This window comes from Lissotriton helveticus, chromosome 11 (assembly GCF_964261635.1).
Source record: "Lissotriton helveticus chromosome 11, aLisHel1.1, whole genome shotgun sequence".
Taxonomy (NCBI): Eukaryota; Metazoa; Chordata; class Amphibia; order Caudata; family Salamandridae; genus Lissotriton; species Lissotriton helveticus.
In genome coordinates this window covers 110,662,573-110,950,930 of record NC_136072.1, presented here as the reverse complement: position 1 = coordinate 110,950,930, position 288,358 = coordinate 110,662,573, and the positions used below count along the sequence as shown (strand labels likewise).

Genomic DNA, 288,358 nt, shown 5'->3' with positions numbered 1-288,358 from the left:
CTAACTTGGCAAGCTCTAGTTTTAGCTTTCTCTTCTCCCTACTGTCTGCCACCTCTTCTGGAGGACAGGGTCTTTGATGAGACACTGCTCCCTGCTTTGAGAACCAACACTGCTTCCATCAAGTTGTTGCCCCTCCACAGGCAGTCCTAGATCCACATCAGAATCTAGGATCAGTTCCTTATCCTCCTTCCTCTCTTGCTCCTCCTCTTCTGGGATACACACTAAAAGATAAGCTGTGTTCATCCTCAGGTAGCTTGGCACAGAGCAGTCAGGCTTATCTAAGGAAGCAATATGTAAAGCATTTGTGCAACACACACACATACACACAGTAACACAATGAAAACACTCCAAAAAGACTCCACGCAGGTTTAGGGAAATTGACAATAGTTTTATAAATACATCCAGAACAAAACAACAAAAATCCAATAACTAGAAGTCGAGAAATACATTTTTAAAGAACAAAAAGTTTTAGCGCTTGGAAGCAATAATTGCTAATGGGGGTTATCTGTTCACTTTGGATGAGGGCAGAGTTAACAGTTCAGTCTGACCGATGGAGCGCATGCCAGAGGCAAGAGCCACACAGGCCCAGTGAACAGAGTACCTTGATCCTGGTCGGCAAAGCGAGATGCGTCGATTTTATCCATGTAGAGGTGGCGATGTGTTGGTTCCAAAGACAAAGCGTCAAAGCTGAAAGGCGTTGGTTCCAAGAGCGAGACGCCGTTTTTTCCCACCAGTCGAAGGATGCAGCAATCTCGATTGTCTGTTTCCACAGGTGATGCTTTGGTTCCGATGCAATGCACTGGGTTCTTCACCAGCCATAGGGATGATGATTCCGTTTCTTGTTCACCCAAGCAGACGATGTGCTGGTTCTCTGGAGCAATTATATGGGTCTAACTCCATGGTGCAGGGGTAGAGACTTTTATAACCATGAGTTTCAAGTAACAGGAGGCTAGCCAACAAGCCCTTGACAAGCACTTTGTTAGCAAGTCAGAGTCCAGCTCTCCCTCAGCAGGGTGTGAGAGCAGCCGGCAACAGGGCAACACAGAAGAAAAGCAGGTCATCTAGATCAGCAGTCCAGCAGAGTGACAGTCATTGAAGCAGCACAGCAGTCCTCCTGACAGAGTTCAGTTGCAGGTCCATAAGTCTCTGATTTGGTGGGTTCAGAGACACAGTACTCCTACCCAATTGTACCTTTGAAGTGGGGGTGACTTCAAAGAAGGGTCTTTGAAGTGTACAAATATCTTTTCTTCTCAGCCCTGGCTCTAGACTATCTGTAGGGGAAAATCAGCACTTTGTGTGGGGACAGGTCACTGCTTATTCAGGTATGTCAGCTCCTCGCTCATCCTGCTCAGGATGAGCTATCAGGATGCATATGGGCACTCAGACACACCTACTCTCCCATTTTGTGTGGTTTTTCTAGAGGGAATGTACAAAGTCAAGCTGTCACCCACCCAACACAGGCTGCAGGCATACTTTACGAGCAGAGAAATGCCAACTTTCTAAATGTGATACAAAAGGGGGTGGTGATGGACGGAGCATCTGAATCAATCAAACACTCACCCCCAGTCAACTGATCTGGGTTTAATCCATCACCGTTCTTTAGCTCACTCCGCCACCCCAGTTCAAACATGGCCATATGCAAATCAGTCTGACCCTGTGCCTCATGTGAACAGTCCAGCCCGAACTGGACCGGAATCAAGCTTCCCGGGACCAGGAAGACATGGCTTGGCAGTTCGGGCTGGACTGTTCCCATGAGGCACAGGGTCAGACTGATTTGCGTATGGCCATGTCTGCACTGGGGTGGCGGAGTGAGCTAAAGAACGGTGATGGATTAAACCCAGATCAGTTGACTGGGGGTGAGTGTTTGTATTGTCAACGCTCCGTCCATCATCACCTTTGGTTTTTCAATGAGTTTTAAATGGCAAGTCAAAATGGCAGTAAACTGCATACACAGGCTCCACAGTGGCAGGCCCGAGAAAGGTTTGAATGGCTACATGTGTGGGAGGCACAATCAGTGCTACAGGCCCACTAGTAGCATTTATGTTATAGGCCCTGGGTAGAAGCTACACCACTTTACAAGGGGCTTACAAGTAAATTAAACATACCAAATGTGGAAACACCAATGTTACCATGTTTATGGGAGAAGCGCATGCACTTTAGCACTGGTCATCAGTGGTAAAGTGCTCAGAGTCCTAAGAACAACAAAAACTGCAAGCAGGTAAAAAGCCTGGGGGAAGACCATTCTAAGCTGACAGGTCTAACAAACCACTTTGCTTAGAATGGACATAAAGTGTCCCTGAGCAAGTTGCAGTATTTTTAAAGAGGATTTCTATATCTAAGAGATCACATTAGGAAGGGAACAAGGAAGGTGTCACAAGAGAATCTCAGCGATTGTGAAAATGAACCTGCTAACCACCCAGAGAGAAGTGAGAATGTTTTAAGCAATGATGGATTACTGTTGACAGTTGATACCCAACTTTTCTCTAGTAGTCAAGCCTTTACAGAGGCTAACACATAAGGATGTGTCTGATTCCATACCATGGGATAATGATGGTTTGATTGCCTTCTTAGAACTGAGAGAATGTCTCTGTTGTGCCTCTGCACTGGAAATGAGTGATTATAACAAAGGTTTTGTGATCTTTTGCAGTGAGAGAGAGGGCTGTGCTCTCTCAGTGCTTACACAAATGCATGGAAATGCACCAAAATTGTAGCTTTTATTTTTGCTACTCTTGATCCCGTAGCAGCAGGACTTCCTGGATGCCTTAAACCTGTAGCGGCAGTAGGTGTCGGCATAGAATGATGTGTAAGTATTGTCATGGGACATCCTCTTATTGTGTTCATACCCCATTCTGTAGAGATGTTGTTGACGCTACACACACTCAACACTTGACCAACAGTCGATTAACTAAGTATTTATTTATTTGCAAAGTTTTATATAGCGCTGGCTAGACCCGGCGGCATCACAGCACTTTACATGAGGTTCAGGCGATTTACATGTTACAGAGTTACATCAATTACAAGAGCCAAGTATAGACATAGGAGAAAAACATGAGTTTACACAATAATAAGAATCAGGGAGGGAGGAGGTGGGTGAGGGAAGGAAAACACAACGGAGAGACGAGGAAACCAGTGTCAGACGATGTGCTGGTTCGCTGGAGCAATTTATCTGGGTCTTCCTCCAATGGAGCAGGGGTAGAGACTTTTATAACCCTGAGTTTCAAGTAACAGTAGGCTATCCAACAAGCCCTTGGCGAGCCCTTTGTTAGAAAGGCAGAGTCCAGCTCTTGCTCAGCAAGGTCAGAGAGCAGCCGGCAACAGGGCAACACAGCAGAAAAGCAGGTCATCTAGATCAGCAGTCCAGCAGAGTGACAGTCATTGAAGCAGCACAGCAGTTCTCCTGATAGAGTTCAGTTGCAGGTCCATAAGTGTCTGATTTGGTGGGTTCAGAGACACAGTACTCATACCCAATTGTACCTTTGAAGTGGGGAGTGTCTTTAAAGAAGGGTCTTTGAAGTGTACAAATATCTTTTCTTCTCAGCCCTGGCTCTAGACTATCTGTGGGGGGAATTCAGCACTTTGTGTGGGGACAGGACACTGCTTATTCTGTAGTGTAGTTCCTATTATCCCAATAGGCTCTGCGCATTGGAATAATACCTTCAATAGTATAGGCCTAGACCAGACGTTAACTAGGTCTTCTATTGTCGATATTAGACTTAAAGTTTTGGGTTTGCCAGCTAGCTCAGAGTTCACTAGAAACTTTCTCGAATAGGCAAGGAGGAGTTGAACCTCCCTGGATAGACAAGAAGGGATTTAGTTTCTGACAACCATAGAAAATGACAACTTTGCTCTCCCCTAATCAAGAGTGTATCTCTAGAGTCGTGTGAAAACAAAAGACAACTTATTTTACTCAGTCAGTACGTGCATTCTTAGTCTCACCAGATTGTAGAGAAAAGGAAGAGACGGGCGTGTTCAATAAAAGATGGTATTTATTGATCAGTCTCTTTTCTCGTACAAGAGAAATGGATCGATATTATTGCAATACTTATGGTTAAGTAAAGTGCATACAATAAAAGCAGAAGTATAAAATAATACTGTAAAAACATTTATATGGTTTCTAAGCCATAAGGTGGTTTAAAATGGATAAAATAGATACATACATATATACATTTGACTAATCGTACTCAACTGGTGTTTCTAACTACGCCTACCCCGGTGTACCTGACCTAAGCCTAATACGTGGGCGGGAATAGAAAGTAGCAGTTTAAGTTAAGTTTGTTTTGCCAAGTGACTGACTCAAGAATTCTCTGCAAGGGGTTATTCAGTTCTGTACCTGGAATCTAGGATGAATGAGGGATGGTATCTCTCGTCTCTGGTCTCGATATTCCAGGCTGCCTGCGAGGGCTACCCGGAAGCGCCGGAGCTGGATTTCTCGGCAGGAGAAAGCAGCGTCTCGTTCTCAGCGCGTCAGGAAGGCGGGGCTGCGCCAGCGGGGTCTGCTCTGCTCTGGGCTTCGGCAAGTCTGGCTGCTCCGATCTCGTCACCACCGCGTGTGTTTGCTTAAGGCAATACCGGTAATATTTATACCTGTAAGGTGCCCGAGATTGACGTAAGGATGGACATAGATACGTCAATAAGGATGTCATACGACTTGGTCGTTAGCACATTCTTTTGCTGAAGTTCTCGATGAAATCAAAACAATGGCCGCAGGGTTTTTCCCAGGTTGTCATAGGTTTGATTTGTTTTGAGAACTCCGTATGCCTTATCAGGGGCTGGAGGAATATCGCTTGTCTAACTAGATGGCAAGCGTTATGACCTAATCAGATAACACGTTCCTGTGCCGTAGTGTGGCTTAATCAGATAACGGTTTCTGCATCATGGGATGGCTGCTAGTTAACTTGTTAACCAGAACAGGGTCAGGAATAGGGGGATCGATACAGAACCTATAGGAATACATCACACCCACTCCACGCTAACTATGGCCATGTTTACTAATCTAGGCATAGTAAAACATACTGTAGAGTATCGTGTATACCTTACCACCCCAAAATACATAAAATGCATTTCGAATTTATCTAATATACGGAAATAACAGTCACATGTATTATATGCACTCAAGCTGCAGAATAATGCTAAAGTAATCACGCATATGTATACATTATTGCTAATTGGTATATGATAATTTACACATGAAATGGCTCTTAATACAGAAGAAAAAAAGGTTCGAGACCATTTCATCACAGAATAAAAATAATTATGAACATACCAGCGGGCAGCTAATGTCTATAAAGTTTCTAAAAATAGAAATTTTAGTTCTTTAAGAATAGTTCTTACTTTAAGCAGAAGATAAGTGTCCCGAAAAATCGTAAAAATATTTTGGGGCTGCTGAAAAATTGCTGTCCGTGAACTGGAGGGAAAATTGTTCATGGTATTCTGTTATTAAAGTTGAAGGCCAAATTCAGGGAACGCCGTGTGCTAGCTCGCTCAAAAGTCTCTATTTCTGCTCTGGTGAGAACATCATATCATTTAGACTGTCGAAAAAGCTGTCAACAGCTTCCTGGGAGAGTTCCACTAACTCGGAAAAGGATGTAACCATGCATTCATGTGCATGATTGTCTCCATTGACGTTTTGATTAGTATTGCTGACAGAAGGTCGTACCTGATCAATGCTGCTTTCATCTTGAACTTCACTACCCCTTAATCGTAGTGGTGAAGTCTCCACGAATGCCGTCATCAGGATTGGCAGCCGTTGAGGGCAGCACAAAGCATGAGCCTTTATTGGGCTCAACAATGTTTCTGCATCCACAGGCGCATCCGATTGTAGCGTCAGACAGGTGTCCAACACGCATTCTTCTCCGCACAGCAGGCACCTTAATACATGTAAAACACATCGATGCCACATTGGTCGAAATGAAAGAAACCAAGTCATGTTCAGGTCTCTAAGCCGGGATAGTCCCAGGATTTTTGATATCCGGTCCCGGTATCCAATGGCTCGGATTGTTTCTTCCCTTGTCGCAGGTGTTTTGTCTGTGACACGGTTTGCCATAACGAAATATCAGGACCAAGAATAGGATTCCTGCAATTAGTCCTAAAATGAGGGGAAGTCCGCCAAAAATCGAATGGACGAAATCTGGAAAAATACCCAGTATGGCTTTGAATGGTGTTAATGCCATCGAAATTACTGTCTTAAATACTTTTGAGACTCCACTGGTATCAGAAATATTTAAGATTTCATTCAGGATTTCTGCGAAATGTATGGGGGAATTAGTTGATAACAATGAGTGAATCTCTGCAGTCGTCCTTGCGACTAGGAGATCATACGTTTCTTTTGATGACGTGAGTCTGGTCGGCGTCTGAAGAAGCACTGTTTTCATTCTGCTTAAAGTGTCTATTCGAATAGAAGTAATTTTCAAGTTGGGCCATGCCCTTGCCTCCCTGTCTGGAAAGGAGCTGGGGAACAATAAGCGTCCACAGCACTTGACCTTCGCAGTCGTAGTTACGAGATAAGGAGTCCCGGGCATAAGACTACAGCATCTGCGGTCCACAATTAGAATGTAACTCCCATTATAGAGTCTTTGAAAGAATGGTTCTATCTCTGTAGCAGGTGTGCCTAGCTGGTGACATGAAAGGTTATTTGAGTTCCCTTCACAGGCTCCATGCAAACTAATTCCATTACACAGAAGTGTACCGCTTAGTGACATCGCACAATTATTGCCACTAAGAAACACTTTCTGTCCTTTATTACTGACACATGCATGTGAATAGGGCAAGTTCCATGTTGTCTTTATGTACCCTTTTCCCAATTTTTCGTACATGCCAGCCTGTATATATTTTTGGCAGTATTGAAACCTGAAGGTTGATATTGGAATATTAATTATCCCATGTATTATCCATTCACTGTCAGGTCGTTCTGACATTGTCACTGGTAATCTCTTGAGTTTCTCAATGCTCAGGATTGTATAATCAGCACCCTTCTGTGCCATACTGATTTGTTTATCAGTAAGGTTAAAGATATTGAATAGTGACGTTGTGTTGATTAAACGCCAAGGCACATAGCCTGAACGCAGATTTTGTAACGTCCAGCCAAGCTGTACAATAGAACGCAATTGAGACTGACCGTGTTGTAACAACAGTAAGTCTTGCGATATTATGTCGATTACTGAAGACACAATGCTGTCCAAAGAAAAAATTCTGGAGGACAGAGTCATTAACCCATTGTCCACTACAGAAAGTGATTTTTCCAAATTAATACGGTCAATTTCCCGTATACTTTCTGCTGTTTCAATTTGAGTTACCTTCCAGGCCTCGTTGTAAGCTGCATATATAGTGGCTGCTATGAAGCGTTTTTGACGCTGTTTGCGTGGTCCCATAATGAAATCACGCAAGTCAGCACCATCAGTAAGTAAAGTTAGGTGTTGCTTAATTTCTGTCAGTGTGGAAGTTTGTAGCCATTGAAGGCATAATTTGCCCACACTGTAGGTGGTTATTATCCCTGGGTGTTGTCTTTGGGAATATCTAGGGTCTGGCCTGGTCAATTTGAACCCCTGTGTTTTGTTCAGGAATCTGTCTTGACAGTTATTAGTATCTGTGGGCCAGATCAACCACTGTTTACAATCAGGATGTGTTCTGTTTTGGTTTAATATATAGTTTACGTCTATCTCTTCATCTGTAGAGCTATTGCTTTCCATTGTTGGCTTTGGAATAGACGGTTTATTTAAGTCTTTGATTTTGGCTAAGCCAAGACAGGTGGTTTGTTGAACAGTGTCATTCAAAAATATAATTTGTTCTGGGATCATGCAGGCTCTAAACAATGATTCTATACCTTGTACTTGCCATTCTTTTGTACCCCAAACACTTTTTACTTCAACATTTTTGTCCCAATAATCAAACCCAAAAGTATTCATTTGTACAAAAAACGAGTCTGAATATATCAATTTCGTGTTTGTTAGCATGGTCTTTGTCCCTGTCTTATTTGACAATTTGAAATAAAATGTTTCAGAATTACTTGTGTTGAACCCTGAAAAGTATGAATATTTGTCGTAAAAGGTTCTTGAGCTTCCTTTTGGAGGGGTTGCACAATGTTCCCATTGATTATAATTTAAAACATTTCTAGGTTGTGCAGATTTATGTAGAAAATGGTTACCATAGTGGTTGTAACAGTACATACTATCATAATTAGTCGAACCCTGCAAATAATCATGTTTGGTAAATTTAGCAGACATCACTAAGTCAGACATCATATTATTTATACTTTCAAAGTCCCAATCATCAGCAAATGAGCTTGTTTTTACAAAGTCACTCAACGAGATCTTGATTTGGTTGTGGATATTTCAGGATTTCAACCGACCATAAATTTCGTAGTCAGTATTGTCCCATGCTACCCCACCCGGTATAGGATTGGCTGTGAAGTTGACTGAAGAAAGTTCTCTTTTCTCGACATGTGAAGATGTGTGTGGCTTGAGGATCAAGTTGATTTTCTGACTTGCTGTGTCCATTTTAGCATATTTTCCCTCAATGAAGCGTCCCAAAGTTAGTACCATGATGAGCCAAAGTATGAGGATAAATGCACCAAAGCCCACCCAAAATTCAATCCATGGAGAAATCAGATATGTTTCTTTCAGCTGTTTCAAAAGTTCCTTAGCTTTATCTTTAAAAGTTTTTGTTGATGGCTGTGTTTTTGATTCACTTAGGTCTTCAGAGGAATCATCGAAGTTAATGAAGTAGCCGGATGCAGTTCTGTCAATTGTTCCAATTGCTTCAGGATTACTGTTTCTTGCATATTCGTTTGTTACTTCATTGTAGGTTGGTGTGTCTCTACTAAATGTTTTTATTTGGGTTTTCAGAGGTTTAAGTTCCATTGCATTGTTGCACAGTCCTTGCTGTTCTTCTGTAGGCGTTTCGAATGTGATTAGCCTCTTAGTTGGGACCTCTGTATTGGTAGCAAATCTTGGTGTTCTACTACTTATCGGGAGCCCACTTGGCCTACTGTTTGTTATCGGCCACATGATTGTGGTTTTACCAGGTCGATGGATACAACTCGGTTCTCCTTTTTACCAGCAAGCGGCGGTAGTACAACTGATCTTGTCCCGTTGATGGACAAGACAGGAACTGCTTTTCTGTAAGAAGGCCCAAATTCCTTCTTTACCGCGATCTTTTCTCTGACTAGATCCCCGACTTTTGGAATCCAGACAGGTCTTGCTGGGACAGGTGGTGGTTCTTCAGTGGTTGTTGGCTGTTGTTTCAACTTTATGTTGCTCAGGTCTTTTCTTGTTTCGTTTAAGTCCTGCAAAATAGCCAAACGATCTTTGATATCAAAGCTTTTTTCCTTCACCACTGAAGTCTGACTGTCGAAGTCTAAGACTAACATCCTAGTTCCAAATAATAATTCGTACGGACTGAATCCCCTCAGAGAATTTCTTGGCAGGTTATTTAGACTACGTTGGACACTTATTAGATGTTTGACCCACCCAGCTCCCGAACCTAATATCCTTTCCGTTATAGATAGCTTTATGCCTTGGTTTTTTCTTTACACCGTCCCGTATCCCTCAGGAAGGAAGTGAAAAGAGTCCCGCTATGCTATGCTCATTTGGCCATGTTTCCCCTCAGGCTTAAGGCTAAAGTGAAAACAATGGTCTAACGTAGCATGCTCCTAGCGTATATGCCATTTAGACTCGCCTATCTTTGTATAACAGTCCGGACGTCAGCCGAGTGCTGGTGATCCACATTATAAGTGGAAACTAGCCTGTATATGTTAATCGGACGCTTTGCTTTTTGCTGTTGATCTTTCCTGGAGTGAAACGCCACGGTATTATACCGTTTCTCTCACCACTGCGATTTCTGTTACAGTTTGGGCAGTTTTTTACAAAAATGGTATGATGCAGGCTCATGCCTGGCCACCAGTACCTTGATTGTAATTCTTCCAGAGAATCTTTTAGTTTGAGGTGTCCGAGACCCTCACCCATATGTGCGTCTGCAATTAACAAGGTTCTCCTGTCCATGTTTGGAATTACTCTATCCCCCACTCCAGGGATTCGAGCAAAAGGGACGGAGTTTGCATCGATTATGTATGTATAATTGAGTGGATAGTTGATCGGTAGCGCTGAGCAGTCGCCTTTTGATGACGTTTTCACCGCCAGCACTGTTTCACCGTCAATGTACTTCACTGTACGCTTTTTCCGAGCTACGGAAGCCGATTTAGTTGCTACCGCTGTGGCTGTCCCAGCCAATGAATTCCCTGCAACGTGAACGCCATCACGCTGATGACTCAGTGAGTGTGTCACGTGAGTCTTTGGTAGTTCTTTTTGTAAAAGAGCTATTTGTTCCCAAAGCAGTTTTTGCTTTATTGTTGCACCTGTGTCATCTTTGTAACCGTTTTGAATCCATGTCTGCAAATCGTTATTATATGATTTGACGCAGTAGTATGAATCGGACACTATTAGTGTCGGGAATTCGCGATCCGCATTATCTAGCGCCATTTTCAATGCTATTATTTCAGTCTGTTGTTCTGAATTAGTTTCTACTGAGTGTGTTTTTGTTAATAGAGGTCTTAGTTTACCTCCGCGCCACACTTCTTTTGTAATCTCACATGTGGGGTTGTATGCTTGTTCTCCCCAAACGGAGGGTTGAGCCTGTCCGTCTGTATAGATTACACATGCGTATTGTCGTAAGGGCAGAATGTCGATTGGCAGAGGGAATGTTCTTTCATAGTCTAGATTTTTTAGTTCCTCTAGTTCTGGATCAAAGTAGTAGTATACTTTGTCCGTTGTAATTGAATTCACCCATTGTATCCATTCCGGATTCAATGTTGTTGTTGGTAAATTACACGGTGTTGTTAATGCCTCAAAGGCTGATTCTGCTGTTCTGACTGTGATACGTCTACCGTCAGCTTTATCTTTTTCTCTAGCTATTGCGGTTTGAACTGCATGAATAATGTTTTCTTTAATGCTGAATTTCTTTTCAGCTTCTGTGTACAAGTGTGATTTAAATGCAATTGGTACCTTTTCTCCCTCATTAGAGGTCAGGTATGTGAATCCGCATCTTCCTGGGATGACTCGAATCACAAGATTGCGTGTGTTATCACGTGTTTCTAATTTTGTTTTAATTAACATGTCTGTTTGTAAGGATCTCAAAATTTCTGTGTGTGTTTGAGTCCAATTGGTTCTTTTAAAATCTGGTTTTATTAGATCATAAAGGGGTTTGACCCTTTCTGTGTAATTTGCAATGTATGTTCTTCCGAAATTTAGGAAGCCTAGAATTGACTGTAGGTTTTTTAGTGTTCTAGGTGCTTGGAGTACGGCACATTTCTCTAGGAAATTGTCAGCCAGGCTTTTGCCTTCACTTGATAATTCATATCCTAAGAACAGGACTGTTAGATGGGCAATTCTGGATTTTTTAAAGTTGAATTTGTAACCCTCTGCTGCGAACCCAAGTATTATGGTGTTCACTCTCTTCAAGTGAGTATCCAAGTCATCATCTGTTAGGTAAATGTCGTCGACATATGATAATGCCTCGTCATCGTATGTTTGTAGTAATTCTGTTACTCTCGCTGAGAATACTCCAGGGCTGTTCTTGTATCCCTGGGCTAACCGACAGAATTGTTTTTGAGTGCCATTTATTGAGAACGCAGACAAATATCTGCTCTCTGGTGCTATATTTTGACAAAAGAATCCATTAGAGATGTCTAATGTTGTTTTGTATTTTTTGCGCACTATGTTATTCATTAGTGCTGCACTATGCGAGTTTTGCACTGCAAAGGTTTTGCAACATGAGTTAAGGTGTCTGTAATCCAAAACTAGACGATATGAATTGTCTGGTTTGGAGACAGGAAACAAAGGGTTGTTCATTTGTGAGGTGCAAGTTTCAATCACCCCCTGGTATTCTAGTTGATCTAGGATTTCTTTTACCTGTTTTTTAGCTTCTTGCTTAATTGGGTACTGTCTTTGTGCAGTAGGTTGTGTTTTTAACTGGATTTTGTGAGGAGGAGAGTCCTCATCCCATCCTACGTGATTTTTATATAAAGCAGGAGCTTGAGCTACTGCCCACTTTCTGGCAAGTGTGTATTTTTTATGAATTGGGATATGATTTGAGAAGGCAGGCATAATTATTTCTTCGCCATGAGGGCAATCCCTGACAAACTCTGGTGGCCAGTCTTTTTCAGCTAGAAGGATGTCATAGCCCTTGGAGAGATTATCCCAAAATAGTCCCCTTATTTTTCTAGTCTTATCCCCTTCTATACGTAAAGTTATTTCATATATTTTGTGAGGTTTGCTAACTCTGGTGTCTGCAGTTTCCACTTGAAGATATTCATTCGTGTCCACTGTCTCCAGATGATTCATAAGGACTTTGCGAGCTATGCTCACTTCTGCTGCGCTGTCTAGCATTGTCTGAGCCCATTCTCCGTTTTTCAGTTGTGTCCTCAGTATTCTCGGCATTGTTAACTACTTTAATACTGGCTACCTTCTTTTTTGGAAATTGTAATTTCTTATTTGGATGAGCAGGTTCCTTGTCTTTGGACTTGACGTGCCCTTCCCTGGGTTCCGATCGTCCTCTTCTTTCCGATTTCTGCGAGGAAGTCTGAAAAGATTGAGAGGGACGTGTATCAAAATCTTGATATCTATCCGGTTTCTTTATATTATCCCTATTTCTAAGGTTGTATTTTTTCACAGAGGGCTCACTTTGGGGAGATGTGGGTCCTTGGTCCGGAGATCTTTCTCTCCGCCGAGGAGACCTTCCTCTGGACTGGAATCTCTTTTCTTTTGGATTGGATTGTTTGTTTCCATCCCAGTTCTTCTTTTGACTGTTTAGGTTATTTTTAATAAATATTTTTTCAGGACTTTCAATTAGTTGGGGCTTCACTGGTATTCCACCCAAACTATCTCTACCTAGTTCTTCATAGGATTTTTCTATAATTCTGGCAATTTCAGCTGGTTGGTCTGCTATATCTGTCTCTTTTAACCTCTGGCGGATCGCCACGTTTGCTGCTTCTCCCTTTATATTGGCCAGTAATATAGCCGAGACCTGCTTGAAGTCTTTCAGTAATTTCATACCAAGAGTTAAAGCGGGTTCTGGACCGTATTCGTCTTTAATTTGTTTTAGCACATCTGGTATTACCGAAATGGATGGAACACCGTGCGTTTTTGTGTAGATGGAAGCAAAGACTGTACCCCAAGTGTCACAGTCCTCCACGTGTGGTGCGATTCCCATTGGAAGACAGATAGTCAGAATCCTGTGTTTATCCACAGGGGTGGTGTCTGGAAACACCGCCTCTATTTGGGTGATTTTTTGTGCTAACCAGAATGGTATTTGTTCCCTTTTAGCTGGTACTTTACCTAGGCAGGACTGTATGTTCTGTGGTGTAATTTTATTTGTGTTCCCCTGATGAGGGGTCAGCTGTGGAATTTTAATTGCTGGTTGGATTGTTGAAGTCCGCATTACATATTGGACTAATTGTCTATGTACTTTTATTAATTGTTTTAGTTGTATTAGAAGATCTGCTGCAGACATTCTTTCGATGTCTGGATGTGGTGTGTATCCGGCTAGGACCGGCCACGTTGCTCCTGGTCTACCTAATGGACCGAGCCTGGTGATGTGATTGTTGTGTTTTAGGGCGCCAATAAACAAGAGCAGATGCTCTTGGAATTTAAGTGGTACTTCCACTTCCTCGAAAGGAGTGTATTCTTCAGGAGGTTCCTCTGTTTTGTAATGGTGGAAGACCTTTGTTACAGCGTTTGCTGCTGGAAAATGTATCCATGAATAGAATACCTCTGTCTGCCGATATTCGTGTGCCTCTATTACGAATATGACTGTGCCACCTCTAGGTGTCAGTCCATTTTCTATAAGTTTTAAAGTTATAGATTTCCTTATGTTGACCCCGATGAGTATTAAATTCGGGTCTGCTTCTTGCATAGTATTATCAGCTGTTACGAGTTCAGCTGCTACTCTAGCTATCTCTCTTTCTTCTTCAGTTTCTGACATTCTACTGTCAGGAAGTTTATTTTGTTTAGTTGCAGATCAGGTTTCTTTATGGAAGCAAAGATTAGATGCACAATATTTTGGAACAGTGTATCCTTCAACGTTGACTAAACCAAGAACCATACATAGGAGTTTCCTCCTGCGAGGTTTGGCGGATATGACCTTTCACCCACTCCAGACGTCTTTGGAGTATTATGGGAAAAAAGGGGTCTGAGTGAAAAAGCACGACTGAGTTACTCTAATGTCTTGCGTTAGTTTTATCGCCTTTCCAAACGTTTGGGCGCCATGTAGTGTAGTTCCTATTATCCCAATAGGCTCTGCGCATTGGAATAATGCCTTCAATAGTATAGGCCTAGACCAGACGTTAACTAGGTCTTCTATTGTCGATATTAGACTTAAAGTTTTGGGTTTGCCAGCTAGCTCAGAGTTCACTAGAAACTTTCTCGAATAGGCAAGGAGGAGTTGAACCTCCCTGGATAGACAAGAAGGGATTTAGTTTCTGACAACCATAGAACATGACAACTTTGCTCTCCCCTAATCAAGAGTGTATCTCTAGAGTCGTGTGAAAACAAAAGACAACTTATTTTACTCAGTCAGTACGTGCATTCTTAGTCTCACCAGATTGTAGAGAAAAGGAAGAGACGGGCGTGTTCAATAAAAGATGGAATTTATTGATCAGTCTCTTTTCTCGTACAAGAGAAATGGATCGATATTATTGCAATACTTATGGTTAAGTAAAGTGCATACAATAAAAGCAGAAGTATAAAATAATACTGTAAAAACATTTATATGGTTTCTAAGCCATAAGGTGGTTTGAAATGGATAAAATAGATACATACATATATACATTTGACTAATCGTACTCAACTGGTGTTTCTAACTACGCCTACCCCGGTGTACCTGACCTAAGCCTAATACGTGGGCGGGAATAGAAAGTAGCAGTTTAAGTTAAGTTTGTTTTGCCAAGTGACTGACTCAAGAATTCTCTGCAAGGGGTTATTCAGTTCTGTACCTGGAATCTAGGATGAATGAGGGATGGTATCTCTCGTCTCTGGTCTCGATATTCCAGGCTGCCTGCGAGGGCTACCCGGAAGCGCCGGAGCTGGATTTCTCGGCAGGAGAAAGCAGCGTCTCGTTCTCAGCGCGTCAGGAAGGCGGGGCTGCGCCAGCGGGGTCTGCTCTGCTCTGGGCTTCGGCAAGTCTGGCTGCTCCGATCTCGTCACCACCGCGTGTGTTTGCTTAAGGCAATACCGGTAATATTTATACCTGTAAGGTGCCGAGATTGACGTAAGGATGGACATAGATACGTCAATAAGGATGTCATACGACTTGGTCGTTAGCACATTCTTTTGCTGAAGTTCTCGATGAAATCAAAACAATGGCCGCAGGGTTTTTCCCAGGTTGTCATAGGTTTGATTTGTTTTGAGAACTCCGTATGCCTTATCAGGGGCTGGAGGAATATCGCTTGTCTAATTAGATGGCAAGCGTTATGACCTAATCAGATAACACGTTCCTGTGCCGTAGTGTGGCTTAATCAGATAACGGTTTCTGCATCATGGGATGGCTGCTAGTTAACTTGTTAACCAGAACAGGGTCAGGAATAGGGGGATCGATACAGAACCTATAGGAATACATCACAATTCAGGTATGTCAGCTCCTCTCTGATCCTGCCCAGGATGAGCTATCAGGATGCGTAGGGGCACTCAGACACACCTACCCTCCCATTTTGTGTGGCTGCCTAGAGGGAATGTACAAAGTCAAGCTGTCACCCACCAATACAGGCTGCAGGCATACTTTTAAGAGCCGAGAAATGACAACTTTCTAAAAGTGGCAATTCTGTAGAGATGTTGTTGACGCTACACACACAACACTCGACCAACAGTCGATTAACTAAGTATTTATTTATTTGCAAAGTTTTATATAGTGCTGGCTAGACCCGGAGGCATCACAGCACTTTACATGAGGTTCAGGCGATTTACATGTTACAGAGTTACATCAATTACAAGAGCCAAGTATAGACATAGGAGAAAAACATGAGTTTACACAATAATAAGAATCGGTGAGGGAGGAGGTGGGTGAGGGAAGGAAAACACAACGGAGAGACGAGGAAACCAGTGTCAGGTGTCAGGCTGGGTAGGTGTTGGCCGAGGCGGTAAACCCGAGCCAAACTCCTCTAAAGCTGCATGGGACAGCTCCACCGGTAATTGGCCAAGGTTGCTCAGGTTCCGTGATGAGTATAAACAGTTACGGTATCCGCCCAGGGGGCATTGTCATAGTTCCATTGAAGGCATCGGTCCCAATGTAACAGGGAAGTGCCATCCGCCTCATCATCCAGCTTGCTCCCGGGTCGAGAGTGGGGAGAGCAGAGGAGCAAGGGACAGTTCCAAAGTCCCAAAGTTTGCATAGTTGAGGGACAACCCATCGTTCATTGCCTTCAGCCCTCATGGCGGGAGTGATACTGAGGAGGAGTTGTGAGTAGAAGCCTGATCCTTATCAGATTTTAGATCTCTATAGGCCCCACAGAGACATTGCTGACTAGTTCTGAGTGCCATTTGAGAGTCAGGTAAGCCCGGGTCTGACCTTTCCTTGTGTAGCTGGTCTCACAGTGCCCCCATTATATAGCGCTGATTATAGGAATCTGTAGATCCCGGTAACTCTGCAGCTGTGATTGCTTTTTCTCTGCTGTGCCTTTTTCCACTTTGTACAGTAGGACTCTAAGCTGGGTTATCCTCCCTCTACGGTGGTATGTCCCTGGCAGGCGCCATTTTTAGGTCAGGCGAAGCGTATCCCGCTTGAAAATACTATTTGTTTTTATGGGTTTAATTCAGGCATCCTCCAGTCCTCTAAACTCTCATTAGGATCGCCGGAGGCTACCTCCCTTCCCCTACTCACCGCCTCACAGTCCCTGCAGTACATCGGGTGTGGCTTGCGGGACCCTCTTGTATCCAGAGCTGTCACCCGCGAACCCCCGGCGTGTTCACCAGGTGAAGCTGCATCTCATGTTGTCGCGGTCACTCCGCAGGTACCGGGGGGTCGATGGTAGGTTCTTGGGTTTATTGGTTGATGCTTCGAGGGCTATGCGTCTGCATCGCTACTCCTAAGACCGAGTGACCTGCGCTCTCTGGAGACCACGGCGCCATCTTTAGGACCCTTGCTGGTCTAACAGGTCTTCGATCTCATCAAATTCCCCAGACATTCAGGCAACCTGGCTCAAATTTCCCAGTCGAGGCTGGTAATTCTTAAACCCCTTGTCATCTGGATCCGATTGGGGTCTTTTTGGGCTACATATGTTCTCCGAAATCAGGCCGAGATAGTTGCATGGCTACGGAGCTGGTGTGGACCACGTCCACCCGGCCATCTTCGCCCAGCCCACCATCTATGTCTTTACAAAAATGTCAAATACCGGTGAAGCACTGAAGGAGGGTGGATGACCAAGCAACAGTATCAAGGCATGGGCACAACTAGACTTCGCAAGAGTCAACGCAGAGGGAAACTAGTAGGAGCCAAGCCATTTTCAGGAAGAAAAAACACTTAAAAGCTGAGGACAGAAGTTTCCAATCAAAACTCCAGAGACTCTTTTCACACTTGTTCTTTGTAGGAACAGATTATACTCCCAGCGGAGAACATTACACTTAAGTGATGTGCTTCTTTAAATCCTGATACACTGTTACAGATGCCTGAAAATTAAAGTGATGAAGGGGAAGTACGTACCAAGACAAGTCCAGATATACAAGAATAGCCACTGAGAGAGTCCGATTTCATACTGTTTGTAAATGGGTCCTGCTTGAGACAAAATGGAGAAACCCTGAGAGCCGCATATGCAATCTGTACAGTTATGGAAGTAATGGAAGCCTCCTGGCTTCGAGGCGTATCTTTTGCAGAAGTGGCTGAAATGATCGCTCTTACTAGAGCTTGCTGTGTTTCTGAATAGCTGAAAGAGACGATTTTACTGAAATTCAGTATGGCTTTGATATGGTCATTCTTCGGTCAGGTAGTGTCATATTGGGGATTCATGACATCATCCGGATCTAACATAGGGAATGGAGAGCATGTCATGAGTTTGATGGAGGCATTGCAATTGCCTACCAATAATGTAGTCGTGAAGTGTTAGGCCCATAGAAGTGGAGATGACTATGTGACAGTTGGGAACCGATATGCTTATGAGGTTGCACGGTATTGTACTCATGGGGCACGAACATTTAATAGTGAATATGTAAATGAATCTGAAGATGAGACCAAGTCTAACCTTTTGTTAACAACAGCTAATACTTTGGAAGACGTGAAAAGTTTTCAGGAAAAGCACCAGAAGCTGAACAGCAGAGTTGGGTCAGAGCAGGTTGTGTTTTAAAGAGAGGATGACATTTGGGTTTCAGCAGATGGAAGCCTTGTATTACCAGATAACTTGCTGTCTCCAATAGATAGGCATTTCCATGACCCTGTGCATGTTGGAAGGGATCCAATGGTCATATTGTTTTGACAGAACTGGTTTAACCCTCGATTCAGATTGATGGCTGAAGGATTGTGTTAAAGACATGTTGTGTGCCAGCAGATGAACGTAGGGAAAAGCCCCACAGTGACACTAAGCCACATAGGAAGATTACAGGGCAATTCAACAGGATGCAGCTGGACTTCATCAAGAAACCTGAGTGCAACTGGCTAAGCTATGTCCTGGTGACTATGTGTATCTTCTCGCGTTGGGTTGAAGCTTACCCAAACGGGAGAAATGATAGCCTCAAAGTAGCTAGGTTGTTGTTGAGGGAATTTATCCCCAGGTTTGGTTTCCCGACTTCGCTGGAGTCTGACGGAAGACCTCATTTCAATAATGAGGTTCTGAAAATGTTGTGTGCAGGATTACAAGTGAGCCAAGACTAAATTGCAGTTATCAGCCTGATGCTTCAGGCATAGTCGAGAAGGGGAACTGAACATTGAAATCCAGGTTGGCCAAAGTGTGTGCATCAACATCTCTGAAATGGCCTGATGCTTTGCCCCTTGTGTTAATGAGCAGACAAAGCATTCCCGATCAGAGGACTGGACTGTCCCCACATGTAACCATCATGAGTTGAGCATTGAGACTGCCAGTGGGGCCCGCAAATGTTATGAACATTACAGTTCACATGATTCTTGACTACTGCAAGAGACGAGCTGATGTGGTGCATTCTGTGCCCCACCAGATTGGAGCTGCTATCGGCCCACCGCATCAGGGGCAGTGCCATGACCTCAGTCCGAGCAACTGGGTTCTGGTGAAGAAGCACGTTCGGATTGTGAGTCTGTACCTCAATGGAGAGGACAATTTCAGGTCATCTTGCAGCACACTTTGATAGACGAAAATGACTCTCAGGATTTTTGTGCAGGAAGGTGTCCCTTCCAGTAAAAAAGCAAACAGCCTTTAACAAAGGCACCGTTGAACCACGGCGCAAAGATGCCTGCATTGGTACCAGGCAGCACTGAGTGCGCCAGAGAAAGGAGAGGTCAGGAATACACCATATCTTTACAGATATGGTGCTTCCCTGCCTTCTCTATTTCACACAACACAGTGCATCAAGGTGTATTGCTACGTTGCATGAAAAAAATCATAAATCTGGGCCCTAGTGTTTGGAATAGATGCCTGTTTTCTGTTTGGAAGATGGCATGCACAATAGAAGGCGGATACTGTATTAGGTGAATGATGAGTTTTTAAAAGATTTACAATGGCATTTGAGTCACGTTTTGATCATACCATGAACTTTGTTAAGTGTCTGCTGTTATGTACAACTTCTGCTGTCTGGTGGTGTGTGCTGAATTTTTGCGAAGATGGAGTGCACAGGTTGTCAAGTGAGTTGCATTAACTCTGATAAATGGTGGCTAGTGCTGTGCCATTTGGATCATGGCATATCTATTTCTAGGTCAAATGTGACAGGTGCTGTGTGAGTTGGCATTGACATGTATGTTTTTAGTGGCTTGCATTGTGTTTATGGTGGTGATGCCAGCTATCCTGGCTGATGAGGGATGAAAGCCTGAAACTAGTCCTAGAATGCTTGTTTCTAGACCAGGGAGGACCTGGCCTGGCAGTTCGGGCTGGACTGTTCCCATTGGGCGCAGTGTCAAGACTGATTTACATATGGTTGGGTCCAAACTGGAATTGCATGGTGAGCACAAAAACTATGGATTTAGGCCAAGATCTCTGTACTGGGGTGAATGTATGACATTGTTCTACATTCTGTCTATCAATTGTTCTTTTTGCATTTGTCCCCGGAGTGGGAGGGGTGTGCTCAGACCTGGGTCCCGTACTTTCCATACCACTGGGGTCAAGCTATTCTGGCTGATGAGGGCTTAAAGCCTGAAACCGGTGCTAGGATGCTTGTTTCCAGTCCGGGGAGGACCCGGCCTGGCCTTTCTGTCCATCAATTGTTCTTTTTGCATTTGTCACCCGAGTGCGATGGATGTGCCCAGACGTGGGTCCCGTGCTTTCCATGCCACTGGGGTCAAGCTATCCTGGCTGATGAGGGCTGAAAGCCCGAAACCGGTTCTAGGATGCTTGTTTCCAGTCTAGGGAGGACCCGGCCTGGCAGTTCGGGCTGGACTGTTCCTATTGGGCGCAGGGTCAAGACTGATTTGCATATGGCTGAGTCCAAACTGGAATGGCATGGTGAGCAAAAAAACAATGGATTTAGTCCCAGATATCTGTACTGGGGTGAATGCATGACATTATTCTGCATTCTGTCTATCAATTGTTCTTTTTGCATTTGCCAGCACAAGCTCTGCAGACACATTCACAGGAGGTTTTCAGACTATGGCATGAATGTTAGTTTGATGGCGGCATATGTTTATCTTTTTTAAATGTCATATCTGCCTTTACCAAAAGAAAATTATTATCATGTCAAAGAAATCCCAAACTGTGTTGTACCCTGTTTGTATTTCAAATACGCCTAATGTGAAGCGTACAATCTGCTGTAAATCTCGCTCTCGGTGTACTTACTGTCTTATTGAAGGGGGTGAGGTTGCAATCCTCCCAGCTCTTTTGACTTATAATATGGCAAATCTGTTTCAAGCACATCAATTGTGAAAGAATTGAAATTTCCATCACGCTAAAAACACGGAACATAAAGCGTATTTATAAACGGGGGATAAAAATGTTTTCATCAAATATACCACCCAGTTCTTGAAACTCATAACATTGAAATTATTTTCCACCTATATCTACCCTTTCACCTTGCGCTTATGACCAGCACTAATAATTGCTTTTCCACATGGCATTAGGCAGGATATAGTCAAGGATGGTAACGGGTAACAGGTGATTTAATTAGTGGAAAACACAGTACGGCTGATGTATGTCACACATTTTCTATGATGATTACTCAAGAGTGTTTTTTGGTGATAATCATAACAAAATTACCATGAAATTATTTTTTTTTTTTTTTTTTTTTTTTTTGAAAACCTTTATTGTTCAAAGAAAGCTCACAAATACGGGCCTACAACCCACCAGGGCTGGCCACCACATAGCGAACGTATCAGGAGTCATACACCAATTGTCACAGTATACAAAGGCAACGAGTCAGGAGAAAGAACAGGCATCGTAGAGCAGTCTAAGGAGCAATCAAATAGAAAGGTAGTTTTCTTTTAAAAGGAACGGGTATGAGAGGTCAGGCGCATAGCGGGCCGGGAAACAAACCAGAGGGGCGGGGTCGCGGCGGGCAGCCACACAGCAATCTTAAGGACACAGGAGAAGCAAGTACGACAGAGGTATACCAATAAGTACCGGGCAAAACCACGAGCATGATGAAAGGCAACTGCGCACACTGTCCACTGCCCGCCCACCGCAGCCATCACCCAACCCACCAATCAGCACAATAAAGGACCCAAATACCAAAACAATACGAAACGCACCCCCAGGTAGAAGAAAACCCCACAAAAGGGGAGGGGGAAGGGAAAAGGGAAAAAACGAAAAGAAGGGACCCCAACCCAGGCACCCGCCCCCAGGTGACAAAACAGGAAAAACTAAAGTCCGGTACAAAATCGATCACAAAATAGGAAAACAGACATAGCAAATCCCCATCTTTGCAATACCGGGGAAATATACCAGAAAGACACCAGGGGGATAGACGGCGAGACAGAGCCCCGAAAAAGGGGATACACAAGGGCCATAGAACCAATAAGGGAGAAAAAGAGGAGGAGACAGAAGCTCCCTCCACAAACAACAACAGACCCTCCCACCCACCCCACAAGCCCACCCTACACCCCTGCAGAGGGCTACGGCCTACCCCCCGGCAGCGTGCCTGTCGCCCTAAATAGAACCCGAAATGTAGAAGAAAGAAACAGGCTAGAAACGAAGACAAAAGGGAAGGGACAGGGGAAGGAGAGAACAGCGCACACGGGGGGAGGGCGAAAAACCAGGATCACCTGCTTCCATCCCGCCACCTGCCACAAGGGAGGAGTAGAGCCCACGGAAAGTCAATGATATTAGGATAAGTTTCAGGAGTCTCAAGAAAGTACACAACATTACACCAGTACTTGTCAGTCACAGATCAAAAGAAACAAGACTACCGCATATAGAAATAGTTTCAGCCCTGTCCGCTTTTGTCCAAAGTTGTAACCATCCGATCAAACAAAGAGCAAACAGTGAGGGACACAGGGAACAGGAGTAAGTTCCGCGGCAGTCCTAAGAAGAAACGTGAAAGAAAATACTGAAGGTCCAGGAAAGTCATAGCACAACAGTCGCATCGCAGGCTGAGTTCCAAAGACAGTGCGAACGAGGCAAGGCCAGCCGGGCCGGCACAGGCTTTTAGGCCGGGGTGTAGACGCGATGAGAGACTGGAAAGATCATCGAGGCCAGGCCAGGAGATAAGCGGACCGCAGACCAGGGGCCGAGGCAACCGAACAGGATGACGAGGAGCGCCGGAGACTTTCCGACCCAAGGATGCAGTCCCCGCCGGGAGCATAGAGTCCAGGAGCACACCAGCCGCAACCAGCAACGAGGAGGCCAAACCTGATGACGGGGGCCCGCACAGTTCAGAAGGAGGGTCCGCCCTCACAGCGGAAACAGGCGCCGCCACGGTGGTCCGCCAGGAGTTCAGTGCATCCAGGACAACTCGAAGCGTAGGAAAATCTGTACAAGATCCGACATCCGGGCCATGCGGCGGGCCCCCAGTGCTCGCCCAGGCCCGGCAGAGACTACCAGGGCCGGCCGCCATCTTAGGAGCCCAGCACGTCCTCGGTCTTCGGGGACCCCGGCCGGGGTAAGACCAGAGCAAAGGAAGGTCAGCCGAACTGCGGCAAGGCGCCCCAAGGCAGGAAGGAGAGCCAACAGAAGAAGGATGTCCGTCGGTCCCCCCGTGCCGCCGGCCCCGTTCTCCGGGCCCGGGCGGAAAAATTCAAAATGGCCGGGCCGGGGAACAGAAGGGGGACTCAGCCGAACAATTGAGTAGGCTCTCCCGCAAGGGGCAGCGTTCGTACCTCTGGGCCCAGGTCAGTCGGGTCGCCAACGGGCACAGCCGGCCAATTCGCACATCAGCCCCCGCGTCCAGCTCCACAGCGCCAGCAAGGGCCGAGCATCATGCTCCGTAACGTCTCGGTGCCGCAATGAGGTCCGGCTAGTCCGCCCCGGAGGCTCCGAGCGGGATCGCTGCACAGGATCGACAGCACTCAGGATCACCGGAGCAACGGGTAAGTGTCGGCGAAGCGACTTGAATACCACACACAGCAAGTAGGGCTTCCCGGGGCAGGAGTAATACAGGATAAACGAAGAGAAGCAGGCGGTTGAACGGAGCCGAGCTAAAACGCGGCCATCTCGGTCGCGAGCTAGGCTCCTCCATGAAATTTTTTTTTAATTGTAGTTGTTTATTTAAACCTCAAAAGATCTTCAGTAAAAGTTCATTAAAAAGAGGGTGTAGGACCATGCCACTCGGCCCCAAAATGCAAGCCTCTTTAGCAAGAGTTGTTGACAAAAGAAGTACTGGAAGATTAGACGCCATCCCACGGTGTACATGGTAAAAACTATTATGGATTTACAAGGAACTGACGCATCTGCATAGATGAGTCAGTTTCCTTGCGACTGCGACAAATGTCCTTGCACCACCATGTCTCTAATTGGTAAACCAGTGAGTGATGAGGCAGAATTGGAGTATGAGATTGAAATGTTGCATACCTACAAAGTAGATCAACTCAAACCATTTTGCAAAAGCTTTGGATGCACCATGAAAAGTGCCTCTAGGAAAGAGGTGTCACAGAAGGCCTTAGGAGGAAGACAGGAGATTCAGTTGTGGCTCTCGATTTGCAAGAAGGGGGCTTTATGTCCCAGGATTTGCATGTAGGAAGAGCAGCTTCTGTGGCTGGCAACAGTGTGTCTTCCAAAAATCTGTCTCCAGAGGAAATGGAGGAAAGGCTGGGGGTCAATAATCATGAGTTGGAGCTTGAGAAGCTCAAAAGAGAAGCCAGGGCTCAGGTCTTGGAGGAAAAGAAATTGCTCTTGGCACATGAATTGAGCATTAGAGAGCTGGACATCAGGGCCAGACAGGTGGAGGCAAACACAAATGGTTGCAGCATACAGCTAGTGCAATCTAGGGGTAAGGTGTACATTCCCAACGGTCTCGTGCAGAATTTCCAAAGGGGGGAATATTTATGCTTGGTGTGTGTTATGTGGGAGACCCAGCCTAGGGTAGGCAGGCTCCCCAGCAGAAGAGTGAGGGGGACAAGGATAACCAAAAGTAGTTCTCTAAAGGGCCCCAAAATGGTTCCAGTAAAGATTCCCAGCCCCCCCCCCCCCCATGGTAATAAGCCATGTTGCTGTTTGTTTTGCCCCTCGCTGGGGCCAAAGACCAGTGACCACAAAAGGCAGGCGGAGAACGGAGCACGGTTGCGCAACCGCCAGCGTTGCTTGTGCACCAAGAGGCGCCTTTAGAATCTTTCAGGGGCTCTCACAGCGCAGGATGCCCTGTTGCTGTTTGTTTTGCCCCTCGCTGGGGCCAAAGACCAGAGACTGCAAAAAAAAGGTGGAGAACGGACCGGGAGCTGGGGGAGTGTAGGACCACACTCCCCAGTGTCCCCTGCGGCGTCCAACATTACTTGTGCGCCAGGAGGCGCCTTTAAAATCTTTCAAGGGCTCCCACAGTGCGGGACGCGCGCGGGCGGGCCCATCTGCGTCTGGAAAAGGCTGGGCTGGGCCTGGTCCCTTGGCCCTGTGGGAAAGGCACAGAGACATTGCATTGGTCCTACTCTACCCAAAAGGTAAAGAGATGGGAAAGAGCAAAACAGTTATGCCCTCCGCCATGGATCGTTCGTTTATTTATTTTTATTTAATTTTTTATTTTAAAAGTTGTATATAGCGCTGGCTAGACCCGAAGGTATCAGAGAGTTCTACAAGAGATAGGACATTGCATAAGAACATTTTTACATAGTTACATCTGTTATAGTTACAGTTAACAGTAAATCCTAGGGAGAAAAACGAGACCTTAACAGAATAATAAGATATTAGGGCATAGCATAATCAAGACACAGGTCATAGGAATGGTGGAGGGTCGAGGGGTAAAGGTAAGCAGGAGAGAGGCAAGCGGACAGGGTCAGGTAGATCAGAAGGGGGAAGGTACTCAGGGGGAACAATGCCGTAGAAGTAGTTGAAGAGAAGAGAAGAGACGATGGAGCAGTGAAAAACAATGTCCGATGTACGGCCGTGTAGGTGATGGCCAATGGGGTGAACCAGAGCCAGACTCTACTTTAGCTGCATGGGACCGCTCCACCGGGCAGCCACCAAGGGTACTCAGTCTCCACGGTAAGTACACACAAATATAGTTACAGCCCTTGGGGCATTGTCGTAGTTCCATAGAGAGGCATCAGTCATGGTGTAATTGGGAGGCACCAACTGCCTCGTCCTCCATCCCACTCTCGGATCGCTGGAGGTAGGGATCTGGGATCACCAAGTAGCCCTTGCTCGGGTGCCATCTTAGGTCAGGCACTGCTTCCAGACCTCAGCCCAGATTGGGATTACTGACATATCATCATCAATTGCAAATTTCTTGACAAATGCAATGGGGGCGATAACTAGCGAAATCGAATCCGTGGAGGAGAGAGCTACACAAAGAGCTTTGCACATCGGTACAGCGACTGTGGTAGAGTTGGAGCAGAATGATCCGCTGGAGCACAATGTTGGAGGGGATGGACCAGGGAACTCTGACCCAGTTGACCCAGTTTTGGGGACCCTAGCGCCTAATATCTCCGGGACTGCAGTTAACACTAGTACTACACAACAAGGAGGTTTTGTCGACACACTATGCCCTCCTCCAACCAAAATAACTAAGGCTTGTGGAGGAGACAGACCTTCAGGGGAATGCCCTGTAACCTACAGGGAACAAGGGGCCGAACTGAAAGACCTACCTGAGCTGACCCATTGGCAGCAAAAAGGGGGTCCCACCAGGGAGGAATTCTGCAAGGCGCAAATGGAGTGGCCTACTCTTGCTGGTTTGTGGCAGCAGGCTGCAGACCAGGCAGCAGCTGATCAGAACGGATCACATTGGATTTATTGGGAGAATGTCCTCCTATTGTGAACCTAAGGTTGCGGAGCCGGGGTCAGCCCATGTGCTAGTGGTACCCGAGCACTTCAAGACCTTGTTACTGGGGCTGGCTCATGTGCCACTGGATTCAAGCTGTCCTAGCAGATGAGGGGTGAATCCCTGAGTCCGGTCCTAGAATGCTTATTTCCGGTCAAGAGAGTACCTGGCTTGGCAGTTCGGGCTGGACTGTTCTGATGAGGCACAGAGTCAAGACTGATTTGCATATGGCCAGGTCTAAACTGGGGTTGCATGATGAGCAAAATAATGAGGGATTTAACCCAGATCTCTTGACTGGGGTGAATGTTTTGATTTGTTCTGTATTCCGTGTGTCTTTTGCTGGCTCATGATGTGCCTTTGGCAGGACATATGGGGTGTGACAATACCTTTCACAGGCTTGTCATCCACTTCTTTTGCCCCAAATGAGATGGCACACTGACACACATCGGAGGACTCGTCAGATGGGCCAGGCTAGCATCAAGAGTGAAGGGAAGTGTAGGACTCCCCTACAACCCTTCCCTGTAGTGAGCACCCCTTTCGCGAGGGTGGGCATTGATATTGTGGGGCCACTGGAACCCAAGACAGCCTTAGGTAACAAGTATATCTTGGTCTTGGTGGAACATGCCACCCGGTACCCGGAATCTGCCCCTCTCAGGACAATCATGACTCCTTGGTGAGCTATGCATTGATGGGGATCTTTTCCCACTTGGGTTTCCCCAAAGACGAGGTCGCTGATAGAGATGCAAACTTCATATCTAGGTATATAACATCATTGTGGAAGGAGTGCAGTGTAGTGTACAAATGAGTTGGTTGAGGGATACAACTGAACCCTGAAAAGCATGAGAAAGGGTCTTACAGATCCATGCCTGTTGTTTGCCTATAGTTAGGTACTGCAGAAATACTTAGGGTTCAGACTCTTTGAATTACTGTATGGACACCCTGTTTGAGGACCTCTTAGTCTGATAAAGGAGGGCTGAGAGAAAACTCCCGGTAAGACTCCCCAGGATGTAATTATTTACATGCACACCTTCAGAAACTAGGCTCAGTGTTTCAGGAAGCTTGCTTAGGTGAACCTGGAAGCCAGCCAGGAGGAGAAGAAACATTGGTATGACCAGAATGCTACTCTGGTTTCAACCTGGCCAAAAAGTGTAGGTGATGGCACCAGTTGAGCTTTGCGTGCTCCTAGACAAGTGGTCTGGGCCATTTGTGGTGGTGGAGGATAAGAGTAAAGTCACCTACTTAATGAATTTGCATACTCCATGGAATACTTTGAGGGTCCAAACAGCATATACGATGGGACCCCCTCAAAGGAACAATTTGTGGCCAAGGAACAGAGGGGAAAAAGGATATATCATAATGTAGTGGAGTGTTCCTTCAGTGGCCATACATTTCAAATATATATATTTATCCACAGATTTCGAAATGGATGACAGAAAGAATTCTTTTTATGATAACCAGAAATTATTCAAAAATTACTTTATTTTCTTTTTTCATTTCATGTAATTACTTTTTTTTAAAACGTGACGTTTCATGTGGAATACGTCTATTTTTTTAAATAAGAAAAAAGAGACTTTTACTTCATACAGGTAAGCAATGACAACACAATTAAGTCATAAATATACACAATAACACAAATCATCCAAAAAGTATACCCCTTGATATCAACCATACCAGTCAAAACTGCTCACATACTAGCACTCACACCACAATCAATTCACATCTCAAAGTGAGAAAGAGGAACTGAGTTATAGTTGGCAAGGTCGCAATGCCAATCCTAGGGCCACCAAGATGTAGTTTACGGCCCCTGCACCAGGTCTACGCGCGTTTCGGCGGCTCTATGCCACCTTCATCAGGACCTTTTTCATCACGTTTCATTTATGCAGATACCAAGGGATCAGTGACACCATATAGAGTGGTGTCTATATTCATACACAATTCCAAGCTTCTTGATAGCAAATGACAGGTACTTCTTCCAATCCAAAGAACTCTCTAATCAGCTTGAAGATATCAGTATTTTAGAGCCCAGATTGTCGTGGTCTGTGTGGGGGTTATGTTCAATTTTTTGATTATTTATATCAGTAATTTGAATTCATTCCATTGAGTGCTGGTCCTCCATAGTTCTAAGTCCCTCGCATCTCATGAACAAACGCCTTCGCCCCTCACCACTCCTGGAAGACTCAACATACTTTGAGGGTCCTGCATGTGAACCGCCTCAAACCTCACTCTGAGAGGTCTCAAGTGACTATGTTCCTGGCAACAGATGATGGGATGGAAACGGAGACTAAGGGCAATATTCTCAAGGAGCTGTCGCTGAGGTAACCGCACTTTATCTCAGCCAAAGTTGCAATAAATGTATCTCCCCGTTCACAGGCTGGTGATAACAGCTGATACCACCAGTTTTCCTGCGAAAGCATCCGCAAAAAACATCACCACAGATGACCCCGGCAACTATCGCAAATGAGATGCAGAGTAGGCATTCCCGAGCAAAAAGCTGCGACAACACCACTTCACAACATTATCAACGACCAGCCACATCGGCGATAAGATCACAAAACATGCGATAAGGCGTGTTAGAACCAGGAAACTAAAACCTGCCCTGACCTGGTGCCAAGTCGGACTACAACCTGCATCACAAAAGGGAGCCCAGCCCAGAGCCACACATGAAGAACAACAGATGCCATGGAGCCACTGAACATGCGTGCCGGACACCCAAGAGGGCCACAACACCCACCATCCCCAGGACTCACCCCGGGCACCCCCATCTCCCTGGACCAAGACACTGCACATCAACGGCACGAAAACATGAAAAAAAGCACCCGCTTGATGACGCACAATTGCAACAATCAACATACATGTGAGTACTGAAATCCTGATTCATACATTCACCATTGAAAGACCAAACGAAATGTCACATTCTAATTTGTCACCAAACAACATGGCGGGGCATCCCTGGACAATCTGTGACTCACAGCCTGCAAGACAATATCCAAGATAAGGTGTCAGGCACTCATCAAAGGACAGGGAGAGAGAGAAAGAGAAAGAGAGAGAACGAAAGAGAGAGACTGAACAAGGAGCGCAAGGCCAATCGGGCCCTCGGCTCATGCAAATATGCCAACAGCTGTGTGTGTCTCGAAATCTGTGCACACCAAATCACAGGCCTGGCATCAAAGTCAGTGCGAAGTCCACATCACATTCAAGAAATGCAAGCAGTAGTCAGACTGATATCCGGAATGAAAGCCCCTTTGTCTCAACACACAAGGCTGAAGGCCAACCCAACCCCGACCTTGGTCCTGAATGCGGCTGGCACACCCTGCGTGAGATACCATACCAGCCTCCGACGACTCCCACACCACGAACTGCGCTAATGAAACACCAACATCCCCACACACACTTGTCCCTGCACGACCTACACCTGCAAGAGATGCCATTGACACATAAGTCAAAAACTACCCATACGTCCAAACGTCGCGCACACATATGACTCATTGCCCAGAGCTGTGGCATATCGTCCACCGAACTTCCGCCGGTCTGAGGAGTGCCACTGCCACAAGCCCAACAAACGCAATGGCTCACATTCCCGGGCACATGCACAACCCCTGTCACGTGGAACAGTACCATGCACGAATGCTGTTGGAATCCCTGCCAATGGCAATGTTGCTAATAAGTTACCGTCTGAGTTTTTCACTTGCCTACGTCACCTGCATCCAGCCCTGGTTCCACTGTCGATCATGCACATTCATGTGGCCCATGGAGGTCTGCCTATCCAACGCAACAGTAGCTGAATTGGATTATGACCTGACAGTGCGCCCCCTGTTGGCCCACGAACAGGAGTGTCACAGGGATAGCCATGCAATGACGACATTGAGGCGCTCCCCTATTGGGCAGAGTAGCGGATTGGGGGAAACGGCGTGGACTGAGCACATATGCCCGGACCAGGTAATGGATTGGTTCACACTGGTGTTCCTTGAACCCGACAACGACATACTATTGGAACACATTCCACATGAGGCTGTGCTGGCATTCATGGACGAGTAACTACGTTCCTGCACCCACATTGGATTGTCACCCACAGCACAGGTCCCAACAACTTGTTTCATCGTGTGCGGGGAATGTTCACATATCCCACCACAACAGAGGACATGTCTGCCTTCACCTGGACTCAGAATGCATGTGCGTGGAACTACGCGTGTGTACACACACCTCTGCAAGGTAATGCTGTTCCATGGTCGGAGCAGCACAGCGTCGTTTGGCAACATTACCAATTCGGACACACTGCTGGGGGAGAGCACACACATGGCAATGTAGCATGACGTGACCTAGTCGGACCCTTTCACCTGATCACTATCAGCAGAGCAGACAGTCAGCGCAGTCCGGTGGCAGAGCACTATGCAGACCCCAGGGGCTGTAAGTCGTGCCCCCTCACACGGGGCAATGGGCAGACGCCAAACAACACATGACTCGTCCAGCAAGGCAAGGTGGGCTGAGACCGCTGCCATCCGTAATGACTGGTGTTCATCTCTACCTCCCCATTTCCTGCACCTCGAAAGGTTCCCATGCTGCGTGCAAGTGTCTTAAGCATGTCCCTGCCTATTGTGGCCCTTGCCTTGTCCGTACAGACACGCACATGCCAATAAAGTCTATGCAACTTCACTGGTGTCTAACAGTGATGAGTGTTGATTAGATTGATCACTTGTGTGCCACAATGAGCATTGTCCCTACACAGGGAGGGTCTGACTGATGCATGTACAATGCGGGTGGGTCCCTTTTGATAGCTCCACCTCTGTGAGCCGCCAGACATTGTTTTGGGATAGTTGCTGGCAGACCAGTGCACTTTCGTGTCTTCAGCAATGTAAGTATGGTGTCCAACCTCTGACCATGTGGAGAAATGACAGAAATCACAACAGAATGTGTTCACACAGATGAGTGTGAATATTATGCAGCTTGAAGTTCTGTTGTCACATGTGATGTAGGACACCACTCCTGGCCTGCTACCGATTTGGTCATTCTACACACAGCCCTATTTAATACATAGACGTGTGCCTACGTTGGGGGGTTGTGAGATTGCTGTTGATGTGCAATGGGGAAACAGCTAGTACTCACCTTCACAGTCATCCAATTGGCCATGTGTCTCAGAGATAAACATGCGCATTGATGTAGTTCACCAGGGTGTACCTTCTTGTGCAATCATTGTCCCTACATCCAGCCATACTTTCATACATGGGTGAACATATTCATGACACATCTGTGTGCTTTCGAATGCTTTATTCACATTCTGGTGAACTGGAGTTGAACATGGCCATCCAAGCCCACATAACATGGGAGCCCGGTGGTGGTCCAACCAGAGTCCTTTGGGGATTGAAAAGGGATTGGGAAGAGGGAGAGTGCAGTCCCAGCAGGATTGCTGTGTAATTGTCAAGCAGTGAAGATATGGCAGTCCATGTCAGGGTGGATGTTGCAGAGTACTCTGGGGACAGTGGGAGGTGTTGTCCCAGGGCATAATGCATAGGGATGAACCAGGTAGGGACAGGCCATCTGGTGGTGCTACTACCTCCTTCCTCACACAGTAATTACCATACACATCTTACTCCTCTGATACTTCTTCTGTGTCCGGTGTGTGTGGCGGTGTAATGGCTGCATCACTGGGTGCCACTGACACATCAGGGTGCGAAGGTGATGGGGCTGCATCACTGTGTGCCACTGACACATCAGGGGTAGGAGATGTGTGTGTTGAAGTTCCCGCTGCAGTTATCTGGGACTGGCTCAGCGGCAGCAATGGCAAGATGATGAACTGCAGGGCATGGATGATCCCAGCTACATCTCGCTGTTGTTCAGCCGTGGCAGCCCTACTTCCAGCCTGCATCTGCTCCATAGTCTCCATTGTCCTCCGCATCTGTGCCAACTCTGTGCGGTCATCGCTGGTGCCTGTCTGACTGGACAGTTCCTGTATCCCAGTAATGGCCCCAGCGAGGTCAGCCAAGAATTGTTTTTTTTTTGTTGTTGTTTTTTTTTAGTCCTCATTTGTCAATATGCATACCATCAGGAAAGGAGTCCCTTTCTACTAGGACAGGGGGGACAGGTATCTCCATAAGGAGGAGATGTTAAAAAACATCCCGGGTAACTTTAAGGGAAAGCCATCCCCCCTCCCGCCCGGTCAAAAGGGCTAACTTTACTGAAACAAGAGGGAAGTTTGGTACTGGCACAGATGAGCCAATATCTGCAGTGCATATTAATAATCATAGGACCAGATATTTTTAAAGGAACAGAGGAGATGGCAGTGAACAGAAAAAATATAAGAGCTGCAAACCGGGATTGAGACCTTAGTAATCCTAAACATGGCTAAGAACAAACTATTTTCTATAAATTTCTATCCATTTATCCCATAGTTCCCAGAATCTTATCTTCTTGCTTAACCTAATCGCTTGATCAAGAGTTGCCACCCTTTGCACTGACAGGATCCATTCCAACTCTGTCTGGGAACATGGAAGTATCCATTTAATACACAGTTCCCTTCTTGCAAGCAGTGTTAAAACAAAAATAATAGCTTTTCGAGTGTTAGTAAAATTACCATGATCTGCCACTCATGAAAGAACCCCAAAGATGACTGTATCCAAGCTCACCTCTAGTTCTTGCCCTAAAACCTCTGATATAATCTTACCCACTTTCTCCCAGAAGGACTGGATCGAGGGACACTGCCAGAGCATATGTGCTTCACTCACATTTTCTTCACCACATTTAAGACATTTTCTTACTATCTGCCTTCCCATCTTCAATAGCTTCCGAGGAGTCCAATATGCCTTATGGACAGTAAAGAGATGATTTTTTCTTAGTGGAGCAGATCTCACATAGTGCCATAGATGAGTCATAGATACTTGCCATAAGTGACTCGTTATCTTTATCCGGCAGTTCCCTCTTTCAGCTTTCCATCAGTACATTCTGGGCCCCTTCTTCTTGCTTAATAAGCAGCCAGTACCACTCTGCGATATTTTTCTGTACCTTGGAACGTAGTTTTATCCTGGTTTCAGCTTTGGGATTCCCCTCACCCTTATCATTCAATGTTTTTGCCAAACTGGCTAATTGGTAGTATTTGAATTTAGAGATAGTGTTATTAGTTGCCTCCGACAACCTCTGCCATGAAATTAGAGTGGAGTTTTCCATGTGTTGCCCCCAGTAATCGATCCGACACTCTCGTAGAGGGATAGCTAATAAGTCTAAAAGACAGGCCAGTGTGCCCGGGGAATCCCAAATAGGGGCAGAAGCACTGTAGTGCGGTATTTGTAAAGAGAGTCTTATGTGGTACCAATTCTTGGCTGCATTCTGGAGAATTTTTAGTTAAATTTTGTTTTAAAATTTAGGGTATCTGAATTTAAAGAGGAAATAATCTGGTTTAACTTGGGAGTCTTTTACTAAAGCCTTTAAGTAAGGTGCTAAGCTAGAGCTATCCTTTAAGAGCTGACAAAAGTTCTCTAAATTGAAAGCTCGGAAGTATAGGTATAGATCAGGGGTGGCTATGCCGCCTTGTTCTTTCTTCCTGCGTAGTTCTTTCAGGGCAATTCTGGGACGTTTGTTTCCCCAAATAAAACTGGTGAACTCTCCTTGTATTTTTTGGAACCATACTTTTTGAAACTCTAAAGGGATAGTGTTAAAGAGAAAAAAAAACTTTGGAAGCACCGACATTTTTAAAAGGTTTGACCTGCCAAGAAAAGACGGTGGCAGCGCACCCCAAGCCTGCAGTTGTTTTCTGACTGATACAACTAGTTTATCAAAGTTTGTCTGTGCTAGTTTTTCTAAATTGTGGACAATATGTATCCCCAAATATTTTATTTCCTTTCTTATCAAACTACTACTGATTGTGTGTTCCATTGCATCAACTCTGTCTTATGTTGGTTTACAGAGTACCCGAGACACCTGATAAAAGATCTAATTTTTCCCAAATAGCCAAAAGGGATTTAGGAAGATCTCCTGTAAAAATCATTAATAATCGGCATATAGACCAATTTTGTTTGACCAACCATTACATAAAAAGGGTTGGATATTTTGATTAGCCCTCAGTTTACAAGCTAGAAGCTCAATATAGATATTAAAAATGAGAGGAGAGAGGGGGCAGCCCTGTCTAGTCCCTCTTTTAATTCTTATAAGTTTGGACAATTTCCCATTTACCAACACCTTTGCCAAGGGGTTTCTATATACTGCTTTTATTAGTGCCAGAAAGTTGTCTCCCAGGTTAAGGCGTTCTATCGTTTTATACAAGAAGGCCCAACTAACCTTGTCAAAGGCCTTATTGTCTAGAGTCATTATTGTAAGGGGATTCCCACTCATTTTCGCCAAGTCGATGGTTGCAATGAGTTCATGGGTTAACTCATGTATTTGCCTCCCTCTTATTTTTTTTTTTTGTATTTTTTTTTTTTTATATAGCGCGAACTTGAACCGAACCGAATCAGTTATCAGAGCGCTTTACATAGCACCAGTTACTTTCATTTTTTAGGCATGGGGAGATTAAGTGATTTGCCCAGAATCACAGGGGTTTTTTGGCGTCGTTACCGAGACTCGAACCGAGTTCCCCAGGTCCGAGGTCGAGCGCCTTAGCCGTTAGGCCAACCCCTCTCCCCCTCTCCTCTCCTCTCCCCCTCTCCTCTCTTATAAAACCTTTTTGGTCAGTATAGATTAAAGAACCTATCATCTTATCCAATCTCTTGGTTAGAGCCTGTGTGAAAATGTTCTAATCACTATTAAGGAGAGAGATCGGCCTGTAAGATTCACAAACCCTCGGGTTTTTGCTTGGTTTTAAGAGTATTATTATAGTGGCCATATCTCAAGATGACGGAAGGTTCTGTTTAGCCTGGAAAACAGAGTTAAACAACTGTAGCAAAATCAGGGCAAGATCTTCTTTTCTTCTTTAAGCAGGGAATAAATCTCATTTGGGATGGCATCTGAACCTGCCGCTTTCCCCTTTTTTAATCCCCCTATAATAGAGAGCACCTCATCAAGACTAAAAGGGCTATTTAGTCTCTCTTTTTCCGATTCTTGCAAGGGCAAGAGATCTATATCTCTAAGATATTCCTCAATTTTCTTGTCATCAACTTCAACGTCTTCTTTGTAGAGGTCTTGAAAAAACAAGGCAAATGCGTTCTTGATCTCATCCTCATTAGAGATTAAGTCGCCAGAAATTTGGCATCTAAGATTTCTAATTTGATTTCTTGTTTGGCTGACTTTAGCTTTCCACGCCAGCAGTTTACCGCATCCTTCTCCATAATCATAGTTCGACATTCTACTGACTTCCCATTTTTTCTTTATAATAGTCTCTAAATAGTCAGCTAGCTCCAATTTTGCCTCTTGCAATTTATTCTTTAACTGAACCGAGTTAGATTGACTCAAGTTTTGCTCAGATTGTATTTGTAAACTTTGAATAGCACTTTCTCGTTTTTTTATCTCAACTTTAACTTTATTATTATGTTCGGATGATAGGGACATTATCATACCTCTTATGTAGGCCTTATAGGTATCCCAGACGATCTCAAGTGGGGCCGACTCTATATTGAACAAAAAAAACCTAATTTGTGGCCTTTTTTAATTGTTCTACTACCCCTTGGTCTAAGAGTAGAGATCTATTTACTGTCCACCTGGTAGGAAGCGGCCGTGTTTTTCACAAAACCTCTAGGATGACAGTTGAGTGGTCAGAGAAGTGTTCTGGGGCATGAGTTATTTTATTCGTGATTTTACTAATATCGTAATCACCGAGAAAAAAATCAATCCTAGATCGATGGCCATACTTGTTGTTATGAAAAGTGAAAGGTCCCCCATCAGTCCCAGCCTTGGCTCTCATCAACCTATATTTAAGAGGCCTAGATCCACCATTAGTTGTTTTAAAATACTCCTCATCTCATGAGTCACTGAGGTTCATTTAGAAGTAGTGTCTAGGGTTAAATCTAAAACCATGTTAAAATCGCCGCCAAGTATGATGGGGGTCTTGATGTCTATCAAGTGCAACAATTGAGCTTGCAACAGTGCAGGATCATCTATATTGGGGCCATAATATCCCACGAAGGTCAACCACGACCCCAGTATTTTAACTGTAGCTATTGCCCATCTACCAAGAGGGTCAGCTCACCATTCTCCCAAAAGAGCTTGAATAGATTTTTTTTTAAAGTAGTGCGACTCCCTTGGTCGGACAAGTCTGGGTGGTACACACATAATATTCTATCCAATTCTGTGACTTGAGTATCTCAGACCACTCATCTCTCAATAGGTGAGACTCTTGTATAATGATCACTTCGCTATCTGAAATTCTCAAAAACTCTAAGATCTTTTTCCTCCTTGAGGCTACTCTAAGACCATTGACATTACATGACATGATTTTTAATTACTTTGGTCTATCTAAATTGGCCATATGACTCCAGGTATTCAATGTTTTTCAGGTGCTTGTGGTTCTTTAAAAGAACTGGTCTGTGCCTGGTACTATTTAAGTCATTTTCACTAATGAGGTTTTTTTCTTTTTTTGCTTAAATGCTCCCCACCCTCTATATGTGAAATTAAGTAATTTTTTTGTTTGCGTTTTATAGATTGCCAGTGAAGACCCTCCCCCCCCCCACACACCCACCCCAGGGAACCCTTCTACTGCTGCTAGAGGTATCTGGGTGGATTACCTCCTCTTGAGCGCCAGTACACCAGTGGAAGAAATGTTATGCTTATTTATGTTGTGCCTTAATTTGTTCAATGAACTTGCAGACTTCCGTTGGGTCTCTGAAATTATGCATTTTATTGTCCCACATCACTTTGAGGGAAGCTGGAAAACGCAGATTGGCGGTGGCACCCAATCCTCTCAGTTCTGAGATGTGCTTTCAACATCTCCCACTGTTTATCTTGAGTTGCGTGAGAGATGAATGATCTCACGTTTAAAGGACCATTCCCCTTTCTTATATATGTTTGTTGATAAAATTGTTTTTAAAGATGTAAGATATGCTTTTATGATATGTTTTTATCGAATAAAGCTATTACAACAACATATATGTTTGCTTTAAGCCCGCCTGATAGGATTTTCTCTTTCAGGGAATAAGACTTAAAGTTCACCAGAATTTTCCAGTTTTTTTTTTCCTGGTCTCTTGAGATAGGGATCTCGGTGAACTCTCTGGATATCCTCTTCTAGAGTAAACTCTTTGATATCCATATTGAATTCTTTCTGGAGTTTTATTATAAACCCCCTTATATCCCCCCTTCCAGACCCTCTGGGACATTCAAAATCTTAATTTTTTTTCTTCTAGCATTATTTTCAAGGATCTCCAACTTATTCCGCAGTTCTTTTTCACTTTCTTTTACTTTGGTGATCTCGTCCTTATTTGCATCGACATTTTTTGACAGATCTTCCAAAGAGTTTTCAATTACTCCAACTCGATCCATTAAGCTATTGATCTTGCTTTCTAGTGCTTCGCGAGTGTCCTGAATTTTTGTTGGTTTGTCTCAGAAATGGCAAACTTTCCTCTAACTTCTGCTAATAGAGTGGATATTAGTCCCTCAATGCCTGGGCCGTTCTAGCTGGTCTGATGTTAATGCCATTGCAGGGGCAGCCAGAGCTGTTTTCACCATCTCGTTAGTGTTGTCAGTTGGGTCAGTCTCAATTCTTGCTTGTTCGCTTACTTCGGTTTCTGCTATAGCAGCAAGGGGGTAAACCTATTTTCCAGACACAAGCCCTATCTATACAGTCCATGCCTGTAATGGTACCAATGCCACTGCCAATGCCAGTACCAAAGCCAGTGCCGGTACCATCCATAACTTGAAAGGGGGCAGTGGAATCCAGCTTTTGGGTCTCGGCTAAGGATGCAAACGCAGATAGCGGCGCAGATGCGGACGCGGACGTTGTGTTAAATGCTGTTTTGAGGGGAAGTGGAGGGGCTAAATGTACAATTTGAGACTGAACTTTAAAGTATGATCAAAGGGAGGGTGTGATTTTTACACATTCAAAATGTTTTCTACTTCGCTTTTTCCTTGCCTCCAACCGTGGCTCTAACTGTCAAGGAGCCCTTTATTTCTTTGTCTGGGGGAGCAGGTAAGTTGCAGCTGGGTCCGCCTTCGTTTTGCTCTCTTTGGGGAGACAAAAGTGGTAAAGTATTTAGATTTTTTACCTCCCTGTTCCTTAGACTGTATCTTTCATTGGCGCTATCAGGTATGTCATTATTTGCTTTCAAGGCCTTTTTAGATTTGGGTTTGTGCTCTTTCCCCCCTCTTACCGAAGTCATCAGATTTTCAGGGGAAAAATTGTTGTAATTTCTCCTTCTTTTCTGAATTTTATCAACAGAATGACACGTATGTCTTCCGAAAATGGGTGGACTGTACCCAGCAAAAAACAGGCAGCCCTCTCTAACTCCGCTGCTTTTAAAACCTATTCTAGCGGAAGCGCACTGGCTTTGGCCTAGCCGACTAGCTGCCTCCACCAACGCGCTGTAATTAGGCTGCGACGCCGTCTTCTGCGATGCGATGCCAGCAATCTGCTGGTGTAATCCGTCCCTTCACGGGGGCACCAAGACCAGAAAACACAGTCAGGCCTGCCAAAATGACCCCAGCCAAGCTCCCGCGGCAACAGTCAAGCTCCTCAGACCCCCCAGTCTCCTCTCACTCACCGCGTAACGCCGCAGCTTTGGACGCCAGAAATGCCAAAAGTGAAACCGGCAAGTGGAGCCTCCCCCGCGAGGAGCGAGTGATCACAACGCTGCTGACCACTCCGAACTGCTGATCCAAGTAGCAACACTCCCCCGGCCCGGACAAGGTTTAGATGAGGTCGCCACCCACTGACTCACTAGGGGCACATGTCAGATTCTTGCTCACTCTATCATTTCTCCCCTTAGTGGACCGGAGCTTGCGGCCAGCACTAGCTGTCGGCCACCATGTTCCCCCAACAAGGGAGGAGAGACCAGCAGGCACCCAGCCAAGAATTGTTGGTGATTATAGTGCAGACAGGGGGTGTCCATAAGGGACTGTACGTGGTACCTGATGGGACTCAGACACCCACGTATGGCCTCGAGTTTGGTTGCCACGAGCTCGAAACCCACCTGCAGCTGCTCCGCCAACTCCACCTGGCAACCCAACACACGGCGTTAAAATTCCATATATTGTTCGTGGGCATCCTGGGAGACAGCTGTAGTTGTGTGTTTCCTGCTGCGTGGTCTGTGCAGGTGGCGGGGTCACCCTGCTCCGGGGGGTGGGGTGCAGAGGCTGTCCATTATCCATTGGAGGGTGTCTTGACATATGTGCAGGTTGTCCTCTTCATCATCACTGATGGGGTTTGTGGTCTGCTCTGCAGTAAGTGTTGATTGTCCCTCTGCAATGTTAAGGGGAGATGTAGGTTTAACAGAGTTTCCCCTGTATGTTGATGCTTTGCAGATTTTTACATACAGACTGCATGACAATGCACATTGTGACTGTTTTGGTGGAGCTGGCTATTTGATGGCAGACAATGTGATTTTCGACTACATGATGAATGTGTGGTAGTACCAGTACATTATCATCACAGTGTCAGCCTATGCGAGATGTGAGTGGCCAGTTACTATGCACAAGCGGAATCTGTTGTGTTCTCTGTCCTGTGGTGTAGGTGTTGTACTTTCAACCACATTGCCGTCAGTGCTGCTGTTCTGTGATTGCTATGTGTATGTGGTGCATTGTGGGGGAGTTGTCCCTGCAGCTCCTATTTCATGTACCCTTATCCCTTTGAGGCGGTGTGCCTTTGAATGTTGTGCTTTTCGGGGGCTGAAATGTTTGCGACTTGGGTCATATGTGCTCTTGGACAGATTTTGTGGCCTTGTGCATTGTTCGTCTGCTGCGTATATTGGACGATTCGGAAAAGGGGGTGGTGATGAACAGAGTGTCTGAATTAAGCAGAACACTCTTACCCAGTCCAAAGATCAGGCTTGATCCATCACCATTATTTAGCTCACTGCCCCATCCCAGCTCAGAACCTGGCTATATGCAAATTAGTCTGTCCCTGGCCCAGTGCATCATGGGAACAGGGCAGACCAAACTACCAAGCCAATTCTTCACCAGAAAGGATACAAGCTACCGGGGACCGGTTTCTGGCATTTCAGCCTCATCGGCCCGGCTTGCTTGAATCCTGATGGAGCAGTGAGCAAGGGACTCATGTCTGAGTATACCCTGCCACACCTATAGTGGCCAAAAACGATTCAGAAAAGGGGGTGGTGATGAACAGAGTGTCTGAATTAAGCAGACCACTCTTACCCAGTCCAAAGATCAGGGCTTGATCCATCACCATTATTTAGCTCACTGCCCCATCCCAGCTCAGAACCTGGCTATATGCAAATTAGTCTGTCCCTGGCCCAGTGCATCATGGGAACAGGGCAGACCAAACTACCAAGCCAATTCTTCACCAGAAAGGATACAAGCTACCGGGGACCGGTTTCTAGCATTTCAGCCTCATCGGCCCGGCTTGCTTGAATCCTGATGAAGCAGTGAGCAAGGGACTCATGTCTGAGTATACCCTGCCACACCTATAGTGGCCAAAAACGATTCAGAAAAGGGGGTGGTGATGAACAGAGTGTCTGAATTAAGCAGACCACTCTTACCCAGTCCAAAGGTATGATGGAGCAGTGAGCAAGGGATATGAGTCCCTTTCTCACTGCACCATCAGGATTCAAGCAAGCCGGGCCGAAGACGGCTGTAATGCCAGAAACCGGTCCCCGGAAGCTTGTTTCCTTTCCAGTTAAGAATTGGCTTGGTAGTTTGGCCTGCCCTGTTCCCATGATGCACTGGGCCAGGGCCAGACTAATTTGCATGTAGCCAGGTTCTGAGCTGGGATGGTGCAGTGAGCTAAAAAACGGTGATGGATCAAGCCCTGATCTTTTGACTGGGTAGGAGTGTTCTGCTTAATTCAGATACTCTGTCCATCACCACCCCCTTTATGAATCGTTTTGGCCACCACAAGTGTGGAAGGGTATGCTCAGATGTGAGTCCCTTTCTCACTGCACCATCAGGATTCAAGCAAGCCGGGCCGAAGACGGCTGTAATGCCAGAAACCGGTCCCCGGAAGCTTGTTTCCTTTCCAGTTAAGAATTGGCTTGGTAGTTTGGTCTGCCCTGTTCCCATGATGCACTGGGCCAGGGCCAGACTAATTTGCATGTAGCCAGGTTCTGAGCTGGGATGGTGCAGTGAGCTAAAAAACGGTGATGGATCAAGCCCTGATCTTTTGACTGGGTAGGAGTGTTCTGCTTAATTCAGATACTCTGTCCATCACCACCCCCTTTATGAATCGTTTTGGCCACCACAAGTGTGGAAGGGTATGCTCCGATGTGAGTCCCTTTCTCACTGCACCATCAGGATTCAAGCAAGCCGGGCCGAAGACGGCTGTAATGCCAGAAACCGGTCCCCGGAAGCTTGTTTCCTTTCCAGTTAAGAATTGGCTTGGTAGTTTGGTCTGCCCTGTTCCCATGATGCACTCGGCCAGGGCCAGACTAATTTGCATGTAGCCAGGTTCTGAGCTGGGATGGTGCAGTGAGCTAAAAAACGGTGATGGATCAAGCCCTGATCTTTTGACTGGGTAGGAGTGTTCTGCTTAATTCAGATACTCTGTCCATCACCACCCCCTTTATGAATCGTTTTGGCCACCACAAGTGTGGAAGGGTATGCTCAGATGTGAGTCCCTTTCTCACTGCACCATCAGGATTCAAGCAAGCCGGGCCGAAGACGGCTGTAATGCCAGAAACCGGTCCCCGGAAGCTTGTTTCCTTTCCAGTTAAGAATTGGCTTGGTAGTTTAGTCTGCCCTGTTCCCATGATGCACTGGGCCAGGGCCAGACTAATTTGCATGTAGCCAGGTTCTGAGCTGGGATGGTGCAGTGAGCTAAAAAACGGTGATGGATCAAGCCCTGATCTTTTGACTGGGTAGGAGTGTTCTGCTTAATTCAGATACTCTGTCCATCACCACCCCCTTTATGAAGCGTATATTGGACGGCACAGGTTGTGGGTGCACATGGATGTGTCAGAGTGTGACCTGCTCCTTTACGGATGTGATCCGCACTGGGCCACCTCCATGTCGATTTGTGCACCATGTCATGTATTTTGGCTGATGCCATGCAATCGGGCATGCAGTGTCACTTGCATAGTCAGTGTGGCTCACACAGCCTTTTCTGTATTCATCACATGTGCATGGCTCGGTTGTGCCGTTGGTGATTTGTAGGGGGCCCATATGTGCACATAGTAGAGGTGGGCCTACTTGGTGTTCCTATGTGTGCTGCAGTGTGCCAAGGGTGTCGGGGACATGTTCCGCAATCATTGTGGGTGTGCAGTGTGCTACACATAATTGTGCATGTGTGCCATTGTGCTCATTTCCCTCCGTCCCCCAGATCCCGGTGGTTACTCACCCTGTTGCTGTTGGGTCAGGTCATTTCGAGCTGTGTCCAGGCCCCTAACTCCTGCCACTGTCTCCACACTGATGACTGTGGCCATCATTTGCTCCAGCTCCTCCTGTGGTGCAGGAGGCCCACCTCCAGTCGCCCTTGCCGCCTTCCTGTTGGCAGCGAGTTTCTCCTTGGTTTGGCTGTGCACTTCATGCCAGCGCCTCTTGACCTCCTCGACACTCCGACTGCATTAACTTTGGTGACGATGGACTGCCATATTTCCATTTGGGTTGCCAGTGCCGCAGTGGAGGTGACGAACAGTTGTTGATGGTGTTCTATCACCTCCGTGACGATGATCCGGTCTTCCTGCGCACTGAACCCTGTCTTCCTCTTCCTCTTCTCCTTGCCCTTCCCCGAACAAGGGGTTCCTGGCTGGTCCTCCATGGGGCTTGTGGAGTTCTGCTTGTCCTCTGCAGTCGGTACGGGTGCATCCATGGTGCTACGCAGTTTGAATAGGTTTTGGTGTTTTTTTTTTCTTTAATAGTGCATTTTCATACATGACACATGAGAATTGCAGGCCTGTCACTGGTTTTTGCTGATTTTGGTATCGCGCTTTGTGGCATCGCAACTTTTTGGGCGTTCGTGTTTCGCATTTTTTGTTTGTCGCGTTTGTTTTATTAAGCGGTCATTTGGCACGTTATCCTGCTGCTATCGCATGGTGCTGCCGGGTTGGGAATCAGACGTTAAGACAGTGTTATTTTCTCGCGATGGACTGCGATATGCAAAGTTCCCTTAACCCCTTCGATGCTTATGACGGAACGGTTCCGTCATGAGCGCCGGTTGGGCTGTGCTTATGACGGAACCGTTCTGTCACGGCCCCACCCGTTTTTTAGAACCTTCAGCACAGCGCGAAAATTCGCGCCGCGCTGAAGGTGTTAAGCTAAATTTGCAATGGTTATCACACGTTCTTCAGAATATGCCCCTAGACTTATTCCTGACCTGCTGTCTGCCAAGGAACATGATGTGTCAACCTCTCTTCCACCCTGACTTCAGAGCAGCAGGGGGACTGTTGCCATGTGCTGGGACAGTTTGCCTCCCTGTTCTCTCTGACTCCAGGAATCACCAATTGGTGTGTCCATGATGTAGACAGTGGAGACAGCTTACCTGTGAACCACAAGATTTACAGGCTAACTGACAATGTCAGAGATAGCATCAAGGAAGAATGTTCCAAGATGTTGGCTTTAGGGGTGATAGAGCTCTTCAGCAGCCTCTGGCTAGCCCAGTGGTCTTGGTTCCGAAAGCTGCTGCACCCAGTGCCACTCCTGAACTCCGGTTCTTTGTTGATGACCGTGGGCTCAATGCCGTCACCAGGACTGATGCTCAACCTATCCCCAGAGCTGATGAGCTCATTGATCGGTTGGGAGCTTCCCGGTACCTCAGCACATCTAACATCTAATAGCAGAATGCCTTAATTGATGTAGCAAAAGATAGGTCTGCGTTCTCAATGCCAGAGGTGCACTACCAGGTTTGTGTCATGCCCTTTGGGTTGAAGAACGCCCCTGCCACCTTTCAGAGACTGGTAAACCAGGTACTGTGTGGGCTGGAGGAATTCAGCGCTGCCTACCTGGATGCCATTGCTGTGTTCAGCTGGTAGGAATATTTGTAACACTTCTGTGAAGTACTGAAGGCTCTGCAGAAGGCAGGCCTCACTTTCAAGGCCAGTAAGTGACAGATAGGGCAGGGGTCTGTGGTGCACTTAGGGCACCAGGTAGGAAGCGGCCAGGTGGCGCCCCTACATCCTAAGATTGACACCTTTCTGGCTTGGGAGCCCCCAAGACCCAGGCAGAGATGAGAGCCTTTTTACATTTCACTGGCTACTTCAGACAGTTTGTCAAGGGGTATGGCACCATTGTAACCCTCTTGACAGCTGTCTTTCAGAAAGCAGGCAAGGTATCATTGGCGTGGTTTCCCCTGACTTTTTGCCTCTACCTCTTGTACTTTTTACGCTGTGCTGGATTTCATTTTTGCTGGCTTAGATGCTTAGGGCTCTTTGCCACTGCTGATCAATGTCAAAGCACAAGTGCTCCCTGTATAAATAATTTTAATTGCTTATCCATGATTGGCAAATTTGATTTACTGTTAAGTCCTTAGTAAAGTGCACTGTGCCTGCCCGGGATCTGTAAATCAAATGCTACTAGTGGGCCTGAAGCACTGGTTGTTCCACTCACATAAGTAGACCTGCATATGTAACTCAGACCTGCCACTGCAGTGTTTGCGTGCAGTTTTGAACTGCCATGGCAACCTGGAAAGTGCACCCACTTGCCAGGTCCTAGCCTTCCCCTTTCTTACATGTAAGACATCCCTCAGGGAGGCCCAAGGTACCCCCAATGGGCAGCGTGCAGTGTATGTCAAAGGAAGGACATGCACTGGTGTGTGTGACATGTCCTGATAGCGAAATACTGCAAATTTCATTTTTTGCCATTGTAGGCCTATCTGTTTCATAGGCTAATATGGGAGTTACTTTGTAACATCTTACAAGTTTAACTTCCCATTGGGACAAGTTAGAGAAATGGAGTTCAGGCTCTCGGAAATTTACTAATACTTCTTTTTAGGGGGATACTTTTTAAATTGTAGGTTTGAAAATACCACCTTTTGTAAAGTGGCATTTTCTTATTTAACCATTCTGTTTGCCTCTGCTGGTTTGTGTATTGACTGTCTGGTTTTGGAGTGACAGGGGCATTCACTGTAGACAGCCAACGGGGGGCTTGACGTGTGTCCTGCCTTTCCTGTGTGAATGAGGGCTGACCGAAATAGACATTGGCTGCATTTGGAGTGATGGGAGGCATTTCACTTACACCTGAATGTACAGTGTCTCCTTTGCACAATGCTGTCTCCACCTCCTGCAGTGATACTGCACCTGAGAGAACAGAACTGATTTGGACTGAGCTCAGAGACCCTTTCCTCAAAGAGAACAATGACAAACTGGGGTACATGCATTGCACCTAAAACCCCAGGACTTGCTTCCAGAGACAAGATGACCCTGCCAAGAAGAAGAGCGGAAGGACTTTGTGAGGAGCGCTGACTTTTCTGAATGAGTGGTGGGTTGGCTTGCAGTTGCTGCTTCTGTCTTTGGTGGATAAAAAGGACTAACTCTTTTTGCCCTACTGTGGTATCTTGCTTGGGAAAGAAATCTCCAACTCTTTTGTGTGCTGGCCTCCTGTCCTGGGAAACTCAGGAACATCAAAATTACAGTGTGCTTTATCACGAAGAGCTCTGGGTCCTTTACTTTCCAAGAGCTCCGTGTGCATTTTATTTTCACTTAAAACTACCTGTTAACATTTAACTTAAAACTTACACTCAACATCACGTACCCTTCGCTCGAAAGGGAAAGGCCTTCTCACCGTCCCTCGCATAAAACAAACCAGACTAGGAGGCAAATCGTTCTCCTACCTAGCCCCTCAACTCTGGAACCAACTACCTTTGGAAATTGGCTTTTGCTCTAACTATCTGATCTTTAGGAAAAAAATCAAAACTTCACTTTTCACTTTTAACCCTTCAAATCCAAGGGCTCCTGTCTCAGCCCCTCTCTATTCAATGTTTATGTCGCCCCACTCCTAAGAAACATCGGGTTTACCCCCATTTCCTGCACAGATGACACTCAACTCCTCCTTTCCTTTGATAAACTGGAAGTTCTTTGCGGAGGAGAAAATCATTTGGCTTCGTTTTTTCTGAGATCGCCTCAGTCCGCCACTTGGGGGGGCCCTCTAGCACTACTACTCCCCATGGGTGCTGCTCCGCTGTGGGCCCGAATTCGAGGCAGAGCCAATCTGCTGCGTGTATACACTGTAGATTTTAGAGCATCCTCCCTCACCACCCAGTGACCCTCAAACCATATCCCACCCGGTAAAACTGGCAAAATCAGAGCTAGCTGGGACTATTTCCTAGCCAATGTTCGCTCACTCCCCAAACATGCTATTAATATCTGGGATTTACTCTCCTCTCTCCCAGATATTGGATTCTTAACGGAAACATGGATGAAACCTTCCTCTACCCCAGCCATCGCTATCGCACTACCTGACGGTTACCGGATCCTGAAATTAGGCAGACCACGTAAGGTGGGCGGTGGGATAGCTATTGTATACAAAGATCCAGCTGCCCGAGCAGTAATTTGTATACTGCTCGACCTGTCCGCAGCATTCAACACCATTTCGCACCAGATTTTGCTGGAAAGACTGCGAACCATAGGCATTCAGGACACCACATTAGACTGGCTGAGGGACTTTCTTAAAGGAAGAACCCAAACAGTGAACCTCGGACCCTTCAAATCCAAGGGCTTCTGTCTCAGCCCCTCTCTATTCAATGTTTATGTCGCCCCAATCCTAAGAAACATCGGGTTTACCCCCATTTCCTGCGCAGATGACACTCAACTCCTCCTTTCCTTTGATAAAGACACCCCCAACATCAAAAGTATTTTTTCAGAAGGCAGGAGAACCATAACATCATGGATGAGAAACAACTTCCTGCAGTTAAACGCAGGAAAAACAGAAATAATGCTCTTCAAAGACGCAGTTACCAGCTGGTCACCCAGCTGGTGGCCAGAGGAACTGGGCTTGGCACCATCCCCAAACTCTGTGGTTAAAAACCTGGGGGTCCTAATAGACAGCAAACTTAACCTGGACGAGCATATAGTTGCTACCAAACGAGCATGCTTCCATGCACTCAGCCTGCTCCACAAGGTCTTTCACTCCCTCCCCCCTCCACACGCAAAACCCTGGTACACGCTCTAGTATTCAGCCGACTCGATTTCAGCAATGCCTTGCTGATCTCCACCAAGGAATCCTCCCTGAACAGTCTACAGATGGTACAGAACAAAGCAGCCCGCCTGGTAGCCAGTGCACCCTACCGAGCTCCCTCACTTCCCCTTCTCCACAAACTTCACTGGTTACCCATAAGCAAAATAATTCAATTCAAAATCTGCTGTATGGTGTTCAAAGGCCTAAACCAGATTGGACCAACATATCTGGCGGACAAACTGGTCAGACACTCAACATCACGTACCCTTCGCTCGAAAGGGAAAGGCCTTCTCACCGTCCCTCGCATAAAACAAACCAGACTAGGAGGCAAAGCGTTCTCCTACCTAGCCCCTCAACTCTGGAACCAACTACCTTTGGAAAATGGCTTTTGCTCTAACTATCTGATCTTTAGGAAAAAAATCAAAACTTCACTTTTCTAGCGCCTAAGTCATCACTTCTAGACGTCCACAGCGCGAACATACCCCATACGGAGTGATTCAAGCGCTCTACAAATGACATAAATACAAATAAATTGGAGGAAGGCGAGTGCAGCTGTTCAACAGCGAAGTGAGCGCTGCGGAGTGCAAGGCATTGCCTGGCAACACAACCGATGCTGTTAACGTGGGTGCAGAAGCTGGAAGAATGGCTGTTGTTCACCTATGCCCTACTACCACCAAGATGCCATGTCGAGTGCTCCCTCGCAGCGAGGAAGCTCTGCAAAGGAGAGAACACTTTGTCCATCCCGGATTAGCAGACACCAGCTCAGGAGGATGCTTTCAGAAAGGAAGATTGCAGCTACTTTGCAGCCACACCAGTGAGCGTCGCCAACGAACTCTTTTGCTTCTCATTTAGTGCAGCAGGAGAGGCCACACTACAAACGTCCTGTGGGTCCTGACCAGTTCCCAAGTGGGTGCCCTCCCTCTTGTTTGGCCAAATATCCCTCACTGCTGTGCCACATGAGAGCGAGCCGCCTCTATTATTGGTTGCTAGTAAAGAGGGTGTTTATTAGCTGGTACCACACGTCTGGTGGTAGCGCACAGTCGTTCCTCAATCCAGACTGCCTCTGATATCAGCTGACATACCGGCTTATCGCTGACGGCCGTGTTAAGCACTGATTCAGTCAGTGCTCCTATGCAGAACTCGGACCACCTTGTCTTGGGGAACCAGACTACTTCATAGGCTACCACCGTACCGACTCATGGGACTCTCCAAATTAATTATGAGCTCTCCCTACGCATGGAGTTGAACCAAGCACGCCCTAGACAACCCAGTCCTGATGACGATCCAAACTCACATGGATCGAAACGCCGTCGACCTAACAGCGTATTAACAGGTGTACTCCTCTTCGGTGGCTCAACAACCAATTGAAAATTTTTTGGTGTATTGTGATATCACGTTGTCACTTAACTTGGAGCCATTCACTGTAAATTATTTGCACCTCGTCACAGTGCGCCGTCCTTGCTGTTCACTTCTTCACTTGCGCCGCCACTTTCATCACAATCACTTTCTAGCACCAAGTGTTCTATGGTTTTCTCCAATTTATTTATGCAGTGCTGTATATTCTTCGACCATAACTTATGTTGCAATATAAAGATGATTAACTATCTTTTTCCAAATTAATGTGGTTTCTCCTTCTTTCCTTGTGAGTAATGCTGTATGCATGCATGATTAATTGCCTACACATCCTTACCGATCAGGACATTGTTTTCTAATGCATCTGATATCAGCTAAGGCCCAGATTGTTAAGGTTGCCCTTTTTGTGAATGGCTGGTAATGTAGGAATAATTAATACAATGCCCAGCGTTTAATGATCTGTTAAGGTGATCAAAATACAGGGGATCTAATGCATTTGACCTATGCCTCAAGGTGGTCTCTGTGTAACAGTGCACTGGATATGATGGTAGGTTTGCATAATTGACATGGCTCATTTATTTATAAAGTGGTGTGTGTACGACGTGCATATAAGAACCTATCTTTTAGTTGCACGCATTTTTACTCCTATGACAGTTGCCTAGTTCGCAGAGGGAGTCATGTGGTTCATGACCTAAGTAATTTGATGACAATTGTCTAGTGACAAAGGGCCATATGTATCAACATTCCGGTTTGCGATTCCTAAATAGCGATTTTTAAAAAATCGCTATTTAGAAATCGCAAAATGGTATGTATGTAGAAAATCGCTTCTTTTTAGAAATTTGCGATTCGCAATTTGCGAATCGCAAATTGAGAATATTTTCAAGGGTGCAGGGGTGTCCAAAGGACACCCTGTTGCACCCCTGAAATCTGCATGGGTGCACATGTGGCGCACATACATGCCCTAAGGGCATGTATGTGCATCACATGGCACTTTGAAAAATATGCATTTTGAACTAGAAGTTGGTGGTAATTTGCGATTCCTTAAGGCCAATTTGCTATTTTTTGTGGCTTCTTACATTGCATTTAAGGAATCGCAAAATTTGTGATTCCTTAAATGCAATCGCAAGATAAGTAATTGCATATTTTGCGATTCCTTATTTTTCAAGCAGATTTGCTTGATGCATACCATTAGGCCAAATTGCATTCGCAAACGCCGAAATTCTGCGAATTTCGGCGTTTGCGAAGTCAATTTGGCTTGATACATATGGCCCAAAGTGGTTTATGTGATTTGAGGTCTAATGTGTCTTATGTATAATACTGCGGATATTTTTATATAATCTTTTGTGAAGTCTCTTTTTGTGGTTTGGCTAGTGTGTCACTGGTGAGTGTGTGTGTTGCGCAAGCGCTTTACACATTGCCTTTGGGGTAAGTCTGACAGCTCTTCCAAGAGGGTGAGCAGGGGTTATCTTGTGTGTGTAACTCCCTTAACCTGACTAGAGTGGTGGGTTCTACCTGGCTCAGTTGCATACCCTAGCCAACCAGAAACCCCATTTTTAACAGGATCACTAGTACATTTTCAATGCTCCAAGGTGTCAGTGGAAAGGTACTTCAGGTCTAGAGAAATGCGAGTATACAGGAGCAGCGAGAGTGATACTCATCCTTACGGGTAAAATAAAAAATCAATATCTTGAATTTGGAGAAGAGTTTTTTACTTTTTAGAAATAATGCATTCTTTTGATGTGGTTCTGTTGGCCTGACCAGTCCTTAGTTAGTTTGCATTGACAGCTGTTCACATTTGCAGTATAATAGTGTGTTTTCTCATATGAGCAAAGCCTGTCTCTCTCTCTCTCTCTCTCGCTCTCTCTCTCTGTCTCTCTCTCTCTCTGTATGCTTGTGTGATTTTCCATTCCAATAAAATCTTGGAAAAATAACACTCAACAGTGGTGTCTGCCATGTAATGTGTTGTGTTCTGTCAAGTAAGCAGTGTTGAAGAAGTTCTTTATTCTGTAACTTTTCAAGGTGTCCAGCTGAGGCTCTGTGCATGTCATTCATAAGCTGTGCATACTACTGTTGCTTTGTTATATAAACATGGCAAATAATTTCCAAAATTAGTTCTACATAGGCTAACCAGTGAAATGTAGTGGGAGGTAGGTTTCTCTGGAAGTATCTTAAGTATTTGAATATTTATCGACCCTTGTTGTTTAACATTGCAAGTCCAACCCTGTCATGCTATCAGAAATAATGACGTGCATGATTTCAGTATCCTGAAGCTTTATAAAAACATCTGTATTTTTGAGATCCTTCAGACATTAGAGAGAGGACTCTCCATCAGTCTGTCTATTTGCATTATATGTAGTTCTTCTGTTGCATTTCTTCAGAGTCTGACCTTATGTTAGTCCTCTAGCAGAATGTGACTTTGACTATATTGTTTGAGCTAATTCATGATTAACTAACTAATTAACTTTTGTTTTCTGTAATGACTATATATTTTTTTCAAATAAAACCATGAAGTTTTAACATGGAATCCTGTCTTGTGCAACTTTATTATAATACGCCTTTGTCTAAGTCGTACAAATGCTCAGAAAGTCTTTCAAATTCTCAGACAGTCCCGATCTTGTGCATTGCACCTCCTCATTAGTTAATTAGCGCTTGTGTTAATTTTACCTGTAAAAATAGATATTTTGGTCATTGTCAGCCAGTATGTTAGCTAGGTTGACTGAAGGTGACATGTTCAAATCCCAGAAGAGCAACACTGCCATTTGCCTTTATGAAATTAATTAAGACAAAATCTTGGACTTTGGTAAGAATAGTGCTCGTTATTTGTGCAAGGAAAAATAGTTCCTTTTGTGGTGGGCATTACGTTGGTATCACATTTAATAATGTTAATGGCTGAATCCCAATCCTAGCATATCTGCTCCATCTCACATATACATAGAGGGAAGTGCCAGCAGGAGTCACGAATAACCAAATGCACAACTGAAAGGAAATGACAGAGGAATATCATTACAACAAGAAATGGAACCAATAGAAGTTGTTATTTTTCATTTATTGCGTTTGACCATCCAGTACAACAAAAATAGCAAGGCTCTGTAATCACTTTATGCTACTGGAAAAGATTATTCATTAACAGGGAATAAACATGAAATGTTCATTTCATTTGTTACATCCACATTCATTTAAGGTTTTGGGAATACGGATGAAATGTGGGGAAACTTGTGCTCAGGATCTGAGGGGCATCCTGCTGCATCTGAAGGGTGATGGGGAAATGGCCGTGGTTCTGGATCCTGAAATGGACCAATACCACCAGGGACAATAGGGTGTTTTGTCTCAACAGCCTCTTGATCTGGAGAAGATCCAAGGGGAACTATGGGATGTGAGAAAACAGGATTGCTTGGGGAGGGAAAAACATCAGTCTCATTGATCATACTATAGTACTCCACTGTTCCAACAGGTCCTCTGGGAGGTGGAGGGATCAGCTTTCCTACTGTGTGTTCTGGCGATGAGCCTTCATCAGGTTTTTTAGCAGGGTGTTTCTGAGGTTCACCAGAGGCAGATCCGTGTCCATGGTTCTCATCATGCTTTTCCTCATGGTAGTCTTTGATGCCATCTGGAAGTTTGATAATTTTTCCGCTCGGATCATATCGGTTTTTATAAAATATCTGAATCTTTCCATGATCTTTACCGTGGTGCTCATGCTCTCTGTAACGTGGAAGACCGAGTTTCTGTAACAGTAGGATACACAAAAAATTGAAAAATGAGAGATTCTTCTATATCGTGATGACATTCTTGCCAATTTTAATATGATTTTCAGTATTACTTTTTACTTTGCTACACACTTCTATAAATTCTAACCTCCAGGCTTATGGGCACTGCACAAACTAAATAAAAAATACAACCACTTAATCCAAATGACAAGACTGCCTGTTTTTCATTTTGAAAGGTGAAACTTCGTTTTAAATTTAAATGTGGGTGTTTTGGTATAGACGCCATTTTGTTTACGAGGTGAAAACTTTTTCCTATTTATTTTTCCTTCTTCGCAATAGAAATTATTTCTACAATTATTATTTGGTATAAAAAAATCAAATGTAATAACACTTGATCAAACATGTTGTTTGGTCAAAATGTAATTCACAAAAAAATAGAACCCATCTAACCATTGAATGGACTATAGCCAAAGAACGAAATGGTGACTCACCCACCGTTTACTTTTTCATAGAGACAAGTTTTCCTTGCTCGCTTCAATTTTTTTAAAGTAGTGCATTAACCACCAAATAGCCTAATTGTATTTCCATGTGAATTTTGTTTTTAAACACATTAATTTAAACTGCTAAATATTCATTTTCTGTGTTTCTGGCCTGTGGGTTAGACGTGTCCCTAGTTTTTGCGTCGTGCTGAAAAAAATAAATAAATTTTGGGTCTCTAAAGTGAGGTGGCGAAGTGAACTTAAGAATGATGGATTCAACCCAGATCTGTGGCTGGGGGTGAATGTCTGAAAAGTTTCAGCGCTGCATCCATCATCTCTTTCTGTTTGCTTTGTTTGCCCTAACTTGGAAGGGTATGCCCAGACGTGGGTCCCTTGCTCACTTTGCCACTGGATTCAAGCTAGCCTGGCTGATGAAGGGTGTTACCCAGAAACCGGTCCCAGGATGCTTGTTTCCGGTTCAGGGAAGTCCTGACTTGACAGTTTGGGATGACTGTTCCCATGAGGCACAGTGTCAAGACTGATTTGCATATAGCTGGGTCTCAACTGAGGTGGCAAAGTAAGCTAAAGAATGATATTGGATTCAAGCCAGATCTGTGACTGGGGGTGAGTGTCTGAAAAGTTTCAGCGCTCTGTCCATCATCTCCTTGTGTTTGCTTTGTTTGCCCTGAGTTGGCAGGGTATGCCCAGATGTGGGTCCCTTGCTCACTTTGCCACTGGATTCAAGCTAGCCTGGCTGATGAAGGGTGTTACCCAGAAACCGGTCCCAGGATGCTTGTTTCCGGTTCAGGGAAGTCCTGGCTTGACAGTTAGGGCTGGACTGTTCCCATGAGGCACAGTGTCAAGACTGATTTGCATATAGCTGGCTCTCAACTGAGGTGGCAAAGTAAGCTAAAGAATGATATTGGATTCAACCCAGATCTGTGACTGGGGGTGAGTGTCTGAAAAGTTTCAGCGCTCCGTCCATCATCTTGTGTTTGCTGCGTTTGCTCTAAGTTGGCAGGTTATGCCCAGACGTGGGTCCCTTGCTCACTTTACCACTGGATTCAAGCTAGCCTGGCTGATGAAGGGTGTCACCCAGAAACCGGTCCCAGGATGCTTGTTTACAGTTCAGGGAAGATCTGGCTGGGCAGTTCGTGCTGGACTGTTCCCATGAGGCAAAGGGTCAAGACTGATTTGCATATAGCTGGATCGGAACTGAGGTGGCAAAGTGAGCTAAAGAATGATAATGGGTTCAACCCAGATCTGTGACTGGGGGTGAGTATCTGAAAAGTTTCAGTTCTTCGTCAATCATTTCCTTGTGTTTGCTTTGTTCTGAATGCTAGCGCTATAACTGGCTGCTATCTCCTATTACAGCCTGGAGTCGTGGAGCTGCGGAATGGCCAGAAACCAGTAACCGGCTGGCAAATTTCAGCATTAAGGCTTGATGGAGTCCAAGTATGCCAGGTAGTAGGGGCCGACGAGACCCAGTACTCTCCGAGGGAGCGTGGGCTGAAGTGACTCTCTTGGGCGAGCCACTAATACTTACTGTTGCTGAGGCACTTTTTCCTCTTGGTGTCTCTGCTGCCCTCCTGCTACCTCTCAGCTGTTCCCCAACCAGTGAGCGCAAATGCATATGAAACACCCTTTAAAGCTGACAACTTTGGTTTTAGGTCTCCAAAGAAGACTGTTTTCCTTCCCTCCTCCTTTGGGTCGAGGATTGTGAAGCTGCCTAGCTTCCTCATTCAAATCTCAAAATCCTCACCCGCAATCCCCAAAAGGCAACAGGACGATACCTGTCATGGTTTATCTGGGGATTAGTCTCCACTGCTTGGTGGTTGAGCGCCGCGCTGCAGAAGTGGCACGTCCAGGTTCGTGTGTGGCTTGTGGCTTGGGCCAGCACCCCTCCCCAAAGAATTCTAGCTTAGAAGCTGAACAATTAATGCAACCATATGAAGCAATTGATAAACAACTTGATTTGATCACTTTTTAGATAAAATGATTAGCACAAACAGGACAGTCTCTTAGGCAGGAGATGAATGCTCAAAAAAAAAAAGCAAGCAAATCTCACACTGAAGAAAGTACCTAGGCACCAGGACAAAACTCCACTTAAAGACCTGCGAGTATACGAACTAGAACCTGGTCTGCCAAGAATCAAGAGGTTATGATGGATGCAGAGCAAATCCTCTACCTCTCTCCAGTGAAAAGTACTTCCCCTTTTAAAACAGTACTCTGTTTATGTCTTCGACAGCACAGATTGTAAATGTCATTCGCTTTTCTTCTTTGATTTCCTGCAGCAGCTTAAAGAAGATGTGTATGATTTAAAACCTTGGCCTACGCAGTCAATAGGGGTCCCATAGAGCGTTCACTCTCTGGAGCTTCTAAAGAATGATAGCAAGACAGAGTGCTGGAACCAGTTCACTTCACGCAATGTTGAGGAAGGAGTACAACCTCCTTGATAATAAAGCAGAGTTTGGAGTCTGTTACCTGGCTTCGCTTATTCCAGACTCTAGATGCTACACTAAAAGTTCCTGAATTCCAGTCCAATTAATTTGATATACAAATAGCTTTACCGGAATCATAGCTCAATTTACAGCCGTAATTGATTCCCGTTTTGAGAAGATGCACTCAACGATAAAAGAGCTATTGCATAAGTCCACAAAAGGATCTGTAGCGTATATACAAAATAATAAACAGAACCAGTTTTGTACCTGCAGTCCTAATATTGAAAAGTTGCAGAAATTTCAAACTATTGTATCCACCTTGGTTGGGGAAATAAAAACCATCAAGGCGCATTTCCCCCCTAATAGAGATAACAAGCTTTCTAAATCTTCTCCAGCCACAGAGACGAAGGAATTGCCACAACAAATAGTTATCCAACTGTGGCACAACTCCAAACAAAGGATTGTATAGTAGCCGAAGAGTACAAAAATCAGGATGCCTCTGACATGAATAGTTGTGAAAAGCCCAATCCTGCTGAGCCTACATTTGATACTAACACTTTACTGTCACTTGAACCAATACATTCTCTTAATAAGAGCTCAATACTAAATTTCTCCACAGAACCAGCTGTCACCTCAAGTAGGAAACAAAAGAAAATAAGAAAAAGAGAGAAAAACAAAAAGGCAAGGGAATTAATAAAACCAACTGCAAACTTGTTTCCGCTTTTCAAGTGACCAAGAAGATCTTTTACTAATATAGACCATCTAAATGGTACAATTCTCCCTACTGATAGAGAGCAGTAGAACTCTTAGTGCTTGCCTCACACCTTTCAACAAGATCAACCACAAATTGACTCATCCCCTACCATGATTCAAATGGAGTTGATATCCACTCCATTGCATCTCTGCAAATTTAAGTGAAGGAGAACACCAATCAGTATAACCCCAAACATAGAAAAATCAAAATTGTCCCCTCATTCTCCAGTTAAGGCCCGAAGCACTACAAACGAGCACTCGGTGGCAGTCCCAAACCTCCAGGGACTACTGCAAAAAACAACCACGCTGCAAAATATTTGTCACACCAGTTCTGCCCAGACTGTTGTGGATAGTGATCTACACCTAAATCAACCACTTTCATCTGTAAATAAGCCTTCAGTATGAACAATGCAAAAATGAGCACTCCGCAAATGATTTGTCACACCAGCTCTGCCCAGACTCTTGTTGATAGGGACTCACTTTTCTGAAAATAAACTTTCTGTGGATATTGGCTCTTTTCAAAAGCCTTTAGTCAAAGAGTTGTTCTGAAGGAAAAAAGCACAACTTTACTCCAATCTCATTACAAATCACGCAGTAACAGTGATATTCTGACTAGATCTAATATCTTGAAACTATCGGTTTCACAGGAAGATTTATTGGTTGGCAGATGTGGGGGCACCGATTGTACAGTTGGGGTCCCTGGGTGTCCAGCGATGGCACGGACCTGGGAGTGGGCCTGATTGGACCCAATGGCAGTCCACCGGGAACTTTGTGGCACCCCCACAATTAGCAGTAGGGGAGGGCTTAGGGCGGCAGCCCCCAGTCCAGGGGATCCCAGAGCCAACCCTTATCCATAAGGGTCACAGCATTTGGAGGTCTCTGTCGTAGGAGGGCACACGACTGGGACAAACCCAGAAACACCATTAAGAAACCAGCTTCAGAACTGGGGGCGGACTTCATTAAACGCACAGACCCGGAAAGCACAGAGTTATGGTGAAAACCCAAGAGAGAGATGCAGCTGCAAACCAACAAGATGGATACATATGCAATTCCCAGACAACAGGTTGAGGGAACTGGACAGTCTGAAGAGCCTGTAGGGTCCCCGGAGCCCTCTATGGCGGCGATCATGGCGGTTATCAAGGACCTTAAGGCCTTCCTTGAGCTGAATATAGATGCAGTCATGATTGATGAGGGACTCCTGTGTGCGGACTTTCAAAAGATGTCAGACAAGGTGAGGACCGTGAACTCCCACATCCATGATCTCCAGACCTCCTTCAAGTCCCTAGACGAACAAGTTCGTACATTGACAAAGCAACAGGAACAAAGCAAGAATTGAAGACCAAGAGGGGAGGGCCTGGCGAAATAATGTGCGCATGGTGGGAGTGCCGGAGGGCGCAGAGGCCTTCAGGGTGGACCTTTTTGTGGCCGACTTGATAACTACCCACCTTCGTCCAAACTGCAGCACAAAATTCTTTTCAGTTGAGGGGGTGCATGGGGCCCCGGTACCACTGCCTAAGCCGGGAGCCCCCCCACGTACCACCATAGTCAGGATTTTCAACCACTGAAACAGGGATGCAATCCTGCAAGCAGTTCAATCACAAGGGAACCTGAAGTACAAGAATGCCACGGTGCACTTCATTCCGTACTTCACTTTGCAAGGGAAAAGGCAACAACACCTTTTTGACGAGGTTAAGAAAGTGTTTCGAGAAAAAGAGCTAAAGTATATCATGTTATTTCCGGGCAAGTTAGGATCCTCGCTGAAGGGAAATCCAGTTTCTTTCACTCACTGGCAGGGGCATGGGCTGGGCTGGAGGGATGGCAAACACCGGAGCAGTGGCGACCACGGGGACCTAATAAAAAACACTCTCAGAGCGATCAAGGCAGACGCTAACTAAGATTAGACGACAGCCAACGAGCTGAAGAGGCAGATCCAGAAGTGACTTAGCTAATTGGCACATAATGACTCATAGCCTGATGCTCAGCTTGGTTGGTAAGGCCTGCTGAGATGGGGAAAGAGAGATACTGTGAACTTCTTGACCAGGGGCACATTGACAGTGACATTATGGAGTACATCTGTGTAATTTGGGAACGGGGCTGGGCTTGGTTTTTGGAAGAGGAGGAGGCCTAGGTTGGCTAGTATTGAGGAGTACAGTCAATAGACTGACCGCCATGCATTCACTGGATCCCTCCAAGACAAGTAGGATGTTTCCATGGCCCCACAGGGCTCTGAGTGGCTCTGGGGTCTTCTTTGATCACTAAGGGACTGCAAATGAGATTAGGTGGGCAGAGAAGCCAACTCCTTGACATGCTTAAATTATACTTGAGGACGACAGGCACTCTGTAAATTGGGGAGGTGGGTAGTTTGACCTACAGTGCAGGGTAGCAGGAAGGGGGGAGTTTGGGAATGGTTAGGTTTCGAATTGTCTTGTTAGTAGTTGCGGTGAGCTCCGCAAAACAGCGGGGGATGAGTGAACCCGGGGAATATGGCCGTACAACGGGGAGGTGAATTGGTAGGCCCCAGTGACACAGACCAGACCAACACGTGGGATCTACCTTGCCGGTTTACTTGCAGTTTTGAAGGATACAGCATGGCGTATTCGATGCCCAGGTCATGAAGCTGTTTCTTCAAAGGAACAAAGTGTCTGCGAGCCTTCTGTACCCTTATTGTGAAATCTGGGTATAACAAAATATCCGAGCCTTCATACAGCAGTACTTTCTTCTCACGGGCAACACAAAGCGCCACGTCCCTGTCGCGATAGTTGAGTAATTTCGCTATTATTGGACGATGTGGGCCCCCCCGGACCAGGGAGCGATGTACCCTTTCCACCACAAACAATGTAGAGAAGACTCCCTCCCCCAGGAGGGTAATCAGCAGCTTCTCAATAAACTGTTCCATGTCCCCAGTGGGGGTCGCCTCTGGCAGTCCGGTAATTCTGACATTACAGCGACGCAAATGGGTCTCTAGGTCTTCCCTCTTGTCCTGCAAGACTTGCAAGACTTTACCTAGTTTTTTATGGTCCGAATCCAGTGTGGTATGTGTCTCTTCCACTTCTGTAATTCTCCTTTCTGACATGTCTAGCCTCTCGGCATGCTTTTCCTGTAGCACAGCGCATCCATTTTCGTGCCCACCGTTGCAATGCCACTCTGCAGGCCTTTTTCCATTGAGAGAAGCATGGTGCGTATATCCGCGCAAGAGTACTCGCTCTCCGTTGTATGTATCCCCGTAGTTTCGGTATTGGCTGCATCATGGGACTTAGAGCGCTTCTGCTCGAAGGACAGTTTGGCTTGCGTCTTGTCTCCTCTCCCCATTGTGGCAAGGGATCTGCTATGTCCGTACTTGGTTCCCGGCCGCAGCAGGCCCGCACAATCGGCTACTTTGGGATGGGGGGCTACCACTCAACAGCTACCCCATCTGGGCCCTCCACTCTTCTGTGTTTATGTTCGGCACATCATGGGACAGTCGGGCCAATACGGATCCACCCTGTTTGATAGCTTCAGCCATCCCAGGACCCAGCACTCTTGTTCTAGTGTTGTGCCACAGTCTCTTCCCGGCTCTAGACCGTGGGTGCTGCCTTAGCAGTGTAAGATCTCACCCAGTAGTGTATCTTGCCCTCTGGGTGCTTCGGTTTAAGTCACCACTGTCTGGCCTCGCCTTACTTCCACTGGTGGTATCGACTCTTTACTCCCACCACTGCATCAGATTTAATCGAGTCTGGGCCAGGCAATCACATATACCCCCTTTCCGCCTGGGCTCCCGAGTAACACCTGTGGTATGTCACCCCCGTGTGGCACACTGCATGTACCTCACAGCCAATGCGTTACACTCCCATGGGGGGCCTGGTTTGCTACAAGCACCTATGCTTTCTCCTGTGGGAATGAATTAGGAGTCCTCTTCTTATCGGGCAGAACTAAGTCAGACGACTGGCTTCTGGCACTTTTGCGTCCCTCACTCTGCCTGTGTGTCAACTCTCACTGTACTTCACAGCAGGGTTCTTGTCTCCGTCTCGGCCGGCCCGTGACTCGCTCCTACTTCACACGGATGGCCTCAGCTGCTCTCCCCCATGCTCACAATCACGCCTCTCTTACTGCATGTGGGTGTTGTGCCTCAGTACTCTTCTCACCTGGGCCCCCGCCAGCAATCTTCCGTCACTGCACCCTGCTGCGGGGACTCCGACTGACCGCCCCGGGGGTCACGCCACTCTCTGCGTCACTGCCGTTGCCGCTGCGCCGTCTGCCTTCTCTTCGCTATTCACTGGGCTCTGGGTGCTGGGCAGTCCAAAATGGTTGCCTGATGCCACCTATTCTGCACTTGCTCCGCTCCAGTCTCACAGCTGCCTCCGTGCCACCGCAGGGCTATCTCCTCCGCTCTCCGCAATGCCTTGGATTTCCGCCGAGCACGGCTCCTTCTATCTTCCGCAGTATTTCAGTGATGCCGTCCGCCCTCCAACACACGGCCGCACGTCCTGTGACGCCGCTCCGCCCTTAACTACACTCCAGTCATGGGATTTACGGCCGAGGGGCAGCGGTGGTGTCTCCCGACGATTCCTCCGGATGCACACCTCCAAATGGGATTAAAGTTTGATCCGCCAACAGCTCTCGCCCTCCGGATGCTGAATCTTTGGAGTGTGGGTTTAAGTCAAGTGAATGCTGTAGGAAAATTGCCCGGATAGTGTAACGACAAGGCTGAGCTCAGGGCTCAAGCGGCCATTTCAGTCGCGAGCAAGCTCCGCCCCCTCACACAAATCGCTCTTATGTTGTGTTTTCGGATTTACAGTATGGAGACACTGTATGTACTTGTACACTTGGGGTTAAATTTACAAGAACTTTGGTTGATGTTCATTTTAAAATTAACTACTGAAGGGATAAAATGGTCTTTTACCATGTGTAAGTGAGAACTGAGATATGATGTAGCTGTGTTGTAGGAGAGGGTGCTATAAAGGTAAAAGGTAACTAATAAATTACGTTTTGTGTTTTAATTTGTGTTTGATATATTGAAGTAACTGCATGTAGTTATACAGCTAGGTTTAACTGTAGGTTTAAAACAGAACATAAAAACTGTTTTTGTATTATATGTAAGTAAGTAGTAAAGTAGTTGGTACATTGGCTAAAGCAAAAATGTAAATACACTTTTTTTTTAACAGAACAATATCTACATAACTGAAGACTGTAGGAAGATCCAAATATAGGCAGGAAACGAAATGGTGAGCAACGAAGTTTATTTATCAAATCCGCCCACAATGAAGTCCAGTCAGGAATGCCCAATACACATAACTGTTTTACAAACCAAAAACCACCCCATTTTAAAACACAACATTCTTCCCAGGAAACCCACAACACGAGACCGTCACGAGCTGTGACATGACAACCACCACGCTCGTGACAGCTCGTGTAACCAGAACAGCACCCAACAAAGACAGTTACAAAAGCTCAGAGGAAAAAGCAACAGAAGTAACTACAGTATTTCTGCAGAACTGAGACACAAAATGAAGAAAATGCAGAAAAAGTGGTGAAAGAAAAAAGAGTTACTGGTAAGAGGACAAAGTCATTTCTTAAAAATATATGTGGACACCTGCCGAGATGATGAAAGAATGTAACAAAGATGCTCACACCTTAACCAGAAGACAGAATCAGAGCCAGGAAATTTAATTGTAGAGTGTTTGTAAATCTACTGCTAAATATGAAGTATAGAAGAAGGAGAGCAGCACTGAAACAGAACAAGCTAAAGGAGTAGTTGATAAGACCTTTGCTTTGAGGAGGAACCTTTTCATTCTGATTATAAATAGAATTAAGACTCTTGACAAAATGGTGTTGTACATGAGGAGACAAAACCAGAAGAAAATATTAGTGAATAGAAGTAACTTTTGTACAGTCTTTATTGGAGAATGGATACATACTTCTACTATAGAGCCTTTCTTTAATGAAGAAAGCTATCTCCAGGATAACACATTAGTTCATGCTATTGATGAAAGAGGACGAGGTTATGAAATGAAAAATGCCACTCCTATAGCGAAAGAGGTGATAGCATCTAGAAATGTAGAACTAGTTGTTGCAAAAGAGATACAGGGGAGGCGTAGTCAGGCCCTGTATACAAATGGAATTGTGGTAGTGTTTGTAGTATTCAACTGCAATCCATTGATATACTAAGAACATTTCTACGTATCTTTCCTAGGCAAAGTTTAAAACACAAAATAAGTACTTAACAAGGATTGGATCCTTCCAAGGTTAGAAGGCATACAATTTTGGACGGACACTTACTACCTTGTTTATCAAAGGAAGTGAGCCAAAGCACCTTTCATAATTTCAGGATGTAAGTTGTACAGCTTTAAACAATGCAAACTTTAGGTAGGAGGCTATACTATGTGAAAACTCCTGCTTTAGGTTTAGGAGAAATGAATAGAGCACTTTTGCATATTGCTGTGGCACAGGTAGAAAACTTTGTGATGATGTGCAGTTTTATTTCTTTTGGCCAGAACAGGACTCTACGGAAAAAGAAGAGTTGAAACAGGAGGAGTTGCAGAAAAGGACACAGGTTTTATAGTTTTTTGTTTTTTTTGGGAGAATAGAACTAGCATTCATTTTTTTTTATTCTTTTTTTTAAAAAATATTTTTATTTGCATTTTTCCATATTTCAACAAAACAAACATGTCATCATAAGTCAACATTTCCCGACCTCCAGCCCACAGGTTTTATAGTTGATAGCTTTGATGAAGAGATTACAAAATGTAACACAGAGTGCTCTTAAAAATCCAGGGCATGATTGTATATGTTATCAACTCACTCACTAGAAGATTGAAACCTGGACTGTTGACTTGTATTTGAAAAGTGAAATTGAAAATAATGATAACTATAAAAAGTTTGCTGTGTACTTCTTTGTAGAGGAACACTTTGCCTTGTCCATATAGCAAGTAAATGTAGTAAATGTAGTATACTTGTAAAGCGCACAGCTGCCCCAGCAACGGGGCGTCCCGGCGCTGTATAACTCTGGGGAACCCATCCTGGCTTTCCCTGTGGGATGGTCCCTTGCTGGGAGTCCCCAAGGTGGAGCCAGGCATCCCCGGAATTGGTGGGGCCGTTGTGGAGATTAGGCAAGCTAATGCCCAGAGTTGCCGAGTGGAACCCCTGATTAGAGTAAGCACCGAAGCGAGAATTATCGAGTCCGCTGACCAAGGTCCACGACCCTGCCGCGTCGGGAATTGAACCCTGGTCCCAGGCTGACTTCTGCTCTCAGGCCTGCCGCCTCTAACCAGTGAGCCACACTACTCCACTTATATGTAAGAACTGTTACAATAAAATAGAGGATAATAAAATGTCTGCTTAACAAGTTAGTACTGTCTTCCATTCTACAGCCACTTCAAGGTTTAAAAGTTTTGGAGTCAATTCGTATCCAAAGTATACTTTGATTTCAGGCCATAGTTCGTATGAAGCCAAAGACTGGCAATACACCACCAACATAAAGGTCTAAAATGTAGAGTAGTGTACTGGATTACTAGTGTTTTCTCAAAATGTTTAGCAGATGCTCAAGAATTGTTAATGGTAATGCTAGGGCTATTCGAGGGAGAAGATGTGAACATCAGTGAATTATTTGGTTTAACTTATAAATGAAATTATAATTATGAACATTGTGAATTCCTCTCTAGCTCTGAAATTAATTCTGAACAATTACTCTAGTTCATGTAACCAGATTGTAAAGCTCTGGCCTTTGAAAATGTAACCTAAAATGCCCATCCAGATATGACCTATCCAAACTGCAGATCAGAACTCAAGTGTACACCTTTACTACAAAGGTATGGGAAATATGTCATAGCCATGCTACAATGATGCAGAGTGGATGGTACTAAAATAGTAAATGAAATTACAAACTTTGTACACAGATACATTTCCATCTGAAAAAGAGGTTTCACAAGTATAGCAATCATATTTCATGAAGAAGTTAATATAACCTCTACACACTACACAATATATTTATGATGTGAAAGAGGATGCACTCTGTGAATCTAAGGTTAAACTTGGTTGATATGTTTAATTAGTGTGCATCCCTGTCATCGTGCAGTGTCCGAAGGCACAAAGTAAATAATGACAACAAGTGTGCTGGGAGGGAAGGGTCCCTACCTGGCTGACGGGAGCACTTATCAGGAAAAAACAAATGTTTTTGAATCAAATGTTGACGAAGTGAACATGCTTTGATCAAAATTGATAACACTTAATCCGATATTGATGCTTGTTCCTTTTAATTTTTCAGAAGAACAATACCATTGTAGCGCTGACATCATGAGGGATTTAACCCGTTAGCCGCGGCCGTTTTTTCGTGGCAGTGCGGCGGTTTTAAAGAGTAGGTGGGCTGCGTCGGCCGTTGGACTGCGATGGCCGACCGCAGCAGGGAAGGGGTTAATATGTGAGCTCAGAGGCAGTGCATTGCGGGACATGATTATTGTTAGCTCAGATAGCTCAGATAACTATAGCTACTGAATTTCACTGGTTTTGTATGAGTGAAATTTGAGTTTAACTATAATACCCCTGTAACCTTTGGCTTTATTTAGTGTAAAAATATATATGCTCACATGGGAGTGCATGTCATAAGGAGAAATGAATGTTGCAGTGGTTCCTTGCTGGTCAGATTCTCCCCATGAAGAAGGAGCAGATGCTCTGAAACACGTCAGGAAAGAGACTATATGGAGTGCATGTTCCGGTTTTGAAATAAAGATTCAGTAGAATCATTTCATGTGGAGTGGCGTCTTTAAAGATCTGGGGCCTTGTTGTGTGTGTGTGTGTATATGTGGAGAAGTGTGGCTCACTGGTTAGAAGCGGCAGACCCTGAAACAGAGGTCGGCCCGGGACCAGGGTTCAATTCCCGTCGCGGCAGGGTCTTGGGTCAATGTCCGCAGACTTGATAATTCTCGCCTAGGTGCCTAAGCTAACCATGGGTCCCACTCTGCAACTCTGGGCAATAGCTTGCTTAATCTCCACAACGGCCCTATCAGCACTGGGGATGCCTGCCTTCACCTTGGGGGTGCCCAGGAGGGACCATCTCACAGGGAAAGCCAGGACGGGTTCCCCAGTGGTATACAGCTCCAGGACACTGCGTGATGGAGTAACAGTGCGCTTTACAAGTATACATTATATATATATATATATATATATATATATATATATATATATTACTCCAACTCGCCTTCAACTTCTGTACAAACAGACACGCGTGGACCCAGTTTGGTGAGTGCATCAATTTATTTCGCCAATGCCGCCATATATATGCACTGAAAAAAACATGGATTTCAGGAACGTTACAGTTAGTTGGACATTTCTCTCATACAAAACCATAGAAATCCCCCCGTTATAGTTAGTTCAGCTAACTATAACTCACGCCCCTTCAAAGCACTGCTGATGACATCCTATATTACATCATTCATGACATGGTCAGTGACATCACTGATGACTTCTCAAATGACATCACTGATGACACCATCCATGTCAAAATCTGATGCACCTCCTCACACTCTAATATATTCTTTGATAGACCCACTGTAAAATACAGACTACCATTTTTGATTTGTGCAAGTGGTTAGAGGTCTGCATGGGTAGTACACATGGGATTGTAGCAGTGCATGTGTTAGTGCCTGGGTCATTCCATGAGTACATAGGTACTGACTGGAAGATTAGAGTACTGCAAGGAGAGTACATGGTAAATTTATAAGTGCTTGGGTTTTGGTGGAGTGATTGGATAAGTACATGGTGCTGGCTGGGTGATTGAAAGAGTGCATGGGTACTGACAGGGCGATGGCTGGACTGCATAGGTAGCTCAGAGGATTGTAGCATTGCATGTGTTTGTGCCTGGGTCATTGCATAAGTACATGGGTACTGATTGGAGGATTAGAGTACTGCAAGGACAGTGCATGGTGACTTTATAAGTGCCTGGGTTTTGGCGGAGTGATTGGATAAGTAAATGGTGCTCGCTGGGTGATTGGAGGAGTGAATGGGTAGTGACAGGGCGATAGCTGGACTGCATGGGTACTGCTCAGGGTATTGTAGCAGACCATGAGTTAGTGCCTGAGTCATTGCATGAGTGCATGGGTTGTGACTGGATGATTAGAGTGCTGCAAGGAGAGTGCATGGTGAATTTATAAGTGCTTGGGTTTTGGCAGAGTGATTGTATAAGTACACACGTCACATCAGGCCCGCTCCCTCCCTTCACCGCTGTGCAAACGCACCCCATGTGGGTTTTAAGTTGGGGGATTAATTTGCCTTGAATCCTGAGGGTCCCTGGGGGATAAAGCAGCACCTACTTCTTCCCTCATACTAGATTTAGGTTAGGTACACTGGGGTAGGCTTATTTTAGAAGCACCAGTTGAGTATTTTAGCCTGTGTTATTTATGTATGTATTTTTATATATGTCATAGCAACAGATCATGCTATTAGAGTATTATTTTATATTACTGTTTGCACTGTACACTTTATACTTCGCATTCTGTCTAACGATTGTAGCAGTTCATATCTCTTGCATGAGAAAGAAGACTGTTCATTAAACCCTTTTTATTGAAACGCCCGTCTCTCTATTTCTGTGCAACTCTGTAGAAACTAAGCATGCACGATTGACTGAGTGAAATAGTTATCTATTGTTTCCATGACTCCGAAGATATTGTTTTGACTCTAAGGGAAACATAGTTGTCATGTTTATGCGGTTGTCAGAGAATAATCCCTTCTTGTTCATTCAAGAAAGTTTCTAGTGACCTCTGAGTTAGCTGGCGCAAACACAATTAAGTTTAATATACTCAATAGAGACATACTGACCTCAGTCCTATGTCAAAACTATAGTGTATGTTATTCCTATGCGCGGAGCCTATTAGGGATACAGGAACTACACTACATGGTGCCCCAACGGTTTGGTAAGGCACTAATTTAACGCTAGATACTGAAGTAACTTAGTCGTGCTTTTTTCAGAGACCCTTTACTCATAATACTCCAATAGACGTCTGGAGTGGGTAAGGGATAATATCCGCCATAGCTGAGTAGGACGAAAATTCTAATGTATTAGCTTTTTGGTTTGTTCAACGCTGAAGGATACAGTGTTCCAAAATATCGTGCACCTTATCTTGGTTCCCTTGAAACTTTCCCTGAAAACTTTCATTAAAATGGCGGACGAGGATAACACCTCGACTGGAGCTACAGGCGATGATGCTGGACCAGCTTTTAACATAACAGGTTTTACTGAAACTGATGCGAATGCTGTAATAATTCCTCCAAATTTAAGGAAAACTATCACTATAAAACTTATTAAACATGGCCTATCATCAAGAGGTGGTAGAGCAGTTTTTGTTATAGCGGCACATGAATATCACCAGACAGAGGTATTCTACTCATGGATAGTCTTCCCAGAAGCAAATCCAGTAACACGTATGTTTCACTTCTACTTCTACTAAGAAGATGATCCACCGGATGAATATATTCCTTTCGAGGATATTGAAATTCCGTTCAAATACCAGGAGCATGAGCTCTGGTTTAAAGGCGCCCTAAAACATTTAAATCACTGTACCACTAGGTAGACCAGGAGCAACATGGTCAGCCTTAGCCAGCTACACACCTGACCCTGACATTGAAACAATGTCCGATGATGAAATACTTAAAAATATACAAAATGTAATAGAATTATACAGTTAAAGGTCGTTACCAAAAACACTCCTAGATCTTCTAAAAAGAAGTGGGAAAATAGCAAACAACCTTCCAAAGTGAAGCGTTCTAATTCCAGAGGTAGGTCTCCTCAAAAGGAGCCCTCTGAAAGGAGGTACAACCTCAGGATCAGGGATAATTTGAGAAAACCTGACGGGTATCAAGATACTGATACAAGTTCCTCTCGTACCTTTCAGTTATTGTCACAGGAATCCGAAACAAAGAAGAACGCGTGAAGTCCAAAGACGATCAACACGTTCAGAAAAGTAAACAAAAAGCTCAATTTACCAAAAAGAAGGTAGCAGGTCTAAAAATCAGACATGCCGAGATCTGGAGGACACAGCTCAAGAACGGAGAATTGGCTCAGACGATGTTGGACAGCGCAGCAGAAGTCACAATAGCTCACCAGAATCTGATGGTACATCTGGAGACCGTGGACTTGAATGAAGACTCCGGATGGAGGGAGACATACCAAGAAAAGTGAAAGCACTCTTTTGGGAGCATCTTTCCAAAGGCTATGATATACTTCTAGCTGAACAAGACTGGCCACCAGAATTTGTCAGGGAGCGCCCACATGGCATTTAAAAACTACTTATGCCAGGAAATGGGCAGTCACCCAAGCCCCAGCATTATACAAAAATCATGTAGGATGGGATAAGTATTCACCTCTCCATAAAATAGAGTTAAAAAATCAACCAACTGCACAAAGGCAGTACCCAGTTAAGCAAGAAGCTAAAACACAGGTCAGGGAGATCTTAGATCGACTTGAATACCAAGGGGTTATTGAAAATGCACCTCATCAATGAACAATCCTTTGTTTCTTGTCTCCAAACCAGACAATACCTATTGTCTAGTTTTGGATTACAGTCATCTAAACTCTTGTTGAAAAACATTTGTAGTGCAAAATGCACAGTACGGCATTAATGAATAACATTGTGCGTAAACAATACAAAATCACATTAGAAATTTCAAATGGTTTCTTTTGTCAAAATATTGCACCAGGAAGCAGGTATTTGACCGCTTTCTCGATAATGGGGACACAGCGTTGTCTCCCACAAGGATTCAAGAATAGTCCTGGGTTATTCTCAGCAAGGGTAACCGAGTTGCTACAAACTTATGATGATGAGGCATTGTCATACGTCAATGATATGTATCTGAAAGACGATGAGTTGGATAGGCACTTGAACAGGGTGAACACCATTATACTGAGCTTCCCTTCTGAAGGGTACTAATTTAACTTTAAGACATCAAGAATTGCCCATCTGAACGTCCTTTTTCTAGGATATGAATTATCAAGAGAAGGCAAAAGCCTGGCAGCCAACTTTTTAGAAAAGTGTGCACTGCTCCAACTTCCAAAAACGCTGAAAAACGTAGTCAATTCTAGGTTCCTGAATTTCGGAAAAACATACATTCTAAATTACGCAGAAAAGGTTAAACCTCTCTACGAATTAATCAAACCTGATTTTAAAACAGTAAATTGGACACAATAACACACACAGATTTTGCGGTCACAGGGGAAACGCATTATGATTGTAACTCCTGAACCTGCCTTAGAGGCAGTCACAAAAGCGAGCATTCCGAATGCTAAAGCTTTACATCCGAGATGGATACAATGGGTTAATTCTCTTACTGCAACTGATGTTGAATACGTTTTTTATCCTTATTTGAAAACACAAGCATTCCTGCAAATATGAACAAGAATGTCCTCTAACTACTGAAATTCTGTCTCTATACCAGTATGAATGTATAATTTGCACTGACGGATCAGCACAACCCGCTACGGGGGTAAACAAGCTTATAGTGCTGCATGCGCGATCGTTAAAGGTCGTATGCACAATAACAAATTCCCCACACTCATAGTGTGCGATTCTTTCTACTGTGTACAATCATATAATGAATATTTACTGAATTGGCTTCAAAACGGTTTCAAAGATGCAAAACTTGGCACAATCAAGCATAAAACACTTTGGGAACAAGTAGTTCAGTTGCGAAACGGACTACTAAATACTCAGGTGATACACAAGCTGAGTCATCAACGGGATGGCATTCACGTTGAAGGGAATTCATTGGCTAATGAAGCCGCGAAGGCTGCTGTTCAAACGGATTCCGTAGCTGCAATCACTCGTTCAAAAACAAAAATAGACAGTGAAATAATGCTTGCTGTCAATGCAACATGCAAAGGCAGCGGTGCAGCATTACTTAAAGGGTTTCCACTCAAATTCTTATACATAACTGACACAAACAATCTTCCGTTTGCTCGAATCCCTTGCGTGGGGGATAGAGTAATTCCAAACATGGAACATAGATTGGGACTGATCCTAGCACCACATGAAGGGCTCGCCTCTGCTCAAGCAGGTGTTTCAGCCACAGTAACGTTATTAAAATAGAGATACTGGTGGCCAGATATTAGGAAACAAACCCAAAACTATGTTTTGGATTGTGAAATATGCCAGAAGATGAAAGTCCCAACTGTGAACGTCCTGCACAGACGCCCCTGTTGATCTCGGATAAACCATTAGCGTGGGTTTACCTGGACCACTGCGGTCCCTTAAAAAGGGATGGTAACTATAAATATATCATGGTCGCAGTGGATTCATGTTCTAGGTTCCTTTGTATGTGGCCTCATCGCTCGGCTGACGCTCAAACTGTTATAAAAGATTTGCGAGTCTTTATCGGCACATATGCAATAGGCATGCTACATTATGACCAAGGTCCTGCGTTTAGCTCTCGAGCTTACAAAGAGGCCATGGCCAGCTTGGGCGTTGCATTGCGGAATTCTTGTCTATTCCATCCTGAGGGTAATTTGGTTGTGAGAGAAAAAAACGGGACATAAAGCAGTCTATAATAGCTAGGGTATTAGGTTCAGGTGACGGGTGGGTCAAACATCTAATAAGTGTCCAACGTAGTCTTAACAACTTGCCAAGACGTTCTCTATGGGGTAACACTCCATATGAGGTCCTTTTGGGGACAAGAATGTTGGTCTCGGACCTTGATTGTCACACATCAGTGGTGAAACAAAAGAAATTTGATATCAAAGACCGTTTGGCTGTTTTACAGGACTAAAATGAACTAAGAACGAAACAAAGCAATGTGTTCCTGAAGCCAACCACCACTGGGGAAAAACCAACCATCCCAGCAAGGCCTGTCCGGATCCCAAAGCTTGGTGATCTAGTCAGAGAAAAGATTTCGGACAAGAAGGAATTTGGGCCTTCTTACAGACAACCAGTCCCTGTCCTAGCAATCCACGGATCAAGAACAATTTTACTGCCGCCCATTGCTGGTAAAAAGGAGAACAGGTTTGTGTCCATCGACCTGATCAAACCAAACTATGTGGCCGATACTAAGCAGTAGGCCAAGTGGACTCCGACAATGTAGCAGACACACTCCTCTAGCTACAATCCAAGAGGTTTAGAATGAAAGACTCATCACCTTTGAAGATTCTACAGTGAGAAAAGAAGGACTAGACAACAAAGCTATGGAACTCGTTCCTCTTGAGACCCAAATAACAGTTCGTCATGAAACACCTGTCTGCACTGAAGTAGCACCTGTCTACAATGAAGTAACAAGTGATCAAGTGGTTCCAGTGATTTCAACAAATTTGGATGCAATTCCAACCATTGACAGAACTGGTTGTGTGTGTGTATCAAAGGTTATATTGGGGTAAAAGGAGGTCTGCCACTCTATCACAAGGATGATGTCATTTGAGGGATGGTTATTGACCATGTCATGAGTGATGTAATATGTGACGTCATCAGCAGTGCATTGCGGGCGCGCAAGTTATAGTTAGCTGAACTAACTATAACGGGGGAATTTCTATGGTTTTGTACGAGTGAAATGTCCAACTAACTATAACGTCCCTGAAACCTAGTTTTTTTCAGTGAATTTCTAAGGTTTTTTAAATGCTAATTTCAAACTATAACATGCCTGAAACCTATGTTTTTTCAGTGAATATATATATATATATATATATATATATATATATATATATATATATATATATATATATATATATATATATATTCACTGAAAAAACCATAGGTTTGACACCAGATATAGTTAGCTGGAAATTTTACTCGCATAAAACCAATGAAATTCCCACGTTATAGTTAGTTGGACTCACTATAACTTACGCGTGCAATGCACTGCTGATGACGTCACATATTACATCACTCATGACATGTTCAGTGACATCACTCATGACATCACTGATGACACCATCCAGTGAATGTGTGTCTTTCTGAAAAATAAATATGTTTTATATATGTATATGTAAAAGTTTATGGAACAATAAATGTTTTAATAAGTGTCTAAATGGATGTTTTTTTTTTAACAAATTGATTGGTTAACTGGCTTATTAAGTGTATCTTAGTGAATACATATATTAGTGAGTAATGTTTAAATATTTAAATATATGTATTAGTGTTTCACTTTGTATATAAGTGGCTGCATAGGTTGGTGAGTAGCTACATGTGTATGTATATGGGTTATTAGATGTTTTTTAATATCAGTATGAATGTCTATATGGTTTGGTGGGGGTATTACTTAGCACATAGATGCATGAGTGACTGACTCTCTGTTTGTATGTGTTTTGAAGACAGCATATGTGCAGGACTGTATGGGTGGATGAGTGTGTATATGTGTGTGTTAGTGAGTGAATGACTGTTTCACTAGTGTCTTTATCTGTAAATACATATGTTTTAATCTAGTATATGTGAATATTGATGTATATAAGTGAGTATATGTGAGAGTGAGGGATTGTAAGAGTTCCTGTTTAGATTAGTATATGTTTTTTAAGAGAATAAATATGTGTAAATTTCCTTAGAAGTAAGGTGGTAGTGTGTGTATAGCTCTATATGCAAATAAATGGATGTTCAATAGTTTATTTTCATGTGTAAGTATATGTGTGAGTAACTTTTGGATGACTGTCAGTGTGTAACAGGATGTATAGGTGTATTACTACATATGATGAGTGAGTATATGTATGAGTGAGTATATAGAACTGTTGGTGAATGAGTGGATGTGTATATAGATGGTGGAATTACTAAATTGGTTGTTGTAAGTGGTATGGGTATCTCCATTTTTTTCAAAATTTTAGTTTCTATTTTTGAATATGTGTTTCAAGGCTAACATTACAGTGAAAGGAGGTCTATCACTCTGTCACAAGGATGGTGTCATCAGTGATGCCATGAGTGATGTCACTGACCATGTCATGAGTGATGTAATATGTGACGTCATCAGCAGTGCATTGCACGCGCAAGTTATAGTGAGTCCAACTAACTATAACGTGGGAATTTCATTGGTTTTATGCGAGTAAAATTTCCAGCTAACTATAACTGGTGTCAAACCTATGTTTTTTTCAGTGAATTTAATAGGTTTTTTAAATGCTAATTCCTAACTATAACTGGTGTGAAACCTATGGTCTTTTCAGTGAATGTCATAGGTTTTTTAAATGCTAATTCCTAACTATAACTGGTGTGAAACCTATGTTTTTTTCAGTGAATTTCAATGGTTTTTTAATAGCAAATCTTTATAGTTATAAAAAATAATAAATTTTAAAGCGAAATGTATATTGTCAAATTTTTTTTTTTTTACCCCGGGGCGCTTCCGGGGTGCGTACCGGTGAGCGCACGGGTAAGCGCAATGTCCTTAGGGTACGCGTACCGGGGCGCGCCCCCCCAAAAAAATGTAATGAAGCAGTTAGCATGAGGAAAGGACACAAACAGAGTTATGTTAAGAGAAAAAGAGCTACAAGATGACCACAGAGGGATTGTTTATTACATAGTAAAAAATAGAGAAGGTGTAATTGGATGAAAGTGAAAAAAGTAAAATGACTAAAGGAGCGAAAGAAAGGAAGAGAGAGGAAGAACACTAAAGTAGAGATAGTGTGAGACTGTGATTGGCTGTTTAAAGAAAAAGAAAAGACAGTAAAAAATGGAGAATGAAGGGTAGTGGCAGAATCACGATAAATAAAGAACAATGAGGGAAAGTGAGTAAAGACCAGGTAGTATAAGTAAAGAGGGGTGAAAGAGGGAGAAAAATTGAATTACGAAAACACATGTGGAGTGACAAAGAGAAAGGACAAAGAGAGTAAAGGAAACAGTACCTGAATGGGCTTGAGTAAAACAGCAAAAAAAGATAAGTAATGCAGTGTGTGTGACTTATAGGAAGTCAGTGGGTGTAGGTCGCAGTGTGGGTGTGTAAGGTGTGTCTATGGGTGTGGCTGTGTGGGGTATTTCGGTGTGGGTGGAGGTGAGGGTGTGTGAAATATGTGTGAGGAGTGTATGTGTGTGGGTGTAAATATATGCTATGTATGTGTGTGTATGGAATGTGTGTGTGTGTGTTTGAGGAGTGTGTGTGGAAGGATTTTTTGTGTGTATGAGGTGTGTGCGTGGTGTGTGTGGTGTGTATGTTACAGGTGTGTGTATGTGTTGGAAGGGGGATGAGGTGTATGTGTAGGAGTAAGGTAAATAATTAAGAAAAAGAGAATGAGTGAAGAAGCAAAGGAAGAGATTAGAGGGTAAGTGAAGTAAAGAAAAGTGATTGAAAGAAGTTGAATATGAGATGGAAAATCGGAAAAGGGGAGTAAAAATGTAGAATAAGAATAAGTGAGGGAAGCAGAGTAAAGACACAGGAGTGTGGTAGATTAAGAAAATGTTAGTGAACTTAAAGCAAAGGGTGATCACAAACTACATTTTTTTAGTCATACTTACCATATAATAAATAACATTTTAAATAATTATTTTAACTACACTTTGTATCTGTGAAAGAGAAAAGAAAAAATAAGTTATAATTAGTAAAATATGTATTTTAAATTAAAAGATCCAAATGAAGAGGTTAAAAATCATTACGCTCTATTTAGAAATAAAGTTAGAGTGAAGAACACAGAAAGGGAAATAAACTAAGGTAGAAGGACAAAAAGAGGGAAAAAGAAATAGAAGGAGAGCAAATTACAAAGAGTAAGGCATATAGATTCACTGAGAAAAAGAGAGAGAAGAACAGAGAAATGAAATGAAGGTAAGAAAGATACTAAAACAATGTGAGTTACCAAAACTAAATCAGGAAACAGTAGTAAGTAAAAAGATAATGACTGAGACAGAAAACAGTCTAATTAAGGATGCATTTAGAAGAATGAGGAATACAAGATAACTGAGAGTAAATGAAGAACAGTCATAGAGTGAAAGGATGAAGGGAGACAGGATAATATACAACGATTGAGGAAAATGGACTGAGAAAGTTATAAGGTAGACACACTAAGAGAAAAACTGAGTGAGGTGGAGTACAATGAGTGAGAAAAGGAAATGAGTAAGTGAGCAAAAAGAAGGAAAGAGAGGAGAAGACGACTAAAACAGTGGTACTGAGAGAAAGTGATTCGTTGATGAAAGTAAAGAGAAGGACATTGAAAGAAAGGAAATGAGGGATAGTAATGGAACCAGAGTAAAAGAAATGGGATGAAGAACGATGAGAAAGGAGCAGTGAAGTTGTTGTAAAAGAAGTGATAGAAGGTAGATAAACACAAGTGAACATAACACAAGTAGAGTGAGGCACTGAGGACATAGAAGTAGTGAACGAAAAACAGAGAGAAGAGGTCAAAAGTAAGGAGCAAACAAAGATAAGCTAAGGAGAGTGGGTGATTTATAGTGATAGAGTGCAATAATACTGCTGAGTGAGTAAACAGGAATTACTAAAAGAGCAAAGGAGGAAAATACGGAAAAGAGAAGTAAAGCAGAAAGACTGAAAGCTGAAAAGTTATGCAAGGGAGAGACGGGATACACACAGTTGAAATGAAAATGAGGGGTTGTCAAAGAAGTGGAGTAAGGTAACGGGGGTTACAGAGAGTGAGAGAAAGAAATTATAAGTGAGTAAAAAGAGCTGAAAGAGGATGGAAAAAGGAAAGTAAATGTCAGAGAATGGGAATACAATTTAATTTACACAATCCAAAGTATAAAATAACTTGTACAACATGTTACAAAGTTTATTTTTGCTGTTCTCAGAATATATCGAATTTCACTTAAAAGAGTGAGTTCAAATTACTCATCATATGACAGCGGGAAAAAAACAAACACAATCTAAAAGATTGTGTTTTGAAAAAACTCTTAGATACTGACAAATGACAAATGTACGCTAAAGTTAGATTGACTTACTTTTCCTTGAGGCCAAATACTGTATCATGGTGGTCCTTTTCTCGTTGGAAAGTACTTTGCTGTTCACTTAAAAATCCATTTCATCGACTTTCTAGAAGAAAATCTCCAAGAACATCTGAAATATTTTCAATATTTTCATGTACTCCTTTTTTCAGTCATGACTCTTTACTCATTCCTGCACCTTTCCATTTGGCCAAATAGTGTCAGATGTATGAGTATATGTTCAAATTAATTGTTAGGCACTCTAAAATGATCTTTTTCCCGACGTTCTGAAAGAAAGGCTCTACAACATTTTCACAATATTTAAATATTTGTAAAACCATCTCTGACTCACTCATGTTCATCATTTTGTATAATACTAACTTCACTTATTATGAGATCCAATTACAGTACCTATATGACAAGTCAATTTTTTATATTACCTGTAACACTTTTACTCAGAATATATTTTCAAACAGCAAAATAACCTTTATGAACCACTCCCGTCTTCATATGCCAATTACTTTTACCTAAATTTTGGCTGTAAAAACACTAGGTATGAATTTATAAAGCCAAAAGGCAAACGTTGTTTGAAAGTCAAATGAGTGTCGTTACATTGGGTCCAACCTTTAGAAGTTTTTAAATAGCATGTGTAATGCCCTGATGTTGTAGAAGGACCATCATGAAAAATAATAGCTACAGTTGCAAAGGTTCTTCCTGATATCGATAACTGTGAAGCCATGAAATTTTTAATAGAAGTTGTCAATTTAGTTCCATCAGGTCTACATCTTTGGAACATTAAAATGACATAGTGACCATAATTTTGTAGAAATAATGTGGACAGCATTGTAGACTTACATTGGGTACACACCATACTGTGATCAGCTGCTTTAACTAGATTATTAAAAGGCACTGATTTGCAGTCTGGTAAAGTCAAATATATAAATCTTTCACTGTCTATTCTAGTACTATTGATGAAGCACAGTTATCACAGTCATGTTGCCATTGATAAGAAAGATTAAAAAGATTTTTTATATCTACTCCTTCATCTTCCAATACATCAAACATATACATTAAAAATTCCTGACAACCCTGCTGAATTATCTGTGAAAATTGATTTTGACCTGAACATATGTCTACAAGATTCCTAATTGCTGAAACACTTTCTATTTTTCCTCTATCACTACTACATTTCTCTAACACAGAATTCAATAAACAGCACAATGTTTGATCCCGATTTTCGACAATCTGTTCTTGTAAATTTTGAAGAAAAAAAACAACATTAACTACTACATTAGCATAGCAGTTGACACCAGAACTATTTTCAAACTGAAATCCAACAACATCTTCAACAGAATCATTTTTCTTTCTGCTTACAATTACAGTTTCATCTATTTTTTGTCGTTTTGCTACTACCTTACTGCAATTACTCTCATTTCTTCTTTTTCGGCCTACCACACGTTTTTCAATCAGAGGATATTGAAGCAAATGTGGAGCATACTCTCTTCTTAACCTATTGTATTCTTTAACACAATCTAGATCAGCACAAATCTTTGTTTCATCACACTCAATCAAGTACAATCCTGATAAAGTTCTCACTCATGATAATGCCACATATGCCATACCCTCTTTAAACACAGAACTTCCAATGTTCACCAAAGCACTATCTACACTTAAACCTTGAGATTTATGAATTGTCACTGCATATGCCAAACAAACAGGAAACTGTTTTCGGCGAACTTATAAGTCTTTCACAAGCAAAAATCTAGCTGAAAAACAACAAATTTGTTCTATTTCGTCAATGCCATCAAATTTAATTTTTAAAATTTCAATTCCATCTCTATTTTTGTAATTCACAAAACCAACCACATGACCCATTGCTCCATTTACCCGACCTCTTTCAACATTTAAATTCCTCCTCAAAATAATACGACAATTTAAACACACATTCAGTCTTTTCAAAACCAGCAGTTTTAGATATAGTCTTCTCCAATGAATCCAATTTTGATTTCAAATTTTCTGACAAAATAATTGTTGCTCCCATATGCTCTATTTTATCTATAGCTTCCAGTTTCACTATCTCTTCATTTTCTAACTTCAGCATTTTGTTGTTGAACGTGGAACATTCTTTCAGAGTAGGCATCAAACATATGGCAGATTTCTTCTCGTTAATTTTCTTAAAAATATTCTCTGGAAGAATGTTTTCATTTGGGTACAAATTAGAAATTAACCGTCCATGTAAAGCTTCTTTCCCTTGCTGACTTATTTTTCCTACTCTTACATCTTGTAAAATATTTTTATAATCTTCATCCTTTGCCTGACGCATATTTTGAAGCAGTTCTGCATATTTGAAGTTTAACCATATATTAACGTTTCCAATGCTTCCTAGGCACTTCCTGGTATCTTCATGTGTGAGCATTTTGAACACAGGTTGTCCTTTCACTGGAGTCAACTGCAGAAGATCTCCAAAAAGAATAATATGTTTTCCTCCAAATAAAAGATCATAGTCTGTTCTAAGAATTTCTTGCATTCTCAAATGCACAAAAGCAAGCATTATATTTGACACCATGCTTACTTCATCAATGATAAGAAGTTTCATTTTCTTCAGGACTCTCGAAACTTCGGAACACGCATCTCCAGATAGCTTGTGATATTGCAATTTGTTATCATGCTCCACTGGCAGCATCAGTAAACGATGTAAAGTAATCCCTTTAATATTATGTGCTGCCAGCCCAGTTGGAGCGGTAACAACACAAGACAGCGGTGATTCAGTCCTTTTCTGCAGATAAGATGCAATTGCTTTAATCAGAAAACTTTTTCCAGTTCCCGCTTCTCCAATCACGTACAGTCGGACAGGCTTAAATGATGTACATGAGCACTCTTTCTTCTCATGACTCAATCCATGTTCAACCTGTTCTGTGACTTCGTCATATATCAGTTTCTGCTCAAGGTTTAATTGTTTCACCAAATCTTCTAAATGAATTACATCCTCTTGAGCTTGCTCCATAGCTCTTTCCACTTCATCCATGGCAGTGGCAGCTTCATTTTGGATAATTGGTCCTCCTAGTGGATCCTGACTCAATGAAGCAGAACTCTGACTGCCTTGAGAACTATCTCTCGCAATCTCTGCAGCAATTGTTGATTCTTGCTCTATTTCTTCATTCAACATTTGCAGATAATTTGGAAAAACATGACATTCTATGGTATCCTTCGTAGCATTAAAAGAGTCTTCATAACAGAGAAAATCTCCAAGTAGTTCCTCTTCTTCTCGCCATGGTTTAAAGAGTTGCAAAAGAGCCAAATAGTAAAATTCTCTTTTGTCTGGATTTTCACAACTCAATTTTCGATGATTAATCAAATGACCTTTTTTTCTGTTTCACTAGACATCCTTCACATACAATGATTCCATATATTCCATTATTGATATCTTCTCTGATGTTCCTCTTATAAATATATCCTTGCAGAACTTCATAGAGACAAACGTTCTCAAGGTGAGGACTTCTTCTATTTGGATAGTATGTATCCAACATGTTTGTCTTCACAATATCTGTACTTTCTGGTTCTTTCTCCGCCAAATACTCTATCTCTTGTACAGATTTCAAAACTCGATTTCGTGTTGCAGCAAGACATAGACTCACCCAAATGATGGTTCTAGATTTGGCATAGAGACTTGCTGACGACAATCGATCAGAACATTCATATACTCCAATTTCTCGATGCGACAACATCTTCAGACTGTAACTGTATAATTTCTTGCTTAGACTCTTTTCATGTGAAATGTCCTCCCACATTTCCTTCAGTTCTGTCTTTTCTTTTTTTGTGATGTAAGACGTCACATATCGAGCCACAGCAATAGAGTTGTCAGCAACGAATTGAATATCCATGTTAGCATTCCACATGGACAAAATCACTGGGTTGTAGTCGTTGATGTACTTGGACTCTTCGTTTCTTTTTAAATTGTATGTATTTTTTGGTGATTTTCTCGTCACAGTATGTCGCAGAGAAGACATCAAATTATTTACTCTTCCTTTAGAAATCACTGGTCGTGGAAAGCCGAAACGACATTTTGTGTAGAACTTGTCCTTGTTTCTGAATTTTCGACGACAGTACTTTCCACAACGATGGGATTGAAAGCGTAAAACTTGTTGCCTTAAATTGTTTTCTTCTGTAGTTTTCGGAACAGCACATGTTGAATACTCTTCAATGAAGCTCATCACTGTCTCATCTGAATCTGTTCCAAATTTGGGTGCATCTTTAATCCATAACAACATATGTATGTGAGGAGCACCTCTCGCTTGATACTCCTTTCTCCAAAAGAAATCCAAAACCTCTCCAAGGGGAGGATTTTTTTTGTTGGTAATAAAAGACATCATAGCTTCAAATCTATGATTGAAATATCTGCATAATAATAATAATAAAAATTATAGAATTTTCTAAAGCGCGAACAGCTACCTCAACAAGGAGGTGTCCCGGCGCTACAGAACACAGTTTGACTGTGACGACCAGGCAGGAAGGTGACTAGCGTGGTTGGGAGAAGAGCCATGTCTCAAGCATACGTTTAAAGCACGGCTCGGAGGGGGCCTGCTGGAGGGCTAGGGGCAGGGAGTTCCAAAGCTTTGCCACGTTAGCTGAGAACGTCCGCCCTCCTAGCCGAGCTCTTTTTGCACGAGGAACGGCAATCAGAGTGCGACTGTTGGATCGTAGGGACCGGGCTTGAGTGTATTTCGGTAGTCGGGCTTTCAGATAGTTTGGGCATGTGCCATACAGCGATCTGTATGCCAGTGTGAGAGCCTTGAACTTAATTCGGCTAGCTACCGGTAGCCAGTGAAGTAGTTGGAGATGCGGAGAGACCGATTGCTTAAAAGGAATTCGCATTAACAGTCTCGCAGCCGCATTTTGGACCAGTTGTAGTCGCTGTACCAAGTATTTGGGTAAGCCAAGGTACAAGCCGTTGGCGTAATCCAATCTAGATGTTACGGTGGCGTGGATTACAGTTTTTCGGCAATTTATCGGTAAGAGTCTCAGAATCTTACGTAGATTCCTCAGCTTGCATAGGCAGTTGCCATCTGTTTGCTGGATGTGGGATGTAAAGGATAGTTTGTCATCCCAACGAATCCCCAAGTTTTTTGCCGCCAGGCTGGGAGAGGGAGCTTCTCCCATCTCCGTTGGCCACCAAAGATCGGGAGGGGGGGGAGAGCCTCTGCCAAAGAAGATCACTTCTGTCTTATTGGCGTTAAGTTTCAGTTTGTTCGTATTCATCCAATATGCTATATCTTGAAGGCAACCTTTGAAGCTCAAAAAGGCCGCTTCCGACACCTCTGAGTACGGGAAAACCAACTGGGTGTTATCAGCGTATGAGATTGCTTTGACTCCCCAGTTGGCAATCAGTGTAAACAGAGGTGCAAGATATAGATTAAATAGCAGAGGACTGAGCGCCGACCCCTGAGGGACGCCACAGCTAAGGGGCTTCGGTGTTGAGGAGGATGTCCCCAACGCCACCTTCTGTGTTCTCTGGGTTAGATATGATTGAAGCCATCCCAGAGCCTGACCCTGGATCCCTATCTCAGCCAGGCGTGACAGCAATCTAACGTGGTCGACCGTGTCGAAAGCGGCCGATAGATCCAGGAGCACCAGCATTGCTGAGTCTCCCGAATCCATCGACCACCTCACCGACTCTGCCACCTCGATTAGCGCTGTCTCTGTACTAAAACCGGGTCTAAAGCCCGATTGTGTCTCATGCAGTAATTTATTTTCTTCAATAAAGTTGTTGAGTTGGCGCTGGATTATTTTCTCAAGCATTTTGCCTGGTGCTGACAGTAGAGAAATTGGGCGCAGATTACTCAGGTCCAGGGGGTCCCCGTTAGGTTTTTTCTTTAGTGGGAGAAGAGTGGCATGTTTCCAGAGATTCGGGAAGATCCCGGAGGAGATGGACGCGTTCCATATTTTCTGGATTGTGGGGGCTACAAAGACAGCTATGGTGCTCCATATTTTTGGCGGGCAAGGGTCGTCCGGAGAGCCTGATTTGCAACGATTAAGTTCTTGCAAGACCGTGTCCAGGGTTATGGGTTGAAATTGTGCCAGGACCGGATAGTCTGATACTGTTTCAATTAGATCAGTTTTTTGAGTTTTCTTGTCTGGCCCAAAGGACTCGTAGACTAGTTTGATTTTTGCATCAAAAAAGTCCTTTTACACATCAAGGTTGACGGGTGAATCTCCCTCTCAATGCAGCGGGGTTTGAGGAAGGACTGTACTATTTTAAATGTTTCTTTACTTGAGTGTTCAGCTTTCAGAATCGAGTCCGCGTAGAACCGTTTTTTTGCTTTTCTGATCGCTTTGTGCAGTTTTTTTGAGGCTTCCTTATATCTGGTTTTATTTGGAGGATCGTAGTTTAGCCTCCAGAGCCTCTCTAGCCTTTTGCAGTCGGACTTCAGTGCTCTAAGGTCCTGTGAGAACCAGGGCGCCGAGGGCGAACTGCGCTTAGATATGGCTAGTGCAGCTGGTGCAATTGAGGACACCATGTTCCCTATCCAGTCGTTAAGCATCCGAGCATCCAAGTCGGCATTACAGGTGAGAGTGGGCGTATTCTGGGCAAGAGCTGGACCCATGGAAGCAGGGGTTAGTTTCTTCCACTGTCTTTTCATAAAAGAACGTTTGCTTATCCCAGGTTTGTCTGCCGCTAGCTTTAGTTGAAATGGAATCAGAGAGTGGTCTGACCAAGTCAATGGTAGCGGAGGGTCAGCGCCGGCTTTAACGATGTTAGAAAAGATTAGGTCAAGTGTGTGGCCTGCTCTGTGCGTGGGGCCTGCGTTTAGGAGGCTTAAATTGGCTGTGTGTAGTGTTGACCTTAATATATCAGCGGGGACACAGTCCTCTCTGTCCATGTGAATATTAAAGTCTCCAACCACAAGAAATTGGGGATGAAGGAGGGAGCTCTGGATGATAGTATCCAGTAGTGAAGTCAGATTATGATCTTCCCTGCCTGGAGGGCGGTAGATCACTAATCCCGCTAGGGATAGTTGATGGCCCACCTGAAAGCAAAAGTGGAGCCCCTCGAAACCTGGATTCGGAATGGGGGCTGAGGAGCTGAGTGTGAGCTGTTCTTTAAAAATAACAGCCCCCCCCCTCTTTTATCGCCTATCCGGTTGGCTAAGCATATTTTATACCCAGAGGGTACAGCTAGTGCGATAGAGGACGTATTATCCTCATTTAGCCAGGTTTCTGTTAGAAACAGTGCATCCCATTGATGCTCTTCTAGTAGCAGCCAGATTTCGTCTGCGTGTTTTGCAAGAGATCTACAGTTTAGCAGGCCTGCTCTGAAGTCCATGCTAATCTGTGGCTCTGGGTTGGTGGGGTCTTTTACTCTTGCGTTATCCAACGCTCTGAGTAGTGTCCCGCAGCCATCACAACTGTGAGGGAGGGTGGTGGACTCGAGGTTGATCCTATGGGAGCAGGCAGTGGCCCCCTTGTTGAGAGATCTGAGGTCGTCCCGTGCCCACATGATCCTTCCCCCATGTGCATCCTCACCGGCAGCATATCTGGCCGCGGCCGCGGTCTGGTCGCGGACGGGCGCAGACGGGCTTGCCTTAGGCGCGCCTTCGGCGCGCAGACGGCGCGCCCGCTGCGCTCGCCCGCTGCGCGTTCTGAAGATGCACATATTAAATAGGCAGTAGGTGTGAGAGGGGGGGCGTGGCCAGATGGTAGTGGGCGTGGCCTGTGTGTCCCGGGGGATGGCGGCAACACGATCAGGATTCCCGCGGCAGCGTTTCTGACCCGCTGCGCGGTAGTGCCCAGGAAGAGTGAGGTAAGTTTTGTATTAAAATCACAAAAATACACAATCCAAAATTTTTAAAAACAGCGAGTACCTCTCCCGGCTTTTCGCCTCAGGAGGTCAGGGAGTTCTGTGTCGCGCTCGCAGGTCAGCGCGCTTTAAGTACCTATGTGGCGGGGGGCGTGGCCAGATGGTAGTGGGCGTGGCATGTGTGTCCCGGGGGATGGCGGCAACACGATCAGGATTCCCGCGGCAGCGTTTCTGACCCGCTGCGCGGTAGTGCCCAGGAAGAGTGAGGTAAGTTTTGTATTAAAATCACAAAAATACACAATCCAAAATTTTTAAAAACAGCGAGTACCTCTCCCAGCTTTTCGCCTCAGGAGGTCAGGGAGTTCTGTGTCGCGCTCGCAGGTCAGCGCGCTTTAAGTACCTATGTGGCGGGGGCGTGGCCAGATGGTAGTGGGCGTGGCCTGTGTGTCCCGGGGGATGGCGGCAACACGATCAGGATTCCCGCGGCAGCGTTTCTGACCCGCTGCGCGGTAGTGCCCAGGAAGAGTGAGGTAAGTTTTGTATTAAAATCACAAAAATACACAATCCAAAATTTTTAAAAACAGCGAGTACCTCTCCCAGCTTTTCGCCTCAGGAGGTCAGGGAGTTCTGTGTCGCGCTCGCAGGTCAGCGCGCTTTAAGTACCTATGTGGCGGGGGCGTGGCCAGATGGTAGTGGGCGTGGCCTGTGTGTCCCGGGGGATGGCGGCAACACGATCAGGATTCCCGCGGCAGCGTTTCTGACCCGCTGCGCGGTAGTGCCCAGGAAGAGTGAGGTAAGTTTTGTATTAAAATCACAAAAATACACAATCCAAAATTTTTAAAAACAGCGAGTACCTCTCCCGGCTTTTCGCCTCAGGAGGTCAGGGAGTTCTGTGTCGCGCTCGCAGGTCAGCGCGCTTTAAGTACCTATGTGGCGGGGGGCGTGGCCAGATGGTAGTGGGCGTGGCCTGTGTGTCCCGGGGGATGGCGGCAACACGATCAGGATTCCCGCGGCAGCGTTTCTGACCCGCTGCGCGGTAGTGCCCAGGAAGAGTGAGGTAAGTTTTGTATTAAAATCACAAAAATACACAATCCAAAATTTTTCAAAACAGCGAGTACCTCTCCCGGCTTTTCGCCTCAGGAGGTCAGGGAGTTCTGACATTCACTGGATCCAAAGAACACAGTTCTCCAGGTGTTTTGAATTCTATATTTTGTATAGTAGCATTGGCCTCTCGTAGAAATTGAAGTAAGTCCTCCCATGCATACTCGGCACAGCTAAGAGTGAGGAACCATGTAGGAGTTCCTAAGTTTCTTAGCATACATTTCAATTCCCCATGGCGATGGTACCAATACTCGTTTGTACCACGCTGACATGCCATGAGATTGATTAGATGAGATTCTAAAAAATTATCCTGCAGATTCACTTTCTCCATAAAGTCCCTCGCCGAAACATTTTGCAGATGTGCTCCACTTTTCAGAATATGGTTTACTGCATAAGAAAGCCCAGACAAGGCACTTTCATACAGTAGATGAAACAAATAGGGAATGCATTGATGAAACCTTGCATCTTCAGCATATAATCTTACAGTTCGGTATTCAGATGCAGGAATTTGAAGTGGTCGATCGTCATATCGTCCACCTCGACCTGTTGGAAATAGCTGTGGAAAACAACGAGCTTCCAAACTTTCTTCCCATACACTAATGGGACTTCCTTTTGCTGCTTTCATTTGAAACAATTCAATTGCATTCCCCATTACTTCTTTGGAATGCAAAGGATGAACAGTATAATGTTCATATATTTCTTCACTTCTAGACATCAATTTTTTCAATTTGGCCGCCTGAACAATCACTGTCTTCATCTGCAGCTGTTTCCTCTGCTGCAACACATACATCTTTGTAGTACTCATTGTTTTTGACTAAATACAACGTTGCCTTTTTGACTTTCCTAACATCCACTAAATCTTGCCAGATTTCTTTACTCTTTGTTGGAACCCCATTAACTAGAATAACTAAAGGTTCCTCTTCTACTTTTTCTATACCAATTGTATCAATATTTTTTTTTAAATCTAGGGGCAAATAAACAACTCTTCCCTTTAATCCTCTCTGCAAATCTGTAGGAGGCAATTTCCCTATCTTAGGCTCCATCCGAACAATTGCCTGAAAAGGATGGACACATTGAATCAAAATAGACTCATATGTATTTAAATCCATCAATTCACGGGGAATGTCTACCAACTCCAGATTATTATGAACAGCTCTAGCAGGCATTCTGTTTTGATTTAATTTATCATAACAATATTTACAAATACGCTGATCAGAACTCAAATCAAAACAATTCTCCACCCACAAATAAGTTGCTAAATCTTTCCACTCATAATTATCCATCTTTTCACTTTTTGCATATAAATCAACTAACCTAGTCTGAATCTTATAATGAGTCCGTCGACAACACACACAAGTAAAATTCGGCCTTTCACTTGATTTCACCTTAAACCTGGTAATTTCCTGCTCAAACTTTTCTGTATTTAAAATCTGTACATTGTCTTCCACATTACCTTGAATTTCTGTCTCAATTTCTACACTGTCCTCTTTTTCACCAAAATAACAAATCTCAATTTCTTCACAAATCTTCTTCACATCTAATTCAGTTCCATGCAAAAGAGCACTGTTTAATTGTTTCAGCTTAAGTGCGGGACTTCTTGCATAATACAACATTCTCACTAATTTCCTCATTTTGGTATGATGCACTGCTAACATCCTAAAATGATGAAAAACACTCTGACAGACTTTTCTAGAAAGACAAGCCAGTGAATGGCCTTGCAAACCTGTGATTTCTCTCACTCTGCAAGGAGCTAAGTCTTGCAACAACTTCACTTTCTGCTTTATACTTTTCTTACTATATGTACGTAAGAAATTACAAAACAAATCAATTGATTCCTGTCGCACACTACAAATACTACTACACTTCCAAGTGCACACTTTACCCTTAGTACGTCTCCCTAAAACTTCATCATTTAACACCTCTTCTAGTTCTCTAGGCACAAGTTTCTCTTTTTCAATCGGACAACCGTCTTTCACTTCATACGCTCGACCACTGGTGTCAACTGCATGCACTAAATCATTATCCTGGAAGTAACTCTCCTCATTAAAAAATGGCTCACAACTTGAACTGTGCATCCATTCTCCCGAAAAAACTTTACAAAAATTAGTCCGATTAATTACTCTTTTCCATCTACTGTTTGATTTGAAAACATCAATTGTCTTGTTAAGTGTCCTAATTCTATTGATTACTAAAATAAATAATTTTTTCTTAACTTCAAAAGCCTGATCAACAATCTTCTCTACACTTTTCTTTTTCTTATAAAAAGCAGCTCTCTGTTTACCTTTCCTAATGTTTTTTAACAAATTTGAAACCACCCTATTGCGAAACATTCGTTTACGAATGTCTCTAAATTGATTCTGCCTTCTATTCCTATACATATTATTCTCTCCTGCTCCAGTTGTAGGATTCTTTGAGGTTCTCTCCTTCCTTTTCAAATTTACTCTGTCATTCTCTTTTTCTACATGCTGTCCATTTTTTTTTTTTAAGTACATATGTTACGTAAGAAAGATTTAGTTGTCTTACCAGGAGCTTGGATCCTGTTTTTTGAAGTATTTGTTGTGGAAGAGTGCTGTAATTCCATTGCTGTTTTTGATTTTTGGCGGTTACATCCTTTTCTTTTCCTTTCCCTAGTGGGCATGTTTGCTTACTCTTCAAATGTGGATTTCAATCTGTGTTAAATAAAAAAATAGCACATTATAGACCACTATTATCAAACAACAAAGCAATGACAAAAAGCAAACGATCAATACAGGGTTACAGATCAGGTGAGGATTCTCCAGGGGTGCACAAAAGGTGAGGCCTGTATTGAAGAGTATAGTGGAAGACAGCTCTGTCCACAAGTACAAAGAAGATGAGACCTATGTCTAAGTCCACTGCACTCTTATACACGGGCTTCACCACCTATGCTTCCCGAGAAAGGCCTCTCTCCCACTACAGTCTTGATCATAAACCTCTCCTCCTCTGTCCCTCTGGACATGTCTCACCTCATCTACACAATCTATTTCCTAATCTCAGGTAACACAGATGACACAATTGATCCTCATTTATAAAGCCATGCATCAGTTTTGCACTACTGATGCGTCACTTTTTGTGATGCATTGGCGTCATAAAACATGTGCCTTGTTGCACCATATTTAAGAAGTGACGCATGTAGGTAGATGTGTCACTTTTTAAATCTCTGCGCCACATTATACTCAAAAATGTCAAAGCCATTTATTTTCCCCAAAATCGTTTTTCACATCACATTTAGAAAACACAGCACAGTTCCTATGTACAACCATTCCATGTCATTACTGAATCCTCACTATTTTACAAAATACAATTCCTCTATGCAAACAAACTCAATATGCTTCTTACACTGACTTAACACAGGTAACATCATTGTAAAGAGTCAAATTGACACCTGTGTCTAAGAATGCAGCAGAGATAGGCTTCATGAAGCCTAGTCCACTGCACTCTTAGACACAAGCCTCACCACCTACACTCCCCAGGAAAGCCCAAACATGTACCTTTTTGCCCCATATTTAAAAATTGACGCATGTAGGTAGATGCGTCACTTTTTAAACCTCTGCGCCACATTATACTCAAAAATGTAAAAGCCATTAATTTTCTCCAAAATCGTTTTTGACATCACATTTAGGAAACACAGCACAGATCCTATGTACAATCACCTGCCTCACAGCAGGGATAAGACTGAGACAAAATCTTGCACCTGCCTCACAACAGGGATAAGACTGAGGCAAACGCTTTCACATGGAGCTTCACAATTTTACAAAATACAATTCCTCTATGCAAACAAACTCAATATGCTTCCTACACTAAGTTAAAACACAGGTAACATCATTGTAAAGAGTCAAATTGACACCTGTGTTTAAGAATGCAGCAGAGATAGGTTTCATGAAGCCTAGTCCACTGCACTCTTAGACACAAGCCTCACCACCTACGCTCCCCAGGAAAGGCCAAACATGTACCTTTTTGCCACATATTTAAAAATTGACGCATGTAGGTAGATGCGTCACTTTTTAAACCTCTGCGCCACATTATACTCAAAAATGTAAAAACCATTCATTTTCTCCAAAATCGATTTTGACATCACATTTAGGAAACACAGCACAGATCCTATTTACAATAATCTGCCTCACAGCAGGGATAAGACTGAGGCAAAATCTTGCACCTGCCCCACAGCAGGGATAAGACTGAGGCAAAATCTTGCACCTGCCTCACAACAGGGATAAGACTAAGGCAAACACTTTCACATGGAGCTTCACAATTTTACAAAATACAATTCCTCTATGCAACCAAACTCAATATGCTTCCTACACTGATTTAAAACACAGGTAACATCATTGTAAAGAGTCAAATTGACACCTGTGTCTAAGAAGGCAGACAGGGATATGCTTCATGAAGCCTAGTCCACTGCACTCTTAGATACAAGCCTCACCACCTAGGCTCCCCAGGAAAGCCCGAACATGTACCTTTTTTCCCCATATTTAAAAAGTGACACATGTAGGTAGATGCGTCACTTTTTAAACCTTTGCGCCACATTATACTCAAAAATGTAAAAACCATTTATTTTCCCCAAAATCGTTTTTGACATCACATTTTTTAAACACAGCACAGATCCTATTTACAATAATCTGCCTCACAGCAGGGATAAGACTGAGGCAAAATCTTGCACGTTGCCTCACAACAGGGATAAGACTAAGGCAAACACTTTTACATGGAGCTTCACAATTTTACAAAATACAATTCCTCTATGCAAACAAACTCAATATGCTTCCTACACTGAGTTAAAACACAGGTAACATCATTGTAAAGGGTCAAATATATTTCTTTAAATATGCACACATTCTTTATTCCTTTTAAAAAATGTAAAAGCCATTCATTTTTCACAAAATCGTTTTTGACATCACATTTACAAAACACAGCACAAGTCCCAAATAAAAGCATTCCATATCACTACTAAAACTTCACAATTTTACAAAATACAATTCCTCTATGCATTAAAAACTTTTTACCAAACATTATCAAAAAGCATGACACAAAGCAACATTAAAAAACCACAATTTGCTTCCAAATCTTCTCCATAGAATAAACAAGTCTCTATGTATAGTAAATGAATCATAACTCACCTTTACAAATACTTTAGGAGATTCAGAACAGTGTCAGATACACACACCAATATTTCTTTAGCAGAGCAAAAGATATGTTCTCCAGACACTGCAACCATGAATGGCACAGAAAACCTCGAATTCTACACACATATTGCTCATGGTAACCAATCAAAACTCTTCCCTCTGTATTTTCAAAGCAACACCCTTCCCCCCCCTCAGCCCTTTCTACCTGTTACCATAGCAACTCCCTCCTCACTGTACTCTCAGGTTCAAAAGTTTATTCTACAATGTTGCAAATCACCTCAGCAAGGATGTTTGACCTGCAACACACCAGCTTTTCTGGTGCAAGGTTTCTTTAAATGATTTTTTTAACCATTCAAATTACTTCTTACACAGAACACAACCATGCACCCTAACTTTCAGTTTTCAACTATCTCATTCTACCAATCATTGCTTCTGATTCAAAAGCACTGAAAGTCTACATTTTTTTTTTGTTGCAAACTCCTATTGTTCCAACTGCCATTTCTTTTCCACACTTCATCTGACTGCACCAGAATCTCCTCTCACCATGTATTCTGTCTGGATTATTGGACATAGCTATATCCACTGGGCTCAAAGGTATGCTAGTACCAGAAATTTTCACAACCTTGATTTATCAAATGTGAACATCAAATGGATTGGCCACAGAGGATTAAAACGTCACCAATTGATTCCATTGGTGAAAACCTTTTTGCATTTGCCACACCCTGACCTGTTAATTGTGCACTGTGGAGGAAATGACTTGGGCACTTTGACTGGTGTAGGTCTGGAAATGCTTTTAAAGGACACCTTTGATCAATTGATGGCACTTTTTCCACAAACTGCCTTGGTATATTCCAATATATGCCAATGACAGAAATGGAAGTGGTCCAACCAATTTTGTCCACAATTTGAAAAAGCACGGAAACATGTGAATAAATCTGTTTCTGCTTACACGAGAGACTATGGAATGGGTTCAATATACAACAACAACTTGCGTTATAACATGCACGATATTTACAGAGAAGATGGTGTGCACTTCTCAGATGAAGGGAATAGAATATTCCTTCTGAATTTAGGACTGTGCATTGGTACCTACTTGTAGGTACTTAAATCTGCCACAGAACCCAAAAGCTCTTTTCAGAGCTACCCTACCTCTGATCACTCCAAATAATTATCTTTTTGTTAGTATTTTCACTATTTTCACCAAAGTACGCTCCCCGGTACGCATACCGGGCGCTCACCCAGCGAAAATTAAAATAATTTTTTTTTTGGGGCGTATATGGGCCTCCTAAGACCCCCTCAGAAAACCTAGGGGGTCAGGGAGTGCCTACTGTGCCCCCTTATACCCATTCCCAACGTTGTTTGTCCTCCATTTTCTGTCTCAAATCTACCGAAACACAAAATGGAGGACTCCCGTAGCGCTGCCGGTACGCGTACCGGGGCGCGTACCGGGAAGCGCTCCCCCAAAAATGTTAAACGTTAATTTACATAAAAACCACTGGAGACACTTTCACCAAATATAGATTAGCTCATACTACATACCAATTCATAAAATTTTCCCAAATTTGGTGGAATTCCATTGAGCCATTTAGCCTGTAGACCTCTCTAAATACCCTGAGGTAAATTGCTTCACAAAAACACATCTGAAGTGTTAGCATTGACAACCAATTAAAATGTTACTTTCATTTTCTACTTTTTTTACCTGACATTTGATTGGTTATGTACATGAATATATATAAAGAAAGAGAGGGAAACACAGCCATTTTGACTACTACTTCCTGGTGTACATTTCAAAAGGATTTTCACTAATAACTTCAACTTCTTTTTAAAGGTAAGTTGTTATTTTGAAAACTGAAGTATATTGTCCACTTTAAGTTAATATGGAAAACTTTTTCTGATAGTTATATACTATCCCTCTGTAATAGTTATAGATTTAGATAGACTTCTCTGTTATAGTTATGGATGGATTTAGGCTTGTTTTTGTATAATTATGAATTTACTTAGGTTTCATCACATACACTTTTTTATATTTCTACTTCCAGTCTGATACCATACACTGCCCAAAGATAAATTCACTGTTAAAAACTACCTATCTAAACTTAAACCCAACAGTGCCCTATCTCTACTGATATATATTTTTTTAATGCAAATTTCAGGCAAAATGGAAGGAGAACAAAAAGTGTCATTTGAAATTGTCCTTGCAGAGACCAATCAAGAAAACATTGAACCAAATGACATTGAATTCATGGATGAATCACGGGACCATGAACTACTACAATGTGTACAATCTGTAGATTTCCTCCTTCAAAATGAGGACATTTCAGACACTCAAATGTTGCAAGTTATGTTCACTCAAAATAAGGACATTTCGGACACTCAAATGTTGGAAGTTATGTTCACTGAAAATGACGACATTTCGGACAGTCAAATATTAGAAGTTCTGTTAAATTTTGAAAAACAATCACAAAAATAAATTTATATTTAATAATTTGAAAATTGTTTGAGACACTATTCATTTTTATATATAATTCTTAAACTAGTACCAAATTGATTTTATTGTAAAGTCAGACTTATAGTATACTGTGCAACTTTTTTGTGTTACATAGTAATTTTGCTCATAGATAGTTCCTTTCTCCCACTATATTATCTCCAATATGTATTTGACATCTCTTTTTCATCTCCTGCCCCCATGTTCTTTCTGCTTTCCTGAAAGACTATGATATGGATTCCATATAGCACAATAACTTCTGTAACAACATGCAAGATATCTACAGAGGAAACGGTCTACATTAAATTTAAGACTCAACATTGGTACCTACATGTTGGTACTTAAAACACCCAAACAACACAACAACTCTATGCAGAGCTAGCCTACCTCTAATCACTATGAATTATTATTTTCCTGTTTCACTGGGTTTTCCCTGTAGTACGCTCCCCGGTACGCTCCCCAGTACGCGTACCGGGCGCTCCCCCTGCGAAAATCGAAAAAAGATAAAATAATTTTTTTCGCCCCGCGGGACAGTTTTATGGCCCCCACATCAAACCTAGGGGGTCGGGGGGTGTACCCTGCCCCCTTTTGCTCATTTCCCCCTTTGATTTTTGCCACCTCTTGTGTCTCAATCCTACCGAGACACAAGATGGTGGCCGCTGCGGACTGTTTCGAATGTTTACCGTGCGCAAGTCGCGTGGCGCGCCCGGAGCGCTCCCCGGTACGCGTACCGGGGCGCGGCTCTAGATATATAATTTTTTTTAACCTAAATTACTCAAAATCCTCTGGAGCACATATCTTGAGACATAGCAAAGGCACATCGGGCTACCAGTCCCTACAATTTTGCCAAATTTGGTGAAAATCCATTCAGCCGTTCGAGCTAAAAGTGCGACAGACCGCCCTATGGAAATTAACATGGGGAAAACACGTTTTGGGACCCCCCTTTTATCTCGGCCCCCGCCTGACGAATGCCCCCCAAACTTTCAGGGAAGGAGCGGAGCACCGCGAGGCAAAGTTGCTGTAAAATTCAGGCTGATTCCTCAACCGGCGCCAAAGTTATTCCAAATAGAATGTTGCGATTTGCCTATGGAAATCAATCCTAACTATAACTACCTACTGGCGACCGCCAGTAGGTGATATATATATATATATATATATATATTCTGAACTTACCATAATAATACCTACCTTAAATAGACTTTCAGTGTGTGTGTGTGTGTAGGCATATGCATGGTAAAAGATTGTGTGGAAAAAGCATGCATGTTTTTTTCTCTCATTGTTATTTCATCCAACATTTACAGAAATACAGATGATATAAACCTTCCTGCTCACACATTTGAGAGTTAGCACAATATGATTTCTTCTTCAGTTTTCTTGTTACTCTGTAAATAACATTTAAACCTCCCTATGAACCCTCAGTATCGTACAGTAAATCCTGTCTTGGAGTATTAAATCACACACATTTAGGTTTTCAGTGTAGTCCTACATTACTTGAACACTGCATGTGATACATCTACATAGAAGGCCAGGTGTGGTATGAATTACTACCATCATTTGATTTATATAAGTCATGCAGTACCATGAATTGATATGAATATATCTGAGACAGTTTACTACATATAAGCAGAGCAGACAGTACCTTGGGTTCATAGATTTCACAGGAAACAGATACACCATCATCCCCAAGTCTGCTTATTTGGCTCCCCTTGCAGTATCCAACGTGCTGTTCAGGCAAGAAAACACATTATTGTTCTTAGTTGTTAGCGCAGCCAATCAATGTAATTTTGAATAATTTATGTTTTTTTCTACAGTGACTTTTATCTCCATAGATCACTTGAGCAGCCATTTCTGCCAATAGAACTCAAGTTTCGGCTGTTGTTTTCAATACAAACCACGGTAAACTGTACACACCCTAAAGGGGGTCGTAATGCATTGGAATCTGCCTCCGGAGTAGAATTATTGTATGCAAAATCTTAATATTCTATAAGTTCCCCTTGGAAGTCGAGACAGTCACAGTGCCCCAGGAAGTAATTATAAGCATAAATGTACATGGTGTATATTACATATATTTACAAGTTGTAAAAGTACATGGGTGCATGCTATTTCTTTGGAAGTTCACTCTTGATTCATTGAGTGCCACAATGCAAACTTTTTCTCATGAGCCATACATGGAGAGGTTTATGGGTGTTCTCACGTTGGAGCATCAGCTCCCTGCACTGGAGCACATTCTCCAAATAACTGTATACCATTGTAGTATAACATTCTGCATCTATTTTTGAGCGTACAGAATTTTAAGCATGCCATTTAAAGAATGCCATTTTTGCACATAAGTTGAACTTAGGTTCAGAACTGATCTTGTCAGTCTCAACATGTGAGTAAAAATGTATTACATTTCCTGTCAAATCAAATCAAAATAAGTCTTTATTTCGACTACAAGTCATAAAAGACAACATATTTAAAAACAACGTGAGATAAAAATAAAATAACAACATCAAATCCATAATGCAACAATGGATGGTTATTTCATCCGTTTTTTTACAAGATCTAAGGGATGTTCTTATTTACACTTCTAAATTGATCCAGTCCACTGATTGTTCCATACCCATTAGTTAAGAGAATAAATATTATAAAACTAGAATTAAAAACATTAAAAAAGATGAATTAAGTTTTCAATACATTTCTAATTTCTGTACAGTCAAAGTTTAATACAGGATTACATTAATGGAGTGTTGAGTAATTTTAATTTGTTCCTACGAATTACCCACATCCATTAAAAAAAATTGGCCACGGCGATTACCAAGCTATCAGAACCATCTGTTTTTAAAATCCTTAGCGCTTCAGTACCTCTTTTAATGCCTTTCTGAATACATAATGGCCTCAGCCATTTAGAGCGTGGAAATTTGTACTCAGGGCATATAAAAAGGACGTGGGCTAGGCTTTCTGGTTGGGTAGTACAGAAGGGACACGAAGCATCATTATTGTTAATAGACCATGTACTGGTGAATGTGTTGATTGGAAGAGTTCCCACCCTGTACTGGTGGAACAATTTCCTATCATCAGGGATGGTAATAACATTTCAGTATGGTTCATAGACCGGTATGTGTTTTTGCTCCAAGAAATCCCTGGTTATTGAGGGGGCAGTGCATTTTTGGAAGTCTCTTTGAATTACCATGGCCCAGTAAAGCTCTTTTAGGGTCTTACGTGACGGAAAAGAATTTTGTGATGGGTTATCCCATAAATCCCCCAGTCCCATAGCTTTGTAGATCAGCCTAACTGCTCTGAACAAGTGTATTCTTCTCCCTTTGTCCATATCTCTAGTTTCAAATAGAGCCTGAGCATAGTGAGAAAGTTCAGGGGTGACCCAGATCCTCCGCCAGTATGCGATCGATCTGAATCGTGCAACATCCTGAATTCTCTGACAGCCCAGGTCTAGGTAGAGGGGTATCAACGGTGTGGATGGAGGTAGCCTCGCCAGGCCCCTAATGAACTTATTTTGAGCTGTTGTCAGGGCCGAGATGTTAGATGCCCCCCAAAATTCTGCCCCATATAGCACAGAGGCCCGTATTTTGGTGTCGTATATTTTTAGGGCCGGAGCTATTGGTTGTGTAGGCGAGGATCGTAATTCTCTTAAGAGCACTCCTGCCAACTGTGCATGTTTAGTGGATAGGTAATTCATATGAGGTTTCCATTCTAGTCTAGACCCCAGGGTAATTCCAAGATAGCTGAAACTTTGGGTCTGTTCAAGGGGCTCCCCATTCATTAACACCCTGCCTTTCACGGTCTTGTGTCTGTGCATAACCATAAATTTTGTTTTCGATACATTAATGGTTAAGCCATATTCTGTACAGAAAGCCTCAAAGCACCCAATTGCTCTCTGGAGCCCTTGTTGTGTTTTAGAAATTAAAAGGGTGTCGTCGGCTGTTAGACCCTGCATCATTGGCATGAGTCTCTCCTCCATTTTTACTGTTTGCCTCCTCTGTTTACGATGATTTTGCTGGTATACTGCTTTGGGCACTGTGCCACTGCTGATCAGTGCCACAGTGCAAGTGCTCCCTATGTGAAATTGCTGTATTGATTGAATTCCATGTTTGGCTTATTTAGTTTACTGTCAGTCCCTAGTATCGTGCACCAGGAGTGCCAGGGCTTGTAAATACAAATGCTGCTAGTGGGCTTTTATATTTACAACAAGGGGTGGTGAGGGACAGAGTCTCTGAATTAAGCAGAATACTCTCACCCTGTCAAGAGATCAGGGCTAGATCCAACACCGTTTTTTAGCTCACTGCACCATCCCAGTTTCAGAACCTGGCTGTATGCAAATTAGTCTGTTCCTGTCCCAGTGCATGATGGGAACAGGGCAAACCAAACTACAAAAGCCAATTCTTACACTGGGAAGGAAACAAGCTTCCGGGGACCGGTTTCTGGCATTACAGCCGTCTTCGGCCCGGCTTGCTTGAATCCTGATGGTGCAATGAGCAAGGGACTCATGTCTGAGTATACCCTTCCACGCTTAGGGTGGACAAAAATATTTACAACAAGGGGTGGTGAGGGACAGAGTCTCTGAATTAAGCAGAATACTCTCACCCTGTCAAGAGATCAGGGCTAGATCCAACACCGTTTTTTAGCTCACTGCACCATCCCAGTTTCAGAACCTGGCTGTATGCAAATTAGTCTGTTCCTGTCCCAGTGCATGATGGGAACAGGGCAAACCAAACTACAAAAGCCAATTCTTACACTGGGAAGGAAACAAGCTTCCGGGGACCGGTTTCTGGCATTACAGCCGTCTTCGGCCCGGCTTGCTTGAATCCTGATGGTGCAATGAGCAAGGGACTCATGTCTGAGTATACCCTTCCACGCTTAGGGTGGACAAAAATATTTACAACAAGGGGTGGTGAGGGACAGAGTCTCTGAATTAAGCAGAATACTCTCACCCTGTCAAGAGATCAGGGCTAGATCCAACACCGTTTTTTAGCTCACTGCACCATCCCAGTTTCAGAACCTGGCTGTATGCAAATTAGTCTGTTCCTGTCCCAGTGCATGATGGGAACAGGGCAAACCAAACTACAAAAGCCAATTCTTACACTGGGAAGGAAACAAGCTTCCGTGGGCTTGCAGCACGTGTTGTGCCACCCACAAAAGCGGCCTAGTAAAAGTATGTCTAAAGGTCTGCCATTGCTAGACCTTCGTGCAGTCTGGTACTGTCACGCAGACTGCGCAAGTACACCTACTTGCCAGTCCCTAAACCTTCCCTTAACTTCATGTTAGTCACCCCTATGGTAGGCCCAAGGGCAGGGTGCATTGTAAACATAAGGTAGGACAAGCCTGACAAGGTTGGCATGTCCTAATAGTGAATTACAGCCATATTCGTTTTTCACTAGTGTAAGGTTACCTGCTTTCCATCAGTTAGAATGGGCTGCCAGGATTATTAATGCTATAATCCTAGCGGGCTCGGGGAGCATGGTGCAATGTCGAGTTTGGTATCCCTGAACTCAGGGTTTAATAACGCATCCGTTTGGGTGGATGGTTTTTGGACTCTGTGTTTGAAAATAGCACTTTTAGAAAGTAGCTATTTTCTTGTCTAACTGTCTACCGGTCTCTGCTGGTTCTGGTGTGCGTGTGACAGGAGCTGGGTGGCTCCAGAGGTCTGAATGAGTCAGTGTGGGATGAGTGGGGCATTTGCATTGAGAGTAGGGGAAGAGTAGCTCCTGATAGCCTGCCCTGTCTTCAAATTCAAACCCCCCCTACCCACTCCTCTAACCCCAACCAAGCAGCCATTAACTTCACTCAATGGCTAACCAACAGCGCTGACAACCTAGCACCTCTGAAAAAACGTCAAATCAAACTAGGCAGCAAAAACGCCCCCTGGTTCAATGATGATCTTAAGAAATCCAAGAAACTCTGTCGATCCCTTGAGAAGGCCTGGAAAAAAGACCCAAACACCAGCACCAGGAACGCCTTCAAAAACGCCACCCGCATACACCACCAACTGATCCGGACTGCCAAGAAAGCCGCATTCAAAGACCGACTAGACAACAACGCCCACAACAGCAAGGAACTATTCAACATCGTCAAAGAATTTACCAACCCCACTGCCAACTCCAACGACATCACTCCCTCTCAAACCCTTTGCGACTCCCTAGCTTCGTTCTTCCACGACAAAATCGCAGACATCCACAACAGCTTCGACAACCAACCCGAAGTCCAACCCACCCAACCTTCTGCCGTACCTTCACCCCCCTTGAACATCCTTAATGACTGGAACCCAATCTCCACTGAGGACACCATTCGCCTGATGAACTCCATCCACTCAGGATCCCCCACAGACCCATGCCCCCACCACATCTTCAACAAAGCAGACTCCATCATAGCACCACACCTCCAAGACGTCATCAACTGCTCCCTCAACTCCGCCAGCTTCCCGGAAAGCTCGAAACACGCCGAACTCAGCGCCCTTCTGAAAAAACCCACAGCGGACCCCACCGAACTCAAAAACTACCGCCCCATCTCGCTCCTTCCATTCCCGGCCAAAGTCATCGAGAAAGCTGTCAACAACCAGCTCGCCGCCTTCCTCGAAACCAACAAATCCCTCGACTCATCACAGTCCGGCTTCCGAGCCAACACAGCACTGAGACCGCACTCATCGCAGCAACAGACGACATTCGTACTCTACTGGACAATGTAGACACAGTCGCCCTCATCCTCCTCGACCTCTCCGCAGCCTTCGACACAGTCTGTCATAGCACCCTGTTACAACGCCTCAGAAACACCGGAATCCAAGGAAAAGCACTGGAATGGATCACCTCGTTTCTTGCCGGAAGAACACAGAGAGTCCGCCTCTCACCATTCAAGTCAGAGGCCACTGAAGTCATTTGCGGCGTGCCACAAGGATCTTCACTCAGCCCTACCCTCTTCAACGTATACATGAGCCCCCTCGCGACCATCGCACGCCAACACAACCTCAACATCATCTCCTACGCTGATGACACTCAACTGATCCTCTCACTCACCAAAGACCCTAGCACCGCCAAAACCAACCTACATGAAGGAATGGAAGAAGTAGCCGAGTGGATGAAGCACAGCCGTCTGAAACTGAATTCAGACAAAACAGAAGTCCTTATCTTAGGTACCTCCCCCTCTGCCTGGGACGACTCTTGGTGGCCAGCGGCCCTAGGAAAAGCACCCATTCCTACGGACCACGCACGGAACCTGGGCGTCATCCTGAACCCCTCACTCTCGATGACCAGACAAGTCAACGCCGTTTCTTCGTCTTGCTTCAACATTCTTCGCATGCTCAAAAAAACATTTCGCTGGATCCCCACCGAAACAAGAAAAACGGTCACCCACGCACTGGTTACAAGCCGCCTGGACTACGGAAACACCCTATACGCCGGTACCACCGCAAAACTTCAGAATAAACTCCAACGCATCCAGAACGCATCAGCCAGACTCATACTAGACGTCCCGCGTAAAGACCACATTTCTGGTCACCTGAAAGACCTCCACTGGCTCCCCGTCAATAAGAGGATAACATTCCGCCTCCTAACCCACGCACACAAAGCACTTTACGATCTTGGACCCGAATGCCTCAACACTCGACTTTCCTTCTACACCCCCCCGCCACCTACGCTCTTCCAATCAAGCCCTTGCTGCCGTACCTCGCATCAACAAAACCACCATGGGAGGAAGATCCTTCTCCTACCTGGCGGCTAAATCCTGGAACTCACTTCCCATTCACCTGCGCCTCACTCAGAACCACCTAGCATTCAGAAAGCAACTTAAAACCTGGATATTCGACAAGTAATTCCCCACTTCTCCTCTAGCGCCTTGAGACCCTCTGGGTATGTAGCGCGCTATATAAATTCTTTGACTTGACTTGACTTGACTGTCTGATACAATGCTGGCTCCACCCCCCTGCCAGGCGACTGATGACTCTGTGCTTGCCAGGGACTTTCCTGGCCCCACCTCCTGCCGGGCGGCCGATGGCCCTGCCCCTGCCAGTGACAATGCTGGCTCCGCTCCTGCTGGGCGGCTGAAGACTCTGCCCTGCACAGTGAATAGGCCAGGTGCCTCAGCCTGGCAACACCCACAACAATACCAAGATGGTGGGAAATCCCCCTGCATGGACAAAGGGATCAAAGCCAAAAAGGGGTATAAGAGAAGGACCCCTGAACCAAGAATTTAGATCACTTCTGACAAGGAAACCTGAACCAAGGACAAGAAGCCTGCTGATCCAAGGACTGCCTACCCCTTCTGCCAGAGTGCTGTTTGTTGGGGGAATTCTGCAGTTGCTTCTTTATTTTTGCCAAGGAACCAGGAGAGAGGAACGGAGTGTGTACTCTCAGACTTGCTAAAGAAAATCTCCAAGGGTTGGAAGAGTGCCAGCCTCCTGTTGAAGTCACAGGGCCAAAGGACTTCATTTATTTGCTAAAAGTGCTTGTTGCTGGAAGCTGAAAATCCAGCACCTCTGAAGAATCCAGCAATCTCGACGCTGACGGACGCCGCCGAATCCAGCTCGACATCGTGAGTAACGGCTCCAGTGTCCCACAGCTTCGACATCGGCCGCCGGGCCCGATCGACGCCAGTAGCGACGCCAGTGAGTAGCGAGTTCGGCTCCAGCTCCAAGTGACCCTGTGTCTACGCCGCCGCTGATCGCATCAACCTCGAGCCCTCTCGACGCCGTGAGCGCTGCTCACTCTTGCAACATCATCATCGACATCGGCGACGACGCCGTATCCTGCTTCGCCTCGTGAGCGCTGCTCCTGCCTGACTTCGGTTGACGCCGCTGCAGATCCCCCCCGACTCCGAGGCTTGATCGACGCCGAAGACGCGACGGCGGACATCTCGACGCCGCTGATCATCGAGTGCTTCACTTTTCCAAGGTACTGTGTTGTGGGGGTCTGTGCGACTCCGGGCTTGACGTAGCGCTCCTCGCGCTCGACGCCGAACCTTTGGATTAACTTTGCCTCGACGTCGTGTGACTCCCGTGTGGGTTACATTGTTGCCAAGAACTGTGTTTTAAAGAAGAAGAGTTGCTTTTGATACTAAAGACTTTGTGCTAAGAAGAAACTACGCTTGAACTATTATTTTTCCTTCCAAGAGTATTTATTAAGATGGTGGTATATTTTTGTCGTTATTTGGTCTTGTGCTAAGCCTTATATAAACCTTATTTTTATAATACTACTGTGTCGTGTCCATTTGTAGTGTATTCACTTTATTACTGTATGTGGTCATAAATGCTTAACGCACTGCCTCTGAGATAAGCCTGTCTGCTTTGCCAAGCTACCAAGGGGGTGAGCAGGGGTTATCTAAGTGTGTGATCCCCTTGCCCTGACTAGAAAAGGTGTGTCCCTATTTGTCAGAAGTGTATACCTCTGCCAGCTAGAGACAGCCGCTTCTAACATCGGCAAACAACAGCAGGGGTATCGGGACACCATTTAACTTAGGAGCATCTGTAGGTGAGTCCTAATAATATTCAGTAACCCTGTTGATGTACAGTGTGAACAGTGTCGGTGCCAAGACGGACCCTTGTATTACTCCTCTCTCAGTTGGGAATTTGTCAGTAGCCTGGCCTGGCTTCCTCCACCTGACCTGTGCATAGTTGTTTTCGTGGAATTGTATTAAAAGGGCGAGGAGTTCCGGTGGCATGCCTTGCTCCTGAAGAACTCTCCACAACCTGGTGCGTGGCACTAGGTCGAAGGCCGATTTCAAATCAACAAAGGCTGCGTAGAGTGTGCCTCCACCTAGAACTACCCACTTCCAGTAAATAGTAGCGAATCTGAAGACCTGGTCCACAGTGCTCGTGAATGGGCGAAATCCAGCTTGACCTCAGCGTCGTCTATCCAACTCTGAATCCTGAGAAGCACAAGCCTGGCCACCACCTTCTAGATACAGGCTATCAAGCTGATTGGCCTGTAGTTTGCGGGGTCAGCACGGTCTTTCTTTTAAAAAAAAAAAAAGTTTTATTAAAATTAAACAGACGTACAGAAAAAACCAAACTTCACGAGGCAAAAACACAGTACTACATCATCATGAGGTCATGTGGGCAGAGCTCCAAAAGTACAGAAATGCATTGCTATCAACTAATGCGGGGATAGGGGCGGACAAGGAAACAAACAGAATCATCAGCAGTAAATGAAGGGTGAATGTCAATTAGGGGGACGAAGATGCATCAATGGTGACATCCTGTGGAGGGGTACATATATTATCACGATAGGCATTCCATTGGGACCAGATTCTACCCCACTTCATGGGCCGTCCCCGGGAAAGGTACACAGTCTTCTCCCGGAACATGCACCAGTCCATGTTTTCTTTCCACTTGGATAAGGTGGGCGACCTATGTGAACCCCAGAGCTGGGCAATGTCCCTTTTCGCGACCATATTTCCAAGGGTCGCCCATACAATCTGTGCTGAGCGGAAGTCATTGGGCTCCCACACATTCAACAAACAACGCCTGGCTTCGGGCAGCAGGGACACACCCGTGACACCTTTCATAACAGCATGTACTCGGGACCAGAACGCAACCACCCCGGGCATTCCCACAAAATGTGGAGAAAGGTACCAGACATACCACAGCCACGCTTACATAGCCCATCCAAAGAAAAACCCATTCGAACCAGACAAGGCCCAGTGACATACACTCGGTGAAGTATTTTAAGCTGAACGAACCTCAAACGAGCAGGAATGGCGACCTCTTTAGGCGAGGACAGAGCAGCCTCCCAGTCCTCATCATCCAATTCCAGGCCGTCCGCACACCACGAGGCCCTGAGGCGAACCAACAAGTCAGCTCTGTTGTTGATGAGTTTTTTATAAATCAATGAGATAGTGCTGTCGGGCACGTGGCCATCCAAAATACGGTCCTCCAGAGGGGAAGACTCGGGAATATCATCACCTGCAGTAAATACAGACAACAGAGCATGACGGACCTGGGCGTACCGAAAGAATTCATTGTCACCAAGCTCATACTCCACTCGCAGCGCGTCAAAGGGCTTGACAGTACCCTTCGACCACAAATCGCCCACTCTGCTAATACCAATCATATCCAATTTATCAAATCCTTTCGATCTCCTCAAGTAGCCCAAACATTCCGAATCATACAAGGGGGTGGCCCGAGTGAACCTACCACACCAACTCAGCGCCGCATTTGCATCACGCCACACTCTCACTGCAATCTTAGTGGGACCGGTCAGTGTTTCAGGGAGTCTCCCAGAGTACAACGCTCTGTTGAAGGTCCCGCCTGGCAGAATAAATGTATCCATAGAGCACGCCGGGGCAGGGCCTGGTGCGTAGGTCGCATGATTAATGACACTCAACTGGGACCCCCAGTAGTAACGTCTGATGTCCGGGAGGGCTATACCGCCATCATACCACGGAAGCGTGAGTTTGGAAAGAGCAATACGGGCACGCCCATCCCAGACCAGTTGTCTCTGTAGGCTCTCCACTGCACGAAAGTAGCCCGAGGCGATCGGGTCAAAAGAATTTTGAAGCGCGTCCAAAAACGAGGTAGAGACACTACGCCAACGAGCTACATCGAGCGTCAGCCGCTGAAGGGGGGGTAATAAGTTAAGCTCGTAGCGTCTAGAGGGGTCCAAGGAAACATAAATCCCCAAGTACTTAAAACCGGCCTCCGGCACATGAATCGGAAATCTACGCGGCAGTGGAGGGAGCTCTCCAGCCAAAACGTAGACGCAGGATTTAGCCCAATTAATGACAAGACCGGAATTCTTTCCGAAGGAGGTAAGAACATCAAAAAGTACATTAAGGGACTTTTTAGGGGAAGTGAGATAGAGGAGGATGTTGTCCGCGTATAGCGAAACTCGATCTTCGAAACCAGGAAACCATCGGATGCCCCGCATAGAAGGCTCCCAACGGAACCACTCCGCCAAGGGCTCAAGAGCGAGAGCAAAAAGCAAAGGAGACAGCGGACAGCCCTGCCGGGTACCCCATCCGAGCGTAAAAACGCAAGACACTCTTTGATTAATGACTACCTGGGCCAGGGGAGTCTCATAAAGGAGTTTCACCCAGGCTATGAAGCCCGGCCCAAACCCGAACTTCGAGAGGGCCGCCCAAAGGTAGGGCCATTCGATAGTGTCGAAAGCCATGGTAGCGTCAAGAGAGGCCAGAATGGCGGGTTCAGTAAGCGTCTCGGCTCTTGCGAGAACTCCGTGGAGTCTACGCAGATTCAATGCAGTGTTGCGGTGTGGGATAAAACCGGATTGATCCGGATGGATCAAGTCCCCGATCACAGTTACCAAGCGATTAGCCAGTAGCTTGGCCAAAATTTTGTGTTCGGCGTTAAGTAAAGAAATAGGTCTGTACGAGGTGCAACGATCCCGTGGCTTACCCTCCTTAGGAATGACAACAATAGTAGCGAGTCGTTGGTCCAAGGGGAGGGAGCCAGACTCCAAAGCCTCAAGAAACATGTCCCTAAGATAGACGGTCTCCTTTCTTAAAGATAGGGATTATTTTGGCTCCCTTCCAAATATCTGGGATTGGGGAGCCTTTGGCAATGGCATTTGCTAATAGCTGAATATACGGTGCCCAGACCTCTCTACCATGCAAGAAAAGGTCTATGGGTATCATATCTGGCCCTGGAGCTCTCCCTTTGGGGACAGTGGTTAGGGCATATTCAACTTCTTTCAGGCTATATTGCAGTGGGGTAATAGTTACATTATTAAAGATAATATCACTGATTACCCCTTTTTCCCAATCTATGTGTGCAAACTGAGTCTTAAAATGCGACACACACATTTCAGGAGCGCCAACATTTTTCGGGTGGGCCCTATGGCACCCCTTGCCACATTTTACTAGGTCACAGAAACCTGCCATGTTTCTCGATTTGCTGGCTTCAAAAAGCTCTTCCCAGTATTTTTCATCCCAGGATTTTTTTGCTTTATGCTGGGTCATTTTATAGTTAAGTCTTGCATCTTGTATAAGATCTCTGTTCTTCGATCTGACAGCTGCAGCGAGTATCTTATATGCAGCCCTGCAGGGTTTGCCATACCAGGATTCTGCCCACTTTCTATCATTACGTCGTGGGCCAGTTACTTCTTTAATAAAATATTTGCTAAGATTTGTAAAAAGTGTTATGTGGATTGGAACAACCTTGGACATGAGATCATCATCGGATGTACATCCCTGAAGATCTGTCGTTGCATTTACTACTAATTTGTCCATTTCAGAAATATATTCCTGTTTGGAAGACACTCAGCCCATTTTAGTCTTCTAGTATCATTTGTAGGAAAAATATCTATGTTGGGCGGACTGGCTTCAACATCCTTGGCTTTGGATAATTCTAACTCTAGGCTAAGAGGGTTATGATCACTCTCAATTCTTTTTATGATAGCCATATCACGGATAGATGACCACAACTCTATATTGACTAGAATGTAGTCTATCCGACTAGTGCTCACCCCATTGTCAAAAGTGGGTCTCCCCTCCTTGTCTGCATTTGACCTGCCATTTACTGCTCTGAGGCCCTGTTCGAGACATAGGGCTTTAAGCTGAAGAGCAGCCTGTGTCCACCTTTTTATGGGGGGATGGTTAGTTTCGGGGATCTGCCAACTACAGTCTTCTGCCTTGGTAAGTTCGATGTCATATTGATCCAGGGGCTCCAATGAGCAATTAAAATCACCGGCTACCAATAGGTTTGCCTTACCATTATGTATATCCAGGTGTTGACCCAGCTGGGTGACTATCTCGGACGGTTTGCCTCCTGGATTTCCCCTGGCATAGACATTAAAAACAATTAAATCTCTAGAGTCAGGAGATTCTAGTTTTACAATGAGAATGTCACTGCAATTAGAGTTTATTTGTGTGGTTTTATACCTGCCATCCTGCTTTTTCCAAGTGGTTAGGCCCCCCAAGGGCCTGCCTCTTTTGTTATGTGTTGCAGGTATGAAACAATTCAAGTAACCCTGCCTAAACTGGGGTGCCATCTGCCAGGTCTCCTGGAGTATTATTATGGTATACTTATCAATAAAGGTTAACCATTCCGTGGATACCATTTTGTTCTTTAGTCCTGCTATATTCCAGGACACCAATAATTGGGCAGGTTCATTATTACTAATGCACTCAATAGTTTGTGCATACCTCCCTATAGGAGTATTCCTGGAGATAGCTTTGGTCTTTGTGACTGCAGGGTAGTTTGCTTCAAACTATGTTCTTTTCTAGAATTGTCATCTGTATCTAAATCCCTCCCATTTTCTGCTTGAATCATACTATGATGGACATCAGTTCCTTTCCCGCTTTCCCCTGTTCTATCTTTCCGAGGGGTTTGTTTGGCCCTGTCATGAGTTCCCTTGGCGGTCGTGGAGACATCGATTCCTCCAGGCACCTGTCGTTTACAAGCTATCGAGTTTATGCGTCAATCCACCCCTTCGAGTCCGGACAACAATGCATAGCGGTTTGATGTTAAAATATTGAAGCCTGGGACTCGTACCCCCCTTTCGGCGTGATTCCTAGGCACTTGTGTGTTGATCATCTGATATTGGGGGTAGAAATATGTCAAATCCTTAGTGGATATTCCTCCCCCTCCACTTTCCAAGTACCAATCTCTTAAATACGCGGTAGCCCTGCGGTCTCTGAAGTTTACGACGACCACGTCCCCTGGTACATCTTTTGGTCTCTGGCCAACCCATCCCAGTCTTCTGACATTTAAAATCTCTCCACTTATGTTAGACGGTAGAGGCCTGTTATATGTAAGTGTTGTATGCTCCTTGTGTGCTTCTTTGCATGCAAGCTCCTTAGAACTTAGAATGTTCTACTTAGGTTCCGTGTGAGAGATTCTATGTTTTGCCAGTTGGAGTCTGACTGCGCTTATGGCCAGTCCGTGGTTGTTAAGCTGTTCTTCATAATCTATAAATAAATCCTGATCCTGGAAACTACTTACTTTTGTGGACCTACTGAATTTACAACATATTGGCGACGAGGATGGGCAACCATGGACAACCTTGTTTTTGAGTTCAGGGTGCCCTTCTTTCCTTCCATCTGTTAGTTCGGGGACCCCAGTGAGGACTATAACGTAGGCTGCTGATTCAGGTGGTAGATCTACTCTACGAAAAATACCTTGTTTATCCCGATCTTGGGATCTAGCGAATTTCCCGTTTTCACTTTCTTGGACATGATTCTTCGGCTTAATAGGTCCTCCTTTCATATTTGTACTGGTTGGTTTAGGGGGGGGGGGGGATCAGTTACCTGTGTCTGAGATGTAATGCCATTGCCAACTTCTTGATTGGTATTTTGCCCATCAGAGATTGGCGTTTTCGAAATGGGACTTAATTTGGTGGCTGCCAATTCATGTAGGATTTTGGTGTTTGATTTGATTACCTCCTCCATGCCCCCCAGCTGTTCATTCATTTTTTTAACCCGCTCCACTAAAGGTAGTATGAGAGATCTAATTAGATGTTGAATGTTTCCTAGTAATTTTGAGTGAACATCAGTGGAGGCAGCGAGGCATTGTGGCTGAATTAAATTTGCGGCTTTGACCTGCAAGCCTTTAGGAGGGCTTGCGACTGTTGGTGCCGTTTTTAAAGACTTAGCGCACCTGCCCTTATGCCTGTCTGACCCTCGTTTCCTTTTGTTTGTTTGTACAGGGCCGGGTGAATTTTGAATTCTGGATATTGTGGTAGGCTTAGGGTGTATGTCGATGTTAGTGCTAGTTATTATGGGGCTATCTAAGTATGAGTCGTCAATAGCGGACACCCTACTGGTGTTAGTAGAAGCACTACGATCTAGCAGTTGTGGGGGATACCAATGTCACCCATGGAGTCTCTTTCTGTGAGTGTATTCAGGGGAGTGATAGTGTGCTGTGTGAGACCTAGAGACGAGCGCTTATTATACAAAAGCTCTATAGATAAGCGGCTTTCCGTGAGGGCTATTTCCCGTTCTAAGGCACTTGCGGCCCTGGTTATAAATAGGTCCAAGGTCCCTTGGACAGACCCTCCCGCCATTGTATTTTTCCCGGGACTCATTGTTGCAGTATTCTGTCTGGCTCCCAGGAGCTACTATGATACCCTTATGTAAAGTATGTTGACCCAATTATTAAACAATATATAAGAATTGGGCTTTGTCACAATAACAGGGTAATAACAGCTTACTTAGTTCGTTTCCAGGTCAGGAGGCCAATGTCCCGTCCAAAATGTCAGGGGGGGTGCCCAGCCCGGCCTGTTTCGGCCTTGGACGGCCATAGACGGCCCGCCCTTTGCCCGGGCGTAGCCCGGCGTGTCCCGCGCGCGTTCCCGCGACGCGGGGGCTACAGGGAGTTTATAGCACCTCCGGGCGCAGGGGTGATGGCATCAGTCAGCGCCGCAAAGGATCCTGGGAGAGCGAGTCCTCCACTCGGCGGCCGCAGCAGTGTGTGAAAGCGGTAGCGGGAGGACTCGCAGGGAAAGCGTCCGTGAGTGAATGCTCCAAAATGTCCTGTCATTTAAAGCCTTTCACCTGCTCCCTCGAATCATTTCCAGCAGTGGTATGTTTGCTGCTACTCTGACCCCTTACAGCAAAGTGCAGCACTTCAAAGAGGCACCGGCAGAGCAAATCGTCCGGGTCCAGAGTCCAGCAGCAGGACGGCACAGAGAACAGCCCGCCGGGTGAATGAATGCACCAAAATGTCCAGTCAGCCACATTTCCTGTCCTATAATGAAGTGCTGTGAGGTGAGAACAAGGGGCCTGGTATACTTAAGGGCTTTGACCCATCTGTGCCCATAGTCCTTTATAGACAAAATCTCTTGTGTTCTTTGTAATCTCTTTTGAAAAGTAATCTGTTAGCAGGGGAAACCGCTAGTAACTTATACCCATATTTCTACGTTTAATAGTTTTAATTGAACTAACTCAGAAATCCTTTGGACTAATTCAGGATTGTAGGTATTTAACCACAATCTCCAAGGAACAAGGAGCATTTTCCTCTAACTTTTCTCATCTTAAACATTGTTGTCTGAGTGACCTTAAACAACACAGACTGCTTCTGTCAACCAGTACCTAGCCCAGGGGTCGCCAACCATTTTTGTACTGAAGCTACTACTGGTCACAGAATAGCATACTGACTTACTGCCTAATTTATGGAATTTAGACAGGGGCAACTTTAAAACCGTCCCTAAAGTATCCCAACCCTGCTTTTTTCAGTGAATTACTAAGGTTTTTTAAATTCTTATTCCTACCTATAACTTACCTGTAACCATTGGTATTTTCTGTTAATTTCTATGGTTTTTTAACTATTAATCGCATTTGCATAGTAGTAAAGACAAGAGACTAGGACTCTAACCTGCTCTTAGGAATCCCACTGTGTACAACTTAGAGGAGGAACAAGAAGGGCTTCTTGGTCCCCAAGGTCCCTCCGGAGTAAAGTGGACATCCTACCCCTATCAGTAGTGCACCACAAGCCGCGTTTGCAGAGTATTAGAGAAAGGGGGCAGGCCCTCTGAACACTTCTTACCAATCTCACTGTGTGTGAGGAAACAGGAGGGGTAGTTGCCCCCCCCCCCCAAGGACGTCCTTGGGGCCCAACTACCCCTCCTCTTACCGCCAGTAAGTACCACACAGAGGGATTGCTTAGACATCGTAGAAGGCCATTCCTCCTTTCTCCACATCTCTGAAAGCATGACTTGTGGCACACTACTAGCAGTTAGATGAAGTCCCCTTGGCTATTTAGGGACCAGAGGGCCAACTACCTCTCCTGTAGCCTCCAGCAAGTCCCACAGAATGGGGTTGCTGAGAGGTTTTTGGTAGCCACACCCCCTTTCTCCAACACTCTGCAAATATGCCTCCTGGGGCACAACTGTTTGGGGGATGTCCCCTTGGCTCTTGAGGGTCCTTGGGTGACAAGTACTCCACCACTTACCTCCAGCAAGCCCCACACAGTGGGTTTGCTGAGAGGTTTTTAGTGGCCACGCCCTCTTTCTCCTCCACTGTGCAAACACACCTCCTGGTGAACTACTATTTGGGGGATGAAGTCCCCTTAGCTCTTGAGGGTCCTTGAGGGCCAACCAGTTCTCCTGTTACCTCCAGTAAGGCCCACACAGCTAGATCACTGAGAGTTGGTCAGAGGCTACGCCCCCTTTTTCCACCACTCTGCAAACGTGCCTCCGGGCATACTGCTGCTTGGGGGAAGAAGCCCACTTTAGTCCTGAGGCCCTCAGGTGGCAAGGGGACCTCATTCCCCACTGGCAGTGCACCAAGAGGTGCGTTTACAGGGTGGTGGAGAAAGGGGTGTGGCCTCTGACCACCTTTCAGCAAAACCGCTGTGTGGGGTTTACTGGAGGTAACAGGAAGTCTTCTTGGCCCTCAAGGGCCCTCAGCAATCAAGGGGACTTCATCCCCCAACCAGGAGTGGGCCCAGAGGCGCATTTGCAGAGCAGTGGAGAAAGGGGGCTGAGAATTTTTACATTTTTTAGATAGAGGGGGCTGCATGGTCCCCGTCCTTTGACCATTTTCCTTTAAAAATATATATATATATTTAAGCAGTGGGGGGCCGCGCGGCCCACCGGGGCAAGTTTTGGCCCTAAGAACCCCATTTCATGGGGCCAGGCCTTCATCATATTTTTGGGAATGGGGAGAGGGGCAGCGCGGCTCCCCTACCCAGGTCAATATTGCCCTGGAGACACCATCCTCCAGGGCATGGCCAGTTCATTCAGGACCGCGGTGGCCTCAAGGCCCCGTGCCCCTGCCGGCTGCCCACCTACTGCAGAAGCCGGTATTACTTTTGGACAGAGGAATCTGCTGATATGCAGCTCCCTCACTCGAGGAGCAATTCTGCTCAACTTCATGGAAGCGAGAGCATTTTCAATGCTCTCGCTTTGATGAAGCGGATCTACTTTGCTATGACATGGCGGGAGCAATGCTCTAGCCATGCCATAGCAAACTGCAATGCAACATTGCTAGAGCCATCCCTTGGGGGTGGGGGTGGTGGTCCCCAGGGACATGCAAGGCTCCTGGAGGGGGGCTGCGGGGCCCCCTCCCATCCTGCAGATAGCCCCAGGGAGGTGGTAGTCCCCGGGGCAGTGGGGGGCAGAGCGAGCCCCCGTGTTTGTAATTAAAAGTGCCCATGGGAGGCCATAGGGCCTCCCCTGCATTTAAAAAAAAATACAGTGTGTCCTGGAGAGGTGGTGTTACCCGGGGCAGCGGGGGGCCAAGCAGGCCCCTGCATTTGTAATTAGACGTGCCCCGGGGAGGTGGCAGTCCCCGGGGCTACGAGGGTCAAACAGTCCCCTGCATTTTCATTGTTACAGCCCCGGGGAGGTGGCAGTCCCAGGGCTTCTGATAAGCCCAAGAGGGGGGCCCCAAGACTCCCCCTCCTTCATGCCCCTGGGATTTGGCCCACCCACCGGGGGCTTTAAAAAAAGACAAACGAGAGACAGCACGTCTTTTTTTATTTTGCTGCAAATGCAAAGAACCACCTTGACTCCATGGCAAATTAGAAAATAAGACTTTTAAAAGATGGCGGGTCCCTGTGGGACCTCCTCACCATATCTGGGTGGTTAGGGTATTCCTACCCTGACCCCTTTTCTTCATTTTATACTTGTTTCCTGGGACTCTGCTTAAAGCCGAGTCCCAGGATGGCTGCCCACAATTCATGATTGAAGTGTTGGCAGCCAATCAGAGCCATGCATTGTACATCAAATAAGCAAAGACACTTCCTTGAACCGAAATTTACCTCCCTGCCAAATTTCGTGTAAGTCCGTTCAGCGGTTCGGGCTGTTGGTGCGGCTGAAGGTTCCAACGGGAATTAACATTACAAACGCAACCTTATTTTGCGCCCCAGAGTCTCCGTTCCCACTGCACAGATCACCCCCAAACTTTCTCTATCAATATTACCTACCGCGACATTTTTTGGCAAAATGTCATGCAGATTGGTCAAACAACACTAAAGTGATAGCCAAGTCAAAAAATGATTTTCCTATGGAAACGTCCTAACTAAAACTATATACATATTTACACAGCAAAATGTGTACCCACTGTCATGTATGGTGCTGGTGTTTGGGGATTTGAAGACCCTCAGCCCCTACAATTTGTCGAGAATGTCTTTTTTCAGATATCTACTGGCAGTCCCATACAGTACATCTACCTATATATGACATGCTGAACTGGGGATGCCGTATATATCTGATCTTATAAAAAACACAACCGATTTTACTGTGGTATAGAGTATGGTCTAATCCTGAAACCGGTCTTAATCAGGATATTTTACTAGATAGTTTAAAATTACATCAGAAATTAAGCATCCCATGGTTAAAATGTACAAAAAATGTTATGAAAGACCATGGGCACCCGGAATACTTTGAAGATCCTAGCACTTTAGGAAGTGCCTCTAGAATTAACCTAAAGAAATGTGCACAACGCTTCTTGAGACTAATAGACTTTCTACTGAAATATTAAACACCACAGTGAAGTTGAATCAACTGTTGTTAACCACATACAGTATTCAACCCTACCTAAAAACTACGTTAGGCGGGTATGCCCGGATGGTCATAACCCGCTTTAGATTGGGGATCTTCTACAGGTTAACCAGTTACCCAAATATGAACGATTGGTCGAAGACTATGTTTTTGTACCCATGCAGGTCCTTTTATTCTGTGGATTTTATACTGAACCTAGAAAGCGATGGATTTTACCAATGTTAAGGGTGCTTGGGTAAAGACAATGTTGGCCAGCATTCCTAGTGTTACAACTTCTAGAGAACATAAACTTTACAAGGTCTATAGCTTACTATTTGAAATGCGTAATAAAATACAGGAAATGTATTGGCATATGATCTTTTAAATGCACATTTTTAATCACATTATTTTGTTAACAAATATAATAATATAATATAATAAATGAATGATTATTTTGTATTTATTAATATTTATTTATTTGAGATTTCAGAGTGTTGGAAGTAAATATTATTAATTATTAATTGGTTGTTAATCAATATTAATAATGAATTGCTAATTAATTATGGTAATTGTGTACTTTGTTTAGGTGTGGGTTGTGGGGTTTATAGGGGTCAAGGGTGGGAAGTAATTTATGTTTCATTAATTAATAATGAGCTCTTAGTTAATATTAATTAATTCATTGAAAGTTAAATATTGAAATTGTGTAATTAATGTTAGGTGTGTGTTATGGGGTTTATAGGGCAAAGGATGGGAAGTCATTCATGTTTTTAATTAGTAATTAGTTGATAATTAATGTTAATTAATTAATTGATATTTATTTGGTAATTTATATTTTTGGCATGTGGGTATTACTTTTATAGGGGTAAAGAGCATGGAAGAAAATTAATTTTACTTACTTAATATTTAGTTGTTAAATATAGGTTATGGGGTAAAGTGTGGAAAGTTGAATCATTTTTATGAGTTTTAATTTGTTTTTAATTTATAATATTTCTTTAATTGGTAATTAATTATGTTAATTATGTAAGTACGTCTTTTTTTAATTTGTGATAATTATTTGTTCTCTTATTTAATATATTTGTAGGTATGTAACAATATAATGTTTTTTAAAATTTCTAATATTAAATATATTTGTATTTACATTTTTAACATATTTATATATTTTTTTATTTATTTTGTTTTTTAAATATTTTTGTTGTAATATTTTGTTTGTTTTTAATTTTGAACTGACTGGACTGAGAATATTAATTGTTACCCCTTCGCAGTCCATCACTTTCCTGTACTGGTGCACTAATTGGAGTGGGAATAGGTGAGGTGAGGCAGCAGATCTTGAAGTTGGATCGCTTCCTCACTGGTAACCAGTGAAGCTCTCTCAGCAAGGGGCCTGAGGGGGAACTTGCCGGGCGATTAAAAATAATTCTTGCTGCGGTGTTTTGAATCACTTGCAATTTAGCAAGCAACGTCTTGCCTACTTCAGCCAACAGTGCGTTTCCATAGTCCAGGCGACTAATCACATGGCCTGGACCAGGGTTGTACGATGTTTGGTGGGCAGATAAGGCAAAATCTTGCGTAGGAGGCGTAAGCTATAATAACAGGAGCTAGAAATAGCCGCAATGTGATCTTTCATAGATAATGTCTGATCAAGCTTTAATCCAAGATTTTTCACACATTGTTTGGGGGTGGGGGCAACTCCCAGTTGAGACGGCCACCAATCATCCATCCAAATGTTTGATGCTTTCCCCATCAGCATAACCTCGGTTTTACTTGCGTTCAACTGAAGGCAGTTCACCGTCATCCAGTTTGAGATGGCGCGCATACCTGCAGAAAATCAGATTTTCTCAGCTTCTAAGTTGGAACCGATTGTAAACATAAGCTGAGTATTGTCAGAATATGAAATTATCCCGCACCCTAATGGTTCCTCAATTTTCGCCAGAGGGGCCATGTAAACATTAAATAATGTTGGACTTAGACAAAAGCCCTGGGGTACGCCCGTGTCTAAGCGAGTTTTCTGTAAAAGGTAAGGCCCTAGCATAATCATTTGACGTCTATCCAACAAAAAATTCTGCAGCCATTTTAGGGCTGTGACTTGAATACCACAGGAGTGTAGTCTCTTCACAAGCTTGAGTGTGAAATGGTATCAAATGCCACAGAGAGATCTAGTAGGATCAGGACTACTGATCCTCTAGCATCCATTACCTGCCTAAGGGAGTCAGTCACAGCCAGGATATCGGTCTCAATACTAAAGCCTGGACTGAACCCAGATTGTGAGGAGTCCAGAATTTTATTATACTGGAGATATGAGCTTAGCAGGCTATTTATTGCAGTTTCCAATTGTTAGCCCAGGAGGGGTAACAAGGATATTGTTTGATAATTACTAAGCACCTGAGGGTCGGTGTTTTTTTTTTTAATATTGGGCGTACATATGCTTCTTTCCATGAGGTGGGGATGATACCTGATTGAATTGAGCAATTACATTTTTTTTTTATTTCAGGAGCACAACTAGTAGATAGAAGGGCTATTATTGTGGGGGGGCAAAGATCGCATGGCGAGCCGGATTTAGCAGAGGATAGTAGATTGGTGACCTCATCTAGCGTAATTGTTTCAAACTGATCGAGGGTGCTGCTGTCGATGTCCCCAAGTGGGAATAGTAAATTTTATTTCTCCGCTGGTGAACACTTTTCCTACTGTTGCCCTCACTGGAGTGGGAATAGTACGTTTTACCCCTCCGCCATCCAACACTTTCCCTACTGTGGCACTCATTCTAGTGGGAATAGTCATTTTTACCCATCTGCTATCCAACACTTTCCCTACTGTTATACTCACTGGAGTGGAAATATACATTTTGACCCCTCTGCTATCCAAGACTTTACCTATTGTTGCACTCAATTGAGTGGGAATATTAATTCTTACCCCTACGCTATCCAACACTTTCCCTACTGTTGCACAGACTGTAGTGGTACATTTAAGTTTAAAGATTTTGAAATAGTTTAATGCTTTAAATTATAATTGATTTTTTTAAATAGATTTTATGTTATTGGTGTATATATATATATATATATATATATATATATATATATGTATATACATATCTATGCATACATACATATATATATTTGTACACGTTTATATAATTCTAAAACTATAAAATAAATTAAAATTAATAGTTTAATAATTGTTTTATAGTAAATATATATATTTATTATTATTTGTGTGTTTAACTTTTTTTGATTATCATGTTTATTTGCATTTGAAAAACAGACAAATGGACAGCATACAATAGCATAGTATAGACCATCTCTAACAGACAACAAAAGCCACGGTCATGATTGAAGTAATTTGAGCAGAGCATCCCAGTTGAAAGACAGTAGAGCGATGTGTGAGAAAAGCAGAGCAAATAATTCAAAACAGTAAGTTTAGCCACTTGCCCCATACCCTGTGGAACTTCCCAGGACATTCCCAGGCCTCAAAGAGAGGCTCCTCCTGGGCTACGCACCAGTCCACCCCCGTCGCCACTTTCGCAGGATAGGGGGTTTGGCCTGAGTCCAGGCTGCCGCAATGTCTCACTTGGCCACCACCGTGCCCAGGAAATGTTTGCCAGCTTTAGAGGCGTCCAGACCATTAAATACCCCCAGAAGAAGGCATAGGGGATCATGGGGAACCTGCTAACCCAGAGTCTGCGTAAGCTCAGATTCCACACCCGACTAGAATGGGGCAAGGCCAGGGCACAACCAGACCATGTGGTAAAAATCGGCCGGGGCTTGGCCACATCGTGTACAATCTGGGGAGGTGCGCAGTCCTGACATATGTAGGCGCACAGGGGTGAGGTAGGCCATGTGTAGATAATAAAGTTGGATAAGACGTTTAGAGGAGGTTGTAAGAGTTTTGGGAGCCAAAAGGGGGTCGCGCCAGTCTGCTTCTTCAAGGGGACCCAGCCATCCCTTCCAGCGGGTTCGCAGTCAGTCCAAGGTAGTAGATTCTAACTCCCCGGACCTTTTGTTTCTAACCGAAACCTGGTACAGACCTGATTCCCTGCCAAGCATCTAAGCCTCCCACCCGGCCCACTACTCCATGCTCTGTGCCGATCGACCCGAGAGTAAAATAGGAGGCGGTGTAGCCTTGATTACTCGCAAGGATTTTTACTTTCAGACCCTGGCCTCGCCCACATTACCAGATGCCGACTGCCTTGTAGTGCGAACCACTTCTTTTAAGACCCCACTCACGTGTGTATTAACCTATCGACCACCTCAGTCATCCCCCGATTTCCTCCCTGCCTTTCAGAACTTATTGGCTACCCTGGTAATCAACAATGCCTCTGTCCTTGTTCTGGGCGATTTTAACTATTGGCCCACCGATCCTGCTGAGGATCCCATTTCTAAAGACTTCACCCAATTGCTCCTTAGTCTTAATTTTACCCAGCACGTCCAAGGCCCCACTCACATCCGGGGCCATACCCTAGATCAGATCTGGACACTTAACATTCCAATGTCCACTCCTACCATCTTGCCCTGTTCCTGGTCGGAACACTCCTTGCTCGCTTTTTCCTTGGACCTGAACCATACCTCATCTCCTCCTCTTCCCAAAAACACCTGGGCCAAGAGCTGGCATAAAGCAGATATTCCTTCTCTCTGTAACTCGCTAGCTGCCACCTGCCCAGACCTTCTTTTTATTTATATATATTTATTTATTTATTTAAAACATTTATATAGCGCGGCTGTCACCTTGCAGGCATCCTGGCGCTAAACAGAGAAATTACTCCTCAGATGGAAATGTAGGGAAACTGAAAGGAGGCAACTAGAGTAAATAATTAGGGGAAGAGCCAGGTCTTGATACGTTTTCTGAAAGGAAGGAGTTGCGGTGTTTGGCGGATGTCCAGGGGCAATCTGTTCCATAATTTTGCCGCTGCAACTCTGAAGGATCTTCCCCCAGTCCTGACCTTGTTGAATCTTGGTACTGTGACAAGATAGGCTGATGCTGAGCGGAGGGCTCTGGTAGGGGTGTACCAGGTGAACATAGCTTGCAAGGGTCTAGGCCCGGCTCCGTGCAGTGCCTTGAACACAAGGCAGAGTGCTTTAAAAGCTACTCGTTGCTTCAGAGGGAGCCAGTGCAATTCGGCTAAGGCCGCTGTGGCCGAGGATCTCCTGGTCCAGCCAAGGGCTAATTTGGCGGCGGCCGTCTGAACCCTTTGGAGTCGATCTAACAGTACAGCTGGGGACTCGAGCAGTAAAGCATTACAATAGTCAAGGCGACTAAGAATAGTACATCTGACTATTAACGATCGGGCCTGTACGGGGAGGAGTGGCATGATCTTGCGTAGAGAGCGCAGTAGGGCCGAGCAGGTGGACACTGTTCTCGCAACCTGAGTCTCCATGCTAAGTTTGTTGTTCATCATGACACCCAGATTGCGGACAGTAGTGACCGGCTGTGGTTTTTCCGGAGCCAAAAATCGTTTGGGAACGGGCAAGGAATCTTACTTCCCGCGCAAAACAGAACCTCAGTTTTGGCGGAGTTAAATTGAAAGGAGTTTTTGTGCAGCCACCCAGTGGTGTCTCTCAGGCAATCATGAAATGATTCTAGAGGGATCGATTCTTCCCCCTCCCAAGAGAGAATGAGCTGTGTGTCATCCGCGTAGTTTATGGCTTGTAGCCCGTGGGATATTATTAATGTGACCAAAGGTTTGAGGTAGCATTAAAAAGAATGGGGCTGATGGACGAGCCCTGGGGCACCCCATGGGGCACTGAGGAGAAGGCAGATTGGAAAGGAGGAAGGGACACAGCCTGCTTCCTATCTCTCAAGTAGGACTGGAACCAAAGCAGGGCAGTGCCATCAACCCCAGCCTCCCTTAGTCTTTTCAGCAGAATCACATGATTGACCGTGTCGAATGCGGCAGACAGGTCCAATAAGATCAGAGCTACTGCTTGGCCCCTGTCTGCACGCATACGAAGGTCTTCCATGGCCGTGAGGACAGCTGTTTCAGTACCGTGAGCTGGACGAAAGCCAAATTGAATGTCGTCCAGCATGTGATTCTGCTCCAGATGTATAGAGAGACAAGAGCTCACCCAGCGCTCGGCAATCTTTGCCGGGAATGGCAAGAGGGAGATAGGCCGATAGTTTAGTAAGCACTCGGGGTTCAAGGAGGGTTTCTTCAGCAGCGGGGTGATAAGAGCCTGCTTCCAAGGAGTCGGAACAAGTCCGCAACGCAGGGATTGGTTACAGATCTTGCGAAGGGTGCAGAAGAGTTCTGTTCCAAAAGCTTTCCATGTTTTGGGAGGCAGAGGGTCGAGAGGGGAGCCCGAGGTGATCCCATGCGTCAGTCTCACAAAATCCGCTTCCGAAATTGGGGGAAAATCCCGCAAACGTACCATGGGCATGTTCTCTAGGTTTGCTGACTCAGAGTCAGAGGAGACAGTCCCGGGGGCGTTGAGACTATCCAGTGAGGGGGAAGTATTCAGGTTGTGGATAATAGTCTCAATTTTGTCTTTGAAGAACTGTGCGAGATTATCGCAGAGTGCTTGTGTAGGAGGGATAGTTTTTTTAGCACAGTCAGGGTGGATGAGGTTGTTGAGAATCTGGAAAATGCTTTTAGAGCTATTAGCGGCATTAACTATAGTGGAGCAGAAGTAGGTAGATTTACTTTTAACAATTTCAGATTTGTATTCCCGAAGTTTAATTTTTCAAAGTGACTTATTTGTGTTGGAGTAGCCTTGCCTCCATTTCCTCTCGGCTTCTGGGCTCGGATCCTCGCCCTCGGGCCGCCACTTTAGATCAGTGGCTCACTAATGCCTGCGACCCGGTGGCCCCTTTGAAGCGTACTACCATCAACAGCACCCATAATGCCAACAAATGGTTCAGCGCCGCTCTCAAAGCAAAGAAATTGGAGCTAAGGCAGGCCGAACGCGCTTGGAGAAGAGCATACAGCCCCATCCACAGACAACACTTCATCACCGTGCTCAATGAATATAAAGCTGCCATTCTGACAGCCAAGACCGAGTACTTCTCTGGGCGCATTTTAGCGGCTGAATGTCAATCTCGCGAGATATTTTCCACCATCCATGAACTGGCATCCTCGGACAGAACCTCACCCAAGATCCCCCCTCTCAGGTCTTATGTGACTCGCTCAATGAGTTCTTCATTGATAAGATTGCCCTGATCAAAGCCAACATTCCCCCTTCCCCTCTCTCCTTCTCTCCCCCTCAACCCCCCAACAATAATCGTTCCCTTACCACTATCCCCCTACTAACGAGATAATCCCTGCTTCTGCTGCTTAGGCGTGTTAAGTCGGGCTCCCCAGCCGACATTGGTCCGGCACGCATCCTCTGTCAGCTCTTCTCTGCGTGCCCTTCCCCCGCCATTGTTCTCTTGAACAACTGTTTTACCTCTGGCATCGTTCCGGCCCCTTTTAAGACTGCCATAATTCTCCCAATATTAAAAAAACCAGGAGCCGACCCTTCTCTTCCTGAAAACTACCGCCCCATATCCCTCCTTCCTTATCTGGGAAAAGTAGCAGAGTCCCACGTCACCCAGGTACTTAGCTCCTTTATAGAGAGCAGCAACTACCTCGCACCCTGCCAGGCGGGCTTCCGTCCCCGACATTCCACTGAGAAGGTGGTCATCTCAGTTATGGACCAACTCAGGGAGGGTCTTGACACCAACATCCCCCAGGCCCTGGTCCTCCTCGACCTGTCCACCGCCTTTGACACGGTAGACCATTCCATCCTTCTGTCCCGTGTCAGGGCGGCGGGCATAGGGGACCAGGCTCTTACCTGGATAGGATCCTTCCTGGAGGGGCGCACTGAGGCGGTCCATCTTGCCGAATTTTCGGCCCCACCTAGCAGGGTGAAATGCGGGGTCCCCCAGGGCTCTTCTCTCTCCCCTCTTTTATTTAACCTTTATATCTTTCCTCTTATTTTTGCACTTCAACAAATGGAGGTCACAGTTTACAACTATGCTGACGACCTCCAACTCATTTTTGATTTTTCCGTCCCTTCATTAGGAGCCCCCCGCTTCCAGTCTATCTTGCTGTTTATCCGGGCTTGGATGAACGCAAACCATCTCAAACTCAACCCGGATAAAACGGAGCTGATCTTGACTGGAGGCAGCGGCAATCCCTGGTCACCCTCCTTCTGGTCCCCTTCCTTTGGTCCCCCTCCCTCCCCTTCCCACTCTGTTAAGACCCTTGGAATTATGCTCAATCACCACTTGACACTTCACACCCACATTAGTTCTGTTGTTTCCTCCTGTTTTTTTACTTTACGTATCATCAGGAAAGTATCCCGGTTCTTCGCCCCCTCAGCACTTAAACTGATTGTTATGGCCATGGTCTTATCTAAGATCGATTACGGGAACATCATTTACAATGGTGCCCCCGCTTATGCACTTCAACGTCTTCAGGCGGTGCAGAACCAGGCAGCTCGTCTGGTGCATGGCCAACCGAAATACCACCACTCCTCCCCCCTTCTCACTGCCCTTCATTGGCTACCGATCAAACAAAGAGCCCTTTTTAAACTTGGCTGCCTCACCTTTCAAGCCCGGGTGGGCACTGCCCCTGCGTTTATTAATTCCGCCGTCATCAATTACTGCCCTGCCAGAGACCTACGTTCCTCTGCCAAGTCCTTGCTAGTCATCCCCCGGTTTAAGAAAAAACGATCCGGTGGCCAGAAATTTTCAGTACTCGCACCTACTTTCTGGAACTCCCTGCCCCTCCCTCTCAGATCCTCCCCCTCCTACTTGGAGTTTCGTAAGGCTCTTAAGACCTTTCTGTTCCAGCAAGCTTTCAGCCCTTAGTCCCCGATGCTTCCCTCGGTACTGAAATCCTATAGTGCCAAGAAACTGCTCAGTGAATGTGCGCTCTATAAATAACTAAAAATTCAAATTCAAATTAATGTAATGTAATGTAATGTATGTGGTCTTGTAAAGCGCACTGCTGCCCTGAGGCGTCCTGGCGCTGTAGACCGCTGGGGAACCCGTCCTGGCTATCCCTGTGAGATGGTCCCTAACTGGGCATCTCCAAGGTGAAACCAGGCATCCCCTGCGAATGTGGGGGGCCGTTGTAGAGATGAGGCAAGCTAATGCCCAGAGTTGCCGAGTGTGATCCCTGGTTAGAGTAGGCACCGAGGCGAGAATTATAGAGTCCGCTGACCCTGGTCCACGAACCTGCCGCGTCGGGAATTGAACCCTGGTCCCGGGCCGTTCTCTGCTTCCGGGTCTGCCGCCTCTAACCAGTGAGCCACACCACTCCACACTATTTAATAGTAATTAGGGCCATTATTCACTAGGCAGCGGTATATCCGTGACACCCCTCCTCTGCCCAAGTTTCCCCTCATAACCTGGGCCTTCAACGGGCAAAACTCGGGTATCGACATACCTGGCGGAATATTTGCGGTAAGGGCGTGGCGGAGTTGTAGATATTTATAAAATTGGGAAGTGTGAAGGGAGTGACGTTGTTGTAGATCGGAGAAGGCCCAGACGTGGTCCCCTACCCATGCGTCCCCAAGGAGCGAGATCCCGACATGATCCCATTGCCGAAAGCCTGCAAGGGTCGATGCCTCCCGCAGCCACGAGCCATGCCACAGAGGTATATGTAGAGTAAGTCGCTTGTCCCAGCGTGTATACCGCAGGCCAGAGCGCCAGGCTACTAGGACCACTCTGGTGATAGGTGAGATTTGTGGAATTGGGCCTCCGTATAAATAGGCTTGAATTTGCAGGAAGTCTATGGTTCTTAGCTCAGTCCAATAGGCCTGGTCAGACCACCCCCCAGTGAACCAATCATGGAGACAAGGAGTCTGGTAGGAAGGTAATAGAGATGAAGATTTGTCCTACCCATGCCTCCATCAAAGGGCAGGATCTGGCAGCGGGCCAGGGCTATTTACGGCCTCCCAACCCCCCAAAGGAACCTAGTAATTACCCCCATCAAAGTCTCAAAACCAACTACCCGGGAGATGAGAGGTGATATTCTGAATGATGTATAGGAAGCGAGGGAGGATCATCTTTTTAAAGAGTGCCCCTCTTCCAAGGGGGTTCAGTGGAAGGGTTTGCCAGCGCTTAAAGGTCGCTTTTGGCTTCGTGACCAGGGGTGTAATATTAAGCGCCCATTCCAACCCTGGGAGCAGAGTCACCCAGACCCAAGATATTTAAACGATTGTCTCCTGATAGGGATACTAGACTGCCAAACAAAGCAAGCCCTTGAGATATGGAGGGGGATCAGAGTGGACTTCGCCGGGTTGAGTCGCAGGCCCGAGACGTTCTTGAAGGCACCTCCAGGCAGTGTGGGCTCCACATCAGCCAAGAAAAGCAGGACGTTGTCCGCTTATAGGGCGATTTTGTCCACCTGGTGGGGATCCCAGGACCAGCCTCAGATTTGGGAGTCATTATGTATGAGGCAGGCCAGGGATTCCATCGCCAGAGCGAATAAGAGTGGTGAGAGGGGGCACCCCTGGTGCGTACCTCGTTGAATTTGAAATGCCTCCGAGAAGGCACTGTTGGTCAGGACCCTGGCCTTGGGGTTGGAATAGAGGACACGGATAAGGCATCGGAAATGGAGGCCGAATCCCATAGTCACAAGGATATCATCCAGGTACTTCCAGTCAACCGTGTCAAAGGCCTTCTCAAAATCTCTAAGTAGCTGGGCCAGGTATTGTGTTAGGTTGTGGCAATGGGAGGTGGAGGTGCCGTATGCAGTGCCAGCATGAAACCACATTGGTCCGCATAATACTCCAGTGGGAAGCCATCTGGCCCTGGTGTCTTCCCAGACTTTAGCAGGGAAATGGCCCCATGTATCTCCTGTGGGGTAAAAGGGGAGATCGAGTTCCGTCAACTCCGCCTGGGCAAGGCAGTGGAGCCGGACCGCCGCCTGCCCCAACAAGTTGACCAGAGAGGCCCCGGGGGGGAGTGGGGGGGGGTCAAGGGGGGGGCTGAATACAGCTGGGCGTAGTTGCCGTCAAAAGCCTGGGCAATAGCCCGCAAGATGCAGTGATGAGTTCCAGCGGTGTCTCGGATTTTGGGGATAATTCTGTTAGCCTTGGGGTATGAGACTAAGTTGTGAAGCAACTTTCCATTCTTGTCACCCCACCCGTAAACACGGGTCACAGCGGAGCACCACAACATCTTAGCAGAGTTAAGGGAAATCTGACGGATCTCATCCCGAATCCCTGCAAGCTGTCTGGTGGATTGGGCTTCGGCCGTAGTTGTGAGGGTCAGTTCCAGTCGCGTGGCTTGCGCCTATAGCTGGGTCAGGCAAACACTCTGTGCCGCACGTTTCGTGTACACTAGGCCACTGGCTAAGCCATGTAAGGAGGCCTTACCGGCCTCCCAGAGTGTGCCCGGGGAGGGGGACCGAACCGTGGTTGATAAGGAAATAATGCTGCAACTCTACTGCAAGCGCATCCTTAATCTCTGTGTCTTGCAAAAACCATGCGTTCAGTCACCAGATAGTTTGCGTCCCATCAGTGGCCCCTCCCAATCTTAAAGAAATGGCTGAGTGGTCTGAGATTCTGCAGGGAAAAATAGAGATGTTAGAGACATGTTGGCAATCGGTGGCAGGCAGGAGGAGCAATTTGATACGAGAGTGAGTATGGTGGGCCGCCGAAGTTTGGGTATATTGTTTCCCCCGGGGATTCCAAATCATCCAGGCGTCACATAGACCAAGGGCAGCTGACCAATCTTGGAGTGAGATAGGCGCGACGAGGATGGTTCTCCAGTTGTGTCAAACGGTTGCATAACTGCATTAAAGTCGCCCCAATTACTGTATGACCCAGGGGCAGGGCGGAGATTACAGCTGTAAGGTGATGGGGAGTTCAGGGGAGTGTGGCAGGTTGCATATATGTTGAGATTAGGTTCAGGGCGTGACCTTCAAGCCTACCGGATATGACCACATAGAGGCCCTGTGCGTCAGTCATCGCCTGTGCAGGGATGAAGGGATGGCCCCTCCAGATTAGTATGGCCTCCCCCGGCAAGGGAGGAACCACCAGATGCCCCTTCCGCTGGGTTCCACTCGCGGTGGTGTACTGGTCCATTTTAGTTTGAGTCTGTGGAGCGGGTGTCTTCAGGGCACGGTCTCTATCCATCTCGCCTGTGAGTGTAGGGACCTGAATATCTGGTTGACTGGGGGGTATAGGCTCACAGGGCAGACGTTCCCCAGTGGGAGAGTCCCAGTGCCCAAGCCCTCGACACTCAGGCCCGGGCACCAAATCCACCCCCACTCAAGCCCAACAATGCCGAGGTACTGGCTAAAGCATGTCCGGACACCTCTCCCCCCGCCGCCCACAGTGGCGTCCGATCCAAGAAGAACAATGTCTCCCTCAGTCCGGTGAGGGTGCCGCCAGGCCAAAAGGAGGAGGGGAGGACGGTGGGGGGGGCCCAGACCCCAGGTCCCTCGCCGCTCGATGAATGCGGCCAGTTCTGCCTCCCTCTGCTGGACTTCCGCAAAGTGTAGTTGACACTTAGGTCAATACTCCTGGGTTGGAAGCATGGGAGCAGGCATCCGGGACCCGCAAGGCCCGGTCCAGACTCCTCAGGAGCAGCACCAGCGCACCTAGCCATCACCCTCCGCACACACCAGGGTTCTCAGTACGTTGTCCTGACGTTGGCCGGATAAGGAAAGGCAGCCCACCTCACCATGCTGGACCAGGGAGATCTTTCTAGAGTTAGCTCCTCAGGTCTTGCCCCTGTTATCCAGTTATGCCCACAGTAATGTCCTAAGAGCACCCCATCAAAAAGACCCCAGTAATGGGAACTGGAAAATCCCAAGAGTCCTGGGAGGCCGCAGACAGCAGAGGGGCGGGTGATATGACAGCTGGTTCAGGCCAGTGAGCAACCCAGGTGTGTGAAGGGCCAGGAGGTATTCAATGCATGATGCATTGATAGAGGAGGACGGGGTGGGCCAGGGAGCGCCAGGCCTCAATGGGAGGTCCCCATAGTGGCCAGCGGCGAGGCAGGGTGTGGTAACTCGGGCCTAGACCGGGGGAGGGCCAGGAATCCCCCCCCCATGCACACCCTTCACAGATGCAGTGCGCACCCACCTTCACTCAGGTCTGCCGGACAGCGGCCGGGGATCGACCACCGGTCACGAGGCAGGAATCCGGCCGACCACTGCGCGGATCACTTCAGCAGTGCAGTCAACGGATGAGCAGTCCCAGAATTATGGCTGCAAGGGTGGAGATCCGGAACGCAGAGTCAATGATCCCGCCGACAGCCGGAGAGAGTCCCCACGCACCCAGGCCCCGGAAGTCCTGGAGGACGGTTCAGGCAGGTCCCGCTCTCTCGGCCCCTAATGCAGCTGATTCCGGTCCCGCATCCACGGTATATGAATCAGAGCTCTCCCGTCAAGATGGTAGGCGGAGGGCCGGGCAGAAACCAAGCCCAGACCTCGAGAGGGACGGGGGCTCCAGAACCCGAGGCTCCCGCCTCTCAAATATAGCGGCTGATCCTCCGGTCACAGGATAGCTGAGACCCCAGCAGTCACTTACCGCCCCAAAGGCCAAGCCGATGAAGGCAGAGATGAGGCCAGGCTGGAGGGGAGGGCCGCCTCCTGAACCACAGTGCCAGACCTCCCGGCCTGATCCCGACCAAGGCAGGACGCCATTCAATTCGGGAGGGCACAGCACCGGAGGGCCTCCGACAGCGAGCTGGGGGAGTCAGAACAGGAGGTTGGGGCTAGAGCGGTAAGACTCGAAGAACAGGAGCCGCCATCTTGAGAGCCAGCAGGCCGGAGATCAGGGTGGAATACACCCCCAGCACGTAGCCCCGCGAGTTGTTTTGAGCATGCAGGGTACCATCCACCGCAGGAAGTTCGGCAGAGACTCAGTGGGGGCTTGTAGAGCACTCTTAAAGTATGACCGCCATCTTGACACGTCAGGCCACGCCCCCTGTTTAACTTTTTAAATTAAGTTTATTTGTTATATTTGTTAAAATGTACATTAAATCTACTTTATTTTTTAAAATTAACTTTACTATATAATATATTTAATATTTATTATTTAATTTTATATATATTTAAAAATCGATATTTTGTACAACTATATTTTTAACATCAATATTTTTTTCCCTATATTTTTGGTACTTACCTGTTTAAGTATAGGAAGTCGATATTTTTGCATTCTATATTTTTTCATCTACATTTTTGACATCTATATTATTTACATCAATATTTTGTCAAGTACAATCCGATGCAAACCTTTCTCTATGAAAGGTCCATTTTCAATCAAGTGAGACAACAAGTTGGTGAAACGATGGATGAGTTTGTTGAGAGACTTGATATGCTGATCAAACACTGTAAGCTTAGTGAATTTAATGATGAAGACGCCATGCGCCTCAGAGTCATTGATGGTTATCTTTCGGACTCATTCAGAAAATGCATATTGAGAGAGACACTCAGTTTAGAAAAAGTACTAATGGCTATAAGAGCAGAGGAAAGAGCAGATCAGCAAGTTGCTGTCATGATAGCTGGAACAGCAAAAAGTGAATTGGCGTTAATCATTTTATTTATTTATTTATTTAAGATTTTTAAATACTACTGGCAAGACCTGGGGGTATCAGAGTGCTTTACATCGGTTCATGTTCGTAACACAATAGCAAGTATAATCAGGACAGGTTAGTAGAATCCGATCAGGTTGGTGGTTCAGCACAACGGAGGATAAATGACAAGCAGGAGGTCTAGGGAGAGCTGGGGTAGAGAATCTAAAGTGATAAGAGATTGATGATCCACTAGTTGCGATGCCGTATGAGGAGGAGATTCTTTAGCCATCTCTTGAACAGGAAGGAAGGGGTTGTCCTAATATGTACTGGTATGGAGTTCCAGTTTGTATGGGCATTGCTCAAGAAAGATGGGCCAGTATTTTTTGTTTTTGGGCTTTGGGTTGAATGAGGAGTAGGGTATTAGTGCATCTGAGGTTTCTAGTGTGAACTCCCTTTTTGAGTTTTGCAACAAGGTAAGTAGGTTTCCCAGTGTGAAGAGCTTTTTGAGTACGGCAGGCAGTTCTGAAGCTAAAGCGAGCAACAATCAGGAGACAATTAAGTTCTGTTAGCGAAGGGGAGATGTGCTCATATGTTTTTTTATTCCTGTTACCATTCTGGCTGCTGCATTGGAAGTGGTTCTAAGGGGCGAAAAGTGGGATTTAGCCAAGCCTGTGAGGAATGAGTTCCAGTAGTCTAATGTAGACAGCAGCAGCGCTCGTGTGGCATATTTGAGAATGTTCGACAGTAGGTAAGGTTTGATTTTGTGCGGAAGTTTCGTGTGGTAGAAGGCACTCTTCGCACTATTCTTTATGTGGCCTTTCATGATGATTTTGGTGTTGAGTGTTACTCCTAGAGATTTTACAGAGTCAGTTAGGGTTAGATATATTAACCATTCTAGCATCTGAGGGGACTGATCTGTCTTTGAAATGAGGAGAAATTCTGTCTTATGTTGGTTGCAAGATAGCCAGTGTTGGACTTCTTGGAGGGTGTCATTTAGCCAGTGTATATTGTCTAGTGTGAAGATTTCCATGTAGAACTGGATGTCATCTGCATATCGGTGAAATGGTATGTTTACTTGGTTGACGATGACGGTGAGAGATTCCATGCAGATATTGAACAGAGTGGGCAAGAGGACAGAGCCTTGAGGAACACCACGGGTATTTGCCGTTGTATCAGAACTCTGCTAACTTATTTTTAAAAGGTGAGAGCGGTTTTGCAGGAAGGATATGAACCAGCATAGGACAACCCCATCCACACCAATCCTTTTTTTGGAGAGAATCCAGGAGGAGCTGGTGGTCAACCATGTTGAATGCCACCAATATGTCAAGAAGTATTAGCAGGCGTAATTGAGTCCAGAGATTTGTGTAGGTTGTCTACTATATTAAAAATATCTGTTTCTTGACCTATGATAGCATCTAGGGTTGCACTTTTCTTGTGGGTTTAACCTTTGCAATGTTGTGAGAGATTCTTACTGACTAAGAAGGCATTTAAGGATTGGATTAGAGGATTACTTTCATTCGAGTGAAGGTTGAGGTCCCCTAGGTTGATGTTGTTGTCATGTGAGAATGTGCAGTGTGTTATCAGATCTGTTAGGTGTTCTTCAAAGGAGAGTACATGACCTGGTGGGTAGTAGAGTAAATGACAATTCACTGTAATGTTGTCTTTCATCCTTATGTTGGTGCTGAGATATTCAGTTGAGTTGTAGGTGAAGGTGTCTGCTTCCCCTATGTTGATGTGAATTTGATACCAATGTTGTGGTTCAGGATTGTTCCTGCTAGTTCTGTTGCACGATTGGTTGCAGATCTGCAGTTTATGAGCATACATTTGATCGCTTTGCAGTTCTTAAGAATTTGAGGGGAGGAAGCCGAGGGGATATTGATGAGGTGTACTGGTGGTCTGGTCATTCTCGTTGGTGTAGTGTTTCTTCCTAGTCATTTGATAATCTGGATCTCAGAGGAGGGGTTAGTTCAATTTGGTGCTCGGTTGCAGGATTTTGCTAGCTCCATTGCCTCTCTCAGAGACATAGTGGAATTTGTTCTTTTAGGCCTCTGAGTTTTGTTGTTGATAGGCTTTGTGTTCCAGTAGAGTGGATGTATCTTGGTTAGTCTTAGGAGTTGTCTACTGTTGCATGTATGGAGGGGGTGGGGTGATGAGCAGGATTCGGACATAAGTTTAGGTTTATTGTTGAGACCTTGTAATACTTTCTCTAGTTGGTTTTCATTGTGTGTTAGTCTCTAATTTAGCTCAGACAGGGGCATTTGATTTAATGAGGAGGGAGTGCAGGTGCTTGCTTCATATTGTACAGAGTAAGGTTGTCCAGGGTCATAGAGAGAAAGTCGATGGGAGTGAGATTTGAGATGCGGGAGGTGGTATAATTAGAGATGTCAGTTCAGTTCTCAGTTCAGACAGGCTTTATTCGACAAAAGTCATAAAAGCAAACAGTACATACAAATAGAGTTTAGACATATAAATAAAATTTGATCTTGAAAAATCTGTACATATAAAACCCAAAAGTTCATTATACAGTTAAAACATTTCATCTATATAGTTAGCCAGTTATATACATAATTAAAAATATATTCCGGTATAGTGATTACATGTTAATCTTTGAGCATTCTACTTCTGATGGTCCATGCCCAGCCCAAATACTTTGCCACGGCTATACAAATTGTCATATCAGTACAGGAACATATGATGCATATTGCCACTGACCCCCGGTTGGTACCCAGTAATCTACACATTGGACAGAGCCACGTTCTTCGGGGCTCCGAGTATACCGGGCTTTCAAAAAGCAGGTGTCCAATAGTCTCCGGGCGAGCTGAGCAAGATGGACAAACAGCTTTAGCCCCCGGAGACCACTTATTAGTGAAAGCCCCTACTGGTAGTCTCCCAATCCTCAATTGAAAGTATAGTTTGCGATCAAGAGGTTTTGAGATAACGTCCCAGAAGGTTTCCAGTTTAGGCACATCCTTAATGACTAAAAACATTCCGGTCAAGGACCCGGGGTCAGAAGACCTATAAGCCCCAGAGGCCACAATCTGCCAATACAAAGTCTTTAGAGTCTTCTTAGGGGGAACCCTTAAATTTGTAGGATCCTCCCACAGATTCCCCAGGCCCAAATAAATCAGAATGCCCCGAACATGGTCTAGCCACTTGATCTTATGGAAGGTGTCGCTATGAATAACATCAAGCAAGCCTCTTGCGAAGATCTCAAGTTCCGGCGTAGTCCAGATCCTCCTCCAGTATAAACCTGGACGAAAGGATGCTATAAGCGCTATTGGGGATAACCCCAGATCATAAAAAAGTGGATTCATAGGGGTACTCTGAGGAAGTTTTATTAAATTCCTTAAAAAGGAATTTTCAGAGATTGACATCCCCCTAGGGCTTTCACATCCCCATATTTCAACCCCATACGGGGCAGAACTAACTGCTTTACCATTATAGACCGCCAGTACTGGAGATATTGGCTTAGTGAGAGACTTCTGGTGTTCTAGGCACAGTGCTCCAGTTAACTGCCTATGTCTTAATGTGGCCAGGTCAATTTGCTGTTTCCAGGTCAACTTGCTATCAATGCAAACACCCAGGTAAGTAAATGCTTGGACTCTTTCCAGAGTACTCTGATTCATGTTCACAGTACCCTTATAAGATTTGGAAGCATTAAACGTCATAAACTTTGATTTCTGTACGTTTACTTCTAGACCCCGTGCGGTACAAAAATCTTCAAAAAGCTTCAAGCCCTTTTGAAGCCCGCTGGGAGTTTTTGAGACTAAAAGACAGTCATCGGCAAACATTAAAATGGGGACTTTTGCTCCAGCAAGGAATGGTGCATCAATATTAGAGTCAATTAAAATCTTTGCCACATCATTGATATATAAGGAAAATAGAGTTGGCGCCAGGACGCAGCCCTGGCGTACTCCAGTTTCCACTGGGAACTGCGGAGTAACATTCCCTGGACTCCCCCACCTAATCTGTGCATAATTTTGTTCGTGGAGTCTTATAACTAACGATAAGAGAGGCCCTGGCAGACCCATGTCACCAAGGACTCTCCATAGAGTAGAACGTGGAACCAGGTCGAAAGCTGCTCTTAAATCTATAAAAGCAGCATATAGACTTCCATGTCCAATCAGCACGGTCTTCCAGTACAGCATAGCAAAATGCAGCACTTGGTCGACCGTGCTGATCATGGTTCTAAACCCTGCCTGTAGATGGGATAAGATCTTATTATTACTTTCCCAATCAAGAATTTTGTTTAAAACCAGCCTACCAAATATTTTTTGGGAGGTGTCTATCAGGCTGATGGGGCGATAATTGCCTGGCTGGGTCTTATCGCCTTTTTTAAAAACGGGTATGATCTCAGCCCCGTTCCAAGAGCTAGGTATGGGGGCTCCCCTGGCAATCATATTTGCCAGAAGAAGTATGTAACAACCCATTGAATTCTGGTCTTGCAGAAAAAGATCTGCGGGTATGCCATCAATACCTGGCGCTTTACCAGGGACCACTAAGCCTAATGCACACTGAACATCCTTCAGAGTAAAAATATCTTCAGTTAAGGGCTCAAATGTGACTTCCACTGTTGATTGCGAGTCCAGACCCTTGGCATATTGTGGCTGGAAATGTTCTATCCACTTTTCTTGGGGGACCCAGTTCTGAGGCTTATCCGGATTGCCCTCCACGCCCCACTTATAAACATTCCAGAACCTACGCATGTCTTTGCAGGATCCCGCTTCCTTTAGGTCATTCCACCTTTTTTCGTCCCAATCACGCTTAGCTCTTAAGACAGCATTTTTATACTTCAGCGTGGCTGCCCTAGTATTCTCAATGGGCTCAGATTTAATTGCTTTTCCCAAGTCAAGGCGAGCCTTCCTGCATTCACCAGTGTACCAACGAAATGGTTCTGGTGCGCGGCTGCCTTTCCGCCTGGAGGGCTTAACAAATAGGCTTTTAAGTTCACCAACAAGAACCTGATGGGTCCTAGTTCCTTGTTGCAATTTTAAAATATCATAGTCCCCTTCCGTTAACAGTAATAGATCTAGTTTCGCCTGTCCAAGCTTACTAGCTATAAAATCCAAATTCTCTTTATAGAGGGAAACTTTGGGCCATCGAATGTGGCGCGTATCATTTGATAACACAATGTCACTGGAGGGAATAGGAGTCATATCAACCCCATGGGGATCAGGAGACTCCCAGTAAGAAAGATTCATAGACAAAGGATTGTGGTCGCTCTCGACCCTGTCTATGATCATCATATCCTGGAGATGTTTCCACAAGGCCAGGTTGAGCAGAATATAATCTATTGTACTTTTACGTATGCCACTGCTAAATGTAAGTGCCCCAGCTTTGTCGCCTGCAGTCCTTCCATTTGCAGCTCTTAGACCTTTGTTTAGGCAGATAGAGTTCATTTGAACCGCTACCTCAGACCATTTACTAACTGGTTTAAGGTCCAATTTGGGAATCCCCCACTCTCTATCCTCCTCCTTTGACACGTTAAAGCTTCCCTTCATAAGAGGCTCGAAATTTACATTAAAATCCCCCCCCACAATTACATTAAAGGGAGAGCAATGGGTTTCTTTTTTTTTTTTTTTTAAAAACCTTTATTGAAAGACACGTATAAGTACAAGCGCTGGCCTACAACCACAGGGGCCGGCCGCAAAGTCAGGAGAATCAAAATAACAAAGCAATGTATACGATAGGGAGAATACAGGATGGATGCAAATAAAGTCGTTACATCGCCAGCGCCAGGATAAAAGAGGTTTCATTTTACATTATATAAAGGAGGCAGCAACCATATCTACCAGCGCGTCATGCAACATATACAGAAAAGAAGGGGGGGGGGGCGGGAGGGAAATAGCCCCCCACGCAAGCAGACGACCACAGTAGGGCAAAGCCCAAAGACCTCACACGCCCATACCAGGTGCAGAATAGAGGAAGAATACCAGCAAACAAAGAAAGTGGACGCCACACGTATAGCCCACCCGCCCCGAAAAAAAAGAAAGTGCAGACGCTAGCGAAACAGAGGAGTAAACACCAAGGGACATAGCCCACCCCCTAGAAAAAGGCAATAAAGGGACCATAGAATAAAACAAACTAAAATAACAAACACCCCCCCCACCCTACATCACTGTAATGGCTACGGCCTACCCCACTAAACAGCGTGCCTGTCGCCCAGAGTCACCCGAAATATAGAAAAAGAGAAAGGGAATTATAACGAAGAAAGTGAGGGGAATAGGAAAAGGAAACAGAGGATAAGGAAGAAAGAGAGAGGAGAGGAGCCAGCGACCGAGACATAAAACACTACCCCCCCGCAACAATAATGCACTAATCGAGGTCGAAAAGGAGAGTCAAGAAAAGCCTACACCGGGATGTAAACAGGAACCATCCAGAATAACGAGGCCCGGAGATGCCATGTAAAAAGGGTCCCACAAGCATCCGGGCACGATCACCCCTGTCCACTTTTATGAAGAGTCGAGCTTCCCAACCCCGCCACAGCCAAAAAACAGCAGAACACAGTGGGTCCACACCAGTCAGGAAAAGCCGGTGGGATCTCCGCAAAACACCGTCCCGGCAAACCAGAAGCAACCAGGAGAACTCGGCAGCAGTCAGAATGCAAAAGTTCCTCAAGGATCCATGTGACCAAGCACAGTATCTGAGCCGTCCAGCACGAAGCAAAGAAAACAGGATGTAGAAAGCACTGCAGCATCGGCACCGGGTCCGCTAGATCCCATAGAATCGAGCACCCAGCCGGAGATCCCAGCACAGCCGCCGGCGAAGTTCCAGGCAGTACAATTCGGGGAGACGACACTTCGTCACAAAATGGCGGAGCCACCATGGCAGCTATCCGCAATTCCATGGCTCGACATTTCAAGGACAGGTCGATCCGCAGAGCAGACAGGGCAAACAAGATAGCACTCTGAGTAGGGGCCGCCCAAACCACGCGAGGGCTGGAGAAAGCAAATGCGGCAGCCTCCCTGTCTCCAGGAGAAAGACACCCCGAGGGGCCATCCGCCATCTTAAGTACAGCACCCTCCGCCATCGCCACAGGTTCTTCCAAGTCCACCAGGAGCACCGGCGGCCCCAGGGCTCACCGCCAAACCGCGGCGGAAGGCGCACGGCGGAGAAAGGAGAGTCACCAGAAGAACGGGCGTGCTCCCCACAGCACTCGGGGGGAGCCCAGCACCGGATCCCGGTCGGGATTAACAACAGGAGTGGGTTTCTCACTTGAGGGGTGCCGGACAGCGCGGCTTCTCTTCTTCGGGCCGGTAGGCGAACGGACATGCGGGGTGGCCCACCAGCGGGGGCGGGTCCGCCCCGGGGGTCCCGGCCCGCGGCTCTCAGGCTCCCACCATCGGGTCTCTCCACCGGTTCCGGACCGCCGGCACTCCGAACATCTCCGGGCAGGCACAGCACTCGAGGCCCCGGCGTCAGGGCCGGGAAGGCCAACAAGGTGACCAGGGCAGAACGCCGAAATCACTGCACGCCAGAGCCCCGGAGAAGGATGGTAAGTGACGGCTCCTCCTCAGTGACCAAATTCGGAACACCCCGAACAGGATGAAATACAGGATAGGTGGCGGGGAGGAAGAGATCACGGAGCGAGGCGGTTATGCGACCGTTCCGATCGCCATCTTGGCTCCTCCCAATGGGTTTCTAATAAGTTTTCTAAAAGCACAAAGACCTCAGATTTTCTACCCCCCGTGCTTCTCGCATACAAATTATAAATATAAACTGGTACAGGGTTTGAAAACTTGAGACTTAGGACCTGATGATCTCTATGGTTAGTACAAATAGGTTTTACTATTACCCCCAGGTCTTGTCTTATCCAAATAGTTAATCCTCCAGATGGTCTCCCTCTCCCTTCCTTTACTGCTGGGATGCTATAATTTAGGTATCCAGTGAAATGCACTTCCAATTAGAGATGTCATTTAGTACATTGTTGTTAATGATGGGACTGGTGTATGAGTAAAATGGGCCCATTTGAAGTGGTGTCATCAGCATCTTGGCACATACGAATGGTGGATGGTACGAGTTGGTACCATGAACAGCTCGCTCTGCACCCCGGGAGGTCCGGGAAGGAGGGGAAGGGTGTGTGGTTTGTATGTATGGGTGGAGGTTGGAGGAGGTATTAGGTAAGGGGATATGATTAGTGGTGATATTTGGACTGAGCTTGCATTCTAAGCTGGGCTGGTAAGTGTGTTGTTAGGTGAGTAGATCCTATTTTGTGGGCATGGGTATTGGTGTGGACCCGTGGGCTGTCAGAAATACTGGGTTCATTACCGGCTGAGATGAAGGAAAGGTGAGTTGTGAGGGAGGGAAGAGCTTTTGGGGTGCGACCAATAAGTGCTTCACTGAGAGCAGGGAAGTGGTGAGGGAGGAGGTAGAGGTTGTGGAGTGACTCGAGTGTGCCTCATTTTGTGTAGTGACCTGTAGGAGAGAATGGCTGGTGGGGTAAAAGAATTGAAATAGTGATATGCCATTTTTTAGTATAGGGAATATAGATCAAAAAGTGCGTAGGTTGACATCGTTGGCTTGTATCATGACAGATAAGTTTCTGAAGATTGTGGTGGTGGCATTATCTTTGAACGTGGGTGAGTCAAAGACTGTTAGTTTGTGGCCATATAGGTGTCAGTCGGTTTGGTATTTTGTTAGGATTGTGTTCCATTGCACAGGAAAGGTGGCATAAAAGATGAGATCCGTCTTCTGTAGGCCTTTAGAGGAGCTATAATAATATGCAATGAGAACTTCGGGGTATTGTTTAATCAGTTTGCATTTGAGATTTTTCGCCTCTGTGGAGGATGTGTTAGTTCGGAGGGAGATGGGGAAGGAGTTTGGTCAGTGATGTTTCAGTAGAGGAGGAAGTGCAGGGTTTGGGAGTGCTTTGGGTGCCTGCATCCTAAATCCTAGAACACTCAGTGCAGCTTGCACGGGGGAAGTAACACTATTGGTTCAGGTCACTTGCATCAGTATCCAGATGCTAAATGTGAGGTCTGCTGTCAGAAAGGATGTTCTTGTCCTCTTTCTTAACGTGAATCATGAAGAGCAAACAAAAGCACAAAGTAGATGCACATAAATCGAAATCCTAGACGAGGAAAAAGCAGTGTTTTTGATTTGAGTTTTCATTTCCTCATGAAAGTAAATGTTCAGCCATGGTACAGATGTGCAAAGGTCGGGGAAAGGAGAACCAACTCATAATGGTTTGCAAAAGAGAAACCAATTGCGTTACGGGGAGAGCAGAAAATGGATGCCAGAAGCAATCTCATCACTCCCACAAAGACAAAAAGCAACCTCATGCAACAGGTGGAAACTAAACGTAGTCAATTGTCATCAAGTTCTTTCTGCAATAATTCCTAGACATCACCATCGAGCAAAGTGGGTGATGGTGCAATGATCATTTCTAAAAAAGCAAGACGCACATGTAGGCCTTGCCGCTTGCAAAGAAGACTAACAACAACAAAAAGTGAGTCAATGACACAAAGAAATTCATATGGACATTGCCCCAAGATCAAACTAAGAAGTCAATGGGTGCCCCATAGCTGTTAAAATCAACAGTGGTGGATCGATCAACATCATGCTTGCTGACCATTTTAACAGTTTATCACCCATACCACGACTCAAAGCATCAAATTTGAAGGTGTACACATGGGCTGTTTCCTAACCTGTGCAGTCAAGGATCATTCACAGTGAACTTGCGGCATATTAAGATGTCTGTGCAGACTCCAATCCATGTAATTCAAGGTACTTCGTCCAGTGCATGCCTACTTAGTTTTGTTACTGTTGCTGACATAGGACTGACATCTATCATTTGCAACCTACATACTTAATTGATAATTGTAAGTCAGTTCCCAATGCTATTTTATGGCCTAGAAAGGCTCAAGACAAAGAAGGTGCAACTTCACGAAGACATCCGATCTGCTGCCCAGCAGCATAGCATTTCACTTACAAGAATCAGTCGAGAAGGAACGAGAAGTGCTTTCAAAACACCACATTATTGAATGATCTTCTAGTCCCACACCAGGGTTGTCACCCATAGTGGTAGTGACAAAAAAGGTCAGCGGGGGCATGGCTTAGCTAGCAATGTGGTAGGATGTGTCTCTCAGGAGCTCCCGGCGTCCTCCACCATCTAAAGCGATTTCTAGCAGACCCCGGGGCGATCGCTACTCACCCAGAGGTAGCTGAAGTCCTGTGTTGCCCGGGGAGCCTTGAGTGCCCTTCCTACGAGGTCCGTGGCCGCAGCGGTGCCTGGCGGTCAGGTGACGAGGGAGGCCCTCGGGCGGGAGCCGACATTTTGAGTTGCCCGTACGGAGCCCAGCCCGGCTATCTGTTGCCTCCGGAGGGGTCGCTGGCCCCGAGAGTGTGCTCCTTTGCTGGTGTTTTGTGGGCTGAGGCATAGCGGCGGAGGGATTGTCCGTTGAGCTCGCTGCCACCGGCCTCCAGACTTCTGTGATCTCTCTGGCTGGAGCGCCCGTGCGTCCCCAGCGAGGGGACTCGGCCTGCTGCCCGTCGGCTGATGGTCCTTGAGGCGGCTCTGGGGCCCTGAGGTGTTGGCTCCCCCCCCCGTGGACTGAAGCGGTGGACCTGGCGAGAGGTGTGGCCTGGTGGTGATGGTGACGGCGCCCCCTCCCCCGCGGATGACGGTGGGGACCCTGATGAGCGGTGTGGCCCTGTGGTGACGGGGGCGACAGTCGCGGAAAGGCTGCAGCCGGAGCCTTGGTAACGCTCCCTACTACCGGCGTGGCCCGCCTGGCGGGCGGATCGACCCCGCGAGTGCAGGCCCTGCCCAGAACTGGTGACCCCCCTGAGGTGAGGAGTGGGGGTGGAGGTGGGGGCCCACGCTGGTGCCTGTGGTGGGGAGCTTCTGGCGCCTGTGATCCTGTGAGCTCCCATATAGCACGGCTACTGCTCGTTGGCCTGTAGTGAGCTGCGGGCTTTGGAGGTGCGGCCACTCCCCCCTGGTGAAGCGTTCGACGGCGAAGCTGCGCCTGCTGCTGTTGGGCCCTTATCTGCCCTATCTGGGGACCCCTACTGCGAGGAGCGCCGGTTGGTGCCTGTGACTGGTGATCCGGGGGCCCCTGGGCTGCTGGTGAGTCGGCAGCGCGGCCCCACTACAAGAGGACGCATAGCTCTGCCTTGGACTGAGAGGCCTGGGCGGGTGACGGCGCGGTGACCGCTCCCCCCCCCCCGGTCGGCTCCTCCGCCTTGTGTATCTGGGGCTCCCCCTTCCCCCCTGTGACGGACTTTGAGAGCCTGTACTGCGAACCCCCCCTGACCTGGGAACCTTAACGCCTGCCCCACAGTGCTGGATGGGCTCTGCCTGTGATGAGACCGCCACCTTGCGTGCCTCAGTGGGGTGACCTTGCCATTGTGTCTTTGCTGCGGGCCTCCTGGCGACTAGTGTTTGGGTTGCCTGGGGTCCTAATTTGTGGTGCTCTGGGGGGGCTGTCGAGAGGACTCTCTCCCACGATCTGGTTGTCACCTTCAACAGCCCCGACCACGGCCCTTGAGGCGCTAGTAGGCCAGCAGGGTCACATCAACGCTGGCTATGACGCGCTCCAAAGGGGGCAAGACTGAAACGACAGTGCCCCCCAGGGACAACTCAGTGGTGCCAATGTGGGGCAACGGCACCGGCGGCGGAGGCGCCGAGAGCCTCGGTGGACACGGCCCCGGTAACGCAGGCATTTATGACATCCTTTATGTCGGAACTGAAAATGGAGATCGCTCCCTTCGCTTTGAGGTCCACACTTGGGAGATCGCGTAGACGGCCTGGAGAAGACAGTTGATGCCCGCACTGAGGACCAGGAGCTCCTGTGGCAACGCCTGGCAATGCTGGAGGAACAGCACATAGAGCTGCAGGTCAAGCAAGAAGACCTGGAGAATAGGAGCCACCGGAACAACCTCCGCATCCGCGGCGTACCACTCGGAGAAGAAGGGAAGGATGTCCTGACTTTTGTTGCGCAGCTCCTCCATGAGGTTTGGGGTGACGGCGATGCCTCACCACCGGCCCTAGATCGCGCCCATCGGGTCTCCAGACCGCCGGGGCTCCCAGGACTTCTCCCGGATATCCTGATGAGGGTCCACTTCTTCACGGAGAAGGAGGCCATCCTGCGGGCCGCGTGAAGCAAGCCGGACCTTACTTTTAGGGGTCACAAAATCCAAATTTTCCAGGATCTAGCACCCAACACCCTCCAGCAGCGGCAAGCCTTCAGACCGGTGACTGAAAAGCTGCGGGACCTGGGCATTGCTTACCAATGGGGCCATCCCTTTGCCCTTATCTTCCAGTGGGAGACCAAACGGAGAGTTGTGAGGAAATTCGCTGAGGCGGCGCAGCTTCTGCAGCTCCCAACATCACCGCCGGTGAGTCCGGTGCGCCCACAAAGGCAGGAGCGTATCCCAGCTAAACCGTCCTGGACCACGGTCCAACGACACCGCCGCTCGCCCCGAGTGGATGAGCAGTCTGCCTCCTAGACCAAGCAGGACATTATCGCCCACATGAAGTCCCTGGAGGGAGACCGAGAGGAGGCTACATCTTGTCCGCCAACCCCGTGATCTTGCAGGAGACCTTTCCAGACGGCTCATGATCTACTTGTTCGTGGGGTGAGAGCTCTCCCCCCCTTCCCTCAGGACGCCACTGAGGACGACTGCCCTACCTGGTTTTGCACCCCGGCTCCTATCTCTAAGGTGGGCGACGCCGGGGCTCCTACCCACGATGACCCCGGGACCGGCTACGCCCCTATCCCTAGTGATCCCTGAGGGAGTGACATCCCTGGGCATATCCCAACCCCCGGGTATAGGATGCCCGTTGGCGGGATCAACTGGCCATGGCCCTGTTGGCCACTGTTGGACCATATATTTTCTCCTTGTCTTTCTCTTCTTTCTGGCCTTCCTTAATTTCCTTCCTTCTCCTTCCTTTCTTCCTTACTTGTGCGGGGTGGGGGGCGGTGTGACGATGGCGCTTGGCCCGAGCTGCACTGGCGTGGGGTGTTTGTGCTGGTGGGCGGCTGCGGGGGAGGGATGGAGGGGCGCAGGCGACTCCCCTTAGAACTTCAATATGACTGCCCCCTTGCCTAGTACCCTAAAGGTCCTGACGCTTAATGTCAAGGGCCTGAACTCCCCCAATAAGAGGCGGCAGACCTGGCGATACCTCCTTCAACAGAACCCTGACATCATATTTCTCCAAGAGACCCATCGTCTGCAGGCAGACTTTGGGCGCATGGCGCACCCCAGATATCCCCTTCAATTTTGGGCTGCAGCAAGCACTAAGACAGCTAGCGTGGGGATTCTGTGTAGACAGGGTATCAGGCGGGGAGGGACTCCAAGTTCTTCAGGAGTGACGACGGGCGCTTCCTCAGGGTGAGTGTGGGCGTTGGCCGACGCACCTTCACTTTATGTAATGTTTATACACCCAACCAGCTGCAGGATCGGTACCTACTCACGCTTTTTATCACACACGTCCCGTGGGGGGACCCCTTCCTGATCCTGGGGGGAGATTTTAACCTAGTCTGGGACCCGGATGCTGATCATAGTGATACCTCGGCCTACGGCTCAGGGGCCACGTCCTCTGCGCTGCGTACCCAGATCACGGACCTGGGACTCTATGATGTATGGCGCTAACGCTCCCCAGATTGAAAGATTATTCGCTCTACTCCCATGCCCACTGCTCGTACTCCCATATCGACTATTTATTTATCTCTCACGCTCTGCTGAGGGATGTCCTGGGCTCTTCCATTTCTGCAATCTCGCTATCAGACCATGCACACCTTGAACTGCTGCCACAGGATCCGGCCGTTCACCCCGCTCGAGAGGCGCGATGGCGTCTACAGCCAAGCGTCCTGAGGGATGCGGCCGATGTAGACAGCATCAGGGTGGCCATAGACTCTTACTTCGCTAGCAACGACCTGCCGGAGACACCATTCCCTGTCGTATGGGACGCCTTCAAGGCGAGCATTCGGGGGCACATCACCACCCTCTCGATTGCACGGACTCTAGTGGCCAGGACCCTCAAGGATAATCTGGAGGGAGATATAAAATGAGAGGAACAGCGGGACCATAATAGCACCTCCGCTGTGTCTAGACAGAGGCTGGCCAATCTCAGAGGACTCCGACTCTGGCGCACCAACAAGGCAGAATCTTTCCTGTTGGCCCTGAAGCAGAAATACTTTGAGGGTGGAGCCAAGGTAGGCAGCTTGTTGGCAAGGCGATTGAGGGCGCGGGCTGCCAAGACCCACATCGCCAGTGTTCAGCTCTCTGACGGGACGAAAGCCGTCTCAGAGAAGGGTAAATGCGAAGCCTTCCGAGCTTACTACACCGCGCTCTATCAGGAGGAACCACCAGACCCAGGAGCTGTGGCGGAGGTCCTACAAGCCTATACGGGGACGCCGCTCCACCGGTGCCATGCGATGGCCTTGGAAAACCCGATCGTCCAGGAGAAGATAGCAGCCTCCATACGGGATCTTCCCCTTGGGAAAACTCCTGGACAGGATGGTCTGCCTCTATACTTTTACCGTATGTTCCAGGCACAGCTCGGACCTCACCTCTTGAGACTGTTCAACTCATTTAACGATGCCGAGGGCCCGTCTCGAGACATGGGAATGGCGGAGATAGCACTGATTCTAAAACCTGGCAAGGATCTGACGCAGTGCGCCTCGTACCGCCCCATAGCCTTGCTGAACACTGATTTTAAGATCTACACCAAACTCCTGGCGAAGCGTTTGGACCCCCCACATGCCGGGTTTGGTAGACCCGGACCAGGTTGGCTTCATCTGGAATCGGCAGGGGGCAGACAACGTCTGCAAAGTAGCTTACCTGGTGGGGAAGGCGCGTCAATTGAATATTCCGGCCTGCCTCCTCTCGCTGGACGCGGAGAAGGCCTTTGACCCGGTGGGCTGGGCCTTCTTGCGGGCGGTCCTGGGCAAGCTTGGACTTGGCCCGGACATGATCACCAGGATCATGGCACCATACCTTGCTCTGCAGGCCCGGATTCGGGTCAATGGACAGCTCTCTGCGCCGTTCCGCATCCGCAGGGGCAGCCGACAGGGGTGCCCCCTATCATCCTTGCTCTTTGCCCTAGTGGTGGAGCCGCTGGCGGAAAACGATCCGTCGGGCACCCGACATCCATGGCATCCACATGGGGGGCCGTGAGAACAAGGTGGCACTGTTTGCTGACGATCTTCTCCTCACCCTCACCCGCCCTGACGAGTCTCTGCCGGCACTCCACTCTGCGCTGACCCTTTTCGAGCGGGCATCTGGCCTTAAGATTAACCACGGGCCCTCAACATTACCGTTCCGGAGGCAGACATCCCTCGCCTCAAGCAGCTGGCGCCATACCAGTGGGCCGCCCAGAGCATCCGTTACCTCGGATTGCAGATAACCCCTTCCCAGGACACGTGGTCGCAAGTAAACTGGCTGGAGTGTCGACGATCGGTCTTGGAGGAACTACGACAGTGGAAGCCCCTGGTGCTGACATGGCTGAGCAGGCTCAACGCTGTCAAAATGTCAATCCTCCCTAAAATCCTGTACCTATTTCAGTGTCTCCCCACGCCCATCCCGCTCCGCAACATCCGCGATCTCCAGCGTGCCCTCACAGCCTTCTTCTGGGGCGGTAAGAGGCCTCGATTCTCCCAGAAATTGTTAATGACACCGTGGGATGGGGGGGCTGGCTTGCCCCGATTTATTGGATTACTACTGGGCCACGCACCTCCGCTTTGTGGTGGAGTGGGGAGTGACGGAGAGTGAAAAGGGATGGCTTCACATGGATCGGGCTGTGACGGGGCGTACCATCTGGGACCTAGTCTGGCATCAGCGGGCGGCACGCTCTAAGAGCACCTATTTGGCGGTCCCCACGAAGACGGTGCTTGACCTCTGGGACGCAGTAGCTGTGCGCAGAGGCCTTACGACCTTTCCTTCGCCGCACACCCCGATCGAAGGGAATCCGTCTTTTCCGCCGGCATACCAAACGCGGGTCTTTGCCATGTGGACGCAAGGGGACTGCAGGGTGGTTATGGACCTATTCGAGGAGGGCAAACTAAAATCCTTCACCCAATGTAGAGAAGAGTTCCGTGTCCTGGTGACGGCACAACTGCAGTATAACTGGCTGGGACATTGGGTGACTGCAGACGCAATGTAAAAGGCGGCCACGCGCACCTTCACCCCCTTTGAGCGGCTGGCCCGCTACCCCATCAAATCCAAAGGACTGGTATCTCGTATTTACCAGATCCTGCAGCACCCGCAGACACCGCCTTCCCACCCCTACCAGGACAGGTGGCAGGCATTGTCAGACACGGACATTACCTCTGCGCAATGGCATAGGCTCTGGCGGGACATCCCCAAAATATACCGTAGCATCCCACAGCGGGAAAATGCCTATAAATGAATGACTCAATGGTATTATACTCCTCAGCGCCTGCACCAGATGTTTCCTGCCTCCTCGCCCCTGTGTTGGCGGTGCCGATCTGCAACAGGGGATCTCATTCATATCTGGTGGGCGTGCCCTGCACTAACTCTCTACTGGAAGGAGGTCCTTAGCCACATCAGGGGGGTGCTGGGATTTCCTCGGCCTGAACTCACTACCACCATCCTGCTGGGTGTTAAACCTGCTGCTCTAAAGGCCCCTTACCAGGAGTGATTGGATCCTGGCGCTCCAAATGCTGGGTGCTGCCAAACAGCTCATAGCCTTATACTGGAAGAAGCCCGAAGCTCCTCCAATCGCGGCTTGGTTCGTGCGCCTATGGCATGTCCTTACGATGGAGCTCTTCACAGCCCGGCTGCAGGTGCACGATACCTGCTTCAAAGCTGTGTGGCAACCCCTAGTCAAATACCTTTGCGCAGTTGAACGGGCGCGCTACGTGCCTATCAAACTCAGGGCGCTGAGATTGTTTGAGGATGCTCTTGCCCCCCCTGACCCGAGCAAATTGCTCCCATGACTGCCCCCCTAAGCTGCGCCTCACCGCTACCGTCAATAGACTGGAATATCGAGCCCCCCCGCCCCGCGCGCTGTCTCTATTCTTGCTCTCCTATCCCACCTCCTTTTCCTGCTTATCTTTCTCTAGCTGTTCTTCTACTTGCTATTACTGTCTGCTTTTCGGGCCCTGATGCCCTGTTGAAATGGTTGTTCCATACGGGCCTGTTGCCCTTCTATAGCATAGAAAGGTCCCCTGGGTCTTACCACTCCACAGGCCTACCTAATGTTGTGCTCTGCCATTTGATCACGGCCGGCCCCTCTGGGTTGTAGGCGCAACGCTGTGTATAACTCTCCTCCCCCCTGGACTTCAATGATATGTGATATGCTCTTCTATCATGCGGCCGGCCCTGAATAGGGTTTAGGCTTATCGCTGTGTACCGGATTCCCTTCTGGAGTATGACCCTTCCCCTTGCTGAAAAATAAAAACAGATTCGAAACAAAAAAGGTCAGCGGAGGTGCAGTACACATTTGTGTGGACATTCGCCAGCCAACAAAGCAATCAAGAGAGAAAGATATTCTGGCCCGTACATTGCAGACATGATCATGCAGCTGAACGGAACTAAAGTCCTCTCCCACCTTGAATTGAACAATGGATACCATCAACTTGAATTGGAAGAATGCTGTAGGTACATTACCACTTTACATTGGTTTGCTCAGAAACAAACAATTGAGTTTTGTCTGTCATCTGGTGCAGGAATATTTCAAGATGTTATACGTGGAATAATTCAACCTGTTGCACATGCTTTCAATTACAGTGATGACATACTTGTTTTTGGAGCAAAACAGAAGGAGCATGATAAGGCTTTCAAACAATTGTGTCAGTTACTTACAAATACAGGTCTCTTGGTAAATGCATAGAAGTGTGAATTTCACAAAATGAAGCCCAAGTTCTTTGAGCACGTATTTTCTGATGGGGGATGATCCTGATCCAAATAGAGTACAAGCACTGTCAGCCACCAGTCCCCCACAAGATGTCACCATGTTACGGTCCCTCTTGAACATGGCCATCTATTGTTCAAGGTATATTCGTGACTTTGCTACAATGAGTGGCCCCTTGAGAGGCATGACCAAATGAAATGTCCAGCCCGATGGTCCTCTGAATGTGAGCAGAGCTTCAAAAGATTAAATAATGCAATTGTAAATGTGACTGAGATGGCCTACTTTGATCCTAAACTACACACTGAGGTTACTGTTGATGCAAGCCCAGTGTGGTGGGGAGCAATCCTTGCTCAGCATAATGGAGATTCAAATGCTCAGAGATACATTGTGGCATATGCAGGTCGAAGCTTGTCTGACACATAACAGGTCTATTCCCAGCCAGAAAAAGAGAGTCTGGCTGTGGGCATGTGAACATTTTCATGTTTTTCTTTATGAAAAACATTTCATGATTATCACAGACCACCAAGCACTGTTCACCATATTCGGTAATCCAAAAGCCAAGATGCCCCCTTGCATTGAGAGGTGGGGGTTGCGTTTACAAGAGTACGACTATACCATTGTGCATAAGCCAGGCAGGGACCAAAACAGTGCAGATTTATTTCTCACGAGTACCACTTCAGTGGCACAGCTCAACATTATAAACTGCTGAGGAATACATCAACTTCGTTGTAAGGTCCAGCACACCAGCTATCAAGGCTCACCTTAGGTTTCCACAGGAATGAGAGGCAGGAGATAGATGAACAGGTCCCAACTTCCCACTACCACTAGCCCGCCCAACTATGTCAAAGCAGAGCCAGTGAGCAGGGGGAAGAAGGGAAACAAGGGGAGAAGACAGCTGCAGAAGGACCCTCGGTATGACCTGTGCAGCAGAACAACTGGAGAAGGAACCCTCGGCACGACCTAGGCAGCAAGGACTCGTCACTGGAGACGTCGGAATCCTGTGAATTAAAGTATCATCAATGATCTACACTGAGCTCTTACCGAGACTAAAACATACCCATGCATGGTTATGAAACAAATAAATAGAAATGGCTGCCTGTTAATTTCCTTTTTTTTGTTTTGTTGTTTATTATTTTCTTTGCCATCAGGTACAAATTATAAACAAATTGGAGAAACCAATAATACATGCATACAATGCTATGAGCAATACAAAAATTTGTAGAAAGCAAAAGACGAGGAAAGCAGGGACATACTAAAGAAAAACATACCAAACAGGTTACATCCTTACATCATTGCTTCTTTTTTATTTTTATTTTCCTTTTTTTAGGTCTCGCCTGTCGATGCGCATGCGCATCGAGCTTGCGAGCCTATTGCGGCTCAAACAACGTTTAACTACGAAGCAAGGAATCGTGGCGATTCCTTGCAGTGCCCGTGACTTTTAAGCTCAATGCGCATGTGCATTGAGCTTAAAAGCGCGTGCACAGCCGCCCGCATTCCTCCGACACCTTTGAAGTGAAGCTTAGCTTCACTTCAAAGGCCCGGCTTCTTCACACCCACATGCCGCTCTCGCTCTCCCCGCTCCGCTCCGCCCCCTCCCCTGCCCGGCCGGCTTCTTCACACCCACATGCCGCTCTCGCTCTCCCCGCTCCGCCCCCTCCCCTGCCCGGCCCGGCTTCTTTACACCCACATGCCGCTCTCGCTCTCCCCGCTCCGCCCCCTCCCCTGCCCGCCGTGTGACCTCGGCTTACACTCACCCCTCCTTTCTCCCCTTTAGGCTGCTTTCGGATGCTTTGTTCGCAGCTTGTCATTTACTTTTGCATTGTGGGCGTATTATGATTCCTCATCAACATTCACTTGGATGAGTCAGAACATATTGGCCCTCAATATGGTAAACTTGAGCAATTATTGATTTAGCTGATCCAGTCCTTTTTCTGTTTGATTGTTTAACAGCACCACACCCATAATCTTTACTGTCCTAAATAGTCAGAAATCGTCAAGTAGAAGTGGGAGAAGGTCTGGTCTCAGTGGCGCAAATACAGAGGGAGTTGAGGTGCCTAAAAGTGTGTATTAAATGTATGGATGTATAATCGATCTTGCCTGTTTCATATACATCTAAAGTTGCCGCTCTGGCCATAAACTCTTGTAGCCGACCCTAGGGTCGCTCTTGGGGGTCGATGAATGTACTTGACATCCAACAAATGTTACACAAATTGACAACTGTATTGCATGCATGATTAACAATGAAAAGTATGTATTCAACTTGAGCTTGTTTTAATAAAAAAGATTTTGGGATGAAAGATCTTGCCCTAGCTTCTTGTATGCATGGTGGGGAAAGCTGTGATGAGTCCGGGGAACTAATGTGCATAGTGGACCATGCAGTTTTGTTTTCCACCTTTAAAATGATTCTAATGTTTTAGGAGAGGACGCTTTGCAGTCTGGGACTAGTAGTTTCAGGTTTTACCATTACAAATAAGGCCATATACATCTCGCTAGGCAATCTCCTGTTCTTAAAGCATGGTGATGGTGCCATTGCACAGTTAAAAGTACAAAATAACAATAGCACGTTGCAGGGCTCCACTTAGTAGTTATTGAGCCGACTTCACTATTGGGGGTAACTGAATAACGAGAGAAAGCTGGGCGGATTTAAGCATCGTAGTTCATCCAGTCACAGACAGATGACCCGCGTCGTATATAACCGCCTCAGCCCGCCTTAACTATATTTTGTTTCAAACTGTAATTTATATTCTAGACCGGCCTGACTTGTAGGTCCTGATTAATGTAAAACCTGAAACTACATGTCCCACAATGCTTGTGCGTTGCTGAGACTAGAAGGCAGTGTCACATGGATGCATTTGGGCAAATCCTAGTAATTCCGTCGTTAATCTGCTTCAGCGCCACGATCCGGAAATAATGCGCTGCATTAATACAAATGCAGTGAGCAGTGTTAGCTTTTCTCGGCTCCTTTCCCCTCCCCCAGGTGCATATCCCACATTCCTGCAAAACAAAAGTTGCTATAGTTTCTAAAATCAACAGGCACCCTAAGTGTGTGTTCCCGTGCGTCCATGTAAATGTGTGATGGTATTGTAAATATGCAAAATATAGCTTTAGCAAATTATTACCTGCTTTATGTTCCTATTTAGAACAAAAATTCCTTTTTTATGTGAAAATAAATTCAGTTTTAGCAAACTAAAAGTGTTTGGAAGGTTAGTCTTGGTGTTTATGTATTCAAGGCTTTACAGCGACTCACTGGCACACGGCGCTGCTTGCAGTTAAGTTACTCTCCCGTATATCTTCCCCAAACACCTACCGCCCCTCACGGCTTGTTATTTAAGAGTAAGATTGTTCGTAATTGTGCCACTACACCCATTTTGTGAAAAAAAAACTCACTCCCTTACATAAAGAACAAAATGCTGCGCTGCAGGAAATAACTGATTACACTGATTACACGCCCAAAAGGACATTAAGCTGTCAACAGATATACAATCCAGAGCGAAACATAATACGAAAATAAACCGCAAAGCAAAATACGGGCTTTCCTACTCCGCTTACCCAGGCTCTTCCTAGGTGGCTTCCCCCTTTCATTTCACTGCGTTTCCATAGGCCTTTTTCAAATTTTTTCCTCTGGCTGTTTTCTCTCCCATCCCCCCCACTTTCTGTCGCTCCACACCCGTTTCCAAATATAATGTCCTGCTCCAACTGCTAATCCAGGAGGTGCCTGCCCCCCCGCAGCTCTCCAGTTTGCGCTTCAAGTCTGGGATCCAGTGTAGATCGATTCATAGAGCAGGACAGCCAGGGAAGTAATGCTGCCAGCAGCTACTTTTACCTACCTCACTTGGCCCTGCTGCCTCCTACCTATCTGCTCTACGTTCTATCTCAGGGGTCAACAGTGGACACTGCCAACACTCTAACAGCTGCCATTAATACATAAACAGTGAACAGTACCATCACAGCACTAACTAGGAGTGGCGTGCTACTGTAACCGCACAGCTGTGTCTACCGCAGTGATAACACACTAATAATGGGCACTAACAACACTACACGTTCACTGACAGCTGCCATTCCATATTGGGCGCAAGTATCCGCTTGCTTACTGTAATATGTTCTCTTAGCCTGGCATATTTCTTTGTGACCCGAGCTGGGTTGCTGCAGGTTGGCGTCTGCACTTTCCCCCAAATAGTTCCCATATGTACAATTAATAACACTCACCCTCACTCACCCTCACTCACCCTCAAACCCTCACCCACACTCACCCTCACCCTCACTCACCCTCACTCACCCTCACTCACCCTCAACCCCTCACCCTCAACCCCTCACCCTCACTCACCCTCAACCCCTCACCCTCACTCACCCTCACTCACCCTCACCCACCCTCACCCACCCTCACCCTCACTCACCCTCACCCTCACTCACCCTCAACCCCTCACCCTCACTCACCCTCAACCCCTCACCCTCACTCACCCTCAACCCCTCACCCTCACTCACCCTCAACCCCTCACCCTCACTCACAACACATATTGTGTTACAATAGGTGTCACATTTGCGAAAGATAAAACTATCTAGAGATGTAGCATAACGACCAGAGCTGCCATATAAGTCACATAAATACAAAACATGTTGCATTCCAAATGCTATAGGTGTCACATTCGCAAAAGTTATAACTATTGGCATTGTAAATGACAAAGCCATCAATTTAGCAATTTTTAACGACCAGAGCTGCCATATAAGTCACATAAATACAAAACATGTTGCATTCCAAATGCTATAGGTGTCACATTCGCAAAAGTTATAACTATTGGCATTGTAAATGACAAAGCCATCAATTTAGCAATTTTAACAACGAAAAAATAAATAAATTGTCATTTACAAGACCAATAACTACAACTTTTCTAATGCGAAACCTATTGCATTCCAACCCCACTCACCCACGCAACGTCACTCACACACGCAACGCCACTCTCACACGCAACGCCACTCTCACACGCAACGCCACTCTCACACGCAGCGCCACTCTCACACGCCACTCATCCACGCAACGCCACTCATCCACGCAACGCCACTCATCCACGCAACGCCACTCATCCATTTGCAAAACGAAAAAAGTTAAACTCTTCTATTGCGAGACCTATTGCATTTTCAATGCTTGTTTACCCTATGCCCACTCTATTTCCTAGCTAGTCTTGGGTATTGCCCAGCCATTTTGATAAGGGCGCCCAGATCTTATCTCCTTTCTTCCTAGCCCGATGACCCTTATTTATATACAGCGCCAGTTCCAGATTACATATATTCAATAAACGATGAAGCCAAGCGGTATACACCGGTGGGTTCGAGTCTTTCCAGGCTGTAGCTATTAATAGCCTTGTGACCGCTATAGAAACAAAAATCAAATCCCTATATGCAGGTATTAGTTTATACCGGCCATCATATCCTAAGAGCATCAATGGAGCACTAATCTCGATTGTGCAATCCATCAAATCGCACCAAAACTTTTCTATGCTTCTTTTTACTGAGGTCAGGGACCCGCATGCATAAAACATATGTATAATATCTGCGGGGCTTTGTTGACATCTAGGGCATTGATCTTTATCTCGTTTCCCCCACCGAAGAGTTTTGCTGGGGTGTAATATAAATTAAACCAAGTCTTATAGTGTTGGTCTTGAAGGTTTGCAGCTAAGAATATGTTTTCACCCAATTTTAGTGACATATCAATATCTATGTCATCATCCCCCAATTTTAATGCCCATTTTGGCTCAGTTTTATCCACACCATCAGCTATTGTTTCTATAAATAATTTATAGAATTCCCCAATCCTCCCATCTCCCCGATACACCTTAGTCATTAGTGGTATTGCCCCAAGTTCTTCCTGTTTTCTAACTAGGTTCTTTATGCACCCCCTTATTTGGACATATTTAAAGTATGTTCTATTGCTAATCTCGAATTTCTGAGCCAATTCTGTGAATGACCGCCTGTCGAGGTTCTCATAGAACAAGTCCCCAACTCACTGTATGCCTGCTTGTGCCCACTGTTTAGCCATATTATCAAAAACTTCAGCTGGAAAGATCGACGCTCCCCATAGTGGGGTATATCGGTTACATTTCGGGATTTTCATAATTTTACAGATTTTACTCCAAACCGATCTAGCTGCCTTAAAACATCTAGAGTGTTGTTTTTTTTATACCAACTAGATTCTAGCTGTTTGAGGAGAAGCCCTGATGTTTCTTCCCCCAAAGCTAGTTGATATATAGTTGGCAAATTATCCTCACTTGCATAACTATCTACTCCCAATATATCTCCCATTTCTTGCACAAAACTCGCCAAGTAGTAAAAATATAGATTTGGAGCAGCCCAGCCACCTCTATCCCTTGGTAGAGTTAGTGTCCCCAAAGCCCGTCTAGTTGTTTGATAATTCCAGATAAAAATGAAATAAAATTGGAAAAGATTGAATTCATCTTCTGAAAAAAACATGGTGGCAGTTCTAGGGGGATTGCTTGAAATAAATAAAGTATTTTAGGAAAGATCTTCATTTTTAAGACATTAACTCTGCCCACTATTGTTAAATGCAGGTTGTCCAACCGCTGAAGCTCAGTAGATATCTCCTGTAAGACTGGGTCAATGTTATTTGTCCATAGTGTGTTCATATCCGGCCCAATCTTTACCCAGAGATACGTTGCCATGTTTGTCTGACGCTGATCTTGGAGAATTCCCTGCCTAGTACAGATAATCTGCGTCTTTTCTTTATTCAAAAACCACAGTTGATGGACAGAATGTAGAACATTGTCTTACATTCACCCCAGTACAAAGATCTGGGCCTAAATCCATAGTTTTTTTGCACTCCACACCACCCTAGGTCAGACAATGGCGATATGCAAATCAGCCTTGACCCTGTGCCTCATGGGAACAGTCCAGCACGAACTACCAAGCCATGTCTTTCCTATACCGGAGTCACGTATCCAAGGACCGGTTTCTAGCTATCAGCCTTCTTCAGTCTGGATAGCTTGACTCCAGTTATGTGGAGAGCCTGGGACTCACGTCTGAGCATACCCAGCCCACTCGGGGTGAAAATTGCAAAAACCACAGTTGATGGACAGAATGTAGAACAATGTCTTACATTCACCCCAGTACAAAGATATGGGCCTAAATCCATCGTTTTTTTGCACTCCACACCACCCTAGGTCAGACAATGGCTATATGCAAATCAGCCTTGACCCTGTGCCTCATGGGAACAGTCCAGCCTGAACTACCAAGCCATGTATTTCCTAGACCGGAGTCAGTTTACCCCCTTTGGTACCGCTTTTGGCCGCCATAAGTGTGGTAGGGTATGCTCAGACGTGAGTCCCTAGCTCGCTTTGCCACTGGATTCAAGCAAGCCGGGCTGAAGACGGCTGCAATGCCAGAAACCGGTCCTCGGAAGCTTGTTTCCGGTCCAGGGAAGGCATGGCTTGGCAGTTCGGGCTGGACTGTTCCCATGAGGCACAGGGTCAGACTGATTTGCATATAGCCATGTCTGAACTGGGGTGGCAGAGTGGGCTAAAGAACGGTGATGGATTAAGCCCAGATCTTTTGACTGGGTGTGAGTGTTTGATTGGTTCAGATGCTCCGTCCATTACCACCCCCTTTTGTACCGCTTTTGGCCGCCATAAGTGTGGCAGGGTATGCTCAGACGTGAGTCCCTTGCTCACTTTGCCACTGGATTCAAGCAAGCCGGGCTGAAGACGGCTGCAATGCCAGAAACCGGTCCTCGGAAGCTTGTTTCCGGTCCAGGGAAGGCATGGCTTGGCAGTTCGGGTTGGACTGTTCCCATGAGGCACAGGGTCAGACTGATTTGCATATAACCATGTCTGAACTGGGGTGGCAGAGTGGGCTAAAGAACGGTGATGGATTAAGCCCAGATCTTTTGACTGGGTGTGAGTGTTTGATTGGTTCAGATGCTCCGTCCATTACCACCCCCTTTTGTACCGCTTTTGGCCGCCATAAGTGTGGCAGGGTATGCTCAGACGTGAGTCCCTTGCTCACTTTGCCACTGGATTCAAGCAAGCCGGGCTGAAGACGGCTGCAATGACAGAAACCGGTTCACGGAAGCTTGTTTCCGGTCCAGGGAAGGCATGGCTTGGCAGTTCGGGCTGGACTGTTCCCATGAGGCACAGGGTCAGACTTATTTGCATATAGCCATGTCTGAACTGGGGTGGCAGAGTGGGCTAAAGAACGGTGATGGATTAAACCCAGATCTTTTGACTGGGTGTGAGTGTTTGATTGGTTCAGATGCTCCGTCCATTACCACCCCCTTTTGTACCGTTTTCTTTACTCAGGCAGTAGCCTGATCTGCACCGAATTCCTCTGCCATTCTCTCTACTTCTGCTATTGCAATTGTTGGGTTTGATGTAATTACAGCGATGTCATCAGCATATGCAAGTATTTTTGACTCACATCCATTGATTTTATAGGGTTCAATCACTGAGTTCTCAATTATCTGCCTAACAAATGGATCCAGGTATATAGCGAATAGAATTGGGGAGCAGGGGCATTCCTGCCGAGTACCCCTTGCTACCTCTATCGGGTCTGAAAGTATTCCCATCATTTGTAATCTAGCAAATGGTTTATGATACATTGCCTGAATTGCTGTTATCATTTTTTTTTTTTTTTTGAAAAACCTTTATTGACTCAATCAAATCAGTACAAGCGCAGGCCTACAACCACAAGGGCCGGCCGCAAAATCAGGAGATAGAAACAGGAGCATTGCAACTGTTTACGGTTCAAGGATTAATCACGTTGTAATCATAATATGTGGTTGTAGCACAACGAAGCACAAGGATAAGAGAGGTTTAATTTTTATAATATTGAAAAAGAAACGGAGGCTATATCCTCAGAGGCATCACACTACACAATAGACAAGAAGAGACGGGAGGGGCGTATCCCTCCACGCAATCGGGAATCGATGGTAAGCAATAAGGCCGAAAACACACTACGCCCGCCGAAGGCAGGCCAGGAATAAAAGTCAAACACTGGCGAGCAAGTTAGCGAGAACAGCATATGAAAAACCCACCTGTCCAAGACAAGAAAGTAGAGGCAATTGCAGATGCCCGACAGAAAAAGGATAAAAGAAGGAGATGCAGCCAACCCCACTAGGAAGGAAGAGAGAAAGGGACCATAGAACAAAACAAACTAAAATAACAAAACCCCCCCAACACCCGCCACCCTACATCACCGTAATGGCTATGGCCTACCCCACTAACAGCGTGCCTGTCGCCCCAGAATTACCCTAAAGAAAGGAAATAAAGATAAGAAAGGGAGGAAAACAATAAAGAAAAAATGTGAGGAGAAGGGCCGGTGATTCAGACACCCGGTCCCTCCCACCCCCGCATACTAAAATCGTATAAACAGAAGCCATAGAAAAGTACAAATATCAGCAAGCACATAAAACGCAATCAATTACAGTCCCACAAGACGTAGCCTTGGATCACCATTAACCGGCTAGAAGTCCCTCCAAGTCCCAAACGAGGTCACCCCTGGCCACTTCTGATAATAGTAGAAATGTTAAACAGCCTTGCAGCCGGGAGACAATTCGATACAAAAGGTTCAATCGTTCCAGGCAAATCAAGTAGCGTCGCCGCCCAACATCGTCCCAGCCACCGAGAAACAACTGACGATGCATGGCGGAGGTCAGAATGCAACAATACCCAGACCACCAACAGTTCCAAGTCCAAAAACAGGTCCGCCAAGCACGGAAAGGAAAGCACAGGATGCTGGAAGCACCGCAGCACAGCCCGGGCCCCACACACCATGGATCGTTGGAGCCTCTCCACTTGCTGGTCAGAAAAAGGCCCCGATGAGACAACCACCTGTGGAACAGGTGTGACGACAACCAGCTCAGGAACCAAATCCATTTGTGCCCCCAAGACTGTAGACTCAGCCGGGGAACATGACACTGCGGCAGAAGGAGACTCATCGGCACCGACTCGGGGGTAAACCACTACGCCACAAAATGGCGGGTCAGCAATGGCGACGATCCTTCCCTCCAAGTCCCGGGATCTCCGAAGCAGAGCAGTCCGCAGGGTTATCAGTGCAGCCAGTATGTGGCTACGCGTAAGCGTTTCCCCATGTAGCTGAATTCCGGGGGTCTCAAGTGCAGCGGTTTCTCCGTCCCCGGGAGGAGTGAATTCCGAGGCGCCATCCGCCATTTCAGCCATTTCGTTCTCCGTCACTTCCCCTCCACCTCCGAGTCCAGTCGGACCATCAGAGTCAACAGGTCTCACGGCTGGACTTCGACATTCGGCGCTTGGTGCAGAAAGGAGAGTCAACAAAGGCCTGGTGCGCTCCCCGCAGCTCGCCGGGAGCCAACCGCCGGTTCCCGGACGGGACTATTAACATGGCCGGGCTTCACACCCAGGGGGAACCGGGCGACACGGCCTCTCTCCGGCTCGGCGATATCTCGGGTTCATGGGGCAACCCACTATTGGGAGTGGGTTGGTACCAACTCTCCCGGCTCGCGGCTCTCTGGCTCCCACTGACCGGCTTCTCATCCAAACCGGGGCCGCCAACACTACGAATACTGACGGGCGATCTCTGCACTCGAGGCCCCGGCGTCAGCGCCACGAAGGCCGGCAAGCAGATGGGGACAGTTCTTCGGATCTACTGCACGGTGGAGCCCCAGAAATAGATGGTAAGTGATCGCTTCTCTTCAACAGCTTAGATCGACAAGCCTCGCTCAGGATTATCGTCAGGATAGACGTGCGGGGAGGAAGGGCCCTCTGAGCCAAGCGTTCATGCGACTGTTCCGATCGCCATCTTGGCTCCTCCCCTCGCTGTTATCATTTTTGGACCTATCCGTCGCTCCCCTAGAGCCCCCAGAGATATTGCCATTTCACTCTATCAAAAGCCTTCTCTGCGTCCAAGAGAATCACAGCCAGTCCATCCCCCCTTGTTGTCGCTAGATCTAGCAGAGATATTACTCGCCAAGTGTGGTCTGTTGTTCCCCTCCCTGGCACAAATCCATGCTGCCAGGGTGAGACCAAACTGGCTATGTTTCTCTGGAGTCGAGTTGCCAAGACCTTTGAATAAATCTTTGCATCTGAGTGTATCAGCGAGATGGGTCGATAGGACCCTGGTGCTGACGGGGGTTTCTCCTTTTTATGAAATATGATTATATCTGTGTCCTTCCATGAGTTAGGCGGGATCCCTCGATATTGAATGTCTAAAAAAAGATCGTGAAGCCAGATCGCCCTGAAGTATTTTGTACAACTCTAATGGAATTTTGTCTGGATCAGCGGCCTTTCCTGAGGAGAGAGAGTTTATAGCTAAGACGGTCTCCTCCAATGTAATCTCATCTTCCAGGTCTGAACGTGTATCCAAATCTATCTTGTTAAGCTGTGTATACTCCCTTTCAACAGTTGGTAAATCATCAAAGGGAGCCTGCTGGTATAGTTTGCCGTAATATTACTTAAAAACTTTCATTATTTTATCAGAAGATGTTTCCATTTGCCACTCTGTGTTTTTGATTTCAGTTATATTATTCCTGTTGGCCTTTTGTCTGATCCTAAGGGCCAAAAGCCTTCCCTTCTTTTCTCCATATTCATACATCTCTTTTCGGTGCGTCTGATATTTCTCAGCTACCTGCGTTTGAAACACCTTATTCATCTCTGCTCTGGTAATTATTAGCTGATTTTTAACTGTCTTTGATCTAGTGCCCTCCCCTTGAGATATTAATTTAGTGTGTTCTGTTTCTAACTGTGCTAATTTAGTCATTAGGGAAGTAACCTGTTTTTTCTACATTTTCCGCTGTTGACCCACATAACTTATTATTTCACCCCTTAAGCACCCCTTAAACGTATCCCACACAGTTATACGTGAGGCACTATGCCGGTTAATTTCGAAGAATCCTCTAGCCCATTCTTTAATACATTTAACAAAATTCTCATCTGTCAACAGTTTCCTGTCAAACAACCAGGAGCTATGTTCTTTTTCCAGGCCCTGGCTCTCTATTTTGAGCATAAGCGGATTATGATCCGAGAAGATTTGCAGCAATTTATTCATCTTTGCCCCCCCCAGTAGGTTAGCCGAGATCAAGAAGTAATCTAAACGAAAATATTTTTGATGAGGGTATGAAAAAAACGTATAGCCAGAGTCAGACTCCTTCTTGGCTACCCATACATCTACCAAGCCGTGACTAGCCTTAAAATTGTTTATAGCCTGATTGACCCTCGGCTTTCTCCCCTTATATTTCCGCCCTTCCACATTATAACTTTCAGAGTGTATATTAAAATCGCCACATACTATTACTGAATTTGGCCATGCAGCAGGTTCTAACTCTAGCTCTTCCCATAGCTCTGGGTCATCTTGATTTGAAGCATACACAGTCACTATAGTTACACCAATACTCAATAATACAATGGCCCACCTACCCCATTTATCCGCCATCGTCAGTTTAATATTGCCTACTTGACGCTTGACAAATACTGCTACTCCTCCAATAATCGCGGTTTGTAAAGAGAATACTGCTAAATCATATCCTATCACTTGAAGGATACCCCGGTTATTCCACGAGACATGAGTCTCTTGTAGGCAGATAAGTTTTGGGGCTAAAAATCACAGAATTTCAAATACTTTTGCTCTTTTATTCCTATCATTCAGGCCTGCAACATTAACTGAGCAAATCTGTAGATTATTCATTAATTCTTATAACATTGTACCATCTCAATATTTCCACCCTCTTTCCTCTGTTCATTCCTATATTATCCAAATTCCTAGTCCTATTCGATACCATGTATCTGAAATGGCCATTATTCCCCCACACCTCTCCCCCACCATTCCTGTCCCCCAAGCCCCCTCGTCCACCCCTCCCAACCCACCCATGAAAGCCTCTAGACCTTAGTCTAGTGGTGATGTTGCAGCGCTTGGCGTAATCCTAGTGTTCCCCCCAATTTCTACCATGCTCATCCATAATAACATAATCAAATCATTAGGTAGTCCATGTACCCCAAAATGTGCAAAGGGGCCTAATAAAACCCACAGCATATAGTCAGGAAATCCATATGACTACCCTTCTTCATTCCATACCGCCCCCTGTACCTTCCCACATCCCCTAGTTCACCACATGATACCTAAATCTAAAGCCTAGCCTACCCATCCTATTTTTCTCAATAGCTCATCCAAAAATTATTTTGCTTTGCTTTCTGAGGTAAAAAAACCGGACCGTATCCCCAATTACAATTTTTAGTTTTGCGGGATTCAGAAGGAATGCCTGCCCTCCCTTTTCCTGAAAGGGGCTGATCATCTGGAGTAACCTCCACCGTCTCTCCACAGTCACATGGCAGAAGTCCGGTCTCGTAAACAATTCGACATCCCCCACCCGCCTTTTGCGATCTGGTCTAGCTTTCTCAAAAATACTTTGGCGTAGGAGAAAGTTCCCAAAGAAAACTAACCCGCCCCGTGGTCTCGAAGTGACACCAGGCTGTTGTTTCTGAGTTATTGGGATCTGGTGCGCACGTTGGACTTCCTAGTCCCAGTTCCATCCTTCGATCTCAGGAAATGCTTTAGCTAGCAAGTCAACCATATATGGACGGATATCCGCCGCGCCTTTATCTTCCGGGATTCCAAGAAAGCACAGATTATTTCTTCTTTGGCGATTTTCCTGGACTTCAAGTTTCCATTTAATATCCACAAGTCTGGCTTCATGGGAAGTAGTCTGCTGGTGTGTTGCCATCATCTCAGTCTCAATACTACTCGTTCTTGTTTCGAGAACTGTTAACCTATTCGAAGTCTCCTTGCATACTTTGGCTACTTTGCGCACTGAGCCATGAATCTTCCGAATAGCAGCCTGGGATCGTCTATTATCCGGTTTAGATTCATCCCGGTGTGCCGTAACAGACTGCCGTCCAGGGTTGCCGTATTTGCTGATTCCATATTGGGAGGAGCTCCAGGGTTGTGTCCTACCAAATAGCTAGTGGCTGAGTAGTCCCAGTTTAAATCTTGTGTCCCCCTCTTTATTCAAGCCGTTTTTGTCAGTGAATTGGCTAGCTTCCGTAGCATTGAAGCAGAGTCCCTCCCCCTAGTATCCTGCAGGGTTTCGCTGTCTCCCTCCATTTCACTACAGCTGTCACTTGTTAGCCCCACCTGTGACCCCATCAGTGACTCAGCATCCTCAGAGAGTGAATAATAGCAGTCTGTCGTCTCAATGTCTGTCTCTTTCCCCAGATGGATTTTCTGCGCAAAGTGCTTAGAGCGCATAGGGACTGGATTGTCCAATGTCTTTCTTGATACCTCAGTTTTCTTTTTTAACCTAGAGCTCAAGTTTGCATTTTTAGTAGGGGGCTGGGTTGGTTTTCCATTACTTTTCTTCTGACTTGGATGAGTTAGAGTTATTCGACTGAGCCCCCCGGGGCCCCCCTTGCCCTGCTTGCCTTTGCCCTTTATCGATTGCTGTTGAGGCGTCTGGTCGCCTCCCTCCTGTACTACTCCTGCATCAGCTCCCATGTTGCCAGCATTAGTTTTTGCCCCAGCCTCTTCATTTTGCTCTCCCCAGGCTCCTAGAACCTCCATACGAGCCTCCTCTCCCACAACTGCACTCGTTTTATCGGGGGTTCTGTTGATCCTACCAGAGTACCTGGCATAGTCAATAAATCCCAACCGGGCATCAACTCAGCTGCAGCCGTTATCTTGGCAAGGGGCTCTGATGCAAACTCCTGTCTTACAGGATCACTTTCCACCGCTGCCAGTCCTACCAGCATCCCATCGAGTGTTACCTCTCTCGGCTGCTCCTACTTATCGCCGGGCACCTCCCGCGCTTGTTGCTTCTCTCGGCTCTTCGTTAGCATCTCCATGATGCTCGGACCTGCCGGAGGCTGCTGGGGCGTTCCTCTTCCTGGGAGGTCCGTCCGGGTCGAAGTCTGCACACATCGCCCGGGCGGTTGCGTAGTCACTCCTCCTCCAATAGCGGCACCATCCTCCAGCATACGGGAGGTTTTCGCCGAGACGCCGTTCACTTTGCCCGCAGGGGAGACATCATCTGCTGATCCCTCTGCTCCAGCCTTGATTCAGGCCTTCGGCTTCATCGCTGCGTCGTCCGCACACAGCTCCTCCAGCCGTACACCCGAGAAGACACTACGCTCGCAACTCGCTCCACACCAGGTCAAAACCTAGCAAGCCCGCCAGCAGCAGGTAAGGGCAGCTACCCTCGCAGTGGCCTCCAATACTCTTTTACACCAAAGTATCTCCTCCGCTCTATTCTCCAGATGCATCTCTTGTAAGTCCGATCAGGGCTGGGACAGGGGGGTGCTCATACTCATCGGGGGGATATCACCAGATCACGCCATCGAGCTAGTGCAGCAGCCTAGCCTAGCCTGCCGCCATCGGCTCTCCTCGACAATCTGCCTGCAAATTTCCACTCTTCTGCTTGTGTCCAACAACTGAAAACCAGGAATTCAAATGCAACACTACTAAACAGAAACAGAAAGACAATAAGTAACAGCACGGGGCAGGTAGTGTAATGACGTGATAGAAATGAAGCTTACCAGTAATGTAGTGTTTAGGAAAAGGAACATAGCCCAAAAATAGTAGAGACTGACTACCAGGAGTCAACCTAGTAAAGAATATCAAAAGGTGCAAAAAGTGTGGGCTAATATATCTCGTATCTTCGTAAATGCAGGAATTTGCGATATAGGCAGCTCAGGGTACTGCCAGAGTAAAAATAACAAAGACTCCCTAATCTCAGGAGTTAAAGGATTCCAGAATGCACAGCTATCACACATATACTAAATGAGAGCGTAGTACCCCCCCTTACATCAGGAGAGCCCACTTCATAACTTCATTTAATGCCAAACGTGATGCCCCTTCAGGGAAATGCAGATGCTCATAAATCACCCCCAATTATTGAGCGAAGTAATATGTGGGCTATACACACAAACAGACATCTGACAATCATACGTGCACAAAGCGCGTTACCCCATTGTGTAAGGTGCTCGTCTTTAGCTTCTATCAATAGGGAAATGACAAGGCCCCGAATGGTGAGAAGCGGTCAGCCAGAAACAGGTGACGGAGTGACCCCTACATGGACCACAAGGCTATATGGAGTAGCTGCAGTAGGCGAGGAGGCGAGGAGCCAGGAGCTCGTGGATCCAGCTGCGGCCACCGCGAACGCAGAAGTGACGCAGTGATGATCTGGACGGGAAGGAAATGCTTGGAAGGCTAAAAAGCAAAACACTCCTCCCATCCGAAAGCAGGAATTTATCTCCCCTAAAGCTCCGCCCCTCGCACTGATGGCGGCCGGGAAAGAGTGATCCTGACATCAGCGGCCTTATCCATTGAACAGATTGTTGCAGCTACAAATGCTGAAAAAGACATATTTAAAAACATAATTTCAGCACAATCATGGAGACAAAGAATTTGACCTCTGAGTGAAGATATTTAATTTCAAAAGTATCTAAATGCCCAAGATGAGTAGAATGTCACTAAAGAAGGCATTGTGCTAAGAGGCTCCAGGACTGTCATACTCAAGAGTCTAAGACAGCCAGTCATTGAACTCTCTCATGAAGGACATCTTGGCATTGTCGCCACCAAAAGAGCCCTGGGAGATCAAGTGTGGCTCTCTTGCTTGGACGAGAGAGTTGAGAGGGACTTAAAGGAGTGTCATTTATGCAATTGTCTTTCCCCTATCCACTAACCATGTCTGAACTTCCTGTACATGCATGGGAAAGAGTGGCCGTAGTCTTCTTTGGGTCCCTAGCAAACAGACGTCATCTAATGATGGTCAGAGTATTCCTGTTTTCCTCTGGTAAAGGCAATGTCATCAACAACCTACGACAAAGTCATTGAGCGGCTGAAGGACCTATTTGCAGTATGGGGCATTCCAGACGTTCTCAAGTCTGACAATGGTGTCTTGTGGCCTCAGGCATAGGGTGTCATGGAACTTTTAATGGGAACCCTAAAATGAATGATCATGTGATTCGATGGAGGGAATCGAGCTGAGTCAGGCCTTATGGCAAGCCCATCATGCCTATTGTTTAACTCCTCACTCCACCACCGGTGAGAGTCCGGCCACCTTGATGTTTGGGAGAGCTATAAGAACCAAATCATCACAGTGGACCACTGAACGAACCCGGAATGATGAAAAGGTTGGTGCTACTGGCACAGCTAACATCAAATGAAGACATATGGTGATCAATCTCAGCTAACGCAGGAGATCGTCGTCGATGAAGGTGACTGGGTTCTTGTCAAAGTAAAATTGAAGCGAATAACAGATTCTCCGTTTGCCGTTGAACCTCTCAAAGTTACGCATAAGGGACACAAGATAACGGCGCAACATCCCTGAAAATCTATTACAAGGGATTCATCACATTTCAGACATCTGTCTCAACGATCATCGGGCCCTGTAATCTCAGATGCAGCTGCTCCACCTGAAGACCCAGATCAGGTTTTAAATTCTGCATCCTCGGTGTCCACTCTGGGTGCAATTCAATTACCTCATACCACGTGGTCTGGTCGAACTGTGCGAACATCTCGATGACTGATCTAAGAAATGTATTGGTGCTGTTATATACCTTTTTATTTAACCGCATGCGCGCTGCGGCTATTTCGCGCTGCGCGGCTTTTTTCCAAAAGCCGCGTTACATGACGAGCTCAGCTCGTCATCAGCGTGCGAGCGGCGCAACTGATGATGAGCTGAGCTCGTCATCAGCGCCGAAGGGGTTAACAAGGGGGACATGCAGTGTCTTGGGACTGTGATCACTGGGACACCCTGGCTGTGGGTGGACTCAAGGAAAGAATTACATAGTCATTTGGGAGGTGTTAAGGAGTGGTTATTAATGGTTGAGATGATTCGAAGTTCAGTTTCAATGTTGTACGCTGATGAATAAAGACGTTGGCTACGAGCTCTGTGAGTAGCGCGTTATTGTGCATGCTCCTGGGCAAAGAAGGGCGAGAAAATTAGGTTAAATTATGCTGTTTCAATTGTTACCACTATTACTGAGTGGCAAATGAAGGATTTCCTTATAGTTATTCCTTGTAAAACATTGGTTCCGGTTGTAGAGCTGTCACTGGTAAGTGCAGCTCTCTAAGCTGTGTGAATTTCTGCTTTGCAATCAGATAAATGGCCCATATAGTACAAATAGCATGGCCTGAACTTTTGGCACAATTATTAATACTTCATTGTGGTGAAGAATCAGCCTGAAGCTCTCACAAGTCAGTTTCACATTAGCTGCATTGAGATAGAAAATACTAACCATTTTTGCGAAGCACATTTCTACAAGTGCTGTTTGGCTGGTCTCACTCCAGACAGAGGTGAAGTTAAAAACACATTAAAAAAAAACACAATTGAAACACACCATGCAGGTGAATTTCCTTACAATAAATTAGAAAGGTAGCAGTTCTGCCCGGGAAACATCCTTAACAACGAAGTTCAAACAACGGCTTACCTTAACAATGAAGTCTTAACAACGAAGATTCACATTCAACGAAGTCCTGAACCACGACTTTTCAATGAAGTCCTTTACAACGAAGAATCAGACAAATTACGAAGTCCACGACAGGCTTTCGTCTTGTTTTTATCCGAGAAGTATGCGAAGTACGTCACTTCTCTCCGCCCTCCTACCCCTCATCTACACTTTGATTGGGCAGTGTTGGAGTTTTACGTCACTCATCTCCGCCCAGCACTACCCACGCCCGATGTTTAGTCAAAAGGAAGTAATCTCTGTGTTTTAAAGATCCTTACATGAAAAGGAAGGAAGGACACTGTAGTAACACACACAGTTCCCTGTCTTTAAGCTTATCCTGCTTTCTTTCCAGCCAATTGAAAGTATATACTAACAAGCATTTACAATGCAATGGTTTTGCCTTTGTTAAAGTTTGAGCTATTGGCATTGCTCTTGACATTATTTTTTTTTTTTTTTTTTTTAACATAAATAAATGGCATTGTCATTTACAATGCCACTAGCTTTATCTCTCGCAAATGACACACACAAACACCCACAGAGAGCCCCCCAACACACACTCAGAGGCCCACCCACACAGAGCCCCCCACACACACAGCCACACAAAGCCCCCCCACACACACCCACACAGAGCCCCCCCACACACTGCGAGCCCCCCCACACACTGCGAGCCCCACACACTGCGCTGAGCCCCCCCACACACTGAGAGCCCCCCCACACACTGAGAGCCCCCCCCACACACTGAGAGCCCCCCCACACACTGCAAGCTCCCACACACACTGCAAGCCCTACACACACTGCAAGCCCCACACACTGTCTGGCAATGTATATCAGGCCCTCCGAGTTCCATACAGCTTTGGAGAGAGTTATTCTGCAACTGTTCATTATAAAGAATATATTCTTTCCCAACTATACATTAAAATGATATTGCAAGACACCTGCAGTTCCAAGACCTTTTTAAGTAACCCGCTTTCGGAGAGGAGGATAAGAGGTAGAGGGGTAGGTGGATGGAGGAAAGCATGGACGGAGAGGAGGATAAGAGGTAGAGGGGTAGGTGGATGGAGGGAAGCATGGACGGAGAGGGGAAAGAGAGGTAGGGGTAGGTGGACGGAGGGAAGCATTGATGTAGAGGAGGAAAGAGATAGGGGTAGGTGGATGGAGGGAAGCATGGATGGGGAGGAGGATAAGAGAGAGGTAGGTGGATGGTGGGAAGCATGGTCGGAGAGGAGGATGAGAGGCAGAGGGGTAGATGGACGGAGGGAAGCATGGATGGAGAGGATGAGGTAGGGGTAGGTGGATGGAGGGAAGCATGGATGGAGAGGAGGATAAGAGGTAGAGAGGTAGGTGGATGATGGGAAGCATAGATGGAGAGGAGGATAAGAGGTAGGTGGATGGAGTGAAGCAGGGATGGAGAGGAAGATAAGAGGTAGAGGGGTAGGTCGTTGGAGAGAAGGATGGATCGACGGACAGGGGATGAATGGAAAGAGTTTAGATTGAAGGGGTGGGTGAGAGAAGGGTGGACGCAGGGATAGGCGCAGAGAGGGGTGGGTGGATGGAGCTAGGGATGGCTGGGTAGAGAAGTGATGGATGCCTGTGAGAAGGACAGATATGGAGAAGGAAGGGGAGCAGGTTAGATGATGGAGGGAAGGAAAGAAGGGAGGAGAGATGGGCGGATGGAGAAAAGGAAGGATGGGTTAGTTATGGATGGAAGGAAGGAGGGGAGAAGACAGGCACATAATAATAGAAGGAAAGAAGGATGCACGGGTGGAAGAGGACTGAAAGAAACCGGATAGAAAGAAAAATGGAAGGGTGGATGGAAAAAGACAAGAATCGAGAACTGGAAGGAAAGACGGCCCCACACCCTGCTCCCCAGACGAGTGTCGACCCCACCCGCCGGTTCGGTGTCACATCGGGTATGTTCCAAGTGGGGAGCATTTTAATTGCCTTGTGACGCCCCTCAAGAAAACTAAACCCACAAGCTCCAGAATGCAAAGATGGTTCCATTGCTTGGAGAACTCCCCAGGCGTGAGGAGGCTAAAGTGGGTGCAGGGTACCTTCCGCCCTCCCCGCCCTGCTTACCCGGTGGCAGCCTCTGCGCTGAGCCCTTCTGCTGCTCCCAGTACCACCTGAGCTGGGCTGCCCGTGTGGACAGACTGCCCTCTTCCAGCAGGTCGTCCATCGGCGCACGCGCGTCCATCCCGGGCCCTGGCACCGTCCGCGCGCCCGGGGGATCCGACTCCTCTTCCCACCGCCTCTGCCGGGAAATGCCGCCCCCTCAGAGAAAGTGAAAGCACCCGCGGCCGAGTGGGCTGAGTATCGGTGGCCCACGCGCACATGCCAACCCTGAAAAGCCCAGGCTAATTTTAGAAGTGGGCTTGCGGTTAATTATCCCGGCTTCCCCAGAAGACAAAGAGAGAGCGTGTGATCTTGTGCATCGTCCCGCAGCGCTGCACGAAAGTTGCGTGCAAAGCAGTGCACAACAAGAGTTTTTCAGTGAGAAGGGAGAAACAGCAGGCTGGAGCAGGAGGGGGTGGTTCCCACCGGACCACAGTTCATTTATCTGTAATGTCAAGAAATAGACTAAACAGCATTTTATCTTGACGTGTAAAAGACAAGAATCGAGAACTGAAAGGAAAGACGGCCCCACACCCTGCTCCCCGGACGAGTGTCGACCTCACCCGCCGGTTCGGTGTCACATCGGGTACGTTCCAAGTGGGGAGCATTTTAATTGCCTTGTGACGCCCCTCAAGAAAACTAAACCCACAAGCGCCAGAATGCAAAGATGGTTCCATTGCTTGGAGAACTCCCCAGGCGTGAGGAGGCTAAAATGGGTGCAGGGTACCTCCCGCCCTCCCCGCCCTGCTTACCCGGTGGTAGCCTCTGCGCTGAGCCCTCCTGCTGCTCCCAGTACCACCTGAGCTGGGCTGCCCGGGTGGACAGACTGCCCTCCTCCAGCAGGTCGTCCATCGGCGCGCGCGCGTCCATCCCGGGCCCTGGCACCTCCGCACACCCGGGGGATCCGACTCCTCTTCCCACCGCCTCTGCCGGGAAATGCCGCCCCCTCAGAGAAAGTGAAAGCACCCGCGGCCAAGTGGACTGAGTATCGGTGGCCCACGCGCACCTGCCAACCCTGAAAAGCCCGGGCTAATTTTAGAAGTGGGCTTGCGGTTAATTATCCCGGCTTCCCCAGAAGACAAAGAGAGAGCGTGTGATTTTGTGCATCGTCCCGCAGCGCTGCACGAAAGTTGCGTGCAAAGCAGTGCACAACAAGAGTTTTTCAGTGAGAAGGGAGAAACAGCAGGCTGGAGCAGGAGGGGGTGGTTCCCACCGGACCACAGTTCACAGTCAAGAAATAGACTAAACAGCATTTTATCTTGACGTGTTCCAGTGGCTAAATTGGCAGCTCAAAACCCAGTGTAATGGGAGGAATACTTGCAAATAGTATAGCCGCGGACAAACGCTCGGGGACCGGAGGACATGGACTCAAGAAAACAAACCCAAACGAAACTCCGCCCACCGCACATTTAACAACTCCGACGGCTGCAGCAGTGTAATCGGGCCCGGTAGAGGAGAGGCCACCTCCAAGACAAACGGAACCACGCCAGGGAAAAAAACGCGGGAACGCCCCCGAATCTGGTCCGGCCTTGACGGACAGATCCGGCTCCCAATGGCTAGCCTCCATTTATGGAGCTAGCCAATGGGAGCCGGGGGCGGGTCATCTATCCCACAGTATACTCAAAAGTTTTTTAGCGCATGCGCACTACGTGCGCACTTGCAGGCAAAACCTAAAAATTAGCTTATGCATAACAAACATTTTAAGCACCTCTGATGTCACCCTGGTGCTTACATTATCTTATTTTCAGATACTGTTAGGTGATCAAATACATAGTCGCACCTTATAGATATAGCAATCATTCAATAATATATAGTAAGAGGGGTAAAACGTAGCAAGTTTTTTTATGGAAACTTCAGACCAATGTTGCCACCTATCCTAAAAGGGTATAATATATTGTGATAAAAAACGATGCATTATACCATTTGAATAGAGGAGCTATCATTTACAAGGACTGCAATTTGAATTCTGCACTTACAGCTTGTTCATCCTCCAAGAAGTGACAGTCAGTAACATGGGTTTCTGATTTAGGGCAGTTTGTTTCCTTAATAACGAATTCCACAACATATAATAGATCCACCTCAGACTGAAAGAGAACAAATGCATTTGTCAATGATATTCAAATGAGGGAACACATCAAAGGTACTAGGCAAAATGTTACATTTCATTAAACCATATTGCGTACAATTTGTGAAATTGCACTTAACCACGTTATACATTCGCCTTAGAGAGGAACCATATTTCCCTTTTTTCACTGTACAAGGATGGTACCTACCCAACATCTATTATGGTAATGATCAGTAGAGTTGCTGCAGTGAAAGGCAAATTTTCATTGTAATTATAAACCCCACATTTAAGTTCCCTTTCACTAAATCACACATCCTCCATTGTGTCTCCAATTATGACCTGCCAGAAGGATAATTTGGTGAGGTAAGTGCTGACAACTCAGGGCCCGATTACAATGTGGTTAGGAAAGCATTCCCACCTAGGGCCCGATTATGATGCGGATAGGAAGGCCTCCTAACTAGATTTTCTCCTTCCAAATTGGATCGGAAACGTGCCTTCCTGACAGAGTGCACGATTACGATGCAGTTAGGAACATATGCTCCCATAGAAGTCAATCGGAGTCCAACCAAATTGTATCTGGAAGCATCCGGATGCAACTTACTCGGTCGGTTGGGCTCTCCTGATCCGAATCGGTTGGAAACCATTTCCAAACCAATTAGTTCGGGAAGATTTCCTAACTGCATCATAATCGGGTCCATAAGGTTAAAATAAGAATTAGTAAGACTTCCTCTTTACAATATCCAGAAATTGCAAAACTGATGTGTCAAGTTCTCAAGTAAAAAACAGTCTTGCTGTTTTGTTGTGCTTGGGCGATTAAGTGTGGCAGCTTTGTAATAATTGTGCTTCCTGCTCCTGGTAAGGGCGTACCTCTGTCGTTGTATCCCCTGGTGTACTGTCAGCCCCCCTGTTTCATTCTGTATATCCCCGTTCTGTTGGTATTGTAGTTGGTAGCATAATATTACTGTTCCCCTGTGTTTTCAGCGCCCCCGCCCCCTGCCGCGCTTCCCGCCACCTCCCCGCTCCCCGCCCCTCACCTCTGCTGCCCTCCCCATTCGCCGCCCCGCTCCCCGCCTCCCAGCTGCCCCTCCCTCGCCCCGCCCCCCCACTCTCCACTTATGGCAGAGTGGCCTACGCGCAGCGTTGACGCGCAGCGGGCGCGCCGATTGTGCGCCGAAGGCGCGCCAAAGGTAAGCCCATCTGCGCCCGTCCGCGCCTGGACCGCGCCTAGTGCCAGGACCCCTGGCCCCCACCGACGGAAGCCAACCCGACGGACCTACGACGCCACCGACCTCAACGCTCTCAAGACCGGCCGAATCCCGGGATGCTACCGAGCAACACCGAGACGCACCCACGGACCCTTCAGCTGCCACTCCTGCAAGTTCACCTGCAACCGGACCCACGCTACACCAGCACCCACCAAGCCGAACTCCAGCAGCACCCACCTGAAGTGCATCCTGCTCAACACCCGCTCCGTCCACAGACACGCCGTCGAGCTCTGGAACCTGCTCGACACCACAGCCCCAGACGTCGCCTTCCTCACGGAAACCTGGATGAACGCCTCCTCAGCGCCCCACATCGCCATCGCCATCCCGGACGGCTACAAGATCATCCGGAGGGACCGCATCAACCAGACCGGAGGAGGCATCGCCATCATCCACAGGAACACCATCCGCATCTCGACTAACACCGACGACACCCTCGCACCCACCGAAGACCTGCACTTCCAGATCCTCGTCAATCCCAAGACCACCCTCAGAGGCACCCTCATCTACAGACCCCCGGGACCACGCACTCAATTCAGCGAAGACATCGCCGACTTCATCAGCCCGCACGCCCTCCCCTCCACCGACTACATCCTCCTTGGAGACCTCAACTTCCACCTGGAGAACAACAACGACCGCAACACCACCACCCTGCTGGACAACCTCGCCAACCTCGGACTCAAGCAACTGGTCAACACCCCCACCCACTACGCTGGACACACGCTCGACCCGGTCTTCTCTTCCAGCAAGGACATCGCCTTCAGCCACGCCACGGGACTCCACTGGACGGACCACAGCTGCGTCCACTTCAGCTTCAGGAGAACCACGCTCCACCATCACCAGCTACAGGTTCCCCGCAGAAGCTGGAACAAGATCACCACAGACCAGCTCGCCACTGCCCTGAGCAAGAACCCCCCCACCAGCACAACGAACCCCAGCCAAGCGGCCACCAACCTCACGAAATGGATCAGCAACTGCGCAGACGACCTCGCCCCTCTGAAGACCCCGCCCAGCAGACCCAGCAGCAAGAAAGCCCCATGGTTCAACGACGAACTCAAGAGCTCCAAAAAGAACTGCAGAGCACTCGAGAAAACCTGGCGCAGAAACCCAACACCAGACAACATGACTGCCCTCAAGCTCGCCACCCGAAAACACCACCAACTGATCCACGCCACCAAGAGAACCGCATTCAAGGAACGACTTGACAACAACGCACACAACAGCAAGGAACTCTTCAACATCGTGAAAGAGCTCTCCAACCCCAACGCCGGAAATAACGACATCACCCCTTCGCAAGACCTCTGCAACTCCCTCGCCTCCTACTTCCACAACAAGATCGCGGACATACACAACAGCTTCAGCACTCAACCGACGCACGCCACGACCGAACCACCGCCCCCCACAACCACCCTCCACGCCTGGACACCGATCACCACCGAGGACACCGTCCACACGATGAACTCCATCCACTCCGGTTCTCCGACAGACCCCTGCCCTCACCACGTCTTCAACAAGGCTGACGCTGTCATCGCACCCCACCTGCGGGACATCATCAACACCTCCTTCGACACCGCGACCTTCCAGGAGAGCTGGAAGCACGCCGAACCCAGCGCTCTACTTAAGAAACCATCAGCCGACCCCACCGACCTCAAGAACTACCGCCCCATCTCGCTGCTCCCGTTTCCGGCTAAAGTCATCGAGAAGACCGTCAACAAGCAGCTGGCCGCCTTCCTCGAGATGAACGGATCCCTCGACCTCTCGCAGTCTGGCTTCCGGGCCAACCACAGCACCGAGACCGCCCTGATCGCAGCTACCGATGACATCCGAGCCCTGCTCGACAACGGAGAAACAGCGGCTCTCATCCTCCTGGACCTCTCCGCGGCATTCGACACTGTCTGCCACCGTACCCTAGTACAGCGCCTCAGCAACGTCGGAATCCAGGAGAAGGCACTGGAATGGATCACCTCCTTCCTCGCCGGAAGGACACAGAGAGTCCGCCTCCCCCCGTTCAGATCGGAGGCCACCGAAGTCATCTGCGGCATTCCTCAAGGCTCCTCGCTCAGCCCAACACTCTTCAACGTCTACATGAGCCCCCTCGCAGCCATCGCACGCCAGCACAACCTCAGCATCATCTCCTACGCCGACGACACCCAGCTGATCCTCTCCCTCACCAACGACCCCGCCACCGCCAGAGCCAACCTCCACGAAGGGATGTCAGACGTAGCCAAATGGATGTCGAACAGCCGACTGAAACTGAACTCGGACAAGACGGAAGTCCTCATCCTGGGATCAATACCCTCCGCCTGGGATGACTCCTGGTGGCCCCCCGCCCTAGGCAGCGCACCCAAACCAACAGACCACGCACGCAACCTGGGATTCATCCTGGACTCCTCCCTCTCCATGACCAGACAAGTCAACGCCGTCTCCTCGTCATGCTTCAACATCCTGCGTATGCTACGTAAGATCTTCCGGTGGATCCCCACCGAGACCAGGAAGACGGTCACCCAGGCCCTCGTCACCAGCCGTCTGGACTACGGCAACTCCCTTTATGCCGGAACCACCACCAAGCTCCAGAAGAAACTCCAGCGGATCCAGAACACCTCAGCACGACTCATCCTGAACATCCCACGCCGCAGCCACATCTCCGGACACCTGAGAGACCTGCACTGGCTCCCGGTCAACAAGAGAATCACCTTCCAGCTCCTCACCCATGCACACAAAGCCCTACACAACCAAGGCCCAGGTTACCTCAACAGCCGCCTCAACTTCTACGCTCCCAAACGCCAGCTTCGATCGACCAGCCACGCCCTCGCCGCCGTCCCCCGCATCCGAAGAGTCACCACAGGAGGAAGGTCCTTCTCCTACCTGGCCGCCAAGACTTGGAACTCCCTTCCGACCCACCTCCGCCTGACCCAGGACCACCTCGCCTTCAGGAAGCAGCTCAAGACCTGGCTGTTCGAGCAGTAGCGGACCCCCTCCCCCCAGCGCCTTCAGACCCTCCGGGTGAGTAGTGCGCTATATAAATGCTTTGATTGATTGATTGATTGATAATTAGTTTCCTTTAGAAGTACATTTTAACTTTCATTCTCAATGTGGACTTCATAGAAGAGACAGCAATCAGTCTTACTCTTTTAACAATGCATATATGTGAGAAACTGGGTTGTTGGTTGAGTGGGCTGTTAACCCTGCTCAAACAACAGCCACGAACCAGGGTGAACCACTAAAGTCACTAAATGAACCCGTGCTTACTCCTCTGGTACATTGGTACAAAGCAGCCAAGATTTACCTAGAAACAACATATAAAGTAGTTACGCAGCACAGAAACAGGAATAAAGTGAACAGACAACACAAGAAAAATCCCACACCAATTTAGAAAAATAGAGAACATATTAATAAACTATTTGACACCAAAATGTCAAACATCCAATCAGTATAACTGGAGTTATGATGTTTTAATGTTTAAGGTAGAAACTAGTCACAAAATATCAAAACGCCAACTGCAGGCATCTAGTCATGCGAGTCCGGATCAAAGTAAAGAAAAATGGCCGACTGGTGGTAGAGCACAGATTGGATACAGGAATTGGAATGGGTCTAGTGGGCACTTACTATTTGAGTTAAAAGAAATTCCAACAAAAAGTGTCTGAGATGGTAGAAATTCAGTGGTGCAATCTTTTATTTTTTTTATATATATTTTTATTAATTATAACACAAGAATGGAAATATACACATCGGGCATCATTCGGAGGAACATATCGTAATAGCGGACGGGCAAATCAATTAGGAAAATATACAACAAGTACAAGCATCTGAAAGATAGCAATAGCGGTGTAGGGCAGAGGTAGAACAGTACGTTACTGGTAACCTAAGCTCACCCGGAATACAGGATATGAAGACCAGACACTCGATGCCCGAATATGAGGAATAAAAATCAGGAGAATACGCCACATTTCTTGTGAGGAAGGGAAAAGGAAGGTCATAGAACAAAAGAAAGGAAAAATAACAAACCCCCCCTCAACCCCCCACCCAGAACCCCTGCGGATGGCTACGACCTAACCCACTAGCAGCGTGCTTGTTGCCCACTAAACTAACCCCAGGGAAGGGAAAAGATGGAGGAGGAAATATCGTAAAAGCAAACACACCCCCGGTCTCACATACCCCCCGCCAGCAGTGACCTCCCCGAGATATGATCGAACCAACATTTGGCAAAATATACAAACCAATCGGGGGAGTATAACAAAGCACCCCCCAGCTCCCAGCACATTACATGGGACAATCACGGCAATGAGTCAAGCCACATAATCAAGTCCAAGCCCTCAAGTTCAACCCTGACCAGTACGGCAGTGCAGGAGAGTCACTTGCACTCGAACCACCTTCACAAAGGAAAAGGCAGAACATTCATTAAAGTCCACATCAGTGTTGCAGGAGCGACAAAAGGAGAGAAGGTCACGATAACCACATAACGAATGAGGGAATGTGCCCAGAAATAGCAACTCTCCCCAACAGTCACGGTGGAACTTGTTACCGCACAGAAGACTGTCCATATCTATACGGGGTGGCAGCAGGATCAAGCAGGGAACGATAGCGACGATCGCGGGCTCGCTGAGTGTACAGTGGGGGCCGGCAAAGCACAGTGAATCCAGGTTCTGCCCAGGGACCTCGATCTCAGGCGTACATTGCACCGCTGGTACCACAGATGTATCAGGACTAGTCGGAGAGCCGTGTACCGGCCCCAAGATACCGTCCACTTGCACAATCAGTGTCCGGAATACAGCGGCGGATTGTGAATGGAGCGCCTCAATGGCGGCCATGACGGCCCGTAGCGATGGCGCACTTTCCGTCTGCTCCATCTCCTCTCACGAAGAGGCAGAGCTGGATTCGAACCCCGGAGGCCGGCTTCTCCGGGGTAACAGGCCACGCAAATCCGATGACAATAACGGGCGCTCCCCGTCGTGCCAGGTCGACACCGTCGCCGGCAGCGAGGGCCCCAGCCCGTCAACCCCGGGAAGGGCAGGGTCTCCGGGCGCCAGACCCCCGAACACGGCAACAGGCGCGGTCCGCTGTTGTCTCCACGGTGTATACCGCTCACAATGTCAGCATCAGACAAGCAGTTAACGATGCAATCCGGGGGACCGGGCCCAGTCCAGGTCCAGCGGCCGTTGTTGATCAACTCCAACCCGGATAGGCCAGAAATCGAGGCCCCGGCTTCCACACGATGGTAGGCCAAGAATAGGAACACGGCGTATCTGTGGCATCCGACTAGATAAAAAGCTCGGGATCACACCTCTAGAAGCAGGAACACTTCATGTACCCGGGAGACTGGTGTAAATTCAGGATTGAGAACAGGATATACGAGCTGCTGGCGGAGGTCGGCGGAGCCGAGAGCTTATGCGGCCATCTTGGTCGCCGGCGTAGCTCCTCCGAAGTGGTGCAATCTTTTAACTACAATGCACTCTGCCAATTGCACTACTTAGAGCCTACATTAGGGGTGCATTATCTATATATATAAAAACGAATGTATGTCTGTCTGTCTGTCTGTCTGTCTGTTTGTCCTTTATGCATTACTACACCATTCATCCGATCGCCATGAAACTTTGGGAAGTTGTTGAGTACACTCCCGCGAAGGTTTCTGGCATAACATTTTTTTAAATATCGAAGCAAGATTAGAAGCTGTTCAAATACAAACTGATCAAGCCCGTTCTTCTCAAACGAACGAGCATCGAGAATCGCTCCGAGGGTGAATTCCTCTAATGTAACCCAGCCCTCCTCGAGCGCAGCTACGCGCGTTGAAGGGGCCGGAGAAGCTGCCCAAACATGTCGAATCAATCTTCGTTGTGCCGAGACGGAGTGTTGGCGAGACGGTGCGGTAATTATAATGACCCCGAGTCGTGATGGGGGCGCAAGGTATGAGCGTGTAAGCGATGTGCTCTCGTGCTCGCGTTCAAAAGTATACCAAATGCGATGAGGCTTAATCCGGTTTGAAATAGAACCGGAGGGGAAGTAGTCTAGGGTGAAAGACACAGGGGCCAATATCGAGTGCGAGACACAAGTATCATTAGAAAGCGTACACAAACCAGAGAAAAAAGTTAAAATTTCACCTCAAAAGGCCATTCTGAGGTATTCAGAAGATATAGGCCAATCCCAGAAAATATAGGAATCCCTTAATACTAAATAACATCCTATTTACATATATAGAAATTGCTAATACTAAATAACATGCTATTTACATATATACAAGTATCAGATAAGCAAAGCAGAGTAAATCAATAACAAGTATGTCAGAGAGATACTTATCTTTCTGAGCAGCAGCAACATTCCTTTCTTCTGAGATCGCAGCAACTCGCGACGGGTAAGCTAGTATGTTATAAAAGGGGAGTTTAAGGCTTGGCAAGGGTTTTATTTTGCCAAGTGGGTTGGCAGTTACAAACTACATCCATGCTGCAATAATAGACCTGGACTTGTTTTAAGGAGCTATGTTTTAAGGGGCTGCTTAAGTGGGTGTCACAATAAGTGCTGCATCCCCACTAGTACCATTTAATTTACAGGCCCTGGGTATACGGTATATCACTTTATTAGGGACTTGAATGAAATATGCCTATGAGGTGTAAGCCAATTTTAGCATGTCTTAGGGAGTGAGAACAAGCGCTTTGACACTAGTTAGCAGTGGTAAAGTGCATAGAGTCCTAATGCTAGTAAAAACAAATTCAGAAAAATAAAAGGGTGAAGGCAAAAAGTTTGGGGGAAGACCACCCCAAGACTGACAGGTCTAACACTTTCCACTACCCCGCTGCTGAAAGTGGTAAAAACTACCCATCATCCTGGGAGCGCTTATAACTAAGGTGTAAGAACCTGGACAGACCATCAGCACTGGTGTTGTCTGACCCAGGACGGAGTTCCAACGTGAAATCTATTCCCTGTTGGGAGATGGACCAACTCAACGGATTTGGATTCTCATCCCTCGGCATGAGCTATCTAAGGTGCCTGTGGTGTGTCTGAACCTGGATGTGAGTCCCAAACAGGTATGGTCTCCGCTTCTTCAGTGCCCATAACACTGGAAAGGCTTTCCTTTGAATAGCACCTTGCCTCTGTTCCCTGGGAAGTAGCCTCCTAGAGATGAAAGTGACAGGTTGGACCAGGCCCTCCTCATTTAACTGTGATAACACTGCCCCTATGCCATGCTCTGAGGCATAAGTTTACACAATGAATTCCTGTTAAATGTCAGGGGCCTTGAGTACAGGGGCTGTACACATGGCCTGTTTGAGAGTGGCAAAGGTTTTCTGGCAGTCCTCTGTCCATTTCACCGTTTTGGGCTTCTTGGAAGTCAGCTCAGTTAAGGGGACATCAATGGTGCCATATTCCTTAACAAACCTCCAGTAGTACCCAGTGATGATTAGGAGAACCCTCACTTCTATTTGGGTTTTGGAGAGCTCCCAGGCCAATACGGTCTCTATTTTGGCCTGGAGGGGCTACACCTAACCTCCGTCCATGATGTACCCCAAGTACACCACAGAACCCTGACCTATTTGGCACTCACTAGCCTTGATGAAAAGATCTGCCTATTACAGGGTCTGAAGCACTTCTGTAGGTGAAACAGGTGGTGCCCCCAGCTGCTACTACAGACAGCTATGACATCCAAATAAGCAGACCTGAAGGCCTCCATCTCAGCTAAGACTTGGTTCAATCACCCAGTAAGAATCCTGAAGTAAGGTCAAAAGTATCATGGTTATTGGCAGCCCCATACCGATAAAAGAGCTCATCAGCTCTGGGGATGGGGTGAGCATCAGTCTTTTTGACTGAGTTGAACCTCCTTTAGATGGGGTTGATTTGAGTAATGGCACCACTGGGATGGACCTGAGACTACTGGAGTGCTCGATCACTCCCAATTCCAACATCTTGGAGACTTCCTCCCTAATGCTGACAATCACTTTTTACGACAGCCTATAGATTTTCTTCTTGACAGGCAGGCTGTCCCCAGTATCAATTTCAAGGGTACACAAGAGTGCCAGGACTGAGGGAAAACAGTGAGGTAAACCCTCCCAACAACTGGTGACAGTCCCTCTGCTGTTCTAGGGTCAGGATAATAGAGAGGTTGACACCTTCCACTGACCCATCTTTCATCTTAAATGTAGGAGGTCAGGAAGGGGTTTACTCTCCTCTTCATCTCTATTATCTGTCACCAACAGCATGGTAACCTCAAACTTCTCATTGTTGGCTTTTTGGCGATTGATGTGGAGGACCCTTAAGGGGTGTTTGGAGATCTTGATGTCCACCAGGTAGGTGGACTTCCCACTTCCTCTCAATCAACTCATAAGGCGCGGCCCAACAATCAATAATCAATCTATGTTCCTTTATTTTGCGAGTTTGGTGGGTTCTTTTTTAAATCATGGAAGCCAAGTTGGCTGTACGGGCCCCTGTATGAGGCTCGTCGTATGATGGGTCCAGAATAAACACAGACTATAAACCGTGATTATCATATCAGGATATTATATTCGTGAAGTGAATTGTTTTCTAGTGGAAATATGGAGTTAATCTGTCAGATAAAAAGGACCACATGAAATACATGACTTTTCCATTTTTTGAAGAGGAATTAGAACTATTTTCACTTTTGTGTCTGCACCTGTGAATACTATCTGCCCTGAAGAAGTTCTGTTTTCAGAACGAAACGCGTTGGCTGTGATTCATCAAATACAAAGAAGAATATAAAAAAACTATAAAGGAGTGGTGCAACTTTAATATAAGTTAAACATTTGTTTGACCTTGTGGCAAGGGTGGGGTTCTTGGACAGAGAGCGCCGTTAAATGTTTGCACACGGGAATGCGTGTTTCATGCTAATGTATTGGTAAACACTTCTGTTGTTGGTGCCTGTGGCAACAAATTGGTCCTCTGTCCGGTTTTTGTGTTTTCAGCGGTCCAACAATCAATCAATCAATCTATGTTCCTTTATTTCGCAATATTTCATCACATATAAAAATATATTTTAAAATTGACCTTCCGTCTTGAAAATCCATTAATACAGTGAAAGAGAAAGATAAAATGCCCTCATAATAATATACATGTACAAGATGAATGGTGAAAAAAGTTACATTTATCTACTGTCTTAAAGTCCAGAAATCAATTGGGTTCTCCTTCGCTTTAAGGCTGACCACAAGAAGGAGGCTGGAGAATAACACACAAACGCGTCCCCCAAGCATCTCAATCAAATATAGAGCTACCCGACATTGCCTGAAATTGTATTTCCGAACAAGACGTAGAATAAATCTTTTTCTTGGCTCTTCGTAGAATTTGCAGAAAAAGATCAAGTGTAGATCTATTTGTGAAGATGAGCCATCACACGTTCTTCTAGTGCGTGCATACTACCCGGATAACCCAACATCAGGGTCTATATAATTTAGACTGAATCTTACTAAGATAAAACGATGTTGTAGATTTGGGACATGGGCTAAATAAGAATAAGTAATCGCATGCATAGGAGGAGACAGTTGATAGAAACATTACTGAGGATTTCACCCAGTTTGGGTCCCTTCTGTCGCGAACAGCCTTTAGGCAAAAGGGCTCTTTCAGTTTGGCTTTAGAAATCTGTTTACAACTAGGAGGGTTCTCAAAAAGTTTGAAGAGGCCCAATGCTCTCAAAGTGTTTTTGACATAATGTAACTATCTGATTTTTCCGACATGATCCAATTCTAGACAATCACTCAGGATGGCTTGATTTCATTTCACCGACTCCCTTCTCATATAGAATGCCACAATGACATTGGTGCTAAACAAATTATATCAGAAATAAATGGGGCACCCATTTCATTGTGACAGTGATATTTTTAACAGGTGGGGAAAGTAACCTTTTATAGAAGCCACCCTTAATGCGATGGAGGGTGTCAATATTCAACATATTCCAAATCCCTGCCCCATACAAGGCCCCTGATATTGCTTTGGCCTTGCTTTGGCCTTGTAAACCTTCATGATTTCCGGTATAGGTTAAGATCCCAATTTTTAATGAAGGTGAAGGTGGCCATGGTCTTCTTTTCAAAAGACAACCTTCTATTAACTACCATGGTGTTCCAGGTTATCTTTTCATTGAAAAGAATCCACAAATTGAAAAACGTGTGAACCACCCCCAGGCTCCTGGTTTCTATATGATATGGAATGAGGGTAGTTTCTTCAACCGATCCCCTGCCACAAGAAAATAGGTTTTTGCCTTCTTAACTCTCAAGTCCATTTGTTTAATGACATTTGTATAGGCGTCGATTAGAATCTGCAGCGCCTTTCCGGTTTCTGGCAATTAACACTGCATTATCTGCGTATATGAGGATAGGGAGGGGTGCTGCATTTGTGTGTGGGATATCTGTGGTGGAGCCTAAGAGCGCAGCCTCCACTCCATTGGTATAAAGGGAAAAGAGATAGGGGGTGAGTATGCACCCCAGTCTACCCCCCCCCACTCCTCTGGATTTTGAATGACCTTGTACTTTTCCCCTTCCTACAGTACCAGACACTTGCAAATGCCTGAGAATACATCTGATGAATAACAACTATTATTGGTTCCTCTATCCCCATTGCTTCCATGACAGATCATAGTTTGGAATGTGAAACACAATCGAAAGCTGCCAAGAGGTCCATAAAGGCTGTCAAAATATGCCCCTCCTTGGCCCCCATATACTTCACCATTATCAGGCTTAGATTTAAACACTGGTCAATGGTCCCCCTACCTCTTTTAAATCCATACTGCACTGGAAGCAATACAATATGTTCCTCCACCCATTCCTCTAACCTGTTCAGCAGGAGTTGTCCTAATAGTTTAGCAGTTCCATCTAATAGAGATATTGGCCTGTAATTACAAGCTGTCTCCTTTATCCCCCTTTTTGAAAATGGGAATAAGAATACTTTTCTTCCAAGAATCTGGAGGACCAAGTTTACATATGGTGTTAAAATTTTTTGTCAGAAGGGGAGCTCATAAGTCTTGATGGTCTAAAAAGACGTCTATCGGCAACCCATCCGGCCCTGGGGCTTTTGCGGGGATGGACTGTGCTTGTCCAAATCTAACCTCTTCTATACTAAAAACCAATGGTTCGCAAATCATATTATGGTAATCACTACCAAGCTTGGGGAGGTCCGCTTCAGCTGTTTCAAATATTTTGTTGAAGTGAGTCACCCACGTTTCCTCTCCTACGTGAAGCTCTAAAGTAGGAGATCTTAGTCACAAACAAGAAAGGGGGCACTTATCTCTTTCCAAAAGGCCTGGTTACTATTTGGTATTGCAGCTGCTCAAAGAGCATCCAAAGCTTCCTCTCTTATGCTTTTTAGTCTGGTGCTACTTGGCTTTATATACTACTTGCGCAGACTTTGTACTGACCTCAGATCTCTTGGGATGTTTGTAAGGGCTGCATGTAGATTTTTCAGGGACTGAGTACAAGCAGCATCAAACCAGCGAGGGACAGGTGCTTGACTAGAGTGTGAAGGGCAAGTTATTAAACTTTTTATGGAACCCAATATTGCCTCAAAGGCCCTTATTAGTCATTTGGATCAGGATTATTATCTACACAGGTAAGTATTTCGGTTTTCCCCTCTGCTATTACCCAATGGGAATAATCATTTTTATAGATTTTCTCCCACTTAAGGGTATCAAAGTTCCTTTGCCCTTATATGCTTGGGGACCAATTTAAAGATGCCTGTGAGGGAGTCGTGATCGCTGATGCTTGCCCAGCTGGTTACTTTGTGCACAAACAAGTCACTGAATGCCCCTGAGGCTAGAATGAAGTCTATGCTTGAGGCATTATTCGGGTTCCCAAAGGTCTTTTCAGGTGACGGACGGACGCGGGCTGCTAGGGTTGCCTGACATACTCCTACAGGGTCTTATCACAGTACCCGAAATACTGGGAGTTACCTTGCTTCCGGATCTAACTAAGGGAAAGATTACTACTTTCCGAATGGCTTTACTATGACATACTAACGATCTGGACTTTTCATTGTCGGACTGTCAACTACAACACAGATCTGAACTTGTTTCTAGTGAGTTCTCCGTTAGCAACTTTACAGAATGTCCAAAATCTGAGTTTTAAATTTAAAAGAAGACTCAAACTGGGAGAATCAAAGTTGATAGATTGTATCTGCTGCCCAGTAAATAACCGACCTCAATCCTCAGTGCCCAGGACAGAACAAGATAAGAGAGGATCTGAAGCATTATGAATGAGCTTCTATAGTCTGTCCGCTATAAAGTTCTGACAAGGGATTCTCAATAGTTCGAGACTTCAGAGCCAAAATAAGAACAACTTCTCAGGCTCTTATGCTACTTCAATACAAGCCTTGAGGAAGTCACGGTGGTGACGAAATGCGCATTGGCTGTTTTCGTGCTACAAAGACAAGGAACTGGAATTCTAATTACATTATAGAATTTGTCCTTTGTAAATGCTAAGACTATTTGAAATGCAACTTATGTGTTTTTGAGGAAATAAATTACTGTTTAATTATCTAATCCTGTTTTGTGTATACAATTCCTGTGACAGAACATTTCTCTCATTATCCTATGGTGTTCTCATTGCTGTAGAAACTTATCTGAAAATTGTACACAGAATATTTAGAGTGCCGGGGTTCTGTCTCTTGTGTATTTTGAACAAGTCACTCTGTGCCTTGTTCCAACCAATACTCTGGGTAGTGGGGTATCTTACCTTGAGTGGCACCTACCAGAATTGTTAAAATGTGAAGTAAAATCCTTTAACCTGTACCAGTATCTGATAACACCTTCTTTGAAGTGCGACACTATATCCACCACTACCGTGTGTGGTTCTCTCTCCCAAAGGTCTTTTCTAGTTGCTCTGTCTCTAGGTTGTTTTTATTCAATATAACTAGATTCCTCATTACTAAAAGTCTGTTAAGCTCATTCCCATGTTACAAAAGATAGAGGGGTTGAGGCAATAGAAGACCACACTTGCAAACAATATTATTAGGGGATGAAAGTATGATATTTTTAATGGTGCAAAGAACCTTGGAGTACGACCCCTCTCCAAATGGGAAGTTTTCCAAGGCAAAATAGCAGACAATGGTTCAGCACTTAAAATTAGTAAACATATTGTATAAAGTGCATAAAAAATTCAGCAAAATTATTATTTAACACTCACAGTAATCATAATGCATATGTATACAACTAATAAACAAGGTAGATGTTGTGGTTTTCTTTCTTCATTCGTACTTTATTAATTTCTTCTCATGAAAAAATACATCAATGAATAGGAGATAAAATCCAGTAGCTGATGCACTTCGAACACACAGGACTTCTTCAGGGCTTTAAATTATGCATGAGATTGATCACTTCTTTGTTAATATACTCACATTTAAAACATCCAAATCTTGTCAATTCATACAGTATAAGAATTAGAATATGCTTGTTCTTCTATCATGTCACATTCATGGTGTCTGCTTCTAGTCATATTATATCCTGGTTGTCCTCTAAACTACAACATATCTGCATTCCCCAACTTCTGCCTTAATCCTGCGATGTTCCATGTCATGAACTTAACCCTCACAGTGTCAGATATCTTTAACCCAGTCTCGCTCTGATTCATCAGGTCTTTTTGACTCAACTCCCTTCCTTCAAACATATTGCCAAACCTTCAGTCACAGTCTTGCAGGCCTTCCAGAGGGGCAAATCTATTGTGAAAGCTCTGTCCAACAGTTGTGTTGGGCGTTCGGCTCCACTGACTCCAAAACTCATACCTTCTGGCTAGTTTGGAACTCTACCAGAGTGGCCTTCGGATTACACAAGAGTTTCATGACTCCCTTGCTAGCTTCCAAGTTCTCAGAAGCCTTTCTGAGGGCTAGCATGTTACTAACCGTATCCTGGGAGGAGTGGGGAAGCTTGTTCCCAATCTTCCTTCATCAGACTGAGAGGTCCCCTAACAGGGTGTCCATACAGAAGTGTGAATGGGGTAAACTCCCTTCTGTGATACCTTCCTGTAGGCAAAGATCAGATATGGCAATATTACATACCATTTCTATCTCATAGGCTCAGGCAGGCCCATAATCATGCCTTTTAGAGTCTTGTTGGATCTTTGGAGAACGTGTAGGTTACTCCACACTCTCCCACATGGTCTTCTTGTAGACAGGCATGAAGTTTGTGCCCCTGTCGGGTACCTTTTTCTTGGGGAACCCTACTGGGGTAAAAATCCCAATCAGGGTCCTATCCACTGCAGGTACAGTCACATACCTCAGAGGGATTACCACTGTGCATCTAGTGGCATGGTCCACCAAAACCAGGATAAACATGTTGCCTAAGGCAGTTTTGGGGTTCAAGAATCCAACAATGTACATGCCCACTTTTTCAAAGGGGGTGCCAATGACAGGTAAGGGATTCACGGGAGCCTTAGGCTGTTTCTCTGTTTTTCCAATGGCCTGGCAGGTGAGACATGTCCTGCAGAATATATGTGAGGATAACTTCATCCGTGGTCCATAACAATGGGAGACAAGACTGGCAAAGTTCTTGTCCTGTGCCAGATGTCTTGCCAGGGTATTTCTATGAGCCAGTCCTATTAGGAAGCCCCTATATTATTGAGAGACCACAAACACACTGGCTGCCCCATGCACGGGGGCCTTAGGCTTACCATACAGGAGGTAAGTCTTATAATAGATTAACTGATCTCCAGAGCTGTCACCAGCAACCTGGGCTTTAGCTTGCCACCTCACGCCCTCTAGGGTTGGGCACTCCTTCTGTGTCTTATAGAACTCTTTACTGGTGGCCCCTCTTCTTGCCATTCAGCAAGCTCAGTCATGTCTCCAAGGGAGGCAATGTCCTTCCTGGTAGGCTGCGGGGTGGCCTCCTCCAGCTCGCCATCCTCCTATACTGTTGGAGATTAGGGCCTGCTCTTCCTTTTCTTTTTTTTTTTTTTACTTTATTTAGCATTTTATTAAAGACAAAGCAAGGCACTGATTACAAAGATCTGACATCACAGGCACAATCACAAGGTAGTTCAATGTTGGGTGCTTTCGATACACAGTAGGCAATGTGACGTGACAAAATGTATATAGTATGCTTTCGAGGCTCTTCTTGAGCGACATTATAATTGCGTGCCTATACTTCGTCCACTCCCTCACACCCGATAGTTTACTTCTGAAATAGGGGTAGACCAAGTCACAGGTAGTGGGTGCATTATACTCAGGAGTAGCATTGTAGGGTGAGTGTCAGACTAGCCCACCCCTGCTGGGATGATACCCTGTTCTTGCTGCGTGGGGGAATCTTGCTGTTGTGCTGTTAACAAGGTCCTAAAGGGACCTCAGATGTCCCTAGGTCTGGAGGAGGGCGGTTTGTGTTGGCATACTGGTAACTTCTCAGAGAGCAGGAGGCTAACTCTGATCCAATCCTTTTTGGTTGGGGCCCTCCTACCACCCCAGTGTATTGCTACCTCTCTTTTGGCCAAGAGTAAAGAGATAGCAGCAAATCTGCAAACCTTGAGAGGGAGTTGGACGACGTATCCCAGGAGTGCAATTTCGGGCAGGGGGTTCATCGGCACCTGTATCATCTTGCCCAATGCATGATGAACTTCAATCCAAACGGTGTGTATGTGTGGACACGTCCAGGCTAAATGTTTGAAGTCTGCGTGAGGGAGTTGGCAACGCCGGCAATGATGGGATCCAGCGGGGTCTATCTTATGCGCTCTGTCTGGGGTGACATATATTCTGCAGAGGAACTTAAAGTGAATCAGTTTGTGTCTACTGTTTAAGGATACTGTTTTCATTACTTTAGGCAAGCCATCCATTGTTCGTCGGATATTATGGTGCCCAAGTCTGTTTCCCATGCGCTCCGCAACTTGGTGTCGTCTAGTGTGATTAAGTCGGCACATGCACTGTAAAGTTAGGATATTAAGTGAACTTACCTGCTACTCCCTATCACCATCGTGAGTGTGGATAGTCCTGGAATTGAGCTCTAAGCGCCGACCAAAGGCTAGCCAGAACAAATCTGTCCATGAATGTCACGTCTGGGAAGGAGGTATTGTCCTCTGGGTCAAATATATGGCCTGCAGGGAACAGGTCGTCCATTTTGACGATATTGAATTTGGCGCAGGTCTTCTGTACCAGGTTTTTGCCTGTTATGGGCAGCAATTTTGCATTAGGGAGTGGTAGGTCTGAGGAGTAAACCCCCTGGGTGTTTGTAATACGACCCAGCTTAGCCCAAGCCCAACTGGTTGTGGAGACCGGCTGAATGTCTTTGGGATCTCGAGGAACATCGACGGTCAAAATTGCAGCCAGGATGTCCGGCAGGACAAAATCGGACTCTGACCTCAAGAATATGATCCTGGCATCCGGGTGATACCATGCCTGCGCAAAGCTGCACTGTGCCGCCAGATAGTACAGTTGCAGATCTGGAAATTCATACCCGCCTCTATCGCATGGTAGCGTCATGACCTGCCATCTCACCCTGGGTGCCCTACCGCCCCAGACCAGCCTGATCAACTGTGTGCGGAGAGTACTAAAAAATGTATTCGTGAGTGGTATTGGGATGTTAAGAAATAAATACAAAATTTCAGGAGCACAATCATTTTAACAAGATCCACGCACCCCGCCATAGAAAGGCAATGGTCCACTTGTGCCTCGAGTTTAGAGATAGCCACACCATAATTGCGACGGATAATCTGGCCTGTCTCTAGATGAATGTGCACCCCTAGGTACTACAGGTGCCACTGGTAAGTGGGAAAATGACTGATTTATGCCAATTTATCCCCAGTCCGGAGAAGGTACCAAAGCGGAGAATTTCTTGTATAAGTGGGTCCAGGTTAGCACAGGGGTCGCGGACATATAAAATCGTGCCATACGCGTATAAAGAAATCAATAACGGGCCTGTGCGAAACTGTCAGCCTCTATGTAGTTGCTTCTCCTGCAAGTGTCTTATCAGCGGGTCCATCGCTATTATAAACACTAAGGATAAAAATGGGCACCCCTGCCTCGTACCATGCGACATGGGGAAGGGGGCAGACAGGGTACCATTGACCCGAAGTCTAGCAGTAGGTAGAGTATTTAGCAGAGCTGTAGTGGCAATAAAGCCATGTGGCATACCCATTCTTTGCATTATAGACGAAAAAAGGGCCATTCTAAGGAGTCAAAGACTTTTTCAGTGTCAAGTAGTATGGCTGCTGCAGGGGTATCTGGATCTATTCTGTGCAGTGTGTTAAATAAAGTGCAGAGATTGAACGCCGTGGATCGGTGTGGGACAAATCCCGACTGGGCAGGAGATATAATGGATTCCATCAGAAGAGAGATTCGGCAGGCTAAGGCCTTGGCAAGTATTTTATAGTCCAGGTTTAGGAGGGACAAGGGGCGATATGAGCCGCACATTAGGGGGTCTTTTCCAGGTTTGGGGAGTAATATGATAACCGCTTCCCGGAGGGTGGGTGGGAGAACCTGCTTCTCCAATGCTTCGGCATACATATCTAGAAGGTGAGGAATCAGTAAATCTTTGTAGGCTTTGTAAAATTCCGCGGTGAACCCATCAAGTCCGGGTTCAGTAGATGAGTTCAGGGATGTAATGGCTTCGTCTATGCGTTATATCGTAATAGGTATTGCTAGCAAGTCCTGCATAAACTTTTCAAGGTATACTAATGCAACCTCAGATAGATAAGTCTCTTGGCCTGTACGGTTGCGTCCCAGTTTAGTGGAGTACATCGTTTTAAAGTAAGAGAGAAATTCCTTCTGGATTTCTAATGGGTCTGTGATATGCTGTCCTGTCGATGAGTGTATTTCTGTGATGTATGCTTTCGTGTAAGGGGGTCTGATCATTTGTGCTAATACCCGACCAGGAAGGTCACTTTCCCCATAAACCTTGAAATTGTGTTACTTCCCTATATATATATATATATATATATATATATATATATATATATATATATACATATATATATATATACATATATATATATATATATCCAAAAAACACAGTCCCAAATTTTGAGAGAACCAGAGGAGACCAATTTGATTCGCTGAAATTCCCGCTGTGAGCGCTCTCCTTACTGCATGGAAGAGTGCTCAATCTCCTCCGCGTAGTGACAGCAGTAAGGAGAGCGCTCACAGCGGGAATTTCAGCATCAAAGTGGGGCAAGGAACTCCACAGTGGGAGCTGTGAATTGAAAGACAATTTGGCAAGAGGGCTAGGCGGACCCACGGAGGTTCTGAGGTGCATAAACGACGTCTCCCACAATGCCGAGTGGCTACGCCCAACGGGGCGGGGGATGTTTTGAAATTGAGTTATATGCCTGCAAACACGCCGACTGCCTCTTGTCCTTTTCGACCAGCCGCTGATGAAGAGGTAACACTTGAAACGCGTCCTGGCTGGCTGACAATATTGGCGTTATTGTGCCCTTGTGAAGTTTCTTTGCTGACAAGCTGATCTTCAAATAAAGATCCGCTGCAAATCAAATTGGTCTCCTCTGGTTCTCTCAAAATTTGGGACTGTGTTTTTTGGATTTGTAACGGCCTCCCAGGGTCGTTGAGAGCGCCGACTGCTGTGTGTAGCAGGTCCGCGGCGGCGTCATCTGATGCTGTCACTACGCGGAGGAGATTGAGCACTCTTCCATGCAGTAAGGAGAGCGCTCACAGCGGGAATTTCAGCATCAAAGTGGGGCAAGGAACTCCACAGTGGGAGCTGTGAATTGAAAGACAATTTGGCAAGAGGGCTAGGCGGACCCACGGAGGTTCTGAGGTGCATAAACTACGTCTCCCACAATGCCGAGTGGCTACGCCCAACGGGGCGGGGGATGTTTTGAAATTGAGTTATATGCCTGCAAACACGCCGACTGCCTCTTGTCCTTTTCGACCAGCCGCTGATGAAGAGGTAACACTTGAAACGCGTCCTGGCTGGCTGACAATATTGGCGTTATTGTGCCCTTGTGAAGTTTCTTTGCTGACAAGCTGATCTTCAAATAAAGATCCGCTGCGAATCAAATTGGTCTCCTCTGGTTCTCTCAAAATTTGGGACTGTGTTTTTTGGATTTGTAACGGCCTCCCAGGGTCGTTGAGAGCGCCGACTGCTGTGTGTAGCAGGTCCGCGGCGGCCTCATCTGATGCTGTCACTACGCGGAGGAGATTGAGCACTCTTCCATGCAGTAAGGAGAGCGCTCACAGCGGGAATTTCAGCATCAAAGTGGGGCAAGGAACTCCACAGTGGGAGCTGTGAATTGAAAGACAATTTGGCAAGAGGGCTAGGCGGACCCACGGAGGTTCTGAGGTGCATAAACTACGTCTCCCACAATGCCGAGTGGCTACGCCCAACGGTGCGGGGGATGTTTTGAAATTGAGTTATATGCCTGCAAACACGCCGACTGCCTCTTGTCCTTTTCGACCAGCCGCTGATGAAGAGGTAACACTTGAAACGCGTCCTGGCTGGCTGACAATATTGGCGTTATTGTGCCCTTGTGAAGTTTCTTTGCTGACAAGCTGATCTTCAAATAAAGATCCGCTGCGAATCAAATTGGTCTCCTCTGGTTCTCTCAAAATTTGGGACTGTGTTTTTTGGATTTGTAACGGCCTCCCAGGGTCGTTGAGAGCGCCGACTGCTGTGTGTAGCAGGTCCGCGGCGGCGTCATCTGATGCTGTCACTACGCGGAGGAGATTGAGCACTCTTCCATGCAGTAAGGAGAGCGCTCACAGCGGGAATTTCAGCATCAAAGTGGGGCAAGGAACTCCACAGTGGGAGCTGTGAATTGAAAGACAATTTGGCAAGAGGGCTAGGCGGACCCACGGAGGTTCTGAGGTGCATAAACTACGTCTCCCACAATGCCGAGTGGCTACGCCCAACGGGGCGGGGGATGTTTTGAAATTGAGTTATATGCCTGCAAACACGCCGACTGCCTCTTGTCCTTTTCGACCAGCCGCTGATGAAGAGGTAACACTTGAAACGCGTCCTGGCTGGCTGACAATATTGGCGTTATTGTGCCCTTGTGAAGTTTCTTTGCTGACAAGCTGATCTTCAAATAAAGATCCGCTGCGAATCAAATTGGTCTCCTCTGGTTCTCTCAAAATTTGGGACTGTGTTTTTTGGATATATATATATATATATATATATATATATATTACCTACTGGCGGTCGCCAGTAGGTATATATAGTTAGGATTTTTTCTCTATGGGTTTTTTGAAAATTCTATGTCTAATAACTTTGGCGTTTGTGGACGGAATTGGCTGAAATTTTCAGGAAAATGGCACATTTTGTTTCTGGGCAGCCCCTGAAAATTGGGGGGGGGTTCGTCCAGGGGGGGTCGAGAAAAAAGGGGGGTCCCAAAACGTGTTTTTAACATTGAGTTTTCCATAGGGCGGTTGGCCTCACTTTTAGCCCGAACGGCTGAATGGATTTGCACGAAACTTGGCAAAATTGTAGGGACTGGTAGCCCGATGTGCCTTTTGTAGGTCTCAATATATGTGCTACAGTGGATTTTGAGAAATTAACGTTTAAAAAAAGATATATATCTGTAACAGCGGACCGGGCAGCGCTCCAGGACGCGTACTTTTCGCGCAACGGAGCTTTGTGAAGCGAAGCTGATTGGTTCTCCGGCGTCTGTCAACATTCCAAACAGTCCGTAGCGGCCGCCATCTTGTCTCTCGGTAGGATCGAGAGACAAGAGGAGGCCAAAGCGAAGGGGCAAATGACCATAAGGGGGAATAGTAGATCCTCGCTGACCCCCTAGGTTTGATGTGGAGGTTTTAAAAGGGCCCCGCGGGGCAAAAAAAAAAAATAATAATAATAATCGAACGGCTGAATGGATTTGCACGAAACTTGGCAAAATATTAGGGACTGGTAGCCCGATGTGCCTTTGCTAGGTCTCAATATATGTGCTCCAGTGGATTTTGAGAAATTAACGTTCAAAAAAAGATATATATCTGTAACAGCGCTCCGCTTCGCGTACTTTTCGCGTTACGGAGCTTTGCGAAGCGAAGCTGATTGGCTCTCCGGTGTCTGTAAACATTCCAAACAGTACGTAGCAGCCGCCATCTTGTCTGTCGGTAGGATCGAGAGACAAGAGGAGGCCAAAGCGAAGGGGCAAATGACCATAAGGGGGCATAGTAGATCCTCGCTGACCCCCTAGGTTTGATGTGGAGGTTTTAAAAGGGCCCCGCGGGGCAAAAAAAAAAAAATAATAATAGTAATCGAACGGCTGAATGGATTTGCACGAAACTTGGTAAAATATTAGGGACTGGTAGCCCGATGTGCCTTTGCTAGGTCTCAATATATGTGCTTCAGTGCATTTTGAGAAATTAACGTTCAAAAACAAGATATATATCTGTAACAGCGCTCCGCTTCGCGGAGATAAAATTATATCTGTATTACCTAGCTGTTGCTAACACCAGTTAGCGACGGCTAGTAGGAGATAGCGACCATCTTGGGCCCCACTTTGCATGTGAGTGATTTTTATCACTAATGACATGCAAAGTGGGCATGCCAAGATGTTAGCGACTGGAAACAGTCGCTAACATCGCTATCTCCTATTATCAACTTTTGAAAATATTCGAGATAAGCGCGAATATCTCCAAAAAGTAACAGCTGCTCTGAGCAGTTCTTAGCCATGTTATCCAATGGGAGGTGGATAACATGGCTAAGAGCATTAGCTCGGTAATGCATGAATATCGCGGAGTTTTCAGCGATATTAATGCATTGCGGTCGTTTTTTATCGTATTTGCGATAAACCTTGATAATAGCAAGGTTTATCTGCGATAATTTCTGACTGTAAAAAAATCTTTGCAATGCATCGTTAGGGATAAATATCGCTTAACTTTGGTAATATGCCCCAACGTCTGTTAACGTTCGATTCGAAGGAAATCAGGAAGTGTTGAAAAACATTGTCTGCGCCATCTTGTCTTTTTTCAAATGCCACACTTTTGTCGTGCACGGCAGCCATTTTAGATGCCTTGACCAGACCCACTCTGTGCACGCTGTCGATCCTTAGCATGGCTCCCCACCCTCGCAAGCATCTCACCCAGGCAGTGGTCACCCCCGCTCTCTGTCTTATGCATGGGTAATAAACCTCCCCCCATCTGCGCTGCTCTTCCCTGAGAATCACACCCTGTGCCCGCCCGACACCTCCCTTTCGCCCTATTCACTACCGCACCCTCTGACACTCCTTTTCCTCTGTGTCCGATTGTCCAGGCCGGTCCTAGGCTATCAGCTAGCCCTGCAGATGTAGTTTATGGCCACAGCTGTAAAGAATCACCCCTCTTCAAAGGAGTTATAGTAGATCAAGGCCCACACTCGATGAGATCCGTCACAGCAGAAGCGTTGCTATTATCTGAAAACCATCCTGTATTGTGATTGGGGAGGGGACCGAGCGTGAAGCGGAAGATTCCAGGGATGACTCTTTGTACATCAAAGTTTTTACAATTATGTGTCACATTAAAAATATATAGCACTCTGTCCCGGGGTGGCTGGGGACGGGAGGGGCTGAAGGGCCTCCTCTGGGGGACCCTGCTCTACGGTGGAAGGAGAGGCGGAGACCCGAATCAAACTTCTTAAAGAAGGCTTTATTTTGGTGTAAGTCTTTCGGTTCCTGCTAGTGATGCGTTCTCTGGCGAACGCTGCCTGGTCGTAATGGGGCTGACGAAACGGGTCCAGGATGGCTCTTGCTTCCGTTCTCCAAGTCGTCCCGCGGGGCTCCACATAGGAGGAAAGAAGACAGGCAAGTATCAGTGCTTGTTTGTAACGTATCCAACAAAGGGGCCGGGAGTGAGGGATACCAACACCAGGTGCAACGACCACTCTCTTTTACCTAAGGGGGGGGGGTGCTCGTGAGTGGGAGGGGTCGAGGCAACTTCTGCACTCGGGTCTCTTTACTCAGTAACGGTAGGGACGTGAGCGCCCATCCACCCTGCCATACGCCCCCGTACCTGCTGTAGCCACGTTCCTCCCGTGGGACCGTGGCGGGGCGAATCGCCTAACCGTTGGCCTCCTGGCTTCTTCGGCTCCTCTGTTCCTCGGGGGTGTACGTCCTCTTCTTCCTCCTTGCTGCTCCGATTTCTCCTCTCCTCGCCTGGGCTTGCAGCTCGGGATACGCCGTCCGTCGCTTCCTGGTTCCGCAGGCCTTTTGACCCCGACGCGTCACTCCCTTGGGGCGGGGTCTCGTTTCTCAGGTCCGTCACCTTAAAGGGGTAGCCGTCTGCCTCCTCCGCGATGGGCCACCAGTAGTCCGGATCACCTTCTTGCCAGTCAGCTTCCGCTTCCGGTTCCTGGGGCAGTGGAGAAGAAACGGAGGTACGTGAACAAGTGGGACCGGACCACCAGTCGGTGGCCAGGCCCCCACCCACAGACCCCCGGGTACCCGCCCCGTCACACACTCCGACAAAGTAGTAAGATTATAAAACTTTAATAATTTATAAATATATACAAGAAAACAAAAATAGTAATAACATATAAACATTTTTAGGGAAAAACAACGAAGTAGCGGTCGGCTGTGCGAATAGTCCCAGCGCAGCACAACGTCCAGATTTCCGGCGTGGGGCGTCGCGGGGGGTGGGTCATCAGTAGCAAACTGTTGTGCGAATAGTTCCAAGGCAGCAGAACGCGCCGAAATCTAGATGACACGAAAGTGATGTCTAGTAAGTTGCCACCCAGCAAATAACGGCGTGGGGCGTCGCGGGGGGTGGGTCATCAGTAGCAAACTGTTGTGCGAATAGTTCCAAGGCAGCAGAACGATGGCACCAAGGTGATGTCCAGTAAGTTGCCGCACTGGTTTTGGTATCCTACAATGCTGCTCCGAATAACGGCGTGGGGCGCCCCGGGGGAGGCGGCGTGAACGGGCCTCTCCAGGTGGAGTGTCATCTGTTGTAGTGGGGCGCCCCTTTACCGTTTCAGTTGCCATTCCGTCCGTTTTTGGTCCACTGTGTCAAAAGCCGCAATTCAGCTGAGTTACGCCCACTCTTGCGGTGCAGCGATAGGCGGCTGTCACAGGACTCTCAAAATGGCGGCAGGCTCTTTCCTTTTTGGGCCTGGTCCACTGAAATGGCCCTGGGACACCTTGGAAATCGGACGCTTGTCTGCTAGGTCTTGGACCCCATTCTCGAAAGCGTCCCCTCCGCCTTGAGAATTCATCAAAAGTTTTGGGGGCCCGACTCCTGCAGGCTTCTGGTGGGGAGCGGCTGCCATGATTGCTCGCGGAATGACCACGATGGAGCTACGAGATGGTGGTGCTCTCATGCTGACGCCAGTTTAGTCTGAAACATCCAGAAACAAGGTGGGGCTTTCATCGTTTGGGAAAAAAAAAAGTTTTCATCCAATGAAAAGTGTTGTTTTTAGGTCATATGATCAAGCCTTCCATCATTAGGAAACCAAAAGTAAAATGAACCAATGAAAAGTTTTATAAACAAGTCACATGGCCTGTTATGCGGCATAGGGTATAAAATGCGGAGAAAATACGTTGGCACGTGAGGCGGCGTCAGTAGCGGACCGATGTGCGAATAGGCCGAAGGCAATACAACGCGCCAAGATCCGGATGGCACCGAGGTGGTGTCCAGCAAGTTGCAGCACTGGTGTGGCCATCCTACAATGCTGAAAGTCGGCGTGGGGCGCCCCGTTGGCCTGTGAGTTTGCGTCAGTAGCGGACCGATGTGCGAATAGGCCGAAGGCAGCACAACGCGCCAAGAACCGGATGGCACCGAGGTGGTGTCTAGTAAGTTGCCGCACTGGTGTGGCCATCCAACAATGCTGAAAGTCGGCGTGGGGCGCCCCGTTGGCCTGTGAGATGGCGTCAGTAGCGGACCGATGTGCGAATAGGCCGAAGGCAGCACAACGCGCCAAGATCCGGATGGCACCGAGGTGGTGTCATAGTTGAGAGTTCTGAGCAGCGGTTGTAACACTGTCTGAAGCTTATTTGCAGCTGCTGCAGCTTCACTACGCGCCAAGATCCGGATGGCACCGAGGTGGTGTCTAGTAAGTTGCCGCACTTGTGTGGCCATCCAACAATGCTGAAAGTCGGCGTGGGGCGCCCCGTTGGCCTGTGAGATGGCGTCAGTAGCGGACCGATGTGCGAATAGGCCGAAGGCAGCACAACGCGCCAAGATCCGGATGGCACCGAGGTGGTGTCTAGTAAGTTGTCGCACTTCTGTGGCCATCCTACAATGTTGAAAGTCGGCGTGGGGCGCCCCGTTGGCCTGTGAGATGGCGTCAGTAGCGGACCGATGTGCGAATGGGGCCAAAGGCAGCGCAACAATATTTTCTGACTGACACCACAAGGCGCTGAGATGCCAAGATCCGGATGGCACCGAGGTGATGTCTAAGTTGCGGACTGATGTGCGAATGGGGCCAAAGGCAGCGTAACAATATTTTTTGTATGGAAGATACCACTAGGCGTTGAGATGCCAAGATTCGGATGGCACCGAGGTGATGTCTAGCAAGTTGCTGTACTGGTGTGGTCATCCTACAATGCTGAAACTCGGCGTGGGTCGCCCCATTAGCCTGTGAGATGGCGTCAGTAGCGGACCGATGTGCGAATAGGCCGAAGGCAGCACAACGCGCCAAGATCCGGATGTCACCGTGGTGGTTTCATAGTTGAGAGGCACTTCATCTGCAGTGGGGCGCCGAGATCCGGATGGCACCGAGGTGATGTCTAGCAAGTTGCTGTACTGGTGTGGTCATTCTACAATGCTGAAAGTCGGCGTGGGTCGCCCCATTAGCCTGTGAGATGGCTGTTCTTTGGATTTGGGCCTGGTCCACTAAAATGGCCCTGGGACACCTTAGAACTCGGACGCTCGATTTTTTTTTCCTTTCCTGTACATGCAAAAAAAGGTAAATGCCCGGTACGTTACACGCTTCATCTGCCACGATGAACTCTCCAGAGGAACCGAAAAAAAATATAGTTGTGGTAACTATACCATGCATCGTCATATGGAGAGGTGGCACCAATTAATTATAGTGCTGCATAAAAGAGAGATTTGGAGGAGAACCCCTGACCTGCTAGTACATTCATCAAAGAAGTGGCACTGAGAGCTTCAGAGGCAAGGGAAACGGTCCCAAATATTTAGAAGAACTTTGGAAAGATTAAAATGACATGTTTAGATTGTGGCAAATTAATTTCATGTGGACAGATGAGTGTTACTCTAATAAATACAGCATATGAACATCATCATAGTCGATGGTTGGTAGAGACATTTTGACTATATCCTGGACCTGCCCGTCCTCGCCCAAAATGGCGCCGGAATAAATGGGACTCGTAACTCCTTGTTGTGTACTGGTTGCAGAACCTTGAAATCACGAGATACGTATGCAGTTTTGAAGCACATGGCGGGCGGGGACGAGAATTGATTGAATATTTCGACATCCCTATTGATATTAAGTTCTGATGTGTTATTGATTACTGTACTATTGAAAGTTCGAATTAACGTCACCCATGGTACTTGCCCGCAAATGTATATCTAGATAATTTTATTGTAACTGGCCCTGTCGTATTTTAATTATAAAATGTACGTCCACCGATTCCGTAACTGTTAGACACCTTAGTTCTTGCAACCTAATGGCCCGCCCGTTACGTTCCTCTACAGTGTAAATGTCTACTCATCATATACGATTACAGTTTGCTCTGTGGCAGGCCCACGTGGTTATAAGCTCGTATTTGTATAATGACATTTTCACAATAAAGGTTTTTAAAAGAAAAAATGGTAGTAGTATATACATTGGTAAAGTTTTTAATAATAGTGACTGTTTTAGAATCATTAAAAGGCAAGTGAAATAAAGCAGACCAATTACATGAAGGGTAAAAGGTATAATACGAAGGAACGCAGTAAAGATAAATGGTCAAGGGCTGTTGTGTTTTCTATTCCTGCAACATAAAGTGATAGATAAGAATCTCATATTCAGGCGTATCGGCGACTAAGACAGCAGGTCGACCCTCTTTTGCTCAACGGCTCCGTCATGGGACGGAGAAACGCTCTTTTTCTCGAAAAAAGAATATATTTTACTTGCAGGACAGTTGTAAAATTTCCGGGAAAGTACATTAGCCTGGAACATTATAACATATATTTAAGAAAAAATAATGTTCGGAAGTAATGAAAAGCGTAATTTTTAGGTCATATGACCAAGCCTTTCATCATTACAATAAGAAAAGTAAAATGAACCAATGAAAAGTTTTATTAACAAGTCACATGACTTGTTATGCTTACGTTACGCGCTGCGCGCCCCGGATGACTTCCGGATGCGCTAACGCGGCGCGTCATATGACGCATTACGCGACAACGCAGGTACAGAATATAGTCAAAATGTCTCCACCAACCAGCGGTCGGAACACAACCCCTTTCAGCAGGCTAAATAGTTCTGTTAAATGACAACAGAAGGGACAGGCAACAAGAACCATCAGTCAAAGAGGGGAGGGCTAGTTCTTCTCTACCGGGTTACATTGGGGCGCTACCGGAACTGATCGAATTGGTAGTCTACAGTGTTTCTGGATGTTTCAGACTGAAGCTGGGGTTAGCATGAGAGCAGCACCATTTCGTAGCTCCGTCGTGGTCATTCCGCAACCAATCATGGCAGCCGTTCTTTATCGTTATTTTGGGCGGGGTGGGTGGCGGAGCCGAGCTGTTTTGCAGCCATCATTGTGTGGAGTTCAGTTCATCTCACTAGTTTTGTATTTGTAAAGAGGGGTTGTTCCTAATGTTTCTATTTTAGCGAGGTCAAAAAGAGATCCCATTAGTGGCCTACTGATTTTGCTCGATTCCTTTTCTTTTTTTTTACACGATTTTTCGTTATCTGCAAAGACTAAACAGAGTATTGCGACTCTGTGTTTGTTTGTAAATAGAGAATGAACCAAAGAGAACTAATTCTAAAACAGTAAATACTTGGATAACAATCAATCAAATGGAGAGAGAAGCAGGCACGACGGATTACAACGGGGGCAAAGGCCTGCGTTAACTACCTTTCACTATCTGCAAAGAGAGAGTACTCCTAATAGAAATGAGGGGGGGGGGCACCATTCAAAGCAGATCAGTGTGCATAAACACGAAAATGTTTTCACTTACCACGTACTTGACATTCGACAGCTTATGATATTTGCTATTAAAAAACCATTGAAATTCACTGAAAAAACCATAGGTTATAGACCATATATAGTTAGGAATTAGCATTTACAAAACCTTGAAAATTCACTGAAAAAACCATAGGTTATAGACCATATATAGTTAGGAATTAGCATTTAAAAAACCTTATTTTACTCACACAAAACCATTGAAATTCCATATATAGTTAGTTGCACTAACTATATATCGCGCACCCGCAATCCACTGCTGATCATGTCACATATTACATCATTCATGACATGGTCAGTGACATCACTGATGACATCACTGGTGACATCTCAAATGACATCACTGATGATATCTCATTTGACATCAATGGTCACATCAATGATGATATCATTAATGTGACAATACAATGCATCTCCTCACACTTTAATATAACCTCTGTTACAACCCAGTGTTAAATACAGAGTATAATTTTTGAAACCATTGACACACCAATACTAGTTACTACATACGCACTCACTGATTCCTACGTCTACACACACATTCACTCATTCACCCATACAATCATTAATACATACAATCACTCATCTTTACAACACTATCATATGCACTCATACACCTATACAGACACTCACACTCTGCCACTCATCCATGGAGTTACTCACACACCTAGTCAGTCCTGTAAAGAATCAATCACACTTCCATTTTCTTGTCTATACAGTTAAACATAGAGCACCTTACATTTTCAAACATATACTAACACATACTTACCTTGTTATACAATCATTGATATAAGTACACATTGATCTGCACAGAGTCACACACCTCCCAGCCAGCCACACACACACTCAGTCTCCCATACAAATACTTGGACAGTCAATCAGTAACCCATATAGTTAATCATATAGCTACTGATCAACACATGCAGCAGTTTACAGAACAACAGACATAATGATGCACAAATTAAGACACTTTAGTCACTAACCCATGCACTCAGTGAGACACATTTAATCACTCACTCATACATTCAGTCATGCACCTACTAAATCCTTTGTCCAGACACTTATACTTCCACTCATTCTTCAATATGTAAGACACATTTTAACTTTACAGAAACATACAGTCACTGGATGTTGTCATCAGTGATGTCATCAGTGATGTCATTTGAGATGTCATCAGTGATGTCATCAGTGATGTCACTGACCATGTCATGAATGATGTAATATGTGACATGATCAGCAGTGGATTGCGGGTGCGCGATATATAGTTAGTGCAACTAACTATATATGGAATTTCAATGGTTTTGTGTGAGTAAAATAAGGTTTTTTAAATGCTAATTCCTAACTATATATGGTCTATAACCTATGGTTTTTTCAGTGAATTTTCAAGGTTTTGTAAATGCTAATTCCTAACTATATATGGTCTATAACCTATGGTTTTTTCAGTGAATATATATATATATATATATATATATATATATATATATATATATATATATATATATATATATATATATATATATATATATATATATATATATATATATATATATATATATATATATATATATATATATATATATATATATATATATATATATATATATATATATATATATATATATATATATATATATATATATATATATATATATATATATATATATATATATATATATATATATATATATATATATATATATATATATATATATATATATATATATATATATATATATATATATATATATATATATATATATATACAGGATTTCCCATTCAGCAGTCTCCCTATATTCAAGGAGCAAAGCCGCCCTCCTGGTAGTGTGTTCCGGCGCTGCCGTCTCCCTCTGTCTAGCATCCAGGGCTCTAAGCTCCCTCTCTACCCCGGTCATTGTGTCGCGTAAATCACGCAGCATTCTGGAGCTTTTGGACATGCATACCCCCCTCATGTAGGCCTTGAAACCCTCCCATAACATTGCCTCTGTATCAACCAACCCAGCGTTAAGTTCAAAATAATCCTCAATCGCCTCCCGTATTTCTTGTCTAAATACCTCATCATCTAGGGCACGACTCAGGAACCTCCACTGCCTCTCAAAGCCGTCGGGACGTGGGACCCTCAGGGACATCAGTACCGAGGAATGATCAGAGTATGTTCTGGGTAGCGTCAGGAGCTCATAGAACCAACGGGATACTTCCGGAGAGGCCAACCAATAGTCAAGTCTCGTCCATGTGTCATGAAGACTGGTATAATGAGTGTAGGTAGCGTGACATGGATCTCGAGCGCGGCCTACGTCCAGCAGAGAGAAGTGCTCACATATGGAGTTTAAAGCTTTATGTGCACGAGGTTTGGAGTCAGGGGTGGTCGATGTGCTATCTGAGGGCAGGTGTAGAGCTATGTTGAAGTTGCCCCCCAGGAGAAGGAGCACAGGGCCTAGTTGCAACAACTTAGAAAGCAGTGTATAGTAAAAATCGGGGGAGTCATTATTGGGACCATATAAACATACCAGTGCCAGTTTGTGGTTCAACTGAGTGCCCACTACTATTATATATCCGCCTTCGTTGTCATATGTTACGGAGTGACACTTGAAGGGTAGTCTTTTATGTATAAGAATGGGCGTACCCCTGGCATAGTTGCTATAGTTTGCAAAGAATCTGCTCGGGCCTCAGGAGGATGCGAACGGGCCTGATCACTGGCTGGAAGGCGCGTCTCCTGAAGAAATGCAATGTCCACTCCATGCCTAAGTTAGTAATGAACAACCTGACGCCTTTTGCGAGTGTTGTTTAAGCCCCTGACATTCCATGTAGCCAGCGTGATGGTCGAAGGGCCAGCATTGTAACCTATCTGTGTCATCTCAGCGAAGTGATCTGAGGAATAAATAGTAACCAAAATTCGTACCTGTCTGTTGTGACTACAATCAAATGAAACATAAAGTCAGTGCAATGCAAGAAGAACAAAACCCCTCCCACCTCCCCCCACCCAGTCTTCCCGCCCATTTGGAGAGGCAATACCATTGTTACCAAAACTGCCAATAGTACCAACAGCATCCTAAAGATAATGAAAAACAAACAAGTGGGGTACATTCTATCATCACCAATAGTTCTCTTGGTGTACACCAAAAAGGGGGGGGGGCAATCGCTATCCGACGGCCTCAACAACCCTATCAGAAATTATATGCAACATGGTAAATCCCAACGGTTACAACAAACAATCAACTGAGCGGCATAGCAAAAAGATTCAAGTGTCCATCAGTCCGCTGTGACCAGAATTCGAGAACAAATCCAAACTGACAGCCGAGCCACTGTGTGAGGGAGAGGTGGGGTCTGCCTCTGCGGGACGTTTGTGATTAAGTTTGTAATTGCGGCAGAATTCCTGAACTTCCGTAGGATTTTCAAAGAAACTGACACGTCCGTCTACCTCCACCCGCATTCTGGCAGGGTATAGCATACCATATTTCAACCCCAGATTCCTGAGTGCTGCCTTTACTCCTGAATACTTCCGTGTCGAATCTTGGACCAGAGCAGTGAAATCCAGATAGAGCGACAATTTGGAACCCTGCCAGGAGAGTTCGCCCCGCTCGCGAGCTAGTTGCAGCACCGCATCTTTGTCCCTGAAGTATATTATGCGTGCAATTATGGGCCTAGGCGGGCAACCTGGGTTAGGGCAAGGGCCGAGCAACCTATGGGCTCATTCCACCACAAAGCCAGGGGTGAAGGCCTCTTTCCCAAACAAGTCAGTCAATATTGATTCTACCAAATTGTCCATGCGCCGAGCCGCTGTGGATTCCGGCACTCCCATAAGGCGGATGTTGTTACGACGGCTTCGCGCTTCCAAATCTTTATTTTCCGTCGCCACTTCCTTTAGGATCCGTTCCATGCGGTCTACCCATTTCACAGATTGCGCCATTCATCCTCCAGGTCCGACGGTCGGGACTCCACCACGTCAAGGCGTCTATCATGCACCTGGATCTTAGCGCCCAGGTCTGCTATGTGCTTGTCCAAGGAGTCAAAACAGACACCCAGCGCCTTAAATCCTGCCCTCATTTCCAACAGCAGGGGATTCAAAAGTGTAGTATCGTCTGTTGCGAAAGGAGGGGGCTGACCACCCTCCGCCACGGTGGTAGGCTGGTCGTGGGTAGTCTCCACCAGTTTCTCAAACGGTAGTACTCGTTGCTTAGGGTCTTTGCGGCCCATGCCGCAGCTGTACTGGAAGGCGCAATAGAGGAGGTGAGAGTGTGTCCAGTGAGCAGTGCTGTAGATGAGATGCCACCAGGGAGAACTTCTATATCCAGCAGTGTGTGAAATCACCTTGCCGCAGTATCAATCAAACAACAGTCACAGCGGGACGCTGTATCTGAATAGACTGGGTGCAGAAAGAGCAAATATCATGTCCCCCAGCTCATGCAGTGAAGGAAGAGGGCATACACTACATGACAGTCTCAATGGTCTCAGGCAAGATGTGTGCAATCAAGGGTTAATGCATGCCAGATGGGGGCCTTATGATGGGAAAGTGCCAGTCTCTGGAGCTGCCCGTAGAGTCCAAGGGAACAAAGATTGCCTGTACAATGCTGTTGTGTCAGGCGGGGCTATGAGGGGAGGGGAGGCGCCGCACACTCTCAGGCGCCGGAGCGTTGCGATAATGTTGCCCCCGGGAGCGCCGCGGTAATGTCCCAACCAGGGCCAATGTCAGGGCCCACTGTGAATGGAGCAACTAGGCCGCCTCTTCGCCGCAGACTGCCCTCGCGGCTCCCGGGGGATAAATGCGGGTACCGGGCGGGAAGCCTAACAGATCCCCCGTCTCACGGGATGCCCGCTGTACACTTGAAGGAGCTCCGGCACACCGAGGCTCGTGCCGCGCTTACCGCACCGCCCCCACAGCGATCCCGGGCCTCCTCTTCACTCCGTCCCAGGCTCCGAGTTCATGGATTTTAACGCCGCCACCATTTTGAGGGTTGCTCCGGCCGGGAGCAGGATGGGCCCGAAGCATTCCCTGACCGCCAGTGCTGATTTGACACCACCATTGCCACCATTATTGTCCCTGGATGTTCACCCCGCGATTACGGGGTTTTGCGCCGCGTCTGGTGTCGGGAAGTGGTAGTACGGTTGCTGTGGCCGGGAGAGCTTCAGCTCCGAGCGGCCATCCCTTCACAGTGAAGCCACGCCCCCTGCTCTTCCTTTTCTTGACAGCTGCCTGGACCATTCTTCCAGGCTCAGGTCTCCTTGACTCTACTACTGGGCAGCTATGGACCTTGTGGACATACAGACCCATTCAGGTAACCCAACATTTCTGGGTGTGAGCTGAGCTCCACGTTCCTCCAGGCATTGTGCTCCAGATCATTCCCAAGCAAATAATCCACAGGCATGGCAGGGCTCACAGCTACCCAAAGAGAACCTGAGAGTCCTCCATTCAAAGGGATCCAGAGCCAGTGGTTAATAGCCCTCACAGTTGTCTACTACTACAGCTTCGTAGAATATACTAGGCATCACCTGCTCTGAGTTCTCCAGATGGCATCTGACAGTAATCATGCTGAGTCCTGTGTAACTCTCAGACTCCAACCTCTTTACATTGATGGTCACCTACTGCCTGTACTTGGAAGTATTACAAGGCATGTGGGCTATGGACGCCACATCTTTGCCACCTAGGGACACTAGGGTAACCAGAGCTGTCTCTCCCGCAATAACTGTGGCCATCTTCTCCCCAAGTGCTATATTGGTCAATCCCGGGGTAAGACAACCACTGGGGGGGGCTCTTGGCATCACCCTTGGTATGCCAACACTGGTAACACTTAGGCCAACGTATCAATGTTCGTACCTGCATATCCTTTTCTCTGGTCAGAATGGGGCTGGGTCCTTTTCCCCAGTAAGTTCGTTTGGGGGTCTTGAGAGAACTCCTTCCTAATTTTCTGGTAGAAACCCTAACCACCCTCTGGGTGTCCCCCAGAAGCTTTCTTGGTCACTCTGGTACTGACTCAGAAGTCTGTGACCTTAGAAGCTCCCTGGGTCAGTGAGCTTACTGTCCACTAGGTGCTGTCACAGGCTCTGTTAAACACGTATTGAGCATGTGCCCCCTCAAGATTCATCTGTACATCCCAACATATGTGTCAACTTTACTGACACTCACACAGCCATGCAGTGCCTTGCTAGAATATTCCAAGCATTTTACCCAAGAATGTTTTAGGAATATGTGGCTTTCCCTGAGCCTCTTACAGTACTTCCAAGGGGTCAATCCAAATTTAGCGACAAGAAGGGTGTCTGTCACCCTATCCCTCTTAGGATTTAAAGATTTATTGCAAGCATCCACGTTTTAAAATCGCATTAATAGTGCATTTCACGTAACATGTTTTAACAAGCTCCTCTCTGGGTCTGTAGGAAGATATCCATAAATCAGGTTGTTCACACACACACATAGCCATGAAACATTTCAGCCACTTGAAATTACAAAAGGAAAGCTCACCCGGTCTTTCTGTTTTGCCGGCTTGCCTGTCTGGTAAAATTCATATACAGTGAGTCCCCTTATTTTACTCCTCTCTAGTCTCTCTCGGTTTCCACTGCCAGAAGCAACATGGAGGGAAAGCTTGGGTGCCTCCTCTAAAGCACAGGAAGCATGACACTTAATATAGCACCATGAAAACTTGTGGGGATATACTGCGCAGATGCCAATGTCCTCTATGCCACCTGCAGCCCTTAAGCACCCCCTTTCACAACTTGTCATAGCCATTCAATCTTAGTGAAGAGATTGGAGAAGATAGGGGTGAAGGGACGGGCGCTGCAATGGCTACAGTCCTATCTAGCGGGGAGACAGCAGGTGGTAACCTTGGCACCGTTTTCCTCCAGCAAATCCCCGGTAGTCCATGGGGTGCCGCAGGGCTCTGCGATCAGCCCTATTCTTTTCATGTCTATCTGCAGCCCCTGTTCCCCATTATTAAATCGTTTGGAGTCGACCTAGTCAATTATGCCGACAATACACAACAGGCGTTCTCTTTTGAAGGAGAACATGCAGTATCCCTGGACACGTTAAAGCAGTGTATGCGTCGGACGGCTGGCTGGCTCCGAACAAATTCCTTACAGTTTAATGGTGGAACGACTGAGGTGGTGCACTGCTCCTCTGTCAGGATGTCTAAACATTTACCATTGGAGTTTAGGCTTACTCCTGATGAGGATCCGCTGACTCCGTTCAGCAAGGTACGCAATTTGGGGGTTCTGATCGATGACAATCTTCAGATGGAGTCACAGGCAAATAAGACCGCCAGTGTGTGCTTCTCCCTAATGCGTATGCTACGTCAGATACTCCCACTATTACCAAAAGAGTCACGCACCCTGGTAGTGAGAAGCACAGTGATAAACAGGTTGGACTATTGCAACTCCCTGTATTTGGGAGCTCCACGGTACATCATTCAGGGGTTGCAGAGAGTCCAATATGCAGCAGCAAAACTGGTGCTAAATAGGCAGCGTTGTTCATCTACTACCCTGGCCTTGAGAGATTTACACTGGCTGCCTATTAACCCCTTGCGTGCGTCGGACGGCTCACGGTGGGCGTGTGCGGAGGACGGCCGGGGGCCGTCCGAACCACGCCACGCCAACGCCAACGCCATAAATCACCCGCACCGCGGCGAAATTTTAGCCGCGGTCAAGGGGTTAAGGAACGGGTCCATTTTAAATCACTCTGCCTGGTGTTCAGAGCGGTGCACGAGTTGGTCCAGTCCCACTACAGGAAATATTCACCTGGTACCAGCCCAAGAGGCAGCTTCGCTCCTCTAGTGCCAATTTACTGACGATTCCCAGATTTAAACGTTCTAGGATGGGAGGGAGGGCACTTAATGTGGCTGGTGCCCGTCTATGGAACGAGCTACCCCAGAATATCAGACAAACTAACTCCTTGATTGAGTTTGGAAAGAGTCTTAAAACCTGGCTCTCTCCTAGGGTCTGACTTCTTTTTCTCTGATATTCTGATCTATTTATATTCTGGTCAATTTTCTTCAGTCTAAAGCGCCAGGATACCCGTAGGGTGACAGTCTGCGCTATATAAGAAACGCATTCATTCATTCATTCATTCAAGGGGTGGTGGTCAGTAAGGTTTGTTGACCCAACCCCCCCTTCCCCCTTGATGAAGTGTGAACGTGCAGGAATGCTTAGCTCCAGTCCCTGACTGATGTGAAGCCCCTTGCACTACATGGCTTGAACTCAGAGCGCCTAAGGGCTAACAGTCATCAGGCTGTGGAGTTTATCTTATGAGGCAACAGCTTTGCTGAGCTGATGACCTCACATGGATCAGGGCTGTGAGGTCGCCAGCTCAGCAAATAGTGATTAATGGCATCTGTCTGCTGGTAGATGTGCATGTGCAGTCATCAAAGGAGGTCCAGGAAGAAATACAGTGCGACTGAGAGCGAGCCGTTTTGAGTGCTGCCCTCAGTGGATTGTTCTTTCTTAGAAAAATTGTTTTAAGCTATTTAGGGAAACAGTAGAGAGGGTGTAGCCCCCAGAGCCCATTTGGGAACACCGCCCATGCCCCAATGTTATCCTATGATCGAGGTAGCAGTCACACTAGTGAAAAACAACATTTAGCGTTTTTTCACCACAAGAGCATGTACAACTTGTCTAACAAGACACTCTTAGGTCCTCAATGCAAGTGGCCTCGGAAAAGGGTAAGATTTTCCTGTACCACAGGGTTTTCAATACCAAGGGTCCTGGCAACTCAGAGTGGAGAAAAGTCAAGCCTTTATGAATTGGACACTGAGTATCCACTAAGCAATCAGGAATATCCAGGCAAACTGGTAATTCTAGGTTTCATTCCCAAGGATTTCAGCCTCTAATCTCTGGACAAATGTTAACAGACCTACACTATTAGCATGGTTCCAATGGGACTGGTTTGCTCTAAACAGCCCCAAAAGAATTAAGAGGCCACCCACAATGACGGCCTACATGGTTTCAATATTACTGCCCTCTGAGAGGACAACTTTTACAATCCTTCCCCTTTGATGTTTAAATAAAGCATCTATTGTCACATCAATGTAATTAGGAAGTTTAAATCCTTCTTTCTAAGTGGCCAGTCAGCTATAAAAAAAAGTATTCATCATGTGAGATCACCTTCTAGTACACAGTACTGAATTGCTATGTATCTTCTCCCAAACTAAATAGGTCAAGGATGGTTGGGCTTATGATTTTTTTTATATACATGTGGCAACTGGCATCCCCAAAAAACCTCCCCTATGTTTCCAAGGAGCCTGCATTTGTGTTTATGGGCCACCTCATAAAATTGCTTTGTACCAAATCACTATTTTAACCACTTGGTGATTTTAATATATGGGTTGACAATCCATCTCAAGCTTATGTATGTATGTTTCATTATGGAAAACATTAGACTTTAATGAATTATCGAGTCCACATTGCAACATGGAGGGTCGCAATATTGATACTTTAATATAAACCTACAACCATATTGACAATATCGGCTTCATTAAGTTGGCAAGGTAAGTAGAAGTAAAGATTGAAATGTAGATCTATACATCCTTCCATGTACTTGACAATATTTTCATAACTGATATTTATGGGGTAGATATTTGTGTAGGTTGGTATTTTTGTATTGGATGTAGAGACATACAACCAATTCCATTTTGTAGGACATACTCATAGCCTTCCTATCAGCAAAGGCCCTTCATTTTTCTGTGGTCCACAACATCTTCTTACTATGTCAGATCCCTTGACTACTCCTTGTGAAATTCAGAACCATGACCAGATGCTTAGTGCAGTCAGGTTTACCTGTAAGTCTAGTATCCAAGTATACACTATTAGGAACATATGGACCATTCTTGTCAAGCATCTTTCACTGAATGAGGAAAATATACAATGAGTGAGCCACCTCAGTGTTCTTTTCTCAAAATAATGAGAATGACAAAGCTGCTTCAATTGTTCCTGTTGAAATAAAAACATAACATGCTATTCCAAGTGGTTTGCTACCACACTATAAAGAAGAGGCAACACTACAAAGGATGGAGGGATGGAACCTGGCATGCTACTTATTTTACTAGATTTATCTGCAGTCATTGACAGCATCTAGTCCTACTTTATCAGACCTATAAATCAGGCAGAGGGCTTTAGATACTGGTATAGCCCTTGGCATTGGGCTACATAGCTAGCACTAATTATACACAATTGATTCCAAGAGTCAAGGATGAGGACTTTTTCCCATTCTATTTACCAGACCACCATTCTGTCAAAAGGTTTGAAATCACTGTCTAGCAATTTCTTAAAAATGAGCTTTACAAAGTCCATAATGTTGTCGAGTAAGAAAAAAAAGCATCTCTTTGCAGAATGAATGCTTGGCCACAATCAGTAGTCAGTGCCCCAACTCCATCGAGCACTGTTTTGAGAAACCTGTGCTTTCCTCTTGATCATCTCTCATAATGACCTTACATTGGAGTAGTGTCAAAAACTCGACTTCAACACAGTCAAATTAAATACAAATTGTTCTTTTTTCCCGCAGCAGATTGGTGGATACAGCTGTATGTGTTTCCTGAGTGATGGTTTATGACAAATTCCTTTATCTTTCAAAGCTAGTGTGGGTTTTGCACAGATTACAGAATGTTCAGATCAGTGCTGCACTTCAATTAAAAGTGAAGGATTATGATTACATTGTACAAACTTTTGTTCAACCTCATTGGCCTCCTGTAGTTTAACAGGCACAAGCATAAAGGTAGGATTTTGCGAGTCCTTAATTGCGATAATTAAGGAATTGCAATTAAGGACTCGCAAAATCCTATGCATGTAGGAATAGCTATAAAAAATAGCAATTCCTACATATTCCTTATTTGTGACTTGCAAATAAGGAATGGCTTCCCATTCATTCCTATGGGCCTACAGGCCCATAGGAATGAATGGGAAATTGCATGCGCAATTTGAAAGTACCAATAGTTACTCGCAAATTGCGCATGCAATTTCAAGGGTGCAAGGTTGACAAAAAGACACCCTGTGGCACCCCTTAAATTGATATGTGCACCCATGTTACGCACACACATTCCCCAAGGGCATGATTGTGTGTAACATGGGACTTTGAAAAATGCACTTTGGTGCTTTTTAGGCCTCGGCCTGCGTAGGCTGCGCTTGCGCAGTCTCGCCGGCGAGATCTCATGTTTCTCAGTGTGGGGCTTAAACCCGCCCCTCTTCTCCATTGGCTGGCTTCCTAAACGGAGGCAAGCCATTGGAGGAGAGGGTCATCTGTCCATTTAAGCCCTGTGTTTTTGGGATTCAGCTGTGTGTTTTTTAGTTTCTTTCTCTCATTCCAGCCAATGGGAAGAGGAGAGAAAGAAAAATACGCCCCCGAATCCGAAAATGACGGGGCGTTTCTCCGAGGCATTTCTTCTTGGCCTCGGAGAAAGAGGGTTGGTGTTATGGCGTGGTCCGCTTTCCAACCTAGGATGCGCCCAGCGCTTGAAGTCAGGAGAAAGAGGCGAAATATGCAAAGGAGGAATGAACCCTGCAGCTTTGCTGGTATCGGATGGCACTGTCGAGTCCAAACATCCGCCGACTCTAGACACCTCAACACAAATACATAACCCATGTGCAGCCCTTCCACCCATGCAGTACTGGCGATGCACCCCGTGCTCATGCACACCCTCGCTCTATTAGCGTAGTAGGGACATTCACAGACTACACCCTTCACCATCCTGGTCTGTGGCTTCTAATTCCGCCCACATCAAACAGATATGCTCCAACCCTTCGTACCCTCGCCAGGGGATCAGTAACCCTTCCCACTGCCTCCTCCTTCAAACACACCCAAACGCCCCCCAATCTCTCAATGGTCTGCACCTTCCAGCAGCCTTTCGAATGATGGAGTCTATATTCAGCTTTTTGCTCTTGCCCATGGCCTCCGCACGCGTGAGCGCTTCCGATTCCTTTGATGTGCCGCCGGCTCTGTTGTAACGATCACCCACAGCACTTACCGCGCGGCCTTTGCAACCATGTATTCTTTGAATGGAACTGGGTGGCGCTGTTAATGATTGGTCGAGTGTATAAAGAGGCGGGTTCCTTTCGAACTACAACTGTCTTGATTGGGTTCCCGAATACTTCGAAACATTCCACTGTACTTGGGAAAGGAACTCCTTCACGCGTGATACCTTTATGAGCATGTCGAAAAGGGACAGGACAAGGACACTGAAGAAAGATGCAGGAAGTGCAGGCTTATAGATAGATACAACCATTGGCAAAGTCACCAGGTCTCCCTTACGCGAGATTTTTGGATGTGGAATGTTTTTAAAACATTGCAGGAGCAGCGGTGTAACACTGCTTAATGCCAAGAAAAAAGCGCTATGACGCTGCCAGTATTAACTGCCTCACGTTTTTTTGTTGTTCTTTTTTTAAGTCGAGGCTGGGCTGTGCGGCTCTGCTATGGATGCTGTATCGAAGTATAGACTTGAAGCCCCGCCCACTCTCCACCCATATTTGTCATAGCCCTTGGTGAAGGCTGGCTTCTGATTCGCTAATAGACTTGTTAGTGCTCAGGAGAGAACAGCGCGAGATCGGCAAACGCACACGCCTGGGCCATCTTAATTAGCGCCATTAATTATTTAATTTAATTTTGTCCCTGTTTATTCTTCTGTGACCACGGCATGCGAGCCACCGTGCACGGCCAGGCCATTTAAATTGAAGTCGTACTCCGAGATCGCTTACCGAAATGTGCAGTATTATCCGAGATGTATTCATCCGGTTCGCCCCACCACCCCTTCACAACACGCAGTGGGCGTCACAACAGTTGCCAACTAAATGAGCAAAGCATTAGCAAAGCCAATCATTCTGTGTGTGGGGGGCTCTGTGTGTGTGTGTGTGTGGGGGGCTCCGTGTGTGGGGGGCTCTGTGTGTGGGGGGGCTCTGTGTGTGTGGGGGGGCTCTGTGTGTGGCTCTGTGTGTAGCTCTCTGTGTGTGTGGCTCTGTGTGTGTGGGGCTCTGTGTGCAGGGCTCTGTGTGTGTGTGTGCGGCTGTGTGTGTGTGGGTGCAAATGCAATAGGTCTCACATTTGTGAGAGATTAAGCTATTACTCTCTACTACTCTCTAATGCTTACCTATTGCCATTGCAAATGACAATACAATATATTTATCGGTTTAAAAAAAAAAACAATAAATGGAAAAAATGACATTTGCAATGCCAATAGCTCGAACTTTAACAAAGACGAGACCATTGCATTGTAAATGCTTGTTTTCAAAGAAATCACAATTTACCATCACCTTTCATTTAATAGTAAATTGCGATTCTTTAATTGCGAAATCACAATTTTTTTTACTTTATTGCATTGCATTTAAGAAATAGCTAAAAATTGCGATTTCTTAAATTGCGATGGGCAAGTTGTTTCATGCATCGCAAAAGCTAACTTTGCGATCGCAAATGGGACGATTTATGCAAAATGCACAGTTTGTGATCGCAAAAAGCTTTGATGCATGTGCCTGCAAGTCCCTCCACTTTGCGCCAATAACCTTCTGTGGCACTGCACCAGAACTGCTGGAAGTCAAACTCTTCAAATATTCAACTTTTTGCAGCTTGTGGTCCTCCGCCCATCTCTTCCCTGACATCTTGCTTCTGTCTGGAGAGGGCTGTGGTGGCACTTTTTGTATCTAAGCTACCAGAGCAGGGAACAATCTACATTTATTTTTGATAAGCCAGAAAAAGCCTCTGTTGGTCTTTAGAGCTTTGAAAAAACGTTCAATAACCCTTTAATCTCACCCCTCTGGAGTTGTTATGATTCTTATGTATGCCTGTCCACATCCTAAAGTACAGTGAGAGTTTTTCAGGCGCAGTAGGTAGTTTCTTATGAATACTACAGAATAATGACAAACAAATGAAAAATAAATAATGTATCATGTAAAACAGGATAACAGTTCTGAAGAATGTATCACCTTTTGTGGTCTAGTGCGAAAACATTTTGTAGTTACCTCTATGTATGATAATTCTGCCACATACACCTTGTAGTAATGAGTGTTATTACTTTCTTTGTTGTATTTTGCAACCATTTTATCAGCTAGTGGTTCGTAGAAAGCAGGATCTTTGCACAAACAGGAGCACTGTTTACGTTTTGAGGAATTTAAAGATAGCGCATCTGTGGAGGAGGAAAAAACAATTATTATTTTCTCAGCTGTAGTACACATGCTACATGATGCCAATGTGTATAGTTGGCATTACAATACATGCATTTCTCATGTATAGATTATGCTACAATGGCAAAAAGGTAAAGATATAGCAGTCAGCGGAGTTAGATTTTAGTTCACATGTTAAGTTACTAAACATCATATTTACTGTTTATTGAGATGTGAGATCTTTTTTTTTAATCCACAACCATCTCAAAATGGCGTTCATGGTCAATGGCATACACGCAGGCGACATCTTGAAATGGAACGGTTAAGAGAGTACATCACGCAGTGACAGGGGTTTACCTCTCTTTAATGTATCCACCATAACAGCGCAGCTGGCACTAGGCAAGGTACTTTCCAACTGCTCCCTGGATGTCAGGGCATAACACATTCCATATGATGCACTCAACATTTCAAGGATTACATCACCCATAAAGAGGCATAACATAGAATATACATAGGTCATAACACACATCCCCAATAAAGCAAATCTGAACATAGTGTTAATATGAAAAAGAAAACAAACAAAAGAAAATTGCAAGTAAGTTGCACGAATAGCACACTACAGTTTACACTTGCACTTCGTATAAAAGTATGAAACTGTGTGCGAACAAAATTTACACAATATACCTCAACTCAGAATTACACTGGTATTTCTCTTAGCAGTACAATCAATTAACAAAATAGTTCCGGAAATAGGTAAGGCTCCTCCTGTTCCTGACTCTAACACGAGGTGAATCCAACAATGACTTTTGCTCACCATCCACACATGGCTTGGAAATCTCTGATTCACTAACAGTCTGATCCACTTGTGAAAGACCTTTCTCAAAGTGTGACATACTCCACACCTCCATTCTCCAAAACTACCACATTCTTTTTTACCTCAGTTGTAAGGAATGGTCCCACAAACTTGGATTCCCCTTTTGCAGCCCACCTCGTTTTTTTCGCATACACTCATTCACCAATTTTCAAAACCTTGTGAACGGCTACGCGTTTGGCATAACACTCCTTGTATTTATTTTGATACGCAGCCCAATTGCCAACATGGGACTTCACTCTTTCCTACTTCCACTCCAACCACATGAGATTGAGTTTGGACTCAGCCACCCTTCCCTCTAAACATTGAAAAGGTGCTAGGAGTGGAGCGATGTGCTTACAGTGTTTCTCTCAACATTTTCCTGGGAGATTTTCTCACCCTTACAACTGCCTGAGAACAATCCCTCGCCTGGCCATTTATCTTCTCCACAAGGCTATTGGCCTGGGGAGCATATAATGCAGTGCGGCAGCGCTCAATAGACAATTCAGTCAAAAAGCTCTTCATTTCATCAGATACAAACTGAACACCATTATCAGTGCTAATTGTCTTAGAAAATCCATCACATCTAAATACATCCTTCAAAAATTCCAACCCACTTTCTGTAGTTATGGAGCCGTGCAACTAGCTTTTACCCAATTGGGACATATAGTCTACTTATACAAAAACATACCTTTCATTTAGAGACAACAGATTAAAGGGGCCACAATATCCAAGCCAAGCTTACACTAGGGCTCAGGGGTCAGTCACCTCCAAAGGAGACAACGGTACAGCTCGCACCACCTTGGATTTATTGCTGTTCGCGATCATCCAACAATATCTTACAAGCACTTTGTCTGTCCGGACCAGGCCACTAGTAACTCTCCCTGATGATCGCCCTGGGGAGATTCCTTCCAAGGTGTTCTTCATAGGCCAAATTCATTATTTTCATCCTCAATCCACTAGGTGGAATCAACCGGTTCACTCTGAACAACATGTTATCAAAGATGCTCAATTCCTGCCTCACCTCTCAAAACCTCTTCCCCTCTTTGGACATTTACATACACTCAGGCCAACCTTCAACCACATATTTCTTCACTTCACCAAACAGTGTCCCTGTTACACTCCTCCTTCCATTCTGTTTCATTCATGACCGACTCCTTCAGCCACATGACTAGAACTTCCATCTCAGGAAATATTTGCTCTTTCAAAGGGCTTCTGGAAAGGCAATCAGCCGCTGCATTGCAAATCCCTGGTAGATATTCCACCTTGAAATTATATTCGAATACACCCTCCAGTCATCTCTTGATCCTGGGAGTTGCCCTTCCAGTACCCTTGCACATAAACACTTGGACCAAAGGCTTGTGGCCAGATCTTAACGTAAAAGCAAACCCCGCAGATAATGTTTTAAATTCTAGATGACCCAGACACACACAAATGCTTCATGAGCAATGACAGAGTATCTTTCTTCTACCTCTTTAAGAGAGCCTGAAGCAAATACTATAACTTTCTCTTCACCATTAACAATTTGAGCAAATACTTCTCCCAGTTCCTTGAGACTCACATAAGTTGTTAAAATTGTTCTCTTTGTCACATCAAAATGTCCCACTTGGCATACTCCCAATCTCCAATTTTATCTTAGATAAAGCTCTTTCACATTCATGCTCAAATGTGTCCCCTTCTTTAAGTAACCGTCTCAAAGGCATCATAATGGAAGCAAAACCCTGAACAAATTTAGAATAGTAGTCAGTCAATCCAAACTTAGCTTATCCAAAACTTGTATTACACTGGCATCATGACTTGTCCTGTCTTTGCCAAAAACAATAATATCATCTTGGAAGAACAAAAATTACTGACCCCTTCAAGGACTCTCTTCATCAATCTTTGGAAACAAGCAGCTGCGGGGGCTAAACCGAAAGGCAACCTTTTGAATCTGAAAACCCTTAGGGTGCAACAAATGAGTGGGGTCACACGACTCTTCATGCAGCTTCGCCAGGTGATACGCCACAGATGGATGGATGACGTTACAACGCATACCTTTACAACGCCTACCATTACCACGCAATTTTTACAACGCAGGATCCATTACAACGAAGTACCATTACAACGCATGTATTTACAACGCATGTACCTTTACAACGCATACCATTACAACGTAATTATTGGTAAGTTTATAATATTTTTTTTAATGTAAATTAATTAAAATTAATATAATTTAATTTAATTAATTTTATTTAATTTTATTTAATTTAATTTAATCAATTTAATTTAATGTAATTTAAATGTAATTGTACTTAATTTTTACCCTGTACCCCTTTACCCAAAAACCCAAAACTGACCCTGAACCCTAAAAATACCCCTTTACCCAAAAACCCAAAACTGACCCTGAACCCTAAAAATACCCCTTTACCCAAAAACCCAAAACTGACCCTGAACCCTAAAAATACCCCTTTACCCAAAAACCCAAAACTGACCCTGAACCCTAAAAATACCCTTTTACCCAAAAACCCAAAACTGACCCTGAACCCTAAAAATACCCCTATACCCAAAAACCCAAAACTGACCCTGAACCCTAAAAATACCCCTTTACCCAAAAACCCAAAACTGACCCTGAACCCTAAAAATACCCCTTTACCCAAAAACCCAAAACTGACCCTGAACCCTAAAAATACCCCTTTACCCAAAAACCCAAAACTGACCCTGAACCCTAAAAATACCCTTTTACCCAAAAACCCAAAACTGACCCTGAACCCTAAAAATACCCTTTCACCCAAAAACCCAAAACTGACCCTGAACCCTAAAAATACCCCTTTACCCAAAAACCCAAAACTGACCCTGAACCCTAAAAATACCCCTTTACCCAAAAACCCAAACTTATAATATTTTTTTAAAAATTATATACTTACCAATACTTACGTTGTAATGGTATGCGTTGTAAAGGTACCTGCGTTGTAAATACATGCGTTGTAATGGTACTTCATTGTAATGGATCCTGCGTTGTAAAAATTGCGTGGTAATGGTAGGTCGTTGTAAAAGTTGCGTGGTAAAGGTTGTATACCACCACAGATAGGTACATGACACTGAAAACATTAGCCCCCATTAAGTAAAGATAGTGTTTCCGTTATTCTTGGGAGAGGCTGACGGTCTACCCAGATACACTGGTTTAGCTCCCTGAGGCTCACACACATCCTCACTTTGGTCCCCTTAGGTGCAAGGATCACAGGGGCCAACCACTCTAACAACTCAATCTCTTCCTCCACCTCTAATGCTTTTAGTTTATCAAACTATGTGGAGAAGTGTGGCTCACTGGTTAGAGGAGGCAGACCTGGAAGCAGAGGTCAGCCCGGGACCAGGGTTCAATTCCCGGCTCGGCGGCGTCTTGAGTCCTAAAATGTCCATGGACTCGACAATTCTCGCTCCGGTGCCTACTCGATTCACGGGTTCACACTCTGCGACTCTGGGCAATAGCTTGCTTAATCTCCACAACGGCCCATCGCGGCGGGGTGCCTGGCTTTAACCTTGCGGATACCCTGCCTGGGTTATCTCACAGGGGAATACCAGGACGGGTTCCCTAAGCAAGCGCTTAGAAACCGCTTGGTGATTTGCGCTATATAAATTCCTGTACATTTACATTTACATTTACAAACTCATCCTTTAAGGGACCCATAAGTAGATCAGGGACTTTCCGCACCTTATGGACTACCGGCCTGGCATTTGAGTATGATCTTACGTTCAAAGCCTATCAGAAGACCCAGGCCTTCCTTAAAAACTTCAGGGTAATCCCTAATTAGGTCCTCATCATCCCCCAAATTCTCTATGAGCATAACTTGCTCAGTGGCAGTAGGTTTGAGTGTGATCCCTAAATTCTTTTGGTGGAGTAAATCGAACAGGTTATCACCCCGCCTAGGCACATAAACTTTCCCTACTGTTTCACAACTCTTGAAATTGACATTCATTATGGTGGAACCAATCAGATCAATCTTGATACCACCGTAACCCCCAGGATAGATGTCAGGAGCACACAACTCTATGTTGTCCTTGTCAAAAATGGTCTCCCAGTTCTTATCGCTTATTAAAGTTATAGGAGATCCAGAATCAGCCAAAATAGTTGCACCCTTTCCATCCACTGTTAATTGGCACTTTGGCATTATCACACGACAAGTGCCCACATCACCTTCAATCAGATTCACTCCTAAATCCTCCATTTGCCATACACACAAAACTGCATGCTGATGTGCACTAGGTTGCTCATCTATGGTCTGCACCTTGGTATTTTTGCACACCCTTTGCACACCCTTTGCACACCCTTGCACACCCTTGCCAGGTGTCCTTTCTTACCAAAACCTCTACAGGTAAAGTTTCTAGCTTAACAACTGGGGCTGTTTGAAAGATGGTAGGAATTACCACATTCATAGCATTTCATCTTAACAACATCTTTTCAACCTTTGCATGTAGTCCCCTTGCCATTAACACTAACCACATTTCCTTTAACATTAGCACTCCCTTTAGAATTAGCACCAGCCACTTTGCATGGTTTCCATTCATCTTTTTCTTCACTTTTAACACTATGGTGGGCCACTCTCTCTGTCGTACTGGCAGGTTTCTCCCACATTTCCTTAACCCACCCTGTGGTGTGCTACATCCTTTGAACTATGTTCACCGCACCTTTCAAAGATGTATTTTTCATCAGTAAAGATATCACAAGTATAGTCAGTGCAACACACTAGTTGGTGCCTGATTAAAAAATCTGTAAGGCCCCCAAATTCACAAGTGAGCACCAAACTCTTTAGTGACGCTCTATAATTTCCAACTTTTTCTGTCTTGTTCTGCACTCTTGTAAAAATTATGCCTCTCCATGACTATGTTGATTCTCGGGCCGAAGTGCTTCACCAACATAGCCATGGACATTTCCAGTATGTCACTGGAATCGCCCTCAGCATTCCCTACCGGTATCTCATCCAAACTATTGTAGATCTTCTGACCTTCAATTCCAAGATTGTGCAATAAAACACCCTGTTTCCTTGCCAGAGACATTTTCCCTCCCTGTTGTGATTAAATAGGAATCAAATAGTTTCTTCCATTTCCTCCATGGCAAAATTTGCCACCAGCCTCAGGAACAAATTGCAGAGGAGAGGGCATGTTTCCAGCTGCCATTGTTTCAGACTTGGCATACAACAAACTATGAGAAAAAGAATGAATTAATAAAACAATCTAAAACAACCAGCTAAAATAATGAAAAATCCCCTCCGCTGCGGGGGTAATTCCCCCACGGCGGGGGGGAAGGGGGACTGCGGCGCAGCGGTGCTCGTGAAGAGCCCAGCTCGTCATGAGTCACAGTAGAGCTGTGCTCATGACGAGCTGGGCTCGTCACGACTACGCCCACTGATTAATTCTCCCGCACAGGCGGGGAATCAATCGCGTGTGGGCGGACCGCGGCAGTTATGACGAGCCCAGCTCCACTGTGACTCATGACGAGCTTGGCTCGTCATGAGCATGGAAGAGGTTAACATAAATAGCTCATACAATAGACTAAAATAACTTTCCACTGGTGTCTTTAATATGTTGCTACTCCGTTTTGTTGCAGGGATTCTGCTCAGAAACAGAACTATGCCTGGGTCTACAGGTCATCGGATTGTAGGGACTGAGTACCATACCACATAATTACATATGGGCACAAATCCGACTAGCTTATAGTGGCTCACTTGCTCTCCTAACCTTTCCAGAGAAACAAGTGATTTGGCACCCCAAAACACAACATTATAGACCCTCTCAGGGATCAGGGTAGTAGGTCATCACCTTTAGTTCTCTCACTCATGCATGTCCACAATGAATGAAAAAGAGACAAGAAAAAAAGCATACAATGTTTATTGAAACTATCGTGCTCTAGTATTTAACAATTGTGCTGCAATTAAAGAGCATGTTCAGGTCAAGAATGTTATTAGCATAATTAATAGACCATACACAATAAAACGCCCTGTCATATTGACTGCCAGATCTAACTAAGCCTAGCCTCACTATGTATGCAAGTTGATATATTATAGATCTCTGGGATTAGTTCCTAACCCCATACCTGACATACATAGGTTGCTGTTCTCATTCTCAGCTGGTGCAACTCTCTCGTCTCAGGACCTTTGCTCTGCGAGAATGTCTTTCCTCGATTTTCAGAATGACAAATCACGGATTATATGAGAAGAATTGTATGTTCAGAACAGCAGCTGGATTTCTCTATTACGTCTAAGTGTTAGAGTACGACCGCAGAGAACAACAGGGAACAGGGTTGTTTGACCTTGTATGTGATGAATCCCAGAAGAAGAAAAAAATACCACAACATGCGCAGTCTATTTCTAAAATAACAATGTGGCACAAAAACAACTTATGGCAACTCTTCACTAAGCTTCCATTCCAGAATGAATGGTAGCATAACTAAATAGTTAACTTTGTGCTTACAGATTCAACATACTCATCATAGTGCCTTAAAGTTCTCCTGAGGTAAGACTTCAATGTGTTCCACTGCAGAACAGCTACAAGTCTGAGGGATTGCTTCAAAATTACTCCAAATGCCAAACACAATCTTTGGCTCACGTTGCTTGGTTCGTCAACTTTGCAACACTAGAGCGCATCTCAAATGCGCCACATTTACAATTCTTTTCAGTTCAAAGTAAAGTTTATTGAAAGTTTTAAACAGTCGTATATACAATATAATGAAATAAAGACATTAGATTATACAAAAAATAAAAAAGGAAAAAGAAAGTAAAAAAGAAGAAAATAATCTACTTTTGATTCTCATTATTACACATTTACAATTCTAATACTGCTTCCTTTGTTGTGACCACCAGAGCACGTCTACACTCCCCGCTGCCTACGCTGACACGGAACACAAATATTGCAGTTTGGGCATGTTTAATGTCTGTGTTACCCTCCAATTCATGAGAACCTGAATGCGCTCCTCCTGCCGGCTTCATCCAAATTTCTGGAATAGTGCTGCACTACGTCTCGTACAAGTGCTGGGGTAATGCACCAGGCCTCGCGTCAATGACAGATTCCAGGACTAACAACAGGCACGCGTACACCAAACAGGCACAATTAGCCCCCTGGTTACAAGAGGTGTTGCTAACCGTAAGATAACGCATAGGAACCAATCCCGCAAAGATTAAAAAATAGTCCTTAATCTTTTCTAGAGGAGGTGTTTGCCACAGCAGCACACTCACCCTTATGGCTCAGTTCTTCTATTTTCAGCACAAGCACAAAAACAATATCACCTCAGACAGGGTTCATGGTGGATGCTTGCAACTACGCGCCAGTGTTAAGAGAGCACGTCACATGGTGGCACAGGTTGAATTCTCTTTAATGCATCCTTCAGAAAAGTGTTGCCAGCACTGGGCTAGCTTCTCTCGAGCTGCTTGCAGGACGTCAGAGCATAACATAGTGCATATGATGCACTTAACACTTCAATGGTTACATCACCCATAAAGAATATACATAGTCCATAACAGAAACAACGCCATACCTGTGTTGAGGATACAGTTATAACTGTACAGTTTGACTCTCCTCCAAGGCAAACTCAGATAGAGGATAACTTTGCACTGTCCATAAATCTGGAAATAAAGGTTTGGCAAGTTAGGCATAGAACATAAATATTTTCTTTGGATTTTGAACAGCATTATTTTTTAGTTTTTTGATATGTACTATTATAACATATTTTGGCATTATTTTTGTACATCACTCTCTAGAGACCTGCATATATGGGTCTACATTTTCCAAGGCGTTGGCAATATTTTATTTTTACATGCTGTGAATGTTTTATTTTTAATTTTGTTATATGGTTTTGAAGATTTTAAAGTAATACTGTAGTCATTGATTGCATGAACAGTTTTAAAATAAGCAACCTGCTAGCTTGCATTCTCTTTTTGTTCTTCAGAAGAGCTAAATGGGTGTGCCTTTGATGTATGTGTATGTATGTGTATGCTACAGTGATGGATATCTCCAGAAAGTGGTGTGTTCATTGTATTCTTGCGTACTGTAGGAAATGTTGCCAAGTACATATTTAAAACATTTTCTCGCCTAGCTCCGACGTTGTAGGCATATTTTTTTATACTAACTAAGAGATTCCTCTATATGTTACCGGCAAGGCCACATTTTAGTTCAATACCCAAGAACCAGGAAGAGGAAACTACTCTCAGTTTGTGATGAATTTGATTTCACAGCAGACCCAGCAGCATTACTTGCACTTTAAGTGAACAGCGCTTTGAAATATGTGGCACTATAACAAATTGATTACGTGGTTTTGAGATTGTATGGATTTTTTAAAAACATTCCAAGGAACTATGTTGAATTAGTGACAGAAATCGCACACAGTACTCAGAGTATACGGTTGTGTTGTTATTATTTTACAGTGGTTTGTACAATGTTGCGAGAAAATACTGTGCTAGGTGGTGTTAGAAAATGAGTCATTAGTTATGTGGCCTGCACAAGCAATGGGTTTACATTTGTCCTCCACTGGGAACCAAACACCCCATTGTAGCTCTTGACTCTCATAGGGTAGTGAAGCAGAGCAGTCCATGGCCTGCTCAAGGGAGGTGGTGTGGGCTAGTTATCACCATTCACAGATACACAACAATAACATTCAATAAATGATTATCCAGTCTGTACTTTTTCTTTCAAAAAAGGAAAAGTACATTTATTACACACACACTACTCAAATATACAGAAGCTGATGGAAACACTTCTTGATGACATTGCATAATCATTCTCACCCCTAATTTTTGTACTATGCATGACTTTTAGTAGAAATACCACAAAATAAAAATATCCCTTGAAGAGCAGTGCATAACATTTATCATTTTTTCAACACAATGCAATGCAATTCATCACATTTATAATTGCACAAATGTGCAATAACCAACTTTCATTACAGCGTCTTTATTCTGGAGTGTATCTGTTGGGCTGCGCCCAGATAATCGAGAAACCAATGACTTGACCCAGCGACGGAGGGAGGTATCATTAAGTACCTCTTTATTGCGTGGCATGACTGTACCTTGTTGGTCAAGTTTAGTCGGCGTTTTCTTGTTACCCCTTAAATGTGTAGGTTTTATATTTCTTTTCTTAGCCACAGTCTTTGGTGTTTTTTTAGCCACTATTTCTGCTTTTTTTTCCCCCTGCTTCACTTCGATGTATCTCTCCTTCCTCCGATGAGCTTATGTTTGAAGGAGATTGTGAATCCATTTGCACTTCAGAGCAATCGTTAGAATATACCAGAGTAGATAATGGAATCAAGCTAACTGGGCGGTTATCACCCCCACTTTGTTGCTGCCCAGTAGTTTGTCGACTCGCCATAACAGCCTGAGAACTATCAGCCGTGTTAATTACACTAACCGTGTCAATTATGGTAGTCGCGCTGTCAGCACCCACCTCTGCCGTTAAACCAGCCTGAAAATGAGTCCCACGCGACTCCCTATTAATCAGCTCTGAAATGTCTTTATTTAATTCATCCGCTGTGCTCTTTGCTGATATTGCGCCTTCTAAAGCCCCCTTTTCATTCATAAGACACTCAGCCACAATTACTTGTTTGGTACCAGACTCTGCCCCCTGCTCCGGAACAGTTCCTCCTGAAGGAGTTCCTTCCTTTCTCTGTACCCCAATAGTTTTTTCTGTACCCGTTTGCTGCCCAGGGATAGCCTCCAACAGAATCCCTGCAATGTCTTGGCCACAGGCACTCTCATGTTTAACTGAAACAATTCTGCAGCCCTCCCTGATTAAATTATTTGGAGTATTGGCTTACTGACTTTAGAGCTATCAGCCCGGGAACTCGGTAGCACAATTGCCGCATCAACATATTCAGTCTCATCCGCCTCTCCCGTAACAGCAGGAGGTAGTTGCTTGCCTGCGCGCATTGCACGTGCCGGTACCTTCGGCGGAGCCATCGTGGATCTGGCGCCAGCATCCCGAGCTAGGGATTTCCTGCCGATTGCCGAGCTCAGAAGGCGGATCCGCCGATGTCTGTGAAGCTGCCTGGAAACACCACAGAGTGTAATCGCCAGCATATGTTACAGGTATCCTGAAATTCAGTTAGTTTGTAACCAACTCTTCATCACTTTGTTACTGTTATTTTTACGTAGGGTAAGGTCTTATCTTCACGCTCCGTTTCACTGCATTAGTTCAGCAATTAACCAATCTGTCTGGCAGGGTTTACGGGAGCTGCTCTGAGCGCCTGTGTTCCCTGGCGGCGTCAATCCGACATCTTACTCCTCCACTTAATTGAGTGCGCTATATAAAACTCTGTCATGTGTTCTCATAAAATCCCAGAATTTCTTGGTTCCATCCTGACTGTAGAGCATCCAGAACGGCCCAAGGTACTGCGAGGAGGCACAGGGCACTACCTCTACCTCTGCAATCTGCTCGATGCCGCTGGAAGGGAGAAACGAGCAGACCCGAGCGCTGCAATGGGCGACATGGGTAAAAGTATATCTACTGTCTCTATTCCATCTGCTCCATTTGATATGTCAGGACTTTCTGGAACTGGAGCTGGTTCATTGGTGGACCAGCCCTGTAATTCTGACTCAATATTAACAGAACAGCTTGGCTATCACTCAGAACCGTCACTTGCTTCGATTTTTCAAGCTGTAAAAGATCAGAGGCAAGAAGCTCAGGAGCATTTTTCACAGCTTAGAACGGACAATCAAGGTATCCAACAGGCTTTACAGGCAGCAACACTTAAGGTTGATACCTTGTAAAGGATATTGCAGACCTCCAGCAGCGTGTGGCAGATACTGAGGAGGCAATGTCACAGACAATGGATCTAATGCATACTCATGATACTTCAATCATAGCATTGCAATTTAAGGTGGAGGACTTAGAGAATCATCAACGTCGGCACAACCTGAGACTATTTGGTGTTCCAGAAGGGAAAGAGGGGGCAGATCCCCAGGTTTATTTGGTACTGTTATTTCAGAAGGCTTTCCCAGATCCGGTTGACTGGGATTGGGACTGCCAGATTCAGCGGACACACAGACTCCCTCTCGGGCCTCAAAGTTTCCAAGGCCTTTGTTAATATATTTTGGTAACTTTTTGCTGCGTCAGGCTGTATATTTAAAAGCCCGCCCAAGCTCTCCTATCACAATAGATTCTGTTTGTTTTTTCGTACAATCAGATCTTTGTAAAGCTTCAATGGATAGGAGATGGCAAATGCGACAATTAATTGAACCAATGAAATCTCTAAATGCACAGGTGTTTTTACAAGAACCAGCACGTTTGTAGGTTTTGAGGGGTGGCCAAACGTATTTCTTTTCAATTGTTAATGAGGCAAAAAAAGCTATCAGTAAATGGCAAATTGAGAAGGGTGGGAAGAAATTAAATGAACATTAACTGAATGATTAGGCACTGACTGTTAAACTTTTACAGCTCTGGGTGCGGGGTTTTGATCGTGGGGATGTTTTGGGTGACCTGTTTTCCTTTAGCTGCCTTGGTAGCAGCTTCTTTAAGGGGTTAATTCCTCTTCCAAGTCACGGGGTGGGTTGGGGGAATGGTTTGGGGGAGGGTCAATGGAGGAAAATATGGAAAATAAAATCAACAAGACAGCTCAAAGAAAAAGTAAGTATAAGTTTGTTTATAGTAGGGAGAGGGGAAAGCAAATGGAAAAGAATAAATACTATAAAATGGAAACTAAATACAATAATGGCAACAGGTCACGCGAAGGGAAAAAGACAATTTGATTATGTATAGAATTAAGTGTATAGCTTGGAATGTCGCCGGACTAAATAGTAAACTTAAGAGGCAGTTGGTACGGGAAGAGTTAAAGATGCATAACCCTCAGTTTGTTTTTTTAACAGAAACACATCTCTCTTATAAAAATCGTAAACTTCTATTACAATTGGGCTATGAAACTATTGTCTGTACTTCTCAGTCCTGCTCTATTAGAGAAGTGGCGATACTGAAACAGAAGGGCTTTTCTTGTGTGACACAAAAAACATGACAGATCAGGCTGGGAGATGGGTAATTGCACAGGTTGAAATTCGATGCAAAAGATACGAACCATCTATCTTTGACACTTTAAATATGGAATTACAAAACTGGGTGGGAGAAAAGATGATACTGGGTAACTTCAACTGTATTATGAATTATAATATTGATACAACTAGACAAACGTCTACTTATAGAATGTCTAAACCGAGAGCTGCAATAGTGGAACTTTGTCGCTTACAGTTAGTTAAAGATTTGTGGAGATACCTGCATCCTAATATTTCAGGATATACGTATTACTCGTCTCGACATCGTTTATATTCAAGAATAGGCATGGCGTGGGTCTCAGATGGGATTCGTGCAACAGCTGACATAACAATATGCCCACGTATCACTTCAGACCATAATCCCCTTATGGTAACATTCCAGGTTATAGCAGGAGATAAATCACATAGACCTCTCACTTTTCCAAAATACTTGTTTACGGATGAAACATATATAGAAACTACCAGGAAGCAACTTGAAACATTATTTCAGTAAAATATAGGCTCAGCTTCTTCTGTCATTAAATGGGATACGTGGAAAGCAGTCATTCGAGGAAAGACCTTGCAGTATATATTACAGCAAAATAAAAAAGGCAAGACATAATAGAGGAAGGTATCTCTGCTATAAGACAGGGCGAAATAGAGCATATGAATTCGGTCCGATTGGGATCATCTAACCAGGATGAGCTATTATTTGACTTATTTGATTTGAGGGTGGCTCCTAAAAAGGTATTCAGGGAAAGAATTGCTGCAAGATATAATAAGTATCGTACTTCACAATACAAATTTGGTGAACAAATGGGAAAAGTCCTTGCTCATAAGGTAGCTGACGATTGGACTAAAACTTATATTAAAGAAATGAAGGCGGCAAACGGTACAATGTTCACAGAACCAAAGGAGATTTTAAAACAATTTTCTGTTTATTATCAAAAATTGTACACCTCTGATATCACAAAATGAGGAAGATATACAACAATATTTGCAAAATATACATTTTCCAGAGCTAAAAGAGGAAGATAATATTACAATAAGAAATTATATTAGTAAAGAGGAGATACTTTTAGCAATATCTGCACTCCCTTCAGGAAAGGCGACAGGGAAAGATTCTTTAACGCTGGAATTCTACAAATTATTTAAAGAGCAGCTAATTGAACCTTTTAGAGGGGTCATGCAATATATTGGAAACCATAGCATAGTGCCGGAATCCTGGAATTTGACACAAATAGTGTTTTTTTTAAAAGAAAAATAAGCCTCCTGATGAGTGTGGCTCGTATAGGCCTATTTCACTTATTAATTCAGACGCAAACATATTTGCAAAAATTCTTGCCACCCGGCTGGCACCAGCTATGTCAGACCTTGTTTCGGTCCATCAACATGGTTTTATTCAAGGAAGGGAGACTACGGCTCATATAAATACTGCCATTTCTGCTTTCGATCTTGCTGAAAAATCGATATTACATTAGGTATGTTGCTCTTAGATGCAGAAAAAGCGTTCAATAGGGTAAATTGGAAGTTTTTATGGGCTGTACTGGCAAAAATGGGGATATAGAACATTTTTAAACAGTGGATCCAGGCTTTATACGATAAACAGCAAGCAAAATAATGTATTTAGGGATACAATCAGATGCTTTTTTAAATTTTTCGCGTCACGCGACAAGGCTGTCCACTTTCTCCCCTTTTATTTGCCCTTTATATCGAATCATTTATTGTTGCGTTACAGTCTAATCTTCAAATCATACCATTACGACAGGGTGCAAGCTCACTAGAAGTTATTGCTTATGCAGACAAATTTAGCGGTCTTTACAACAGAACCAATAAGAGCAATGGAGGAAATTGAAAATGAAGCAGCTGGGTTCGGCGCAATAGCTGGTTATAAACTCAATACTCATAAAACTCAAACACTCAAGCTATACGTGGTGTGTGTGCTGTTGCTACGTATTTGGGGGTTAGATCATCCCCACAGATTACCCAGATAGTTTCCTTGAATTATGAGTCTTTGATAAAGGATACGGCCATTTTGTTGAAAAGATGCACAAACTTCCCATTGGCATTATAGGCCGGGCTAACATCATCAAAATGAAAATACTTCCAAAATGTTTGTATTTCTTTAGGTCTATCCCTCTGCGGGTCCCTAATAGTTTTTTTCTAAAGATTAGATGGTCTCTTTAGTAGCTTTATCTGGGGCTACAAGAGGGCACGGAAAGAAATTGATTTACTTAAATGCCCCTTTGATCAGGGTGGAATAGATTTCCCAGATTTCAAGATGTATTTTTGGTCGGCATTTGCGTGTCGTTTTCGAAGTTTATTAATTCCTTTATTTACTACCTTTTATCACCAATTACTGATGGCAGAAAATAGCTCGATGTATTTGTATAAAATCAATCATCCAAATTATTTTAAGCGTGTTAAATTTAAGACCCTATTGGATACTACGTTTATCTGGAAGGCTATCTCAACTAGATGTGACTTATCATGTTATCACGATAAACTCCCTTTGTGGGGTAACCCAATTTTTCCAGAGATTTTTCAAGATACTACAAGTAAACGATGGGCTAATTTTGGTATTTTAACACTTGGGGATTTGTATGACTATGGTGGTTTTGTCTCTTTTGAGAATGTGCAACTTTTGTTTAAGTTACAGGGGCATATGTTTTTTAAATATTTGCAAATTAAGAATTACTTTTTGACACATCTAAAACTGACGAACATAACTAAGTCAGAGATATGGGATAATCTCCATCAGGATAAAGTTAACTTTATGATTAGCCACATGTATACATTTTTCATTAGCTATAGAAAAGGTGATGGCAACAAATTAGCCAAAAAGTGGAGTCTAATATTGGGAGAGGAGGTCACAGCAAACAATATAGAACAAAGTCTAAGGGTAGTTAAGAAATCTGTATATGCAACTAATCAACAAATGCAACAGCTTCGTACTGTTTGTACCCTTTATTTTACACCCGAGAGAATAGCTAAGTGGGGTGCTACAGGATCTGATAGTACGCGATTAAAATGCCCCAGATGCGATCTTTTTGCAGCTAATATCACTCATATGTTTGTAATGTGTCCTAAACTTGATAACTTTTGGCAACAGGTGGGCCAGAAATGCTCTCAAAATTGGGGGTAGATTTTTCCCTTACAGTTAGAGATATTATGTTGGGTCCTGAAAACCTTAATTATAGACAGAACCGGCTACTCTTGATTTTGTTGGTAATAGCTAGATTGGTAATTGCTTCAGTTTGGATCAGTCCGAGCCCTCCACTTATTAGTGATTGGTGGATGTTGATAAAGGAAATATATGCAATGGAATATGCTTTGGCGAATGTAAGGGGTACTCAAGCTTTGATTAAATTAAAATCTATATGGGGACTTATATTCTAATGTATAGATACACAAACTTGGATTGATGGTATTGGAGTATTAACTGTCTTTTGTTTTACCTTTTTTTATGTGTGATTAATGAACTGCCTTATTATTCAGTCTTTATTTTATATGGGATATATGTAATTCTCCCTGCTGTTTGTTGTTTATGCTGACTTGTTGATAAATTAAAAAAAATAATAATAATAAATAACCAACTTTCACCCCTAGAGAGTGATCATCCAACAAGAAAGTTCACATCAAACCTCTTTAAACCACAATAACTGCTGCCATAGTCTTAGCCTCTAGAAGACACAGTACTCCCAGCTGAAGAGCAAAAGCTCCAGCTTAGAGAGTGCTTAAAAATGCCAGGAAAATCAGGGCAGGTTACCCCTTTGGTGTCCCACCCTATTTAGTGTGGAGACCCCCGATATTCTTTTAGGGGGAGGCTGCACTGCTCCTGCAGCTCCCTCTGTACCCTAGCAATTATCTGGTGGTACTCCTGGGACCACCACACCCCTAAACTGAGCGCTGTAAAGGGAAAAATGCAGCCAGGCCCTGCAGGGCATTATGGGGCATCATTCGCCCTCACTTGTGCATTTTATAGCACTGGCTCTCCTGCTGTGCAGGGGAGAGCCACTTTCTTTTCCTCTTTGCTTTTTTTTTTTCTGAAGCGGTCCTGCTTAGGCACCCCACGTGCATTGGCATACATTTGAGGCAGCTCGGTGAGTCCACCCCCGGCTGCCCCACCCGTCTCCCTGCACAGGCAGCACAATGGTGTGCTGGCACGGAAGCCGGCAGCAGCAATTTGGCCTGCTCGCTCCTGTGGGCAGGCAGGTGATGGTGGCTGGCTCACCCACTCCCCGGACATGGGTGCAGGGAGTGGAGTGGGCCGGTCAAGCGGGGGAGTACAGCGTCTCTCCCCCTATCCATTATTGGCATCGGGGCCCAGAGATAGGTACCTCTAAAGTATTTGTTATATCTATGCCTTTAAGGGTAACATTCTCCCTGAGAATGTATGTGTCATCAGGGAATGTTGGAGGCTGAGCCAGGAGAGTCAGTTCTTATCTCCTGTGCCGCAAGCCTCTCCGGTGTGTGTGTTAATAAAGACACATCAATCAAATTGGACAGATTACTTGTTTTATTACTGGCGACGATAGAGGGATAAGTGTGAAGGATAGGGGTTGTGTTGTCAACAATTGGAGAATTAGGAACTACCAGAGTAACTATAAGAGGAGGTTTGATGTGAAAATGGGAGTGAAGAAAGACGTTTGGAAGGTGGGTGATTTAGTTTATGTTAAAAAGGCAGTGTGGTCTCCAAAAGGGGAATCAAAATATTTTGGACCTAGGCGCATTGTAAAGGTCATGAAGAATGTTGTCATGCTTGCTGGCGGGGATGTTTGGAGTATGTCTCGTTTGGAAAAGTGTAGGGAAGGGGATGCTGATGTGAAGTTAAGATCTAAAAATTCGGATGAAGTTTCTGTTGATACTTCTCGTTTTCCTTCTCGTTTTCCTTCTCGCAGTTCTAGAGCTAAAAGAGTTCCTTTGTATTTGCAAGATTATCATCTCAAATGAGATTTTAAATCTTCTCGCAATTCTAGAGCTAAAAGAGTTTCTTTGTATTTTCAAGATTATCATCTCAAATGAGATTTTTAATTTGTAGTATTGTTTTTGCATTTTGTTTGATGAATTGTTTCTGTTATTTGTTTTCTGTTCTTTTTATTATTTTTATTATTATAAAAAGGGAGATGTGTTATAGCTATCCCTTTAAGGGTAACATTCTCCCTGAGAATGTATGTGTCATCAGGGAATGTTGGAGGCTGAGCCACGAGAGTCAGTTGTTATCTCCTGTGCCGCAAGCCTCTCCGGTGTGTGTGTTAATAAAGACACATCAATCAAATTGGACAGATTACTTGTTTTATTAGTATTCATGGGGCACGACAGTACTCCCTCTGCTGTCTTCTTCTTGGGGCCCAGGGATGGGGTCCTGGCCCACTCCTGTCTTCATGGGGGAGTGTGACAGCGCTCATTCTGTAAATTGTCTTCAAGGGGCCTGGGGTATGGTCCTGGGCCCTTTCCCATTTTCGCATGGGTAAAGCACAACAGCTCTTCCCCACAGCTTACCAGTTCTTGGAGGCAGCCTCTGGGCCCTGGCCCACACCAGGGGCATGCTAAATACAGAGGCGGAGTCCCCCAGGCTTCGTCACCAGCTCAGAAAAGGTCGAAGGTTGACCAGCTTCAAACAGCCATAACTCGGGCCTGTTGGTCCGTTTTGGGTGATCTCTGTCTCATTTTCCTCCTGTTGGTGAGCCATATGGAAGTCTTTCTTCAGATCTCCTGGCCTCCAAAGGTGATGAACTTTGCAGGGGGCTTGTTTCACTGGCTCCATGTGTCAGCCTTTCACTTTATTTTCATTGAGGCCTCTCCTCATTGTGCAGATGCTCAATATTTTCCCCAACTGGTCGTCAGTGGATGCAAGAGTAACATCATCCCTGGTCCTGAGGGAGAGCCCCACTGGTCCTGGGGTCAATCAAAGGCAAAGTCATTTATCCTGATGGCATTCAAAGGGTTCTTTCTTCCAATTGACCATGGCTTTTGCCTCCAGTCCCAGTGTTTAGCAGAAGAGCACATTCAAGGGAGAGCTCTTCTCCCTGTGCAAGTCCTTTTAGGTGGGAGCAGGAGTGTCCAACAGGGCTGCACCTATGGCCTATCCTGAGGGGCCACATCACATCACCTCCCCGCCTGTGGTTCAATCTTCCTGTACAGCCTTCTGGGATACTTCACAATGGCATCACCCAGAAGTCACTTGCCACATGTGCTCTAGGGTTCTCAGTCTCCCCTTGCTGACATCACTGTCAGGGCCTGCCATAGCAAAAGTCCAAAGGAGCCCCACTACTGGTTTGGCTCCAGGGCCTGGACTCCCTTCCTTTGTTTAGTGGGCTTGGACCTGCCCTCTTCCTGGAAGAGGTTGATAGCTGTCAGATTGATGCAGGGCAGTCCACCCCACAAATTCCCTCTGAGGAGCTGACCTAATCAAGGGTAATTTCTTCCTTTTTGGGGGGAAGGCCTTTGTTCCTGCCACTGGAAAGACAAGTAATTAAACCGGCACAGCAGGGTGACAAAAGGCTTGGGCTCACATCCTGGGCTGAGCCACAGAAACATGACATTCCTGGATGACCCATAAGCTGTACATATATGACTTTGGACTTTACATCACTGTTCTTTTTAGACAGGTTACACTGTACATTGGTATGACCTCGGTGTCTTTAGTCCAAGAGGAAGCGGAGCTGCACTCTAAGTCAGTCTTCCTTATAATGTATAATGGAAGGTCACTGCAGACTAGAAAGTAAAACACACTGACTTTCCCTATCATTATACACCAACATTACAAGGCCCATCCCAGGTCAACACCCAACCCTTTAGAGTCCCTTCTGCGCAGGCTACCTGTGCTCAGTTGCTGGGCTATGCATGACAGGAGCCTCCCACATGCAGCCCTCGTATGAACACATGTGTGAACACAAGTTCATGTGTAACCACTCAAGTGCCTTCTACCCTTTCTGAGAAGCAGCAGCCTTATCTTATCATGCGGACACTGGTGGTAAGTATGTGCAGTCCATTTTACCATGAGTTTATCATGGGTGAGTCACAGGTTAAGAGGCTCTCCCACAGTAAAAGGTCAAATTCCAGGTGATCAAAAAGTGAAAAATACGGGTGGCTTAGATGGTCACAACCACCTTCTCACACATGATGCACTGCAGCTAGCTGAATCTTACGGGGAAGAAATAGTGACTATGCATAAGTATTCTTCACCTAGTCAGTGATAACAAGTGACGAGGGGTTCTGCCCAGTCAGCCTAGTCCCCAGTTGTCCGCCAGCTGCCAGCTCTCTCAGATGTCTTACGCTGGTTGTCGGCAGCTAATACCTTCCACCTCACTCAGCCGTGAGACCGCCTACCCCTGCAGAGACCCCAGACTGCACTACAAAACCTCCTGGTTCTAGGTAATAGGGATTTAGCAGCCAGATTCATCAAGCAAAATGCGCTCGCAAAAGGGCCAGATTCTGAGAATCTGGCCCTTTGCGAGTGCAATTTTTGCATTTGGGATTCATCATCCCAAATGCAAAAATCGCTATTAAAGAATTCGCAAATTTGCGAGGAGTAGCATTTAAGGAATCTCTATTAGAGGTTCCTTAAATGCCATTCATGAAACATTTAAAAATTGCGAATTCGCAATATTTGGCCGCTATTTACCACAAAGTCAGACTTCGTGGTAAATAGCGAAAAAAATAGAAAAAAGCACTTTAGTGCATTATTCTCTGTTGCATGTTACACACACACATGTCCTTTGGACATGTGTGTGCGCAACACCTGTGTAATGTTGCATTTCAGGGGTGTTACAGGGTGTCCTTTGGACACCCCTGGCACCCTTGAAATCGCATCCTTATTTGCGATTAGCAAATTGCTAATCGCCTGTAGGCCCATAGGAATGCATGGGGAGTTATTCCTTATTTGCGATTAGCAATTTGCTAATCGCAAATAAGGAACATGTAGGAATCGCAATATTTATTGCAATTCCTACATGAATCCCGTTTTGCAAGTCCTTAATAGCGATTTCTTATGAATCGCTATTACAGACTCGCAAAACGGGTCTTTGATGAATCTACCAGTAGGTCACTACTTGTCTACATGGACTTAGCAGATCTAGGCCGACCCTTGCCCTGGGCCATGCAACAATACGCCCCCCACTCTTTTGGACAAGGGTACAGTGCCTCAGCACTGATGCCTCCACACTGCATAGGTCTAAAACATATCCCCTGGGTCACTGGCTGGTCCCCCTCCTGGAGATCATTCCACCCAGAACCCTTTTTCTTCTGGATTTCCACATCCCGAAGATGCAGACTCTTTTGACCCTCACCCCAACATGCCTTTTGGGATATGACTGTCTTCCCTAAAGAAAGAACAGCCCTCTTGTTCCTTTTGGTACCTCTCCCTTGCAGAGATACACACTTGGCCTGCCTTCCTGGTAGGACCTCAGACCGGCCTTACCACCACACTGGTAGTGTAAGGGAGGAACACAGAGTGAACAAAGCGAACACAAGGAGATGATGGACGGAGCGCTGAAACTTTTCAGACACTCACCCCCAGTCACAGATCTGGGTTGAATCCATCATCGTTCTTTAGCTCACGTTGCCACCTCAGTGCAGACCTGGCTATATGCAAATCAGTCTTGACCCTGTGCCTCATGGGAACAGTCCAGCCTGAACTACCCAGCCAGGACTTCCCTGAACCGGAAACAAGCTTCCTGGAATCGGTTTCGGGCAAACACCCCTCATCGGCAGGTCTAGCTTGTATCCAGTGGCAAAGTGAGCAAGGGACCCACGTCTGGGCTTACGCTGCCAATTTAGGGCGGACAAAGCAAACACAAGGAGATGATGGATGGAAACTTTTCAGACACTCACCCCAGTCACAGATCTGGGTTGAATCCATCATCGTTCTTTAGCTCACTTTGCTACCCCAGCTCAGACACAGTTATATGAAAATTAGTCTTGACCCTGTGCCTTATCTGTGACTGGGGGTGAGTGTCTGAAAAGTTTCTGCGCTTCAACACTGAGGGTGCCTCGAAAGACAGCCTGCAGCTCACTCCTTCTTGGTAGCTCCAAAAAGAAACAACGCAAAGAACCTAGACCCTAGCTTTATTCTCCGCTGGGAGAACAGGGCCTATACACCAATTTCTCTGAAAGATGCGTTTTCCTCTCGGAGTGCCTTTGGAGGGATCAGGAGCCCTAAGTCAGCTTCGCACAAGCCCACCTCTTTGGACCCTCTCTGGTCTCCCAGCAGCGCCTCAGGAGACTGTTAAGGGACCCTAAAGATCACTGTTTGGCCTGTACCACCCAGTCTGTAGCACCGGGTCGCATCACTTAAGATAACCCCACCTGACTTCTGGGTGATGCTACCTTGAGAGTTCTGCCCAGCACAGTCCTCTGCAGCCTGTCCCTCATTCACAGTACGGAACAGCAGTGGCTACTCCCAACTCAGCCTGATACACAGAGTCCCTTTACTTAAAATAGGCCCCACCTGGCTCAGGGTGACAGCTAGCTGTACCACTGTGGGTGGACCTGCCTTCTGCACTTTGCTGTGGTGACACCCCCCAACTGCCACCTTAAGGGGCCCCAGGGATACACCCAAGGGCTGGTACACCTATAGTGCACCAGGCACAGGTCCACTAAGTAAAAGCCTATGCAGCCTATCCTTCCCTAACCATGCAGCGCTCCCCCTAACAGACATGGCTTCCTGCTCTCCTCCTTGTCCTGGGGTCTGACCCAAACAGGACCTACCTGAATGGTCACTCAGCCAGGCATTGCCTCAGTCACCTCCTAGGGTTCAAATCAACACCGCTCTAGGATGACGACTTGTTGCTTCCTTAGGTAACCACCTACCCTACCCCAACACATCAGAGTTCACTCCTAACCCTCCTCCTGGTATCTATGGAGTCCACCACTGCCTCTCAGATCTCCACATGTTCAGTTACTTAGCCCACCTAGAGAACGTAGGGTTACCTATACACCTCCTATTTCGGGAACCACTTTTGTTAGGAGCCACCCACCTCATGGGTTACCCCTGATTACTAACTCTCCCCACCATATAACCAATAGGGACCATGGGAACCACAACTTTCTTGCACTCTCCTCCCACTGTTGGAAATGTTCTCAGGGATCCCCCACCTTGGGAACCCCTGGGGGTGTCACTACCAGTGTGGAACAAAACTCGCACCCCACTCTTCCAGTGGTTTTGGCCTGTGCCAATTGCGGGAAAAATTACTCTGTAGAGAATGACTAGCTTGGGCCCCTCACTTTGGCAATCTGCACAGGCGCAGGAATTTCCCGGGCCCCTTAATCACCTCCATCATCCCACAAAGCAGGGTCCACCCCATCACTCCAATCTGTGGTGTATCAATTGCTGTCCCTAAACCTCTAGAGAAGAAAATCCTCCCCATGCAGGCCTAGTGTATGCAGCGTTAGGGTTCAAACTTACACTATGGCCTGAAACAACTTTATGGAAACATTATTTGAAAGCCACTCCCTGGCAACCTACCCTTTGTGAATGCAAACCAGTAATAACAACACAGCGTAAGCATTGACCCTAACTTTCGTCACATGACATATGTGTGTGCTCGGGCTTTCCTTTCTCATACCTTTAGTTCACATGACCAAACTTTTGAACCCTTCTCAGAGCCTTGCGCTCTAATATTTGCTCATTAATGCATAGGAAATATGTGGCAAATGCTATCAATGCATACTTGAATGGGATACTATGTATCTCGCTGCTGAACACCAATGTTAGAAAATGAGTCATTAGTTGTGTGGCCTAACAAGTAATGGGTCTACGTTTGTCCTCTAGGTCTAACAAAAGCCCCCATTGTAGCGCTTGACTCTCATAGGGTAGAGAAGCAGAGCAGCATACACCACCTCCCTTGGGTGGGCCTTGGACTGCTAAGCTTTGCTACCCAATGAGATTCAAGTGCTACAATGGAGTTTTGGTTCCCAGTGGAAGACAAATGTAGACCCATTACTTGTGCAAGTCACACAACTAATGAATCATTTGTTAACAGGTGGAATGCAGAATTTACCTGCATAAGCTGGGCAGAAGACATTCACAGGAGGTTTACATGAATGTTAGTTTGATTGTAGCATGTGTATCTCTTTTTTCAATTTGATATCTGTCTTTAACAAAAGAAATGTAATATTTAGACATGTCAAAGAAATCCCAAACTGTGGACTCTATTTGTATTCCAAATCCATCTTATGTGAAGCGTACATTCTGCCGTAAATCTCACGCTCAGTGTACTTACTGCGTGATTCAAGAGGTTGCAATCCTTCCAGCTCTTTCGACTTACAAGATGGCAGTCTGTTTCAAGCACATCAATTGTGAAATAATAGATATTTCCAGCACCCTAAAAAAAAAGAACATGACGCTTTTTTATAAACGGAGATTAAAAAAGTTCAATCAAATAAATCACCCAGTTTTTGAAACTCATAACATCGAAACTGCTTTTCCACCTATATTCCCGCCTTTCATCTCTGTGCGATAAATTTTGTGCTAATGACCGCCAGTGGTAGTTAATTTTCCACATGGTATTAGGCAGGATATAGGTCCAAGGTGATAATAGGTGATGTAATTAGTGGATACCGCAATTACGGCTGATGTATTCCTCACATTTTCCATGGTGATTATTTTGAGTCTTTTGCTGGTGGTACCATAAAGACAATTACCATGGAATCATTTGTTCGAAAAGTAGTTATTTGCATTTGTTTATTTAAAGCTCAAAACATCTTCATTGAGAATTCATTAAAAAGAGGGTATAGCACCATGTCACTCTGTCACAATAGGCGTGCCCTTTTAGCAAGGGTTGTTGATGCAAGAAATGCTGGAAGGTAGGACACTAGTCTGGGATGTACATGGTAACAACCATTAAATATTTCAAAAACCATGTAAGCGATGACAGATGACACTTAAAAGTGGTTCACTGATAGAATATCGATGTCACAAACATCAATGTTCTAAATATCCAGAAAAAAATATCGACTGCAAAAATATCGACTCACTTACCTTAACAGGCAAGTACGAAAATAACAACTCAAAAATATTGAGGTAAAAAATATAGATGTCAAAAATATTGATATAAAAATATATATAAAATAAAGTATTGTATATTAAATATATTAAATACAAACATTATTTAAAAAAAATTACATTTAATATACATTTAACTACATATAACAAACTTAATTTGAAAAAATATAAACATACAAACATAATCATTTATATTTATATTTACTTACAAATAATGTATTAACTATTATCTTTATTTAATTTTTAAACTTTAAAATGATATAAAAAATATATATCAATATTTTAAAATAAAAAATTGTATAATAAACTAAAACATTAAACTATTTAAAAAAAAAAAGTAACATTTCCCATTCAATGAGGTCAACAATAGGGAAAGTATTAGACAGCGGAACAAATAATTTTACTATTCCAACTCAAGTGAGTGCAACAGTAGGGAAAGTGTTGGATAGTGGAGGGGTAAAAATTACTATTCCCACTACATTGATAGCAACAGTAGGGAAAATGTTGGATGGTAGAGGGGTAAAAATTACTATTCCCACTACATTGATAGCAACAGTAGGGAAAATGTTGGATAGTGGAGGGGTAAAAATTACTATTCCGACTCCAAAGAGTGCACAGTAGGGAAAATGTTGGATATCAAAGGGGTCAAAATTACTATTCTCACTCCAGTGAGTGCAAAAGTAGGGTAAGTGTTGGATTGCGGAAGAATTTAATTTACTATTCCAACTCCAGTGAGTGCAACAGTAGGGAAAGTGTTGTTAATAATTCATCAATTAATTATAATTTACTTACCACCCTTCACACCCTTTACACCTATAAAAACTACCACACACAAATATAATTAATTACACAATTACCAAAATTAATTAAAAATTAATTAATTCACATTTATAAACAACCAATTATTAATTAATTATTAATACATTAATTTACACATATAACACTATAACATCTCAATTAAACAAATATTAATAAATAAAAATGAATCAATAAATCAAATATAATTAAATTACTTCACGCCCTATTCCCCTATAAACCCACAACCCGCTACGTAACTAAACAATGCAAAAATAAAATATTTTTTTAATACATTTCATATAATTAAATTACTTCCCACCCTATTCTTTTATAAACCCACAACCCGCTACAGAACTAAAAACGCAAAATTCAAATTAAAAAAAGAATACATTTAATATAATTAAATTACTTCCCACCCTATTCCCCTATAAACCCACAACCTGCTACTGTACTAAGGGGTATATTCACAAGCAAGTGTGCTAAACATCACCAAAAAAAGATAACGCACCTTTACACATCGCAGCCTATCGCGGAAAAATAACCCAGTGTTAACGTGGAATTCACAACAAGGTGGTAGCATGCAATAGTCTGCCGAAACCACGGCCAATGTCCGCGATACAACCACCTCGACGGAGATAAAAACACAAACCTTAACGCGAAAAAACATGCGACGGGCCAAAGCGCGATGAGGAAATCAGCAATAAGGAGCACCAGGCCTGCAACACACACATGGCAGGTGGGAAAAATCTCTATAAAAGTAGAAAAAACTCCCAAACATAAACTGACCAACATCCAAGCACCATGGAGGAAGCCGGAGCAGGCACAGAGGACGAGCACAACCCCACAAGCACCCCGGACGACCAGCCTGGTACCTCGGGGACAGGGAAGGGCAAGGACAAGAAGAAGAGGAAGACGAAATTCAGTCCGCAGGAAAACAGGATCCTGATTACGGAGGTGATGGAACACCATCAACAACTGTTCATCACCTCCAAGGTGTCATTGGGAACCAAAAATGGGATATGGAGGAACATCATGGACAAGGCGTATGCCGTCGGAGAACACAGGAGGTCAATGGACGAGGCCAAGAGGCGATGGATTGACATCAAGCAAAAGACCAAGAAGAAACTCGCAGCCAACCAGAAGGCAGCAATGCAGACTGGAGATGGGAGCCCAGCGCCAGAGCTCATGCTGGATGACACCCAGGAGCTGGTGTTGACCTGTCATCAGTGTGGAGACCGTGGCCAGAGTCGGGGGACCGGACACTGATCGACAGGATACAACGCAACCACAACAAGGTGAGTGACCACCAGGTACTGGGGGATGGGTGGAGATGGCCACAATGGCACACATGCGCAATCAAGATGTGCACACCGACAATGAATCTGGGTCATGCCCCTGATCTACACACTGTCACAATGTATAATGCCATGCTGTCTGAATGTCAACATGTACCATGCTGCTACATACATGTGGACACATCATAATACCGCATCTCCCCTTAACATTGCAGGGGCAACGTCAACACCCCCTGCAGAGCAGTCCCAGCCACTCTCTGATGATGAGGACAATGCCAGCATCGACACCCAAGCCATCCAACACATCATGGACATCATCCACAACTCACCTCCAGGATCAGGGCAGCCCAGCTGCATTGAGGAGACCCCACCCACTACCCAAAGCACCCAGCAGGAGGCACCCGCAGCCCCAGCACTCTCCCAATACCCCCAGGAACAAACCATGGCCTTCCAACGCCGTGTGCTGGAGGGCCAGAGGGAGACGGCTGAGCAGGTGCGGGTGGGGTTTGGCCTCATGGCTACCAAACTGAACACCATCCATGGGTGTCTAGGTCCCATCAGGGACCAGCTCCAGTCCCTAACGGACACCCACGGCCTGCTCCATGGTCTCCAACGAGCCCTGACTGACATCGCTGGAGTCATGACAGGTAGAGAACACCTGCCCGCTCAGACTGGCTCCAGCGATTCCAGCCGTGAGTTGGCACACATGCGGAGGCTCATGGAGGACATGGTGCAGATGGAGGCGGAAAGGATGGTAGTCACTGCTGCACATCAGCGAAATGTAGCTGGGATCTACCATGCCCTGCAGATCCTCATCATGACATTGCTGCCACAAGGCATGGCGCTGATGAATCCACATCTCTGCCCCCTGGTGTGTCAGTGCCTCACAGTACGGCAGGCGTATCCACTCCGGCACCTGATGTGCCACTGCCACACAGTGTGGCCGACAATCCTCCTCCGGCGCCTGATGTCTCAGTGGCACACAGTGCCGCAGCCGATACTGCAACACCCACAGGTCGGGCATTGTACACATACGAGGACATGGATGGGATTGTTGTCAGAAGGAGGCAGTAGCATTCATTTCTGCTAACTGGACTGTTTCTGCCACACATGGCCTCATGACCTCCCACTGACCCTCGATACACTCTGCTGCACTCACCTTGTACCACGACATGGACTGCCATATCCTGTTTGATGACCTATGACACGGCGACCAGGCAGCGGACTGTACCCTTCCTCTTCCACAGTACCTGTCATCCCTGGATGGACTCTGGCTGGCCCTCCACAGGCCCATATTGTGTAGTGTGCTTGGCATGGCCCTTTACCGCTCCAGCTGCTAAACTCCACTGGATGTGCAATAAACATCCAGTGACGCACTGCTGTGTCATGTCTTTTATCACTCATGTATGAATGTGTGGATGGAAGTAGGGACAGTGATTTCCGTACGTCCATGATGCTCATGTAGTGGGATGCCAGTCACTGTGTGCTACATTGCCAATTGTGTCCCAGGTGCCGTGGACACTACAACAGGGACACATGCCCAGAGCCCCCGAGTCATTGTTGCAAGCCCTGCGCTGGTCCATTGTACACCAGGCAAGACCACTCCACTTACGCTCCAAGGGGGGGGCACTAATAAAAGCCGTAACACTGAGGTCCAGTGGCTTTGGCTTTATTCAGAGCAACCACCAACAGATCCAGCTCCTATCTTCATCACATCCAAAGTCCCACCAAGCCAGACTAACAATGAGGTCACAACATTCTACATACTACATCTGGCACATGCAGGTTGATTACAACACATCCCCTTTACAAAATCATATGAAACAATAAAATATGAAATATCTTTATAAAGTGACTTATATATAAGAAAACAATAACAATTAAGTAAAAAGGTAATTAAAATGTTAACACTAGCAGAAATAGAAATAACAACAAAACATAATAATTATTAGTTCTCTAATACAAAACGTAATCCTTGACTCTCACAGGTACACACCTGTGTCTGGTCGAGTAACCAGTGTTCACACCTTTACTCACAAACACAACGACGATTGACAGTTGTGCAGTGAGTAGTTTCAGAGTTTCAGAGAACCTGACCAGTCTGAACATACTCCAGACACAACCATTGTCTAGAGTTACAACGTTTTTCTTAATTGCGGTGAGGACAAAAGGGCCACGGAAATTAGACAAACCTTTGTGAATATGCTTGGCCTTTTTCACCAGAACACGGTCACCCAAATTCCACCTCCTCTCCCTGACTAACAGCTTGTCATCATACCGCAATTTGTACTTCTGCTGATACTCAGTAAGTTTATTTTTCCTTAGTTCATCGGACACAGCACCGCTCTTCCATGCGGGAAGCCATACCGGGTTCAATTTAGAACTTGCTACTCTCCCTCTCAAGGCTTCAAAAGGTGATCTTTGAGAAATAGCATTGGTAACAGTGCGGCGTGCCCACCAAGTCTCTCTCAACACATTGCTAAAAGAAACTCTAGAATCAAGTGCCTATTGAGCACAGCTCTTGACAACTCTATTCATCCTTTCTGTAAGACCATTGGCCTGTGGAGAATAGAGAGCTGTCTTGTGATGAATGATACCTAGGTCTTCAAGAAAAGCATACATCTCATGGGAGGTGAACTGCACCCCATTGTCAGTGACTAAATATTTGTCACACCTTCCGAAACAAATACATCTCTTAGAAATTCAATCACTGACCTGGAATTAACAGTACTCATGCACTTTGAAACCACCAACTTTGAGGTGCAGTCCACCAAGAGAACGACAAATCTCTCATGAGGAGGCAATAACTCAAAAGGACCAATAATATCCAATCCCAACTTGGTCCAGACAGCATCAGGCACTTCCACAGGGGAAAGAGGAGCATGACTAGTCACATGAGACTTTTCATTAATCGCACACAAGTGGCAGTCTTTGACAACATCTTCTATCATTTGATCCATCCCTGGCCACCAATATCTTTCTCTGACACATGCCTTGGTAAGACTCCTCCCCAAATGCCCTTTATGAGCTAAGTTAACCACCTTACATTTAAGCTTATCAGGTGGAACCACCCTTTGACCCCACATGAGACTTCCCTGGCAAAAGGTAAGATCTTCTCTCACAGTCCAGAAAGGCTTCATGTTAGGATCAAGATCCTTGTAACATGGCCAACTCTTTGAAATAACTACTTTAAGAGAAGAAAACACTTTATCACTGTCAGTGCAGGATAACCATTCTTCCTTTGACAAAGAAGGCTCTGTCAACCAATTTATACATTCAAGCTCCTCTCCAACATGTTCAAAATTCAAAGGCAGGCATGACAAGCAGTCAGCAGATTTATTACTCAGGCCTGAGATGTACAGTACACGAAAATTAAACTCTTGCAAGCCTTCAATCCATCTTTTAAGTCTAGGAGTCATATGGTCACCGTGATTGCATGAAAATATTTGAACAAGGGGACGATGGTCAGATTTCCCAGTAAACGGAATTGTATTGCCCAAAAAACACTCTGGGCCTCCCTTTCAATACAAGAGTAGTTGACTTCAGCCTCTCTAAGGGCTCTGGAGGCAAAGGCTACCACTCTTTCCTCTCCACTCACAACTTAAAAGAGTACAGCTCCAAGGGGCATATTACCTAGGGCCTTATCGCCGCTTTAGCGGGAATTTTTCCCACTAAAGCGGCGATAATTTAATCGCACTATTACCTAGCTGTCGCTAACACCCGTTAGCAACAGCTAATAGGCAATAGCGGGCATTTAGGGGCCCACTATGCATGTCAGCGATAATTATCGCTAATGACATGCATAGTGGGCGTGCCAAGATGTTAGCGACTGGAAACAGTCGCTAACATCGCTATCACCTATTACCAACTTTTGGAAATAATCAAGCTAAGCGCGATTATCTCCAAAAGCTAACGCCTGCCCAGAGCAGTTCTTAGCCATGTTATCCAATGGAATGTGGATAACATGGCTAAGAGCATTGTCACGATAATGCATGAATATCGCTGATTTTACAGCGATATTCATGCATTTCCCACGATTTTTACCGCTTTTGAGATAAACCTTGATAATATCAAGGTATCTCAGCGGTAAAAATCGTCGGAGCGCGGCAATATTTTTATACCCGCTAACCAAGCTTAGTGATAATTATCGCTATAGCTTGGTAATATGCCCCCAAGTCCTTTAAGACTGGCATCAGTTGTCAGGATAGTTCTCAATTTGGTACCAAAGTGTCCTAATGTTGGCATCTTTCCAATTTCAGACTTGACCAAATTGAAAGCCACTTCACATTCAGGTGACGAGACAAAACGTGCTCCCGTCTTTAACAAAACTCTAATTGGTTCAACAACTCGCAAAACTTCTCACAAATTTAGAATAGAACTCTGCCATCCACAAAAAGGACCTAACCTGCTCTTTGTCCTCAGGAGCCGGGGCTTTGACAATGCTCTCCGCGAGCTGCAGCTTAGGTTGTATACCAGCCCCACAAATGACGTGACCAAGATAAGTAACTGATTTTAATCCAATACGACATTTATCTTTCTTGACTGTGAGCCCTTTCTGTTTCAGTTTACTCAACACAGAGCTCAGAACATTTTCATGTTCATACTCATCCCTACCATAAGCAAGAATATTGTCCTGAAAAAAATAAGACATTGGGTAGCCCTCCTGAGATCATATTCATTATTCTCCGGTCTAAGGAAGACATGGCTTGGCAGTTCGGGCTGGACAGTTCCCATGAGGCACAGGGTCAAGGCTGATTTGCATATGGCCATGTCTGAACAAGGGTGGTGTGGAGTGCAAATAAATTATGGATTTAGGCCTAGATCTCTGTACTGGGGTGAATGTATGACATTGTTCTGGATTCTGTCCATCAACTGTTGTTTTTGCATTTGTCACCCCGAGTGGGACGGGTATGATCAGACGTGAGTCCCGTGCTCTCCACACCACTGGAGTCAAGCTATCCTGGCTGATGATGGCTGATAGCCAGAAACCGGTCCTAGAATGCTTGATTCCGGTCTAGGGAAGACATGGCTTGGCAGTTCGGGCTGGACTGTTCCCATGAGGTACAGGGTCAAGGCTGATTTGCATATGCCCATGTTTGAACTAGGGTGGTGTGGAGTGCAAAAAAACGATGGATTTAGGTCCAGATCTCTGTATTGGGGTGAATGTATGACATTGTTCTGCATTCTGTCCATCAACTGTTGTTTTTTTTTTTCACAACAACATTTTTATTATTCAAGTGAGGGGAAGCAGAGCAAAAAACGTGGTTCCCCACAATCAGGAGAGCGCCACCAAACATTGTAGTACATTGTATTTTTGTCATAACGATACCAAGTAAGAGGCGAGTAAATCAAAGTAGGTAACCCCTTTCCCTACCCCTGTCCCCCCCAACAACCCCCAGTACCCAACTGCCCCACTACCCACCCCTTATCCCTCCCTAACCCTATGCACGTGCAGCAGAAACACAGTTGTTATCGGTCGTAAGGTATGACACAGTAATGAGGCTCTCTAGGTACCCCTGTCTATATCTCTTCCTCGTGCGCTACAGGGGGATCAAGAGGCAACTCCCTATACTCCGCCCACCTCTTCCAGATCTTAAAGTGTTTACGGGGGCAGCCTCTCGCCTCAAACACAGGTCGTTCCAGTCCCATATAATAATCTAGGCCGGCCTTCCATGCACACAGGGGGGGGGCTCGGACTCCCTTCCACGCTCTGGCTAGGTCTCGCTTGGCCACTATTAGTCCTAGTAGTAATAGGTGGCGCTTGTATATGTTCCCACCGACTCCTTCAAGTATGTGGAGTAAGCCCAAACGGTGAGTGCGTGGGAGGTCCCAACCCAAAACCTCAGACAAGCAATTCCATACGCCCCTCCAGAATCCAATCAGTCTAGGACATGACCACACTGTATGTAGCAGCGTACCCACAGCCGCGCCGCACCGCAGACATTCCGACGAGCCAATCAGTCCAGATTTCCAGAGTCGCTCTCGGGTATAATAAGACCTATGGAGGTACTTGAATTGAATCAGGCGAAGCCGCATCGCTATTGCAGTTCCGCGCGGGGACTCCAGGGCTTCCCTCCAGTCATCCTCATCTAGGGGACCAATGTCAGCCTCCCAAGCTGCTTTCAGAGGGAGCAGGGTAGAAGAGCAGTGGGTCACTATCGTCTGGTAGATGCGAGAGATCTTCTTATCACCAAGGTCTCCCATGAATACCTTCGCTTCAATGGGGCTAAACTCAGGGAGCGAGTCCAGATCCGCAATGCTGGGTGTGAGTGCATGCCGGAATTGTAAGTAACGAAAGAATTGGGTTTGGGGCATACTGAACTCAGCGCTGAGTTCCTGAAAGGACTTAAGAGTAGTCCCAGACATGACATGTCCTAACATTGATATCCCAATGGCTTCCCAGCCATCAAACCCGGAGAGTGTCGTCAGTTCGGGGAGTCGTCCATTATGCCATAATGGTGTCTCAGCAGTTAGCCTACCCCACCAACCCATACGACGTAATACCTGCCGCCACACAGCAAAGACCACTTTCGTAACGCACGGTAACGCCCGCCGCAGCCGGGCCGAGTAGAGAATCGTGTGTAATGTATTATCGCCCATCAATGAGCGCTCCAGGGCATATGTCGGGTCTCCTCTGTCGCCGTACCACCACTCATTGAGTATGAGCAGCTGTGAGGCCTGATAATAAGATAGCAGATCAGGGGTGGCCAAGCCACCACAATATGTGGAAAGGAAGCATGTCTTTAGCGCCACTCTGGCCGCGCCCCCAATCCACAGAAAGCGACTCAAGGCAGAGTTAGCCTGCCGAAACCACTGGGGAGGAATAGGATGAGGATAGTTCTGTAATTGGTACAGGAGTCGCGGAAGAGCCACCATCTTGAATATCGCTGATCTACCAAAAATGGTTAGAGGCATCCGGGACCAAGTCTTAACGTCCTCTTGAACCTTATCCCACACGGGTACAATATTGCGCTCCCACGTAATACGGTTGGATTCGGAGAGGAACACCCCCAAATACTTCAAACCGTCGGTTGCCTGCTGTAAGTCCGCCGCCCAGGGGTCCATCTCCGCCGTGCCGCCTAGCACCCAAAGGGTGGATTTGCCTAAATTCAAGCAAAGTCCCGAGACCTCTCCAAATAAGCGCATGATTTCTAACACTCGGGGTCCCGAGCGACTCAAGTCAGTGAGAAAGAAGAGGACGTCGTCTGCATATAAGGCAATCCTGTCGAAAAGAGTCTCAGACCAGACAAAACCCCGGAGCTGAGCGTCTATGCGCACCCAAGAAGCCAGAGGCTCCATGGCCAGAGCAAACAGGTACGGGGACAATGGGCACCCCTGACGGGTCCCCCGTCCAATGGAGAACACCCCCGAAGTGGCCCCAGCGACCCTAACGGACGCCGTGATATCGGTATAGAGCAATGAAATGTATGACAGATACACCGGGCCCAGGTTGAGGCGAGACAGGAGTGCAAAAAGGTACGCCCAGCTAACTGAATCGAACGCCTTATGGATGTCTGCCAATAACAAAGCCGCTCTGTCTCCCAAGGTCCCCATCGCGTCTACCGCTGCCTGCGCGCGCCGGATGTTGTGTCGTGTCGCACGGTGAGGCATAAAACCCGCCTGGTCCGGATGGACTAGGTCCGCCATATATGGGAGTAAGCGGTTCGCTAGCGCCTTTGCTAGTATTTTGGCTTCTACATTAAGCAATGAGATGGGGCGATACGAGTCGTGTCTGTCAGGGGGTTTGCCAGGCTTCTGAAAGACCACGATCTCGGCGTGACGCCAGTCAGGAGGCAATCTGCCCCGCTCACGTGCAACCTCCAGAGTACACCGATAATGGGACCCCAGGAGAAGTTGGAATTTCTTAAAAAACTCACAGGGGTAGCCATTTGGACCAGGTGCTTTCCCCACATTAAGTTGGCCCAGTGCCTCCCCAAGTTCCTCGGCCGAGAGGGGAGCATCGAGTTCCTTCCTGGCCTCGTTAGACACCCGAGGCGGCAAGTCGTCAATAAATTTTGCTACGTTGTCTGCGTGGAGACTGTCTTGCGGGGCATATTGTGACCTAAAATAATCAGCAAAACTCGCTGCAAGCTCAGCTGGGTCTGTAATCATCACTCCGTCCTCAGCAGTAAGGCCCGGCAGCGTGATCGGTTGGAGACGTCGCTGACACAACCTATGGAGCATGGTACCGGACTTATCCCCCCACTGGTATATTCTGCTCCACGTGGCTAGCCACGCCTGTTTAGCCTCATCCATCAAGAGAGAGGCGTATGACTGTTGCGCTTGGAGAAGCAACCGTATCGCCACTTCGTCTCCTCCTCCCCGACTCCGCTGTTCCAGGTCCTCTACGAGTTTGGCAGCTGTAGTGGTCGCCTCCCGTCGTCTACGGCGAGCCTCAGCACACCACGCAATATCCACCCCCGTATAGTAGGTTTCATGGCCTCCCACACTACTGCAACGTCCATACCGTCTACTAGATTTTCCCGCCAGTAGTGTGCGACGGCTTCCCGCAGGTGTTGGACATAAGTGGGCTGCTGGAGATGCCACGAGGACATCCTCCACCGGAAAGGCTGTCGCTTCGTAAGCAGTTCTATCGTGATTGAAACTGGGGAATGGTCCGAGAGCCCCCTCGGAAGCATCGCAGCGTCGCGCACCCTGCTCAGACAAACGCCAGGCACAAACACATAATCTAGTCTCGAGAACGAGCCGTGCACCGCAGAAACATACGTGTATTCGCGCGCTGCTGGATGCATATGTCGCTTGCTGGCCCCGCAATTCTTCAGTCCCTGGTCACTCCCTATGTTCCATCCCGCTCCCTTCGTTCCTGTTCCCTCCAGCTGGCCACGTCCATCAGAGTCAGGAAAGCCCGTTGGGGTGGCCGCTCCTTTTCACACACTGCGGCTAGACTCTGGAACACCCTCCCTCTATCCCTCCGGGGAACGGTAAATCATCTTTCTTTCAGGAAAACCCTGAAAACACACCTGTATGCTACACCCTGCTGATCTGCCTTGAGCCCTCGCTAGATAAGTTTCCTGTCATAAGCGCTACGAGGCCTCCGGGTAGATAGCGCTATACAAGTGTTGTTTCAATTCAATTCAATTCACATCCACCCATCCTAATCCCTCAGCCATGGCCTGTAGCCGGGTAGGGGAACCTGGGGAAGGGCCAGCAAGCACTCCCTGCTGCCTCTGACGGTCCACACTAACATCCATCACCTCATTCCAGTCACCCCCAATCACAGCCAAGGACTCTGGGATATCTTCCCACACCGTAAACAGCTTCTCGGACAGGGCCCACTGCAGAGGGGGCGGAGCATACACACTTCCAAAGACTACCGGTTCTGTGCCCACCATACCCTTGATAAATACATAGCGGCCTTGAGGATCCGCCCACTGCTTCTCATGGACGTAGGCCACCCTGCGGTGCACCAGAATAGCAACACCTCTAGAGCCCATGACGAAACCAGCATGAAAGACCTGATGATATCCAAACCTCTGCAAGCTAAGTACTTTAGAGCCCATCATGTGAGTTTCCTGGAGCAAGAGTACATCAGCAGCCTCCCTCTTCCCCCAACGTAAAACAGCCCCCCTTTTAACGGCATCCAGCATCCCCCTGACATTCCAAGTGATTATCCGTAGGGACTCCCCGGGGAGTCTATGATTCAAGTCAGCCATAGTCAATCGAGGTCCAACAAGTATGCCTCCTGTGCCATCTCCACACACCGCGCAATTTCTTCAGGTCCGTAACAAGCAGCACGTGCATTTCCCCCCCCCGCCCGTCCCAGACCCTCCCAACATCAACAAAAACTACCCCAGTATATCCCACATTCCCAGTCATCTCTGTACCCACATGTCCTACCCCCAACCCCTGCCGCAAACACCCCCCACCCCCATACCTCATAGAACATTGAAGTACCTGTCGCGGCATGGGCCGCCCCGGGTCCAAAACAGAGGGCCCAAGACCAACCATACCAATGGATCCCAACATCAACTGTTGTTTTTGCATTGGAATCTTTATGAAGCATGATCTGATGATATGCGGATGAAAGGTCCAACACACTAAAAATGTTGGCTCACTTCAACAAACTGATAGATTCTGATATATTTCAAAGGGGCTGTCAGCCTACCCAGATCATTCGTTCAATCCGTTCAGGTCCACACACATCCTCACAGCAGAACCACCTTTCTTGGGTGCCAAAACCACCGTAACTAACCACTCCGAGGCCTCAATCTCTTCAATCACTTCCAACTTTAACAATCTTTCAAGCTCAAGTCTTAATGGTTCAACCATCAAGTGTGGCACCCTCCGCACTTTATACACGCAAGGTTTAGTTGAATTCTTTAAAATGATCCGATGCTCAAAACCAATGAGGCAACCAAGGGCATCAGAAAATACTTCAGGAAAATCCTTAAAATACTTATTTCCATTATCCATAGTATCAATTGACAAAACTTGTCCTTGGGATCTTCACACACATCACTCATCAACATAACTTGGTCTTGTGGATTCTTGGCATTTGGGTTTAGAATTATGCCTAAGTCACTTTGATGCCTCCAACTCAGAAGGTTATTACCTCTCACAGCCTCATAATCTTTCCCCACAGTCTCTCTCCCTTTAAACACAATTTTGGCTATTACATACCCAATAATATTTACACAAGATCCACCATAACTAAGTGGAGAGATATCAGGAGGTAGAAGTTTTACATTTGCAAATCCTACAACCTCATCCCATTTTTTATTTCCTGTTAAAGTAAATGGGGAACCTGAATCAGCCACGACACTGAAATCATTGCCATCTACAGAAATATTAGAGAATGGCATATTAATTTTCTCAGAGTCAACATTACCATCAGTCTCAGAAACACTTGAAATAACCACAGTACGGATAGTATCAGAAGTGGTCTCAGTTGGACAACCCCTCGAGGAGATTTTGCAAACACATGCATAGTGTCCTTTGATCCCACAGTTATGACATACAGAATCTCTAGCATAACAATTGGGAAAACTTGAAGAGTGAGAAAAACTTCCACATCTGTAACACCGCACTCTTTCATTGTCTTTGCTATTCCTTTCACCATCAAATGAACGCTGTTGACGCAAATCACATTCATTGCATGGCTGGACATCTCTATTCAAGGTAGCATGAGGTTGAGAGTCCCTTAAGACATTTTTATTCTTTGTACTCACTGACACTTTAGCATTATTGTCAGAAAGTTCTTCATCCATGTCACATTCAGACACAGTGCGTACAGCATCTTGACTTTTCTTTATGCCATCACTCTGAGTTTGACTACTATCCTCCTTATCTCTATTACCCAAGAGGAAGTATTTTCTACGCCTTCCACAATTGCAATGGCTTCTGACAACGGTGGATTGTTGCATAAAAGTTTCTCCTGCACTCTAGAGCTGGTGGTTCACCTCACAAAATGATCTCTCACTAGAGAATCTGAAAGTTCGCCGAATTCACAAGTGCGTGTCAACGTTTTGAGAGAAGCAACATAACTCCCTACACGTTCGATGGGACCTTGAACTCTTGTAAAGAATCTATGTCGCTAGAAAAACTACGTTGATACGAGGCCCAAAATATCGCTCCAGCATAGTCATGGACATCTCATAAACGTCTCTTGGTTCACCATTGCCATTCCCTACAGTTATGAGGTCCATGCTATCATAAATGTTTCTGCCCTCCACACCTAAATTATGTAATAAAATGGCTTATTTCCTGAAAGCAGAGAATTTCTCCCCCCCAATAGCTACAATATAGGAATCAAATAAATTCCTCCATCTCTTCCAGTGAAAAATTGGTTCTCCTTTTTCAGATAGGAATGCAGGAGGTTGAGACATGCTGGTCGGTTTGGCCATGACTTATGAAAGAAAAGGAAATCAGAATAATATTGCCAATAATGCAAAGATAACATTCTCACTGTGAGTAAAACCATTTTTAAAAGAAATATAGATACGTTTCGTTAAGAAATTGTGGTAAAACAGCCTTATAATACATGTTGTGCTGTTGTTGATTTCACTGTTCAAACCGGATTCGTTTTTAGGTCTCGCCTGTCGATGCGCATGCGCATCGAGCTTGCGAGACTATTGGGGCTTAAACAGTCTTTAACCAACTTGCAAGGAATCGTGGCGATTCCTTGCAGTGCTCGTGAAATTCAAGCTTAATGCGCATGTGCATTGAGCTTAAAAGCACGTGCACATGCCCCCAGCCGCCTGCTTGCATGTATTTTCCCTCAGCCGCACTCCTCCCACACCCCCGCTCCGCCCCCTCCCCTGCCTGCCCTGTCGCGTTTCTTCAGTTATCTTAGCCGCACTCCAGGCCCCTGCTGCTTTCACACCCTCATGCCGCTCTCCCCGCTCACCCCCTCCCCTGCCCACCGTGTCGCATTCATCCCCCCTCCCCTTCTCTGCCTTCCCTCCGTCTTCCCTCCCACTAGTTCACGACGCGCGTCCACATCACAGCCATCAGCCTCCCTCCCGCGGGCAGTTTGGCCTCAGGTATTCACCCCAGCGCGACTTCTCCTCCCCCCTAATTACATGCCTGCTGTTTACTTCTTTCACGGCAGCTCTCTCGCACATCAAAGGCTGCCCCCCCACGCCTCGCAACAGACTTCGTTGGCCCCGAGGCAACCAGTTCTGACACACACCAACTTAGAGCTTGACTTGTACTGACCCTGCACCCCAGCAGACATGCAAGCATCAGACATCCACAAGCATCAGACATATATATTCACCCACTCTGCTTCAGTCACCCACTTACACAAATCGCGCCGATACCCCGAGCAGCAGTGCCCGCAATACCGAGCGTTCTGTTATGCCACATCTCTCAGCTTACAGATACCTTCGCTCTTTCTTTTCTTTTCCTCTCAACGTTTCTGCCTCTTTCACTCTCTCCTCCAACTCTCTCCCCCTCTCCATTTACTTAAACAAATCTCGCAGATACCCCAAGCAGCAGTGCCCGCACTACCAAGCGTTCTGTTATGCCACATCTCTCAGGTTACAGATCCCTTCGCTCTTTCTATTCCTCTCCACGTTTCTGCAAATTTCACTCTCTTCCAACTCTCTCCCTCCCTCTCCAATTACTTACACAAATCTCGCCGATACCCCGAGCAGCAGTGCCCGCACTAGCGAGCGTTCTGCTATGCCACATCTCTCAGGTTACAGATCCCTTCTCTCTTTCTATTCCTCTCCACGTTTCTGCCTCTTTCACTCTCTCTTCCAACTCTCTCCCTCCCTCTCCAATTACTTACACAAATCTCGCCGATACCCCGAGCAGCAGTGCCCGCACTAGCGAGCGTTCTGTTATGCCACATCTCTCAGCTTACAGATTCCTTCGCTCTTTCTTTTACTCTCCATGTTTCTGCCTCTTTCACTCTCTCTTCCAACTCTCTCCCTCCATCTCCATTTACTTACACAAATCTTGGTGATACCCCGAGCAGCAGTGCCCACAATACCGAGCGTTCTGTTATGCCACATCTCTCAGCTTACAGATCCCTTCGCTCTCTCTTTTCCTCTCCATGTTTCTGCAAATTTCACTCGCTCTTCCAACTCTCTCCCTCCCTCTACCTTTACTTACAAAAAGCCCTCACACATAGATCAGGTACAGCACAGGCGGCAGCAGTGCAAGCTTCCCTTACACATGGAACAGGTACAGCACTGACAGCAGCAGTGCAAGCTTCCCTCACACACGGAGCAGGTACAGCACAGGCAGCAGCAGTGCAAGCTTCCCTCACACACAGAGCAGGTACAGCACAGGCAGCTACAGTGCAAGCTTCCCTCACACACAGAGCAGGTACAGCACAGGCAGCAACAGTGCAAGCTTCCCTCACACACAGAGCAGGTACAGCACAGGCAGCTACAGTGCAAGCTTCCCTCACACACGGAGCAGGTACAGCACAGGCAGCAACAGTGCAAGCTTCCCTCACACACAGAGCAGGTACAGCACAGGCAGCAACAGTGCAAGCTTCCCTCACACACAGAGCAGGTACAGCACAGGCAGCAACAGTGCAAGCTTCCCTCACACACAGAGCAGGTACAGCACAGGCAGCAACAGTGCAAGCTTCCATCACAAATCGCGCCGATACCCCGAGCAGCAGTGCCCGCAATACCGAGCGTTCTGTTATGCCACATCTCTCAGCTTACAGATACCTTCGCTCTTTCTTTTCTTTTCCTCTCAACGTTTCTGCCTCTTTCACTCTCTCCTCCAACTCTCTCCCCCCTCTCCATTTACTTAAACAAATCTCGCAGATACCCCAAGCAGCAGTGCCCGCACTACCAAGCGTTCTGTTATGCCACATCTCTCAGGTTACAGATCCCTTCGCTCTTTCTATTCCTCTCCACGTTTCTGCAAATTTCACTCTCTTCCAACTCTCTCCCTCCCTCTCCAATTACTTACACAAATCTCGCCGATACCCCGAGCAGCAGTGCCCGCACTAGCGAGCGTTCTGTTATGCCACATCTCTCAGGTTACAGATCCCTTCTCTCTTTCTATTCCTCTCCACGTTTCTGCCTCTTTCACTCTCTCTTCCAACTCTCTCCCTCCCTCTCCAATTACTTACACAAATCTCGCCGATACCCCGAGCAGCAGTGCCCGCACTAGCGAGCGTTCTGTTATGCCACATCTCTCAGCTTACAGATTCCTTCGCTCTTTCTTTTACTCTCCACGTTTCTGCCTCTTTCACTCTCTCTTCCAACTCTCTCCCTCCATCTCCATTTACTTACACAAATCTTGGTGATACCCCGAGCAGCAGTGCCCACAATACCGAGCGTTCTGTTATGCCACATCTCTCAGCTTACAGATCCCTTCGCTCTCTCTTTTCCTCTCCATGTTTCTGCAAATTTCACTCGCTCTTCCAACTCTCTCCCTCCCTCTACCTTTACTTACAAAAAGCCCTCACACATAGATCAGGTACAGCACAGGCGGCAGCAGTGCAAGCTTCCCTTACACATGGAACAGGTACAGCACCGACAGCAGCAGTGCAAGCTTCCCTCACACACGGAGCAGGTACAGCACAGGCAGCAGCAGTGCAAGCTTCCCTCACACACAGAGCAGGTACAGCACAGGCAGCTACAGTGCAAGCTTCCCTCACACACAGAGCAGGTACAGCACAGGCAGCAACAGTGCAAGCTTCCCTCACACACAGAGCAGGTACAGCACAGGCAGCTACAGTGCAAGCTTCCCTCACACACGGAGCAGGTACAGCACAGGCAGCAACAGTGCAAGCTTCCCTCACACACAGAGCAGGTACAGCACAGGCAGCAACAGTGCAAGCTTCCCTCACACACAGAGCAGGTACAGCACAGGCAGCAACAGTGCAAGCTTCCCTCACACACAGAGCAGGTACAGCACAGGCAGCAACAGTGCAAGCTTCCATCACAAATCGCGCCGATACCCCGAGCAGCAGTGCCCGCAATACCGAGCGTTCTGTTATGCCACATCTCTCAGCTTACAGATACCTTCGCTCTTTCTTTTCTTTTCCTCTCAACGTTTCTGCCTCTTTCACTCTCTCCTCCAACTCTCTCCCCCCTCTCCATTTACTTAAACAAATCTCGCAGATACCCCAAGCAGCAGTGCCCGCACTACCAAGCGTTCTGTTATGCCACATCTCTCAGGTTACAGATCCCTTCGCTCTTTCTATTCCTCTCCACGTTTCTGCAAATTTCACTCTCTTCCAACTCTCTCCCTCCCACTCTGTACCTTTCACCCAATCTGTACCTTTCACCAACTCTGTACCTTTCACCCACGTTGTACCTTTCACCGCCTCTTTACCTTTCACCCTCTCCGTACCTTTCGCCCACTATGTACCTTTTACACACTCTGTACCTTTCACCCACTCTGTACCTTTCACCCACTCTGCACTTTTCACCCACTCTGTACCTTTCACCCACTCCGTACCTTTCACACACACTGTACCTTTCACACACTCTGTACCTTTCACACACTCTGTACCTTTCACACACTCTGTACCTTTCACACACTCTGTACCTTTCACCCACTCTGTACCTTTCGCCCACTCTGTACCTTTCGCCCACTCTGTACCTTTCGCCCACTCTGTACCTTTCGCCCACTCTGTACCTTTCGCCCACTCTGTACCTTTCACCCAGTCTGTACCTTTCGCCCACTCTGTACCTTTCACCCACTCTGTACCTTTCACCCACTCTGTACCTTTCACCCAATCTGTACCTTTCACCTACTCTGTACCTTTCACCCACTATGTACCTTTCACCCACGTTGTACCTTTCACCGACTCTGTACCTTTCAACCACTCTGTACCTTTCACACACTATGTAGCTTTCACCCACTCTGTAGCTTTCACCCACTCTGTACCTTTCACCCACTCTGTACCTTTCACACACTCTGTACCTTTCACACACTCTGTACCTTTCACACACTCTGTACCTTTCACCCACTCTGTACCTTTCACCCACTCTGTACCTTTCGCCCACTCTGTACCTTTCACCCACTCTGTACCTTTCACCCACTCTGTACCTTTCACCCACTCTGTACCTTTCAACAACTCTGTACCTTTCACCCACTCTGTACCTTTCATCCACTCTGTACCTTTCACCCACTCACCCATCCACAAGCGTCAGACATCCACAAGCATCACAAGCAGCAGACATCCACAAGCAACACAAGCTGCACACATACACAAGCAACAGACATCCACAAGCAACAGACATCCACAAGCATCAGACATGCAGCAAACACACTCACTGACGCTCACACACCCTCACACACCGTCACACACCCTCAGCTTCACACACCCTCACTCACCCTCACACACACACACACACACACACACACACACACACACACATACAACAACAAAAGGAAGAATAGAAATAAACTATCCTAATCCACACTCTAACTCCAAGATAGAAATCCTGAGTCCTAATTCACCCTAATAAACTAACAGCCTAATTCACCCTACAAATACACCCTCAAGATACGCAACAGAAAGACATCCTAGAAAATAAAAACCAAAGGAAAAATACGCCATCGTAATGCACCAGCCAAATAAACAATCAAATAAAACTAAACAAAACACAATATAAGTAAAGACTCAAAAAATAGCCTCCTATTCCACCCTATTAAAAAAATTGATTGTGCATTTAACAGATAGATAAGTTTTATGCCATTTTCTGAGACATAAACAAATTTTAGCACGCAATTAAAAACAAAGGGGGTCAACGGAGTCGTGCATCAGATACGTTACACACAAAATCTACTTCCCAAATGTGAGCTACAACATGCAATGATGTTTATCAGGCTTCACGTCACCAAACAAAAATTATTCGGACAAAATAACACCAACAAAAGAACGAAGAAATATCTGTCAGGAAGCGAGGACGAGGATGTACAAACACAAATGTGAAACAGCCTACTTTTTTGGGGGGGAATAAATAAGCATTATTCAGGCGGGGAATGGGACGGATTAAACACAATTGTCAAGAGTTACACAAAAAGCCGTACGCATATAACACGAGCTTTTAGTCACACGAAATTAGCGCAAATATACAAAATAAAAATGTCGCTACTCTACAGTAATGTGGACATAAGTCACAATTCTGATAGCAACATGGAGAAAGCATATATAACAAGCCAATATTGCTTTAAAAATACATCGTAACACAAAGCGGAGACATTGCATAGATTATTAACGAAGAGGAAGTATCACAAACAACAGCACGAAATTTACATAAACATCAAATTAAAAAGCTATACAAACATACGTTTAATAAAAACTGCAATAACAGAACGTAGAGATGAAACAATATAAATTATTCACGCAGATATACAACATACTACACAATTACACCAAAAAAACACTGCTCTAATTATTAACACAACTAGTAACAAAATACATACATTTTAAAAATTAGATCTGAACAATAGGATACAATGCATTACATACATAAAGAGCCGACAAATCAAAATAAACATCCTTCGTTGCAAAACAAAGACACTACTATGCCAATAAAAATAATAGGAAACAACAAATCTAATATTCACCCAATCTGCATCATTCACCCACTCTGCATCATTCACCCACTCTGCATCATTCACCCACTCTGCATCATTCACCCACTCTGCATCGTTCACCCAACCTGCAAATTAATGAATGTTATGCCATTTTCATTGACATAAACAACTTTTAGGACGGAAAAAAAAGGGGGTCTACGGAGTACTGCATCAGATACGTTACACACAAAATATACTTCCCAAACTGAGCTACAGCATGCAAGGATGTTGATCAGGCTTCAGGCCAAAAAGCAAAAGTCATTCCTACAATATTACACCAACAAAACAAAGAAAAATATGTGGCAGGAAGCGAGGACGAGGATGTACAAACACAAAAGTGAAACAGCCAATTTTTAATAGGGGTAATAAACAAGCACTATTCATCCGGGGAATGGGACGGATTAAACACAATGGTCAAGAGTTACACAAAAAGCCGTACGCATATAACAATAGCAGTTCATCACACGGAATTACATCAAATATAAAAAACATATTACGCAACTTGGATTCAGCGCTAACAGCATCAATAAACATTACATATGTCTCTTAGCTTCACAAAACAACGCGTAATACAATTAATACTTTTGAAGTGTACAATATTCATGGCGAAAAGAGTACTTAGAAACTCAAAGAACAGCTCTTGGACGTCAAATAACAAACAACTGCTAATAATACATTACTTAACACTTTAAGAAAATAAATACATTACATATCGAAGAATAAAAACAAGACTTTAATTACATTACATAATATTCATTTCGAAATATTACAAACAAAAAAATACAATGTCAAAATTATTAAAAATACACTCCTATTCATTCGTTAACTTAAACATACTATAGGTAGTAAATAGAAACACTTACATATAAATTAAATAAATAACTAAAATAATTGCAATCGCTAACAAAATATGTCACTATTTATATAAATACACTCATAATTATTAACTAATTTATGCATACTATCAATACTACTTTAAATTAGATTAAAAAAACTGTTAGAGGAAATCTCTTACCTATCATACGACGCACCAACAGCACACGAACAGGAACACGCCTTCCGCATCCCACGATTCTCGATGTTCTGGAGAATTCCACCGATTACGTATGCAAATCGGAACGCGACGTCAAAAACGTAGCGCTCCGATTGGCTAAAAAAAATGTCAATCAAAAATAATACGGAACGGTAGGAAAAAAGAAAAAAACTACAACGCTAACCTAATAAATGTTGGTAGCGTTAAGGTGGCGCTTTGCGTCCGACATTTAAATAAAAAAAAAATATCACCCTCAACCCCTCACCCTCAACCCCTCACCCTCACTCACCCTCACTCACCCTCAACGCCTCACCCTCACTCACCCTCAACCCCTCACCCTCACTCACCCTCACCCCCACTCACCCTCACTCACCCTCACCCTCACTCACCCTCAACACCTCACCCTCACCCACACTCACCCTCACCCTCACTCACCCTCAACACCTCACCCTCACTCACCCTAAACCCCTCACCCTCATCCTCACTCACCCTCACCCTCACCCTCACCCTCACTCACCCTCAACCCCTCACCCTCACCCACCCTCACCCACCCTCACCCTCACTCACCCTCAACCCCTCACCCTCACCCTCACTCACCCTCAACCCCTCACCCTCACTCACCCTCAACCCCTCACCCTCACTCACCCTCACTCACCCTCACTCACCCTCAACCCCTCACCCTCACTCACCCTCACTCACCCTCACTCACCCTCAACCCCTCACCCTCACTCACCCTCAACCCCTCACCCTCCCCCTCACTCACCCTCAACCCCTCACCCTCAACACCTCACTCACCCTCACTCTCACTCACCCTCAGTCACCCTCACTCACCCTCAACCCCTCACCCTCACCCTCACTCACCCTCAATCACCCTCACCCTCACTCACCCTCACCCTCACTCACCCTCAACCCCTCACCCTCAATCACCCTCACCCTCACTCACCCTCAACCCCTCACCCTCACCCTCACTCACCCTCACCTTCACCCTCTCACCCTCAACCCCTCACCCTCACTCACCCTCAACCCCTCACCCACCCTCAACCCCTCACCCTCACTCACCCTCACTCACACTCACTCACCCTCACTCACCCCCACCCTCACTCACACTCACTCACCCTCACCCTCACTCACCCTCACCCTCACTCACCCTCAACCCCTCACCCTCACCCTCACTCACCCTCAACCCCCCTCCCTCACCCTCACCCTCACTCACCCTCAACCCCTTACCCTCAATCACCCTCACCCTCAATCACCCTCAACCACTCACCCTCACTCACCCTCAACCCCTCACCCTCACTCACCCTCAACCCCTCACCCTCACTCCCCCTCAACACCTCACCCTCACTCACCCTCACTCACCCTCACCCTCACTCACCCTCACTCACCCTCACTCACCCTCACTCACCCTCACCCTCACTCTCACTCACCCTCACCCTCACTCACCCTCACCCTCACTCACCCTCACTCACCCTCACTCACCCTCACTCACCCTCACTCACCCTCACTCACCCTCACCCTCACTCACCCTCAACCCCTCACCCTCACTCACCCTCACCCTCACTCACCCTCACCCTCCCTCAACCCTCACCCTCACTCACCCTCAATCCCTCACCCTCACCCACCCTCAACCCCTCACCCTCAACCCCTCACTCACCCTCAGTCTCACTCACCCTCACTCACCCTAAACCCCTCACCCTCACTCACCCTCACCCTCACTCACCCTCACCCTCACTCACCCTCAACCCCTCACCCTCACCCACCCTCACCCACCCTCACCCTCACCCTCACTCACCCTCAACCCCTCACCCTCACCCTCACTCACCCTCAACCCCTCACCCTCACTCACCCTCAACCCCTCACCCTCACTCACCCTCACTCACCCTCACTCACCCTCAACCCCTCACCCTCACTCACCCTCACCCACCCTCACTCACCCTCAACCCCTCACCCTCACTCACCCTCAACCCCTCACCCTCCCCCTCACTCACCCTCAACCCCTCACCCTCAACACCTCACTCACCCTCACTCTCACTCACCCTCAGTCACCCTCACTCACCCTCAACCCCTCACCCTCACTCACCCTCAATCACCCTCACCCTCACTCACCCTCACCCTCAACCCCTCACCCTCAATCACCCTCACCCTCACTCACCCTCAACCCCTCACCCTCACCCTCACTCACCCTCACCTTCACCCTCTCACCCTCAACCCCTCACCCTCACTCACCCTCAACCCCTCACCCACCCTCAACCCCTCACCCTCACTCACACTCACTCACCCTCACTCACCCCCACCCTCACTCACACTCACTCACCCTCACCCTCACTCACCCTCACTCACCCTCACCCTCACTCACCCTCACCCTCACTCACCCTCAACACCTCACCCTCACTCACCCTCAACCACTCACCCTCACCCTCACTCACCCTCAACCCCTTACACTCAATCACCCTCACCCTCACTCACCCTCAACCACTCACCCTCACTCACCCTCAACCCCTCACCCTCACTCACCCTCAACCCCTCACCCTCACTCACCCTCAACCCCTCACCCTCACTCACCCTCACTCACCCTCACTCACCCTCACTCACCATCACTCACCCTCACTCACCCTCACCCTCACTCACCCTCACTCACCCTCACCCTCACTCACCCTCACCCTCACTCACCCTCACTCACCCTCACCCTCACTCACCCTCACCCTCACTCACGCTCACTCACCCTCACTCACCCTCACTCACCCTCACCCTCACTCATCCTCAAACCCTCACCCTCACTCACCCTCACCCTCACTCACCCTCACCCTCCCTCAACCCTCACCCTCACTCACCCTCAATCCCTCACCCTCACCCACCCTCAACCCCTCACCCTCAACCCCTCACTCACCCTCACTATCACTCACCCTCACTCACCCTAAACCCCTCACCCTCACCCTCACTCACCCTCACTCACCCTCACCCTCACTCACCCTCAACCCCTCACCCTCACCCACCCTCACCCACCCTCACCCTCACTCACCCTCAACCCCTCACCCTCACCCTCACTCACCCTCACTCACCCTCACTCACCCTCAACCCCTCACCCTCACTCACCCTCACTCACCCTCACTCACCCTCAACCCCTCACCCTCACTCACCCTCAACACCTCACCCTCACTCACCCTCAACCCCTCACCCTCAACCCCTCACCCTCACTCACCCTCAACCCCTCACCCTCAACACCTCACCCACCCTCACAACACATATTGTGTTACAATAGGTGTCACATTTGCGGAAGATAAAACTATCTAGAGATGTAGCATAACGACCAGAGCTGCCATATAAGTCACGTAAATACAAAACATGTTGCATTCCAAATGCTATAGGTGTCACATTTGCAAAAGTTATAACTATTGGCATTGTAAATGACAAAGCCATCAATTTAGCAATTTTAACAACGAAAAAAAAAAATTTATGTCATTTACAAGACCAATACCTACAACTTTTCTAATGGGAGACCTATTGCATTCCAACCCCACTCATCCACGCAACGCCACTCACACACGCAACGCTACTCACACATGCAACGCCACTCACACACGCAACGCCACTCACACACGCAACGCCACTCACACACGCTACGCCACTCACACACGCAACGCCACTCACACACGCAACGCCACTCACACACGCCACTCATCCACGCAACGCCACTCATCCACGCAACGCCACTCATCCACGCAACACCACTCATCCATTTGCAAAACGAAAAATGTCAAACTCTTCTATTGTGAGACCTATTGCATTTTCAATGCTTGTTGCAGCTTGCATCGCTGTGATCAGTTTCATCATTTGAGTTTAATTGTGAGTTGAAGCCGGACTTGTAATGAGTATGGTTTTACCAATATGGCCGCTACGTTGCACGTTGAGTGACGCAATGTATATGCGTCAGTGTCAACGTAATGACGATGATGTAGAGAACTCCACGCACACATGAACACCTCGAGGTATGCTGATTTCTGTGCACGCAAAGACGGAGATTCAAGAATAAACAGCGGAACTGTTAGTGAGCACGCTATGGAAAAAACTGGAAAGTAAGCACAAAACCGTTGATCTACTTACTTTGAAGTAATAATTTCTCCGATAACTCCACATCGACAAGGCACACTCCAGAGAAAGTTACGATGTTTAAAGTGCAATTAAAGTTCGCTGTCTGTAGTTTGCAGTTTCGTCCAATCCAATATCATGAAATCCAGATTAGTGGGTTCGCAGGGAAATCGGTGGTTGTATACTTGTCCCCAATCAAGTGATCATCGTTGCCAGTAATAAAAGCGGTCAACGTTGAGGTCCAGTAAAAGGCTTTATTATGAGCAACCACCAACAGATCCAGCTCCTATCTTCATCACATCCAAAGTCCCACCGAGCCAGACTAACAATGAGGTCACAACATTCTACATCTGGCACATGCAGGTTGATTACAACACCCACATAGCTACCTGTCGCAGGCGTAATCGCTGGTGGTGTGTAGGTCACTGGTCTAATTGTCAGCATGTCACGGCAACTCCCTGAGGGCAGGTCTGCACACACACCACATCCACCCGGCACAGGTGTTACAGGCCATGTGACCCCACAAATATAAGGGGCCGACAATGTCATATTCCCCTCTGCCGGTGGTGACTAGATGATGGACGCTCCACGGTGCTCAATCATAAAGGGCCCATGATTTGCTGCGCACAGGGTTGGTGGCACCAAGACCTTGCGGACAACATGGGCCTACCACCACGTGGCACTGACTGGCGTTGCACAGGGTTAGTGGCACCCGAGGCCTTGTGGCCGACACAGGCCTACCACCACGTGGAGCTGACTGGCGTTGCACAGGGTTAGTGGCATCCGCAGCCTTGCAGCCGACACGGGCCTACTACCACTTGGTGCTGACTGGCGTTGCACAGGGTTAGTGGCACCCGAGGCCTTGCGGCTCACACAGGACTACCACCACGTGGCGCTGACTGGCGTTGCATAGGGTTAGTGGCACACGTAATTGCTGAGCGGGTGTGCAGCCTGCAATGATGATGTGTGCACTGATGTGGTCTCCGCCATTGATGACTCAGGATTCAGCATCATGTGTGGGACCTGCTGTGCCGTGGGTTGGGCCCGCTTGATGTGCACCATGCCATGGAGGCATGACTGAGGCCTGGAGCTCGCACAGGCACGCGATGTTCCTCCGGATGGACACACTGGTGGCAGCAGGTGAGAAGTGGGGCCTGTGTGCGCTGGGGCGGTGGTGTCTCTCTCTCTCCCTTCATTTCCTTCTGTTTCACTCCCTCTCTCTCTCTCTCTCACTCCCTCTCCCTTCCCTCTCTCTCTCATGCCCTCTCCCTTCCCTCTCTCGCTCTCACTCCCTCTCCCTTCCCTACCTCTCTCTCTCTCACTCTCTCTCCCTTCACTCTCTCTCTCTCTCTCTCTCTCTCTCTCTCTCTTACTCTCTCACTCTCTCCCTTCCCTTCCCTTCCTTCCCTCTCTTTCTCTTTCTGGCTCACTTTCCTTCTCTGTTTCTCTGTGTCTCGCTCCTTTGATGTGCGCATGACACGTCTTGATTTTGAGCTTCCTTTTCCAGGCTGTGTCGTCAGGATTGTCCCTGGCGGACCCGACAGGACTCTTCCGCATTGCTGTTTTGTGTTGTGTTTCAATAAAGTTATTGGTTGTTGCTTCAGTGGTGTGTGACTGTTTCTCGTACTGGCCGCACGTGTGTATTTATTTTGGCACTGTGCGTCATCATGCGTTTGTTGTGGCTCTTGTGTCGTGCATGGTATGTGTATGTCCAGGGGAACCCGGGGGGGCCTGGGGTAGTTGCAGTGGGTGTTGTGACCCTGATGGGTATCCGCGTTGAATAATCATTGTCTTCATGGCATCTGTGGGTCTTCAGGTGTGGCTCTTGGCTGGGCTTCCTTTTATGCTACAGGTAGTCGGCCTGCTCAACACCAGCAAAAGACAGGTGTTAATTCTCTGCTGCTACCGCGGCTTATCGCCTGTTTTTGGTTTGCATCGCAGATCTGGCAGTTCGCTGTGTATGTGATGTTGTGGTTTTTTTGTGTGTTTTTGCACGGGAATGCCTACTCTGCATCTCATTATGATTAGTTGGTGGTGTCCACCGTTGAGATGAATTTTGGGGCAGTTATCGTGGGAATACAAGAGATGTCTGCAGTTTGCACCAGCTTGTGAATGGGGTGTTAAATCTATCTCCACTTTTGATGCGTTAAGGTGGGGATAATTCGGAGTTGAGTCCTTGTGAATATCCCCCTAAAAGCGCAAAATTCAAATAAATAAAAAAGAATACATTTAACATAATTAAATTACTTCCCACCCTATTCCCCTATAAACCCACAACCCGCTACAGTACTAAAAGCGCAAAATTCTAATTAAAAAAAATTCATAACTACAACAAATATAATACATGTATTAAAAATACGTGCAAATCTTATACAAAAACATACATCCCATACATATAAAATATTTACTAAAAATATACAATAATAAAAAACTATGTTTTTAACAGCTATATTGTGGCAAACAATATTGAACACTTTGATATTTTCAAAAACAGAATTTCTTACCTTAAGTCGATATTCTTGACCATGCTGTCAATATTCCTGACCCTCGATATTTGTGCAACTCAATCTTTTGTACTCGATATTCTGTCTCTACACCCTCAAATAGCAGGTCAAAATTACACTGAGCAGATTCAGAAAGGTATTTAGGGGAATGAAGTAGTGCTCCTGTAGTAGGCTTTTACACTTACACGTGTGAGTGAATTAGCCAAAAACAATTCATAAAATGGGAATATTCAGTTAATATTCACAGATGAGTTACATAAATTGAAAGTACTGTGCCCTTTTTCAACTTTTCTTAATTGGAAGATGAAAGTTTCCACAGAGATTCACTAAGATATCTATGAGCACGTAAAAGAGTATTCCTGTAGTCTACTTTGCAAATACCTTTGTGAATCGACCCCATGGAGATTTGGATTTCCCAATATTTAAATAATTTAAACTAGTGGTTCTTAATCTGTGTTCTGTGGTCCAGGGACTGCGTGGGGACCACGAATCCTACTCAGGGGGTCGGTGACTACTTAGAAAATGTAATTATATTTACAGATTAATAAACTTAATATGAATAAAAAACAACACGTAAAACTGAACATCTTATAATGTGCTGTAAATGTGAGGGAATTCGAAATTGGAGGCTAAAAATAAAGAAAGTATCCTCTGATTGATTTGTGGGCGCACTGTAAATGCATCAAACAGAATACAGTCAGGGCAATGAGTGGCCTCAATTGACTTTAGAAAAGCTTCAACTTTCCCATAAAAAAATACAATTTTGATGTTCTTTATATTTGTTTGTGAATTTAAGGAAATATTTTAGCATTTGTGTGTTTCTTTGATGAATGCTTATTTCTGTATTTTTTGTGTATTATTTTGTTGTTCAAGTCAACAAAATGCTTAAGCGGGAATCACTGGCTTCCAGTAATTACTCAGTGCGGGATCACCAGGTTCCAGGAATGAATCAGTGGCAGTTCCCGGGGTCCAATAATGATTAACTGGGAGTCCATAGAAGGCAAAAGGTTAAGACTCACTGACTTAAAGTATTCTGCTATGTCCCATCATCTGAGATATAATATCTTGATATACATAGCAAAAACCAAAGGAAAGAGTTGGTAGCACTGGTGGATAACCGTTTCTACAGAGAATCTCTCTGAAATGGCAAATCGATAAAAAGAGGTGTCAGTGAGCACTCATGGAGATTCACTATCGACCCTCTAAATAGTTGAGGCAAGAATTGGTGAGCAAAGCCCACAAATGGATCAATTTGACCTTGCTGAATGCCTTTTCTTCATCCAGTATTTATTTGGAAGGCGATCTCCAGTGCCTGGTCGAAAAGGGATACACCCAGATAAGCAAGTTCCTTCATACATGGGCAAGAATATATTTATGTTGCACCTTCGAGTGGGCAATATAAACTTCAAATACAAATTCACATTTATTACTGAAGATACTTTGTTCAACACAAGTTTGGCCAATACCTTTGCATTTCCGTTTAGAAGTGACATTAGTTCAGATGACAAACAAAGGCATTTACATGGGTTTTACTCTAGAAAGCTAAACATGTTTGCCATTAAGCAATCGGTTGTCATTTTATTGATTTCACAACCCTAAGGGATGTTATCCAGAACCAGGGAAAACAAACACTTATAAAGTATGTAATATAAGTTGCCTGTGTCCACCCTTCCGTTCATTACCCCTTCCTTGCCTTCACAGAGCGGGGCCTCCTTTTTCCTGAGCTGGGTTCCAGGAGAGGTGAGGTACACTCCCTGTACTATTCAGGTGAGTAACATTAGTAAAATAAATTGGCCTAATTAGTAGAAGCCAGTGCCAGGTCTTTCCTGTTTTGATAGGACTTACTACAATTTATTTCTTTTTTCTTGTTAACAGATGTAAGAGACACCGTTTGGTACAGAGGAACACGATTTTGGACTATTTATGTATATCCTTTACAGATTGTCGTTACGTTCACTTTATGTATGGAGTAGCTAATGCTTAGAACTCTGGCCCTGAAGAAAGCCATGGGATCTTGTCCCTACCGGCTGAAACATGTTGGCCTTGTAAATGCAGTTATATGTTTAGACTGCTTCCTCTGCATTGTTCTTGTTTGTTTGAGGGAAAGGACAAATTACATTAGAGTTTTTCGCCTATTGATCCTTTTACCCCTTGTTTTTAACTCACACATCTTTTGATTTTTGCACTGCACTCGATCCCATCTTTATCATTTGTTCATGGGTACCTTAGCGATTGATGGTGCGACCCAATTGAGTAAGGGCGATGGATGGGTCTCATTGATCAAGAGACATACCACCCCATTTTTGGATGACCAAATGAGAACACTTGATCTACATACCTATTTGATGGGAATCCAACACATCTCTGTATGGGTCTTACCAACAATCTCAGTAGGTCCTTCGACAAGTTTGTCCTGGCACACATTCCGATATAGAGACTTATGTAGCTCTATTAGCGCCTAACTCACTTATGTAGGAGTTTTGCAGCAGCTCGGAGTACTTGAAGCTCCATTATAGACCCCCGGTTCTTTTGTTGTTAGGATTACAGTTAGGGGGATACGAACTGGGCAGGTCTTTAAATTTCCCTCAGACCCTTCTTCAATTGTTTGTGTTTTACTGTAATACCGCATTCCCTGGCTACTTGCCTCCACAATGCGATACACTTTATTGTTTTGACCATTTTATCCTTTGCTCTTTGTTAATAGAACACATTAAAACCTACCCAAGCTATTATTTTTTATGTTTTAGTTGTTAGGTTGTTTTCTCTTTCATCAGAACTCATCTTCCAACCTCCCACAGTTTATGATTGAGTGCAGATGAAGCAATGTTTCCTTTCTGTTTTGTTTATAAAGAGCTATTCCAAGCAAGGGCCCTAGCAGTGCATCTGATGACAAAATTACATCCATGATTTGCTTGAAATGAAAGATTGACCCCCTCATTAGTTTTTCACTCATGCTGTGTATTATTTGACAATAGATGTTCATGGTGGTACAAATAAGGTGCTTTGAAGATTGGTGGCACACTGCAGAAGTTATTTATCTAACAGTGGGTGAATTTTGCTGTCAAAATATGAAATGTGTGCAATCCTCTCTAGCAAAACTGCCTTATCCACATTGTCTTGCCAGATTGTTCACCTTTTATGGATCCTATTTTTGCTGTTTGTTTAGCTCTGTAAACCTTACCCCTGCTAAACTGGAGTAATGTGCCTGTTCCCTCCTTTAAATCATTGTTAAATGTACTTTCCACGATGAACATACTTAATTTTCCCTTTAAGGCTCAACTATGGTGGAAGATATACACACAGGGTGTGTAAGTTAACTGCGGAATGTGGACTGCAGCCCCTAAGGGACCATCCACTGGGTTAGCATGTAAAACAGTTTCAGGCCTACCATGTGTAACCTGACTAGAGTAGCCTAAACACCTGCTTTCAAACCTGTCAAAATAATGGTTTTTGACAGGCAGGAAGCCCTGCTTCTTTAAATAATATGATGTCACCCCACTTATGCTTTGTAACCCACACGGTAGGGTGTCTGATATTTACAAGTTGAACATATAAGAAATTAAGGTTGGCATGTACCGCTAGTGTGTATACCCCAAAACTATGGCAAGGCTGTACCTGGATCCTATAAAATATAAACGTACAGATTTATGAACGTTAATCTGTAACGATTGAAACGAAACACCTCAAAAGAGTCATTCAAAGACTTGTTTTCATATTTATTCAAATGTGAAGTCATTGGTGAAGTTAGATTGTTAATAAATATTTAGGAAAACTGTCCTTTAGAAAGTTACCTTTTCCCTACTTGAATCGCCAGAAAGCTTATTTACCTTAACCAGTCAGCAGATTCCCAGACATTGCTTGACCTTAATGAAGTGTGAAAAATGTTCCCAGAGCAGAACCATGGCTTATGCCTGATTACAGTATGGGCTAGGTGTAAGGCAAGTGATCCCTATCAGCTCAGGAAAAAGAGTTCAGTGGGCCCTAGAATTTCTTTAATGTGCAAGAGACAGATGTAAAGCCTGCCCATTTATAGTTTAGTGTAAGAAAGACCTGAAGAAAAGAAAACCTTGCCCCAGGACTCACACAAACCATGCTGGTTTTGAACTCAGTGGGAGGGAAGCTACCCTTAGAAATGGTTCGGAGTGTGCACAGGGAAGGGGACTTGTCATTTAACTGGCCCAAACTCTGGGTGGAAACAAGAACTCTTCTCAAGGGAAGAAGGGTTCACCATTTTGGATTCCGGGACGAGGTGCACTGTGGAATTGTTTGCAGGAAAGCAAACAGGATGTGCTTCAAAAGTGGTGCGCTTGCCTATGGAACCTTTTTTTCAATGGTTAACGAGTGTCCATTAGTTCCCCCTACCCACCGGCTAGCGCAAACGACAAAAGTGGCACTCCAAAGAACCCTCCTCAGAACACTTTCTGGACCTGTAAAATTTTAGAAGAGGACTAGCCCTGCAGTTTGTGAGCAGAAAGGAGCTGTTATGGACTGCACCTGCTCCCTTTTGTACCCAGGACAAGGACGTGAACTCCAAGGGTCAGTTGGCTGTCATTGTGTGTGGCTACATGGACCGTCTGTGTAAATAGCACTATGTAATTGACATTTCACCTATAGGTAGCTAGTTATTATATGTATTAGATTTCTTTTTTATTCTTCTGACAAGTTTTGGTGGTATCGCTGCTCTGTATTTAATTCACAGATAGCTGCACTTTTACCTTGTTACATGCTGTTTTCTGCCTCATTAATTATTCTTGGAAATGTAATAAAATAGCTTTAGTGGAAAACAGAATAAATAACTATGCATGTGTGAAACAACTGTGTTAATTAACATTGAGATTGGTGAAGATGGAAAACGATGAGACATTTAATGGTCCCAACAATCAAAAGAAAGGTGACTGGAAGGGAATTTTGCAGTGGAAATAGTAACTTTTCCAGCTGCCCACCAAAATGCATTGAGAAGAACTTCGAAAAGGAACTTATAAAAAACACATATGCCTGAGACAAGACACAAGAAGCAAAATGCCCCCCCCCCCAATCTCACCCATTTAAGAGGGATAAGAGAAATGCACGTAATTATATGATAAGGTGGCTTCATGAACTTGCTTAGCACTGCAAGTAAGATGGCTGAGTGAGCTGAATGCTTTCTTCTGTACAAAGCTAGTTTGAATCCTGGCTAGACCGAATCATCTGTCTGAGGTTGCTAAATGAGTATTCTTTAAATCTGCAGTATTAGCGCTATATGAAAACAAGTTCTTTTTCTTTTTTTAGTAGGTGAACATGTCTGCTGCAGAGACCCCCCTCCCCTCCCTGTGTGTTTTCAGCATTTTATCTTCCTGAAGGTAATAAATAAGGAAAACAAAATTTAAATTTTCTTACCACAGGTTGACGGTGGGCATCAGCTACCCGGTAAAGAGTGAGCACAAAGCCTTCATCTCGGTCTTTATTGATCTCTTCCAGGGCCAGACCTGCTTGAAATACTGTAGCATTGCAGTCTTCAGGTATCAAAGGCATGGGGGGGATGGGGGGCACAGAGCTGAGGGCACCGCTCAGGAAGAGCAGTGTGAGACATAGAAATTGGACAAAGGGCTTCATGTTCTTCAAAGTCTGAAGGAGGGTTCTGTCCAGTCTGAGCTGCTAAACTAGCTACCCTGAGGACTAACCATTAATGGGAATAAATGCAGCTCAGGTTGTCTTGTTTTTATACAACCACATTAATCAGAGGTGAATGCAGCCTTGACAATAACCCGAGCTGAACCAGCACAGTCTGCAGTAAATGATTGATCTGTGATGTTTAGCTAAAGTCAAAACTTATGTGCAACAGGTCACTTTCATGCAAAAGGTCAGCAGCTGCTACCAGTGTATCAAACCTTTTTGGCTAATGCTTCATCAAATATTTTCAGCCTGAGCTCTCAGTCTCGGGCTCTGGCTCCTTTTTATTGCCTTTTAAAACATTTCATGTAACTATGTCAATTAACACCATTAATGCATGTATGCATTTTTCTTAAAATCATTGATGAAACATACATGTGCTTTTACAATTCAAAAGAAAACATGTTAGCAAAGTAGATGTTGCTGACAATATGTCTGACTAATCAGCAAATCTCCTGCACAATCCAAAAGTGATTGGAGCTCACCTGGAAAGCTGGTGGGCTAGGGACCCCAGACATGAATTTCTCAAAGGGCTGTCTATCAGAATATCTCATACAAAAATATTGTGTCACAAAAAGCGTGTCCTAAATGCTCTTTACGAAAATATTGTCTCACTGCATGTAGATTTTCGGTTATTAACTTTAGTGACAAACGCAAAAACAACAGTTCATGGACAGAATGCAGAACAATGCTATACATTCACCCCAGTACAGAGATCTGGGCCTAAATCCATCTTTTTATTTGGCTCACCACAACACCCCAGTCCAGACATGGCCATATTCCAAACAGCCTTGACCCTGTGCCTCATGGGAACAGTCCAGCCCGAACTGCCAAGCCATGTCTGCCCTGGACCGGAATCAAGCATCCTAGGACCGGTTTCTGGCTGTCAGCAATCTTCAGCCAGGATAGCTTGACTCCAGTGGCGTGGAGAGCACGGGACTCACGTCTGAGCATACCCGTCCCACTCGGAGTCACAAATGCAAAAACAATAGTTGATGGACAGAATGTAGAAAAATGTCATACCTTCACCCCAGTACAGAGATCTGGGCCTAAATCCATCGTTTTTTGCACACCACACCACCCCAGTTCAGACATGGCCATACGCAAATCGGCCTTGACCCTGTGACATTGTTCTGCATTCTGTCCATCAACTGTTGTTTTTGCATTTGTCACCCCGTGTAGGACGGGTATACTCAGACGTGAGTCCCGTACTCTCCACACCACTGGAGTCAAGCTATCCTGGCTGAAGACGGATGATTGCCAGAAACCAGTCCTAGGATGCTTGATTCCGGTCAAGGGAAGACATGGCTTGGCAGTTCGGGTTGGACTGTTCCCATGAGGCACAGGGTCAAGGCTGATTTGCATATGGCCATGTCTGAACTGGGGTGGTGTGGTGAGCAAAAAAACGATGGATTTAGGCCCAGATCTCTTTACTGGGGTGCATTTATGACATTGTTCTACATTCTGTCCATCAACTGTTGTTTTTGCATTTGTCACCCCGAGTGGGACGGGTATGCTCAGATGTGAGTCCCGTGCTCTCCACGCCACTGGAGTCAAGCTATCCTGGCTGAAGGCGGCTGATAGCCAGAAACCGGTCCTAGGATGCTTGATTCCGGTCCAGGGAAGATATGGCTTGGCAGTTCGGGCTGGACGTTTTCCATGAGGCACAGGTTCAAGGCTGATTTGCCTATGGCACAGTCTGAACTAGGGTGGTGTGGTGAGCAAAAAAACGATGGATTTAGGCCCAGATCTCTGTACTGGGGTGAATGTATGACATTGTTCTGCATTCTGTCCATCAACTGTTGTTTTTGCATTTGTCATCCCGAGTGGGACAGGTATGCTCAGACTTGAGTCCCGTGCTCTCCACGCCACTGGAGTCAAGCTATCCTGGCTGAAGACGGCTGATAGCCAGAAACCGGTCCTAGTTTGCTTGATTCCGGTCCAGGAAAGACATGGCTTGGCAGTTCGGGCTGGACTGTTCCCATGAGGCACAGGGTCATGACTGATTTGCATATGGCCATGTCCGAACTGGGGTGGCGTGGTGAGCAAAAAAACGATGGATTTAGGCCCAGATCTCTGTACTGGGGTGAATGTATGACATTGTTCTGCATTCTGTCCATCAACTGTTGTTTTTGCATTTGTCACCCCGTGTAGGACGGGTATACTCAGACGTGAGTCCCGTACTCTCCACACCACTGGAGTCAAGCTATCCTGGCTGAAGACGGATGATTGCCAGAAACCGGTCCTAGGATGCTTGATTCCGGTCAAGGGAAGACATGGCTTGGCAGTTCGGGTTGGACTGTTCCCATGAGGCACAGGGTCAAGGCTGATTTGCATATTGCCATGTCTGAACTGGGGTGGTGTGGTGAGCAAAAAAACGATGGATTTAGGCCCAGATCTCTTTACTGGGGTGAATTTATGACATTGTTCTACATTCTGTCCATCAACTGTTGTTTTTGCATTTGTCACCCCGAGTGGGACGGGTATGCTCAGATGTGAGTCCCGTGCTCTCCACGCCACTGGAGTCAAGCTATCCTGGCTGAAGGCGGCTGATAGCCAGAAACCGGTCCTAGGATGCTTGATTCCGGTCCAGGGAAGATATGGCTTGGCAGTTCGGGCTTGACGTTTTCCATGAGGCACAGGGTCAAGGCTGATTTGCATATGGCAAAGTCTGAACTAGGGTGGTGTGGTGAGCAAAAAACGATGGATTTAGGCCCAGATCTCTGTACTGGGGTGAATGTATGACATTGTTCTGCATTCTGTCCATCAACTGTTGTTTTTGCATTTGTCATCCCGAGTGGGACGGGTATGCTCAGACTTGAGTCCCGTGCTCTCCACGCCACTGGAGTCAAGCTATCCTGGCTGAAGACGGCTGATAGCCAGAAACCGGTCCTAGTTTGCTTGATTCCGGTCCAGGAAAGACATGGCTTGGCAGTTCGGGCTGGACTGTTCCCATGAGGCACAGGGTCATGACTGATTTGCATATGGCCATGTCTGAACTGGGGTGGTGTGGTGAGCAAAAAAACGATGGATTTAGGCCCAGATCTCTGTACTGGGGTGAATATATGACATTGTTCTGCATTCTGTCAATCATCTGTTGTTTTTGCATTTGTCACCCCGAGTGGGACGGCTATGCTCAGACGTGAGTCCCGTGCTCTCCACGCCACTGGAGTCAAGCTATCCTGGCTGAAGACGGCTGATAGCCAGAAACCGGTCTAAGGATGCTTGATTCCGGTCCAGGGCAGATATGGCTTGGCAGTTCGGGCTGAACTGTTCCCATGAGGCACATGGTCAAGGCTGATTTGCATATGGCCATGTCTGAACTGGGGTGGTGTGGTGAGCAATGAAACGTTGGATTTAGGCCCAGATCTCTGTACTGGGGTGAATGTATGACATTGTTCTGCATTCTGTCCATAAACTGTTGTTTTTGCATTAACTTTAGTGAGGCACAATTCTGTAGGAGATACGTAGGACACCATTTTTATTGTCACACAATATATTCCTGTACCATCTTAATCAATCAAATCATAGCATTTATAAAGCGCACTACATACCTATGAGGGTCTGAAGGCACTATGGGGGGGAGCTGCTACTGTTCGAAGAGCCAGATCTTAAGAATTCTCCTGAAGGTCTGCCGCAGGCGGATGGGGAGGGTGTTCCATGCCTTATTATTATTATTATTTGGACATTTGTAGAGCGCCTGGTTACGCACACCGGCGTGTCCCCACGCTATGATAAGTGGGAGCTGCAGTCCAACCACCCTCATAAACGCCTACCTACTGTATAAATGAGTTTTGAATTTTTTTCTGAAAATGGTCTCAGACGGTTCCAGGCGCAGTTCCAGAGGTAGGGCGTTCCAACACTTGGCAGCCAAGTATCTGAAAGACCTCCCTCCCATTCGGGCCTTCCTTACTCTTGGAACCATCAGTAGTCCCGAACGGGAGGAGCGGAGATTGCGCGTGGGCTCATACCAGGTCACCAAGCTCCGAAGCGGAGCAGGAGCTTTACCGTTCAAAATACGGTGACAGGTGGAGAGGGCTTTAAACTCCACCCTTCTCCCAACAGGGAGCCAGTGTAGTGCTTGGAGCGCTGCTTTAGAGGGAGATCTCTTAGGGAGCCTCAGTACTAAGCGAGCGGCTGCATTTTGCAGCACTTGGAGGCGGCTTATGACCTTTCCCGTGGCACCCAGATACAGCAAATTGCCGTAATCAAGGCGCGATGTGACCAGGGCATGCACCAGCGTTCAGCGTGCTGCAACAGGAAGGAGATCTAATACCTTCTTTAAAATTTTCAGAACGCCGAAGCATACCCCTGCCACCCGGCCAATCTGGAGGCCAAAGGCCAGGTCCGCATCCAGCCACACTCCAAGATTCCTTGCCTCCTGACAGGGGACTGGAGTTTCTCCCAAGCAGGGAGGCCACCATGCCGACGACCAAGCAGACGGCCCTCCCCCCACTACGAGTACCTCGGTCTTGCTACCGTTAAGCTTCAAACAGTTGGCGGACATCCAGGTTGCCAGTTCTTTCATGCAATCTCTGAAGATGTCCGCCGCAAGACCGGGCATACGCGAGAGGGAGATGACCAACTGCGTGTCGTCGGCATAGGACACTAAGCGCAGACCGTATCTTTCTACGATTGTAGCCAGAGGGGAAACATAAAGATTGAATAAGGTCGGGCTCAGGGACGAGCCCTGAGGCACGCCCTGGCCCAGCCCAATCTCCCTCGAGTAACAGTCGCCCAGACGAACTTGAAAACATCTGTCTGTCAGGAAGGATCGTATCCACCCAAGCGAAGCTCCTGATAGTGTATGGATGACTAAGGATCATTGATTCAGCCTTCTAAGAACTATGCCTAATTGATGAGCAGAGGGCTCTAAGGGTGTGTCAGGCTAAGGTAAGGAGTGGTTGGAGGTGTGGTGCACGAAGGAAAGTGCCAGCTGCCGCCCCTGACAAAAAGGCCGCTGAGTAGGTTGAGGGTGAGTTGGCTCTCTTGCAGAGTCCAAACCCCCATCGTGACCTAGGCTTGATGTGTCGATGCTCACATCCCTCTGCTGCTACACAAGTGATAAGGCAGCTAAGGGAGTTATGGGGTAGTCAACGCTTTTGCCCCAGCTTGAACCACACCTAATGAGTCAGCACTCTCTGAGAAATATTGGGACCTGTCCAGGCACATAAAATTAGAGAGTCTTAAAGAGGTGAGGCCTTAGGGTCACTGAAAAGTTGCTTTTATGAAGATGAAAACCTGAATGCAGATTTACTAGCAGTTTGCACAAAAGTGATGCAAACCCAACACAAAGATGTGGGAGTGCGATTTACTATCCTACACAAACGAGGGTTTGCATGGTCTTCTGCTTTGAGTTACTTTGCATCAAGGAAGCATTTTATGAGTGGTACAGGGGGTTCCCATACAACCACACATAATGAATTTGCAGTGGAGTAAGTCTCAAAGGAATAATGGCCTTTTAAGGAGAAATATAAAAGCTTACACTGTAAGGTCTCATTGGAGCAGCTATGAAAATATGTTTGATCCGATCAAGGTGATAGTCTTCATATGGTTATTCTGAGCCCCCTTGAGTATACAGAAAAATAAGGATTTGGTCTTCAGCGAAGTAAAGTGCTAAAAATATGTGATAGTGAACCATGGGTATTACTGGCATATAGCCTTAAAAGCTAAGGGAGATTTTGCAAAGCTAAAATTATAGACACCCGTGACCATAAGCACCATGGTATTAAGCGGTGTATGGCAAACTATGTTGGTTTCTTCTCAAGCATTTTGCTGCTCTGGAGGCATCACAAAGGCCACTGCTTCAGCTGCAGCAGTGTGAGAGGCCAGCCTGCTTCTGTGACAAAGGGGCTGTCACACACCCCCTCCTTCCCAACCCTCTCCAGGGCCAGCCTATGAGCTCTCTTGATGCCAGAACCCCTGTACAATCTGCTCTAAGAGCCAGATTGCGAGTTTGGCAGTTGGACCGTCCCGCCGCCGCACCGCCAAACCCGCGTGAGGACCACCCGCCATATAATGACTTTTTTAATCACTGGCGAGCATTTCCTTTGTTGTTCCCACAGCGGTGCCTATAAAATATGCACCGCAACGGAACACAAAGGAAGTTCCAGCATGGAATGGACTGAAAAGTCCATGCTGGAACTTATGTGAAGCAAAAGACACACAATTGATGGACAGAATGCAGATCAAATCAAAGCAATTCACCCCCAGTCAAGAGATCTGAGTTAAATCCACCATTCTTTTGCTCACCATGCCACCCCAGTTTAGACCTGGCCATATGCAAATCAGTCTTGACCCTGTGCCTCATGGGAACAGTCCAGCTCAAACTGCTAAGCCTGGTCCTCCCTGGAACGGAAACAAGCTTCCTAGAACCGTTTTTGGGCTGACTTCCAACAGGATCGAGGAGACCGTTGACCAGTCGGAAGGGATGCATAATCATATTAGGAAGACATTTCCGCCTTTGGGATTATGATGGCAGCTTTCCGAGAGCAAATCCATGTTGGCCTTTCCGACATGGATTTCGTGTCAGAAAGAGCCTTTGAGGGCTCCTAGCAGGGCACCCTTCCCCCGTCCTCTGGTTGGGGGCTTGGGCAGTACCTATGATGCCCCGCAGTAAATCCCTGCACCGTGTGGGAGGCACCATGAGGTGCCTGCCACACGAGGCAGGGATATACATAATCTCTCAGTTCTCTATGAGAGCTTGTGCTACAGCTGGCACAGCACAATCTCTCATAGAGAAATTGTAGTATGTGACAGCACCATGCATGGTTGCATTGTAATTTCTGTGTCAGGACCGCGGACCGGAGGTCCCGACATCATAATCATGCCCTAAGTCACTAAGTCAACTTGCCAGCTAGAATGTGAGTAATACATAATCATTGGCAAAGTCCACAGGCACTGCTTCTACATGTTGCCACCTAAGAGTGGTTTTGTCCATAATTTGTTATTAGTTTACATATTTAAGTTTGGTGAAGTGTTAACATCAATGCGTTGTGCATCTTAATATGATAAAACGAATTGGTCCAGCCCTGGCAAACTGTGCTGTTTGTGTTAAAGGATGGCCAACATGTTTTTTCTAAACATATCTGCATCCCGGAGTAGTAAAGCAATGATAAAATGTGACAGAAACAATCAAAGAAAGCCACATATACAAGCACAAGTGCCCATCTTTAAATGGGGGTGCCATACTTTATCATCTGCTTACCATTACTAGATTGGAAACTTGTTGTTTGTAACACATCATTACATGTTGGATCACTAAACTAATAATAAAGTGTGGACAAAACTATTCTAACGTGGCCACCCTCGTGGCCATGAGGATTGGCAAGGCAAATAGCTCAGCTGGAAGCCAATATTGGCCAGACAGCTTTGGCTTTGCCAATGCTCCCCCCCCCCACAATGCTGTTCAGCAAAAGCGACAAACATTTTTTTCTATTTGTGTATGCTGTTCAGCATTGGCAATAGGCACTGGAAAAGCCAAAATGTTGCTTAACACTTTTTCAAAGGAATGACTTATTGGCCTTGCCAATGCTTATTACCACTGTAATCCTACAATGGCAATCAGATTTATGAACACCTTTTGATTAAACCCAACAGTTATATATGCAGAAACACAGGCCAAATTGAATTTTATGTTTATGCATTCTATTTCGACAGTTATTGAGTAAACAAAATGAATTCATAGCTGGAGATGGTCTGCCCCCTACTCCAGTTTTACTGAGTAATAACACCTGACATTGGGAAGTCCCAGGGCTCTCACTGATATGCGATTAACTTCCCCTGACACCCTTGTCATCTGACACAGATCATGCAATATGCTTTAATGGACATTATCTCCATATTCATTTCCCAGATATCTTGCATCTTGGCTATTATTTGTGTCCAAAGGTTAGTCTTTTTCTTGAAATTAGCTGTTATAATAAGAGTAGATGATGCTAAAAACAAGTCTTCTAAACAATGTCTTGTTCTGGATTTCACTTCAACTTCTATAAGCTTAGCCTATAAGCGTAGAATATACCCATTCTCTGTAATTGTTTGTCATCTGTCCTCCTCAATAATTCTCTATGACATAGTTGGTGCCGAAGGGCACATGGTAATAGAATATCATGGACTAAATAGCTGACACAAATATTGTGTCTTAGATATTGTTTAGAAAAATATCACTCCACTTGAGTTATTGACATAAAATCAACTCCCAGTGGGATAGTATTTTTGTAAATGACATTTAGGACACAATATTTATGTCAGATGATATTTGTTAGAGAATATTATCATACATATGCTGAGACATACAACCGGAGAATACCTTAATCATAGCTATGGCTCCTGGTTTTAAGGTATTTTTTTTTTTACATTTCAGCCTCTTTTTATCCATATTTATTTTGCGTTTTGTGAATAAATGAAGCTAAAATTAGTATATATCCACATTTATTTAACTGATAAATATGCACTCATGCTTGAATGCCTGCCAGGTTTCAATGCTATGAATACCCACAAAATATAAATTAATGCATGTATATGAATATATATATATATATGCAAATTTCAGTATCAACCTTTGTGCCTATCTGCTGCTGTTTAAGCCTCTTTACTTCATTTTTGTACCCCTTACCTATCAATCCACACAGCTTTTGGCCTGGCAGTCATGGCAGAGAGTATTTAGAACTCCTCAAAAAACAACCCATTTTCCATTTTTATCCACATATAAAAATAAATACAGACAAGAAAATAAATGTTTTTCTGTCTCTAATCTGTAATAATCAGTTAAAATGGAAAACAGAGAGCCTTAATCACAGCCTTTAAGGCAACTTAAAAAATATATCTAGACTGTTGATGGTGACCTTAGTAAATTATTGTTGTTTTCTGCATACATGATCAATTGAGGATCTTTAGGTAATTCCCGATCAACTGACCACCATTAAGTTTGGCATTGGACATCACCGGTATAAATATCAAGCTGTATGACAGCATTAATCAAAGAAGTAATTTCATGTGTATGACCGCTGTATCAATATTTTGTGTGTTTTCATAGTTTTCTGAATGCTCTAATTAACACACATGGACACGATCTAGAATTAAAATCTATTCCTACTGGTTTTCTTCATTTTATAAGCTCTAGCTTGGGTAGTTTATGGTTGTGTCTAAACCTACATTGCAAGTCACTCTAGGCATTTTGTAAGTTCTAACAATATCTTAGATCAGAAGCAATCCTCTTCCTGATTTGGGCCATATGCGTCATGATCCAGCTAAACAACCCTCAACTTTCCCACTTAACTCAGGAGCAAACCCATTTCTACTCATCGATGGGGCCCATAGCACCGCAAGTCACACATTCACACACCACACTGCCCCATAATCAGTAAAAAGAAAACAAGCTGCTGGATAGCAGGGTAACTCTTTAACCTAAATTCTATATTCTATACATTATATACATTTCAGAAATCATTTAACTTACTATAAGGAAACAAAACATCAAGATACTCCGCTATTTGGTCAATGGACCAACTAGTAGAAGTCAGTTGATGGCGATTAAAACCAGCTCAATCACGGTATTCCTATAACTATGACTTATTCTAATAAAAGAAAACAGACTCAAGTTAATATTTATAACTAGCTGTACCCAGCCACGCGTTGCTGTGGCTCAGTCTGGTTAAATGGAAGAGAAAGAAAAGAGTAAGCGAACGTTTCTAATATGTTTAATTTCACAATGCATGTGGGTATACAATATGTTTTTGTTGTTCCATTGTCTGCAGATATAGAGATTGTCTGGTTTGCCAACTCTGGAACACGCAACATATAATTGTCCATGTGAGAAGCAATCCGTGTCTAGATCTAAACCGCAGAATTCTAAAGATTGGCCCTGAGCTTTGTTTTTATAACAAACTTTATTGAAAACTACAGTTAGTAGTACATGTATCATAGCAAGTCCTCAAGGTATTTTTCTTTTTGCTGCTTGTTATCCAGTTTTTCCCGATATCAATTTGATACATATTTAAATCACATCACATCAGTTGATATAACAGAAACAATCAGTACAGATGGTAGATGTTGGACGCATCCTTAATATATAACATGTAATTGAACCGGATGTCGCGGTTGCATCATGTTCTTTTAAATAATGTTTCAAAGTGAACCAACTCCTCCCCCCTCCCTCCACCCACTTCCCGGTCTGCCATCCTGACACCAACTGTCCATCCTAATATATGTAGACTATTGTCTCTATGTGTCCCTTGTAGTTGTTGCGCAGCAAGCAAATCGATAGGGTCTGTTCGGCCTTTCGATTTAAAAAAGTTGCAACGTGAACCAACTCCTCCCCCCTCCCTCCACCCACTTCCCGGTCTGCCATCCTGACACCAACTGTCCATCCTAATATATGTAGACTATTGTCTCTATGCGTCTTTGGTAATGTTGCAAAGTGAACCAACTCCCCTTCCCCCCCCCCTCCCTCCACCCACTTCCCGGTCTGCCATCCTGACACCAACTGTCCAACCTAATATATGTAGACTATTGTCTCTATGCGTCCCTTGTAGTTGTTGTGCAGCAACCAAATTGAAGGGGTCTGTTCGGCCTTTCGATTAAAAACACGCACTTATTGGACACGGGCGTATTCATATCCAACGTTGTGTATATATAAACATGCGCTTAATCGAATCCAAAGTTGTGTCAAAATTTCAAAGCAATCGGTGAAGAACTTTCGGAGATTCGTTGTGTATATAAAAACACGTGCGTACTCGAATCCAACGATGTGTCAAAATTTCAAAGCAATCGGTGAAGAACTTTCAGAGATTTACGATTTTGAACAAACGAACATTTACATTTTTATTTATATAGATAGTTTATCTGCTATGATTTAGGAAAGAAATTAACATATTCTATTAGACAAGCACAAATCTAAGCATTTATTTAGTACATGTTAAGAAAGATAAATTTAGAAAAGCATATTACCAATCTGTCATAGGTGGATGACAGAACCGCATTGAACAGGTTCCCAAGCTGACTGTCTTTCTATTCTCCTCAATGTCTCCCTTCCAGCATAAAATCTCTACAATCATCTTCTCTGCCCCATCAAAGTTAAAGGCCAAAAATCTTTCGAAGTCTTTTGCATCCATAAAATCTTTCAAACCAACAGCATGTCATGGTGCAAAATAAAATCCATGAAACCAAACTTTTAGGGTCCATAATCATTTCTTTTTTTTTTTTTTTTTTAAGGGTTTTATTGAAGAAAACAAGAGAAATTCACAGATATTGGGTGTCATACATAGAATACAATATTGCGATAGGTGAGCGAATAAATCAATGTGGAAAATTCAATCCCAAGGAGTATGCAATGTCAACCTAGTTCGGTACATCAATAAGGAGAAATACGATCAATAATACAGCGAAGTAGCAGCCAGAAGGGCTCACCCACCCATAGTTCAGGATAATGAAGACCAAGTCAGACACCCGATACATAAGAAAATCAATACAGGATAAACAACCCGTATCTCGTAAAAGAAAAAAGGAAAGAAAGAAAAAAAAGGCCATAGAACTAAACTAAGGCAAAATAACAAACCCCTCCCCAATCCCCCCACCCTGCACCCCTGCAATGGCTACGGCCCATCCCCACTAGCAGCGTGCCTGTCGCCCCGGAACTAGACCTAAAAGAAGGAAGAAGAAAGAGTGGAGGAGGAAATATCAAACAGGCCCCCGGTCTCCCTTACCCCCCGCCAGTAGCAGCCCGCCCCTACACGTATCCAGAATAATACAATGCAATGATTAGAATCAGACAGGGGGAGCTTAGGAGAACCACCCAACTCCCGCGCTAGTATAGGTTACAATCCCGTATCAAATGAAATCATTGTTCAAACCCATCCAGTCAAAGTCAACCCTGGCCGCTGCGATTTTTCATGCAAGCCCTGTCCGCTCGATCCGCCATCTCCATGGGAGTATCAAAATGTTGAGAAAGTTCAAAGTCAGTACGGAAGGATTGAGGCCAGGAGAATAGTACACAAAGTCTAAGAGTCAAACGATATCCGCGGTCCACCAAAGATAAATCGCTAGTGCATTTTTGAATCATCCAGGAGAAAAAGGGTGAGGTAACAATCCTACAGTCACTGGGGAACTCGCTCTGAAATATAGGATCATCCATGTCCTTCTGGGGCGGTATCAAGTCAAGTCAGTCAAGTCATGAGATTTGTATAGCGCACTACATACCCAGAGGGTTTCAAGGCGCTTAGGAAGGGGAGGAGGATCATTTGTCAAATATCCACGTTTTAAGCTGCTTTCTAAACGCTAGGTGATTCTGGGTGAGGCGAAGGTCGGCGGGGAGTGAGTTCCATGTTTTGGCAGCCAGGTATGAGAAGGATCTGCCTCCCATGGTGGTCTTGTTGATGCGAGGTACAGTGGCGAGGGCTTGGCTGGAAGAGCGAAGTTGGCGGGAGGGGGTGTAGAAGGACAGTCGGGAGTTGAGGCTATCTGGTCCGATGTCGTAGAGTGATTTGTGGCATAAAGCATGATGTAGATTCGATAGTCCGGGGCTCGCTAGCAGTCGTTCGGGGGTCGACAAAAGATACAAAGTCTGGCTTCAGAACGGGACCCTCAGACGCTTCCTGCTCCGCGGGTAGAACAGCTTGTTCCAGAACCAACAAAGGGCCGGAGTCCGGTCTCCGGTAGATGATATCATCCGTTACGACCATCCTCTGGATGATGGCGGTGACCTGTGAATGGAGCTCCCCAATGGCGGCCATTACAGTATGCAGCGACGGTATACATTCCACCCGCTCCACCGCCCCAAACGAAGCGACCAAGCAGGTCTCTGAACCCCGGAGGTCGACTACTCCGGTGCACCAGGCACAGGCAAATCCGATGACAACTGTAGGCACTCTCAAAAGCGCGATCCCAACACCATCGCCTCCAGCGAGGAACGAAGCCCATCGACCCCGGGAGCCCAACGGGGCCTCCGGGCAGTGGATCCCCGACCACAGCAACCAATGCGTCACGCCGCCATAGCTGCGAGATAAGACTGCCACCTATCCACCATCCGAAACGGACAAAAAACACTCCACTCCAGGAGACCGGACGCTACCCACGTCCCACGGCCAATGTTATTCAACTCCAACCCGGCTGGGTTAGAAATCGAGGCCCCGGCTTCAACTCTGGGTTAGGCCGAGAATGGAACACGGCGTATCTTCGTTATTCAAGCAGCTAGAAATTCCGGTATTGCTCCTTGAAAGTAAGGAACACATCAGCTGCACGGGAGGCCGGGGAGAAATCAGGATAATCGTCAGGATTTGTGAGCAACTGGCGGAGGTCGGTGGAGCCGAGAGCTTATGCGGCCATCTTGGTTGCTAGCGTAGCTCCTCCCCCCCATAATCATTTCTTATTGGGCCTTTAGAGGGGTGGTGATGATCACCTCATGTCCTCTTTGTTCAAACCAGTTCGAAATTTTGCAATGTCACTCTCAAGGCTTTCTCATGATTTCATATTCAAAGTTTGTACTTGTCGTTCAGTTCTTGTCTCATTTGTTCATAATGAAGATTCTTGGACATCCTTTCCCAGGCTTTTAGATGCACGCATCCTTTGGCACATTTCCCGTTCACAGGCCAAACTGGCCTTGACATCTCTCGCTCCGAGCATAGGCCGTTCACTCATACTTCTTATTTGCACTACGCATGCATGGGGGCCATCTTACGGAGTCCTTTTTCATTGTTTCACTTAAACAGCCATTTTCAGACTAGGCCGTGCAGGCCTTAATGGGAACTAATGCGAAAATAATAACAACATAAATTAGATTTAGAATTTTAACCCTTCTGATTACCTCCCACTATTCTAATATTCCTCGTTAAACGTTTCCTAGCAAAACACACAAATAAGCGTTATTTTACTCACCATCTGCATTCTTTATTGCCACAAAAAGAATTTCTAATATAAGCACAAATACACATGCTTATTCAGTTACATCTACAATACCACAGCTCTATATTAGTATGACTCGTTTGTATATATTAGTATATTTATTTCGGCAAAACAGCATTTCGTTTTTCCCCGTGTGGTGTCGATTTTACGTGCATTTTGTTGATTCATTTTACATGCTTCACTCTATTAGTATTATTATGGTTATAAGAGATTAACTTTACAAGGGGTACACAAATATTTTGGTCCCTCCCCTGCTCTATCAACCCCCCCCCCCTTTGGTGAATTATCACCACAAATCATCCCAACTAAATTTTTCTGAGGACATGTTTCAAGTTATTTAGTTTAGACTTTAGTATCTCTCACATTTTGTCCTTTTGAGTTTTTATACATTTTCTCTTTAAACTCTTCCAATTCAGGCTCTCCCATTTCACATTTTCTTTGCTTATTATTTTCTATATTCATTTTTATTCGTCTTTCAACGTTTCTTTTTCTAATACAGACACACCCTAATCTTAATGCTGTCATTATTACTATTGTTACTGCTATTAGTATTTTTCCCACTAATGAGCTACCTATTTCTACAAACCATTTCTTTACAGCAGAAAAACTCTTACCAAGTTTCTCAAGAACACCATCAACCTCCAGTGGAGTAATGTCTTTATGTATTTCAGTAGTATTTTTAATATATCTTTGAATGTTTTGACTTTTGTCTGGAATGTACGTACAACAATGTTGCACTTTCAATATTCCACAAACTCCTCCTTCTCTTGCTAATAGAATATCAAGAGCAAGTCGATTTTGCATCACCATAGCTCTCATGGTAACCATTTCGGTATTTACCATTAAAAATCCTCTGGCAGTATTTTTTGAAAAACAATCTACTATCGCTGATAAGTTTTGAATTTCATTTGCATTTAATGATAAACCCACTGCTGGTATCAATGCTCCAAAAATGTCACCTATTATTTCTACAAAACTTTCCCTTTTTCTACGTGTTAATGGCTTACCTATCTCATGAACTCCATTAGTTCCTCTATCTTCATGAACATTTTTGTAAAGACCAGACCCACGTAACATGTCCCATACCAATGATCTGGCAATCTATAATGAGCTTTGTTTCCACATATAAATTAAATTCCAGGAAAAACAGGATCATTTCCCCTTTTAAATCCCCATCCCCCGATAATTCTGTATGTGTCTTTACAATCACTTGCTCCCACAAAATAATTATCATACACAGTATTATCTCTACGAATACACAGTTTTCCTTGCTTGGTAACATCTAATCCCAATGCTACATTAGTGTCACGTTTTACATAATTCTCTTCATTAAATTTCCATGGGGGTGTTTTCATTTTACTTGCAGTTGCTTTTCTTTGGTATACAATTCTTCAGTCCTCCACCATTTCTAAAAATACTTTCTCCTCCTTTTTTTGCTTACATGTTTAACTATTTCTAAAAGCATATTCTATAGTCAATTCTTTTGTTTCCAAGAAAAATTCACCGAAGACTTTAGCAGGTTTCACTTTGTTTAGTCCATGTATTACAGAAACGTTAGCAAAGATTTCATCTACATCAGAATAATAAAATTCTAATTTGCCTGTTTTATAAAATAAACTAGCTACCACATCACAAGACATTCCATAAGTCGAAGGAAGGTGATGATATGTGACACCTTCTGCTACTGATGCAGGTAACTGCATACAAACATAGCAATCATTAACATCCATCGTCTCTACATATTCATACAATAATTTTGAAAAAACATTCTTTGAAAAATCCTTAATTGACTTATCTTTATGAAGTTCAATGTTATCTACAATTTTCACGTCATTTTTCACATCATGTATCTTTTCACTCCTGTTGTGATTTTGTTTTCTATAAGAATGTTCAAAATTCAGATTAAATGGAATAATTATTGCTAAAATGAGCCATATAAGCATTAATAAACCTGCGCAAATTACCCACATTCTACACCATTTACAGAAAACGCCACATCTAGATCTTCTAGTATCGTTTCCAGTCATTTAATTTTTTTTTTTTTACACAATATGTACCCTTTAAATTGTTCTCTTTTATAATGTCTCTTTCACTTCTTTGCACATGAAAAATGTGTGTCCTTTAAAATCCATTTTGTTAATAATGTCTCTTTTCTTTTATTTTGTTGACTTTTTCTTAACTAGTCATCCTTTGATTTTAAATATAAACACAGTTTGTTTTCAATTGCTTTTTTCACTCACTAAAATCACTTTGAATCTCTTGACTGGTTCCAACTTCTTCTATGTCAGGTAATGCAATATCAATCCTTTCAGATGATTTATATTTCTGATTTGGTTTCCTCACTCTTTTTGGTCTTTGCAAAATGTCTTTATTTCCTTCTATTTGACCTTCTTGACTTGTTATTTCATTCACTTGTTCCTTTTGATCTCTTTTCACATTTATCAGTTTGAACTTCAGTTCTTTAATTTCTGTGGGCCAATTATCTCAATATCTTGGCTTTTTAACTTCAGGCTCTATTATTTCACGTTCAACTTTCCAAGCTGGGACTTTTTCTCAGAGCTGTTTTTCCTTCACTTTCTTCAGACTCTGTTTCAGAACCTATTTCACTTCCTCTTATTTGGAACTTTATGATTTCTGGTTCCTCAACTGAATTTTGCTTTTCTTATGTTAATCCAGTTCTTTTACAAGGAACTTTTCCATGACTGGTGCTTGGAGTCTCATCCTCATCGTGAGCTATTTCCTTTTCACCAGTTTCAAGATTAACGTTCGGGTTTTCAGAATTCTCAGTTTGATGTGCAGAATTTTTGTTTTCACCAATTTTACTCTGCTCTCTTTCAATGTCCAAGTTGGTATCTGATACTTCCAGATGTCGACTTACAGGTCGATCTTCAAGATTTGGAATTTCAACTATTTCAGTCTCTGCTTCTGATGCTGAACCTGTATCTGATATCTCGAGATAAATTTTAGTAGGTTGAGCTTTTGGGTCTGAACTTCTGTCTGATTCTCTTTTTGTATCAGAATCTGAACTATTATTTACCTCTTCCAGATGTCGACTCACATGCCGATCTTCAGGTTCTGGAACTTGGATTGTGTGGCTGGCATGCACCCACCTTTTCACACCTGCACACTTCACCGCGGTGGTGCTGACCAGAATCACTTGACGTGGTTTGTCCCAGCGTGGAACTAGGCAATTTCTCCTTCTTCTTCTGTGCACCTTTATTCGAACCCAGTCTCCAGGGCTTAGATCATGAGCTGGATGTTTTCCCTGAGTACACGCATCAGTTCCAACCTGGTGAAACAGAGAAGTGACGACATCAGAAAGTCCCTTAGTAATCCATTATGAAATTGTCACAGGGATTCTACTCATACACAGAACTGTGCATAGAGACTTGGAACCTCAGTAAATTAGGGTGTACCAAAACTCACCTTAGTATCCAAAATCCCCTACCAGACTAGCAATCAGTGTCTCATTGGTTCTTCCATACCCCCAATGATTAGACAACCCAGAACATGAACTTAGAACACCTCAGGTAACGTGGAACACATGAACACTCCTTCGTTATACTCTATCAGTCCAAATCGAGGAGTAAATGAAGACACGTGCAAGTTTGAAATATTTATTTCTAATGCCTTGTTCTCAGGCGCAGTATCTTAGCTAATACAAGCAGACAGATTATTAGCAATAAGGTTATCAGCATAGTTACTATTCCATAAAATACAAAGGGAGAAAGCATGTTACAATGCTAAAGGGAAGAAGGCTAAATTGCACCTAAATCTTACCCTCCCTTGCTAGTATATTATATTATATCTACAGAAGGTCTCTTGGGATTACAAGGGCGGCCCCATACCTCTGGTCCTAGTAGAAAGGTATCACATCATTTTCTACACCAGCTCTCTGCATTAGAATGTTCTCCAAACTGTGTCTGCATGCTCTGCGCAGTGCATTATTAAACGCGCCGAAATCGGAGGTGCCCACAGCTGCATATATGTTATGTCTAGAACGTGCGCTGATCAGACCGAACAACAACCACTGTGTTGAAATAACCTTGAAGGCCTCGGCACTCACTGTTCAGACATAGCTTACCAAGCAAGGCCGATACTATAGGAAAACATATTGTTCTCGTGTGAAGCAAAATATTCTGCTAGACTCTAAACATTAATAATATTTTATGCCGTGTGCAAAAGCAGCAGAGAGGAAAAATGCAGTTTAAACTTCTAATAAGCTCATGCTAACTTAATACAGTGTAAAGGCAAAGCCCATCTCCATGACAATATCATCATTTATAGTCAGTAGTTTGTTGATAGGAACAAATGCTTGTCTCATTACTCGTCCCATCATTTTTATTTATTTATTTATTTTAATTTTATTTTTTTTAAACTTTATTTATCAAGTTTTACAGGTTACATCTCCAGCACAGTAAGTCCAGCAAGGTACTATCAGACATTATAGGTATTCTTGCCATTAACAAAAATCATCACAGCAATATTCTCAAACAGTCAGTTGCATAGTAGTTATGAGGATGACCTGGTCCCCGACAGTCCCTTGTGTGACCCCCGCGTCGTTGCTTGCCACCTAGGCTGTATTGAACTCCATTCAACTCCCAAAACCCCCCTCCCGTCTCCCCGCCCTAACCTTCAACTTCGCCCCGTCCCTATCCCACCCCTGCCGAGATTTAAACCCCCCCTGTGTGGTCTGTGTTCCTAACGTTCGATTCAACAGGAATAAGTAAAAACTGATAACCTCAGGTCTCTGCAACTAGTTCCTCATAGTGGGTCACCTGGTGTCTCGATGTCTTGGGGTTGAGTCTCCTCTCGTCCCAAATCTACCAGTTCCGGGCTATTTTGCGTCAGAGGGGTATCCAATCCCACCAGCTCTTGGATCATGACCCCCCAGGCCTGGAGAACCTCGGGCAGCTTCCCATCCCTTCTTGTGCATCTTATATGGTCTTCTTCCGCTAACGCCCATTCCCTCAAGTCCGTCTTCCATTTCTGCAGCATCGGACCCTGTGGGGACAACCAGTGTATTGCAATGCGGCGTTGAGCCGTAACCAGGCCCAATACCAAAAACCGCCTGCTCACCTTTCGTTTGGGGTCC

The 288,358-nt window shown here is 45.6% G+C and overlaps 1 protein-coding gene across 1 annotated transcript; it reads right to left on the bottom strand.

The window, feature by feature from the left end:
• Nucleotides 1–51,986: 51,986 nt before the first annotated feature.
• On the bottom strand, nucleotides 51,987–269,379 carry LOC144790678 (fetuin-B-like). The gene is made up of 7 exons (XM_078665403.1): nucleotides 269,095–269,379; nucleotides 235,191–235,292; nucleotides 219,492–219,579; nucleotides 210,997–211,160; nucleotides 167,776–167,883; nucleotides 94,279–94,362; nucleotides 51,987–52,681 (listed from the first exon to the last, which is right to left on the bottom strand). The coding sequence occupies exons 1-7, from the start codon at nucleotides 269,308–269,310 to the stop codon at nucleotides 52,136–52,138; spliced, it is 1,308 nt and encodes a 435-aa protein (XP_078521529.1). The 5' UTR covers nucleotides 269,311–269,379; the 3' UTR covers nucleotides 51,987–52,135.
• Between the last annotated feature and the right edge of the window lie 18,979 nt (nucleotides 269,380–288,358).

Excerpts from the sequence above, each read along its gene's own strand:
- LOC144790678 (XM_078665403.1), bottom strand. The coding sequence starts at position 269,310 with ATGAAGCCCTTTGTCCAATTTCTATGTCTCACACTGCTCTTCCTGAGC. Across the intron at positions 167,884-210,996 it reads CAGAATTATCATACATAGAG|TCTGAGGTGGATCTATTATA; the intron begins GTAACTACAAAA and ends GTTCTCTTTCAG. Across the intron at positions 94,363-167,775 it reads TCTTGGAGGATGAACAAGCT|CACGTTGGATACTGCAAGGG; the intron begins GTAAGTGCAGAA and ends TTGCCTGAACAG.